General features: G+C 32.5%; 12 protein-coding genes and 2 long non-coding RNA genes across 19 annotated transcripts; 9 read left to right on the top strand and 5 right to left on the bottom strand.

Annotated features, from left to right (window-relative positions):
* The first annotated feature begins 16,374 nt into the window (after positions 1 to 16,374).
* Positions 16,375 to 20,221, top strand: LOC130665221 (uncharacterized). Its single transcript, XR_008989521.1, has 3 exons — positions 16,375 to 17,195; positions 19,622 to 19,838; positions 19,907 to 20,221. It is a non-coding gene; the product is annotated as an uncharacterized LOC130665221 (long non-coding RNA).
* An 11,189-nt stretch (positions 20,222 to 31,410) lies between these two features.
* On the bottom strand, positions 31,411 to 120,280 carry LOC130665167 (uncharacterized). Its single transcript, XM_057465459.1, has 6 exons — positions 120,075 to 120,280; positions 70,763 to 70,864; positions 59,070 to 59,156; positions 31,921 to 32,005; positions 31,704 to 31,792; positions 31,411 to 31,631 (listed from the first exon to the last, which is right to left on the bottom strand). The coding sequence occupies exons 2-6, from the start codon at positions 70,826 to 70,828 to the stop codon at positions 31,437 to 31,439; spliced, it is 522 nt and encodes a 173-aa protein (XP_057321442.1). The 5' UTR covers positions 70,829 to 70,864; positions 120,075 to 120,280; the 3' UTR covers positions 31,411 to 31,436.
* Positions 34,823 to 35,200, top strand: LOC130666169 (histone H2A-like). Its single transcript, XM_057466977.1, has one exon. The coding sequence runs from the start codon at positions 34,823 to 34,825 to the stop codon at positions 35,198 to 35,200; it is 378 nt and encodes a 125-aa protein (XP_057322960.1).
* Positions 38,042 to 41,839, top strand: LOC130665166 (zinc finger BED domain-containing protein 4-like). Of its 2 annotated transcripts, none has more exons than XM_057465458.1 (3): positions 38,042 to 38,703; positions 39,023 to 39,130; positions 39,214 to 39,356. In XM_057465458.1, exons 1-3 carry the CDS (start codon positions 38,607 to 38,609, stop codon positions 39,246 to 39,248), a joined length of 240 nt encoding a protein of 79 aa, XP_057321441.1. In that variant the 5' UTR covers positions 38,042 to 38,606; the 3' UTR covers positions 39,249 to 39,356. The 2 variants fall into 2 exon arrangements, with proteins under 2 accessions (XP_057321441.1, XP_057321440.1); XM_057465457.1 differs by having other exon boundaries at positions 38,122 to 38,703; positions 39,214 to 41,839.
* LOC130665168 (uncharacterized) lies at positions 42,098 to 43,740 on the top strand. The gene is made up of 5 exons (XR_008989518.1): positions 42,098 to 42,258; positions 42,353 to 42,562; positions 42,632 to 42,743; positions 42,813 to 42,893; positions 43,449 to 43,740. It is a non-coding gene; the product is annotated as an uncharacterized LOC130665168 (long non-coding RNA).
* LOC130665946 (uncharacterized) lies at positions 84,106 to 84,876 on the top strand. Its single transcript, XM_057466576.1, has one exon. The coding sequence runs from the start codon at positions 84,106 to 84,108 to the stop codon at positions 84,874 to 84,876; it is 771 nt and encodes a 256-aa protein (XP_057322559.1).
* On the top strand, positions 110,860 to 113,473 carry LOC130665945 (zinc finger MYM-type protein 1-like). Its single transcript, XM_057466575.1, has 2 exons — positions 110,860 to 111,027; positions 111,134 to 113,473. Exons 1-2 carry the CDS (start codon positions 110,860 to 110,862, stop codon positions 113,471 to 113,473), a joined length of 2,508 nt encoding a protein of 835 aa, XP_057322558.1.
* A 16,199-nt stretch (positions 120,281 to 136,479) lies between the features above and the next one.
* On the bottom strand, positions 136,480 to 142,072 carry LOC130666179 (dynein axonemal light chain 1-like). The gene is made up of 2 exons (XM_057467008.1): positions 139,819 to 142,072; positions 136,480 to 136,765 (listed from the first exon to the last, which is right to left on the bottom strand). Exons 1-2 carry the CDS (start codon positions 140,293 to 140,295, stop codon positions 136,601 to 136,603), a joined length of 642 nt encoding a protein of 213 aa, XP_057322991.1. The 5' UTR covers positions 140,296 to 142,072; the 3' UTR covers positions 136,480 to 136,600.
* A 152-nt stretch (positions 142,073 to 142,224) lies between these two features.
* LOC130666180 (protein kish-A) lies at positions 142,225 to 143,894 on the bottom strand. 2 transcript variants are annotated; one of them, XM_057467010.1, is made up of 3 exons: positions 143,564 to 143,894; positions 142,484 to 142,593; positions 142,225 to 142,400 (listed from the first exon to the last, which is right to left on the bottom strand). In XM_057467010.1, exons 1-3 carry the CDS (start codon positions 143,564 to 143,566, stop codon positions 142,295 to 142,297), a joined length of 219 nt encoding a protein of 72 aa, XP_057322993.1. In that variant the 5' UTR covers positions 143,567 to 143,894; the 3' UTR covers positions 142,225 to 142,294. The 2 variants fall into 2 exon arrangements, with proteins under 2 accessions (XP_057322993.1, XP_057322992.1); XM_057467009.1 differs by lacking the exon at positions 143,564 to 143,894 and adding an exon at positions 143,335 to 143,400.
* A 3,834-nt stretch (positions 143,895 to 147,728) lies between these two features.
* LOC130666178 (pleckstrin homology-like domain family B member 2) lies at positions 147,729 to 193,828 on the top strand. 2 transcript variants are annotated; one of them, XM_057467006.1, is made up of 12 exons: positions 148,304 to 148,758; positions 165,454 to 165,587; positions 166,395 to 166,568; positions 169,288 to 170,518; positions 171,968 to 172,766; positions 173,453 to 173,823; positions 173,900 to 174,050; positions 176,289 to 176,680; positions 184,502 to 184,631; positions 188,797 to 188,964; positions 192,170 to 192,427; positions 193,579 to 193,828. In XM_057467006.1, exons 2-12 carry the CDS (start codon positions 165,458 to 165,460, stop codon positions 193,765 to 193,767), a joined length of 3,993 nt encoding a protein of 1,330 aa, XP_057322989.1. In that variant the 5' UTR covers positions 148,304 to 148,758; positions 165,454 to 165,457; the 3' UTR covers positions 193,768 to 193,828. The 2 variants fall into 2 exon arrangements, with proteins under 2 accessions (XP_057322990.1, XP_057322989.1); XM_057467007.1 differs by lacking the exons at positions 188,797 to 188,964; positions 192,170 to 192,427; positions 193,579 to 193,828 and adding exons at positions 147,729 to 147,746; positions 184,770 to 184,914 and having other exon boundaries at positions 148,291 to 148,758.
* Positions 193,829 to 206,161: 12,333 nt separating this feature from the next.
* On the top strand, positions 206,162 to 213,718 carry LOC130665015 (myophilin). Its single transcript, XM_057465251.1, has 4 exons — positions 206,162 to 206,373; positions 210,809 to 210,945; positions 212,060 to 212,264; positions 213,082 to 213,718. The coding sequence occupies exons 1-4, from the start codon at positions 206,320 to 206,322 to the stop codon at positions 213,250 to 213,252; spliced, it is 567 nt and encodes a 188-aa protein (XP_057321234.1). The 5' UTR covers positions 206,162 to 206,319; the 3' UTR covers positions 213,253 to 213,718.
* Positions 213,719 to 222,642: 8,924 nt separating this feature from the next.
* On the bottom strand, positions 222,643 to 226,705 carry LOC130665014 (probable 28S ribosomal protein S6, mitochondrial). Its single transcript, XM_057465249.1, has 3 exons — positions 226,516 to 226,705; positions 226,108 to 226,409; positions 222,643 to 222,849 (listed from the first exon to the last, which is right to left on the bottom strand). Exons 1-3 carry the CDS (start codon positions 226,558 to 226,560, stop codon positions 222,744 to 222,746), a joined length of 453 nt encoding a protein of 150 aa, XP_057321232.1. The 5' UTR covers positions 226,561 to 226,705; the 3' UTR covers positions 222,643 to 222,743.
* Positions 226,706 to 228,385: 1,680 nt separating this feature from the next.
* On the top strand, positions 228,386 to 242,199 carry LOC130665428 (zinc finger matrin-type protein 5). 3 transcript variants are annotated; one of them, XM_057465812.1, is made up of 5 exons: positions 228,386 to 228,972; positions 233,404 to 233,555; positions 233,662 to 233,845; positions 239,698 to 239,835; positions 241,832 to 242,199. In XM_057465812.1, the coding sequence occupies exons 3-5, from the start codon at positions 233,719 to 233,721 to the stop codon at positions 242,074 to 242,076; spliced, it is 510 nt and encodes a 169-aa protein (XP_057321795.1). In that variant the 5' UTR covers positions 228,386 to 228,972; positions 233,404 to 233,555; positions 233,662 to 233,718; the 3' UTR covers positions 242,077 to 242,199. The 3 variants fall into 3 exon arrangements, with proteins under 3 accessions (XP_057321795.1, XP_057321794.1, XP_057321793.1); XM_057465811.1 differs by having other exon boundaries at positions 228,390 to 228,639; positions 233,641 to 233,845; XM_057465810.1 differs by having other exon boundaries at positions 228,390 to 228,972; positions 233,641 to 233,845.
* An 8,943-nt stretch (positions 242,200 to 251,142) lies between these two features.
* Positions 251,143 to 254,243, bottom strand: LOC130665944 (uncharacterized). Its single transcript, XM_057466574.1, has 2 exons — positions 254,066 to 254,243; positions 251,143 to 252,278 (listed from the first exon to the last, which is right to left on the bottom strand). The coding sequence occupies exons 1-2, from the start codon at positions 254,241 to 254,243 to the stop codon at positions 251,143 to 251,145; spliced, it is 1,314 nt and encodes a 437-aa protein (XP_057322557.1).
* Positions 254,244 to 262,277: the final 8,034 nt, after the last annotated feature.

Raw genomic sequence — 262,277 nt, 5'->3', positions numbered from 1 at the left:
TAGTAGATTTCATAGCAATGTAGCTTTCGAAATTGTGGTTGTTTGATTGATTTTCCACATTTCGACATCATATGATATAATTCGTTGGATAGGTTCCAGAGATACTATTCGTCCGAAAATTGATGTGTATACTAAAATGATAAAACTTATTCTCTACGGAGGAAGGATGCAGAACAAGATACGCCTTTAAATATTTATCTATTTACTAAAATCTCCACACCATCTTTTTACTCAGTATGACTACTCATTCAATAATGACTTAGCTATTTGTTTCTTGACTTCCCTGGCGAATTTGAATCACGCTGGAAACACAGTGAAAGTGTAAGCACCGTGGGTCCACGGTAATTACACCGTGGGTTTGTGCCATTATACCACCATGTATACACGGTGCATCCACCGTGATTACATGGTGTACCCACGGTGGTTACACGGTGGCTTTGTGCCATTTTACCATCGTCGTTCCACGGTATGTCCCCCGTGGTTTCACGGTGTATCCACCGTGATTACGAGGTATACCCACTGATATTAATATATAATATTATAAATCTTTATATTTCGAATTCATGTAAATGTATAAAATTACATTATTTTGCATATAATCGTACACATTTATATATTCAGTCAAAAAACTTTAATATAATTTTTATATTTTTTATATAATTTCATAAATTTATATAAAATTCTACATGATCATAAAAAATTTTTAATATTTGAGTTTTAGCAAATTCTATCTAATAGCAATTTCCAAGTGAAAATCATGCTGTGCAGGAGTGTGAATTATAAAGTTTTGTGAAATAGTTAAGATACACTCGTATAACGTAACGTTATTCGAAAAACTGATTTTATAATGATTCATAAATCTTATAAAGTGGATGAAATTTTCTAATTTACTACATTTATAAATACTATAAATTATACGAACTTTTTCAAAATTTCTGGAAATAGGCTAACAAGGTCATTAGCGGGGCAGTTAAGGAAATTTCAAAGTTTCAATAATGAATGTAGTTATAAAAAACCGAGATATCAACTTACAAAATTTTTATTTAAGTTTGAAAAATTTCAACTTCTCATGTATATAATTGACCAAAACAAGTTTTTACTGTCTCGTTATTAGTAGGTATACCACTATTGGTTTCGATACTATATAAATAATAATATAATTGAATATAACACAAATAAGGAAACAATTATTTATTTGATGTCTTTAATTTTATTAAGTTCAATTTTATATAAGTAAATACAATCAACGTTATCGTTTACGTGTGAGAACTAGCACAGTGGGTAACAGATCAGACTTCAAATTCAAAGGTCTCGGGATCGAGCCTACAAGTCAGCGGATTTTTTTTTGTTTTTTTTTCGTAATAAAATTCGTTGGTACATCATGGGACGGTGGTGGTTACAAGGTGGGACCATCGTGGGTACACCGTGGAACCACGACGGGAACACCGTGTAATTACGGAAGTCTAATAATTTTGTAAATAAAAATTCTAATCAATTTAGTAATTATAGCCCTCTTCAAGGGAAAGATTTTAAGAAAAAGAAAAGGAAGTTAACTCCTAAGAGAATTTCACGGGTGATTAACTGGCAAAAAAAACAAAGGGAAAGGTTTAGGTTAAGAAATGTAAATAATGAGGTTAGGGTTAGCGGTAGGAACATATCACAAATGATGTCTTAGTGATAGGTGAGATGTCTACCCCCCTGATATGTGTACGATGGCATAGGTCAGGGATGATACCTGGGGACTGGGAGGATACCTCGGAACTGAGAGTATTCCTCAGGCTAAGGTGGTTACTCTTGACGTGTGTTCGTCGACACATGTTGGAGATGCTGACGTCGAGCACTTGAGTGATGTGCTGACGGTCAATGAGGAGGAAATTGAAGTTTTGGATTCGGGTGTAAATAATTCTGGAGACAAAGATCTATATAGTCGTATACTTACCCTTGCAGATTTGAATCACGGTGGAAACACCGTCGAAGTGTAAACACCGTGGATCCATCGTGGTTACACGGTGGGTTTGTTCAGTTTTACCACCAGGTATACACAGTGTATCCACTATGATTACGCGGTGTATCCACGGTGATTCCACGGTGGCTTGACTACTCTGTATACACGGTATTTTCACTATGATTACGCGGTGTATCCACCGTAATTCCACGGTGACTTTGTGCTATTTCACCACCGTGGAAACACGGTGTATCCACCGCGTAATCACAGTGGTAAAATGGAACAAACCCACCGTGTCTCCACCGTGATTCAAATCTGCGAGGGTATTGATTTTAATTCTCTTTTAAAATATTTGGACGCCGGTTATTTAGAGGGAGTTTTATTAGAAAGTTCCTCGGGTACCTCAGGCATGTCAATGACATTGAGGTGATCTGATAATTTAGTTTTAAATAACAATTTTAATTTTAATCAATTAAATAAAAATCATGATGATAATAATTTTGAAAATTTTTCTGATCAAGATTTAATTAATTTATGTAGTATCACGTACGACGTTTATGATGGAAGCTACACATCTGCTCTGAAAGGTCATCTTGATCTTTGAGAAAACGCGTCGTCGAATAATTTTAACTGAATTGAGTCTGTTGGCCCTGACGACATTTTAGAACCTCAACAAGTGAATCCTGAGAATGTACCATATCTCTGTGGACTCGAACCTATTTCTCAAGAACAAGAGGAGGAGGTTAAGGATGTAAAGAATCCTATGGAGGAACAATTAGATTCTGGCTTTGAGCCAGACTATTCTGTTCCTGAATATTTTGTTTCAGGTACTCCTCATCCTCCGCCACATCTCGTGCCACATTTATTGCTCATATTTCGTCTAAAAATCCTTTTCCTGCATCATTCACACATCGTATTGCTTCTCGTACAGCCTTCATACCTGGTACTAGACCCCGATCAACTCTCGCATATACGAGAAGGTATATGAGTTGAGCTCTGGTGAATTAACACCTGATGACACGCAGCGCCATAGTGTCTTGTTAGCCAACCACACGTTCTGTAAAACTAAAGGCGGAGCCCCTTTTATCATTCAGGTTAGTACAGTTGCAGGAGAGCAATACTTAAGTGTATTGGACGGTTTAAGTCATCAAGTAGTGTTGGGCATAGATTTTGCTGTCATTTGATTTGAAAATCGATTGCGGAAAACGAACTTGGCGTTTTGGCGTCAGTAATGAAGTACATCCATCTTAGCTCATCCGTTGCCGCGAAAAACCTACAAAATGTAATATATTAATTAATGAACAACGTGAAGACTTTGACCGATATTTAAGATTGCAGAAATTCGAGCCGTCACTCAATTAAGGACTAACTGATTTAGTTCAGCACACCATTGTGATAGAGGCTGGTGCTAAACCGGTAAGGATTCGTCCTTATCGACGAAGTCCAGCCATTCCTGCTGAATTAAATCAGCAATTTACTGAATGAAAAGAAAAGGGTTTTATTAGAGATAGTGTGAGTCCCTGGTCATGTTCTCCGGTTATGGTTCCGAAGGCGTCGGGCGATCTGCGTTTTAGTGTCGACTATCGTCCGGTAAACAAATTAACGTCTCCACTTGCGCACCCTTTGCCGAATATGTTGCGGATTCTCAGTGCGTTGCATCATGCCGTCTTTATTATTACGATAGACCCCAAAAAGCTTTCCACCAGATTTTAATGAGTGAGGAATCAATTCCGTACACTGCATTTCCTGTGGGAGGTTTGGGCCACTTCAAATGGTTCCGCATGCAATATGGTCTTTGTGGTGCCCGCAGCACTTTCCAAAAGGCTATGGATAGATTACGTGAATGCTTTATTAAGCTTCTTGCTTATTGTAAATTACCGATGGTGTAGGTGGAGAAGGTATTTGCATATCTGGATGATTGGGTCATAATTAGTGAGACCGAGGATGAACATAAAGAGCTTCTCTCTTTAGTGTTTGAAGTTTTTCGTAATGCTGGTCTTTTGATAAATCCCACTAAATGTAAATTCGCGCGCTCGAAAGTAAAATTCCTAGGCTTTATTGACGATTGTGAAGGAATAAGACCAGACCAAACAAAATGGCCCCAATCATCCAATACCCCCATCCCACCAATCGTAAACAACTCCGTAGATTTTGTGGCATGATTAATTGGTTTCATCGCCATTTACAAAATGTTGCCCGTGTACAAGGACCTTTCAATGAACTGTGTAGTCTTACAGCAGCTTGGGTTCGGAGTGAGAAGGAAGAGAAAGTTTTTCGAAAATTGGGAAAAGCATTAATTAATGCCAAGCCTCTCTCTATCCCAAAAGTTGTTCTACCGTACTACTTGTATACGGATGCAAGCGATACGCGTATCGATGCCTTTCTTGTACAAAAAGATTCCAATGCAAGTAAAGAGTACTTAATAACTTATTTAAGTCGCCTGTTGCGCAGAGCTGAAACACAGTAGACGACAACTGAAAACGAATGCCTTGCGGTTGTGTGGGCCATGCGTAAGCTCCGTCGCTACTTGGAAGGCGCACCATTCACCGTTATTACAGACCATTTTTCACTCAAGTGACTTCACTAACTTAAGGACCCCAGTGGTCGACTGGTTCGTTGGGCAATTGAGTTGATTGCTACCAAAGTCACGATAGAACATCGCAGAGGAACTGAGAAAAAGGGCCGGATGCACTTTCTCGCTTACACGAGGATGTTGAACCGGTCTCGTGGTCCGAAGTTCTCGAAAACCTTAAAAGCACCAACCTGAATTTCACTTTGTTACTGGCAAGATTGGTCTGATGCACGCATGGAAAACGTTATTAAAAAACTCTTATAATTTTCCAGGTTGGTGTATAGTCGACAACAGGCTAGAATAGTACAAAACGGACTAGTTGAAGGACACAATAGGCGACGACGACGCATGGAAAAGGGTGGCACGTGAGTCTAAAGTTCATGAAATCCTTCGCAGGAATCATGAAGACCCGGATGCCGCTCACCTAGGGCGTGAGAAAATGTATCAGAGAATACGTATTAAGAACTATTGGCCCGGAATGTATCGTCACATAAGCGAATACATTGACGAGTGCGAGGTTTGTAAAAAGACCAAGTATAAGCAGACATCTTCTCATGCCCCTATGCGAACTCGCCAACCTATCGAGCCTTGGGCTATCGTGGCAGCCGATGTAACTGGTCCAGTCCTCTGTTCGCGTAAAGGTATCGTATACATTTTAATAGTACAAGACCTCTATACTCGGTTTGTCGAGATTTATCCGCTGAAGAAACGAACCGGTAAAAATGTCGTTAAATCTTTACGTAATGTTTTTAGCCAATGGGGTCACCTAATGGTTTTTATTACAAGATAATAGGCGTGAGTCAATAAATAAGACTCTTCGAGATCACCTAAAGAGTGTTGACGTCAAATTAGCCCCACTGGCGGTTGTCCATCCCCAGAGGAACTCGGTTGAAAGGATTAATCGGACCCTCAAGCTGATGATAAGAGCCTATATTAACCAATATCACACCCTGTGGAATGAGCACATTGGTGACTTCCAATTGGTGTATAACTCGTCGTACAATGCGTCTATTCATTTAACACCATACTATTTAAATCATAGATGACAAACGAGTTTGTCGCCGCGAACGATTGAACTTGAAGTTTACGATTTCAAGCACGATAACTCTAAATAAAAAAATAAGATGAATCATATGGATCAGTTACGACATTAAGTCGAGACCGTGATGCGGAAGGTAAGCGATAGGCAGGCCCAATATTATAAAGAACGTGCGAAAGAGCCACCAGTACTTAAACAAGGTGATCGTGTTTACCATCCTAACCGTAAACTTTCTAAGAAATCGGATCGGTACTGTGCTACATTAGCTCATAAATTTTTGGGACCTGCTTTCGTTGATGAAATTGTAAGTCCTGTAGTTGTAAGATTTCGGGACGAAGCTGGCAAGAATCTTGGCATTTACTGCACGGCTAACTTGAAAATACCGCGATCAAGTCCACGTCATAAAGTAGTTGCGTTATAATTTCAGTAATGGCCGACTCAGGAAGCAACAAGGAGACGGCGGAGCGGCGGCTCAATAAGAATCAGCGTCGGCGGGCCCGACGCAAACGGGTCCCACCCCCAAAAACGAGTCAGAAGGCGCGAGAGGCGTACCAGGCCCGCGTCAAGGGATTCAAACATTAAATTTTAATTTAATGTTTGAATTTGTAATTGACTCGTGCCAAAAGCTGAAGTGATCTCCTCTCGCAACAACGGTCGACATAATAACAATCTACTTATCATTGGGGTCACTACCGTCGAGTTTCGACGAAGTTAGTTTTTTTTAGAAGTTGGTAGGCATGTGACCGAGAGGTTCAGGAGCCAGAGACGATGAGCTGTCGTTCTCTTGGCTATTGACACTAAACGTGAACGGATGCTTTTCCCGGACACTACAACCACTACAACTACTAATTACTACAACCATGATTACTACGATCTATTATATACGCCATTAATTGTAGCCAAGAGCTTATAAGCACACGCTGAGGAAGCTTATTTTGTCACAGTTATTGGAGTTTTTTGGAAGCGGTTTTTATTTAATTTATTACGGAGATTTGAATCTGGAGATGGTAATATTGGAGTTCGGAGGATATTGGAGTCGGAAGAATTCGAGGACGGAGTTGGAGAGATGGAGGAAGGCTGCGGTGTCGGTGGAATTTCCTTAAGAGTTGAAGTGAGTGAAGTTGGATTTTTGGTTAATTTATTTGCATAAATAATATTGGTAATTAATGAATTCAGTCGGTAGAGTTTTTTGTGATAAAATCAGTCGAGTCATTTGTAAATTTTATTCAGTCAATAGTCATTTTTAATTAATAAAATACGTCGAGTCACTTGAAATTAAATTGTCGAGTCAGTTCATCAGCCATCTTTGATTATTGGTCATGTCCATTTATTTTTTTGTAAAGCGGCCTCGCTGCAATAAATGCCATAGTTTCGATATTTAAAACCATATTATTAATCAATCATGCATTTCTTTCTTCCCCATAATTATAAACTAATTATAAGATTTTTTTCTCTCAAATAATTTTATGCTGCGTGGACCAGTACAGGGCTATCCTCGTCCTGAGATTACTGAGCATAGCTGGACAGGTACGTAAGAAACCTTGAGTCTTACACATGTGTGGGCCCTTATTCTATTACCACCACATCAGTTAATAAAATAAGTAGATACATTACAACTATTATATTTAGTATGTAAGTTAAGCTAAGTTTACTACATTTGTTGTGTAACATTGTTGCTACTAGTTTCAATTATTTAGAATTGAATTTATTTTAAAATTCGCGGGTCCTTTGCTGGCGGAGGGTGGGATTGACTTATAGGAAGAGTGTCCGGCCAACCTCAAGAGGAAAGTCTGCGGTTGCGGCAACATTGGAGCTCTGTTGACTGCAATTCGAATTTTCGAATTACGCGGTGTAAACTGCGTCGGCGCAGGACCTGGCAGGAGCATGAAAAGTGATCGAGAAGACGTGATGTCAACTCCCAAATCAATGAAGTTAGGAAAATTGTCAACCTCTGTAGACGACCAGGACAATTGGAGTCAGTGGCCGCTCTGTGAACCGGAAAAAGACGGGGTAAGGATTGTGATTTTCTTTTATTCAATGCGATTGTCGTTTGTTGAATATAAAGTTAACTAAAGTATTAAATTCACTGAGTGATTTGTAATCGGGTATTTGGATTTCACTCGGTTTAAGTGCTGGAAGCATTAAAGAGTAAGAACTTTGTAATTCTTTCGTTGCATTATCACTTGTTAACCCCCCGGTAGTTGTTGGTCGCCACGGTGGAAAATTTACGTGTGTGAATATTAAATTAATTTTATTCTATCACCCTGAATGATACATATACTCACTATAATAATAATTGAAAATGATTGTTAATAAGATTTCGACTTTATTGTTAGTAATTACTGGCAATTGCGCGTGGTAGATACATCCATATATATATATTTATTGGTTGAGGTGATAATATAAATGATTAAAACCAACTAATTAATTTAAACAAATGTTTTATTTAAATAAACGAAAGTAACAAAGTGATTTAAAGTATACAGTAAAGGAAAAATGCTTGGATGCGTATATGCAGTCCAGCGCTCTATTACTTATTCTCTCTGAATGTGGTAGAGATGGATAAATGAAAAAAGTCGATGTCCGACGGAAACTGTCGAATTTTATCGATCGCGTCACCTAGTAGCAACGCTACAGAATTCCCTTTGTTTTTTTTTTTTTTCTTAATTTTAATACACGACAATTGAAGTAATGGAATATTTACAAATGATATGAATAAATAAATAATTAAATGAATGAACATAATAAAAAGGTGAATGATTACTTTGTGAAAAAAACATTTATGTGAAAAAAAAAATTAAATCAAATTTTTAAACATTGAACCGGACTCGGCGTTTTATGGTATCGGTTGCTGTGTTAATCGGCTGGGAGTTTGTTGTTATTGTCGCCGTGTTGACTGTATTTTCCTCGTAAACTGGCTTTAATCTGTCCACAGAAATGGCGATTTGTCGTCCACGAAAATCGACGATGAAATATTTGTCGTGTCGGGTTATGACACGACATGGACCTTCGTACGACGCTGAGAAAGATGGTCCAACCTGGTCATTCCGAACCAGTATGTGGCTGCAAGTACTAAGGTTCCTGAAATAGAAAACAAAATGCTTGCCGTGACGCGACATTTCGGCCGGTGCCAATGAATTATAATGACGTTTCAATGTATTAATGATATCGTGAGGTGTAGTTTTGTAACTGGGAGTGAGTAACTCACCAGGTAAACGAATTGGCTCACCGTACACTAGTTCAGCCGGGGTCGTCTGTATGTTGTCTTTCCAGGCAGCGCGTAGCCAAGCAAAACAGCTGGTAATGCGTCATACCATGACTCTTGATGACACAAAAGTCCTGACTTTAATTGACAATATAAACGTTATACAAAGTTATGCGTTTCGGTACTCCGTGGCGTGGAATTCAGTACAGCGATAGTGCGTGTGCTATCATCTCTACAGTTCTATTGAATAACGGGACCGCCTCAGGAAACCTCGTGAATCGGTAGATGATAGTCAGGCATTGATTAAAGCCTCTTGACGATTTTAAAGACACTAGATCGATATGAATGTGCTCGAATCGTTCAGTTGGAGGTTCAAAACTGGCGATCGGTAATGACACGTGTCTCTGAATTTTATTTTTCTGACAATCGATGCAAGGTTTCGCCCATTCACGGCAATCTTTATTAATCGATGGCCAGACGTATCATTTGGAGACCATTGTTAATGATCCTTTGATTTTGGGATGAGCTAGCGAGTGCAGAGAATTAAACACCTTTTTTCTCAGCGGCTCTAGAATGTATGGTCGCACCGTACCTGACGTAATGTCACAGTACGATTCTAAACCGTTGTCGAAATTGATTCGTCGAAGCAGCAACGCGGTTGTCTGTTGCAGCAGTTGTTGAAGCTCGAGATCTTGCTTCTGTGCATCGGCAAGTTCTTTCGATGTGATAGCAGTAGACACTGCTTCGACTCGTGAAAATGTGTCAGTGACAATATTGTCGTTGCCCGATACATGTCTAATGTCAGTCGTAAATTGACCGATGAAATCCAAACGGCGGAATTGCCATGGTGAAGCTCTCTCCGTACGCTGTTTAAATGCGTGTTGGAGCGGTTTGTGATCTGTGTAGATCGTTATGTGTCGACCCTCGAAAATACGCAGGAAATGTCTCACGGCTTCTTAGATCACGTGTAGTTCTCGATCATAAATCAAAAATTTTTTGATCGACGGCTGTAATTTCTGGCTAAAGAAAGCCAGCGGCTGCCAGTCATTGTTTATCCGTTGCTGGAGGATGACACCGATCCCGATTCCTGATGCATCAGTAAAAACTGCCCAATCCACGTTGGTTCTTGGATGCACGAGAAGTGTTGCATCAGCGAGAGATCGTTTAGCGGCATGAAAAGCGATTTGCAAATCAGCTGTCCAGTTGACAAGATGCGATCCTTTGATTTTCGGTCCTTCCAGTACTTATTTTAACGGCACTAAAATTTCTGCAGCGTTCTTAATGAACTTTCTGTAGAAATTAATTGTGCCGAAGAATCCACGAAGTGCTTTACTGGTTTTTTGAGGCTGGAGATTAACGACAGCCTCAACTTTTTCCCGCAGTGGTTTAATGCCGTGTTCGTTGATTAAATAACCGAGGAATTTAACTTCGGATTTGCCTAGCTGGCACTTCGAAACGTTTATCACTAGTCCATAATCACGAAGACGTTGAAATAATATCTTGAGGTGTTTTAAATGCTCCTCTTCGTCTTTGGATGCGACTAGTATATCGTCGATATATGGAAATATGAAATCCAGACAGGTGATTTCGTCGATAAATATCTGGAACGTCTGTGCTGCATTTTTGAGTTCAAAAGTCATGTATGAAAACTCGAATAAGCCAAACGGAGTGATAATAGCTGTTTTCTCGACATCTTCTGGAGCTACTCGAAATTGGAGGAAGACTTTGGTAAAATCGACGACAGAAAAAATTCGTTTCTCGTGTAAATACGCCGCAAAATCATCTATATATCGAAGCGCATATTTATCGATAAGAGTACGGTCGTTTGATGGGCGATAATCGCCACATGGTCTCCATCCACCGTCCTTTATCTGGACCATGTGTAATGGCGAAGACCAAGCACTCTGCGATGGCCGACAAATGCCTTGCTCAATCATTTTACGGAACTCGTCTTGAGCAATATTTAATTTGTCCGGTGGTAAGCGACGGGCTTTGCTAGAAACAGGTGGACCAGGTGTTGTACGAATATGCTGCACCGTTGAATGTTTCCTTTTCTTATTGTCGGACGGATCAGGTCATGTGATATCGGCGAACTCACATAGCAGTTTCATATAAACGGAATCACCATCCACAGCCTTGATTTTGTCCAATGCTGTTGTTGCGTGGAAATAACCGGATGATGTCAAACCTGTAATACCGTCACGTAAGCATTTGCGTTTGAGGTCGACTAGCAAGTCATAATGACTCAAAAAATCAGCCCCAAGTATCGGTTTGGTGACATCGGCAACAATAAAATTCCACGTGAAATCTCGACGCAGTCCGAGATTCAGTGTTTATAATGATAAACCATAGGTTCCGATAATCGTGCCGTTTGCGGCATAAAGCTGATAACCTATGGGAGTTGGTTGCGATTTCATCGAGCCGCGAGAAAAAACTGATAAATTAGAGCCAGTGTCCACGAGAAACTCGGTCCCAGTGACTCGATCTTTAATAAATAATCGGCGTGAAATCGATTGAAAATCACTCTACGCCGCTAGTGATTCTCGTTGGCATTTCCCTGCCATTTACAGCCAGGTGCGCGTGATCGGGCATTTTTACCATGCTTGTAATGATACCAGCAATAGTCAAATTTTTTAATTTTCCGAGGACGATGGTGTCGGTATTCTCTGGATCGTGTATTTGGAAGTTGCTCCTGAGCAAGCATTTCGCTATACTCGGCAGTCAACAGTGCAAGTTGCTTATGCAAAGCAGCGAGTTCCTCTGCGGCGAATGCGTACATTTTGAAATATAAAATATAAGAATAATATCACCTGCACTTAAAATTATATTATTTTAATTTTTCTACGTATCCAGTGATGACTCGTCTTATTATATCGAAAATATTGTTGGAAATGATGAAAAAAAAGTACTGTGAAAGTTTGAGCACTTAATATTAATATTCACAGCTGTCGCATCGCAATTTTCTATTTCCCGTTTGAATAACATGGGAAGATTTATTTTTTAAGCTATGGAATTTTGTAGCTCACGGTGGGACCAATACTTTTAAATGTTCAAGACATTTTCTTATGGGAAATTTGACGGTCTACAAAAAAGGTCAACTATAATTTTTCGATATTTTTATTTCTTCAAAAGTTATTCGATGTTAAAGTTAGATTGACGATAAATTTTTGCATTTTGTTAATTTTTTGACGCAACCATCAACTTTATCCGAAAATTTTAGAGGACATTTTTTGTAGAGCATTTTATTTTCTATAACTTATTTCAAAGAAAATTTTCGATATTTTTCGCAAGTCGTGAGTTATTTGCAATTGACTGAAAATTTAATATAATTAATTTTAAGCAACAAATTTAGATTATTTAAGAAAATTTTCAGTTTCAGAATCCCCCACTCAAAACCCCACCTAAATTATTATTATTATTATTTTATCGGATATTCTCGAATTTTTCTCTATTTCAACCAATGAAATATAAGAAAAAATCCGTTACTTATGTTGGAGGTGATACGTTTAAGTGGGGGGTGAAAAATATAAGAAGGACTCATTTCATCATACTTTAACGTGGTTTTACATTAAAGCTGAGTTGACTTGTCTTCACTCAAGAAATAACTTTAAAAAATATAAGGTAAGTCTAGAAAATTTTCAATTATCATAATTATTTTCGTATATTTTTTATTTTTTATTAATTTCCAAAACTTTATTTACCATGATTATTGGTACTAATTTGTTTATTTTTTTAATTTTTAGAAAATGGACTTCACGATAATAAATGATGTCAATAAATTGAAGGGATTTTTACCAGTTAAAAAATTCAACGAGTTGGATATATATAGCACGACCATACGTATAATCCAAAAATCTACCGTCAGATTCTTCTGTTGATTGCAAATGGAAAATCTCATCAACTTCTTGATCATCAGGTGCCACCTAGGTTACCCATTCTGATGGAGGTATTATGAGATCTGGTGATGTTGAGGGGGATTTTTGAGAGGTCCTGTTACGTTCTGGCTTTAATTAAATTTAATTAAAAATTTTTAGAAATTTTTTTTTTGTGCAGTGGGCGAATAAACGGTTCGACACTTCTTAGAATCATAATTAAATAATAAATTAATAAATCATTACTTTGTTGGCGATATTATTTTTATTCGCCGCCAACAATGTAACGGAAATCTCTTGCGATAAGAGAGTCGCCGTGGCTCGCGGATAGTCTAAACAGATGACGATGCATGAGACCCGGGCCACGACGATTCTCTCATAGGAAACCTGAGATGAAACGTTAACAGTTTTGATAATGTATTATACCAAGGAGCGACGGAATCAAGTCAGTTGATCACAAGATCTAGTAAAGCTAGAACTCTATACAAATCCGCTGGCTTGATCCTGTCACTCGGACTTTAAGGCAAAATATACATATCTATCCATATTTCTTCAAAATACATTTTCCTTTTTAACTTTGAGTGCCGCCACTGGCAGCCCAATATTAATACACACCTCATACTGGGCGCCGATACTGACAGCCCAAGCACTTCCTTGCTGACTTCCAAAATTCATGCCTAGAAGCCGAAGGGCAGGTAAAAAGGCCCAATTACGTCGGGTCCTTCGTACAATCCATGAGGATCTCGGTCGTTCAGTTTACCAACACCGCCGCCTAGAAATTGTTGCCGAGGAAGTTCTTCTCGATCCAGTGACGTTGGTTATTCCCAATTCGGGTATCGCGTTAAGTGAGGTTCGTGAGTTGTCGAGCTCTTGTGTTGTTGAGTCGTCGAGCTCTTGTGTCGTTGAGCCTTTCCCCATGGAAAAAAAATATGTTTAAAATATAAAAAAAATATATTTGCGAATATATTAAAAATATATTTAAAATGTATGTAAAATATATTTTACATGTATAAAACATATATTTCTATTATATCACTTTTGGCCGTTTTTCGTATATTTAAAATCTATCTAAAAGATAAGTGGAATATATGCACACATATATAAACGATATATATGCAGAATATATTCGGAATATATCTCAGGAAATACATATAGAATATATAAAAATATATTTTACATATATTTTAGTATATTCGCAGATTCAGAGTCTAGTACGAGAGAAATGTTCCAATGGAGCAGTCCAATTAGATAGTTCCACTTGAGCACCAGGTGCTCCAAGTGGTGAAGCTGTCTAAGAGGGCCAGTAATCGTTGGATTTTTTGTCAGAAAAACGCAAAGAGGAATCGAAAAAATTGTTTTCAGCGAACCGGACAGTTCCACGTGGGCACCAAGTGTCGCAGCTGTCCAAATGGGCCTGGACTCTCTGCAGTCTTGTAAAAAAAAATAAAAAGGAGTAAAAAAAATTACTTCCAGCCAACTGGACACTTCCTCTTGGAAACCAAGTGTCAAAGCTGTTCAAGTGCATGTGGACTCTCTACAGTCTTGTAAAAAAAATTAAAAAGGAGTAAAAAAAAATTACTTCCAGCCAACTGGACACTTTCACTTGGAAACCAAGTGTCAAAGCTGTCCAAGTGGGCCTGGACTCTCTGCAGTCTTGTAAAAAAAATTAAAAAGGAGTAAAAAAAATTACTTCCAGCCAACTGGACACTTCCTCTTGGAAACCAAGTGTCAAAGCTGTTCAAGTGCATGTGGACTCTCTACAGTCTTGTAAAAAAAATTAAAAAGGAGTAAAAAAAAATTACTTCCAGCCAACTGGACACTTTCACTTGGAAACCAAGTGTCAAAGCTGTCCAAGTGGGCCTAGACTCTCTGCAGTCTTGTAAAAAAAATTAAAAAGGAGTAAAAAAAAATTACTTCCAGCCAACTGGACACTTTCACTTGGAAACCAAGTGTCAAAGCTGTCCAAGTGGGCCTAGACTCTCTGCAGTCTTGTAAAAAAAATTATTTTCAGCTAACCAGACAGTACCACTTGGGCATTAAGTGTCGGAGCTGTCCAAGTGGACCTGGACTCTCTACAGTCTTGTAAAAAAAATTAAAAAGGAGTAAAAAAAATTACTTCCAGCCAACTGGACACTTCCGATTGGAAACCAAGTGTCAAAGCTGTCCAAGTGCATCTGGACTCTCTACAGTCTTGTAAAAAAAAATTAAAAAGGAGTAAAAAAAATTACTTCCAGCCAACTGGACACTTCCACTTGGGCATCAAGTGTCGGAGCTGTCCAAGTGGACCTGGACTCTCTACAGTCTTGTAAAAAAAATTAAAAAGGAGTAAAAAAAATTACTTCTAGCCAACTGGACACATCCTCTTGGAAACCAAGTGTCAAAGCTGTCCAAGTGGGCCTAAACTCTCTGCAGTCTTGTAAAAAAAATTATTTTCAGCTAACCAGACAGTACCACTTGGGCATCAAGTGTCGAAGCTGTCTAAGTGGACCTGGACTCTCTACAGTCTTGTAAAAAAAATTAAAAAGGAGTAAAAAAAAATTATTTTCAGCTAACCAGACAGTACCACTTGGGCATCATGTGTCAAAGCTGTCCAGGTGGGCCTGAACTCTCTACAGTCTTGTGAAAATAATTAAAAAGGAGTAAAATAAAATTACTAATTTTTTTTACTCCTTTTTATTTTTTTTACAAGACTTCAGAGAGTCCAGGCCCACTTGGACAGTTGCGACACTTGGTGCCCAAGTGGGACAGTCCATTTGGCTGAAAGTAATTTCTTTTACTCCTCTTTATTTTTTTTCACAAGACTGCAGAGAGTCCAGGCCTACTTGGACAGTTGCGACACTTAGTGCCCAAGTGGGATAGTCCATTTGGCTGAAAGTAACTTTTTTTTTCTCCTTTTTATTTTTTTTCACAAGACTGCAGAGAGTCCAGGCCCACTTGGACAGTTGCGACACTTGGTGCCCAAGTGGGACAGTCCATTTGGTTGAAAGTAATTTCTTTTACTCCTCTTTATTTTTTTTTACAAGACTGCAGAGAGTTCAGGCCTACTTGGACAGTTGCGACACTTGGTGCCGAAATGGGACAGTCCATTTGGCTGAAAGTAATTTTTTTTACTCCTTTTTATTTTTTTTCACAAGACTGCAGAAAGTCCAGGCCTACTTGGACAGTTGCGACACTTGGTGTCCAAGTGGGACAGTCCATTTGGCTGAAAGTAATTTTTTTTACTCCTTTTTATTTTTTTTTACAAGACTGCAGAGAGTCCAGGCCCATTTGGACAGCTGCGACACTTGGTGCCCACGTGGAACTGTCCGGTTCGCTGAAAACAATTTTTTCGATTCCTCTTTGCGTTTTTCTGACAAAAAATCCAACGATTACTGGCCCTCTTAGACAGCTTCACCACTTGGAGGACCTGGTGCTCAAGTGGAACTATCTAATTGGACTGCTCCATTGGAACAGTTCTCTCGTACTAGACTCTGAATCTGCGAATATACTAAAATATATGTAAAATATATTTTATATGTATTTTCTGAGATATATTCCGGATATATTCCGCATATTGTGTTTATACATGTGTGCATATATTCCACATATATTTTAGATAGATTTTAAATATACGAAAAACGGCCAAAAGTGATATAATAGATATATATGTTTTATACATGTAAAATATATTTTCCATACATTTTAAATATATTTTTAATATATTCGCAAATATATTTTTTTCATATTTTAAATATATTTTTTTTCCATGGGGGTTTGAGCTCTTGTGCGAGTGATAGCAAGCCGAATATTGTTATGATTTTGCGTTATTCGACTCTTGGTCAATATTTTATGTTGTGAAGTGACTATTATTATTTATATTATTGTTTATTGTTTATTATACCCGCAGAAACATTATAATTTAAAATATATCGGGTTAAATGGCTACCAACCCGGGATTTATTTAAATTTATTATTTATTTATTGCATACTATCTCTTTCTTGCTTTCCTTTTCCAACACCTGAAACTGCTCTCTGATTATTTTCTATTATTTCATTTTTCATTTCATTTCTTATTTATTGTTTATTTTGTTATTTTGTTCGTGGGGTACACGAACTGGCGCCCGATTCGGTTATCTAACCCAGCCTGGGAAGAGCTGTCTATCTATTGGGGATCGTGGGCATCTCCAAGGGATTTTTGGTTTCGTTTATTATTTTTTTATTTTCAGTTTACCATCGGTGGGCCTTAACGGCTATTCTGCACATACCACACTCCGCCGTGGGTTGTGACGAATAGTAGAGAACGTTATAGAACTAAGCCTTCAAAGCTCTTCCTGTCCAGAGGAGGATTCACGGGCGAACCCAGTCTTCTGGACTGGTATCAGTGAGGGTTGGCAGTTGGATCCAGTGGACGTTCCATCCGTGCATCCACCCAGCATCCCTTTCCACGACCCTTGTTACGGGTACTATTCAGAGGCCTATTTCAAGGCCACCGGCCGAGACGAGTACGCACTAGCGGAGACGAAGAAATTACGGAAAAAAGGGATTATTTGGGCCGACCTATGGGGCCCATAATCTCCACCATGGTAAGTCATTGAACTTTTTGCATAAAATAAGAGAAGGTCAACAGCTGACGCATCTGGGGTCTATTGACACCCTAACGACGTCAACCTGGTCAAATTAAAAATATTCTGTATGATCAATAGATAAGTCAGAATGTAACAGTCCGAATTTAATTTCATGAATTCTACTTCTTCATTCAAATTCAATATCTTAACTATTAATACACTGGTCACAGAAATTAAGGGATAGAAAAAAAATTGGAAATTTTTAGGTGATTTTCAACATGCTGTAACTCGGTGAAAAATGGTCGTATAAAAAAACTAAAAAAAGCAAATTTTAGCCTTAAGTTTCTAGTTTTCAGATCTGGACCTCAAAATTTTTGATCATGTACGGTTCCGGAGTAATCATAAGAAAACCAACGAAAAAAAAATTTTCAAAATTTTTGCTGGTCTTTCAATACCTCTATGGGCGACAATACCTCTATGGGCGACAATACCTCTATGGGCGACAATAAATTTGTTTGAAAATCCGACTGTCTGACTGTTTTCGGAAATTTTATGCCCTTTAATTTGGTGGCCTTAAAAAGTCTCTACGACGATTTGGCGCCGAGTTATCATTGATCAAAGCAAAAAAGTCCATTTTGGCTTTGATAATCAATAACTCCGGATGTATTGGTCGTACAGAGAATGGAAGCAGGGTTTTGAAAACTGGAAAACATTCTCTATAAGGCAAAATTAGTGGCATTTGATAGAAAAATTTTTTTTAAAGCGATATTGTTTGGTAAAAAACAGGTCAAAATTCACAAATTTAAGGATATTCGGAAATCTTGCTATTACTTTGGATATAACGGATGAACAAAGGATATCTTCGACTTTTTTTCAACCTCAAAGTGTCTTGAAAAAACCCTGAAAATTTCAAATCGCTGCGATTTTTCTTTCTTAGTGCCCCGAAGCTTTAAATTTATCGATTTTGTCAAAAATCACCATAATTGGTAGTTTCTCGGTTCTTGTTCATTTTTTCGATTTGAAAATGGTTTTTTTACCGATAAACTTCATTTCTTTGATCAAAAAGATCGATTATCGAAAAAAATTGAAAAAAAAAAAAATTTTGAAAAAAAATTTTTTTTTTTTCAAAATTTTTTTTTTTGTTGTATCTGCAATGATTTATCATTGTAAAAAAAAATTTTAAAATTTTTTTTACCGCTGTAACTGCATCTGCTTCAAATGTCAACTTAACAAACATACCCTTTGGGTAACTCTAATTTTTTTTGACAATGATAAATCATTGCAGATACAACAAAAAAAAATTTTGAAAAAAAAAAATTTTTGAAAAAAAAAATTTGAAAAAAAAAAAAAATTTCTTTCAAAATTTTTTTTTTTTCAATTTTTTTTGATAATCGATCTTTTTGATCAAAGAAATGAAGTTTATCGGTAAAAAAACCATTTTCAAATCGAAAAAATGAACAAAAACCGAGAAACTACCAATTATGGTGATTTTTGACAAAATCGATAAATTTAAAGCTTCGGGGCACTAAGAAAGAAAAAGCGCAGCGATTTGAAATTTTCAGGGTTTTTTCAGGACACTTTGAGGTTGAAAAAAAGTCGAAGATATCCTTTGTTCATCCGTTATATCCAAAGTTATAGCAAGATTTCCGAATATCCTTAAATTTGTGAATTTTGACCTGTTTTTTACCAAACAATATCGCTCTAAAAAAAATTTTTCTATTAAATGCCACTAATTTTGCCTTATTGAGAATGTTTTCCAGTTTTCAAAACTCTGCTTTCATTCTCTGTACGACCAATACATCCGGAGTTATTGATTATCAAAGCCAAAATGGACTTTTTTGCTTTGATCAATGATAACTCGGCGCCAAATCGTCGTAGAGACTTTTTAAGGCCACCAAATTAAAGGGCATAAAATTTCCGAGAAAAGTCAGACAGTCGGATTATTCAAAAAAATTTATTGTCGCCCATAGAGGTATTGAAAGACCAGAAAAAATTTTGAAAATTTTTTTTTCGTTGGTTTTCTTATGATTACTCCGGAACCGTACATGATGAAAAATTTTGAGGTCCAGATCTGAAAACTAGAAACTTAAGGCTACAATTTGCTTTTTTTGGTTTTTTTATACGACCATTTTTCACTGAGTTACAGCATGTTGAAAATCACCTAAAAATTTCGGATTTTTTTTCTATCCCTTAATTTCTGTGACCAGTGTATATCTAGAGTTGCGCTAACACTGAAGGATATTAGTAATCAATAAGTTAATGCTAGGCTCAAATAATGGTATCTTAACTATTACTATATGTAGAGTTGCGCCAAGAATATTCGATTATTTAAAATGAATATATTGCTTTTTCATAATGAACGTAAATTTAATTCTCCATAATTAACTCTACCATTAATTTCTATTAAAGCAAATATTTTATTTATAAATATATCGTTTTTTCAGCGTCTTCATCAAAATAGTGTTGAAGTGAGTTTACATTGACTCTAGTACAGAGCACTTAAGACAAGTCATTTAATATTTTTTTTCTAAAGTTATAATATAACTGCATAGAGGAAAAACATCAAAATTATTCAAAGTTCTTTTGAAAATCATTGTTTGTCGGAGTTGTGTCTAATAAAAAATAAAAAAAAAATAAAAAAATGAACCATCGAACGTTATGGTACGCTCAAATTATTAACCAAACAATCTAGCTGATATCTTAATCATATTAATTTTCATTCGTCATAGACCCCATGCATGCAATGATGTTTGTAACCATTCAGCGCAAATAGAATTGGATAAAGTAAGTGTTGCAAGTGAAGACGATATTTTTGGTGACTGCGGCGAATACAATCGTCAGCGTACAGAAGAGAAACATATGAAATTCGTCAATCAAGAAAAAAGAAATCGATTTACAAATTTTATATTGGAAGAGTTTATTATTAACCTCCAAAGATCGTAAGGATTTTGAACAAGCTTGCCATAAAATTACGTTCATGTTAACTAATTTAATGTTCAAAGCTTACAAAAACTGACATTATAAAATTAATATCTTAATTTAACGTATAGCTCTAAATTATTTATTTGTAATCGAAAAAATAATCTATATCATAAGGTATGATAAATTAAGAATGATACAATAGATAGTTTTGTTATTCTTACCAACTTTCTCTCCCTCCCTTGATACAATATACAAGCTTATTTACTTGATGTGCTACTTAATAGATCACATATATAACTGTATGACCATATTAAATGAAGAGATTGAGGTGGCTGATTCAGAGTAAGGATATAACATAGACTGCTAGTCTGGGTTTAGCTTGGTGAAGAGAGCTGATTCCCCCCGAATAAAATTAGAGGATGTAGGGGGGGTTCATAATGTTGATTTTTTTTTTTTTTTGATAAGATTATGGAGAAAGGAAATTCTTCTCAATTTTAAACTGTGATTTATGCTCGTATATTTTGTTTTGTTTATTGCTCAAGTTTTGTTTTTGAATAAACTTTAAGATATGTCTGCTGTAACACATGATTCATATTATCAACAACTTTCAACATTTTTTTTTCTTAAAATTCTATGTTTTATCTAATCTTTTTTAACTTTTCTATGAAATCCTCACTGTTTGATTAAATTTGTAGTGGGGATTCATATATTATAAATGCAGTTATTCAAAATCTTGACAGTTCGTCACTAGCTTTGCTTAAAAAATAATGCTGAAGAGCGTTAATCAATAAATTCAGTAACACTGAGTTGAAAAATCTCAATTCCAAGACTCAAACATTTCATGCTCATTGAAGTAAACGTAAGAAAATCGATGAGCTTGAATATAGTAAAGAAAAATATTGCAATCAAGTATACTTATGAAAAGGTATTATACACAAAATTGTTAGATCTGAATTCTAGCACTTTAAATGAGTATTAAACGTATTTCTTTAAGAAATTAAAAGAGTCTCAAAATCGTATAGTTGATAAGAAATAATAGATATGATGGAAATAATCATCGATTTCACAGGATTTGAAATGCCAAATCGTAATCTTATCATTAAAGAACTCTGCACGATTGATGTTTCCAAGGATCTCTCTAATGAATGGGTTTTTAATTGTGATTATTACTTCTTTAAACCACCATTAGATGTCAACCATACAGTTATGTGTAACCGGGATTCGGTAATAGTTCTTCAACGTCATGCTCGAGGGATAACTAGAACCTGGTGGCTGCCTACGGTAACTGGACAACGAGGGATAAACTAACTCTTTCTCATACCTACTGGATTTGCTGAGGCAAAGTTACAGGGCGCATGCGCGGGCCTGGGGTACAAGGTAGTAACCGACTCGCTGAGGGGCAGGACGGACAATTCTGAGCAAACCACAGTACAGCTCGCATCCTTTCTTTCAACAACTATATTCTATATTCTGTTCTACACAAAACGTTTTCTTGTAACTGAGTCATTTTACGTCAACGGGAGTCCAAGGAAGCCTGGAATTATTATCTGTCAGGAGTCTTAGTTCACTGGAGTTCATTTGAAGGAGTTGGAGTTTTATTATTTACAAAACCATTCAAGAAACTTGGAGATGTGGTCCTGGGCCGATTTAGACGCCAAGAGAGCCAAGATGGCTGAGTCTCGTGACGTAGGTGTCTTATAAATAATAAAGTTTTATACAAATTAAATATTGCTCTGGTAAGAATAATCTTACCATTTAAATTATATAAATTCGCTTTTATTATAAATAATTTCTCTCAGCTGGAGAGCTAAAATTAAATTTGAAATTTCTGTCAGTGTTGAAAGTGAGAATTAATTAATATTAAAATTATAAATTGTACAATAAATTAAAGTAAAATCATAAAGTCGAGTCAGTGCGGTGCCCGCCATTTTGGCGTCTATAAATTGTCAAGGTCAATCTTAATTCTCACCAACTTGTGTCGTTAAATATTGTCGCGGTTTTATTTTATTTAATTATTGTAAAGTGGGGTCTGTTGTCTGGGAAATATTGGTTAAATAAAAATTGTCATTTAGTTTTATATACATATATATCACCTGTATAAATCTCTTATTTCATAAGCTACCTGCACACTCAATATCTTTAATTATTCTTTGTGACCAGGATCGGGTATTCCCCGCCCTGTAGAAGAGCTAGTCACAAAACAGTTGATTTCATCAACTGAATTTAATCTTGGCTTCCTGGACAGGGGGTCACACCCTGGACTGGGGGTCTCGGTTATAATGACTAATGATATTGTAGATCAATGTGGTAACGCGAATGGTATTAAGTGGGACACTGGTGATTTGTCTTATGAATCAATAGACGAGGTGATCATAAAACTGGCTGATAAAGCTCGTTACTTTTACGTCCAAGGAAAACAGAAACAGGAATGGCTTGAAAATATCATTGATTGTGCGGTCCCAGTAATTAATCTAGAGTGCATGAAATATTACTTAGCAGACACTATTAACGATTATGGTAAAGTTCCATGTGAGAATGGATTTCATCATGGAACAGGACAACAGTATGCCTGCGCTTTCGAAAATGTCTAACGATTCCAGCGATGGTTTATAGAGTATTGGGACTGCAGAACATACATACATACAATAAATCTGTGGAATTATTTCATCAATTTGAATATTTACCTTTAATGCACCGTTTGGACATTGCATGCTTAGATGATTTATTTCTTCTCTATTTTGTCAAGTTACATATAAGCTACGTTTGGGATAAACTGCCTGCACATTTGCAAAACAAAAAAAAATTATGGAGTATCAAATCTGCATGAAATATTGTATGTCAGGATGTAATGGATTTACCCAACGCTAAAAGATTGCTACGAGTGTCAACGAAAAAAAAAAAAAAAATGATATTTAAGTAATAGTAATTATTATATATAATTGTAATTATAAATCTCAACTGATACTTGGAGGTTATAAAGTATCAAATAAAAAAGATAAAACTATATAATAATAATATAGATAAATGTATTTAATGCTAAGTTAGTAAAATAAATTTGAATAAGAATGGTTAATAAAAAAATAAAACTCAGAACCTTTTATTATTATTACTATTATTATTATTATTTATTGAATGCTATAAAAAATATATGATAAATTTGTAAATCAGCTTCATTATTCCAGCTATAATGTGAGTTATCAAAGCCAAGCCATTTTTTAATATACATTCTTATTTCCACGTTTTTCTTATTATTTTCTTAACTAGATACACATCTGAATAGTTGACTTTACCGAATTCTTTAGCATAAAATCCTCCTTCTATCGGATGATTCTGATAATTAATCAGCTTGTATGTTGTTGAAAGTGTTTTTAATTGTGAAAAATTTCAGTTTGGTGTGAGCCTTTTTAAAACATATTTATACTTGTTTAATCTTTTATTTAAAAAAATTCAATTATTTCTAAACATGCTTTATTCAATAGCTATGATTAAAGTAAATTATTAAAATCTGAAAATATATATTTATCAAGATATAATGAAGTCTTGAAAAAAATTAATCTTTCAGTAGCATTTAAATGTTGATAAATTTCTATAGAGACATCAGATAAAAGGAAGATAATTTCTCAGAGTATGAATTATAACTCTTTTCTTCCTGGCTTTCAAACTGCAGACTTTCGAAGATTTTGACGACTCTTATTTATCCTGCATCGAAGACATCATCAGAGTGTCCTGATTAATTAATTTTGCAATAATGCTGGTGTCCAAGGAAGCAATTCTTGGTGCATCTACTAACTCAGGTTCTCTTAAAATTTGTTTATAAAAAATATCATGACGCTGACGAAAGCGATCCAGCCATCCGTTTGATCTGAAAAATTCTAAACCCAGCATAGTAGCAATTTCTTGGGCCTAAATTTGCAACATTGGACCATTCACAGGGATATTTAATGTGCAAGCTGATTGTACCATTGCAACAATGTTTTTTCTAACTCATCATATTTTCTAGCACGAACTTTTTGGCGTTTTATCGCACGACTTAAAGCATTCTTTTTAATTTGTTCACGACTTTTAATAATAGGTCTGAAAGTTGAATCTGGAATCCCAAGCTGTTTAACCAATGTTTTCCGCTTTATCAGCTTATTATTATTATTATACTTTTCCAGAATTTCCATTTTTTCAGCTATAGTCAGGGCTTTTCGTTTAAAAACAACAGTCATTTTATTTTTATATTAAATAAAACACTAGCCTGGGAGCCCGTCCATACTGCAACTGAATAAGCGCGTCATAAGCGGGCGCGTTATAAGCGGAATATATATATATATATATATTAGGGTGGTCCTTATTTTGGACATTTTCAAATTTTTATGCTCCCAGAGGCTTATGTGGTTCGAAATAAATAAAAAAAAATATCCTCAAAGTTTCAGGTCTCTATCTAAATTTTAACCCGTGCCGCACAACGATGTAAGTTTCCCATTTAAATAACACGGGGTTTTTGGCATTGAACGATTAAGTTTTCATTCCGGCTAAAGTAATTGTTCGAAAAATTTGAAACTCTGTAGACTTTATCCTCATATTAGCAGCTACTGCTCAGAATTTTCACAGATTTTCAGCTACTATAATTTTGGGGGTACAGCATGATGAAAAGAAAAAAAAAAAAAATTTCAGATAATCCGTTCAAAAGATACCGTCGACGAAAGAAACAGTAGAAAACAGTTTTTTGTCAATCAATCATTCCTAAAATTTTATCAACTTTAGAGCTCGATAAAACACGTCGATTGCCGCCTCAACCATCAAAATCGGTTAATTCGTCCACGAGATATCGTGGGAGAAAGAAATGCTAAAAAATGTTTTTTTAGAAAACAATGGCATACCAAAGTATTTTCGAGCTCGAAGAGCTCGAAAATATATTCACAATAATGTTTTCGAGCTCAACGATCTCGAAAACAGCGGGAAGTTTTGGGGCTGGCCCGCAGGGTTAACCGATAGACCGATTTTTTTTTTTCAGTGAATAATTAAGATTAATATAATTGTTAAATTTGCTTGTAATTTATAACTAGAATTATTTTCATTCATAACTTAAAAAAATATCTAATAACCAAATCAAGATTGAATTCAAATGATGTTTTATTTTTTACAACTGGAGTTTTTAAAAGATGTTAAAAATCGACGTAAACTAAACGAGACAGGTCAGCCTAGTGGACAGCGGACGTGCTTTATAACACGATGGGCGTGGGTTCGAGACCTGTCACAGGTTAAATTTTAATAACACTTTTCAGCCAGTAAACATTTATTATACATTAATACTAACAAAATAAGTTAATTTAATATTGAGTTATCATTATTATTTTTTTTTTTTAATAATTCTAGGGACTGTGCTTGATCAAGACTGATCATGCTTGGACAAACATGATTATGCTTGCTCAACCATGATCATGCCTGAATATTTGCCAGCCATGAGCATGCGTGATCATGCATGAGAGAGCATAATCATGTCTGACCGAGTATGATCACGCATGTTCATGGCTGGCAAATATTCAGGCATGATCATGCATGAGATTAACGCATGATCATTCATGATCAGGTCTGGTGATTTTTTCCCGGGTAGTTAAGGAAATGTCTGTAGTGAGTCAGTTTTGGTGGGTCTTCGCTGTTCAGTCAGCGGTAATTTTTTTTTGTTTTCTTCTGGTAATTTTTCCAGAAAAATTACTGAGCGTCCAATAATCCAGGTAAGCGTGTGACGCACCACACAACTTAAAAAAAAAAAACCTTAAATCTGGTGTCTAATTATTTGAGTCAGGGACTGTACCCGTAGTTATCTTCTCTGATACCTCCTGATTACATTACAAGATATTGATAATCAAACTTGAAGTATGATGTTTTTGATCTATAAAATGTTTTAGTAACTCACTAAATTATAATACTTTAAAAATATCAAATTATTGAATAGCTATAATGACATAGTTTTATAGGAGTATTTGATGTTTCCAATGTCACAGCTGCTACATTGAAAAATTTTATTATTCCCAAATGAGTACACACTAAGACTTCTTGTACCTAGACCTTTTTTTATGACGTCTGACTTACTGACGCCAGCAATCGTACCGGACAAATGTACCTACCTGAGCGTTGTCAACGCTTTACAATTAAGTCGTATTGTACTAATGGGATACATATACCATAGGTTTCTCTTATTCTGTAGTTGTCAGTTTTTCACTTAACGAACTTTTTAAATTTATGTATCCGTTCCCGTTTAACAATCTAAGTATAGGCGCGGTAATCTTTTCTTTGATTTTTTATCTTAAAACTATAGACCACCCAACTCATGTGCACCTGCATGTGATTCTTGGAAATTATAGAAAGCTAATGGGAACCATCAAATTCATGGCTTCCTGCACGAGCACTGCTCGGCGACAGAGTATCGCCAGGTCATCAGCTTACTTAAAAGTCAAAATCTATTTCCCAGGATTCACACGTGTACATGGGCCTAGAACTTTCGAGCGGCTTCGAGTCTTTTCGTATGGGAAACAAGTTACCACCACTTTTCATATGTGAAGACCATATATAAAGACCATGGGCTTTAGCTCATCAGTTTTTTTGGGAATCCAACTCTGAACCATGCTGAACTCCAGATACTTGACGGTGTTTGTGGCTAGAGGATTGATATCTCGATTGAGTATTCGGGTAGCGGTAGCCGGACGTACACACTGGACCTTGATCGTCGTAAGCACTCGACTAATCAGTATACCATTTTCTACTAGTCTCAGAAGAATTATTGGCGTGTTATTAAATCCACCATTCGATCAACGGTAGCTAGGGGTATAAACCGGATCTTGATCGTCGTAAGTCGTGAATTAATATCGACCGGAAGCACTGGTAGCGTTGATTATCTCCATCTCATTTTCATAATTTTATTTCATCTTAATATTAAATTGTACCACGAAATACGTGACGAATCAAAGAATACTGCGAAATTACTGCGAAAAACGAAGAATTTGAATATTTTGAAACTATTTCACCGCGAAAATACGCAAAGATTTTACAACCAAATTTATATTTTATTTTACCGCAAAGACGCGAAGAATCTGAATACATTGAAATTATTTTACCACGAGAAACACGAAGACTTTCGTTTTATTTTAATCTACGAAGATTTCGAAACGCATAAACATTTAAATCGATACAACAAATCATACTAAATAAACAAATCAATCTATTAGAATCACATTTTATAACCGCAGGAACGCGTTGTCAATAAGTGTCCAGTGTTACTGCTGCAAGACCTGACAACTCACCTTAAAACCTGTTTAGGGTAAGTCTTTAAACATTGTAACCATTATTCGGTATTTTTTTATATATTTTGAAACTAATTATAAACTGTACGCATGGAACATTTTATTTTGCATTGACTATTTTGAATATTACTTTTGTAACCCTTTTGTATTTTAAATATTTTTGATCCTCAATAAATAGTTACTCGTAAACATGAACATTTAAAAACATTATTTATCAGATAATTGTACTTTAACAATAAGATACTAGCTTCACGAAACTTATCGGCAGCCTACCGTCCTTACCCTTTATTTTTTACCTGTCTAGCCACTCAGACAGATAGTTCACAGTAGGGGGTACACAATTTTTCGTTTACCGCTTAACGTTCGATTGTGAAATTAAATCAATCACATTTATAGATTGGAAATCGCTTTGGGTTATTATCAATATTGTCTTCGACAATATTGTGTAGGCGCGATTTGAATATAAAATAGAATAAACTGAGCATTTGGTCACGTGAGCTCAGGTCATAGGATCGGTCCTTGATCAATGTAAGTAGCCTTTTATCCAACTCTTCGATATGAAATTCGTACCTACACTCATCACGATCTCCAATCGTGACACTAATATTTCTAGAATATTCCTATTTCCCACCACAAGAACTAAAAATCCTCTAGTGGAACTGCCATAGAATACTGTATAAAAAGGTAATCTAGAAAATATTATGGTCTCGTATGACCATAAGGTCGTCCCTTCCAGTTAAATTCCCGACCATTTAAATATAGTGGAAACTATATTTAAATGGTGTATTACCGTACGATGGACGGTGTGGCTCAATAGGTTATAGATCAAATTGAATGGAATATAGTATAGTGCCGGATAGCTCAACTGGTAGAGCACTCGGCGCGATACCGAATTGGTCTGGGTTCGATTCCCAGTTCGGGCTATCTATATTTTTCTCAATTTATCTATAAATTGTCTTATTGAGAGGTTTGCATGTTTAGGTTTCCACTATATTTAAATGATGACTTTCCTATACACATCAATAATCCAGACTGTCAAAGCTCAGCAATCGACTGACATCTGCCAATCTTGCTATCCTTTGCATATGGAGTATCTTGCCAGATGTTTTAAATAGTGACTACTACTCGACTGTAATTAAAATTCGAACCTCAGGGAAAGAGTATAAACCTTTCTCCCATAAACTAAATACTAAAGGAGTAAATTGGGAAGAATTTTATAACAACCTCAACGACGAAAAGACGAATGTCACCAAGCTATACCCTGACGCACTTAGCACCTACTAAAAACTGGTATCATAACACGATCATAGAAGGACTCAACACTAATCAAACACCAACAGCTAAGACAAACCCACAACCATCCAGGAAGGATGGGAAAACAAGTGGCATACGTTGAGACTAATCGCTTTTTATATTCGCGATTTTACCAGCAGCCACCAGAATTTGCGGATTGAACCCGTAGGCTTAGGCTGGCCTCTACAAAATTTATATTTTACCTGGACAGAGCAACGGGTTGGGGTTCTTGCAAAGCAACGACCCGCACTTATTCACACTCCGCAATATATGTGAAAACTTATCAACTTGTGAATGACAAAGTATTAGTTGTAATTTAATTAATGATACTTTCACTTAATTATTCAAGAATCTTATCAGTAGAATAAGGTAAAAACAGGATAAAATGTGACAGATGTAGCAAAGAGATTAGTGGTGAGTTAGTACGGTGCTGGAAGAAAATGCTCGGTTGTGGTGCAGCACCACACTGATTACTATGCGGAACCTGACTGAGTGAAATACGCTCACGACTCAGTCAGGTTCCGCACAGTCATCAGTGTGGCGCTGCACCACGAGCATTTTCTTCCAGCACCGTTCTGAGTCCGGTGCAGAACAGTAACCACCCGGGTTTGAATCTTTCTGTGTACTTAGCGAATCGAGACGTGCCACTATCAGTATTCATTGCGCTCATCTCCAAAAGGTATGGATTTTAGGTTTTAAACTTACGGTTACGTAATCGGCTGGCGCCCGTTGGGATCTGGAGGAGACTAGGGAGATGATCGGTGACCGAAGTGTAACGTAGGCTGATTTGGTTTTGTGTCCCCGACTTTATTAAATTTGATTATTTTATTTGTGAATTTGAATCATCTATCATCAAGGATTAAATTAAATTATATTCTTACATTACAAACTTTATGAAGTTTTATAGTAATCTATTAATTTTAAGTAACAAAATTGTATAAGACTATATAAAATATTACAGAATTTTAGAGAATTTGTTCAAACTTTATGAAGTTTTATAAAAAGACTTTTTCTTGGGCGTGACACGAGGCCAATCAATTATAAAAATATTAATCATATATGAAAAGACTAGTTTGCCGCAATAGTTACAGAAAAAAATTTTAAAAATTTTTTTCCGCTTGCAAATTATTAATGAAACTCAAAAATTACAATAAATTGATTAGGTTTATTTAATACAATAAAACGAAGAAGATGCTCTGAGGCAAACAGGGCTGATAGAGTTGTGCAAAATGTGTATTACAAAAACTACTGTTGCTTTCTCAAGCGTGGTCTAATAACTACTTCGGTCTTAGCTTACAAATTCTATCTAAATGAAAAGCAAGAGGAAGAAAACTGTTAGTTTGCAGGAGTAATGAGCAAGAAGAGTAGGATTGATATGGGCAGTATCATCAGACTCACAGTATGAGCAACTAAGCGTGAGTGGAGGAAAACGAGAGGTCTGCCGAGGGTTGGAAACTTGGGCTGAGATTAAAGGGCCGTAGGCAGGAAAATTCGGGAACATTCGGCAATTGAACTACAAAAGGGATCATAAATCGAGGCCTAGGCGAGAGATGTTTTGAGAAGGCATGAGGATATAACATAATGTTGGGCGACAAAAACTTAAGCCAATTACAGACAAGAACGCTTATAAACTATCTTGAAAAAATATTCAAGTCTAGACCGAGATTAAGTTGAATAAAATGAGTTAAAGATTGTAGAAATAACTGTACTCCAGGATGGGTCTTAGATTATAAAAGTAAAATACATTGAGACAAATCGCTTGTTCTCTTTGCGATTTTTACCAGCAGCCACCAGAATTCGCGGGTTGAACCCTGGCTTAGGCTGGCCTCTAACAAATTTTTATTTTACTAGGACAGAGCTATGGGCTAGGATTCTTGTAAAGCAAAGACCCGCACTTATTCAAACACGGCAACGCATGTAAAAATCCACACACTTACCTCACGGCTTATGACGTAAATTATTTTTACTGATGGTCCAAATATTACTTATAATTTAATTAATAATACTCTTGTTAAACTATTTAAGAATCTTACCAGTAAATTAGGACATGAATAGGATGAACAGTGATAGATAGAGTGACGGAATTAATTATAAAAGTATAGATTTATTGCCAACTATAAAAATGTTCATTACTTACAATAGACGTTTCCACAAAATACAATGTAACGAATTCCTGGTATGAACGCTGGATATTTTGCAATTATCCACGCAGCTTAACTTCAATATACTGAATTGAGTATTTTTCTTACAGATTATTTTAGCGCGAGTATGTCGCCCATTATTAATTATAACAATAAAATATAAAAGCGAGTAGATTGTCGGTAGTGCAAAATTTAATGCAAGTAAATTGCCCGATTGATAATTATTTGTGCAAATAAATTGCCTGAATTGATACCGAATAATTAATGCAAGATGCAATAGAAAAGACGTCGATACGCTAATTGATCCAGGATCGAAGTTCTTGACTCGATAATTAAGGGGATAGGACTCAACTGTGAGCTCTGCCTCCACTTCACCCTTACGGACATGCGTCGACGTGAAAACTAGTCATGTGACCATGGCACTATGACGTACAATTTCAGACGACAACGTGACAGAGAAAAATTTGAACCGCAAGGCTGAGGACGACGAAAACAATTCACATTCTCTCAACATTTCTAAAATAAAGTTACGGGAAAAACTCATGATTTAAACTAGTAACATGAATAAAGATTGAAAATTAAGGTGTACCAAACAATATATATTTAAGCACAAGTTATTAACAATTATTTTTAAGCTGTTTAAGAAAGTAACAAAAAACTTGTAGCCAATTGAATGTTGCTAATATAGTTTCCAAAATTCCATCAAACCGTGTATTTAATTTAAATACTACCCCCAAAAAAATAGTTCCAATTTCTAGGATAATGATAAATGCATGAATAAGTAACCATTGCATATGTAAGATTGGGACTTCCTAGTTTACAAAAATGTAATACATTTATTTTTTTTTTGAGAATGATTTTTTTTATATACAATAAAATCGTACCATTACAGTTCCTAGTACAAGTAAAACATAATGTTCAATCCCGAGAATCGATATCATCAGTTTTAGGTCTCGTGCAAACATTGAAGAAACTAGAAATACAAAAAAAAATGTAGTATAATACAGAATAGAGAATACTGACGACTCTTCATCTTGGCAATATTCAAAATAAATATTAGACGACAGCAAATATTAAATAGTAAGAATTTTTAATTCTTACCTCTACAATTTTTGTGTTGATCTGATGTATCGTTGTCAATTCTTTTATGGTTCATCATACGAAAAACATCCACTGTAGAAATTATCTAATAAATCATAAACAATATAGTCAATTCATTTTTAGCAAAATAAATGTTATACGAAGATGGGGGTAAGACAATCTGATGCAAAATGAGCCCCCTATAATTTTGTATTAAATAAAATTCAAAAAAAAAGAAATGGTACCCTAAAATTACTTTGTCAAGGAACTGAGGTCTTGCTCCCAAATCCAATTGATTTCTAACTGAGAGTATTCATTCTGGATAGTCAATGTTCTTGAACAACCCTTTCTTTCATTCACCCAAATGACTATTTACCTAAGTCTTATCTGTTACTGTTTTATTATCGATTACTTCTCTATAAGAAAAATAGTTATTTGTACATCTACACATCTGAAGAAAAATCGCTGAAGGCATCAGAATTTACTGGTGATCGATAAAATGGTAACTCGCGTTTTCAACCTCGAACAAAATGTCCTTACGATAAAATATACTCATAGTACACTTATCCAACAAATTAAAGGAACAAAAATATTTTATAAATTTTTTTATGATTTTTGGAAGGCTGTATTTTCATATCAAAGAAATAAAAAAAGCAATTTGAAGCTTGAAATTTCTAGTTTAATGATCTCTTAGCGAAAAAATTTTTTGAGCCATGGTTATTGCGTAATCATAAAAATAGCTCGAAAAAAAATTTTCTTAATTTTTTGGTTTTGCTTTTTGGGTTTACGGGACTGGGAAAATTTTTTTTAGAAAACCAATTCATGGCTCATTTAGGAAATTTATTCAGCTACAAATCAACTTTTTTTGCACGACAGTTTGACGTATAAGCCTTCAAATAAAGAAAGCTCCTTTTGTCGTTGATTATCGATATTGCAGCAACTCATGGTCACACAGTAATTTTAAGGGAAACTTTACAAACTTGAATAAAACCCTCACAATCCTTATTTCCGATTGAAAAAAAAAAAAATTTTTATCCTTAATTGCGATTTGTGAAACGTACGAAAAATTAACTTTTTATGGTTTTATAGTCAATCACGTCAACCAAAAATGGTGTATTACCGTACGATGGACGGTGTGGCTCAATAAGTTATAGATCAAATTGAACGGAATATAGTATAGGGCCGGATAGCTCAACTGGTAGAGCACTCGGCGCGATACCGAATTGGTCTGGGTTCGATTTCCAGTTCGGGCTATCTATATTTTTCTCAATTTATCTATAAATTGTCTTGTTGAGAGGTTTGCATGTTTAGGTTTTCCACTATATTTAAATTCCACTCTACTATATTGACGGTAAAGGTATGTTTTACCGGCCTAACAAATTTTTGAGCTCGAAGAGCGAGGGCAAACTAATTTTTTAATTTTTTTTTTTTTTACTAATTCGTTAGTTCATCGTTCGTGCTTGATTGTTTGATCAAAATTAACTTTTTTTCTATAACAATTTTTTATAAAAAATATTCAAACACCTTGTCTGTGTACAGAATCAAAACCTGAGTAAAGATACTTGGATATTTCAATCTCAAGAACACAGACAAAAAAGTGGTCAAATCTATCGGTAAGTGCGACGGGCGTAATTTAACCATGAAATTTCACTATGGCAGCATAGGCTCCACCTTGTCTGTGTACAGAATCAAAACCTGAATAAAAATACTTGGATATTTTAATCTCAAGGACACAGACAAAAAAGTGGTCAAATCTATCGGTAAGTGCGACGGGCGTAATTTTACGATAAAATTTCATTATGGCAGCATAGACTCCACCTTGTCTGTGTACAGACAAAAAAATAATTGTATACAGAAAATTGCTCATAGTAATTTATATTAAATTATAGATAAATATATATGATAGCATTTTATATAGAATCATGTAAATAATAGATAACCGTATGTCATTACATAAAAACATGTGATTATACAGAAATTACGTATGAAATAGACGCATTCTAACAGGCAGTTACTAATTAATGTGACTATACGTCCAATTATGAGTAATGTATTAAATGTTCAAGTCCGAATGGCAAGAGGTTGTCAATCTCGAGTCTCAAGTTTCTATTCAACAGGTAACACGTGCAACATGTGAGGATCTGCATAGCTTATATTGGATATCGAAATAACTATGATTAATAATCGCGAGGTAGAATGTGAGATAATTTGAAGGTTAGTTATTGAACGATATTTCAACAATGCTAATAATTTAGTAACAAGCTCACTAATTTTTAATCGATTATTTTAAACTTAAGAGAAATATACATTTTAAAAAATTTGGTGGCCGTTGGTGGTCGTTGACGAAACTGTTCATGATGCTCATGGCTTTACTGGAGACTACAGTGTCAGGATGAACTTGTTTCAACACTGTAGATGTAAATGGCGTAACTTTCCTTGCGTTTCTTCTTGCGCCCTTTCTTGTCACTCTTGGTGATGTTTTTCTGGGCTTTGCCAGACTTCTTGACGGCTTTACCACCAGGTTTAGGCGGCATGATGACGTAAAATTAAGTGACTTTAAAGATAAGACGGATTATCAAAAAAAAAAATTTCCTTCGTCAGCGGTACCATAAGTTTTGAATCGGTAACTGTGAGCCAATGAACTCGCGCGATAGTGAGTGGAGGGGGGTAAACGTAATCTGATTGGTGCGCTGGTACCGATGGCTAAAAAATAATAACAATAGTAAAAAAATTCGGGACCTGCGAGCCAATGGGAGCGCAGAAAAATGTGGAGGGGATAAATGCGCGTTTGCCATTGGGTCGCTGGTTCCGACAAAAAATTACATGCGTAAATTGCGACGGGGGTCCTTTTTTTTTTTTTAATTGCTCCAAGAGTTCACTCTGTTCACTTGTAGTATTACTTTCAACGTCAATACTCATCATCATGTCTGGTCGTGGTAAAGGAGGTAAAGCAAAGGGAAAGTCAAAGACCCGTTCAAGTCGCGCTGGACTCCAGTTTCCGGTCGGTCGTATTCATCGTATGTTGCGCAAAGGCAACTACGCAGAACGTGTTGGAGCTGGAGCTCCAGTCTACCTCACAGCTGTTATGGAATATCTGGCTGCTGAAGTTCTCGAGTTGGCAGGCAATGCCGCTCGTGACAACAAGAAGACTCGTATCATCCTACGTCATCTCCAGCTGGCGATCCGTAACGACGAGGAATTGAACAGACTTCTCTCTGGAGTCACTATCGCTCAAGGTGGAGTTTTACCCAATATCCAAGCTGTTTTGTTGCCAAAGAAGACCGAAAGAAGCAGCTCGTAAATTAACATAAAAAAAAAAACGGCCCTTTTCAGGGCCACCAAATTTTTTAAAACGGAAGAATCTTATTCAAGTTCTTTAACTAGAAAAATTGTACACTTGATCCAATTATTCCTTACATCAATTTTCTCATAACTCATTTCAAATCACAAACATTTTTAGAACTTAAATGTATTAAGGCTTTTTTTTCAACACAAGTATAAATCTAATCTGAAAGATTCCATCATTTCATACATATTGCAATTCTTGATCCTAACAAACTCTAATGATGAATGATATCGATTTTCAGCATCAGTAAATTATCATCTACTTGATCAATGAATGAAATTTCAAACATCTTACGGAAGTGCTGATCTATTTCGTAGCATCAACAAAACTAACAAATCTAGTTCTCAATAGAGGAGGGAGGGGCAAAAGGGGGTACTTAAGGAAATACCAAGTTTTCGAGGACTCAAATACGCTAAACCTTTTTTTTTTAATGATATTCAATGTAAATAGAAGAAATTTTTAGTTATCGTTGAAAAAAAAAATTTTTAATTTTTGCGAGCAAAGTGGGTTACCCCCTAAAAAAGGTAAAAAAAAAAATTTCTGGATTTTAAACAGATTTGATTAAGTTGAATTTTTTTGTAAGTAATTTACATGAAGAAAAATTTATTTTTTACATGTTTATTGGATACAAAAGAAGAGAAAAAATTTTTAATAGTTTTTATCATAAAACAAACGTCATTAATATTTTTCAACTGACAGTTGATTATTGAAAAAGTTTATCAAAAAAAATTCAAAGTAACGCTTAATTATATTACAGAAGTGATTTTGGAATGTTTAAAAACCATTTAAAATATAAAATTTTTTTTTATCAAATTTTGGGGGTACCCCCGATCAAAACGAATCCATGGATCTCTGGTTTCACGAATAATCGGAACCCGAAACCTCTTATATAATGCAGGTGATATTTTTCCTGCAATATTCTAATTAGTGTTGTCACAATCGGGTGCTATTATTCGATTATTTACAATCGGTACTAGATAATCGATGTCATCAATTAATCGTCCATAAGCAATCGATTAATCGAGAAATCGATTAATTTTAGCAAAAAAAAAAAAAATTGTTTTCTCAATCAACCGTATAGTTGTGCAATCGATTGAGAGAATCGATTTTAAAATTTGAATTTGAAGTTTAATATCACAATGAAAAAGAAGGTTAATCAATAAAAAAGCTAAAAAATAATGAATGATTACTGAAATAATAGTAATAACTAGGGGAGGATGGGGTCGTCACGGTCAGCGGGTCGCCCCGGTCACCCAAATTTTGAAAAGTTTATCATATAATATATTTTGAATTTAATTTTATTTTGTTCTCTCATTCAATTAGAAGTAATTAATGAGCCTTAACGTTAAAAATGAATTAATTATTAACAATAATTAATAAATAAAAAATCGATCGAAATTTGATCTAAAAAGCAAGGACATTATCATAAGGTTTTTTTATATATTTTACACCAAAAAAAGAGTTTATAATTGATATGTATATAACCTACAGACATTTCTTAATCCATTTCAATTTTATAAAAGTATAATTATCAATCCTTTCTTTTTAAATTCAGTTTATTTTCTCAAAAATTAGTTGGGGTCGTACCGGTCAAAATTTTGGGGTCACAACGGTCAATTCATTCACAACTTTTGTATGCAGAGAAGGTGGAGCCCTGGCTGCCGTAATAAAATTTTAGTGTAAATTTACGTCCGTCGCACTTACCGATGGATTACTTTTTAATTTTTTTGCTCTGCCCTTGAGATCGAAAAATGCTAGCAAATTTATTTTAAACTTAATATAAATTCAATATATAAATATATCTACATCTACTTCTGCAGCTTATGATTGTTTTATTATTTATTTTATAATCTTCCTACGGAAAATTAATTGGTTTGTTTTGTTTAAATATTTTTACACAAACATATTCAAGAATAGTAATAAGTATTCTTGTTATCATTATTATCATTGTTATGATTATTATTGTTATTATTATTATTATTATTATTGTAATAATAATTATTATTTTTATTGTTATTATTTAAATATGCCGCGCAATTGATTTTAAATTTGCGAATGCGCAGTAGGATTCCATTGATCATGTGCAGTTGCGTGGGTGTAATTACATTAAAACAATTAATTATAAAGAAAATTAAATCAAACAAACGTCTTTTGATCGAACAAACGAATTATTAAAAAAAAAAAAAAAAAAAAATTAATTTTTCCCCGCCAATTTGAGCGGCTATCGGCGTAGTTGGATATAGTCAAAGCGATCAAAACTCATGTATATACAGTGTAAACTCTATATAACGACACTCCATTTAACGTCAAACTCCGTATAACGTCAAAATTTCTCGACTTTGGTTGGTTTACATTGTTGTCTATACAATAATACACTCCACATAGCATCACGCTCCCTCTAATTAATGACCACAATAAGGCATTACTAATTACTAGGAAGTACTGACTAAGTTGCCGAAATCAATGGAAATGTAGTTGTGTATGTTTTCTTTTACTGACATACCGAAAATTCTAAGAAATGCAGTCGTATGTTTGTTGTGTGAATGAACTTACACATGTTTACCTCAACTACTCGGCTTTCGTTAGTTACACGTTATCATAATCTCTCAGTTGCCTACAAACCCTCAAACTACAAGAATGGCGAGTAAAAGAAAATCTTTATGCGTTGACGAAAAAGTTTCATTAATACGTGCTATAGAAGCTGGTGAAAAAATTAGTGATGTTGGGAGACGGTTTGGATTTACAAACCTACATAAAAGTTGATGACAGTCTGGTTACAACAGTTTCATTGACAGATGAAGAAATTTTAAATTCTGTGAAAAATACCGAGGAACAGCAGGTGGATGAAGATGAAGATGAGAAAGACGACCCTGAGCCTCTACCAAGTAGAGGTGGGTAGTTCCGGACCTGTATAGTTCCATGAACTATGTTTTTTGTCGGATACGTATCCGATCGTTCCTCAAAATTGACTTTAGTATACTCACTAGTTCTTTTTCGTCCGCCACTGCCGTCATCACCAACAAGCAGTAAAGCAGCAAAATAATTTTTGATTGGTGATTTCTTATGGAACTTTGAGTTTACTACCAATCATAATTCATTCTCTATTTAGTGTAAAATAATGTAGTTCGCTATGAATGCGTCTTAAACACATAGGTCGCGAAGCATAATGTTGTGTATACTAGAAGTACTAGAATATTTCGTATATCAGTATCAGTCTGCTCTCTAAATACTTTTTTCCTAGGTTATATTTCAAATTATATTTAAAATATAATTAACGTTAAATATACGGCAAATAATATTTTTATTGTTTCAAATAAATAATATTTATATTTATTCGGATTTATTTTAATTGTTTTTAAACATGCCACATGTTAAATATATAAAGCCGGTATTAACTCCAGGTGGACATTTAAAAACGACAAAAGACGGTAGATTTTGTTTATTTGTGGACACTCGTAGTAAGTATATACATATTATATTATTAATGATACTAAAATTAGCCGACATTCAACAATTTGTGACTAATTTTTATTAATTAATATAGAGCAAAAAAATTTTTTTTTAAAATTGCATGTATAATTTTTTTAATTTTCTACATGTGAAATTTTTTCTTTTATTTTTTTTTAAATAATTTTTCAATAAGATAAATTACAAAAATTTTCAAATGTCGGCTAATCTAATTTTCATATATTATTATTATTATTTAATAGTACTAAATAAAATCTTATATATAAATCATTATTATTATTAATAACTAATAATTTAATTCATAAATAGGTTTGGAAGTGGTTTACGTAAAAATGCATGTATCACGTTACATTGGAGTTGCACCTACTAGAGATGCAGAAGGCTATGAAGACGATAGCTTTGTTGAAACTTCATTTGGTAATAAAAATTAAAACAAAAAAAAAATAATATTTGTAACAATAATTATTCCAATAACTTAAATTTTTCTTTTTCTATTACAGCGAGTGACGATGAAATAATCGAAGTCTCTGAATAAATATTGCCCACCGACCAGCTGTAGAGTTCACCGAATAAAAAACTCAAACTAAACCATCTAGATTCAAAATATAACATATTTTCAAAATCATTTAAAAATAATTTTATTATGGCAGTACGGAGAAAAAGTAGCGCTTTATGGAACCATTTTGACGAAACTCAACCCAAAATTGCAAAGTGTAATTACTGTACACAAACAATTTCGTTTTCTGCAGAGAGCTTAGGAAATTTAAATCGACATCTGACTCGAAAGCATCCAACTATTGTCATAAATAATTCTAATGACAAACAAATTACATCTGCATCTTCGACTCCAAATGATTCCTCAACAATTACTGATTTAAGTTTACAATTACCAATTTCACACTCAAGATCGACAACCTTCAGTACTCAGCTGAAAATTGATCATTTTACTGAAAGTAGTAAGCCTATGCCTCTAAGTAAAAAACAACAAATAGATAACCAATTGATCACCATGATTGCTAAAGAATATCATCCACTTAGCTTAGTGGAAGAAGTTGAGTTTAAAAAATTGGTCTATCTGTTATGTCCATCATATAAATTACCTACACGTAAGACGCTTTCAGAAAATTTTTTGCCACAGCTTTCTTTAAAATTAAATCAAGATGTAAAAATGAAAATGGAAAAAGCGCAAGCTATATGCTTAACAACAGATGGCTGGACTTCAAAAAACAATCAAAGTTTTCTTGCTGTCACAGCGCACTACATTGATACTGAAACGATGAATATGAATTCATGTTTATTGGGCTGTGTAAATTATAATAATAGTCGTACGGCAGAGAATTTGTGCAATTTTTTAAGAAGTATGATCAAAGAATGGAATATAGAGAATAAAGTGGGGGCTATTGTTAGTGATCACGCAGCTAATATTATTGCAGCAGTGAAATTAGAAGGCTGGCGCTCGATCGGTTGTTTTGCTCATTTATTAAATCTGATTATACAATCATCAATAACACGAATTTCCAGTGTGGTTCAAAAAGTTAAAAGTATTGTTGAATATTTCAAGAGAAGTACTAAAGCTCTAGAAAAACTTCATGAATTACAAAAACAAATGGAACTGCCTTTACTGAAATTAAAACAAGATGTTCCTACTCGATGGAACTCGACATTCGAAATGCTGGACCGAGTGTATCAAGTAAAAAATGCAATTATTGCAACTCTTGCCCTAATGAATAATAACTTATCTTTATCTACGGACGACTGGATTGTGATTGAGGAAGCACTACCCATACTAAACGTTTTTTACGATGTTACTGTTGAAATTTGCTCAGAAACAAACGTGAGTTTATCTAAAGTAATAGTATTTTGTGACTTATTGAGAGACCATGTCGACCAACATCTAGTGTTATTGGATGCTAAAATGAGAATTGAAAACCAATACGCTTTGGGAATGATTAATAATTTATTAAAATCGCTACACTTCGAAATGAATAAACGTTTAAATGATTTTGAAAAAAATTTCCTCTATTCAGAATCAACAATTCTGGATCCCAGATTTAAGAAGAAAGGATTTCGTGACGAAATTAATTCTGAGAAAGCTATTGAAGACTTAAAATTGAAAATTCGGAGTATTCGAAGTGAGCCATCCAGCAATTTGACTCTCACTCACGTCTCGGCTCCAATATCAACAAATGTTGTTTCTTCGACAGAGCCATTATCATTTAGTACACAGCCTGTTTCTATTTGGGATAAATTTGATCGAAAAATAGCAAGTTTAACCCCTCAAAATAGTACAGCAGCTGCAATAGTTGAACTCGATAAGTATATAAATGAACCAAACCTTCACAGACAAGGAAATCCACTTCAATGGTGGTATTCTCGTAGGAATGTGTACCCGATATTATATAAATTTGTTTTAAAACGTTTAAATTTAGTTGCTACAAGTGTACCGTGCGAGCGTATCTTTTCAAAAGCTGGCATAATTCAAAATGAAAAAAGATCTAGATTATCTGCTACCAAAGTATCTCAGCTTCTTTTTATAGCTAGTAATTATCAAAGTTAAATCTACATTGATATTATTTTAAAAATTATTTTTGCTTTTGTTATTTTTATTTTAATGTGATCGCATAAATTTAGTATATATTCAAAATATTTTCTAATCAAATGAGTAACACCTATAGATTTTAATATATACTTGTTTAAAATATAATAATATATAATATATTATTAATAACAATGTTGCAATATAATAGTAATTGTTAAAAAAGTTTGTGAATGTAATTGTGATACTAATTATATTAAAAGTTTGTATTGAAATATATGTAATTCGTCTCCTTATTTGTTAGTTGAACCATCATGATAATTAAAAACATTAAATAGTTCCACGGATATAATTCCAGGAACTAGTTCCTTTTCGCTCCGGAAACGTTCTAGGTTCAATCCGAAATTTTCCCGGAACTACCCACCTCTACTACCAAGCATCAACGAAGCACTTAATGCAGCAAAATTGTTGGAAAAATATTTTTTATTTAATGAAGTTGATGTGACAGTATCTCATGATATGAGTAAAATTTATAATAAATTACAATTAGAATATTGGTGCAACAAAAAATATCAGACTAAAATAACCGACTATACGCAATAAGCGTTGTTATTTGTATTGTATTGTTGTTATTTGTATAATATTATTTGTATAATACACTCGTACATGTTAGAACGTTAAAATAATGCAATTTTTTCTTTCTTTCCATTTAACGACCACTCTCTATAACGTCGAAAAATGCACGGTCCCTTAAGTGACGTTATATAGAGTTTACACTGTAGTACTTTAAAGCTCTCATGCGTATTCAACTTATTATATTGCTATCTTTGCATACAAATGAACTTTATTTACAAACATAGAATATACTTAAGTTAATTAATACTATAAATTTACTTTATAAACAATGGTAAAAAGATTTAGCTACTTCACAGTGTCTTAGAATAAAAATAGTGTTGTTTATTAAGTTATATCCAATGGCCAATTTTGAATATTTGTAATCTACAAAGAGGTAATTATTTACAATATTTGCTTAAATTTTTCACATACTGACTAATATTTTTTTTTTTTTATATAAGGAAGTTAATTATTTTTTTTTTTATTAGTTTATATCGGAGGTTGATTATTGAACGTCAATTATAAAAGGATTAAATGTAAATTATCACTATTCATGTTCCAAGACAAAAGTTCCTTTTGAACTAAGCGATCTTTCATTCCAGGATAACTATTTATAATGCTACAAGCAGCTATTAAATGATTAAATCAGAGTTGACTCGGCTACATTATTTATTTAAAGAAATTGTCCATGATATTGGGTAAGTATATTTTTGAAATTAAAAAAAAAATTTTATCATTAATTAAAATTTTTTTTATTCCTATTATAGATTACATGAAAATTTGTACCAGAAAAATAAATTACAAGAATACCAAAAAATAATGTTAAATTAATTTAACTCGTATTCATTGTAGAAGATTAATTGCACCCTAGTCACATACGTAAGAATTAATTCTAATTTAACGTTATTATTAGAACAAAATAACTAGTTAAATTTTTTTATTTTGCAGGTATCGATGATTCCATAGAGTTTTTATCATCAGTACTTATCTGTGTAATAATTATTAATGCACACCAGTATTATAAAAGTGGTAATAAAATTGCAATTATCTATCCATTATTTTATTATTAGATTTTGTTAACAAGTTAAAATCTTATAAATAAATAAATTTACACCAAGACATAAAATAGTAAAGTAATTCGTATATTAGGTAATTTAGTTTGTAGTATTGTCGGAGTTCCTATTAGATCATTCAATTCCGTCCATTTCTTCTGGATTGTTCGAGTATAAGTCACAAAATGTCCAATACCGTTGGGTAGATTCGATGATCGGAATTCAATCACTCCAGCCAGAAAATATTTTTTATCCTGAATATCTAGATTTATTGGAATTTCCTTTAAATTAGTATTTATTAATGCTTGTTCATCTTTTCTTGAAGAAAACGTTTTTTCATAAAAATGATTCACATTCAAACATAGATAAGTACCGAAATTCATTGTTCGCCCGGTTACGTTCTCTTTACATTTTTTACATTAAAATGTTTCTTTTTTAACATCATTCAAAATACTTTCTTCCAAGAAGTCAAATCCATTATTCCATATTAATTTTGCGTTAACATTAAATACTGATATATTTTTTGTTGCAGAAGATTTACATTTAGTACAATATGTTTGTTCAGTGATAGATTCATAATGTGTTAGCAAATTTTCAATCAGTGTACTGACATCGTCTACACAGTCAATAGTATAATCTCTTCCAGGGTACATTTTCCATAAGATATGAAGTCTTTTACTGTAAAATTCCGCGGTGGCACCAGATTCAGCATAATATTGTAAGATTTCTAAAAATTCAGATTTACTTTTTTGATCGTCAACAAAATTTCGAAAACTTTGAAAATTTAAATATGTAAAAGATAAAAGTTCAGTGATACTATCGAATGGGCAAGTATTTCGGAATGATAATTTTAATTTACCAATTTTACGAGAACCCATTATAGAGCCATTTTGAATCATTTTCCGTTTTTTAGTCTTCTTCGAGTTTTTATTGGCTGCATTTTGATGGAATATTTTTACTTCTGGAAATGGATTAACGTACTTTCCTCGTTTAGTTGGTTGACATGAGGTACTGTTTGAAATTTTTCTTCGTTTCACTGATGTTTGGTTTTCATGAATTTTAAATTTAATTGGTTCCTCGTCTAGTACTATTAAAAAACTATTTTCTAGATTTTATTTAACCGATATATTTAAGGATTTTAATGAGTCGGAAAACGAGTAAGGAGTGGAGCTGCATTTCGGTTCAAACAAATTTGAATCATTAGTAGATAAAATATTACTTTCTTTCCTTGTACACAAAGAAACGTCTAATGATGAGTCGAAAGAAATTTTAGCAGGTATGTCAGTAGATATTTTAGCAGGTGTATCGGAAGATATTTTAGCAGGTGTATTCGAAGAAATTCTAGCAAGATTTGACGGTAATTCTGAATCAGATGTTAAACTTGAAATAATATTAGTAGAAATAATTTGTTCAAATGACTCAAGTTTATTTGAGGTTTTAGTTTCACTTGCATCATTTTTTAACTTTTTTAATACTGCGTCTATTTCATCTATAGAAATTCCATTGTCAGAAATTCCATTGTCAGAAATTTCATTGTCAGAAATTCCATTGTCAGAAAATTCATCTTCAGTAAAATTTGTTTCTACAGTATCGGCAGGTTTGTTTTTATTTCTCCAGTTTTCTTCACAGTTTAGGATACATTCATCGGATAGATTGATTTTTTTACGTCCATTACACAGTTTTTGAATCATCTGCTGCTTATCATAAGCAGCTCTTGCTTCAATCAGTCTTGTGGAAATTGTTTTAACATGTTGGATTAAAAACATATCTGCTCGAGTCGGTTGTCGATCGTCTAAAACATTATCCTTAATATATCTAAAATAATTTTCAGAGCGGGATGAAGTTGCAACATAATTTTTTGAGCCAAAATGTTTACGCATCACGTTTGTCCATGATGGAAACTGTTTAAACAATTTTATCAATTTGTCTAATATCCCAACTAATTGATAAGGATTAACATCATCAAAATTAATCGAACTATTTGAATGCATATTATTAGGGGTATCTTTGACAAGTTTATCAATATAATCAGATAAATCCAGATCAACAGATGAATTTGATAGCCCGAAATCATCATTTTTTATTTCTTCGTCATGGCAAAATAAATGTGTATCACAAAAATTTTGTTTATCACAAGTATCACTGTTTTTAAGTTTTTTATAATCAATAGCCGTATCATCAAATTTAAAAGTTTCTAATTTTGTCAAAATCCATTGTATATCATTTTTACATCCGTGTTCGTTCTGGCTAATATTTAACAAAGCTTTCATCATTTTTTCAATATCTAGAAGATTTTCCATTGTACTCATTAGACCAATAGCTCTTAAATATAAATCTTTAATTACAGATTTAACAGACGAAAAACATTTGTGCGTTGACACACTGTGAATCAAATGGGCAATGTCAATTCTTAGATATAGCTGTGTTAAAATTTTGCTTTTCCCCATTAAAAATTTATAACAATTTGACAAATACTGCTTGTATGTCATATTGCAAACGGCTAAACAAATAGCATTTTGTAAAGCTTCCGACATATCGGTTACTATTTCTAAAGGTACTTCAGCTTTCGATGAAATCCACTCATAGAGCCAGAATGCCACAATTTTAGTGTCATGTCGTTCAGATAACATCTGGCAAACTGGAACGATTAAAGAATCTATGTAAGTCACCATTTGATATAAAAATATAGGGCCATTATGATAATTATCAGCAAAAGGAATTTTCCGGACCACACTTCCTGTAGCGTCTATTGATATAATTGGCTTTAGTGCTAATAAATCATTATGCAGATCAGTTTGCTGATGAGTCCAATACATAACAAAAAATTTATCAAATCCTATTTGCTTGATAATATTACTAAATTCAACGTCATGATGTTTTAGATCATTTCACTTTTGCAGCGAAACTATCATACTTATCATAAAATTTCATGAAATCTTTTTTGTAGACAATTTTATTTCCTACAAATTATCATTGAAGAATTTATTTCAAATTCTGCATTGTTTTCTAGTTATTTCCATTTCAATTCCAAGCTCTCAAAATCGATCAGAACACTATTTTTTTTATATCTGTATATAATAGGGTGTCCGTTATTTACCAAATCGATTTTTATTTACCGATCGCCCTCTGAATCTTTAGTTTATGACCTAAAAAAAATATCCAACACAATTAGGCTCTTAATTTCCACATTAAACCGTGCCCAAATCATTTTATATTTCCCATTTAAATAGCATAGGATTTTTAGACTTTTGACTCTTAATTTTTTTTCTCAGAAACAAATGAGAGTAAAAATTTGATCGAAGCACATTCTGATAGGAAATTGAACGTTCTACAAAAAAGTTCTCTTATGAATTTTCGATAAAACAACTCCTTCAAAAGTTATTTAATGTTATACTTGTGTTTGTTATCAATCCTATAATATTTTTAATTCTATTTTCATTTTAACGGTTTTTGGCTATAAAATCGTTGAAATAAAAGATAGTTGTTATTATCACTAGAGTGCCGATAATCATTTATGTAGATTTCATGGCCTAAACAGAAAATCAAGGGAAAAAAAACATTGTTTTATGAGAAATAATAGAAATAACATACCTTTCCTCATACAGACAAACTTTAAAATGAATTAATGGAAAGTGATGAAATAAAAATGTAATAACTTCTTTGTCTATAATATTATGAGCAGATTTATTATTATTTTTGCTTTCTTTTGAAAGCCTTCTAAATAGTCGTTATTGCCCGCCCACGTTTCACATCTAATTTCAAAAAATTTCTATCAATGTTAAAACTTTCAAAAAATTCTAAGGAATCCGGATTTACTTACGAATTGTTAACAATTTACAAGTAATTAATGATGTCACCAAAAGAGCAATTAAATTAACTTAAGAGTATATCAACATTTTAACAACACGAGAAGACCAAAAACAATATTTGATCCAAGTTGTAAATGAGTACAAAACAAGATATCCTAATGCGACCATACCTTTCTTAACCAAAAATTATAAAGAAAGCAAAAATGATAATAAATCTGCTTATAACACTATAGACAAAGGAGTTTTTACATTTTTATTTCACCACTTTCCATTAACTCATTTTAAAGTTCGTCTGTATGAGGAAAGGTATGTTATTTTTATTACTTCTCATAGAACAATTTTTTTTTTCCCTTGATTTTCTGTTTAGGCCATGAAATCTACATAAATTATCATCGGTACTCTAGTGATAATAATAATTATCTTTTATTTCAACGATTTTATAGCCAAAAACCGTAAAAATGAAAATAGAATTAAAAATATTATAGGATTGATAACAAACACAAGTTTAACATTAAATAACTTTTGAAGGAGTTGTTTTATCCAAAATCTATAAGAGAACTTTTTTGTAGAGCGTTTAATTTCCTATCAGAATATGCTTTGATAAAATTTTTACTCTCATTTGTTTCGGAGGAAAAAAATTAAAAGTCAAAAGTCTGAAAGTCCCATGTTATTTAAATGGGAAATATAAAATGATTTCGGCACGGTTTGATGTGAAAATTAAGAGCCTGTTTGTGTTGGATTTTTTTTTTTAGGTCATAAACTAACGATTCAGGGGGCGATCCGTAAATAAAAATCGATTTGGGAAATAACGGACACCCTAGTATATATATACATATATGTCGGATGGTGAGCAGGTAGTTGGGCAGTACCCTTAGTCCTTCTATTATTATCACTATTATCGGTACTGATTTCTATTTAAATATAAAAATATGAGGTTAACAAGAAACAACTATCGTCACACATAATTATTCTCATGGCGATTGTTAACAAATAATTTAAGTATTACGATATATTGTATAATAAGACGGATATTACAGTGTCGAATATTCACGAGATACTAAATATTGTAATAACTACACTCAAAACTATGTAAACTATGATACATATGTGGTATGACAGTATTCACTAATTTAAAATACACTGGTCACAGAAATTAAGGGATAGAAAAGAAATCGGAAATTGTTAGGTGATTTTCAACATGCTGTAACTCGGTGAAAAATGGTCGTATAAAAAAACTAAAAAAAGCAAATTGTAGCCTTAAGTTTCTAGTTTTCAGATCTGGACCTCAAAATTTTTCATCATGTACGGTTCCGGAGTAATCATAAGAAAACCAACGAAAAAAAAATTTTCAAAATTTTTGCTGGTCTTTCAATACCTCTATGGACGACAATAAATTTTTTTGAATAATCCGACTGTGTGACTTTTTTCGGGAATTTTATGCCCTTTAATTTGGTGGACTTAAAAAGTCTCTACGACGATTGGGCGCCGAGTTATCATTGATCAAAGCAAAAAAGTCCATTTTGGCTTTGATAATCAATAACTCCGGATGTATTGGTCGTACAGAGAATGGAAGCAGGGTTTTGAAAACTGGAAAACATTCTCTATAAGGCAGATTAGTGGCATTTGATAGAAAAATTTTTTGTAAAGCGATATTGTTTGGTAAAAAACAGGTCAAAATTCACAAATTTAAGGATATTCGGAAATCTTGCTATTACTTTGGATATAACGGATGAACAAAGGATATCTTCGACTTTTTTTCAACCTCAAAGTGTCCTGAAAAAACCCTGAAAATTTCAAATCGCTACGATTTTTCTTTCTTAGTGCCCCGAAGCTTTAAATTTATCGATTTTGTCAAAAATCACCATAATTGGTAGTTTCTCGGTTTTTGTTCATTTTTTCGATTTGAAAATGGTTTTTTTACCGATAATCTTTATTTCTTTGATCAAAAAGATCGATTATCGAAAAAAATTGTAAAAAACAAATTTAAAAAAAAAAATTTTTTTTTTCAAAATTTTTTTTTTCAAAATTTTTTTTTTCAAAAAATTGTTTTTTTTCAAAATTTTTTTTTTTGTTGTATCTGCAATGATTTATCATTGTCAAAAAAAATTCCTAAAATTTTTTTTACCGCTGTAACTGCATCTGCTTCAAATGTCAACTTAACATACCCTTTGGGTAACTCTAATGCCGGCGGTAAAAAAAATTTTAGGAATTTTTTTTGACAATGATAAATCATTGCAGATACAATAAAAAAAAAAATTTTGAAAAAAAAAAATTTTTGAAAAAAAAAATTTTGAAAAAAAAAATTTTTTTTTTTAAATTTGTTTTTTACAATTTTTTTTGATAATCGATCTTTTTGATCAAAGAAATAAAGATTATCGGTAAAAAAACCATTTTCAAATTGAAAAAATGAACAAAAACCGAGAAACTACCAATTATGGTGATTTTTGACAAAATCGATAAATTTAAAGCTTCGGGGCACTAAGAAAGAAAAATCGTAGCGATTTGAAATTTTCAGGGTTTTTTCAGGACACTTTGAGGTTGAAAAAAAGTCGAAGATATCCTTTGTTCATCCGTTATATCCAAAGTAATAGCAAGATTTCCGAATATCCTTAAATTTGTGAATTTTGACCTGTTTTTTACCAAACAATATCGCTTTACAAAAAATTTTTCTATCAAATGCCACTAATTTTGCCTTATAGAGAATGTTTTCCAGTTTTCAAAACCCTGCTTCCATTCTCTGTACGACCAATACATCCGGAGTTATTGATTATCAAAGCCAAAATGGACTTTTTTGCTTTGATCAATGATAACTCGGCGCCCAATCGTCGTAGAGACTTTTTAAGTCCACCAAATTAAAGGGCATAAAATTTCCGAGAAAAGTCACACAGTCGGATTATTCAAAAAAATTTATTGTCGTCCATAGAGGTATTGAAAGACCAGCAAAAATTTTGAAAATTTTTTTTTCGTTGGTTTTCTTATGATTACTCCGGAACCGTACATGATGAAAAATTTTGAGGTCCAGATCTGAAAACTAGAAACTTAAGGCTACAATTTGCTTTTTTTAGTTTTTTTATACGACCATTTTTCACCGAGTTACAGCATGTTGAAAATCACCTAACAATTTCCGATTTCTTTTCTATCCCTTAATTTCTGTGACCAATGTAGAACTAAATCATTGAGTTAACATAATCCGCACGATAGTAAAATTAGACCTGAGAACAGATACACGGTCAGCAGGATAAGGTGATACGTTCTTGATTCAGCCTCAACCAGAGGTGAGTACTTTATAATTGCATTCTGTACTATTACTCTCAAAACTTTCTGTCTTTACCTAAAAGACCCAAAAACAAATTTCCTTATTCTATATTGCATTCTTTACTTCCCTCTGACCTTGGCTACGTTTGGTGAGCAGATGCCACCCCAAGCCTAAGTCACCGTCATAAAATATTTCACAAAATTTTCCAATCCGATTAAGTTGTAAAAAATATTTTTGTTTATTATATTTACTAACATACGAACTAGATGTAGTTGAGACTTCCCAAAGTCACCCGGAAACCCCAGTATTGCATTTATCTCCGACACGGCCATTCTGACAATCACACTTCCTTGAGTGTCTTTAAAAATATACCGTTTAAAACAGTGTATAAAGTCCATACCCAATAAAATATTACAATTTTTAAATTATCTGCGAATATAATCAATTTACAGGTCCACCCTATCGTGCCGGTTTCAGCAGTACGATCAAGTTACCGTTTATTAACGTTAAATCGTCGTAAGTTCTGCCGTCGAACATTCGACTGCATGGAGTGATTTGACGATCGTTTCCGAGTGCGGTTGTGAAAAATCTTCACCATATATTTTTTCAGCACTTACGGCAATGACACCATCTAATCGCTTATTATGTATCGCTAAATAACGATAGTATGAGCGTCGATCACCAATGTCATAATAGTTGATTTACCGACTGTGGATACCGAAAGTCCAAACATATGTGAATAATTACACTGCATTTTGACCAACATTTTACGCTCAATTTACGGTAGATTAATTCTCCGGTTACGTAACAAATGATCCGAGGACAATTGATCCGCGATAATTAATCCGCGACAATTGATCCTTGCGACGATTGATCCGTCGATAAAATGCGTGTAACATGGAAAATTACGCCCTTTTTTCACTAATTTTGTGTGCGTGTAACATAAAAAATATACTCACACACAAATTAGTGAAAAAAGGGTGTAATTTTTCATGTTACACGCATTTTATCGACGGATCAATCGTCGCAAGGATCAATTGTCGCGGATTAATTGTCGCGGATCAATTGTCCTCGGATCATCGGTCGTGTCACCTAATTCTCCAATCACACGCATTTAGACGTAAAATTTGCAAATTCATGAGACTGCCCGGGAAAAAAAATATAGTATAATATTATATAGTGATTTATATGTATACAATAACTGCCATGACAAAAAAAAAAAAATTTAACCTCGCCGAGTTATGGACTCGAACACAAGACCTTCTGATTCGAAGTCTGACGTATTAACCACTTTGCTGAATCACACACTTGAGAGGTGAAGTTAATTGTATATATTTATTTGGATACAAATGAACTTTAGATAATTAAAAATTTTATTATTTAATTGTTTTTACATTTTTTCACGACACGAATAATTTCAGTATACTTGGAGTCTATCTCTGGCTATCAGAGACATTTGAAAAATGAAAAATCTGACCGACAACTAATCGATAGTTCACTAACAAAAAGTTTCTCACTTACCGACACTATACGCTCGATTGACAAGTGTTTGACTCACTCGATACTGTAAATGAACCGCCAAGATTTCGGTTTTCGACAATCCCTATACTTATCAATGGCCATAGAAGGACCGTCCATTACCTGTTAATTTACGGTCACTAGTCAGCTGAAATATAATGCACATACAAAACATCAACTATAAAGTTACTGTTGAGAATTTTCACAACGGTACTTGTCTTTCACCATCGAATAATGCTTCTTTAACAGTCGATATACGGTCATTTGTCGGTATCGTAAATTTACGGTCATTCGACCGCCGTTTTACGATGATTTTATAGTGATCACGAATCCACCAGGGCAGTCACATAACAGAAATTTTATCACTTATCAATAATAGTAGTTGAAATAATTATAATCAATAATAGTTGAAAATATAAACTATGATCACGTATAATATGCAAAAACTATCAGTCATCACTCCCATTTGCCAAATATTCATTCAATCTTACAATCCCCACCAGTTGACGCCCACTAATGCAGGCTCTGCCTGCATGTTACATACTGTATAAAAATACAGTTACCACAACTGTTTTCACCACATCATCAGCTGCCCATCGCGCTCTGACCAAACTACCATCATCTAATACAGTTGCCACAAATGTTTCCACCACATCATTAGCTGCCCATCACACCCTGACCAAACCAACCAACTCAGTTTGCAGTTACGACTACAGTCTAATGCATGTGCGGGATTCCAAGTTCTTATATTTAGTTCGCAGTCACAACTCCAGCCTGACGCATGTGCGTTATCTTAAGATTTTTTAACAGCCCAGATCCACGACCTGTAGCCCCCAGTGCTAAGCGTCATTGGTAGATACCACTTTATCCAGAGTCCCTATTTCAGAACTCTGTGCCTCTTCAATCATCGTTACCATCGTCAAAACATACATGCAGTTCACTGGGAACATGACTCTCAAGCATTTTTCTTAACTTATGACTATACTTATAGCTTCTCTTATTGCTTAATGACTTTAAATTATAACGATCATTATCAAGTAGTTCTGTTATTACAAATGGATCTCTAAATTGTGGATCAAGTTTCGTCTGATAACGCTCCTCAATTCTAACTGAAACATAATTTACATAATTACATCTCGTTCGTAAAGGACATAACTTAACTAGTTCATATTTAACTCCAACTTTGATTGCCACAAATTTACATAATAATATATTAATTAAATGGATTACTGTTACTCCATGAGGTCTATTAAGTTTTGTTATTTTATCTTATGTGATAGTTTTACACAAAGAATATGTATTAAGTTTTGCTGATGAAGTCAAAATATAATTGACGAAACGTCCAAATAATTATTGATTTAATTCTTTTATTCAACCTCGTCCAAATTCCTGAGATTAAAAATTATTAATTTACAAATTTTCTATTTCATTATCCAGTTCAGAAATCCAAAGCAGTGACAAAAGCTCTCAGTAGTATTTCTTTAACATTATTTTAAATTTAAGTATACGATCTCTTAAGTATGTCTTTCATAATTCCCTTCAGTAGTCGTTATAGTCCTTCCACCACTGGCAAACTTTGCCCGCTACTCATCGATCTAAATACAGAAGAAGATGCTAAACTCCTGCTAAGAACTATAATGGACAACTCCAACATACTGTTCAAACCAGATTTAACTCCAATGCAGCAGCCTTATCTCGAAAACCTACGGTCTGAGCTCCAAACGCTTATTAGCAATAGTGATACCAATAAAACAATCAAATATGTAAATGGCACTCCGAAGATCAAGGACAAAACTTCCACCCGCGCCGAGGGTTGCAGTAAGTCTTTGCGGAATCTATACGTATATTATCAGAATACCAGGGATCTACTTACCAAGCTTAATAAGTTTCTGGCTGCCTCAGCAGACTCAAGGACTGACGTCATTTGCGTCACTGTGTCATGGCTACATTCATCCATTGTTGATAGTCAAAGTGTGGGTACCATCTACCTTATTTTCAGGAAAGATAGAGACCAATCAACTAGTAAACATGAACGCAGTGGTGGGGTTTTCATAGTCGTCAAACAAAACATCCAGATTGATCCTGCTGTAGTTAACAACGCCATATTAGAGCAAGTACTCGTTAGAATCAGGAACCATAATTAAGATCTGAACATTGGCTGTATCTACATTAGGATCCTTAAAAAAAAACTTTTATTTTTTTATATACTCTTACTCCCTGGAACGTTAGTGGTTGCCAAGAAAAAAATCCTCTCAAAAGATGGGCTCTCTAGCTCAACTCTAAGAGGTCGGTTTTTAATTTTGATTTCCCATCTGATTAAGACGTTAAAATTTATTTTTTCATTCAAAGCTTAATTACTTGTAAGCTGCTCAATATCTTTCAAATTTATACACAGATTTTTAATACTGATTCCTCAAGCTTTTCAAAACCCTAGAATGAGACAAAATAATCGCTAATTAAAGCTAGCAAAAAAAAGAAAACTAACAATTTTATTTTGAAATACAGAATCGATACTTTTCAGATAGCTTCAATTGGCGTTTTAATTGTGATAATTATGACTTGTCATAGGGTTTTGGAAAGCTTGAGGGATCAGCTTTAAAGATCTATGTATAAATTTCAAATATATTGAGCAGCTTACGAGAAAGTAAACATTGAATGAAAAAATCAATTTTTACATGTTAATCAGATGGGAAATTCAAATTAAAATAGTGACCTCTTGGAGTTGAGCTAGAGAGCCCATATTTTAGGAAGAATTTATTCTTGGCAACTACTAACGTTTCAGGGGGTAAGAGCGATAAAAAAATTGAAGTTTTTTTTTTAAGCACCCTAATCTACATCCCTCCACGGTTATCTCCTAAACTCTATCTAAGTCACAGATGCTGTGACTTCCTTGAGAGATAAGTATCCGAGTTCTAAGTTATTGATACTTGGTGACTATCACTCACCTTGTAGTGTCCCATCAGAAGACTGTTCCAAATTTGTCTATGATAACTTTTATTTATCAGAGTGCTTTAAAATCAACTACATCTTTAACCACAGCAACCAGATTTTGGATCTAGATTTCACCAATGCTGACGCTCGAGTGGACCCTGTCTCACCTTCTGTCGATACTGACAACTATCGCTCTGCGTTGAATTTATGCGTTAAATTCCAAAGCATTCGAAAGATTAACATTACTCCTAATTATGTTTTTAAAAATGCCAACTACATTGCTCTTAACAGCTTCTCCCTGAGGACAAACTAGTCAGATATTTATATGCTGGACTCCATTGACGACAAAGTCAGTTGGTTCAGCAACAAATTCTATGAAGGTATCTCCCAGTTTGTGCCAACACACATTAAAAAATACTCAAGCTATCCTCTTTTGTCCTCTAAAGAACTAGTTAATTCAACTAAGCAGAAAAAGCTTTCTCACTCTCACTATAAAAAAGTTAAAACTAGACACTCGTATAATAGTTTTCGCAATTAAAGATTCGAATGCAAAAAACTAGGCATCATTTGCTAAAACAACTATGTCTCCAAAGTTGAAAATTCAGTGATGTCTAATACGAACACTTTCTAGAACTTTGTAAAAAACAAGGAACAATGCAGCAGTGATATCCTTTCAACTATGACATGGGACAACTAGGAAGCCGATGCTCCTATTGTAACTAACTTATTTGTATCTTTCTTTATCAGTGTATACCATACCATTCAATCCAGTACGCATTATGCTACTGATGAAGTAAATAAAAAGGATTATGATACTAACTTATCTGACCTGGACGTCCGCTATGACGATGTTTTTGACAACTACTTCAATTCAACGTTGAAAAGGGCGCTGGCTCAGATGGTTTACCCAACATCTTCCTAAAAAACCGCGCAGTTGCTCTTTGCAAACCTATAACACACATCTTTAGTGTCTCTTCAGTCTGGCCAATTCCCAGTGGCTTGGAAGCTTTCACAAATAAGCCCTATTTATGAGTCGGGTCCTAGGTCACTAATTACAGACCGGTATGCATACAGTCATCTATAGCTAAACTGCTTGAAAATGTCATTCTACCGCAGATATCTTTCACATTTAAAAACATCCTGTCTGCAAAACAACACGGCTTCATTGGAGGTAGATCAATGGCATCTAATCTTTTCCTGTTTGTAAATTTTCTACTTGATGCAATCAATAGTGATGCTGAGGTTCACACAATGGAATGGTTTGGAATGGTTCCGATCGTACCTGTGTGACAGACGTCTGCAGGTCAAGTTAGGTGGCTCCTTTTCAGACGATTTCGATGTAAGTTCCAGTGTCCCACAAGGCTCCCACCTTGGTTCTATTCTTTTCATCATTTTTATCAACGACATAGGGAACAGTTTAGACTCAAACTTCCTGCTATATGCTGATGACCTAAAAATCTTTAGGCAAATAACCAGAGTTGAGGACATCACACTGCTTCAGGCTGCCATCAGTAGAATATTCAACGGGTGCAAGATCAACAAACTTAGCCTTAACATTAAAAAATGTGCTATCATGTTGATAACCAGATCACCATTCTCTCTATCTGCCGCATACGTCCTTGGTAATAAACCCGTTCAAGCAGTCTCTACCATCAAAGACCTCGGAATTATATTCGACAGCAAGTTATCCTACACAAACCATACAGACAATATTACTCAGAAGGCCTATCGTACTCTTGAATTTATCATTAAGAAAGGTAAAGAATTTAGCAATGATACTACATTGTTCAGTCTCTACTCTTAATTGGTGAGACCAATGATGGAATACAACTCGATGATCTGAGCACCCTACACCGAAATACTGGTCACTAAGCTCGAAAAAATCTAACGCACGCTCTGCAAGTTCCTATCCTACTTCTTACGACAGAAAGGCTTTGATTTGAATACTAAGATATGATAAGTATATGATTACCTTCAAATCACTTAGTAAGAAAAACTGAAGCAAGTTAACGACAATTCTTTTTTCTATAAAGTGATCAATGGTCACATTGACTCACCAGAAATACTAAAATGCTTTGTATTTATATGTCCCAAAACGGGTATACGACATAGCCGGCTGCTAAGTACTATAAAATTCTCCAAAAACTATATCCGTATTCTGGGCCTGTTAATAGAATATCCAATTCAGTTAATGCTATCTGCTCAGACGTGAACTTCTTCACTTGTCCCTACTCATCCTTTCGTTCGATCACTACAAAACTGGTACTGGATTACAACAACTAACCACAAACCCCTCATGTGCAGTCTATTATGTCTTACATTCCGTGCTTAAAGCGCAAACTTTTGTTTAATTAACTCTTTTGGTTCTTTTTTCTTTCTTTTTATTTCTTATATTATTTGGTAATGTATATTGCTGATTGGCGTAAACAAATAAATAAATAAACAAATAAATAAATGAATAAAAAATCACGAAGATGTGGTGAAAAATGGGTAAAAAGAGGGTGCATATCGCTCCAAACATCATGCAGCCTGGCCATGTTGCCTGTTTGTTCCAGTTCGCTGTTTTAGTCGTTAAAGCCATTATTAATAGGTAACTCAGTGCTCCGCACGGCTAATTAGTAGTCTTTATCCATGACGGGCCGATTGTAAAGAGTACTTCTGAGATCAAATGTGTCTTGAAAGTATTATCTGCACAGTGCGTCGCAGGCTTTACAGAATGATCTACTGGCCACACAATATGCACCATGGGTACTATCATTATAATTATAATTACTATTATTGATATATTTTTTTCTGATTTCATTTTTACATTTTCAATAAATATGTTCAATTTCGAAAAAAGTTTATTCAGATAATTGTAAATTTAAATTACAAAGTAGCCCTTTTTCTATTTTGGAAATTTTCTAGTACTAAAATATTATACTACTAGAAATACTAAACAACGCATTAACATCCAGATGCCTAGCACAATTTCATTCCAAATCGATCTTTTAGCTATAGCAATTTGGTCAACAGCTCAGCCGACCATGTATGATGTAAAACCTGATGAATCACTTGTTAATAAATCACCCGTAAGTCTCAACTAATTTCTTTACTTGTTTAGTGATTAAGGCAAGTGATTAACAGCGACGATGCTTTCGATTTCAACAACCTGCATCATATATCGACACTCAATCACGACCTAGGAATGGCATCCTAAAAACTACATCTTCGCGCTGAAAATGTAACCGACAAGGTCAACACAACGTGAATTTGGCTTCTCAGGTACCATCTTTACTTTCGATGCCTAACCGCACACTACAAGATCATTTCTACGCAGTCAATTTTAATCTACCTCAGTTAACATCAGACACTCCTGAGAAGTGGTAGAGTTTTTAGTTGATTTATTGTTAGAAAAACTTATTTTCTACTTAAGAGTATAGGCATTATGGGAGAAAATTTTCATGCCTGATTATGGTAGTAGTCAGGTAACTCGGAATGAGAAAATCGATTTTTTTTACTTCCCGCTAAGAAAATTGAAAATTTTCAAAAATTCGGGAAGTTTTTGGTTTCAGTCCGATTTCGGAAAATCGAATTTTGATCAGATCTTGACGTTTTGAGGTTCTAGGGAGCTATTCTGACTAATTTCGAAATGATATCCGAGTGTATGTATGTGTGTATGTACGTACATACGTATGTAAATATCTGTAACTTTTGATCAGATAAAACCATTTCAATCGTCAAGGTGTCATTCGTTGTGGCTTGTTAATATCTAAAAGCTGTAAAAAATTGATCTTAATCGGTGAGGAGCGTTCGGAGATATTCCAAAAATAAAATAATTTCAAAAATGTTTTTTTTTGGATAACTTTTAATGTGCTCGGTGAATTGACTCCAAAATCTAATCAGCTCTAAAACTTCATAAGCCGCGTCGAATGTCACCTCAACCATCAAAATCGGTTCATTCGTTCAAGAGAAATCGTTAACGAAAGAATGAAGAAAAAAATTTTTTCAGTTTTTTTGAAATTTATCAAAAACGACTGGATAAATCAATTTCAAAATCAGATTAGCTCTAGAAGTCAATAAAACGCGTCGATTGCCACCTTGACCGTCTCAATCGGTCAATTCGTTTGAGAGATACCGTTGGAGAAAAAATAGTAAAAATCTTTTTTTTTTTAAAACAACGGCGTACACAAGTGTTTTCGAGCTCGAAAATGTACTGACAACAATTTTTCCGAGCTCAAGGAACTCGAAAACAGCGGGACGTTTTGGGGCTGGCCCGCAGGCTTAACGGATAGACCGATATTCTGAAAATAATTCTACTGATCATGCTTGCTCAAGCCTGATTATGCGTGAATATTTACCAGCCATTGGCATGCTTTGATCAAACATGATAATACTTGATCAGACATGATTGCAACTGAATATTCGCTAGCCATGAGCATGTGTAATCATGCTCGGACAGATGTAATTATGCTTTCTTATGCAAGACCATGCCTGCTTACGGTTGGCTAATATTCAGGCATAACATGCATGAGATTAATGCATGATAAGGCCTGGTGATTTTTTCCCAGATGGCATATTTTATGGTGGGTCTCATTTTGGTCCTTACTGGCCTTATCGTTAAACAATTAAAATATACTTCATATCATGATCAACTCACAGTCCCAATAATTCCTAGAATCATTACATATGCTGATTTGCCGAAGATACAATTCTTGCAAACGGTATGAATGAGGCGTTCTAGAAACTAGAATTCATTACACAAATTTAATTTTTACTTTCAGCCACTAAATATGAAGCTAACTTAACAAAATAAATTTTGTGATGAATATATATTTTTTTTTGTTGTTACTTTTTATGCAATCCCTGATTGGAAAGTTCAACTATGGAACGACGTATGGTGGTTGAGAAATGGCTCTCAATGCCTACCCAATGAAAAATAATTTTGTCTAATTATATTTGAGTATAAATGATTATATATGATCGATAATCATGTCATTGATCATACATTGAATTATATATGGTTATACACGAAATTATGTATGATTTCACATGACCCTACATATAATTAGATCTGACCAGAGTCAGCTGATCGAGACTGAATATAATTATATGTAAGCCTATATATGATCAGATCTAATTATGTATGTCAACATTTAATCAGATTTAATTATGTATGATTGTATTTATAATTTGATCTAATCAGACCTAATTGATAAAAGCCAGGTATTTGGTAGGAAGGAATCATTGGTTATAGCTTGGACTAGATGTCGGCCAGTCATCAGCCAATGCTGCCAAGCTTTGGCAGTAGCCTGGGTCGAACCGTTGGGTGAGCCTTGGTTTAAGCCTTGGATGATGGCCATGTTCTGAGCCTCGGGGAAAAAAAGAACCAGGCTCGGGTCGAGGCTCCAGGAACGTAAGAATCAGATCTGGACCGAGCCTTAGAAAACCCAAAATCAGACTTGGGCTAAACTTTGGAGTACAAAAAAATTAGGCTCGGACTGAACTTAGAAATACAAAAAATTAAAACTAGTCCAAGCCTTGGAAAACCAAAAATCGTGCTCAGATCAAGTTTTGAAATACAATGGGTGAAGACTTGATGTCGAATATTTACGAAATGTATTAAAAATGTGTTATTAGTTGACTAATACTAATTTTTGAAGTTATACTTCTTTAGGCGCGATTGGGAAAAATGATGAGAGTGAATTTTTACGATGCGCGCGCACACCGACAGAAAAAAGCAACAGTATAAAGTTAGCTGCTAAATTTTTCATAAGTCTTGTAAACAGTGCTATCAACATAGTAAACCTATGCAGTGCAGCCAGATCGTGGGATTTTTTTATCCCCACTATAAGGGCATTATGTACTATAGTGCATCTATACACTGTATCTATGTTCAAGTTATTTATTCTAGTATTTTTGTATTGAAAACACGTGTTTCGTATCAGTGCAAATAAACAGTGTGAATAAATAAAAAATATATTGGTGTTTTTATTAATTCAATTATATATATGACGGTGATAGATATTTACTGATAATTTATTAGTAAATTTATTTATTTTTAATATTAGTGGTAAAAGTGTTAAAAATATTAGTGGTAAAAGGTTTTAATAAACTCTTTGTTTTAATAAACTCTAAGTGCATTTATAGATTTGAGGTTAATTGTCGGTATGTATAATTAATTTACATTGTAAATTATAAATAATTACATTATTATCTAATAAATATTTATTTTTAGATTTTTAGATTTTTAGATTTACGCCAGTTACCACCAGTTAGAGCTACTCCAATCTACAAACAACAAAAACAAAGAATTGTTGGACCTGTATTGTGGCGTGGATTGAAATTTTATGAGCTCAAGCAAGTAATGAGACAAGCAAATCAACAGTTTTCTACAATCTTAACTAAAATTGGAAATGGTGAACAACTTGACGATTTCGAGTTAAACTTATTAGAATCACGTTTTGTAACTATTCAAGAAGCAGAAACTAAATGTTCACATGGGATCCGATTATTCAATACAAATGAAGCTGTAACAAGATACAATAATAAAATTTTAAATCTTGCACAAGAAAAAACAATTTCAATAGCGAAAGATGTATTCATTGGTTGTACTTCGGCAGAGCAAACTACTTCCTTTCGTCAAAAACTACACAAAATGTCATTAATTGATAGGAGGATTACCATACGAAACTGTATTCGTGGTAAACGTCTTCTACATGATAACAACAAATATAGATGTGTCTGATGGCTTAGCAAATGGGGCTGTTGGTAGACTAGTTTATATAGAATATAATGATGATAGAGACTTAAATGTTGTGTGGCTTGAGTTCCCGAACTCATTAAAGATTGGTCAAAAAATTCGAAGAAAAGTCGCTGGACATGTAGCTGCGCATCAAATTAGTAAAACAGCAGTGCCTATCACGAGAAGATCTTCGACTATTCCTCTAAATAACAGTAAAACGATAAATGTTAAACGTTCACATTTACCTTTAGTTTGCGCTTGTGCAACAACTATTCATAAGTCGCAAGGAAGTACATACCCTGAAATTGTCTATGAATATGAAAAAAAGCATCCCTTGTCATTAGTTTATGTCGCTTTATCACGCGTTACAAGTATCGATGGGTTATACATCACTACAAGAGACAATGATAAAACATTTTTTCATGGACGAAGACCTTCAACTGCAATCGCTAATTTACGAAATGAATTTCAAAGACTCTCGAATAATCGTTTGATTACTATCAGTACCGAAATCTTAAATTTCATTAGCCAAAGAAAAGGATTGACAGTGTATACTTTCAACTGTCAAAGTCTACGCAGTCACTCCATTGACTTAAGTGATTCAGTTATACAAAAATCACAGATCTTGATGTTAAATGAAACTTGGCTAAATGATAATGAATCAGTTAATATACCAAATTTCAATTGTATAGTTCAATATAAACGACCAAATCGTCGAGCTGGAGGCGTTGCTATTTATCACGGTGCAAACGATACTACAAGTATTATTACTCCTTGTATTGACATGACAGTGAGACAGTCCGAATTTGTAAGTTCATCAACGTCGCCAGTTGGTGAATTTTGCGTAGCTGAGTGTATAATGGAAGATGGTAACAAAATTGTTTTGATTGCAATTTATATTTCTCCAAATCAAAAAATTGAAGACACTGTTTATTTTCTGAAACGGGCACTATTTCCATACACAACAATTGGAGCATCATATATGGGTAGCAACGAGGATAAGTTACCCATGATTTTAAGTGGAGACTTTAACGTTAACTTCAGTTTAGAAACTTCTGGGCTACTTATTAAATTTTTAGAAGATGATTTAAATCTATTAATCAATAATCATCCTACAGTATCTACAACACGGCATGGCACCACTATTGATGCTGTATTTACAAGATATTTATCTAATGTTTCAACAAGATCATTTATATCATATTTTAGTTACCACAAACCTCTTGTTACTCACATGCCTATTCAATCACTACCAGAAGAATCTGCGAATATAGAATAATAATTATAAATTTTTATTGTATAGTCATATTTTTATGTTAATAAAACCTCTTTTATTCGAACAAAATCTTTTTGACTAATTTTAATATTTATCGTTGATCATTGCTGCACTTTAGTTATTTAAAATTTTTTTTATACGCCAAAGAAGTATAACTTCTAACGCGTGTACATAAGTACACACACTCTTTTTTTTAACGTTTAATTTTACATTATGACTTATATTTTTATATTTTATTAGTAAAATAATTATTACAATAAATATTGTTGCTTTATTTTTTAAACGAGTATAAATAATTTAAATCACTATCAATATATTATTAGTTAAGTCTTAAACTTATTCAGAATACTAAGAATCTTATAGAAAATTTGATTAAATCTAATATTGCATACTATAGTCGTCATATTAATTAACAAACTATTTTAATTTTCAAAACCTGTAGATAAGTGCATTTTCGAAATAATGTCATATGTATCTTAAATAGAAAGTAACAAAACCTTATGAATTTACATTATAATAAACTTGTACGTAATTAAATATTATCACTAAAATTTTAAAAAACACAAAAAAAAACTAATTTTTTTAATAATAAAATTTCAAAAGCATGGTTCCTGTATATAGATGAAATATAAAATAAGAACTTTAACGTTGAAGGCGTCCCTGAATCGTGATCTTTTCTGAAAATAGATATTTATCATTGTTGATTTTTGAATTAATTATAAATTTCATGGCCTATAATAAATACATTTATATAAATAAAAAATTTACCTTCCAGACTGCCATTCGTATTGCCATTATTTAACGCGTCATTTGATAGCTCAACATGGATACTACCTGATGAAAAATTTTTTTAGTAACTAATTGAGTTTGTCAGATTCTATATTATTGTCAATTATTTTTTCACCTACATCACTGCTACTCGTGTCCTCCTAGAGTCAGATATTAAACTTTGCAAATATTTTTGTTTTTTAATTTTATACTAAGAACTTGCGTCAGTGAAATGTTTACGAGGCGTGGTGATACATTAAAATATTTTTGCAATATCTTCGTTTCTTCAATCAAAAATATTAATTCTTGAAAAAAATTGAAAAAAAAATTTTTTTTTTTTTTTTTTTCAAGAAAATTGTTTTTTTTTGAATTTTTTTTCGATATTTTCCTTCTTTATCATCTTCACAATTGATTTTCTTAACATCGGAATCATTTCGTTGGTTGGATATCATTGGTTGAATTAGTGGTATATTTATAGCTGGATAAATAGTGACTATCCACTAATTCGCAGTGAATTTCACTAATTAATTTCATCAATTTTAGGGAGCCCTTACAATTTGAATAACATATTGTTTTTGATATTCGTCCTTAGCTAGAGTATTAATATATTCTTTAGTTAATTTTACAGCTTTCTCTGCAGTATCATTCTCTTTAAATCGTAAATAGTGGAAACCATTGAAATAGTGAATATACACTATTTTACAGCTATAAGTATACCACCCATTTAAACACTTGACTATTTCTAGGCGCTAAACAATTTTTTTCAAAAACTTTCCAAATGCCACCAAAGAATGTTTAATGAAACAAAGTGTTAATCAGTATGTTAAAAAGTTCGTTAAATCTGTTATGTTTTTCCCGATAAATTGAAAATTTTTGAACTTAACTCAACTCGTCAGTCACATTATTTTTCAGTTATCCGAATTTCTTACAGTGATTATTTCAATAGCACAGTTAAAATTGAATATTTTTTGCAATAAACAATTTACATTTATTTAAATATCGATAATTTTGTGGTCTTAGTAAAAAAATCAAATAAATGACGATAAGTTTAACTTTACCTTTAATAACTTTTAAACCAGTAAATTTATCGAATTATAAGAGACCTTTTTTGTAGAGCGTTTAATTTCCTACAAAAATATGTATCTCAACCGTATATCGGGTCTCTCATCCGATGCTACGTACTTATTATACGTGTGTGGTTTATATTGTGACGTTAGTTTTCGTATGGGGGTCAAATCAAAGTGAACGTCACAAACACCAACGAATTTTATTGTATTTACGAGCATGGTAACTCAAGACTTATAATTTAGTTTACAGTAATTTACGATTTTTATACAGATTTTTCATTAAGTTATAGTTTAAGAATTAAATATGAAGTAACGTTTGGCTACAGTTATGGATTTTTGGATAAAGAAAATAAGAATTAGAATCAGAATTATGGAAAATTATTATGGGATATGATTTGAGATTAAAGTTTGGGAAAATGATTGTTTGAGTTTTGGATTTTTAGTATTTTGAGTATGTGGACGAGTCAGTGTTACCGTGAAGCGGGACTTAAATTAGTCACCCGGTATCATCTGATGAAAGAACCTAGTTCTATCCCTCTGAGACTCTTTGGTTGATTGCAGAGGTCTAGCTGAGATGCTAGTGCTCCAGTATATAAGGAATTTGACGGATGCAGAATGGGATCAGTTTTGGAGTTTTGGTTTGGCAGGCCTCAACAGTAATTTTGTGACCGTTGCTGTTGTGGAAGCCGTTTGGTCATTTTTAAATTATTAGTCTGACAGGCCCTAGAGGACAAGTCATGACCACTTGTACCGCTGATGAAGTCATACGTCACTTAGTTCATAAGTTTTATGATCCCAGCTGAAGTCTGTTCCAGGAGAGCAACTGCCAAGGATATCCATACTCAGAATGGGTTTAGTGAGTACGTTTGGTGAGGACTTGAGCCTCCAGTTACCGTTATAGTAAAGATTGAGTTGGATTTAAGAATTTAGAATATAGAGGTCAGTTATTGATAACGATAGGATTGAGTTTGGGGTTTTTAGAATTGAGAATTGAGAGAGAGAGGTCGAAGGGAGACCGAAGACATGTGCAGTAATGGCGCTACAGTTCAAGGCATTGTGGAAAGCTATAGATTGTGATTATTGCTACAGAAGTATTATTTAAAAACAGTGTAAGACGTTACTTGATATTTATTCACCAGACATCAGGTATGAAATAATTATTATAAATAATTAATCGAGTTCGAGTCAAAAGTCTTGAGGTATTATGCTCCTGTTTTAATTAACGAAAAGATTTAATATCTGAGAGAATTATGAGATTAGTGTTACATTTTAGAGTCACGATCTACCGTATTTTATTTATTGTTAAATAGAGTTTTGAGATTATTGTTGTTAAATAAAAGTTGCAAATTCAAAAAATGAATGACTTTGGAATGATGTAACCCGGACCACTCCCTCTCTCCATAAACCTACACACTGAGCGACACCATGGCATACCGTAACTCTGTTTTTAGTTTTTCAGTCTCCGTTTTGTTTTGCTAACAAGTTCTGAGCATTTTGTTAAGTTTTAGTTTTAGTTTTGCTTATGCGTGGTTTCAGTGATAATTCCACAGATCGAAAATTATCCAAAATTTCATGATTTACTGGTTTGGTGATTCCAGTGATAAAAATTACCCGGCGCCCTATTCGTATTGAGACTGGAGGCTAAAGACAGAGAACGAAGTTATAGCGCAGAAATTAGCGTCTAGTTTTTGTGTTGTAATATATATGCAACATTCACATGATGTAGCAGCGCATGCGTATAGTTTACACTTCAAAAACCATGTTCTTCGGTGACAAACACAAAGTTTACGGTAAGAATACGGTAAGGTACCATAAAAGAGTTCTATACCCATTTCGGCATTTTTGCGGTAAAATACCGTAACTTACCGTAATTTTACGTGAAAATTCGGTAGCAGTACGAAATACTACGGAATTCCGGGTTTTACGGTAACCTACGGTAATTTACCACAAATTCACCGAAATTTCAGTTTTTCACCGCAATTCAGGTCCTCTAGGGTTAAAATTAAATCCCCATTACTTAAAAAATGTTCAAAAGTGTCGGCAGCAATTAAGAAAATATGAATAGATATTGATTCATATAGAGTGTATCGGGGTTTTCACCATCGGGGATCTTCCGGAGTGAAGTCCGAATACACTTACGATTTTGGCAAACATTCAAAATTTAAAGTTGGGCGCCAGGTGATTTTATAATCGCCCATAAACAAATGTCGAAAATGTCGGCTCAGGGTGAAGCGGGGAAAGGTCAGGCACTTAAGATTACGATAAATAATTGATCAGAATTAAACAAAATAATCAGTCGTATATCAAAGAAACAAAATCATTGATCGGTATCACAAATCCAAAAATAATCGGTTTACAAAATATAATATAAATGCCGTTGTCGGCTTGACTCGATATAAACAAAACAAAATTGCTCGTAGAACTCGTGCTTGATCAAAACACAAAATCAGTTCGTTACTCGAAGAAAACAGTCGGTTGTAGAAATAAAATAAACTTATTTTATTTTTCACACACACGGACGATATAGTTCTTAACGGAATACTTGACTGGTGACGTCAGAGATTGGTACACGGCAAGACTCGGCTGCCGCAACGAATGAGAAAGAGATAATCCGCAATTCTCAGAAATACTCGAACGAAATACAATAAAATAGAAATAATATCTTATTTCCGTACGCGTTAAATTTTGCTATCATATAATTATTACACGTAATTAATTATTTAATTAATAATTATTACGCGAACGCGTCTCACTTGTTCAGTAATAAATTCACTCGTACACTTATTCAGTTTCGTGCCAATGCTTCGGCTTGTTCACAGTACACGGTTTATTGTTCACTCGGAATTTATTTAATATCAGTCACTTCAATTAATCGTTTATCAATACGCGGATTGTTCTCGAAAAAGTCGTCAATCGAATTGTTCAAAAACAAAAACGTAGCCGTTCCCTTCGGCGTCTATTTCGGATCTCTCACGATCAATGCGTTGGGTCGATTACTCGGTCAAAGTCGGAATGGTGATCATAGATGTCACCAAAATTTGCTCACCGGGTAACGATTTATTAAATTTGAATTAATTTCAAACCACGGACCGATGTCGAATTTTTCATCGTGTAACAATGGATATATATAAGTTTAAAGATAAAAAAACTTGATTATGTCTATCTAATGGATTGTTTTGTAATTTATGTACAAAACCGAATTCATCATTAGGTGCATTAATTACGTAGGATGTAACCATTAGATCATTTGAGCTAAGTAATACCATGAATTGTTAATATTTATAAGTGTGTAGCAGACTAGAGAATCAGACTACAATCAAGTAATAACCAAAGTTAAGCAATAGCGTGGGACATTAATTGGATGAGTGACTCCTCAGTAAAATAGAAGTTTAACAAATAGTTCATGTATTTAATAAATTTTTTTTTAAATTTAAATATCACTAACATTCATATTAATGAAGACAATAAATCCCAATTTAATTATCTAATTAATAATTTACAGATGTATTAAATGAGATTTTATAAATGATTATATTCGTTCATGCATGATTCTATATACTTATATATGTTTATATATGATCATATCAGGCCAATTTTTGGATCTGATTTTATACAGAGTCATATATAATTATATATGATTAGACAAAATTATTTTTCATCGGGTAATCTATATTATAGTATTATTTCATTGGGCGCTATCATGAAATATTATTTTATAATGCCCACTGTAATTGTACTAAAATACAATTAATAGGGTTAGTTTCAACAGCATTAATCCTCTAATAAAATAAACATGAGAAATGTTTAACTCGACATCTTATTAGTTGAATACAGCATAAAAAGATATAAAATTTATGCATTCATATACATTGAAATGAATCTAAGACAAAAGCGCTCATTACAGTAGCAAAAATTAACTATATTTGTAGCCTAAAAATCAGCCCCATGAGCTACTATATTACCACTCAAGATTTTTGTTAATGAGTGGTGTGGTAGTCAATAAATGTGAGGATAGTAAAACTCGTGCAAAAATTTTGAAAACTCTCGTGTATCTGTGGCTGTCGAATCGTGCATTTCTCCAAAACGTGTAACTTCACGGCATGGATTGCATAATAGTAGTTCATCTATCGAGTGCGATCGTATTTAAGACGCGAGGTGTAAAGATTGGTGCCCGAGCTAAAGGCGAGGGTACCAACACACGAGCGTCTTAGACTCGATTGTACTAGATAAATACATTAGTTTTTTGTGACAGATATTTAAAATTTACTACATTTAGTGCCTATAAATGGCAGGTTATAAATCCGCGTTTTTTTATTTGCATGGTAAGATTGTTTTGAGTATTTGTTTAAAATGAGAGAGCAGTCGGTAAGTGGACGAGTTAAAATGATGATAAATTTTGTCACAAGATGGCTCGTTAAGGTACTTCGATATTTTTTGGTCGTTTGCTATCGAACATGTAACCAAAAAATATTTGTTGATCCGTTGATGACGTCACTATTAGAACGATTAGGTATCTTTTTTACCAGCTGTATCTTATCTAATATTTTTAGCTGCTAGCTATAGGCGCTAAATTTCGTAGATTTCAAGTGTCTGTCACAAAAAATATAGTAAGCTACAAGTAAATTAAAAGTAAAGTCAGGTATGGATTATTTTTCACATTTACCGTTGGTTGTATTGTGTCACAGGAGAACTTATGAGCAAAATCACCTCCCTAGCAGTTCAGTCGCCACCGCCGAAACTCCGAGTAAATTCGGCTAAAACTCAGGGTATCAACAGAGTTTAGGCGGTGTTTTGATAGTGGAAACGCGTAGTTTTGTATGCAATCGCGACACGAGATTCTGCAAGCATTCGGTCGGAGTTTTCGTAGAGTATTGCCAGTGTTTTCACATAATATTCACGGAATACTGCCGGTTTTTTTACGGACCCTCGCAAATTTGAATCACGGTGGAAACAACGTGGAAGTGGAAACATCTTGGATCCACCGTGGTTACACGGTGGGTTTGTTCCATTTCACCACCGGGTATACACAGTGTATCCACTGTGATTACGCGGTGTATCCACCGTGATTCCACGGTGGCTTTGTGCTATTTCACCACCGTGGTTCCACGGTGTACCCACCGCGTAATCACAGTGGAAACACCGTGTATACACAGTGGTCAAGCCACGGCGGATACACCGCGTAATCACAGTGGTAAAATGGAACAAACCCACCGTGTTTCCACCATGATTCAAATCTGCGAGGGGAGTATTGTCCGTGTTCTCGCGGAGTATCGACTGAGTATTGTCGGTGTTATTACGGAGCGTCCACGGAGTATTTCTGGTATTTTAATGGAGGATTGCAGTTGTTGTGTTTTTTTTTTTGGTTTGAAAAAAAATATTTTAAAAAATAAAAAGGAACTAATTATTACATATTATTTTCGAATTCAATTAAACATTATGATCTAATTATTTAATAAAAAAAATCATAGGCCTCTGGTAAACTCGAACTCAGTACCTTGCGACTATCTGTCTGTTGCGTTACTCATTGATCCAAATTTCGGATGTTGAAGTGAAAGGCTTATTTGTTTTATTTAGAATTAGTTGATGTATCAGGTTTAGTATTAATCAAAATTTATCATAATTGACAGTAAAAATGAATTAGTCTTTACTTTAAAAAGAAACTTTTTATTTTTTGGATTATTAGAAAAAAAATATTTTTAGTGAAATGTTTGAGTATACTATAAAAAAAAATTATTTCGAATTTATCATTTCTAAATTATCTAAATCTTTTATGTAATAAATCATTAAATTAACTCATAATTACACAAACATACAAACAATGTATGTTATTAGAACCGAATTTCGTAATTTAAATTAAAGGAATTTTCTATTGTGAACGGTTTTTTATTAGGTACTTTATTTTTAATAAATATTACATAAGTTGTCCTTGAGGTTATTTGAAAAACCGAAAACTACTGCGCGAACTCCGTGAAAATCCGATCAGAACACCAAAGAGACTCCGTGAAAACCCAGCTCGAACGCCGGCAATACTCTGTGAATACACCAGTAATACACCGTGAATACTCCGCAAACACGCCGTAAAAACACCGGTAATACTCTATGCATACCCTGTAAGAACACGGACAATGCTCCATAAATATTCAGTGAGAACACTGACAACGCTCCACGGAAACCCTGATAAAACGCTGTCGAAATCTTACGTCGTAACTGCACACTATACCCGGCGTTTACGCAGCTGAAACACCGCATATACGTATAAAATGCCCCAATCAAACTCCAAAAAAGAGAGTACTCCGCGTAAACTTCGCATAAAATGCGAGTTTACGCCGGGTCCTCGAAACCGCTAGGGCCTGATCTACAATCCAGGCACTAATTTTCTCATGATCCTGTAACACAATGTACCTTTCCGACTTATTCCGGAAATGAAACATTCCATGATTTTCCACTTATCTAGCTTATAGCTTAAATAGCTATGATTTTTAATTTTTTTAACTCACGAAACTATGATTTTTTTCTAAAATTCCAGATGCTTGACAGATAGCACACTTTCTAGATGGCTTCATCTTCGTTTTACTGCTAATTTCATTGACTTCAAGAATCTAACAAAAAATAAATCAATTGTTATTTCAGTAAATCATTGCACACTTTAAGAAAATAAACTTTACAAGTTCTGGAAAAACAATAATTTCAACAAACGTTGAAATTAAGCGGATTTCTTTTCAAATGTTATCCAACTCAATTTGAAATTTTCATTTGAAACAAATAAAATATCGTATCCCAATTTAATCCCCTCCACAACTTAATTAAAATCATTAAACAAATCGAATAGTATAGAATCAATAAATAATACGATTCCGATTAAAAATTTTAATAGGGTTGAAGCATACAATTTCTTGTTTTAAATGTTATTTTCCAACTTTCCGACTTTCCAATTTTAACTGGATTGAGTCGCATTTCCAACCGAAATTAGAATATTACTTACAGATTAATTCTATAGTTTCATACCTCTCTGTGGAAGTATTAGTATCATATTCGCAATTACAAGTGTTGCGTAATCACAACTACATTCAAATTTGAATGTAGTTGCACTTCCGGCAAGTAGAGGCAGCACCTACTGGGGCCTAGTGTCTGGCAATTAAAACTTGACTTGCGCAGTGTGACGCATGCACGTATGAATTCCTTGCCTCGTGTCAAGAAGACCGACGCCATTATTCTTGAGTTCATATAATTTCAAGTGACACCACGTGTTTTTTATAATCAATTAAATTTGCACTCATCTTGAGTAAATAAATAAAAGTAATTAATTAATTACATTAAGGGTTCATAACTCTCTATAAAAATATAATTATTTTTATAATTGCGAGCACCGGAGCTCAGAAAATAAATAATAAAAACATCAAGCATTCCAGTGATCTAAAACCTGTTCCTGAGGAGGTTAATTCAACGGAAATTCGTACAGGTGCTAAATTACTCGTTTATAAATTAATTCAAGTGTTCATCAAAATAAAAGACTCAGTTTTATTATTTACTTAATTATCATTATGCTCAATTTCTCAATTAAATTAAACGTTATTTTTCGCTCAGTAGCCTCTGCACTCATGCTACCACGTGTTCAACAAAGAAAATTAAAATCAGTGTAATTTATTATGAGCTCATTAAATTCAATTAAATTAAGTGATCATTATTATTAAAACTCAATAACTAAATTAGTTATGCATTCAGTGCTATTAAAAATAGTAATTAATGTGTTCAATAATTAACTTCGCTCGGTAACCTCCGATTTCATGTTACTTTTCATTCTGACATTTTTGCGATCAACTCAGTGTTCAATTAAACTCAACTTAATTATTTTGATTCATTTATTTACTCAAGCTCAATTCAATAATTTGTATTCAATCACTTACGTATTCATGAGCTCAGACATTGAGACAATGTGAATTGTCTTCGTCGCCTTCAGCCTTGCGGTTCCCGCTTTTTTTCCGTCTCGTTGCCGTCTAATGTCACATGTCATAGTGCCGTGGTCACATGACAACCCCTTACGTTGACGCATGCCGTTAGGAAGAGGTGGGGACAGTCAGGAGGCGAGCCCGATGCCCAAAAATTATCCGTCACCACTTCGATCCTGGATCCGTTAACGTTCATACGTTATTAACTATTATACTTGCAATATTTTATATTCTGTAAACTGCATAATTTTCCGGGCAATTAACTTGCAACCTAGTATTCTTTCTTTGTACTGTTTATTAGTAATTAATTATAATTAAACTCAAGCATATTTAAAATATTATACGTTACCGGCGATATATTCGCGGTAATAATATCATAAATTAAATAATAAAATCAGTGTATTAATTGGCGTGCTTCCACGTAGCCACTGATTGGCACCCGGCATTCCAACCAGGACCAATATTGTACTTTGAAGGAATTTAATTGTAAGTAGTTGAATTTGTTACGATTGGCAATAAAATTGCATATTATCCTGATAAATTCCCTATATTATTCACCACCTTATTCTATCCCTATCCTATATTGCTGGTAAGAGTGCCTAAAAGTTTGATTTAACTATTCTAAATTGAGTTACAAGTAGTAATTTGATTATTAATAAAATACTCTAGAATAATAATACCATCTATAATAATATAATAAGCCGTGAGGTAAGTTGATAAACTTTTGATACGTTGCCGGTCTTGAATAAGTGCGGGTCTTTTGCTTTGCAAGAACCCCAGCCCACTGCTCTGTCCAGCATAAATAAAAATTTCGTAGAGGCCAGCCTAAGCCAGGGTTCAACCCGCGAATTCTGGTGGCTGCTGGTGAAAATCGCGAAGATAATAAGCGATTTGTCTCAACTGGCGCTCGAACAGGGACTTTGCAGTAGTTCAAATCGGCAACGAAAAATTTTATTAATTTTTCTCACGGCTTTTCTTGAAATCTTTACCAAAATTTCTATTCACCAATTAAATTTCTTACCAGTATTAAAAATTTTATTCCCTACATTCATCTTCATTATTTTCCATCATTCATTATTCATCTAATTTCATAAAATATTTAATTACTTCCCCTATTTATTTATTTATTAATCCTATTTATTTATTTATTATAAATTATTTAGAAACTGTCATTGTAATATTGTGTGCCGGTTTTGTTCCATCAGATTTTCGTGCGTTGTAACCTTGAGCATATACTAGCTATACGCGTCGTAACACGAGACATTAGTATTTATTTGCTTTACAGCTTACAGTCTCTACTCAAGTATAAAGACAACCTAAAGTAAATAATAAAATAAATACTTAAAATTTTAAAATAAAATTTTGTCCGCAGTAAATAACTTTCTTTCTGATACAAAAGATTACAAACGTTTCCGGTTTAAAATAAAATATCTTTTGCTCGACAAAATAATTAAACAAATTTCAAATAAAATCTTTGCAGCAATAAATAATAATTTATTAGTCATCAAGTATTGTAATAGCCAAAATAAATTACTAATTATTCAATAAATAAATAATCTTTACAGCTTTGAATTAAATTCTATTTTGATAACGGTTGCTGAAATAAATTTATTTATAATCTGATTAGTTTGGATTAAATAATAAAATCGATAATAAAATCTTGATATATTATTCCTGCAAAGAAGTTATTTTCGAAAAACTTTTTGTCGAATCATGACATTACAAAGGACACCGATCCCGCAGTCACTTCCTTCGGTTACCTCCGCTAACAACCCCGTTGATCTTTTACATTTCCCTACTACATCGGGCGCGGCAATTGCAAGTACGAGTGCAATGGACGATCTCGCCAACCTAATGCCAAACAATGATTTCCACAACAGTACTATATGTACCCAAAGTCACCCTGTAAATCATAATCATAATGTTTCGACTACCAGTGCGACCGGTAACGTTAATGTTAACCCTCACAACGTTAGTGGGGTTGCGCCAATTTCTGAAGCTCAAAATACGACCTCCGTCGCCGTATTACAAAACGTAGTTTCGGGACTACGAACAGAAATTGAAGCCCTGCAAGCCGAACGTCAACATTTGCTTCGGATTTCGAGTACGGTTTTACGACCCCCGGGTGCACAACTACCACCCCCGAATTTTCAGTCAAATGCGTCAAGTATTTTGATGCCGAGAGAATTATTTCCTGCTGCTACTGTGACGTCACAGGCAGCAAACCCCCTCTCTAATACTCACATGAATATACACTCACACGCATTTATCCCGGCAACGCAAGCGAGCGGGCAGCAGTTCACCATGCCGAGTTTACCTGCGCGTGAACCGTACGCGCACCCGATGATCCCACCACCAATTCAAATGTTACCACCGCATATGAACTTTCAGCCCTCACTTCCATGCACAAACATACAATCACACAATGGTAATAACATACCAGCATACGCGCCCATGTACTCACGACCCTCATATCCACCAGCACAGCAGTCAGCATGGTGTAATACATACACAGTTCCAGCGGGAAATTCAAACACGAGTGGTTCTAATTCTATGCGGTTATATGATCTTAGTCGCCTCGTAAAATCTTGGAATATTTCGTTTCCTTCTCGTGATCGAACTTCTCCAATTGACGCAAAGAAATATTTAAAAATAATCGAGCAGCGGATGGTCAGCAACGACATTTCCTTCGAAAATTTTCAGGCAGTGGTAACCAACACCCTTAGCGGCGACGTACTAGAGTGGTACTATGAAAATGAAGGTTTATTTCATAGCTGGGCGGCTTTCAAAGAGTTTTTTAAGATTTGGCAGGTTCAGCAAACAGATGAGGCAGTGTTGCAGGGGATTTACTCGGCTAAACAAAGCAACGACGAGACAGGAGTTGCATTTATTAATCGCATGCAAAGTGCTTTTGCAAAGCTCGAAGATCCGTTACCGCAGGCTAAACAAATTCGAATCATAGTTTCGCGATTCAACCCTCACTTTTTACAAAAATTCTCGGATACGACAATAATGACGTACGCAGAATTGTATACACGGGTTAGTGCTTGGCAGCCAACAGCTGATGCGTTGAACCCTTATTTCAAAACTTCTAAAGAAAATAACAGTAGAATTAAAACGCGTATACAATTAAATTCCATCAAAGACTCAGAATCCGATCAACTAAACAGTATCGAGACTTTACAGCCGTCCACTTCACCCGGTAATAATAATTTTGCAACTAACAATTCTAACCGTAATAATTTTAATAGAAACAACAATTTTAATAGAAATAATAATTTTAACAACAATAAAAATTTTCATAATTCTAAATACCCTCAAAATCCAGCACAGTTAGATTCATCTAATAAAAATTTAAATTCTGAGTCTTCCACCTTATTAAGTAACTTTGAGTCTATGATGAAAACCATCTTAGAAAAGCTAGATCAGGCTACTGTAAATACGTCACCGGGAAAAGTCAGTTCAATCCCAGTATCATCGAATTTTACACCAAAAGCTCCTGTCTGCGGTCGTTGTGGGAGAATTGGTCACGTTGCTGAGGTTTGTTGTGGTCCAGTAACGGATGAATTGCGTATCAAGGCGGGATTGCCCCTTCGTTCTCGTCCCTCATCTCCAAAAAACGAGTAAGTGCCCTGGTAGACACCAATCACGTTACCAGGGCCTCTGTGTCAATTAAAAATTCGGATAAATCGAGTGAAATCGGTAACGTCACACCTGAGTTGTCTAAATTAAATCCTGATGCCCCTGAATTCATGATCAGTAATGGGAAATTCTTTCTAAATTATCCTATTGCTGCAGATGCTCCAAAATCAGTCGGTCACGTTTCGGAAAATCTCAACGTTGATTTAATTGACTTTACAACTTCTCTCGATCAAATTATTGACAAGCCGGCAGATGGAGAGTCCAATTGGGAAACGAGTTCTGAAGCGTCACAGCAAATTCTACATGTCAAAACACCAAAATTTAAAAATCCGATAAAAACTTTAAAATCTAAAATTAAAAAATCCATAAACCCGTCGCGTAATTTTAAAAATAACATTAATAAAAATCGACCAAAAGTTTCAATCGAAAAGTCATTAATTGAAAAACGGCAACGGCAAACGGTCTTAAATCTCGAGAATGACTCAGATGCAGACGATACTCCTCTCTGTGATCTAAGAGAGGATGCTAGTCCTTTATATGACTCAGAGATCGATGAGTATCGCTCTGACTCCAGTGAAGAAATTGCTTATGCCCCAAAATTCACGATATCACTGAATGCAGACACTAAACAAAGTACATTACTGCCGATGCTCAGTAATGATAATTATTACAGTCTCATGACGTCTTCAGCGAGTCTTAAAGCACCTTCGACAGTCAGTCGCATGATTGCTAAAATTTCTATCGGTAAATATGAATTGGAAGCATTACTGGACAGTGGGAGTGAGCGCAGCTATATTTCTGAGATTGCTTATGAACAAATCAAAGAATATCAATTGCAAGACCTCACACCTGATCCCACTAGCACTCATGGGGTAACAATGGCTAACTCCAAGTCCACGCAAACACGTGGTGGAGCGCCATTTAAAATAAAACTTGACGGTCACGATATCATTACTTGGTTGAGTGTCTTATCTGAATTATCTACTCCAGTTATTCTTGGTCTTGATTTCTGGCAGCTAGCAGATATTCAAGTAAATTCCAAGGAAAATACTTGGAAATTAAATACCAGTAATGTACTTCATTCATTTTTCTCTCGGTCCGGATTCACTAATCTCGCAACGTTGAATGCATTATCCTCAGCTGAACGTGATGATCTCGAAAATTTTTTAACAACCGAATTTGGGAAAAACAAACAAGTTCCGTTGGGTTTAACACACGTGGTTCAACATCGAATCGAACTAACCGATGATACTCCGGTGCGTACCAAACCTTATCGTAGAAGTCCTCCAGTAATGAAAGCGATGCATGATAAAGTAGATGAATTACTTGCGAAGGGTTATATTCAGCCTTCGAATAGTGCTTGGGCATGTTCGCCGGTAATGGTACCGAAGAAAAATAATACCTGGCGCATGTGCATTGATTACCGGCCATTAAATAAAGTCACGAAAAAATCTGCTTATCCGTTACCGATCATGCACCGTATTTTGTCGAGTCTGCAGGGTGCTAAAGTAATTTCAGTACTTGATGTCAGTGATGCCTTTCATCATGTTTTAGTTGAGCCAAATAGCCGTCAATATACAGCATTTTGCGTAGATGGACGAGGTCTTTTTGAATGGGTCCGGATGCCGTTTGGTCTCACAAATGCCCCCAGTACTTATCAAGAAGTCTCGGATACGGTACGACGAGAAATTGTTGAGTCATTAAAAACACAATTTTCTCACATTGAAGCTGAAAATAAAATTTTTGCTTATCTCGATGACTGGATAATTATCAGCGATGACTTAAAAGAACATAAAATTCTTCTTCAAGCTGTCTTCGAAAGCTTCCGCAAGGCTGGAATAAAAATGAATGAAGAAAAAAGTCATTTTGGATGCTCTGAAGTTCATTTTCTGGGCTTTATCATCAATGAAAAGGGTTTGAAACCCGATCCAGCTCGATTAGAACCGATCGCAGACTATAAACGGCCTACCAACCGTAAGGAACTGCGAAGATTTAATGGATTAGTTAACTGGTACCATAAACATCTTAAAAATGTCGCACAAGTTCAAGGTCCTTTGAACAAGCTGACAAGTACTCGAGTTCCTTGGGAATGGACAGATGTTGAAGAGAAGGCTTTCGTTGAAACGAAAGAGGCTTTGTTAAAGGCTGCAACACTGTCATTACCTCATCCAGATCTACCGTATCGTTTATATACTGATGCTAGCAACACTGGATTAGGTTCTGTTTTAACTCAGTATGATCCAGAACTTGATCGAGAAAATTTAATTATCTGTCTGAGTCGACCTTTAAATAAAGCTGAAATAAATTACACAACAACAGAGAAAGAATGTCTTGCTGTTGTATGGTCTTTACGGAAACTACGCGGTTACATCGAGGGTTTACCAGTCACGGTTTATACTGATCATTCTGCATTAAAATGGCTTCACTCGCTAAAAGATCCTGCAGGTAGATTAGCCAGGTGGGCTATTGACATTTCTGCTTACGATATCGAAGTTGTTCACTATCGGGGTACGCAGAATGAAGCTCCAGACGCGCTTTCACGTCGATATGAAGAACCAGAGACTGCCAATTTACTCGTTTCAGATTCTAATTCTCCATCGCTGTGCGTAATTGCGCAAAATTCCGCTTGGTATGATGAAAAAGTCCGCGTTGTCCAAAAATATCCGGACAATTACCGTGAGTGGAAATATGAGAATGATAAATTGTATTTTTACCGTCCACTAGCTGTCAAGGAAATACTCGGTGAATTAAATCCTTGGAAAATTGTCTTAACTGAGCCAGAAATTCGTCCAGCTATCGAGAAAGCTCACTGCGAAGCACAATCAGGCCATCTCGGGATCGATAAAACTTACCAACGGACACGGGATAATTTTTACTGGCCAGGAATGTTTAAAGACGTGGCATCTTACGTCTCAGCTTGTGAGACTTGTATAACGACCAAAAGTGATCAGACAAAACCGCAAGGATATATCGGCACGAGACCACCAACCCAACCTTGGTCCATTATCTCGATTGACACCATCGGCCCATATACTCGTTCAACTATGGGGAACCAATATGCTCTCGTTATCGAAGATTTGTACACTCGCTATCTCGAAATTTTCCCTTTGAAACAACAATCGGGTAAAATTATAAAACATCACCTAACGGCTGTTTTTAATCATTGGGGCCCTCCTTGTCAAATTATCTCAGATAATGGCAAAGAATTTATAAATAAAGACATAATTAATTTAATTAGTCAATTTAACATAAAATTTACACCAACCCCTATCGGTCACCCCTGTGCAAATCCCGTTGAACGCTGTAATCGCACAATTAAACCTATGATTGTCGCGTTTACAAGTCAAAATCAAAAAGATTGGGATGAACATCTCGATGATTTAAAATTCGCGTACAATACCTCGGTACACACTGCCTTAGGAGTGTCACCATTTTATTTAAATCACGGACGTGACGCACGACTGATTAACGATACCGATCCTCTTGAAAATCTAGACGTATCTGACGTTACCGTTTGGCAAGCCCGAATGGACCGTGCGATCGAATTAAGACATTTTGTTGAGCAAAATATGTTGAAAGCTCGGGAACGTACGCGTAAACAAAATAAACAAAAATTCTCTGATACTCCAATAGATTTAAAAGTCGGTGATGAAGTTTACTACTTAAATAAAAAATTGAGTAAAAAAGTAGATGGTTACAGTGCTAAATTAGCACCGAAATATTCGGGACCCGCCATTGTATCTAAAATTTTAAGTCCTCTAGTAGTTAAATTACAAGATAATGCCGGTAACGATATTGGCACATATTATTACAATGACTTAAAAATTCCCAGACGGTCTCGAAGACGTAACTGATTATTATCTATATATTCCAGATCACTCATCATGAAAGTCAAGTTACTCGGAGACTCGGATACTGAAGTTTCACTTCAGGAGTCTGAGGGTGAAATATCCGAGTCAGAAACACCATCTACTCATCCAGTCTCATCATCACCTGTCTCATTATCACTTTCATTAGACACCGCATCCGCATTTACATCGGAATTACCATCTACCACTGCAACGACATCGCCAATCTCGTCACCGGCTGTACCGGTTATCACAACGGCAATCACACCATCACCAACATGGTCAACTGGATCAACATCATTTGCTGGGTCCCAAAATCCGTTGCCGCCATGGCAAACAACTACTGGCATCGAGTTTGGTCGGCCATCATCTGTACTATACGTACCGAGTACTACAACTCCTACGTCAGCAATGTTCGAGACACTTACTAAATTTATGAAAGAGGAATTTAGTAAATTACATGCTCGTATTGACCGTGCCACCAGTCAACGTCCCACGGTCACGTCAACATCATCCGGAATATCAAGGTTCGATACTCAGTGGATGGAGCGAATCGATGAGAGACTCGAAGATCTGCAAATAGTGGTCCAAACCAACACCGAACAAGTGGCTGAACTCAAAACACAGTTGGAGTCTTTAAAAGTATCTCCAACTGCTCCAGAACCAAATACCACCAAGCATCTTACGGCTCATCTTCAACAGTTATCGGAGCAAGTCCAGCAGAGTCAGCAGATGATCTCTGAACTGAAGCTGCCAAGCCCAGAAGTGCTTTTGCAGAAGCTTCAAGCCGTCACCGTACCAACACCACTGATTACCAAAGAAATCAGTTGTCAATCAACACAGACACCGGCCATACCTTCTACTCCAGCCAAGGCAGAATATGATATTGGTACCACTCCAAATAATAAATCAGTTTTACCGTTACTGGCTCAACAATCCTCAGCGTGTGGTCCAAATCCTGGTATTAAAATCCGTGACGGCGCATATCAACGTCCATTACCAGAAAATGCCAGATTTCCACCATCATCACTGCTTGCCCGGAGAATGGCCCGCCAAGAGTTGACTGAGAAGGAAGTAACGACACTGAAAGCTTCTGGTGCTATTTCCAAGGATATTAAGACCAAGATCCAAATGGTAACGTTCGCCAATTCGTTACCGTACTCGCAGACCACTCCAGCTCCAAGATATGAAGTCTCACTGCCACCGAAAGAGGCATACAAGCAATTCTTGTCTGGCCTTAACTCTACTCTACCATCGAACTCTACAGCAGCTGCTACGGATACATCACAACAGGTTGTAATTCACAACGGTATCCACTTCATGGATTTTGCTACCTTCTGCAAGGCTATTGAGAAGATCTGCGTCACCGTCAAACCCCGTATATGTCACATGGAACTGAGAGAATCCTGGACACAAACAGTAACGACACAAGCTCAGTCGTTGTACATAACTAATGCGTGTCAAAACTGTCGGCAACGGGATCATAAAATTGCCGAATGTCGGTTACCATGGCGGCCTGACATGTGTCATGTGTGTTATCAGGACCAAGTAACAACGGCAACGTGCTTCCGTCCTCACGATAAACAGTATAAGGACTATCTTCGGGGACGTTGTCAAGGCTGTGGTGTCCCAGTCCAGCTATTTGACCCTCACTGTAATTCCTGCAACCGAAGATACCCAGGGTATAAGGATTGGATTTCAACGAAATACACCCGAGAAGAAATTGAGCAGTTTCATCGAAGTCATCTACGAGCTGTTAAGAAGACCGATTAAAAATATTTTACTCTACTACGTTACCGATTTAGATTGTAGATCTAAATAAAATACATACACTTAATCATATTCATCTCATTGATTCATTTTATTATTGTTGCCAATTGTAATAATTTTCAATTACAGCTCCGAGTCCTGTAGCAGTTGGCAGCAGAAAAATTATTATTCTTTTTTTACAGCCCAAAGGCTGTGGAACATAAAGATTTAAAAATTATGTTATCATCTACAATTATTTTAAGCAAAAAAAAAAAAAAAAAAAAAAAATAATAAATATTTTGAATTCTATTTTTTTGGTTAGAAAGATTGCAGATCCAGGTCGAAGTCCCAGGATCGAGGTAGGCGTGAGATTAGGGGGGCTGGGCTGGAAAATTTGGTCATAATACCCCTAACGGCTGCGATCTTTTTTTTAATATAAAAATTTCAAACTGGCAATTCACTTGCAATACTGGTGATTGACCAGCAATGTTCTTTTACTTTTAACTGGCAATTCACTTGCAATACTGGTGATTGACCAGCAATGTTTCTTTTAATTAATATCTGGCAGTATTCCTGCAATTAAAAATTTTTTGTTTACATACTGTCAAGTAACTTGCAATTTTGGGCGATCGATTCGCACCACTGTAAACAATTTAAAGTTAATAATTTTTTTTTATGCATTATTATTGTCGGACAACCTAGACGGAAATCCAAAAGGGTAACCTTGGCTTGGTGGGGGGGATTGAGACAATGTGAATTGTCTTCGTCGCCTTCAGCCTTGCGGTTCCCGCTTTTTTTCCGTCTCGTTGCCGTCTAATGTCACATGTCATAGTGCCGTGGTCACATGACAACCCCTTACGTTGACGCATGCCGTTAGGAAGAGGTGGGGACAGTCAGGAGGCGAGCCCGATGCCCAAAAATTATCCGTCACCACTTCGATCCTGGATCCGTTAACGTTCATACGTTATTAACTATTATACTTGCAATATTTTATATTCTGTAAACTGCATAATTTTCCGGGCAATTAACTTGCAACCTAGTATTCTTTCTTTGTACTGTTTATTAGTAATTAATTATAATTAAACTCAAGCATATTTAAAATATTATACGTTACCGGCGATATATTCGCGGTAATAATATCATAAATTAAATAATAAAATCAGTGTATTAATTGGCGTGCTTCCACGTAGCCACTGATTGGCACCCGGCATTCCAACCAGGACCAATATTGTACTTTGAAGGAATTTAATTGTAAGTAGTTGAATTTGTTACGATTGGCAATAAAATTGCATATTATCCTGATAAATTCCCTATATTATTCACCACCTTATTCTATCCCTATCCTATATTGCTGGTAAGAGTGCCTAAAAGTTTGATTTAACTATTCTAAATTGAGTTACAAGTAGTAATTTGATTATTAATAAAATACTCTAGAATAATAATACCATCTATAATAATATAATAAGCCGTGAGGTAAGTTGATAAACTTTTGATACGTTGCCGGTCTTGAATAAGTGCGGGTCTTTTGCTTTGCAAGAACCCCAGCCCACTGCTCTGTCCAGCATAAATAAAAATTTCGTAGAGGCCAGCCTAAGCCAGGGTTCAACCCGCGAATTCTGGTGGCTGCTGGTGAAAATCGCGAAGATAATAAGCGATTTGTCTCAACATTTAACAGTATTGATACATTAAATCAACTATTTAATTCGTGACCCAGTGATATTTTGTGCTGTGACAAATAAAAATATTGTTATAATTTTAAATAAGCGTATTCTTCCAACATCCTAACCACCAACTAGTCCTGGCGTGCATTTATTTTATTATTATTACATTATTTTATGGTCCTTCGAGCTGGATGGTTGGTTGGTTGTGTCGGTAGCATCATCATTGGGCAGCTGTACTCATATAAACTCATTCACAGGTCAAGGAGCTCACTATGGCGGATGATGAGAAGAAGAAGGGACTTTCAAAGGACCCGCAGCACTCAGAGGTTCCTGAAGGTACCTCCACGGACCCACACTTCAATCCAGCGATCAACGTCGGCGACACTCAAGTCCTCAGTGACTCCAGCGCCACCAAGACTGTGAACCCCAGCGAGGGAGACCAGTCTAAGCAGAAACTCAAGCGCACTCCAAGGAAATCAGCGATTTCTCCAGCACTCGAGCTGAAAGTCATCAGCCAGCACTCACGCCTCAAAGCATTCTCAGACTGGGAAGCTTTGGCGGCTACACTCACCATTTCCGACGGCTTGGATCAGCTCAAATCTCGTCTTGAGTTACTCGAGGGTGAATGGCACCAGTTCAACCTCACTCACGACTCACTAGCACTCACCTGCACCAAGGAATTCTTGGAGAGCTCATACGTCAAGGACAGAGTATACGATTTGGTGTACCGGTCGTATATTAACGCTAAAGGTAGACTCATCGCACATATCAACTCTATCCCAGTTCCAGCTGTTGTGCCTCAACCCGAGCTCCAACTCATCTGCCAGCACTCGCAATTCCCAAGTTCGATGGGCGCTACGAGAACTGGCCTGAATTCAGGGAGTCATTCACCTCAATGGTGATAAATGCTCAAGAACTTGCTCCAGTTCAACGGCTTTAGTACCTGAAGAGCTGTCTGCAAGGACAAGCCGCACTCAGCCTCTCCAGTGTACAAATGTGCGACGACCAATTTGTACCTGCGTGGAATCAGCTCAAGGAGAGGTACAACAACCCTCGCCTACTCATCGGTGCTCAATTGGACAAGCTCCTGAACATGCATGCGCTCACTTCACGCTCATCTGAGCAGCTCAATTACCTTCTGAACACAGTTTCAGAGGTAATCAACGCACTCAACGCACTCGGGGTACAACTGAACTCAGATATGAATCCGCTGCTTACGCAGTTGATCATATCTAAACTGGACTCACACAACCGGGAGCTCTGGGAGAACAAAATGGGTGCTTCCACTGAATACCCATCACTCAAATCGCTCAATGACTTTTTAGTCAGTCGTGCTCGTGCTCAAGAATGGGTGGAACAGGCATCAAAACCACCACGCTCATCTGGTAAACCAGCGTCATACTCTGCTGCTGCTGTTTCCAACTCGCACTCATCTGAAACTGAAGCTCCAGCCACGAACTCATCTGCTGCACTCAAGAAGCCTCCCAAGAAGGTATTCCCTCCTGCACAATATCCCTGTGATTTGTGCAAAGGAGATCACTTTATTGTGAGATGCACTCAATTCTTGGGACTCACTAATGCTCAACGCACTCAAGTCGTTGTTGACAAGCGGCTTTGCGAGAATTGTTTAGGGCATCATCTACCTGATGCTTGCAACTCGCCATTCCTGTGTAAGGTGTGCCAACAGAAACACCACGCCATGATACACCCAGGACTCAAAAGCACTCAAAAAACATCTAGCTCAGCCGCTAAAAGCACTCAATAAAGACGTCTGCTTCCACATGACGACTCGAGCGACGCTCAACTAAACTCAATTGCACTCAACACGTCTGGCACTGATCTTACTCGCAGTTATCGCCCAGCAATTTTACTCGCAACATGCCTAGTGGACTCGATCACCAAGTTAAGTACTCATCCAGTACGCATATTGCTGGATCCAGGTTCCGAATTATCGTTTGTTTCAGATTCATTAATAAATTCACTCAAACTTAAACGCACTCACTCATCTATCCAGATTATTGGTATTGGTGTTGCCAATGCTGGTAGAACTAAAGGTCAAGTCGCACTCAAGCTTTCATCTAGGCATTCAAACGACTCAGTCATCATCCGTGCTCATATACCAGGTGCTCTTACTACTCAACTACCAGCTGTTGCACTCAATACACTCAACTGGGACCAATACAAACAACTACAATTGGCAGATCCAGCGTTCATGAGACCAGGACCAATTGATATCATCATTGGTGCCGATCATTATGGTCTTATCATTAAAGATGCACTCATTAAAAGGTCTGAAGGCCTGCCAATCGCTCAAGATACCATCTTCGGGTAGATATTACTTGGTCCAGTCACTCAACACAATCAACGACCATCTATTACTTATCATGCTGCTGTCGAGCAGTCAACTTAACAACTTCAAGACCTGCTATCACGCTTCTGGACTCAAGAAGAAATTCCAGTCAATAAAATCAAGAAACTCAACCCAGATGAGGAGGCGTGTGAAGCGCATTTTCAACAAACTCATCGACGAGACAGTTCAGGACAATACATAGTCCGACTGCCAATCAAATCGTCACCTCAACAGCTGGGGAATTCGTAGTCAGCAGCATACCGCTATCTTATTCATCTCAAACGTCGTCTAGATCATGACGATCGTTTGAAAGCACTCTACCTTGATTTTCTGAGGGAATACAAAGCACTCAACCACATCGTGGAATTAACTCAATCAACAACAAGTGAACCGGCCTACTATCTCCCTCATCATGGAGTCTTAAGGGAAAGCAGCATCACAACCAAGCTGCAAGTAGTTTTCAACGGTTCAAAAACCACCAGCTCAAGTCTTTTACTCAACGATGTGCTTCACACCGGTCCAAAACTGCAACTAGACATCTTCGACGTCCTCATAGGAGTTCGCACTCATAAGCTCATCTTCATAACAGATATCACGAAGATGTTTAGACAAATTTTGGTCAACGAACGCGATCAATCACTTCAGCAAATACTCTGGTTCAACCAACAAGGCCAAATCACTCCATATAAACTCACTACGGTCACCTACGGGACCAGATCAGCTCCATATTTGGCCGTTCGTGCTCTACTTCAATTGGTTGAAGACGAAGCATAAAATGATGTAATAATAATAAGATAAATGCATGCCAGGACTGGTTGGTGGTTAGGATGTTGGAAAAATACGCATATTTAAAATTATAACAATATTTTTATTTGTCACAGCACAAAATATCACTGGGTTACAAATTAAATCATTGATTTAATGTTTCAATACTGTAAATGTCTGAGCTCATGAATACGTAAATGATTGAATACAAATTATTGAATTGAACTCGAGTAAATAAACGAATTAAAATAATTAAGTTGAGTTTAATTGAACACTGAGTTGATCGCAAAAATTTCAGAATGAAAAGTAACATGAAATCCGAGGTTACCGAGCGAAGTTAATTATTGAACACATTAATTACTATTTTTAAAAGCACTGAATGCATAACTAATTTAGTTATTGAGTTTAAATAATAATGATCACTCAATTTAATTGAATTTAATGAGCTCATAATAAATTACACTGATTTTAATTTATTTGTTGAACACGTGGTAGCATGATTGCAGAGGCTACTGAGCGAAAAATAACGTTTGATTTAATTGAGAAATTGAGCATAATGATAATTAAATAAATAATAAAACTGAGTCTTTTATTTTGATGAGCACTTGAATTAATTTATAAAAGAGTAATTTAGCACCTGTACGAATTTCCGTTGAATTAACCTCCTCAGGACCAGGTTGTAGATCACTGGAATGCTTGATGTGTTAAAATACTGATAACAAAACTAATTTTATATCACACACATACATATTGCAATAGTCTCACTACATTCATACCTAACACATTCACAAACAAACATACACACACATACATTTATTATAAGCTGCTTAATACCTTTTGTATTTTCATAAATTGCTCAGTATGTAACAATACATGGTGCTGTACGCATCGTATGAATTATAAACTGTCTAATTATTTTATTTATTACAATCACACTATTTTCCATATTCGTTGCTTTCAAGCAATTCTCCCACTGTTTAACAACAGGTTATGGGCCCAGGACCCAATCATAGTGACAGTGGTGTTTAATTGAGCAGATTGTAATAAGTGTAAAATTCAAGATGAATTCAAGAGAAAACTCAAACGCGTGTTTTGGTATACCGAAGCTGAATTTCAAAAATTATCAAATGTGGAAATTCAGAATGGAGGCTCTCCTAGATGAAAATGGCGTTTGGGATGTAGTAAATGATCCAGCACCAACAGCAGCAACAGCAGCAAGTGAAGTCGTGGCATGGAACAAATTAGACCGTAAGGCAAAGGCGACAATTCGTTTAATGGTATATATTCTACCAACGGAATATAGTATAGGGCCGGATAGCTCAACTGGTAGAGCACTCGGCGCGTTACCGAATTGGTCTGGGTTCGATTCCCAGTTCGGGCTATCTATATTTTTCTCAATTTATCTATAAATTGTCTTATTGAGAGGTTTGCATGTTTTAGGTTTCCACTATATAAAATGGTGTATTACCGTAAGAAGGACGGTGTGGCTCAATAAGTTATAGATCAAATTGAACGGAATATAGTATAGGGCCGGATAGCTCAACTGGTAGAGCACTCGGCGCGTTACCGAATTGGTCTGGGTTCGATTCCCAGTTCGGGCTATCTATATTTTTCTCAATTTATCTATAAATTGTCTTATTGAGAGGTTTGCATGTTTTAGGTTTCCACTATATAAAATGGTAGAAAATAGCCAAGTAAGCATAATCAGCGATTTAGCTACGGCGAAAGAAACGTGGCAGGCACTAAAGGATCATCATAAGAAGTTATCTTTAAACAATAAGTCAGCAGTATTGAGGCAATTAATGAACCTGAAATTGAGTGAAAATGGTAATATGGAGCTACATATTAATACAATAAAGGAGTTTGCGAGTCGATTAAAAAATATGGGGAGGACACTGGCAGAGGATTTGATAGTTGCTATACTATTATCAAGTTTACCAAAGTCATATGACCCCTTAATAACAGCTTTAGATGCTCGACCTGATGAAGAATTAACTATGGAATTAGTGACAAACAAATTAATTAATCAATACACAAGAAAGTTGAGTGATGAGGTCATCGATGAAGAGGAAGCTTCAGCTTTGAAAGTTAATAGAAATAAATCCCAATATGAGTATAAATCTAAACAAGAGAGTAATAGAGTAAAATGTTACTTTTGTAATCGTGAAGGCCATATTAAAATCAATTGTGAAAAATTTAAAAGATGGCAGCAGAAAAATAAGCATTTTGAAGGCACTGTAAAAGCCAGAAAGGTACGTGAGGAAGAAAGTGACGGCAGCAGTGATGAGTATTTTCAAGAGACAGCCTACTGCAGCACCCACAGTAAAAGAAAAGGACATTCATTTTGGTGTTTAGATTCTAGTGCAACCTGTCACATGACCAACGATATTAAATTTTTCGACTATTTGGATACCAGTTATAAAACTAAATTCAAGGTTGCTAACCAAGATCATTGCGATGTTTACGGAATTGGTTCTGGTGAAATAAAATGCATGACAAACTCAGGTGAAGACAAAAGATTAAAACTGGAGAATGTACTGTTTGTACCGAGTTTTGACTCGGGTTTAATATCTGTAAGAGCTCCAGACCTTAACGGCTACAGTGTGATAGCAAACAAAAATAGAATGACAGTGTTCAAGGACAATGAAGAAATTGCTACATCGGATATTAATAATGAATTGTATATTTTAAGAACGCCAGCAAGTGCCCTAAAAACATCAGCATCCCATAGCGACAATTGCATACACCAGTGGCACCGAAGATTAGGACACAGAAACACACAGGCAATACAACAATTGATCGATAAGGATTTAGCTGACGGGATTAAGATAAGTCCCTGTGAAATTAAAACTTATTGTGAAGACTGTATTCGTGGAAAATTAAACAGGAAACCGTTTCCTCGAGAATCAACTGATAAAACCACTGAGACATTAGAATTAATACACACAGACCTGTGCGGGCCCATGCCAGTCAGGAGTACTGGAAGTAGAAGGTATTTACTAACATTGATCGATGACTACAGTAGATATACTCACGTATTTCTACTAACAAAATAATCGCAAACAACTCAAGTGATTAAAGATTTTGTTGAGTCAATGAAGACTCAATTTAATAGAAAACCACAAGCATTTCGGTCTGACAGAGGTGGTGAATATGTAAATGATGAACTTAGAGAATACTTGAAAGGACAAGGGATAAACGTCCAATATACCGCACCTTATACATCCCAACAAAATGGAGTAGCAGAAAGAAAAAATAGGACTTTGATTGAGGCTGTAAGGACAATGCTAGCAGATGGGTGTTTACCTAATCAGTATTGGGGTGAGGCAGTGGTTACAGCTGCTTATATTCAAAATAATTTACCAACAAAGAAGAAAGAAGTCACTCCTTATCAGCTATGGTTTAAGAAGAAACCTGATCTAAGCCACATGAAGATCTTCGGATGTCGTGCTTTCGTGCACATACCTAGAGAAAAGAGGAAGAAACTGGATGTCAAAACACGCGAATGCATCATGATAGGATATTCGAAAGAATCCAAGGCTTATCGTCTTCTAAATAGAGTAACAGAGAAGGTGATAGTAAGTCGAGATGTAAAATTTATTGAAAATGAAAAAAGCAACAAAAAACCAGAGGTGACATTTGACCTTATTGATGATAATTATAATAATAAGGAAATTATTAGTCCTGAAATTATTTCAGAACCAATGAAAACCAGAAGCAGCGATAAGAAACAGGAGAAGCTAGAAATTAAAAAGATAGTGTATGTTCCGTTCTCTGAAACAGAAGAAACGAATCCTGAAAATGAAGTTGTAAATCAGAAACTCATAAGTCAAGGCAGTGCTGATCCTGTCTCTGAAATCAACGATACTGATACTTTAAACACGAGTGAATCCAGTAATGGTACATCGGAAGATGATATACCTCTATTACAAAGGATGGCTATGATGGCAAGTGCTGAGAACAAGTTTGAGCCGGGTAAAACAACATCCAAAGAACCGTCGACATTTGAGCAAGCTATGAATAGCCCAGATGCTGAAAAATGGAGGTTAGCCATGATTGAGGAACTTGAATCCCTGAAAGCTAATGAGACGTGGAACCTTGAACCAGTCCCACGAAACAAGCAACCTATTGGGTCTAAATGGGTATTTAAAATTAAAGAGAATTCGAGTGGTCAACCTCAAAGATACAAAGCCAGATTGGTAGCACAAGGTTTCTCACAGCAATATGGAATAGACTACAATGAAATCTTCGCACCAGTTATAAAACATACAACATTATGCACTTTATTAGCAATTGCAGGGAAGCGTGGATTACTCTTAAAACACTGGGATGACAAAACTGCATTTTTAAACGGAGAACTGAAAGAAGTAATTTATATGAAACAACCACCTGGATTTGAGGAGCGACAAGAAGAAAACTGGGCCTGTAAACTGAATAGAACAATTTATGGGCTAAAACAATCAGCGAAAGCGTGGCATGATAAACTGAAGAGTGTATTAACCGATTTAAATTTTCAAGTCTGTGACAGTGATTCATGCTTATTTAAAACTATCAATGGTGAACCAACAGTTTATATGGTTGTGCATATTGATGACATAGTAGTTGCATGCAAGTCAGCTGAAAGAATCGAAACGCTAAAGACAGCAATCAACGAACAATTCGCAATCACAGATCTTGGTGATTTGCAATAGTACCTTGGAATAGCAGTGAGGAGAGATAAGCAAGGTGACATCTATGTCAGTCAAAGCGATTACATACAAAAAATTCTAGAAAGATCGAATTTGACCGATGCTAAGGATTCAGCATATCCATTAGATGTTGGATATGAAAAACTACGAGTAGACTCGAAGAACATTACGATGGACTACTGCCAAAAATTAATTGGAGCCTTGCTTTATGTTTCTGTCAACACAAGACCAGATATCTCTGCTGCTGTATACATCTTGAGTCAAAATATAAAAGATACCAGAGAGATTGATTGGTTAGAATTAAAACGCGTCTGCAGGTATCTGAAATATACAAAAAATTATGAATTAAAATTAAGCAATCACCAAGCGGAGAATGGAAAACTTGTTGGCTTCGCGGACGCAAATTGGGCGGGGTGCAGATATGACCGTAAATCAAATACAGGCTACATATTTCAATTATTTGATGGAGCTATAAGTTGGGCATGTAAAAAGCAAACTGCTGTAGCACTTTCAACCACAGAAGCTGAACTGGTGGCTTTGTGTGAGACTGCTCGTGAAGCTGCGTGGATTAGATACTTACTAGAATTCTACGATGAACCACAAGAATCTGCAATAGTGAAATATGAAGACAATCAGAGCGCCATAAATAGTTTAAAGGCTACGAGTCCCACCAAGCACGTCGATGTACGATATTTTTACATAAAATCACTCCAATGCGAGGGATCGTCGAAGTCCAATTTTGTCCAACAGAAAACAACAGGGCAGATATGCTTACAAAACCGTTGCAGCCAATCAAGATCAAACAGTTAGCTGAAAGTGTTGGTTTAAAATTATGGACACTAAGGGGTACATAAAAGAAATTATAAAAAATAGTTTTGAGGGGGAGTGTTAAAATACTGATAACAAAACTAATTTTATATCACACACATACATATTGCAATAGTCTAACTATATTCATACCTAACACATTCACAAGCAAACATACACACACATAGACTTATTATAAGCTGCTTAATACCTTTTGTATTTTCATAAATTGCTCAGTATGTTACAATACATGGTGCTGTACGCATCATATGAATTATAAACTGTCTAATTATTTTATTTATTACAATCACACTATTTTCCACATTCGTTGCTTTCAAGCAATTCTTACACTGTTTAACAACATGATGTTTTTATTATTTATTTTCTGAGCTCCGGTGCTCGCAATTATAAAAATAATTATATTTTTATAGAGAGTTAAGAACCCTTAATGTAATTAATTAATTACTTTTATTTATTTACTCAAGATGAGTGCAAATTTAATTGATTATAAAAAACACGTGGTGTCACTTGAAATTATATGAACGCAAGAATAATGGCGTCGGTCTTCTTGACACGAGGCAGGAAATTCATACGTGCATGCATCACAATGCGCAAGTCAAGTTTTAATTGCCAGACACTAGGCCCCAGTAGGTGCTGCCTCTACTTGCCGGAAGTGCAACTACATTTAAATTTGAATGTAGTTGTGATTACGCAACAACAAGATATTTGTTATTTAAAGAAGGCAACGGATAGTCTTATAAGGGCGCTCATCTGTAGTAGAGCATTTATAAAATTTTTAATTCAAAACAAACTGTTTCGATACAGTAATTGTATGTTATATGGAAATTACACTGCAAATCCAAGTGTTTAACTCAGTGTGTTAAAATAAAACACGTTAGAGTTTTCTGCAACTTAAGCGCTTAGAAGTAAAACGGTATAAACGTTTAAACAATCGCATAAATCATTACAAGTGTTTTAAAGGTTCACGTAACACACTCAAGTGTTTAATCCGAAAACGTTTTATCCGTTTAAAGAAAAAACCACTTCTACCTGTTTTATTATAAAGCGCTAATTGTTACATTAAACGTTTAAAAAAACCTCGAGTGGTTTTAATTGAAACAGATATTCCGAAATTAAACACTTTTTCAGAAAAAACGTTTAATCGAAAAAACATATATATTATAAAACGCTCAAATTTCTTAAACAGTTTAAAAAAATTCTATCAATTTTGTCAATCGATAAATGATACAAATAACAATTTCAAAATATGAAAGTGTAATAATTTTCAAATATATTTATGCATTACGATGTAGATGTATCAAAACGTATTTTTTTGTATTGAAAATAAAATTTTACAAATGATTGAACTCGGTTCATATCATCCAATGAATTCTTAACGATCATCATTTATTAATGAAATAAATGTTAGATTTTTCATTTTAAACGACGATAGAGATATTCTTGAACTAATACATTTTTTATATCTTCGAAGTTAAGTTTCTGTGTATCAGCGTATTTTCTCTGATGACATTCTTTCTGTAATTAATAAGGAATAGTATTTTAAAATAAACATATGATGAATCGAAAAAATAGCCCGGTAAAAAATGCTTAGATATGATCACATCTGTTCATTAGAGTGGGCCAAAAAAAGTGACTATTTTTTTTTCTTTAGTTACAGTGAAAATATTGTTTGAGATGATGAAAAAAAAATTCTATTAAAATTTGAGCTCTTAATATTAATATTAAGAGGTGCCTATTTGCAATTCTCCATTTTCCATTTGAATAACATGGGAAAATTTTTTTTTTTTTTATTTTTCTAGCTCGGCATTCGCACGTCATATGAACAAGTCCATAGCATACTATTGTAGAGAATTTAACGCTCTACAAAAAAGGTGTCATCATTTTTTGATAAATTCATCCATTCGAAAATTATCGGAGCTGGAAAGTCAAATCTATAATAAATTTTCAGATCTTTTTACTTTTCCAGCAAAACTATCAGACTTATCAAAAAATGTTATAGGATATTTTTTATAGACAATTTTATTTTCCACAAATTAGTTGGAATAAAGTTCATTCGAATTCCGCATTTTTTTCTAGTTATTTTCATTTTAATCTTAGGCCATACGTTACTAAATGTACTATCCCTCGCAGATTTGAATCACGGTGGGAACACCGTGAAAGTGTAAACATCGTGGATCCACTGTGGTTACACGGTGGGTTTGTTCCATTTCACTACCGGGTATACACAGTGTATCCACTGTGATTACGCGGTGTATCCACCGTAATTACGCGGTGGCTTGACCACTGTGTATACACGGTGTTCCCACTGTGATTACGCGGTGTATCCACCGTGATTCCACGGTGGCTTTGTGCTATTTCACCACCGTGTTTCCACAGTGTATTCACCGCGTAATCACAGTGGAAACACCGTGTATACACGGTGGTCAAGCCACCGTGTAATCACGGTGGATACACCACGTAATCACAGTGGTTAAATGGAACAAACCCACCGTGTTTCCACCGTGATTCAAATCTGCGAGGGATCATATATGTTAATGTATGATCCGCATCTTTACGATGCGCGCGCACAGGGTTTACACGAAAACTAAATGTTGAAGTTGCTACATACACAACACGTGTTTTAAAAGTGCGAATTGTATATGTGCTTAACAATTATATTCAGTATACTGAATCTCTATAGTGATTTAAATTGAACATTTTGATAAATATTATTTACTACTTATTTGTAAATATTAGTGAAGAAAATTGTGCTTATATACTTTTTCAAGTGCTGCAATATAATTGAGGTTAACTATCCGTATGTATTATTTATTGATATCAATTATTATATTATTATTTAATCTAATTTCTACTAAATATTATTAAATTATTAACTTTAAATATTTATTATTGATTATTTAATATTTAAAAAATAAATGAATAAATTTAACACAAAATTTGTGATAAAAATTACAATCGAATATTAAATTAAAATAATAAATATTTATTATTCTCTAAATTTAATATTTTTTATAATGTATTAAATATTGAATTTAGAAAATAATAAACATTTTTGAAATAATTAAAGAAATTTAATAAAAAAATATTAAATAATAATGAAAATTAAACATTAAATTAAATTATTAATTTTTAATATTAATTTCTCTACAATAAAATTTGCTCATCAACCTAAGATTCTGTTATTGTAGATTTTATGACTATTAATGGTACACAGAAAAAACAGTTAACTTGAATCAAGGAAAATATTCTTGATTCAAGAAAATTTTTTTGATCTATTCGGAAAATAAAAATTTACTTGCACCCAGTAAACAATTATCTTCAAATGTTAATCTTGAATCAAAATTTTTTTTCTCACGTCAACATATTTTTACGCTTAAATCAAAAAATTTTCACTTGTTTCAAGAGTTCATATTTCTTAAAGTAAGAGATATTTTTTTTAGAGCAAGATAAATTATTTTTTTGTAGCAATATTGCATTTTTTTGGTTAAAGAAAATAAAATTTCTCGGAACAAGTACTATTCTTTTTACGCAAGTATTTTTGTATTCTCCGACCAAGAAAGCAAAAGTTGCTTAAGCCAAGAGAAAAAATTTCTTGAAAGAAAAGATCGACATGGAGAAGGGGAAGGTCACCGGTGCTAGACAGCACCAGCGGGAGTAGTTCGGTGCTCGCCACGAGATCACGCCTACAACATGTAGTGTCCCTGGTAAAACATTTATTTCAGAAGTGTTATATTCCAAATTTCATTACGATTTTGTTCGGGAACTCTTCTGTCATTTGATAGAACTACAAGTATCCTTTTGAATTGTACTATAGTATATCCTATAATACATCATGATTCATGACTTTAATATTTAATATTAAAGTTACTTGAAATTCAAGTCTTGAATAATTTTTCTCGGAAAAAAAACACAAAAAATTACGTTTCAAATAAAAACAAAAAATAAAAAAATCCACACGTCAACCTCTCGAAGAGAGAATACATTTTTGACTGAGAAAAATTTAAGTCTTCATTAAAGAAGCAAACTTTTGGAGCAAGAAATTTTTTTTTCTTGGCCCAAGCAACTTTTATTTTCACTAAAGCAATTTATTTTTCGGAGCAAGAGAATTTTTTTCTTGAGCCAAGAGATTTTTTCTTGGCCCAAGGGATTTTTAACTTCCCGCTAAGAAAATCGACGATTTTCGAAAAATTGGGAAGTTATTGTTTTCACCCCTATTTGCGAAAATCGAAATTTCATCAGATGTCGACGTTTTGAGGTCCTAGGAAGCTATTCTGACTATTTTCAGAATGATGTCCGAGTGTCTGTATGTATGTATGTATGTGTGTGTGTGTACGTGTGTATATATGTGTGTGACCGGTCTATAAGTTTTTAACTGATGAACCGATTTGGATGGTTGAGGCGGCAATCGAAAGAGCTTGTTGACCATTAACTTTTCTGAAAATTTCAGATCATTTGATCAAGTAGACTCAATAAAATTGGTGAATTACGAAAAAAAAATTTTTTTTTTAGTTTTTTATTGATTTCTCAGAAACGACTTATACGATCAACTTCAAAAACTAATCAGCTCTAGAACTTAATAAAATACACTTATTTCCACCTCAACCATCAAAATCGGTCAGTTCGTTCCTGAGATATCGTGGGAGAAAGAAATGCTACAATCGGTTTTTTTCAAAAACAATGGCACACAAAAGTATTTTCGAGCTCGAAGAGGAGCTCGAGGAGCTCGAAAACAGCCGGAAGTTTTGGGGCTGGCCCGTAGGGTCTACCGATAGACAGATTTCTTTTTTTCAATCAAGACGTTTATTTTTTGGAGCAAGAAAATTTTTTCCTTGGGCCAAGAAATTTTTTCTTAGCCCAAGTTAACTTTTTTTCGTTCAAAACGTTGATTTTTTGGCAAGAGATGACTTCTTTTCTGTAGCCAAGAATTTTTTTTCTTAAACCAAGAAATTTTCAATTTCGCTTCAAAAAAAAAAATTTTTGGAGCAAGAGAATTTACTGTCTTGAACCAAAAAAAAGATTTGAATCAAGTGTTTTACTTTTATTAAATCAAGAAAGAAAATTCGGAAGACAATATTTTTCTTGAAGCAAGTTAACTGTTTTTTCTGTGTACTATTCAATTTCTATTCCAGTTCTTAAGATGGATAAAACAAATGCGGAAATTTGTAAGGACTGTCACAATCGGAAGCTGCTATGACAGTGGACATAATTTAAAAATAACATTCGAACAATATAATAAAATTTATGTTATACTTAATGGAAGAAAATAAATAAATATTTATTTATTTAATTTTTCAAATTTTAACTAATTTTTATCAAATGTGTTGCCGATCTTTTTCTAGTTCTTTTATTATTTTATTGTAATTAATTATTTGTATTATACTGTATATTTTCAGATTCTGAATGATTTTTATAACTCAATAAATAACCAGTTATTTTAAAGTTACTTCTATAGTTTCTAATTTTTTTCAAGTGTAAACATTTTTTAGAGCTTTTTTTTTTTGATAAAAATCCAAATATATTTTTAATTTATGCTGAATTCCATTTCTACTTTTATGCTGAACGTGTGATGCAATAATTATCTCAATCTTCTGATAACAAAAATATGATTCCAGGATATGACAACAATCAATAACGACTTTTATTCAAAGGCAACTATTATTTTTAATATTAGAAATATGATTATAAAAATTTCATTGATTGTACTTTAATGAAAAAATTATTATTTTTATTTTAAAAATATTTATATTATTAATTAATGACACTAAACACTTAAAGTGTGTATTGATGCCTAAACACTTAAGGTGCCTTATTATCTAAAACACTTTATGTGTGTTAAAATTAAACGTTTAAAATGTTTACTACACTTTGAACACTAAAATAGTGTTTAGTTGGTGACTACAAGTATTTAAACGCTTAAAGTGTTTTAAAATAAAACACTTGGATTAGCAGTGTGCACAATAAAGATTTGGTATTTCAAGAATCCACCGCTAAGAAATTTATGGGCGCGCAAATTGTTCCTCCAAGGATACATATGATCCACCTTTTATCCCCCAATCGAATGCACATTCGAGGTAGCCAGTCCAACGGATCCATTTTTGTCCGGTATCGACCCGTACGGGACGATATTAAAAAAAAAAAAAAATAACATTTCAGTATCGAGAAAAATAAACAAAAGTAAGAACTTGGACATTTTAAAATATTTATTCAAAAAAATGTACTTTCATATTAAAAAAGTATGTATGTTTTTCAGCCAATAAATCACATATTAATATCTCTTATGATTTTTCTTTATGAATTTTTTTTTTAATATAGCAATTATGATTTCTAGCGCATAAAAGTGCTGTGTACAATTTAACAGAAAATGATGTCACTAAGAGGTCACTGTTATATAACCTCAACGTAAAATTTGTATTTTTTCATGACTTCTATGTAATGTAAATATGATATTCAAATAACATCGCCGTTATATCACCAATGTAACATGTACGTCACATTGACATCACAGTTACGTTCATTATGTTACGTAACAATGTTACGTAAATGAGTGTGAAATTGTGATATACATGTTATGAAGATGTGATGTACATGTGACTTACGATTTTACGTAACCGGAAGTTTTCATTCTATAAATGTGACATCCCTGTTACGTGATGTGTTCACTGGGGTCCTCAGGCGGATATTCGTTATGTGGATACGCCGAGGGCATCACCCCCAACGTCAGCATTCCGCCCATTGACACAGACAAACTTTGGTGGATTCCCTACTTATCCATTCAATGATAGACGATGGAAAGACATCCAACAAAGTCTGAAGATGTGGACACTACGACATCCCCAAGAGGGTGTCTCGGCAAATGATTTTTTACATCCAGCAGAAGCTCGCGCAAACCGAGAAAACTGGACAGATCAAGAACTGTTAAGAGTAATGAGTTATGTGTGACAAAATGGAGCATCACTCGCTTCGCTCGTGCAAGAGATATGTAGGTACGAGTTCTCGTTGTGAATGGAACATATCCCTAGACGACTGTTGACAATGCATGCATGCCGTATCCCTCTTTTTAATCCTTTGTATCGAACAATATTTTTTATAACGACTGCCTTTAAAGTTTAATTGTGAGGAATTCAATCATTCAAAGAATAAAAAATTACCTCCTAAATATAAATAATTGTACAGGTGTAAATAATAACAATCTATTTATGTTTTATTTTTCAATTGAATTCTATTAATTAAAATCTATGACTGTTTTTAATAATGTGAAAATTTTTAATAAACAATAAATAATATGATAATAATATAATAATTTTCGCAATACAAACACACAAGTTATGATATTCAATAAGAATAAGAAACATATGATCACAATGCAGGTTTCCAATTGTCGTCTTTCTATTTGCGCATGTGCGAATTTTAGGATAAATGCAACAGTAGGAGTATACGGAGAAAAATGTATCACTATCTTTTTCTAACTTGAGTAAACGACGGTTGCTAGGTAATTTGTATACATTTTCTCTAGGCAATCACTTTTCAGCACAGTAAAATCATGCTGAAAAGTCCAACAGCTGATTTTTCGACATCGTTTTATAGTTTCGTCGAATTATCGAGAGAAAGACCTATTTTACTCGCACCACACGACGCTCGAATATTTAACTTTAAAGGCAGCAATTATAAAAAAAAATTTTCGCGCATGAAAAAGAATTCTATGTTGATTACAGACCTAGCTCATTGACAAATTCGATTTTCCCATTGAAATAACATAGGAAAATTTTTTTTTTAGCTTTAAGTATTTTTAACTTCGTTAACAAATCAATAGATCAAATAGACTAATACATATTTTTGTCGGAAATTGAACGCTTTACAAAAAAGGTCTCATCATTTTTCGATCAATCCATCTGTTTTAAAGTTATTAGAGCTCGAAGTAAAGTTGGAGATCGTTTTACTTTTCCGGTGAAACGATCAGACTTATCACAAAATGTTATAGAATCTTTTTTGTTGCCAATTTTATTTTCTACAAATTATTACCAGTGAAGTTTTTTCAAATTCCACATTGTTTTCTAGTTATTTTCATTTTGATTTCAAGCTCTTAAAAAAGTGGTTCTGATCGATTTCCAAAGCTCGACATTGAAATGGAAATAACTAGAAAACAATGCGATATTTGAAAAAACTTTACTGATAATAATTTGTAGAGAATAAAATTGTCGACAAAAAAGATTTCACAAAATTTTGTGATAAATCTGATAGTTTGACCGGAAAAGTAAAAAGATCTCCAACTTTAGTTCGAGCTCTAATAACTTTTGAATAGATGGATTTATCGAAAAATGATAAGAGACCTTTTTTGTAGAGCGTTCAATTTTCTACAAAAATATGTATTAGTCTATTTGATCTATTGATTTGTTAACGAGGTTAAAAATACTTAAAGCTAAAAAAAAATCTGTCTATCGGTTGACCCTGTGGGCCAGCCCTAAAACTTCCCGCTATTTTCAAGCTACTTGAGCTCGTAAACATTGTTGTGAATACATTTTCGAGCTCTTCGAGCTCAAAAATACGTTTGTATTCCATTGTTTTCGAATAAACCATTTTTTACCAATTCTTTCCCCACGATATCCCGCGAACAATTGAACCGATAGAGACGGTTGAGGTGGCAATCGAAAGCTTTTATCGAATTCTAGAGCTGATTAGATTTTTGAATTGATCGATTCGTTAGTTTCCAAAATATTCACGAAAAACGAAAAAAAACTATTTTTTTTCATTCTTTCGTCGACGATATCTCGCGAACGGATTATCCGATTAAGACGGTTGAGGTGGCGTTCGGCGCGTTTTATTGAGGTCTAGAGCTGATAAAATTTTGGGAATGATTGGTTTAGTCGTTTCGACGATATTTGCAAAGAACCGGTTTCTACTGTTTCTTTCGTCGACGATATATTTTGACCAGATTATCTGATTGAGACGTTCTTGGTGGCAATCGAAAGCTTTTATCGAGTTCTAGAGCTGATTAGATTTTGGAATTGATCGATCCAACAGTTGTCACACTATCAAAAATCAACGAAAAAAAAAATTATTTTTTTTCGTATTTCTTAAATATCTCCGAGTTTATTTGAGTAAATGGTCTAAATTTTTTTTTTGTAAATCTGAGTTCAGAAGATACCTTTTGAATGCCGCAAGAACCATCTAAATCGGTTCATTCATCAAAAAGATGTGAGAGGTTTACATCCACACACACACACACACACACACACACACACACACACACACACACACACACACACACACACACACACACACACACACACACACACACACACACACACACACACGCGCACACACACACACACTCACACACACACACACACACTCACACACACACACACACACACACACACACACACACACACACACACACACACACACACACACACACACACACACACACACACACACACACACACACACACACACATATATATATATATATATATATATATACATACATATATACAGACATCGCTCTGAAAATGTCAGAATAGCATCTTAGCACCTTCAAATGTCGACATATGATGAAAACCCGGTTTTTGAAAATCGGGGTGAAACCAATAACTTCCCGAATTTTTTGAAAATCTTCGATTTTTTCAGCGGGAAGTGAAAAATTGTTCCCATGTTTTTTAAATGGGAAAATCGAATTTTTCAATGAGCTAGGTCTGTAATCGACATAGAATTTTTTTTCTTGCGCGAAAATTTTTTTTTTGTGTTGAACTATGGTTTTTTCTACATGCATTTAAAAACAAAAAATTTGGCTCCGAAATGAAGCACCCTAATGCACATACAATAAATGATTGTGTGAATGAGTTAGAAATGGGCAAGAGCGAAGCGGCAGTGGTAACGGCCCATTAGTCAGACACTATGTGCTCTGATGCGAGAGGGGACACTTACAATGCCTCTGGGTTAGCATGTCAACGACCAGCTGTTTTATTCAGTGCAAACAACTTAGAATTTTCTTAGGACTCATCAACTGGTATCATCGCCATCTTCAAGACGTAGCCAAGGCTCAATGTCCCCTGAATAAATTGACCGGAGTTAACACTGAGTGGAGATGGACTGAAGTAGAGGAAAAGTCGTTCCAGGAGTTGAAGCAAGCTCTCATAGACACTCAACCATTAGCTGACCAATCATGCAGCTTTAAAGTGGCTACACTCACTGAAGGACCCAAACGGACGATTAGGAAGATGGGCTATGGAGCTGCTATCCCATCAGATTACAGTGGAACATCGAAGAGGCATAGAAAATGAGGGTCCAGATGCGCTTTCTAGGATGTATGAAGATCTAGGTCCAGAAGACTGTTTATATGTGAAGAGCAAGTTGGATGGTATCCATTCTCTTCATATTCAAGTGTCTAGTTGGTGCGATTTGAAATTTAATAATGTTCGAAGGAACCCGGATAATTTCCCTGACTGGAGGATCGAGGATGATAGACTCGAATACTGTAAACCAGATCCTCTAAAATCAGTTATTGGGGATGAAGAAGCTCGGAAAAAGGTTTTACGTGAGCCAGAAATCCTAGAAGTCCTGAAAAGGAATCACGAACAACCTGACGCCGGACATCTGGGACGTGATCGCATGTACGAGCGAATCAAAGCCCTGTATTACTGACCGGGGATACACCAAGACTTTGGTAACTTCGTGGAGGCCTGTGAAATATGTAAAAGGGTCAAATACAAGCAAACTTCAGCGAAAGCCCCAATGCAAATTCGGCAACCCGTAGTACCATGGGCGGTTGCAGTAGATGTCACCGGACCGTTTACGAGATCCAGAAAAGGACACCAGTATGTGCTGGTGAAACAAGATCTTTATTCTAGATTCATTGAATTATATCCACTTCGTAAACATACTGGGTCGGCAGTCGTAGAATCCTTCAAACATACCTTCCATCTACGGGGTTATCCATTATTTTTAGTTACTGATTATGGTAACGAGTTCATAGACGAAACGGTACAGACTTACTTGAGACTGGTGGGAGAAAGTTTACTCCCTTGGCGATTTCCCATCCTCAAACAAATCCCGTAGACAGGATTAACAGGACCCTAAAACCAATGATTTGGGCATAAATAGACAAGGATCAAACTATATGGGATGAGAATCTTGAAGAACTACAACTGGCGTATAACAGCTCTTATCATGCTGCGTTGAAACTGTCTCCATATTACTTGGTACATGGTCACGAGCCCAGGTTGGCTGGTAAACTTACGGAAACTGAGTTCGAAGACATGGGTATTGATAGTTCAGCATGGAAGGAAAGGATCCAAAAATTGAACCAGCTCAGACACAAGGTGGAGTGGCTGATGAAAAAGGAGAGTCGGCGTCAAGAGAAATACCATGTAAAAAATCAAGATATTCCTAAAGTTCAGCTGGGAGATAAGGTTTTCTACCCTAATCAGAAGCTCAGTAACAAGGCAAAGAAATATTCAGCGAGCCTTGGTAATCAATACCTGGGGCCTGCAGTAGTATCCAAGATAGTAAGCCCACTCGTAGTGGAATTAAGAAGTGAGGCTGCAAAATCCTTAGGATCTCACTACATACCTGATCTGAAGATTCCACGCACCAGTGCACGGTTGAAAACTAAAAATTAATTTTATCTGCTTGGCTAAAATTCTTTCCTCGCTTAAATTTATTTCCCCTGCTAAATCTTATTTAGTTTAATTTTAATGTCGTTATTCTCTGACAATAATTTAATTTTAAAATAATTAGTTACTTTCCAAGTTACTAATTAAATGATTTTCAGATGGAGGGCCATTCTGGGAATACTGGAAGTGGCAATTGAAGAGAGGAGTGTCAACCTTCTGGGTAGGCTTGTGTCGATCCGGCTTGAATCCGGATTGAGCATGGAACGTTTCCATCGCAAAAAGGAACTAGTTCGCAGAAACGTATCCGCGTAACTGTTTAAATTATGAATAGAATATATATATATATATATATATATATATATATATGTCGAATTACCAGTTGAGGTATTAATGAGACTCGGGTCTACGCCGTTATCTTTGCCACTCATCTTATTTATTAAACAATTTAACGAACACACACAGGTAGTTACTACTCACAAATATCGTATACACTAAACAATAAGATTGCAAGCAATAATATCAGTATCGGACAACTACACAATATTAAAGTATCCGAGAAAATATCAAAGATTACCAAATATCAAATATTACACAATATTAAATACACACATTATTACAAGCGATTAGTTTACTAGAGAATAACAACTATTGAAAATATTCTAGTTACTGTTGTAAAATGTATACGGCGGAAAAATTAAAATCGAAACGAATACACGATCGGTCGGATAGCAATGTTGTCCGTTCCTTTGCTCAATTAGAACTCACTCTCTGTATCCAATATTCTTGAGTCCCCGAATCGACCAAAACTATATCTCAGGTAATTTTTACAAACTCGTACAATTACTTCCATATGTTTGAAAACTCATTATACCGAAAATATTGCTATCTCTCGATCGTGTCTACGTTGAATGCCCAGACGGGCTCCTTCGACTTAAGTCTACCGTCATAAACGTAAATATGAAAACTAACAAAATCTTAAGCGGATTAAATTGTAAAATATTTTTACTATGTTTTTATTGTCTAAAAACAAACTCAATATAGTTGGGACTTTCCCAAGTCTCAGGAAAAACCCAAGTATTATTTTATCTCCGACATATATATATACATATATATATATATATATATATATATATATATATATATATATATATATATATATATATATATATATATATATATATATATATATATATATATATATTATAAGTGATAAGTAACAAAATAAGTATGAAGTTTCTTTTACTTTAAGCTTTAATGGTTTACAATTAGAAGTATGCTGAGATTAACTGTTAATAAGTAATAATTAAATAACAATCAAATAAAAATCTGTAAGGATAATAATACAACAATCTATGTAAAACTATTTTTAGAATTCAAAGTAGACTTATTTTGTAGAGATCATGCTTAATTAATGATCCTGAAGGTAACAGAAAATTAACAATTTTTGGATTTTTTTTACAACAAATCTACACGGAAAAAAAAAAATAGTTGTGGCTACTCTCTGGGATAGTACTGAGTACTTTCTGTAAAAAAAAAATTTCAGACAGTACTGTATGCTATCTAGAATGTATCCACTACTGTCTAGACTATATCCACTACTGTCCGGGATAGTACTCAGTACTTTCCAGAGAGTAGTGGATATAGTCTAGATAGCATACAGTACTGTCTGAAATTTTTTTTTTACAGAAAGAACTCAGTACTATCTCAGAGAGTAGCCACTACTATTTTTTTTTTTCCGTGTATACAACGAAAAGAAAAAACTAAAACTATGCACATGTTGAAATTAAAAAAAAACTACAGGTGCAATTTCTTTAAATATTTTTTTTTATAATTTATCGTTTTGAAAAAAATCCAAAAATTATGAGTCGTTGGTTAACTTCAGTGTTATCTTAATTATCTTTAACTTTCATAATTGCTACTAATAAAAGGCGAAATTTTATTGGCCGACAATTTACTTCGTGTTTCAGTTCGAATTAAACCGGCTTTTGAGAAAATCCGCTCGCATGGTACAGAAGTCACAACTAAGTTTAAGCGCTTTAAAACATATTTAAACTTATGACTGGCGTTTAAGCTCAGTCCTAAAAGAAATCACCAATCACAAAAATCGTCGTATAAATATCTATGGATACAGCTTTGTCATTGGTCGAATTTCATTGGTTAAAAAAAAGAACTATGTGAGTATACCGTAGTGAGTTTTAGAGAATAAGGGAAACATATCCGGCAAAAGATATAGTTCATGGAACTATACAGGTCCGGAACGACACAAGCCTACTTCTGGGGAGAAAAGAAGCTGGCAGAGGGAAGGCCGAGAGCGCCACTCAGTTCGAAATCAAAGAGGCGGAGGAGGGAGGAGAGAAGAAGAAGGTGTGCAGCTACGTGGGTTCCACCAGTCAGTATTTGATCGATTGGGAGGAAGAGTAAGCTCAGGAGGGCCTCATGTAAAACGCTACTCGGTTTCGAGCCGAGGGGGTGGAAATCAGCCCACCGTGGTGAGCGTGGTGGTGAAGGTGAGTCAACCTCCATCATCCCAAACCGACCCGACTCCAAGTGCGAGTGTAACTCGTCAGGAACAGAGACATCGCCGAAACCAACGGAGAAGAGATCGAAGACAAAACTGTCTGGAAAAAAATCTGGCAGAAAATGGGGGGGGGGGAGTTAACGGAAAAGGGAAGAAGATTGTGTCTCCACATTGTCTCTCCAACAGTAGTGTCATGTTGGAGAAATTATCGAGCCCTTGCATCAACACCCGTTACCCCTCACCAGGTCCAGGAAAAAACATGTAATCAATCTGAATCCACCGTAACCTCCAAATATACCTCAACCATCAACATCTAGAGCCGTTGAGAAGTCCCAGGTGGAAATAGATACTCCACCAGTACCTACTAGAGACATCAGTAAGCATGCTGAGCAACCATGTCCTCAGCAAGAAGTTCTGCAGGCCGGAAGCTCTGGAGTTCAGCAGCCGGAGAAGAAGAAGAAGGAAAGAAAAGGAAAAATAGGGAGCGGGAACCCGATTGGGCCAACTTGGAATATTCAGACGATTTTCCCATGGCAGAGCGTGGGTATCGGTCGAGTGACTCAGGAGCGTCGGAAGGTGTCCCATTCTTCAATGATACGAGAATGGATGAGATGGATGACGTCCTTGACTTGGGAATAAGCTCATGTGGCAACCCACTCTTCATCCCAGAAAATTCGGAGTGGATGTTAATTTATTGTTTCAGACAATTTAAGGTCGTCGAGAGTAGTTTAGGTTGTTTCTTCATTATTTTCAATTATTCGCAGGATTATTATTGTTATTATTTTCCGATTATTATTGTTAATTAGAATTAAGTATAATTAGTGTTAACATTGTAGTTATAATTGACTGCGTGGACTGGCCAAGAAAAATCTTGAAAAATTTGTTCAAGTTTACGTGAGGGGCTGGAATATTTTGAATAAATTTTCAATTAATTCTGAATTAAAAGGGGGGATGTGGTTACTCATTGAAAGGAAAATTTAATTTCATAAGGGAAAGGTTTCCTAGCGCCAATTAATATTATTAATTTTTACAATTGGGTTGGAAAAGTTGTCAAGAGCGAACTTGATAGAGAAGAAAATTCTGGTTCTTCAGAGTACCCACATCGCCCATCAGAAAGAAAACAAATTTATAAGAAAACTTTGATAATGAAATTTTGTTGTATGTTAAAATTTTGAAATTTTGAGAGTATGATAGTGCACCTTAAGGATGTCAAACCGACTGATTGCCCAGAGTTTTGAGGGTCGTCAGTCATATACTATAGATAGTCTAATTTAGATATAGTAATTAAGATAAGAATTGGGGAAATTGAAGGAAAAGTATCCCCTGTCAGCTGCTACATTCAAAAATTTTATTATTTTTCTTCCCAAATAAGTACACACTAAGTTCTCTTGCACTTAGACCTTTTTTTATGACGTCCGACTTACTGACGCCAGCAGTCGTACCGGACAAATATACCTACCTGAGCGTTGTCAACGCTTTACAATTAGGTCGTGTTGTACTAATGGACCACGCGTATTATCGATTTCTTTTTCCTTTAAATTTCATCATTTCTACTTAGCGTACTTTTAAAATTTATGTATCAGTTCTCATTTAAGAATCTAAGCATAGGAGCGGTAATTTTTCTTTGATTTTCTTCTTAAACCTATAGACCACCCAACTCATGTGCACCTGCATGTGATTCTTGGAAATTAGAGAAAGCTAATGGAAACTACCAAAATTTATGGTTTCCTCGGCGGCAGAGTGGCGCCAGGTCATCGGCCTACTCAATAGTCAAAATCTATTTCCCAGGGATCACACGTGTGCATGAGCCTAGAACTTTCAAGTGGGTCCAAGTCTTTTCGTATGGGAAACAAGTACCACCACTTTTCATAGGTGAAGACCATATAAAAAGACCATGGACTTTAGCTCATCAGTTCTTTTGGGAATCAAACTCTGAACCATACCGAACTCCGGACACTTGACGGTGTTCGTGGATAGAGGATTGATATCTCGATTGAGCATTCGGTTAACGGTAGCTGGGCGTACGAACCGGACCTTGATCGTCGTAAGCACTCGAATAATCGGTATATCATTTTCTACTAGTCTCAGAAGAATAATTGGCGTGTATTAAATTCACCATTCGGTTGACGGTAGCTGGGCATACGAACCGGACCTTGATCGTCGTAAGTCGTGATTTAATATCAATCGGAAGCTCCGGTAGCGCTAATTATCTTCATCTTATTTAATCATTTTATTTTCATTTAATATTAAATTTTACCACGAAACGTGAAGAATCAAAGAATATTTTACCGCGATAAATGCGAAGATTTTAAAAGAATTATATTACCGCGAAAATACGCGAAGATTTTATAAACAAATTTACATTTTATTTTACCGTGGAAAACGCGAAGACTTATTACCAATTTATATTTTTACATAAACTACGAAGATTTTGAAACGCATAAATAATTAAAACAAACTGAATAAATCAAAATTAGAATCATATTAAATAGCCGCGAGAGCGCGTGTGTATAAGTATCCTGTGTTACTGCTGACAGTCTTGACACCTCACCTAAACCTGTTTAGGGTAAGTTTTATCATTGTAATCATTAATTGATTTTTATTATTTTATATATTTTAAATTGATTATAAAACATATGCATGACACATTTTATCTACATTGAGTGTTTTAAATATTTGTAATCCCTTTTGTATTTTGAGTATACTGGATCTTAAATAAATAAATTACTCGTTAACATAATAATTTGAAAAACATTATTTCTCAGACAATTATACTTTTGGCAATAGAATACTAGCTTCTCGAGGCTTTTCGGCAGCCCACCTTCCTTTATCCCTTAATTTCTACCTGTTTACCGCTCAGACAGATAGTCAACAGTAGGGGGTACACAATCTTACGTTTACCGCTCGACGTTTGATTGTGAAATTAAATAAGTCACACTCATAGATTGGAAATCGCTTTGGGACTTATCAATATTGTCTTCAACGATATTGTGTGGGTGCGATTTGAATATAAACAGAATAAACTGAGCATTTGGTTAACGGTAGCCGGGCATACGAACTGGACCTTGATCAGTGTAAGTACCCTTTTATTCAATACGTTTATACGAAAATTCGTACCTACGCCCATCACGATCTCCAATCGTGACACCCCTAATGAAAACGTTGTTTTTGGGGAGTGGGAAAAAGCCCTTTCTCGTCAAATTTTGGCTTTGAAAGAGGCCGCCGGAGCTAAAAAGGGCAGTTTTTGCACTGAGAGCGGTTGCAGAAGGAAGGTCTGCTCGACTAGAGATAGTAGAGAGGCGGACACGCCAACTACCCTCTAATATATTCCAAAAGTATAACTTAGTTAGAATTAAGCGGTAAGATCTACTACGTTGGTAGACTCAGCGTCCAAGGGCCAGTCAATCCAGGTTGAGAGAAGTCCAGGGCAGCGAGTTGCTGGAGAACTGGAGGTAATTAGTTAGAGTTGAGGCGATATCACCCGACTCTACTATGAGAAAAATCATTAATTATTAACTTAGGAATAAACAGTAGTTGGAGTTGAGGCGAATACGCCAACCCCGCTGGAACCCTTCTTATAATTAACTAGTCATAAGATTGGGCCCTTGTCCGTACATGGTAAGAATCCAGTGGGTTTACATGCCGGACAGAGTTAATTTGGAAATACGTTGCGAGTCCTGGGGACTGACGTAGAATTTACGTTGGTGCGTGTTGAGAACGCTTGAGTTTGCACGCTGGATAATTTATTGAGAACTGTGTGATAAATTTAGTGAATTCGGGGGTGTGTGGGTGAGTGAATTGTGTAAACTATACATCAATAAAGAACCTAATTAACGACATTCAATTCCGGAGTAGAATTTAATAACAGGACCCAGCTCTCATCCTAGCTAGCAATTCCAGTACTGGAGACCGCGGTTAAAACTCCAGTGGTACCCTTATCCGGGACGCTATACGTGACGTGCTCGTCTCTGAGAGAAGGGGGACACCGTTATAATACTGAGAAAATAAAAAAATATGATTGATACAGAGATTTGGAAACTATAAGAGAAAAATATATAAATGATGGAAAAACCATGAAATCGTCGTGGAAACAACGAGGAAATACTGAGCTACCACGGTGAAAACCCCAAAAAACCGACGCAGAAATACTGTGAAGCCACCATGGGACCACTGGAAAGTTACCGTGGGAACTTCGTGAACTCACGTTTAAAAGACCCTTTAACAGTGATGGATTTACGCCTAGGCCCGGGCCTAGGGCGGCATGATTTGAGGGGCGCCGAAATTTTTGAAATTCCAAAATTTCAGAGACGAAAAAAAGTAAAAACAGTCTCCTTTGAAAATGAGTTCAGATTAATTTTTGTAAAAAATTTTCTCTGGAATATATTTTAATTCAATTTTTTTATTTACTTTTCATTCTATGAATAAGATTTTAATTTTTTAAAAGATCAATTATAGTCTTTATCGAATGATGTTCTTTACTTTTTGTTTTATTACTGAAATTAATCATATGCTTACAAAGCTTTTAAAAATTACTAAATCTTAATAATTTCGCAATTTGTTTTTAACTTTAAATAAAAAGAAGATATGCACGTATTAAATATCATTGCGGTATTTATTTAAATGTCAGAAAATTTACTATTAACATAAATAATTTTTCATGAAAAGTCATTAAGTTTATTTATGTAAGCTGATATATATATTAAACCAGTTTACATATATAGTTACATTTATGTGTTTATTATAAGTATAAATGAAAATTTAAAGAATTTTGTTTTGTGAGTGTTTTATTTATGTGATTGTAAACTCAAAACAAGAGCGCTACGCTTAACAGAGGTCTTGACGCGTTTGACTTTGTTTTGTTTAATGCAGAAAACAAAGCATCGCGCTGTAGAAAAAATACAGAAATCGTTCCAGTCTTACAAATGCTAGCGTTAGTGGTGTTTTTTTATAATTCGGTCATAGTTCTGATTTTATTTTTTAATTGAATATGAGTGGCTACCGAAAAAAACTTAGTGGTGCAGAATATCGTAAAAGAAAAGCAGAAGAATCTACAAAAATAGACAGTTTACTAAAAAAAATTCCAAAAATATCTAATTTTATTACAAGCTCAACTAATTCTTCTAATAATGACCAACAACCGTCATGTTCATCTGTCGTAAGTATTTTGTTATAATTGTGAATAACTTTTTTTTCGATATAAAGTTTTAATTTCAATAAAGAGTGAATAAATATCAAGTGCCTAAAATTATTTTTTTTCATAGCCGGAATTGGAAGAAACTTCAGCACCAGATAACGAAGAAGAACTGTCTAACACTTCTCCATCACAAGATACGAACAGGACGCCATCAAATTTCTCTTCATCACATACAGAAGAACTCCAGTCAACAACTGATATTTTACGATTCAATAGTGATCCCGTTTTATGGAATTTGAATGAAGAAACACGGGATTTTATAACTATGAACGGTATACCACGAAATGATAATACGGATTTTAAAAATTCTAAAAATGTATATAATGATAAAACAAGGTATTGTTCCAAAAGTTTATTTCAACGTACATTGAAAAATGGAGAGATTCAACGCCGTGAGTGGTTAATTTATTCAGAAACTAAGGGTTCTGTATTTTGTGTTCCATGCTTATTATTTGGTAGAAGTGTTGAAACAAATGCTTTTACTGGTGAAGGATTTCGTGATTGGAACAACTCAAAAGCACGCCTCGAAGGTCATGAAAATTCTGATTTTCACAAGACTAACGTTAGTTATTTCAAAGCTCGAGCAGTAATTCACGGGCGTGTTGATCAACGTCTAATAAAACAGCTGGATGAGGAAATTACATACTGGAAAAAAATCTTATTCCGAGTCATTGCAATTATTAAATCACTAGCAATAAGAGGATTGCCATTTCGAGGAAATTCAGAACGAATCGGAGATCCCCATAATGAAAATTTTTTAGGAACAGTAGAGCTTCTTGCTGAATTTGATCCATTTTTGTCTGAACATCTAAAATTGTACGCGCACCCTGGTAGCGGAAATACATCGTACTTATCTAAAACAATCTATGAAGAAATCATATTATTGATGCAGAATAAAGTACTACAACAAATTTCTAGTGAGGTGCAATCTGCTAAGTATTTTGGTATAATTGTAGATTCTACGCCTGATATTGCACATGTCGATCAGCTTACTATAATTATTAGATATGTACGTGATAACAGTGATATTGTTGAAAGGTTTCTAGAATTTATACCAAATATCGGCCATAAAGCTAAAGATATTGAGAATGCTTTGTTAAAATCTCTAGAAAATAATGGTTTGGACATAATGAACTGTCGTGGTCAATCTTATGATAATGCAAGCAATATGTCAGATATTTATTCAGGCCTTCAGACACGAATCAAAACAATTAATCCTCTAGCAGATTACGTTCCTTGTGCTGCTCATTCTTTAAATTTAGTAGGATCATGTGCGGTCGAATCCGTCACAGAAGCAGTCGATTTTTTTTCTACTTTGCAAGAATTATATAATTTTTTCACTATATCCACCCATCGTTGGGAAATCTTGGTGCAGCGTACAAATTTAAGAATTAAGAGTCTTTCTCAAACTCGTTGGTCTGCTCGACATGATGCCTGCTACGTGTTAGAAAAAGAATGGTCTGCAATAATTGATGCACTGGAATTTATTGCTGAAAGCGGAGATGAGAAACCCACTACACGGTCTGAAGCTACGGGATTGCAGCGAAAGTTGCAGCATTTAGAAACAGCAATTCTAGTCATCGTTTGGAATGTAATTTTAGATCGATTTAATGCTGCTAGTAAGAAGCTACAAGAATCTCAAGCTGATTTATCATCTGTTGTGCAGATCTATAGTTCTCTGGCTCTATTTCTTCAGGACATGAGAGACAGACAATTTTATGAATATGAAGAAAAAGCCAAAACACTATCTGGCGTCCAAGATTATTATCGTTATGATACACGTCGGAAAAAAACTAGAAAAATTCAGCCAGATGAGTCACGGGTAAATGAGAGAATACCTTCTTCTGGACAAGAAAATTTTCGCACAAATGTTTATTACCCTATTTTAGATACTCTGAGTGTGCAATTGGCCGGACGTAAAAGTGCATATGAAAAGCTTTACGAAAAATTTAATTTCTTCGATAATTTATCTGAAATAGATACAACCGAATTAAAAAATCTTGCCAATAAATTAGTCAACAAGTATCCTGACGATTTAGAAGAGACATTAGGCAACGAATGTATTCATTTACATTACCAACTTAAAGATTCTTCAGCAAATACGGAAGATGTACGCTCTGCACAAAATATATGCAATGTATTACACTCACGTAGTCTTCGAGATGTTTACCCAAATGTTGATATTGCTTTACGTATTTTTTTGAGTGTTCCGGCTACAAATTGTTCAGGAGAAAGATCTTTTCCTACTTTAAAAAGAGTAAAAACCTATTTACGTGCCAGTATAGGTCAAGATAGACTTAATGCTCTTGCATTATTGTCTATTGAAGCTCAACTAGTCCAAGAAATTGAGTATGATGATATAATTGATATTTTTGCGCGTACCAAAGCCAGGAAAAAGAAATTTTAGAATTGATTAATTAAAAAAAAAAAAAAACATATTTATTTATTTGTCTAACGTTTATTACTTATATATCTGAAATATTTATTAGTTATAACTAAAAATTATATTCTAACGAAATAAAGTTATTATAAATTTAGAATAAAAACATTGTATAAAAATTAATTGAATTTATTCTAACATTAAGGGCGGCGCGATAAACAGGGCCTAGGGCGGCATCAAGCCTAAATCTGTCACTGCACGCACGCTCATGGCTGGCGAATATTCATGCATGATCATGCATGAGATTAACGCATGATCAGGCTTGAAGACTCATGCCTGTTCGTCTCTGATCATTTTTTCTCGGGTAGGCATAACTTTGCACAACTAATGCAAAGGCATGTATGATCATGCAAAGCCATGTCTAATCATGCATGGCGAGGAAAGAATAGCCATACATGACCAAGCTCAATCATGAATGATAATTCATGACACTGCTCGAATTATGCAACGTCATGCATGACTATGTAACATCATATTCAATCATGCTAAATCATTCATCACTAGGGAGGAATATTAGCACATGATTCATGCAATGTCATGCATGACCAAGCTCAATCATGAATGATAATTTATGATACTGCACGAATTATGCAACGTCATGCATGACCATGGAAAATCGGGTTTAATCATGTATGATGATGGATAAGAATGTATAATACGGAGAGAATAATCATGCACAATTGAGAGTAACAGGGCATTCGCATACACGACCGTGTATGACTAATGTAAAGTCACGCTTCGTCATGTATAATTTTTAATTCACACTGCCTAAATTTAACACCGAATTTGGTGTGATTTTCACATCAAAATTTTTACATCAAGACATTTACACTACACCGGGTCCAAAAAATTTTTCAAAGTGTAGGAGCCCAAGTAAGATTCTATATCGGGATCTATGCTGGATTACTATATAGGGAGCCATATGGGAATCCATCTGAAAACGCCATGTGGGAACTCACATAGAAATCTAGGCTGGATTCCCATATGGATTTTTTGATAGCCTTGGAAAAAATCAGCATGCATGGTAAAGCATGATCATGCATGATTCAGGCAAGATCAAGCATGGGTCACACATAAATCATTCACGGCCAAGCATGATTCATGCAAAGTCATGTCTAATCATACAAAAAATACAATTAAAATAAGATCAAACTTTAATCGGATTTAATCGAAGTTTTAAATCAGGGATAATAAAATATTTTCGATGAAAAAATTTAAATAAGTAAACATTTATTTTTATTTTGACAAAACGAAAAAAATATCTTAATTTAGGTCAAGTATTTTCCTTACGCATTTTGATGCGCAGAATCCAAATCCGCAGTCGGTTTGGCTTGTACACTCTCCAACTTTGGATAAATTTCGGAAAAGTGGTAAAAATAGCAAAAAATAGTCATAAAGTAGAAGATAATATCTAAAAACAGTATTGTTCTTACTCACTGTAATGTTTGTACACTTACTATTTTTTACGATTTTTTAACCATTTTTGGCGGTTTTTTGCAATTTACTCTAATTTTGGAGGCATGAGGAACTTAATAATCCCCATATTCGAATTTAGCGCATTGAAATACGTAAGGAACATATTTGATTCAGGTCAGAAAAAATTTTTTCGCTTACATAACTTCATTTTTTGCGATTTATAGCCATTTTAGGCGTTTCTCTGCAATTTACTTTAATTTTGGAGGCTTGACGAGCTAAACAATCTCCATATTTGGATTCAGCGCATCGAAATACATAACCCTAGGTAGGTCTAGTCAAATGTACCAACCACTCTTTTTTTGTGTGCCGGTGTAATGATAGGGATTGTGCTTGCTCAGGCATGATCATGCCTGAATATTCGCTAGCCATAAGCATGCTTGATCATGCATGAGAAAGCATAATCATGCTTGACCAAGCATGATCGCTCACGCTCATGGCTGGCGAATATTCAGGCATGATCATGCATGAGATTAACACATGATCATGTATGATCAGGTCTGATGATTTTTTCCCAGGTAGACATGATCAAGATCAAGAGTGACCTGTAGTTTGAATGAAACCAGCAGGTTCACATATGAAACATCCGAAAAAAAAAGTTAAAAACAGTGATTTTTCAAAAATTTTATTGATGATATTATTTGAACATAGCTTTAAAACATATGATGAATTGCATAATGTGTTATCTGGGAAAAATGATGTAAATTGTTATTTTTTTAATTTTTTCATCCCCGATATCTTTTGAACCAACCAACTGTTTTTGAGGTTTGAGGTGGAATTGGAAGCGGTTGTTCAGCCTCCAACGCTAAAAAGTAGTTCGAATCAATCAATTTTGCAATTTTTGAGTTTATTAAAAAAAAACTTGTTTGGAATTATTTCGACAACGAAATCTCTTGAATGATTAATCCGGGATCGATAATTGAGGCAGCATTCAATGCAGCTTAAAAAGTTTTAAAGCTGACTAGATTTTGAAATGCATAATTATATTAGTTTTGAGGCGTTCTTGACGGCCATCGAAATCTTATTTCAAGCTCTAAGACTTATTAGATTTTAGAATTGATCAATTCGATGGTCTCTAAAATATTCGAGAAAAATGAAAAAAAAATTATTTTTATCATTCTTTCATCGACGATATCTCTTAAACGAATTATCCGATTGAGGCGTTCTTAGCGACAATCGAATGTTTTTATCAAGTCCTAGAACTGATTAAATTTAAAAATCGATCGATTCGACAATTTTTAAAATATCCAAAAAAACGAAAATAATATGATTTTTTTTTCTTGTATTTCTTAAACCTCTCAGAATCTATTTAACTAATTGATCTAAAATTTGCTAGAAATCTAAGTTTAGAAGAACACTTTTTAATGTCGCAAAAACCATCTAGATGGGTTCATTCATTAAAAAGATATGAAAGGTTTACATCCATACAAACACACACACACACATACAGAGATTCCTCATGAAAATGCCAGAATAGCATCCAAGGACCTTCAAACGTCGACATCTGCTGAAAACGCGATTTTCAAAAATCAGGGTGAAACCAATAACTTCCCAAATTTTTCGAAAATCGTCGATTTTCTAAGCGGGAAATTAAAAAGCGGTCCAGCGTACAATTACGATGGACCACAGTAAATCTTCAACTTTTAATTTGTTAATTTTATGACAGAATGATTAGCTTGCCAAGTCTGGTCGCACCTAAGTATTATAGACGAATATTAGGGCGCCACTGGAAGATGTACTCGGCCTTCCAGAACCGGATGTTAATGTAATTTTATTAGATGCTCAGGGTCGTTATAAAATTATAGTTTTGTGAGAGAGGAGAGGAATATTAAATAGGCTGAGATAAACTTATTTAAAACTTGAATTTTAATTTTAATAACTTTAAGCACCTTGCTTATTATTTATTTAACCCTTTTATAACAATTAATAATCTTATGACAAACTAATATTCTTATGACAAACTAATTATCTCGTCTCCCGGGCGGTTACTTATGACAAACTAAATTTTTACCTCGTCCCCTGGACGGTTTACTTATGACAAACTAAATTTTTACCTCGTCGCCCGGACGGAATCTTATGACAATCTAAATGCGTCCTCTGGACGTTTCCACACACACACACACCCACGTTAAAATACCGTCCCCTGGACGTTAAACCTTACCCGGGAAAAATGATTTTGCCTAATCATATATGATCATGCATAATTGTCTATATATGATCAGATCCAAAAATTGGCCAGGTCTGATCATACATAACTTGATCTGTTTATACATGATCATATATGATTATATATAATCATGCATGAACGAATATAGTCATTTTTAGAATCTCATTTAGAATATCTGTAAATTGTTAATTAAGTAGTTTAATTAGGATTTATTGTCTTCATCAATATCAATGTCGGTTAAAATTAAATAAAAAAAAAAAAAAAAATTATTAACCATCGACAATTATTTTACTACGAGGTCACCCATCCAATTAATGTCCAACGCCAATGCTGCTTAACTTTGGTTATCGATGGTTTGTAGTCTGATCCTCTAGTCTGTTATACACTTACAATTAAGAAACGTTTATGGCATTACTTAACTCAAATAATCAAATTGATACTTTATACTTTTAAATTACTGCCGAAACCTTTGAACATTTTTTAAGTATTGGGGATTTAAGTTTGATTGATAGTTGACAGAATAAAAATTTAATAACATTGATATTAAAAAATTGTCATATTATTTAATATATATATATATATATTTAAATATTTATAGGTTTCATATCAATGAAATCTGATCAGATTTAATCATAGACATATATAACTACATATAGGTTTATATCAGTCACGTCTGATCAGATCTAATTATATATAGGCCTATATCTAATTATATATGGGTTTGTATCAATCATGTCTGATCAGATCTAATCATGTATAGACTTATATATGATCATATATGGGGTTATAACAGCTAGGTATAATTATATCTAATTATATATAGACTTATAGATGATCAGATCTGATCATATATAGACTCATATATGGTTATATATGGAGTTATAACAGCCAAGTATGATTATATCTAATTATATATAGACTCATATATGATCAGACCTGATCATATATAGACTTGTACATGATTATATATGGGTCATAACAGCCAGGTATGATCAGATCTAACTATATATAGACTTATATATAAATAGATCTGATCATATATAGACTTATGTATGATTATATATGGGGTCATAACAGCCAGGTATGATCATATCTAATTATACATAGACTTATATATAATCAGATCTGATCAGATCTAATTATATATAGACTTATATATAATCAGATCTGATTATATATAGACTTATATATGGGCTTATAACAGCCAGGTATGATCAGATCTAATTATGTATGGGGTCATATATAATTATTTATAATTATATATGACCCCATATATAATCATGCATGATTATATATAACTTCATATATGATTATATATAATCATATATGATCATATATATGAACATATATAATCATATATGATTAGGCAAAATCATTTTTTCCCGGGTTAGGAATTAATGCGGCTGACGGAATAAATTCCAGCCTGAATTAATAAGTTACAGTAATAAATTAATTTATAACGGCCGAAAAGCCTGGAATAAATTGATAATTTTATTTACCGGATTATTTTCGCGACAACTTTATTTTATTCCGGCTATAGAGCCTTGAATAAATACTACAAAGTTCGAACACTTAACGGCGGCAAAGCGAGACGCGATGGAACTTTTAAGAACACGAGATTGAACGGCTGGAGAGCCTGAACTGTCCGTTTCTTTACGTGAGATCAACGGAAAGATATTAAGTAATATATTATAATTAATTAGCCAGATTAATAGCCCATACGAAAAAAATATATATCCGAGCCAATCTGTATATATGAGACATACATTTTTATATATGTCGTTTATATGCAGATTGGCCGGGATATATCCGGATATATATTTTTTTCGTATGGGAGAATTAATTAGAGGCCTTTTTAATTATAATTTACCTTTACTTTTTTAGCAGTCCTCGAACTTTTAATGATGTCCTGCTCCAGGCTGCGACCAATTCATCGATGTTCTTTTGAGTTTCCCAAGTTCCGTTGTCCGGCTTTCCTCGTCTTCTCACTTCCTCTTTCGCCAACAATTTTATAAATTTTTTTTTTGAAATGAAATCGATAACCTTTTTGTTACTCGGTCTGATCCCTTTAGGTGTCCGACGAACTCTGTCTATTCCTCGTTCCGTTTACACATTTTATATCTCGTTCCACCATTTTTCGGTTCACTCCCGGAAACTTAGTCTAGGGGAGTGACGAATATTCGGGTATCGGTGATCGTGCGACACTCGGTGACTATTCGCGTTACTAACTCGAAACTTACGAGGTCGTTGGCCGGTTACCGGCGGGAAACGAAATTCAAATTCAAATTTTTAATTTCACAGGGAATTCTAATTCACTCTGTTACAATTTTACAGCTTTATACTTGGAATCGCGGTAGAGCATGTTAAACCATTCGTGAATTTTGTAATATTCCAGTGATTTATGGAAAAATCACCGTGAATTTCCATTTTATAAATTCATGGTAATTCACTGTGATATGGATCCACCCTGCGACAAAATAACCGTAACAAAATAACCAACGTCAAAGTAACCGAGCGATAAAATAACCGTAAAAAAAATATTCATTACTCTTTACATATAAAATTACCTGGAAAATTGTTTTAAGAAAAGACTAAATTGGGCATGACACGCAATATAAAACTTTGGACCAGTGTCTGCAGAAAGATACATAGTCATGTAAAGACATTGAGAACAAGTGATCAGGCTTGCGCAAGATTGCTACAAGATTATTACATGGAAATTGGTATCGAAGAAAAAAGTCTCCAATAAAGATGAAAACTTTACCATCATTAAGTATTTCTTTCTATCCATCTAAATTTTATCTAGGTTGAAAGCAAATAAATATTATGCGTAAAATTTTTATTTATTCACACATAATATATCTAAAACTTTTCTTACTTCAAAATGGCAATCAATAATTTATCATTTCAAATTGAAAAAAAACTTACCCAAAGATCGAAAATTGTGCTTGTACGGATATTGAATAATTTTGGTTATATATGATGCTAATTACATAAATAATTTTGAAGTTAGCTTCGTTAAAATTTGTTTTTTATCACGTAATTCATTTTTTTTTTTTTTTTAATTTAAAATATTTATATTTTTATGAAAAATTATTATGACAGTTGTTAGATAAATGTACCAATCGGTATGAATTTTTTACCATATTTTTCAGAAAATATTTCAAAATCTATTTAAAAGAATGATTTCAAATTTGCAAAAAAATTGAATTCCACAGATCGCTTTCAATTGCACACATACACACACACACACACACACACACACACACACACACACACACACACACACACACACACACACACACACACACACACACACACACACACACACACACACACACACACACACACACACACACACACACACACACATACACACACACACGCATACACGAATTCGATTTTCGAAAATCGAAATGAAAACAATGACACCTTTTGTTTGAAAATTTCCAACTGCTTCTGAACAGGAAATTAAAAAAGTTTTTTTTTTACATCCTCTGGCGGCTTAGAATCACGGTAGAAACATGGTGGGTTTGTTCCATTTTACCACTGTGATTACGCGATGGCTTTACCACCGTGTATACACGGTGTTTCCACTGTGATTACGCTGTGAATACACCGTGGAACCACGGTGGTGAAATGGCACAAAGCCACCGTGGAATCACGGTAGATACACCACGTAATCACAGTGGAAACACTGTGTATACACGGTGGTACAATGGAACAAACCCACGGTGTTTACACCGTGATTCAAATCTGCGATGAGGGTCGACCAACAGATTAATGTATGTTTAGTAGTAGGCAAATAATTAAAGACAAATAATTAAAAACCCTGATTAAAAGAAACGATTCGAAACTGTTTGCAATGTTAAATGTCCATAAGAAGGGCGATTCAAAGGTATTCAAAAGCATTTAGAATTTCTTTTTTCTAATCGTTTCAAATCGTTTCTTTTAATAAGGGAAAATTGTATGCATTGTTAACAAAATTATAATTTCAAATTTTTACTGCAAGTAAATATTTTTAATGCGAAATTCCATATAATTTTGGTCTACATAAATTATACTATTTCGATTTATTAAGTATAGCTTAAATGTCATTTTCCAATGTAAATATTGATCAAATTATACTTTTAACTTCAAAAAAATAGAAATCTTGTTTTATGACATCGTGGAATTACGATGAACAAATGAAATAATGCAATTCTACACGTTTTCCGATTCTGTAACTTTATTTTAAATTTCAACATTAAATTGATGGGTTTTTACATAATTTGTGTAAAAAGTTAATTTCTTTTTTACTAAAGTTGTTATTTATACACGGAAAAAAAGGAACTGTAATAAATAAAGCTTGATGTCTATTAATTATCATGTTTTTAGCAATTAATATTAATTCAAACAGTAATATCGTCATTTCAATATTTAATAAATAGTAATTATAAATCAAATACTAAAATATACAGTTCATTTAGATAAAATTATTATTAAAAAACTGTAAAAAAGACGAACCTTATTAAAAGAAGTGATTTAAAACAATTAGAAAAAAAAAAGTGTGTGTGTCAGCTCCGACGCACGATTGGAGTTTACTCCTTTAGATCGACTGTCTAAATAGCTTATTAAAGGCTTATTAGTCTAAGAAAAAGATTAATACCATATCAAATGGTAAATAAAAGAATCAATGAAAATACCTAAATAATGTATTTTTATTCTATTTTAGTCTGGTCGAGAAGCTGAGTTCCTGCGAAAAATAGTTACAGGTCTCCTAAAAATATAGTTGATGGCTTAAACGATCTGGAATGGCGTCTAGAAAAAGACGTTTTTTGGATTTTTTTTGGAAAAATAAAATTACAATTGTTATGAACAACAAACCGTTAAAAAAACTAGCCGTCCAGCTTTTTGGCAAAATCTCAAAAAGTATAAGTGATAGCTCAAATATTCGAAAAGTTTCTGAAAGAGCAGAAAATTTTAGTAAAAAAGTTCTCGACTCCCCGAATTGTAGCTCCAATATTTATAATTTCAATTTAACGTTGAAAATTAGCTTTTGCGCGGCAGTTTCGGCATATGCGCGCCGCCACTCTAGTGAGCGCAGTTTTTAAATAATTTTTTTTTGCAATTAAATATCAATTAAAAAATTTGAAAACATTCTGCTGTAATCTAGACACTTCAAAGAATATGATTTCACGCTAATAAAAGTTGCATCAGCATTTTTCAAAAAGTTATTCAATTGTTAATCAACATTTTTTTTACGGGTTTGTGTTGTCATAAAAGGCGGCACAAAAGTTTAAATGATTAATCTATAAATTTTTTTTTTCTTGGAGCCCTTTTTATGAACATACTCAACAAGATGACAGTATAAAAGTTTATACAATATTTGGATTTCATTAATTATTAATTTTTGAACTACCAAAAAAATTAAAAATTAAAATAATGTATGTTAAATAATTTTTTTTTTAATTTTAAGCTATTACTGATTTCATATTCTTGTGAGGCATTATATGATTACTTTTCAAATTTTTTTTTGCCATTTGTTTATAAATTTTTTATAAACAAATGGATTAATTAAATATTTTTGAAAAATTTTTTTCACCATATTGTTAGCGTAAGGAAATAATGATTTCAAAAAAAAAATTTTCTTAAAAACAATATTTTATTGTTTATAATCGTTTTTTCCATCAAGGAACGTTTTTTTTTTTAAATCATAATTTGCATTTCTAAATATAATGGCAAAAAAAAAATTTTTTGTCAACAATTTATTCATTTGTTTGTTTGACAATTTTTTTTTTTATTTTTTTCTAGAACATAAAAAAATTACAAAAACAACAACCTGCAACAATATGGCAAATAAAAATTTTTTCAATGTTTTAAAAAACATCTGGATTTTGGAGTACGACAAAGTCCAAGCACTGACTCAATTTGTCAACAAACAAATTGCTGAAACTTTGCAACTATTGCAGATACAGTTTTCGACCTTCGAGTCGTTTCTATACAGTATGAGTTAAGCTTTCTTATAAATTTTAAACCTAACGTTTATCTGTTATAGTTCTCTAACAACACGCATTTATTTATAAAAATTATAAATGCATTTTTAAGAAAAAAATTTTTTTTTTTTAATTATTATTTCCTTACGCTAACAATATGGTGAATAAAAAGTTTCCAAAAATATTTAATTAATCCATTTGTTTATAAAAAGATTATAAAATTTATAAAATGACATGAAAAATTTGAAAAGTAATCATATAATGCAGAACAAGAATATAAAATCAGTAATAAATAAATTATGGGAAGTTTTGCTATGCATTATGGGAATCGTTCCCATAATGGTATGGTAATAGTACCTATACTATTATAGGGATCGTTCCCGATGAAAAAAGATTTTGTCTAATCATATATGATCATGCATAACACCGGCACACAAAAAAAAATAAGTTCTCTGTACTTTTGACGGGACCGATTTATTCCCATGTATTTTGACCCGCTGAATCCGAATCCGAGGTCCGTTTAACCCGTACACCCTCAGATTTTTAGAAAACTTTAAAAAACCTCAAAAATACACAAAAATCGTCCGTTTTTTTAATTTATAAATTTTTTTAACCCTAACTAAGCATGATTTTTATGTATTTCGGTCCTCCACATACTAACCTGAAGTTTATTTAAAACATTAGCCATTCAAAGTCTGAGTAAATTCCAAAAAACCCCCAAAAATTGCAAAAAAGCAAAAAAATTCTTAGTATTGTGATGAAAAAAATTTTATAGGGCTAAATAAATAATTATTTTCATGTATGTTTATCTGTCACATATAATTCTCGAACATCCATGGCTCAGACATCTCTAAAATTTTAAATAAATGGCAAAAATTCCCAAAAAATCGAAAAAACTAAAATTTGGTATAACAAAAATCAATTTTTAAATCGAAATAAATAAAAGAAATCATATTGTTTGATCTGTGATATATATATAAAAAATATTTTGGCCTAAAACATTAAAAAAATTTTACTGTGCTTCAAAAAATCTTTATAGAAACGTTATTTCAATATTAATTCGTTCTCCGCTTATATCTAACCCTTTTGTCCTCAAATGTCCTACATAAAGGGTTTCTCTTTCGTTTCCTCATTTCTTCAGGTAGATCTCTCTGTAGTGTCCAACAATCTGCCATCATATTGACATCCCACTTACCTTGATAACGTTTTTCCATTACACTGATGTCCTGATGGAATCTTTCACCTTGCTCTTTACTATAGTCACCAAGATTTTCAGGAAAGTGTGAAACGTGAGAATGTCAATAGTGCAATTTGGAATTCATTAAGCAACCCAAAGTATCATAGTTGTATATATATATCACAGATCGAACAATATGATTTCTTTTATTTATTTTGATTTAAAAATTGATTTTTGTTATACCAAATTTTAGTTTTTTCGATTTTTTGGGAATTTTTGCCATTTATTTAAAATTTTAGAGATGTCTGAGCCATGGATGTTCGAGAATTATATGTGACAGATAAACATACATGAAAATAATTATTTATTTAGCCCTATAAAATTTTTTTCATCACAATACTAAGAATTTTTTTGCTTTTTTGCAATTTTTTGGGGTTTTTTGGAATTTACTCAGACTTTGAATGGCTAATGTTTTAAATAAACTTCAGGTTAGTATGTGGAGGACCGAAATACATAAAAATCATGCTTAGTTAGGGTTAAAAAAATTTATAAATTAAAAAAACGGACGATTTTTGTGTATTTTTGAGGTTTTTTAAAGTTTTCTAAAAATCTGAGGGTGTACGGGTTAAACGGACCTCGGATTCGGATTCAGCGGGTCAAAATACATGGGAATAAATCGGTCCCGTCAAAAGTACAGAGAACTTATTTTTTTTTGTGTGCCGGTGTAATCGTCTATATATGATTAGATCCAAAAATTGGCCAGGTCTGATCATACATAACTTGATCTGTTTATATATGAACAGATATGTTCATATATGATCATGCATGAACGAATATAGTCATTTTTAGAATCTCATTTAGAATGTCTGTAAATTATTAATTAAGTAGTTTAATTAGGATTTATTGTCTTCATCAATATAAATGTCGGTTAAAATTAAATGAAAAAAAAAAAAAAAAATTATTAACCATTGACTATTATTTTACTACGAGGTCCCCCGTCCAATTAATGTCCCACGTCGATGCTGCTTAACTTTGGTAATCGATGGTTTCTAGTCTGATCCTCTAGTCTGTTATACACTTACAATTAAGAAACGTTTATGGCATTACTTAACTCAAATAATCAAATTGATACATCCTACTTAAATAATGCACCTAATGATAAATTTGGTTTTGTACATAAAATACAATAGAATTCATCAGATACATATAATCAAATCTATTTATCTATCAACTTATAAATATTCGTATATCAATCGATTTCGATTTATACTTTTAAATTGCTGCCGAAACCTTTGAATATTTTTTAAGTATTGGGGATTTAAGTTTGATTGATAGTTGACAGAATAAAAATTTAATAACATTGAATCTAAAGAATTATTATATTATTTAATATATATATGATATTTTTCTGAGTTTATCTATAAATTGTCTTAGTGAGAAGGTTAATTGTAGGTTTAGGTTTCACTATATTTAAAAATTGGGAATTTTCTTCCGAAAAAATCAATTCTTGCCCCTAATACACTTTATGGTTGTTATTGTCCAATTTTATTCAACTTCTGAGCTTTCAAAAACAATCCAAAGAAACTTCAGCGCAAAGTCATAAAAAATAAGCCAAATTTAGAAATTTTTTTAATTTTAATCGAAAAAAAAAAAATATAAAGGAAAGTCGGTACAAAATGGGAATGGCGGGGTTAAATACTGTCTTGGTTGAAGTTTTTTTTGAGACAAAAAATTGAGAATCGAAGGTTTCCGACTTCGAAAAAATTACGGTTTTATTGAAAAAACTGAAATATTCTATATATCGTGACTTCCGGAAAATTTTTTGTATTTTTTTCTGAAAACTACAATTAAAAACAAAATTTTTCAAAAAAAAAAAGTGCCAATAGGTCAATTTGTGTCAAAGTTACAGCAATTTGAAAAAAAAAGAGCGTTTTTTTTTAAAAAATTCGTAACTTTTTTTGGGTTGGATAAAAAAATCTGAAAAAATTCAGGAAAATGTCTTTGGTAGGGTAGAAAATGATAAAAAATTTTCAGCGAAATCGAAGGGGGTCGGACTTATATATAAATATGTAGATCTGATCATATACAGACTTATATATGGGCTTATAACAGCCAGGTATGATCAGATCTAATTATGTATGGGGTCATATATAATTATATATAATTATATATGACCCCATATATAATCATGCATGATTATATATAACTTCATATATGATTATATATATGAACATATATAATCATATATGATTAGAAAAAATCTTTTTTCATCGGGTTCCTATCATTTATGGGAATAGTTCCCATAATAGTATGAAAATAGTTCCCATACCATTGTGGAAACCATTCCCATAATGGTATGGGAATAGATCCTATACCAATACGGAAACCATTCCTATAATATTATGGGAACTATTCCCATTATGTTATGGGAACCACTACAATAATATCATAAAAATTTTTTTTGTGCAAAACAGTGTAGAAATCTCTCGAATAATATGGGGAGATCCAAATGAAGCTTCTTCGACGCTAAATTTGTTAAAAAAAAATTTTTTGTTAAAAATTTTAATATTTTTGCTAAATATGGATGTTTTTTTCAATGTTTGAATTTTTGTTTCTATACTTAATCAAATTTCTGTGTATTGTAAAAGTGATTGCCACACTTTTCTTTAAATTAATTTTTTCATGATAGTATGGGAACCATTCCCATAATATTATAGGAATGGTTCCTATAATGGTATGGGAACTATTCCCATAATATTATGGGAATGATTCCCATAATGGTATAGAAACTATTCCTATACCTATATGGGAACTATTCCTACAATATTATGGGAACCCTGATTAAAAAAATGTATTTGACAGGATTAAAAAGGATTAAAATTTTAATACTTCCAAATCCTGCTAAATACTGTAAATCCTTTTTCAAAATTCACGATTAATCATATTAAATACTTTTTAATACTAAAATAATCGAAAGGAGTAGAAGGATTTGAAAGGATTTAACTAGCATTTGAAATTTCTAGTTCTATTGAATACTTTTTGATCCTGATATAATGTTTTTATTTCGTTATCTTTTTAGGATATAAAAGGATTCAACCAGTATTTAAAATTTTTAATGCTATCGAATACTCTTTAATCCTGAAATAAAGTTTTTATTTCAATATCTTTTTAGGATATAAAAGGATTCAACTAGCATTTGAAATTTCTAGTTCTATTGAATACTTTTTGATCCTGATATAATGTTTTTATTTCGTTATCTTTTTAGGATATAAAAGGATTCAACCAGTATTTAAAATTTCTTATGCTACCGAATACTTTTTAATCCTGAAATAATTTTTATATTTCGTTATCTTTTTAGGATTTAAATGAATTTAACCAGTATTTGAAATTTCAAATGCTATTGAATACTTTTTAATCCTGAAATAATGTTTTCATTCCGTTATCTTTTTAGGATATAAACGGATTTAACCAGTATTTGAAATTTTTAATGCTATTAAATACTTTTTAATCCTGAAATAATTTTTTTATTTCATAACTTTTTTTGGATATAAACGGATTTAACCAGTGTTTGAAATTTCTAATGCTACCGAATACTTTTTAATCCTGAAATAATTTTTATATTTCGTTATCTTTTTAGGATTTAAATGAATTTAACCAGTATTTGAAATTTCTAATGCTATTGAATACTTTTTAATCCTGAAATAATGTTTTCATTCCGTTATCTTTTTAGGATATTAACGGATTTAACCAGTGTTTGAAATTTCTAATGCTACCGAATACTTTTTAATCCTGAAATAATTTTTTTATTTAATTATCTTGTTAGGATATAGAAGGATTTAACCAGTATTTAAAATTTCTTATGCTACCGAATACTTTTTAATCCTGAAATAATTTTTATATTTCGTTATCTTTTTAGGATTTAAATGAATTTAACCAGTATTTGAAATTTCTAATGCTATTGAATACTTTTTAATCCTGAAATAATTTTTATATTTCGTTATGTTTTTAGGATTAAAAAGTATTTAAAAGTATTTAACAGTTTAAATCATTTCAAATCCTGTTAAATCATGTTTTCAGGATTAAATAGTATTTAACAGAATTAAAAAATTTGAATCATGTTAAATCCTTCTGAATCATATTTTCAGGATTCGATAGCATTCATAAGGATATAAATTTTTTTAATCCTGTCAAATACTTTTGTTTAATCAGGGAATAGTTCCTATAATGTCATGGGAATGGTTTCTATAATTTATAGGAATGATTTCTATAATTTATAGGAATAGTTCCTATATATAGTATAGATAGAGTATATAGTCTCCATACCCTATACACTCACGCCGTAAAGTATATATTATATACCTTAAGGTGCTTCATTTCGGAGCCAGATTTTGTGTTTTCAAGTGCATGTGGAAAAATCCATAGTTCAACACAAAAAAAAAATTTTCGAGCAAGAAAAAAAATTCTATGTCGATTACAGACCTAGCTCATTAAAAAATTCGATTTTCCCATTTAAATAACATGGGAAAATTTTTTTTTTAGCTTTAAGTATTTTTAACCTTGTTAACAAATCAATAGATCAAATAGACTAATACATATTTTTGTAGAAAATTAAACGCTCTACAAAAAAGGTCTCATCATTTTTCGATAAATCCATCTATTCAAAAGTTATTAGAGCTCGAAGTAAAGTTGAAGATCTTTTTGTAACAGGGTACATTATGCACTTTGGTTAAAACTATTGTTACATTCTGGCTTATCTATTAATCCGACAGAATATTTTTAATTTAACCAGGTTGACGTCGTTAGGGTGTCGATAGACCCCAGGTGCGTCAGCTGTTGACCTTCTTTTATTTTATGCAAAAAAAGTTTATTGACTTACCATGATGACGATTATGGGCCCCATCACTCGCCCCAAGTTATTCCTTTGATGCCTCCGTTGAACGCGAACAAGACGAGCCCTGAAGACTCGGTTCCTTCGTAGGGAAAAGCAATTTTAATTGATCGGTCAAACCACCAGAGCTCGGAGGCTCAACAACACAAGAGCTTGAAAGCCCAACAACACACGAGCTCGACGGCTCAACAACACACGAGCTTGAAAACTCAACAACACATGAGCTCGAAAGCTCAACAAAAACTTCCAGCGACTTAATTTTCGGACGACCTTCGGTAAGGTCCGCGATGACACCTCGAATCTCGCGACCGAGCTGTACCGCACATCCTGACCTCCTGCGTCATCGGCCTCGAAGCATGAATTTCGGATTCGGAAAGGAAACGTTCAGGCTGCCGGGATCGGCGCCCGGAACAGGTGAGAGTATTGGGCTGCCAGTAGCGGCGCCCAATACGAGGTATGTGATTTTTGGGCTGCCCGTAGCGGCGCCCAAAGTTTAAATAAGGAGTGCGTATTTAAATAAAATACGGATATATATTTTGCTTCAAGTCCGAGTGACAGGATCAAGCCAGCAGGTTTGTGTAGAGTTCTTAGCTCTACTAGATCTTGTGATCGACTGCCTGTAAACGACTGACTTTAATCGACTGACTTGATTCTGTCGCTCCTTGGTATTATACATTATCAAAATGTTAACGTTGCATCTCAGGTTTCCTATGAGAGAATCGTCGTGGCCCGAGTCTCATGCATCGTCATCTGTTTAGACTATCCGCGAGCCACGACGACTCTCTTATCGCAAGAGATTTCCGTTACATTGTTGGCGGTGAATAAAAATAATATCGCCAACAAAGTAACGATTAATTAATTTATTAATTAATTATGATTATAAGAAGTGTCGAACCGTTTATTCGCCCACTGTGGCGAATAAATAATTCGAGACTTCAAAAAAAAAATTTCTAAAAATTTTTATTTAAATTTAATTAGAGCCAGAACGTAACACTATAAATTTGAATTTGAATTGTATTCCCGCCGTTAACGGGCCAATGACCTCGTAAGTTGCGAGTTAGGGTTGCGACTTGTCACCGGGTGTCGCATGATCGCTAAGGCCCGAACATTCGCCACTCCCCTAGTCTAAGTTTTCGGGAGTGAACCAGAATAGAGGGAATGATAATATAAAAAGGACTGCGGAACATGGAATCATGAATTGAGTTCTAGTTTTTGTTCAGACAACGACAACGGCAGGACACTAATTAAAATCAAGGTAATTATATACGCTTAAGTTTGCTTCACGTGGAACGAAGCGATAGTTAATTAATAATAAAGTTATTATCTGGACCTTTGGCCGATAAATTTCAATTTTATAAATCTCGAAATCAATTACTTATACGTACTGTTCATTGACAGGTTTATCAATATTAGCAATTACCATAAATAAAGAAAGTAAATAAGAGAAGCCAGAGACGACACGAGACCGGCTAAATTCCATCTACTAAGGAAAGTTACACCGACATCCAGGAAGCAGCAGAATTAACATCATCAGTTGCTGCAGTAACGTTCTGGAGGTAAAATTATAATTTTAGCTTGGCCGGAATTTATTCCAATGGCCAAATTTAATTATAATTAATTTATTTGATATCTTTCCGTCGGTTAAATTACAATTATTTCATATTGGAAGGCCGTTGGCCATTACAATTACGCGTCTCGTGTTTCTCAAAAGTTGTCGCGCCGTTTCGTTTGTTGAATAGTGTCTGTAACTTAAATTTAATTATTTCAGGTCCTTTGGCCGAAATAAAATAATTTTCCGCGTGAAATATTAATCAACTAAATTATAAAATAAAGTCAATAAATTAATTGAGGCCGGAATTTATTCCAGTGGCTGAATTAATTTATAATAAATTTCAATTACTCGAATCCGTCGGTAAAATTCTGGACCTGAGTGACGCCAACTCTATGGCCGAATTTTCTAGTCAATTTATAAATAAATTCTAGTCGTGACTTAGTGATAATTAATTTTAGTAAAAATTAAATAAATAATTAAATAATTAAAAGTTGAAGAGGACGCTAGAATTTGGGTAAATTAAATATTGAGTAAAAGTGAGAAACGGATTATTTTGTGAGTGAATTAAATTTAATTTTGAAAATTATAAGTGAGAAAATTATGGATTAAAAGTTATTGATAAATATTAATTGTGGCGAATAAAATAGTAGAATTCTATGCGTGGAAAAATAAATAAATTAATGAACAATTGGAAAAGAAAGTGAATGATTAATTGACTAAATTAAAAGTGGGAAAATTATAAGCGTTAAAATTAATTAATTAATAAATTATATTAACCAAAATTAATTAATTAATGGAAGATTGGAGTTGTAAAATGAAAGTTGAAGTTAATGAGTAGAGTCACTTAGTTGTAGAGTCAATTTAGTGTAAAGGAAAACTGTATCTGTGATTTAGGTCCGGTGGACATGTTAAGATTAGATTAGTTATACATCCAGGGGATGTTTTAGTTTGTTTTAAGGAAAATTTTGGTTAACGTCCAGGGGACGAATTTATTAAAGGTTAATTAAGGTTTAACGTCCAGGGGACGGTATTTTAACGTGGGAGTGTGTGTGTGTGAAAACGTCCAGGGGACGCAAATTTAGTTTGTCATAAGATTCCGTCCAGAGGACGAGAAAATTAGTTTGCCATAAGGATCTAGTTTGTCATAAGGTTATAATTGTTATTAAGGATTAAATAAATATAAAAACAAGGTGCTTATAATAATTAAAATTGAAAGCAAAGTCTTAAATAAATTTATTTCAGCCTGTTCATCATTCCTCTCCTCTCTCACAAAATTATAAAAATTACGAACGACCCTGAGCATATAAAATAATTACATTAACATCCGGTTCTGGAAGGCCGAGTCCATCTTCCAGTGGCGCCCTAATATTCGACCATAATACTTAGGTGCGACCAGACTTGGCAAGCTAATCACTCTGTCATATTTTTACTTTTCCGGTGAAACTATCAGACTTATCACAAAATTTTATAAGGTCTTTTTTGTTGAAAATTTTATTCTCTACAAATTATTATCAGTAAAGTTTTTTCAAGTTCTGCATTGTTTTCTTGTTATTTTAATTTCAATGTCGAGCTTTGGAAATCGATCAGAACCACTTTTTAAGAGCTTGAAATTAAAATGGAAATAACTAGAAAACAAAAAAGCTCAAGGAGCTTGAAAACATCACTGTGAATATATTTTCGAGCTCTTCGAGCTCGAGAATGCTATTACATGGAATCATTTGTTTATGTGCTTTTCAAGCTCTAACAAGTTACGTTTTATGCTAGAGTTTGAAAAGTTAAGAATCGAAAATCATTAATGAAGAAGCGGCTTTTAAATTTTCATTATCAATGTCAGTGATCAAAATCAAGATTTGAATGAGTTTTGACTTAGGTCAGAGCAATAATATATGGAATATCCGAGAAAAACATTAAAGACTGGGTTTTTTCAATTTTTTGCTGACAATATGTTTAAAACTAAGGAACATGACATTATCTGATGATCGAAAGAGACTATATTGAGAAAGAGTTGGTATGATTTCAGACACATTTTAGCACATTATATTTGGATTTATACGGAAAATAAACAACATAAATAAATAACATAAAATGTTATTTTTTTAACTTGTCAGCGCCGATATCTTTTGAACTAATCAACCGATTTTGACGTTTAAGGTGGCAATCGGCGCGTTTTATTGAGTTCTAGAGCTAATTAGATTTTGAAATTGATCGGATGAGTCACTTCAAAGATAATCGAAAAAAACCTTTTTTTATCATTTCTTTCGCCAACGATATCTCTCGAAAAAATTAACCGACTGATATGATTAAGGTGGCATTCGACGCGGCTTATGAAGTTCTAGAGCTGATTAGATTTTGAAGTCGATCATTCAAGTTGTTTCTGAGAAATCACTAAAAAACTAAAAAAAAAATTCTTTTTTTTTCGTAATTCACCAATATTTTCGAGTCTACTCAATCAAATGATCTGAAATTTTCAGGAAAGTTGAGGGCCAACAAGCTTTTTCGATTGCCACCTCAACCATCCAAATCAATTCATTAGTTAAAAAGTTACAAAGAGTTTAAACACACACACACACACACACACACACACACACACACACACACACACATACATACATACATACATACAGACACTCGGACATCATTCTAAGAATAGTCAGAATAGCTTCCTAGGACCTCAAAACGTCGACATCTGATGAAAACTCGACTTTCGAAAATCGGGGTGAAAACAATAACTTCCCAATTTTTCGAAAATCGTCGATGTTCTTAGCGGGAAGTTAAAAAAATTTTCCCATGTTATTTAAATGGGAAAATCGAATTTTTCAATGAGCTAGGTCTGTAATCGACATAGAATTTTTTTTCTTGCGCGAAAATTTTTTTTTTGTGTTGAACTATGGTTTTTTCCACATGCACAAAAAAAAAAAATCTGGCTCCGAAATGAAGCACTCTAATATACCTATATATATTATATATGTATATATAGGTATATTGTATACATACAATGCATTCGTACGCTGCCTCGTAGGATACCCTATACTATGGAGACTATATACATTAGACTGATTCAAAAAAATCGACTAATTTTTTTTTTTTCATTATATCGAAAACATTGTTGGAAATGACGAAAAAAAAATACTGTGAAAGTTTGAGCTCTTAATATTAATATTAACAACTGCCGCATCACAATTTTCTATTTTCCGTTTAAATAACATGGGAAATTCATTTTTTAAGGCTTGGAATTTTGTAGCTCACGGTGGGACCAATACTTTTGAATGTTCAAAACATATTCTTATGGGAAATTTGACGCTTTACAAAAAAGGTCTCTTATAATTTTTCGATATTTTTATTTCTTCAAAAGTAATTCGAAGTTAAAGTTAGATTGACGACAAATTATTACACTTTTTAAATTTTTCGACGAAACCATCAACTTTATCCGAAAATGTTAGAGGACATTTTTTGTAGAGCATTTTATTTCCTACAAATTATCTCAAAGACAATTTTCGATATTTCTCATAAGTCGTATGTTATTTGCAATTAACTGAAAATTTTCTTAAATAATCTAAATTTTGTCGATTAAAATTAATTATATTAAATTTTCAGTTAATTGCGCATAACTTACGACCTATGAGAAATATCGAAAATTTTCTCGGAGATAAGTTGTAGGAAATAAAATGCTCTACAAAAAATGTCCTCTAAAATTTTCGGATAAAGTTGATGGTTGCGTCAAAAAATTTAAAAAATGTAAAAATTTATCGTCAATCTAATAATTTTAACTTCGAATTACTTTTGAAGAAATAAAAATATCGAAAAATTATAAGAGACCTTTTTTGTAGAGCGTCAAATTTCCCATGAGAACATGTCTTGAACATTCAAAAGTATTAGTCACACCGAGAGCTACAAAATTCCAAACCTTAAAAAATAAATTTTCCCATGTTATTTAAACGGGAAATAGAAAATCGCGATGCGGCAGTTGTTAATATAAATATTAAGAGCTCAAACTTTCACAGTATATTTTTTTCGTCATTTCCAACAATATTTTCGATATAATGAAGAAAAAAAAATTAGTCGATTTTTTTGAATCAGTCTAATATACATATATAGTCTCCATACCCTATACTCCATACCCTATACTATACGTATATAGTCTGCATACCCTATACACTCACGCCTGAAAAGTGAAAGTCGTAACTCGTAACGGTCGTAACGAGGTCATTCGTTGAACGTATTTTACTCCTCATATTTTTTCCATACCGGGCTCCTTATATGAAAATCGATTCTTAAGGAGTAACTTCCAAAAAATTTTAAATACTTTTTAATACTTTTGAATCACCCTTCTTATGAGTATCTAACATTACAAATAGTTTTAAATTGCTTCTTTTAATAAGGGAAAGTAAATACTAAAAAAATTAAGCTTCAAAGATTAACACCCAAAGCTTAAATATTTGACGTTTGTAAAATAAGAAATTAAAGTCTCAAATAATGAAAATATAAAGGATACAAAATAGTAAATTTAGTTAGAGTATTATTTCGTAAAACCCTTTAAATAAAAAACTTTACGAGTTGTTTTCAAGTATTAATCTTAGTCAACAGTAAAATTCAATGATATAAACGGGAATAAATAAATTTTTGCTGAAAAATCAATGATTGACTATGTGAAACTCTATATTATACTTCGTCAATTCGTAAAAAGTATGTATCAGCCTCAGCAAATTTTATTGCTTGATGCAATAAATTTTATGCGCTACCGTCATCCATTTAAGTACGAAAATAACTTTCGATTCTCATACGCATGCGGTGGCCAAGCGCTCTAAGTTTCAGGGACTATACTCTGTTCACGAAAGGTTGGCGGTTCAAGCCCGTGAATCTGCTGAAATTTTTCTGATGATTTTTCATATAAAGATTCAAACAACTATATAATGTACCGACTAAATCAGTTATTCGTAATAGAGACAAGAATGCAATCAATTAGATGCACGACGATGAGAAAATCGACAATCGGAGAAGGGAGAGGGAGGGGGTGGAATCAGAAACCCGAATAGAACCTTGTACTACGAGAGCAACAATAAAAGCCGGAAATAAATAATTCAAAAAATAAATAAAAATAAAATAGAAAGAAAATAGTATATTGTACAACACGAACGAAGTGAGTGCGCTCATTTGCTCGTGTGGGTAATCGACAACACCACACGAGTTGAACATACATTTTTTTGTTATTAATGCAATATAAGTACTATTTTAGTGCTCGCTGTTTTGTTCAACAAGTAGCTTTTTGCTGATTCAACTGTTGCCGCGACATTTTTGTAGGTTATACGATAATCTGCATGCGACAAGTAAATTTCCCTATCCAAAAATTCCCATAGAATCCACTCAACTGCGACAAAAACCGCATAGAATCCTATAGACTGTATTGGTTTCTATGCGGTTTTTGTCGCAGTTGAGTGTATTCTATGGGAATTTTTGGATAGGGTTGCGTGCGACAAGTTTACTTCGGCCCTATACTGAACTATAGCACTTCTCATAAAGCTCATTCATTCTTATAGAACCTCTATGGGAATTTATGAGAATCTATTGGATTCTATGAGATTTTCTAAACAGGGATTATACGAAAAAATATCACCGCCTATGAGGTGAGATAGCATTACGTCAAAATATTACATGATATTATGACTATGATATTAAGTCGTGACACCGAAAAAAAAATGCAAACTAATAAAATTTTATGAATTTTAATAATTGTACTTGATGAATAAATCATAATGATTAATATTGATGATTAATAATCAACATTACTATTTAACTACTAAATTATCATTTATTTTTAGTTATAACTAAATTTCTATTTAATTTGTTGAACATTAGCTTATGTTTTTAAGTGTTCGTAGTTATCCCACTTTCCCCTACTATCGAATTGTCTGACTTTCCTGATGTTTGAGCTGGTTGTACAGAACTATCTTCCGTTCTAATTAACGGTTCACCATCTAGCTTTTCTAAGCTTGGTAACCGTTTAGCTACATCGACTCTCCAAAGATCCACCTACGAATAGAAAATAAAATAGTAAAACAAGAACTGTTTTTTTTTTTTTTTTTTTTTTTTTTTTGCAAAAGAATAAATATACCGATTCAACGGCTCCTTGAGCTCAAAAAAATTGTTGTGACACATTTTCGAGCTCTTCGAGCTCTATACTACTTTTGTATGCCGTTCTTTAAAAAAAAAAAACGTTTTTTACCATTTTTTCCCCAACGATATCTCAAACGAATTGACCGATTGAGACGGTTCAGGTGGCAATCGACGCGTTTTATTGAGTTCTAAAGCAGATTAGATTTTAGAATTGATTTATCTAGTCGTTCTTGAGAAATTTTAAAAAAACTAAACAGTAAAATTTTCAATTTCTCGCTAAGGAAATCGACGATTTTCGAAAAATTTGGAAAGTTATTGTTTTCAGCCCGATTTGTGAAAATCGAAATTCCATTAGGTGTCGACGTTTTGAGGTCCTAGGAAGATATTCTGACTGTTTTCAGAATGATGTCAGAGTGTCTGTATGTGTGTGTGTGTGTGTGTGTGTGTGTGTGTGTGTGTGTGTGTGTGTGTGTGTGTGTGTGTGTGTGTGTGTGTGTGTGTGTGTGTGTGTGTGTGTGTGTATGTAAATTCTTTATAACTTTTTAAATAATAAACTGATTTTGATGGTTAAGGCGGCAATCAAAAGAGCTTGTTGGCCATCAACTTTTCTGAAAATTTCAGATCTTTTTGATCGAGTAGACTCGAAAATATTGGCGAATTACGAGAAAAAATTTTTTTTTGTGTAGTTTTTTATTGATTTCTCAGAAACGACTTATATGATCAACTTCAAAGTCTAATCAGCTCTAGAACTTAATAAAACGCGTCGATTGCCGCCTCAACCATTGAAATCGGTCGATTCGTTCGTGAGATATCGTGGGAGAAAGAAATGCTAAAAACGGTTTTTTTCGAAAAGAATGGGATACAATAGTATTTTCGAGCTCGAAGAGCTCGAAAATGTACTTACAACAATGTTTTCGAGCTCAAGGAGCTCGAAAACAGCAAGAAGTTTTGGGGCTGGCCCGCAGGGTCAACCGATAGACAGATTTTTTTTTAATTCTTTCGACAACGGTTTCTCTTGAACGAATAAACCAAATTTGTTTGTTGAGATGGCATTCGACGCGGCTTATAAAGTTTCAGAGCTGATTAGATTTTGGAATCAATCCATCAAGCACATTACAAATTATTCAAAAAAATACATTTTTTTTTTAAATTTTATTTTCGGAATATCTCCAAAAGTGCTCTACCGATCAAGCTCAATTTTTTACAGCTTTTAGATATTAACAAGCTGCGTCGAATGCCCCCTTGCCGTTAAAAATCAGTTCATCCGTTCAAAAGTTACAGATATTTACATACGTACGTACGTACGTACAGTAGGACCTCGTTACAAGATTAGCTCGGGGCTGTAGGAGAAAAAACTCTTGGAATTGAGGTACCCCTACTATTGTGCTTATCCCATATAGGAAGAAACAATAGGCCCAAGCTTGGCCGAGGCTTGGCGCAAGACTTATTAACTCTGGGGAAAGCTTGAAATCCAAGCTTGGCCCAAGTCTGTCGAAGCATCGAAATGATAACACCCAGCCAAGCTTGAGTGACAGTGTTGTGCCAAGACTGCATCTAAGTATTGGCCCAATATCGAGAGCCAGTGTTGTGCCAAGACTGTTGCTAAATAAGCACCTATGCTTATTAAAAATAAATTAAAAAAAAAAAAAAATATTAGTAGACATGTGCGGGACGGTAAGATATGGAAATAAATTTGTACACAGAGAAATCAGGTGGATCGATGAAACTAATTTTTTTTTTGCATTTGCTGGGTGTCGAACCTGGTCCTTCATGACTGCTAAGAAAGCGTCTTATCCACTAGGCTGTTACGCTATTCACAGAAGCCAGAGGGGTTTTTAGGTACTATTTGTTATTTAGACTGGTAAACTAAGGCTTGTCACTTGCATAATGGCTGAACCTTGTCCCAAGACTGGCAAACCAAGGCTTGTCACTTGAGCATTGGCTGAATCTTGTCCCAAGACTGGCAAACCAAGGCTTGTCACTTGAGTATTGGCTGAACCTTGTCCCAAGACTGGCAAACCAAGGCTTGTCACTTGAGTATTGGCTGAACCTTGTCCCAAGACTGGCAAACCAAAACTTGTCACTTGAGTGTTGGCTGAATCTTGGCCCAAGACTGGCAAACCAAGACTCGTCACTTGAACGTTGGTCGGATCTCGGACCAACCTTGGGAGGCCGAGCCTCGGTAGCCCAGTATTGTGCCAAGACTGGCCCCGTTGTCAATATTTTTTTTCCTACAAGGGATAACAGGGTTTACGCCCATACCTCGCTATAAGACTATCGCCATTTCGCATTTTATTTATGTATTCGGTTCAACTCTACTCTATCACACAGTGTATCTATTTCATATATAATCATAAATAAACAGAACGTCGTTATTTTCTGTTAATTAATTATGTGATACCACGAAATTTTAAGAATTCTTTATGATAATAATTTATTTGTTCTAAAATCTTTATGTATGTACATTTTATCTCGATTTTAGTCTTAATTGTCGTTAGTCTTATAGCGACGTTGCGGCGCAAATCTTTTATTGAGTTGTTGGTGGCGGAAGCGTTCTGAGCGAGTTTTAACAAATTGTGAGGAAGAGTCTTATAATGCATAGTCTTATAACGAGGTCCTACTGTACATACATACATACATACATACATACATACACTCGGACATTATCTTGAAATTAATCAGAATAGCTTCCTAGAACCTCAAAATGTCAAGATATCTTAAAAATTCGATTTTTTAAAATCGGACCGAAACCAATAGCTTCCCGAATTTTTGAAAATTTCCTATTTTCTTAACGGGAAGTTAAAAAATAGAGATAACAATCCTTCAACGCAAAATTTGTATACATTTTAAATTATTTATAACACTCTAGATATTTTCCCAGTTATTACGTAAAAACATCTGAATCCATTTTTCTCTCAAAAAATTTTTCTTAATTCTTAATAATATGAATGATTCTAATATTCGATTACCTCAACACTTTCGCAAAGCGGATTACCGACGAACAGTAGTTCACGTAAGTTCATCAATTCCTGAAGGCGCATGAATTCATTCCACTCCTTCACTTGGTTATTTGATATATAAAGTACTTTTAAATTTTTCATTGTTGCTATACCTTTCATTTTTTCTATAGAATTATATGAAATCCATAGTTCTTCGAGAGTTTCAGCGAGTGGTTCAAGACCAGTAAATCCTTTTATAACATTTCGTCCTAGTGATAGTATTTTTAGATTTTTTAGAGAACTTATTCCAACAATTTTTTCAATCATATTTGTCGATAATGATAATTTTCGACATTTTGAAAATAAAGATAGAGAATTATCCATTTTTTCTACAGGAGGCCATTGAAAACTCAAATCTACGTCCAGCGCAGATGAAGCATCACATTTATTATCTTCTTCCCAGCGTCGAGCAGCGTCCTTACACGTTGTAGGTTTTAAAATTGACATTTGTTATCTACTATATGTTTAATTAATGAGTAGTACTCTTTATAATGTTTTCTATCAATGGAAAATATATTTAAATAAGAAAAGTAAAAACTCTTTCTGACTTGAATACTTATTTACAATTACAGGGAATACTAACTTGAAGTATTAAATTGATTCTCTGTTACTTAGCACCGGCAGTTACTAAGCTACAATAATCGATTTAGACTTTGTATGTAATGCAAAAAGTAAAAAATTTGATATTATGAAACCACACATATTGTGTCGAAAACAAGTGATATCAATCAACAAGAAAGAAGTTAAACCACTTCGAAATTTCAGTTATGATAAAATTAAATTAAATTTCTCAAAGAAAGTAGGCCTGATCATATGCAATTAGACAGGGTAAAATAAAACCGTAATTGAATTTATATATTGATTATGTATAATCACACTTATCTTTATGATCTGCTTATATCTACCTAGTTTTTCGGCTTGTAACTAATACTATTAGATATAAATTATTATATGGCTATTCGTCATGAGTCCACACATAATGAAGTCCGGTTACAATATATCAAAACTAAAGAATAGGTATATAAATTTTCATTCAGATTGGTGTAGAACTGTGGTTGCTATCGTCGGAGAACGCCGGGTTATATCGTACATATATTATATATATTAAGGTGCTTCGAAAAAAAACTTTAATTTTTTTTTTTGCTCTTACCCCATAAAACGTTAGTGGTTGCCGAGAAAAAAATCCTCCGAAAAGATGGGCTCTCTAGCTCAACTCTAAGAGGTCGCTATTTTAATTTTAATTTCCCATCTGATTAACACGTAAAAATTTATTTTTTCATTCAAAGTGTAATTACTCGTACACTGCTCAATATTTTTCAAATTTATACATAAACCTTCAAAACTGAGTCCTCAAGCTTTCCAAAACCCTATGGCAAGTCATAATTACCATTATTCAAATGCCAATTGAAGCTATCTGAAAAGTATCGATTTTGTATTTCAAAATGAAATTGTTAATTTTCGATTTTTTTTTTGCTAGCTTCAATTAGGGATAATTATGACTTGTCATAGGGTTTTGGAAAGCTTGAGAAATCAAATTTGAAGATTTATGTATAGATTTGAAAAATATTGAGCAGTGTACGAGTAATTACACTTTGAATGAAAAAATAAATTTTTACGTGTTAATCAGATGGGAAATTAAAATTAAAATAGCGACCTCTTAGAGTTGAGCTAGAGAGCCCATCTTTTCGGAGGATTTTTTTCTCGACAACCACTAACGTTTTATGGGGTAAGAGCAAAAAAAAAAAATTAAAGTTTTTTTTTGAAGCACCCTAATATATATAGTAGTAATTTCATTCTGCAGTGATTTTATTGTGGTATTCTTTTATTGGGAAAATTTCAAAGAAGGTCAATATTTTAATGAGATGTTATTAAACAGACATGCAGTGGTAGAGTTTAACGTGATAGAGTTTCACATTTAGTAAGCTCGCTGACGGCTGAGTTATACATGCGTCGTACTTATACAATTGATAAATATTTAAAAACAATTCTTGTCTTAAACGAATAAACATTTTCAAAAGAATAAAATTTTAATCCTTCTGTTAAGATTCCAAACAACGCTAAAAACTTTCCTTGAAAGGTTTCTAAGCTTCATCACTAATTGCATGGAGTCAAAAATTGTTTACCTTCACTTGTTAAAGCAAAAGACGAATTATATAACACTTTTGTCTCGTTTCATGTCCACAACTGAAGACTTTGAACTGTGATATTATGAGCAATATTATAAACCAGTAGTGGTTTCAATAAAATTGAAAGAGTGTGTTAGTTGAAGATTATCAAAACATTTTACTTATTCACCAAAGTGTTAATCAATCACCTATTTAAAGTTTTTTTTGATTTTGTTTGCTCTTTATAAAAAAAAATTACCATTCCATAAACTAATTTTAATCAGTTTATTTAAAAAAAAATTTTTTTGTTAAAGTTAATTGTTTGCTTAAAGAATTATTGTTTAAGAACAAAATAATATACTGAATGCCATAAATAGACAACCAATTGCTATGTAGGGACTTTTTCTTTCACCAATTCTTGCACATTTCCAAAATATACCTCCAACGCTGTAAATATAATTAGCTAATAAATATATGAACAAATTAAAATCATACATCAAATAAAAATATAGTAAGTAACATAAACTCACCCAACTTTTTTGCCATCTATTATACGCGGCATGATTGATCGCACATAAGCACACGTGCATATTAGCAATAAAATCACTGTCATGAGACTTTGAAAATTAAAAAGAGCTGACTGCAAAAAAACAATTTAGACGTTATTTTTTAAATTTACAAAATATTACGACCCTGATTAAACAAAATGATTAAAAATGATTTAAAATGATTTGTTTTTTAATCATTTTAAATACTTTTTAATCCTTCAAATCATTTCTAATCCTGTCTCTTATGGACATTTAACGTGTGAAATCATTTTTAATCATTTTGTTTAATCAGGGGAAAAAAATGGTCTTATCTAAGAATTTATATTAGAAATAAAATCAAAACAAGTTGAATAAAGAATAGAGTAAAATGTTTATGATGATACTGAAGTTAACCAACGTCTAATAATTTTCAGATTTTTTTAAACAATTTAATTTAAAAAAAACTAAAAATATGCACATGTAGAAAATTCAAAAAACTATAAGTGCAATTTTTTCAAATAATTTTTTTTTCATAATTTATCGTTTAAAAAAGAATCCTAAAATTATTAGAAGTCTACTAACTTCAGTATCATATGTTTATGTATAATTTTGTACTTCATATTTGATATTATTTATAATTTAAAGTTCAAGATTGTAAGGTTATGTGCTTAAATATTAGCGAGAAATTTCATTTTTATTTTAAATAAATCTGAATAAAAATAATTTTAATAAACATTATTTTTTTCCAATACAAGTATATACACAAGATTTGCGTCACTCGTGAAAAATTATGAACTACGAATTTATAATAATTAAACACAAAAACAATCTAAAACGAATGTAGACAATTTTGCCTTCACTGTTTCTTGTTTTAATAACACGTTTTTATATGCAATTAATAACATTGTTCAAAATCACGGTAGCAAAATTAATATATATTATGTATTTATAATTGCAATATTAATAAATAAAAACAAGTAAATTTATTGGAATTGAATAAGAATAATGATTCATTACAAATCTCACATAGAACTAACTTTATCAACACCAATAAATTAAATTAAATGAGAAAAAAATTCTTACCATAATGCGTCTGTTATTTTTATCTTTGGAAAAAATATTATCAATATTTAAATAAATTAATATACATAAGGTTCTTCAACTAAACATTGCCATGTTGACAGTTTACTCGTTGAAACCGATTCAGGATTGACATCTGAGAGTTGACATTTCATTTGATGGTAATTGTGTCCCCGTCTGATAGACTTGACGGTGAAAATGTGCCACGCTCCGTAATTTGTAAGGTTGGCTACCCTAATAGCACAGTTTGCTTTAGCAAAAATTTACTTACAAAAGTTTCCTTGAATTTTTCGTCAAATTTCCGTCAACTTCGGACTTTTCCGTTTTTGACAACAATTTATATACAACTTGCTATACAATTTTACGTAACTTTATTACCCGAATTAGAATGCAAATTCACTTCAAAAGTTGACTAGAAAAAATTATTCGTCAATTTTCAGGCAAACTTTTACATCAATTTATTGTTAATTTGACTTGAAAAATTGTTGAGTATTTTTTGGCGTTAAATTGTGGATATTGTTAAGTATAAATTTGCCCTGATAGCCACACTTTAAATATAGTTGCTCAGCAAGTTCTGCAGAGAAACAATTTCGACTAACTCAACGACAAGTTTCTGGTAAGCCTCGGCTGGATAATACTTGCGTGCAAGTTGATGCAAACCAACTGCCGTCATCTGAATCTAATTTGACAGAAAAACTTGCTGTCAATTTGAAGTGAAACTTTTAATAAACTTAACGTTATTGTCGAACAATAACAATTGTAGTCAAATTGAATTTAAGTTACAGACAATTTACTGTCAACTTGAAGATAACTGCATAAGTAAAATTTACTGTAGTTTCCCTAATAGCCACCTTATCCACAAGTTAACTTCAAGCTACTGCCGTATTCAAAAGCCAACTTAAAGAAAAATGTTGGAGAGCAGTTACCTTTAAGTTGACAGTAAATTGTTTGTAACTTGAATTCAATTTGACAACAATTGTTATTGTCAGACAATGACGTTAAGTTGATTGAAAGTTTCACTCAAATTGACAGCAAGTTTTTCTGACAAATTACATTCAGATGACGGCAGTAGATTTACATCAACTTGCAAGCAAGTATTATCTAGCCGAGGCTTTCCAGAAACTTGTCGGTAAGTTAGCCGAAAATGTTTCACTGCAGAACTTGCTGAGCAATTATATTTAAAATGTGGCTATCAGGGCTGCTTTAAAATTTAGTAAAAAATATTTTTACTGCAGCTTTCCGGAAAAATAAAATTGTACATAAATAATTATTAAAATTATGCTTACCTTAAAAAATGTAGATTTATATTAATTTTTTATTATTCTTTTATATAAAATATTTGAAAAATTGGTCATATTTTTTTTTATAAATAAAAATAAAAAATTTAATTATTTAATAATTTTTTAACAAGTTGGAAAAATGTTTTTTTATTTTTTTGAAAGTACAAATACCAATTTTTATCAATATATTGTATATCATGAATTACTCGTCTGTATCGAGTATAATAATAAGTAAAAAGGTTTTCGCTCTTGAAAATTTCACAAATTTCGATATTTAATTCGATAAATCTTTGACGTTTTATACTGAAAGAAAAAAATATAAATAAATAACAGTTTAAATTTTTACTCCAAATGCACTCATGTATTAACTTACATAAATATATTAAGTTGATGACAATCGCCATAAGGATTAATAGCTTGAAAATGTCGGTCTTGTTCACGTTCTTTATAATAATTCGAGCTAGTGAATTTCTTTTTTTTTTCTTAATCGTTGCTCATTTTCATATTAAAGTTACTTACACCTTTTCCATCAGTAGACTTCGTTAACAATCGATAATTTGGCCGTAAATATAATTAAAATGTATATTTTTAGTATAACTAGATGTACACAATAAATTTGTTATTTTTTATAAGAGATTCGTTTTTAATTAAAAATGTAAGATGATTTTCATTCTGTGACAGAAATTACATTATCAAGTTATTATCATGTGTATTAAAATTTTTATTGCTAATAAAAACTTATTTTTAGTTTAATTTAATTAATTAGATATACAGTAGGACTTTGTTATAAGACTAACTCGGGGCTGAAGGGGAAAAAATTCTTGCAATTGAGGTAGCCCCACGATTGTGCTTAACAGCGCCTGCGCTCAAACCTCGCTATAAGACTAGCACCGTTTTGCGTTTTATTTATGTATTCGGTTCAACTTTACTCTATTATACAGTATATCTATTTTATATATAATCATAAAAAAACAAAATTTTGTCATTCTTTTCTGTTAATTACCTATGTAATACCACGTAATTTTAAGTATTCTTTATGGAAATAATTTATGTAATCTAAAATCTTTATGTATATACATTTTATCTCGATTTTAGTCGTAATCGTCATTAATCTTATAACGAGGTTTTGGCGCAAAACTTTTATTGTGTTGTTGGTGGGGAATGCGTTTCGAACGAGTTTCAACAAATTGAGGGGGAAAGACGAAAGAGTCTTATAACGCGTAGTCATATAACGGGGTCCTACTGTACTAATTTTTTTAAGGTTATGTCAGTTCAAATGTTTACTATACAGTATGTACGGTAATAATATTAAAAAAAAATAAAAAATGTAATTTAAGTTTATTTTAACAAAAATAATATTCTGTTAATTAACTCGCGTTAATATACGATTGTTATCCATATTTGTTTAAATATTACTACTTATAGATGTCAGATAAAAAGTAATGTAGATATATTAACATTACATTGTGTCAGTTGGTTCGTCTATTTTTTATTGATTTTATATTTTTTTGTTTTATCTCATTATGTATATAACATGTATTTTTACAATAATTATTAATTAGTTAATTAATTAATGATGATAAAATAGATCATTTAATTAATTTAATATACTTACATAGATTGGAGGACAAAATAAATCACAATTTTATAGTACTTGATTTCAAATTAATTGCGATTCACCAACAGTTAACCACTAACATGTCATTTTTAAACAATTGACAATTTGAGAACGATTGCAGCGTCGCCTTAAAATTGGTGAACGATACACGATACTGTTATTTAGATTAATAGACTCGAGTCGCGTTATGAGTCCGTCGATTTATATTTCTCTTGAAGACATTCCCCCTCCATGAACTAAAAAAAAAATTCATTTCAGTCTCTTGATATGAGACCGAAACGTTGGTGAGACGAATTAAATGTTATTTTTTAATGAAAATACAAAATACAACTTTTAATAACATATTTAATAATTATTATTGCTATAATAATCATAGAATCCGTGTTATTATAATAAATAGTTAAATAATTAATTATAAATTAATGGACTAATAGTTACGGACTTATCGCGGGCTCATAACGCGATTATTAAGATAAACACGTACGCTCTCACACACTTGTAAAGTAGGGGAAATATATTCAACTATTGAACAGAAGTGGGGGTACAGGAATTCTTAGAATTATATTCTCCTACACCCCTGCAGGTGGAATCAAAACGCGATTCGACTGTATTTATTACAAAATATGGTAAATTTTTCAATAGCTACAGCAAAAACATTTGATTTTTCTGTAATTTTTAACTTTAAAACTATAAATAGTATATTACATACCTAGGCCAGTAAAATAAGAAAAGTCTCAGAGCACATGTAATTGTTGGCCGAGGCGAAGCCGAGGCTGACAAACATGTGGTCTGAGGCTTTCTTTTTTACTGGCCAAGGTGCGTATACTATTTTTCTGCTCGACGAAGCCGGAAAGTCGCAACTTCGTTTGGGGCAGCGGCCCGAAAGTTGCCACTTTCCGGCCGGAGGGCAGAAAAAATATTTATTTATCTTATTAATTTTTAACGTTTAATTATATTTTACCGTCATACTACAGTAGCAAATTAACGACTTTTTCTTTATTTTTTACATTGTATATCTGAATAATTATAGAAAAAAAAGATCATTAGATCAGAATTTTCATAACGTCCCACGATTACTACGAATTTAATGGTAATTTTTAATGAAAATTTCGTTCTGTGTAGGTATGATCAGACCCTATGATTTTTCCCGGGATTCTCATTTATACTTGACAGTTCTCATTGAGGACCTTTGAGTGGTGATATGTGATTACTTTCCGTGCGTTAAATAAAAGGGCAAAGGAATATTGAGGTTTCTGAGACTGAAACCGAAGTTTAATTTTTGTTTAGGGTAAATTTCTTCTACATTACAAAAAAAAGAAAAACATTTTATTCACTTAGGTATATATTTTTGTTGAAAAATATCTGTTTCAAATTTTTGAATATTATATTTTTAAATGTCTAACATCAAGTTGATTTGGGCGTTAACTTTGAGTTAAATAAAAATTATCGTTTGAAAGTGACTAATAAAATTTTATTTAATCTAAAACAATATTGTATAGATTAGTATAGAGCTAGTATATAAAAATCGTGGGTAGCTTCGTTCATAATTTAATACTTATGAAAATAAATTTCAATAATTAAAACGAATTTTAATATGCTTATAAAATTTATTTATTTTGTAGAAAATGATGAGACATCATGAATTGAGTATAGATGATAGGCTTTTTTTATAACTTACAAAAACTTAAGAAAGTTTAGATGGATAAACAAAACGGTTTATTTTGAATTAAAGAATTGATATCCCTTATTATTTTTTTGTATTTTCAAAAATTTTTCAATATATTAACAATTTTTTTTATCTCAAACTGAAATGGAAAATTAATATTTTTTAGATGTAGGCAACGCATTCTTGGAAATGTTCGGTAATTTCCGCTATCATTCGATGATTTTCGTCATGCCATCTGCCTCGGCTACATTCTCCTTTCACTTCACCTCCATGCTCATATCTTGCCGTCATTGCACGTCATTGGATCAAGTTGTGAATACTGGTGGATACATGTAAAACTTCATAGTATCATGGAGCTCGTTGCTACGATTGAGTTAAATTGTCGATTCTTTGTTTTTACATCAGTGCGATACAATAGTTAAATACAATTGATGTGATATATTTGAAATTAATAACATTAATCTTAAATTATGAAAATAGCGCGGTTAAAAATACATAATTATTTAAACTAAGTGTCGCGTAAGCTCTGCAATGAAATTTTAAAGGCTCAGACAAAACTTTTATCCGTTGTATTGGACGCCGCTTGAGTTGTGTGGTTAAGATCTTCGATCGACACACTAGCTCGATCCCACTAGTAAGTCCTTTTTTACTTTTTGATTTATGAAATATTTACAATATGTCAATATTTGAATAAAAATCCAAATTGTTAACATTTAAAATTCAAATTTATTATATTTCTATCAACGTAAATCACTGAATTACAAGAATAACCATGACAGTAATGATTTATTAATTTTATAATAATTTGATTTAAAAGCAAAGAATAACAACTGTTTTTTTTGTCTATTCCATGTATTTAAATTCAGGTCATATCTATTTTATAAATTTATTGATTATGTCATGATTCAGATATAGTAAATTGTAAAAATTGATAAATTTATTGCATGGAACTTTTAAATATAATCAATTACAATGAAAATCAGTGGAATAATTCTCTACACAATTGTTTTATTGTTACAAATTATTATGCAAGATCGAGAATATTATCACATTTTCAAATATTGTGTTGAGACAGTTGATTTGATTGATTTTGAGTTTGTAAATACTTGATTAAAAATAAAACGCTCAATATGAACAAGAAAATTGTATGATTATGTTATATCATCGAATCACTTATTAAAGTAACATAAACAATACGACGTTGTAATTTCAAAGTAGATTCACTGACAGTAAGTGCTATCGGGACTCTTAAATGCACCTAAGCGGTCAAACGATTTTGTGTATATTGTTTTAAATTTAATTTCGTTTTTTGTAAAATGAAATATACATTTTTGTTTGTAAATCTTTAATATCAATTCGAAAATCTATTATGAAACGAAACGATACGATAAAACGATAAATTCTCTGTAAACAAATCGCGCCAATCAAACGTTCATCATTGGTTTTGGATGTGGTCTGGTAATATTTTTTTTAGCAATAATTGTTTGCATAATTAATTGTCACTTAGTTAAAATAAAACAGATATACAGTCTTTTTATAATGTTTTTAGTAGTGTTTCTAAAAAATATTTGGAGAAAAGGTAATGATAGTATATTTGTTTCACTTTTAATAGCTACTAAACATTTTTATAGTAGTATGCCTAGCGAATTTGTTTATACCGAAAATTTAAGTTATTTTTGTGTTTATTTCCGGTATAGTAGAAAATGAATAACATTTTGGTATGTTTTAAGAATTATACCCAATTCATACCAAGATTATACTCAAATCTTCTCATGTTTTGGGTATATTTTTAAATTTTTCGTACTAAACCCGAGTAGAAAATACCTGATGTAATGCCTGACACTATATCCGGGCCAGGTCAGGTACCACTACGGTATGCCGGAGAGGGCATGCCGTAGTCTTACCTGATCAGTTTCGGACAGGGCATAGATCAGGATAGCCCAACATTAAAACTATTCGAGTAGTCTAAGGTTTGCCGGAAGAGGACCGGATGGAAAACGGATTTTGAAAACCCTCGGCTAAAATTATAGAGCCGTGCGAGGCTTTCCTGGTCAGGAACTGGACAGGAACACTTCAGGAATACCTGATGTAAAAATGAATTTTCTTTTTAGTAGACAGAATTGAAAGAAAAAAGTTATTCTTTAAATACGATAGAGATTTATTTTGTAAAATTTAAGCTCAATTTTTTTTTTCTTTTAATAAGTTATTTTACAGGACTAATATATTTTTTGCATTCTGGTTTGCAAAAAATTTTAAAGTCCAACGACTAAAAATATTTCGAAATCTTAATCGTATTTTTGTCATAAAAAAAAAAACCCGAGCGAAATTTATGACTACAATTTGAATGTAGTTTTTAATAACAAATCAATAAGAAAAATAATAACTTTTTTGGGACTGTCAACTACATTTAATGGGCTATTTCTATAATTAAATAAATTATTTTTTTATATAATGTAAAGATCAAAATACTTTACTTCAGCGTATTGGTTCTGATTCTAATGCTTCAATAGCCTTGTCTGTTTCACACAATGGAAAATTTCCCGGGCGTCTGTGATTGCAGACTGTACCAAAAAAATAGTAAATATATATACGTAAAAATGAAAAGCTATTACTGTTATGGGTTTGAGGATTAAGAGGCTTGACAATGTAAATTTATTTCTATCGGTAGAATATTATGGTATTTACTTAAACTGGGTAGTATATACGGGTACTCATATTCGTAGTAACAATGAAGTTCTTTTTCTTGTCTTTCTTCAAGTACAGATGGAAAATCTATTTTTTTGCTCTCTTGCGTTGTCGGTACAGAAGGTTACTGGCTTAAAGTATAAAGTAAAGTACTTTTACTTGCCTACGACCTTATTTTATTTTAAAAAATTGTGGAGTGCACATCGATATTTTAAAATTTTGTGACATTTTGTACTATTAATAATTATATCTAATAACTGAGTTTTGAAGAAGAAGCCGAAAAAAGAAGTGAAAGAGGAGAAGAAGGAGAAAAGGAAGATTTTTCATTTCATTTTCCTCTTGAAAATAATGAAGATTTTAAAAAATTTAATGCAAAAATTTTAAATAGCCATAAATTTCTTCATGATTTAGTAAGTTGTTATTAATTATTAAATAATTTATAAAAAACGTTATATTAAATGCTTCAAAGAGCTACAGCTAATATTATTATATTTTTCAGGTGACCCGATTATCCTATATAGTGAGCAACAAAAAAAAACATCAAAAAATATCGGCTTAATTTTGCGAGTTTATCTGACTCGAGATGTTGTATTATTATATGTGGCGATAAAAAACACGACCAATAATAATAAAAAAATCTTCAAAGATACACCGTTTTTTTTATGTATAACAGGTAAATGAATTAATTTTAAATTACTAAATAGAATTTTTTTTAATTTTGAAGTGCTATCATTTTATTTTATAATCTAACAAAAAAAAGAAAAATTGTGCTAAAAGTATATAATTTTCTGTTTTAGAAGTAATAAGAAGAATTTTACGTAGTAGTTCAAATACAACCTTAGATGATAATGAAATTCAGGGAGGTTTAGCATCAGCGACGAATAATGCTAGAGATTGGAATATTCATCGATTGATGCGATTAGAAGAAAGTAATAAAAAAAATCGATTTATAAGGATGTACCACTTGTATAATGTATCAGTAATAACAAAAAAAAAATTAATGAAATTAATTTTACTTTATATTTTTAAAGCCCCATTAATCCATGGACTGAGAAAAAAATTACTTTTGAAAAAACATACATTCTCGATCAAAGAAATTAATTTATTGCAAGTCTTCAAATTACTTATTGCGAAATGAAATACTTTTGAAAAAAATTCTTAATGTTTGTAACATGTAAACTTTTTGATCGAGAATAGTTTTTTTTTTATAAAAGTAATTTTAACTCCCAATGTAACGATAAGAATTTGGTCAAATAAATTTCTAAGGGCTTATGCCAGGCTTGCCGGAGCAGTTTCATAGCCGGCACGCCCAACAGGGCCCGGGCCAGGCATGCCGGATTGGGTCCGGAGTACTCATCTGCGTTACATGCCAAGTCAGGTACGAAGCAGGAAAGCCGGGTCCGGCCCTGGCTAGTGTCAGGCCAAAATTTCTACTCGGGAAAATGATATTGAGAAAAAATCTACCCAAGTGGCACAAAAAAAAATTTTTGAGTTTTTGTTGAATTCAAGTTAACAATTGGTTTACTTAAATTCATGATAACAAATTGTCGTTTTAAATTTAACATAAAGTCAACAATTTTTTTTTTGTGCCGCTTGGGTATTTCCAGCTCGATTTATGCTCAAATTATACTGAAATCATATAGGATGAGGAAAAAATCTTTCTATTTAAGTCACCTGTGAAAAAGGAAAAATGTTTCTTTGAAGTTTGAAGTAAATAAGTTTATTGAATACATAAAAAATTGTAAAAATATTATTTTAATTATTTTCACTAAAAAAAAAATTTCAGTTCTGAAAAAAATATTTCTGTTTATGTTTGATAGATATTCAATTATCATTAATTTATTTGATTCTTTTGCAATAACAATGGAAATAGTTAGCAAAAACATAATGGATATAAAAAAAACATACGATAAATAAGAATAAAATTGTTCATTTAATCCAGATCTGTGACAGCATGAAAAGTACTTCACGAGACTCTCAAGTGGTAGGTCACAAGTTCGAAACGTCAATCCATTAGTATTTTCTTTTTATTGTTTATTAAAAAACATACATAAATAAATTATTCAACTAATATATTTGAATACATATATCGATATCTAAGCAATTTTTCTTTCTTCTATCTCAATATAACTTCGGTATAAATGGTTCAAAAACATACCTAAGTTATCAGTATGGATGAGTATAATTTGAGTATACTTTTAGAATTATACTAAAAACATACTGAAATCGTACTCAAATACCATGTTGTCTTTTAGATATTTTTTCGGTATAACCGAATTCGCTAGAGATTTTATATTTACTTAGTAGTAAATGATTTTAAATTCCGCTGTTCAGAAAATATTATTTCGTGACATCCAAACTTATGATAAACGTATAACTCGATTGGATTCATTAGACAGCAATCAAAACAAAGTTGTTCACTGGTAGAATTGAATAAGTTTTTATTAGTGTTTGACTATTTTAGATTATCAACCATTTATATATTCGTAAGAAAGGGTAATTTCAAGAATTTCTTGCCAATAAAATATATATTAATTTTTTATTAATAACTCTGACAGCGACATTTGGCGCAGTTTCTTAGGTCTCAAAGCAGAAATAAATTTTTGAATTACTCCACAAAAGTAGTTGACAAGTTATCTGCAAAAAAAGAGTTTCCGGAAAATTCATTTTTTGAATGAAATGTTCACCGATTAAATTAATATTTTGGATGAATCTGTTTTGACAAGATCTTTCAAATGCCAAATTAAAAATCTAAATCAGGTGTCCTGTTAAAAAATTATTATTTACTAACTGATACACACACGAGCGCGGGCGTGAGGTATGTACAAACATTATCTTAAAGATACCCAAATGGCATCAAAAAAATTGTTAACTTTTTTGTTGCATTTAAGTTAATAACTGGTTACATGACAACAAATTGTCAACTTATATTGAACTAAAAGTCAACGATTTTTTTTTGTACCGCTTGGAGTAGGCAGAATAATTTCCTCACGCCTCAAAACATCGACACCTGTTGAAAACTCGACTTTTTAAAATTTCATTGAAATCGGCAAATTTTGTTTTATTATTATCATCATTGTTATATTTTTTTTGCACTATTTCTATAGCAAAAAGTAAAAAAGTTGGAAAATGCAAATGTGCACACCTTGAACACAGTTCACGTTAAAATAAAAATGTAGCTTAATTATTATTTAATTTTGGTGTTACTTTCATACAGTCAAATGATATAATATACTTCAATTATTATTTCAGTAAAAAAAAAAAAAAAAAAAAAAAAAAAAAATCATTTTTGAGAATCCACGGTTAACGTTTGAAAAATTGGTGTTATCGACAGTTGACATTTTTTGTAATTTTTCTGTATTCTATTTTACACCGTGGGGCTGTATAGAGTAATATTGACAAAGAAATAAAATTATATACGAAAAATGTGTCAGAGAGCGTGAAATATATTAGAGTGCCCACATAAAAAATGAAGACAGAAACACGTGTGGGCGATAAATTTACATAAAAATCTCAGAAAATTAATAGACTTTTGAATGATAATGATTTTGTTAACGAATTTGGAAAGGGATCGTCTTAAGGATATTCGGAACCAAAACAAAGTTTGAGTTTATTATTTGCATCTGACGAACTCTATGGTGGTAACAAACAGACGCACAGACCAGCGGACGTGACTGTAAGCAAATTTTTAACCGCGTTGTTCTACATACAAGATGTAAATATTTTGTAACTTTTGAACGGATGAACCGATTTTGATCTTCAAGATTGTATTCGACGCGGTTATTAATTCCTGCAAATTGACCCGCACCGCCAACCGTCGCCCAGATTTTTAACTTCCCGCTAAGAAAATCGAAAATTTTCAAAAATTCGGGAAGTTATTGGTTTCGGTCCGATTTGCAAAAATCGAATTTCTATCAGATTTTGACGTTTTGTTCTAGGAAGCTATCCTGAGTAATTTCACGATGATGTCCGAGTGCATGTATGTGTGTACGTACGTACGCATGTATGTAAATATTCATAACTCTTGAACGGATGAACTGATTTTGATCTTTGAGGTGTCATTCGACGCGGCTTGTTAATATCTTGAAGCTGTAAAAATTTGCGCTTAATCGGGTGCGTTCGGAGATATTTCAAAAATAAAATTTTTTAAAAAATGTTTTATTTGGATAACTTTTAATTTGCTCGATGGATTGATTCCAAAATCTAATCAGCTCTAAAACTTTATAAGCCACGTCGAATGCCACCTCAACCATCAAAATCGGTTCATTCGTTCAAGAGAAACCGTTGACGAAAGAATTAAAAGAAAATTTTTTTTTTGGTTTTTTTGAAATTTCTCAAAAACGGCTGGATAAATCAATTTCAAAATTTGATCAGCTTTAGAACTTAATAAAACGCGTCGATTGCCGCCTCAACCATCAAAATCGGTTAATTCGTTCGCGAGATATCGTGGGAGAAAGAAATGCTAAAAAATGTTTTTTTAGAAAACAATGGCATACAAAAGTATTTTCGAGCTCGAAGAGCTCGAAAATGTATTCACAATAATGTTTTCGAGCTCAACGAGCTCGAAAACAGCGGGAAGTTTTGGGCCTGGCCCGCAGGGTTAACCGATAGACCGATTTTTTTGATCGATATAACTGATAACTTACAAATTATGCTAAGAAATACGGAAAAAAATGATGTCCGAAATTTATTTTTTGAATAATTTGAATGCTACTCAACTCATTTTTCTCATCAACAAATTCTTTACTGTACATGTACATTCGCAAACAATTGAAATCAATTTCTTCGGTCAACAGATAACGCCTAACAAAATATTTTTCATCATACATACGTCTACACCTACTCCGAGGTTCATCTAGAAATGATCGGAAATGATCACTTCATCCATTAGTATACTGAAATTAATAGTTTTATATTTTAGAAAATGAAAAAACATTTTTTTTAATTGCAGATTTAAAAATGAAGAACTATGAAAATGTCTTTTATTAATATTTATTAAAATAATTTGGACCTTAGAGGTCTGAATATATTTAAAATTTAATTGCAATCATTAAACATACATGAACTCTTTTGACCGCCATGAGCTTTATTTAATATCAGCTGATTCACAAATATCGTGGATGAAAAATTGGCGAAAATTTGTATTTTTTTACTTATTTCAAGTATTCTGTGTTCTAGATAAAATTATTTTTTTATCCTGAGTATAAATGTTTATATTAAACGTGACGAACTCGAAAATAAAAATGTCTCAGTGTATTTTTGACATAAATGTTCCATAATTTTTATAAGATTGACTGATTGCAATCGGCTTTACGGCATTCAAAAAAGCTCATCGAATTGCGTATTTCGTGAAAATTTGAACTTGTTCAGCGTAGTCCATTTAAATTACACGGAAAATTGAGTTTTTCAGTTAATACCATATCGCTCTCTAAACATGAATTAGTGAAAATAAGTGAATATTCACTAATTCCAAGTGCAAACCGAACCAAGAATTTCAAAAAGTGGTTTGGTTGGCGCTCAGAACTGGTGAATATTCACTTATTTCACTTATTCATATTTAGAGAGCGTACACAGAAAAAAAGGATTTTTGGTGTTAAAATATTTTACTTTGTGAATATTTTTACTTACTCGATCACTATACTTGTTAATAAATGATATTTTTTATTAATTTTCATAAAGAACTGACATTTTTTATGTTTTATAATCTTTAAAGTTAATACTCCAAGCGGACGCAGTTTACCCCGCTTTTGCACTGGTTACTCCGCTTTTACATCGGTATTACTTCGCTTTTACACCAGTTACCCTGTTTTTACACCGGTTTAACACCGCCGAATTATGCCTCCTACACCGGTGTAATTTCATTTTAACACCGGGCGGAGTTAAAATGAATCCATTTTTAGCACCGCTCTTTTTACAGTGTAAGAAATTTTTTGCATTATAAATTGAAAACGAAAATTTTCTTGGGGTAAGAAAAAATTTTTTCGGGCGAAAAAATATTTTTAACGCCAAGAAATTTTTTCTCGTCCTAAAACAATTTTTATTTTTACTTCACAATGCAAAATTTTTCTTCTGCCAAGAAGTTCTTTATTTCTGTGTATCAAAATATTTGCAAAAATAATAGTTCACAGAAAAAAAAGGATTCCGTGGCGCAAGAAACTTTTGTATTATAAATTGAAAAAAAAAATTTTCTTAGGATGAGACAAAATTTTTTGGTTTAAAATATTGCTTATTGCTCTAAGAAAATTAATTATCCTGCAAGAAATTTTTTGTCTTCTATTTATAAATCGAAAAATTTCTTAAAGGCAAGTAAGAATTTTTTTGGGACAAAATTAAAAATTTCTTGCGCCAAAAAATCCTTTTTTTCTGTGTATTATTTAAATAATATATTGAAATAATGAGTACCTTATAATCAATTATGTTATTGTATATTATAATGTTACTAAAGAACATAAGATAAATCTTATTTGTTAATTAAATTAATTCAAGTTGAAATTACTACAAATAAAAAAAATAAAATATTCTTAATAACAGTGAATTTATCTACGAATTTAATTATTCACTTCCTAGTTAACAATGTATTCTTATTCTCTCGAATTTTTCTGCGACATGAGTCGCTTTCGATTCTCAAGGTAAATGAGATTATTTTATCGTTGAAAACAAGGTTATATGGTCTTGGTATTTATCATCTCGTAAATTATGTAATTTTTTTTTGTGGATGTATTGATATGTATATTTGAAGAAAAAAAGTTCTCTAGTACAATTATCGCATTTTTTGTTCTCTAATGAAATACAAACATTGAATTTAATATATCGTATTATTTTTCAATACTTAAAAATTCTGATCTTCATCTGTTTCTTTCGTTTAATTTAGCCTAATATTGAAAAATAGCAACAATTATATGATTTCGTAATATTTAAAACATGATGGAAAAATTGAAAACTATAAATTTTTTATTTAATTGTTGCTACAACAGCCATTTTTAATTAATTTGAATAATGGGCATGTAGAAATATATAAAAAAAAAAACCTGGGCAACGGTCGGCCCTGCGGGCCAGTCCCAAAACTTCCCGCTGTTTTCGAGCTCAAAGAGACTGCTAGTTTATAGAGTAATGCATCGAGCCTCGTTCTTAGTTTTGCGTTTTGAGGTTTAGTTTGAGAGAAAAGCTTGGACGAAAATTACTATAGACCTTCCTTAAATTAAATAATATTTACTCGCAACTGTGAATTATTATTCTCAGTATCACGTATCACGCTGAAAACTCAGGAAATATGAAAACGGATTTTGTTTAAAATTTATCATAATTTTTAGAGAGGTATTAGGATCAATGAAACGAGCCATTAAAAGAATATATCAATATACGAGTATTTTATACACTAATTTTATTTTATATATACTAGTTTTTGTGAGAAATACTCGAAAAATACATTGTAATATATCCATACAGAGCGGCTTTACGTATGTACTGATAGTGTAGAAAACTTGCTTCTTTCATGTTAATTTATTGGTAGCAGATAGTTATATCTCGTAGTTTTTATCTTGTTATTTTTATAACGTAAATTTCAATGTTTATAAAACAATATTATCAAAAGTAAATCTTCTGCATATAATGCTGTGTTATAAAGATACGCATATTCTATATGAAATACGATGAATCTCTTACAATCGAATGAAAATTTAACTAAAATTTGAATCAGTTTAAATTTAAAATATCATGTCTCTGATAGTAGTTGTTCGAGTTTTAACTATTTGAACTCTAATACTTCGATCCCATTAATGAAAATAAATTCTTTGAATTTTTTTTTTAAATGAACAAATCTTATCAGTTACTTCCCGTCATTGATCAAGTTGAGATCACATTTCGCCTATACAGCTTACCATTAAAATCATCACCGTTTATGGAATGCAATGTAAGATCTACTTACAAACTTAACAACAATCAACTTCTAAATCTTTTTATCATATCACTGTTCTTTATCTCTCTTGATATAATTTGTCTATAAAATAAGAAAAAAAAAAAATTAATTCATCTTCCCGATGAAAAAAGATTTTATACAATTGTATAAAATTATATACAAAAAATGGCCCGATCCAATTGTATACAACTGTATAGAAATTGTATACAATTCTATACAAATTGTATACAAGTCTATATAATTATATACAATTTTATACAAATTATATACAATTCTATATAATTATATACAATTCTATATAATTATATGCAATTCTATATAATTGCAATATATAGAATTGTATATAATTATAAAGAATTGTATACAATTGGATCGAGCCATTTTTTCTATCCAATTATATATAGTCTATATATAATTATATATAGTCCATATATAATTGGTATATAATTCTATACAATTGTATAAAATCTTTTTTCATCGGGTTGACAAATAGTTTGAAATTTCAGTGAATTGACAAATAAATTTGTACGATTCTGTTTTTCAAGTAAAAATAAAATTTTATGCAAATTTGCCTTGTTTTAGACTTGATTGGCTTACTTAGATACGATTTAAGACGACCAAGTCTAAATCAAGTTTAATTTTTGACCAGGATACTAATTGTTGAATAATACATTTGATTATACTATTTAATGATTTTAATTCAGTAATAATATAAAAATTAACTAAATGTTTGTATGAAATATTATACAATATAAAAAAGCTACTATCGGCTGTTAGTATACTGAACACGGTGAGAAATTAAGTGTAAAATTTACTATGAGCGCATATTACCACAGAACTATCATGATGTTGTGTAAAAATTTACAACGGTAGTACTATAAAGTCCTATTTTATTCATCAGTATTTACAATGTCCTCATAGTAAATTTCGAGATCCTACCTATTGAAAAATAATGAAAAAACTTCACCGTAAGAAACATTAAAAATTAATCGTATTATTGTTGATTTATAAAAGAACATCATAGTAAAATTTAGGACTCATTAAATTTCAATATGAGTCAAATGAGTCATCTTTATTTTACAGTGTCCCATAGTAAATTAAAATTCATTTTAACCGTAGAAATTCGTACATCTTCGTTGATAATGAAGATATCTACACTGAAATCTATATCTTCAGTGAAACCTATTCGTTTGAACCAACGAAAGCTAGTTTGTCTCAAGAAAATCATTTTTATTGAATGAAATCTCTATCTGATTATGAAAAATTGCTTAAACGTTTATATTAAAGTTTTTAAGTTTGACTATAATTAAACTAACATTTGATTGAATAGGAAAATATATTTTAATTGAAGTTTGGATGTACTTGATTTAAAAATAAAAACTTGTTGAAGCAAACTTCTCAATTTTCAGAAATTTAACTGAAACTCTTGAAACGTTTAGTTTGACAACTTCACATGTTTCAATGAAACAAAAGTAGTTTCCTATAATACCGAACGTGTTGTGTCAACCGACGAGTTTCTTGGCGAGAGAATCCGACGAGGTTGTAGAAATAATTTGACGCACTCACATTAAAACTGAAAAGTATTTGACTCATGATGCAAAAATTACTGTATTATCGCTCAAAGCAACTATTTGTTAATCGAAATTTTTCTTGCTTATAAACAATAGAAGTTAATTAATAAAAAAAATTTTTTTTTTAAATGTCGAAATTTAAAAAAAAATACTTATTTCGGATTTGTACGAATTTTTAACAAAAATTCAATTTTTTATCGCTTTTTTTAAATCATTATGTGCTTGTGTATAAAGCACTTTGATTTGATTTTTTTTTCATTCATATTCAACAAACCACAATACCCATGTGAGTTGATTTTAAAGATTAATGAAGGAAATTTTCTACCTTTTAAAGTTTTATCATACTAAAAACTACTGTCGGAATTCGAAAGGATGCCAAAAAAAGACAGAAAGGATTTTACTTGCACTTTAAACGAAAGAGGGCACCCTATCGTGAGCTCACTTAATTTTCTAATTATCTGGCTGATTTTTCATGAGCATCCTTTACAAGTTCTAAAGTAACTTTGAAGATCATTGGATCTTGAAAAAATAGAACGTTTATTTTTGGACCGTTCCAATATACATATGCTGTAAGAATACAATGAATACTAAACCTATTCTTACCACTTTTCTATTTTTATTGAATTTACTTTTTTGAACTTTACTTGAGAAAATTATCTGTTTTGATAATCAAAATTTTTAGTTATAAACATTTTATTTGTTCAGTAAAAGTAAAGGACGCAGATAGAAAATAAGAATTAAAAAAAAAAATTTTTTCTAGATTTCTTAAGTGTGTTTTTGGTTAAATCTTTCGAAAGTAAAAACATGTGATATTGATTGACATGCACCGCAGCAGTGCAAGAAATTTAGCAATGAGGAAAAAGAATGAATATAGAAATAATTGCGTGGCTTCAATTGCTGAACTGTGTAGCAGGAAATGAACAAAAATAAAAGGGCGACAATGAAAAGAAAAAGTGGATGTTCTGCTTTAATTATCCATTCAAATAATTTAAAATATTTGAAAAAATTTTTATCACTAGATCAGTTTTGCTCATGTGCACATATTTGTGTTTAAGTGAATCCTCCAATAAAAGTTTTCTAAAAAATATTTTTAATTCTTTTCAATGAATTTACTAAAGCTTTGTTTTTAACTTCCTGCTAAGAAAATCAAAAAGCTTGCCAGACATCAACTTATCTGTACAATTCATGTCAATCGGTCTGATAGACTCTGAGTTATATAAGAAAAACAAACAAACAAACGAAAACTTTTTTTTTGTGAGTTTTTTCGAATATTTTAAAAAACGACTCTATCGCATGCCATTAATTACCAGTAGTAAAAGTTATTATTAATGTGTAACTCCATTCAAAAAAACATTTTTTATTTTAAGTAGAAAATGTAATCAATCAATAACTATAAATAGTAAATAAATTTTTTTTACTATAACCTAATATTGTTTGTCATTACTACAATCGCTCTTGATTATATTCTTTCAATTTACTTTTTAAAATCATAATGCATGAAAAATGTCCGTATGTCTCGTTAGTTTTTCAATTAATTGATTATCAAAAATTCTCTCGATTATTCATCAACTATCCATAAGTGTATTTTATAAAATTACAACAATATTTAATGAAGCCATATGTATAAACTGAGAAAGCAACCTACGCGTTTGTCTGGTTATATCATTATGCCTTTTATTGCTTGTTAAGTAAAGTAAATGATTTCAACTCGGTCATTGACACTGCCTATTTTTTTTTCTTTATCTGTTGTCATCATTAATATCATTTATTATTATTTCAAGGAGTTTTATCTTCACAAACTTATAATTTTTGAATATACGGTGAATAAAAGTTACTTTTATATTTGGTGCAGTTATAGATTCGATTATTATTTCACATGGAACAAAATAATATCATTATTTAAAATTTTTTTGGGAAGTAGAGAATTCGCGGTAAAATTTTCATGTAATTACAAGTTATAGTTGCTAATTATGTGCTAATTATTATTTAGCCCACTGATCTGAGTAAAAAGCACATATTTTCACAGATTGGGTTCATTGCTGTTTTGGTTCTGTAGTTTTGAATCAACAATAGTAAAATAACGATAGTTATTAAGTACACAGAAAAGAAGAAATTCTTGGGTCAAAAAGAAAGTCGTTTCCAAAAATTAATTCTTAAATTAAAATTTCCTATTTTCTTGTTTGAAAAAATTTACTCTTGGTAAAATAAAATTTTTTTTCTAATTAATATATATATAAATCTGCTTATAATATTATAGACAAATAAGTTATTACATTTTTATTTCACCACTTTCCATCAATTTATTTTAAAGTTCGTCTGTATGAAGAAAGATATGTTATTTCTATTACTTCTCATAAAACAATGTTTTTTTTTCCCTTGATTTTCTGTTTAGGCCATGAAATCTACATAAATGATCATCGGTACTCTAGTGATAATAATAATTATCTTTTATTTCAACGATTTTATAGCCAAAAACCGTAAAAATGAAAATAGAATTAAAAATATTATAGGATTGATAACAAACACAAATTTAACGTGAAATAACTTTTGAAGGAGTTATTTTATCGAAAATCCATAAGAAAACTTTTTTGTAGGGCGTTCAATTTCCTATCAGAATATGCTTCGATCAAATTTTTACTCTCATTTATTTCTGAGAAAAAAAATTAAGAGTCAAAAGTCTAAAAGTCCCTTGTTATTTAAATGGAAAATATAAAATGATTTCGGCACGGTTTAAAGTGAAAATTAAGAGCCTGTTTGTGTTGGATATTTTTTTTTGGTCATAACTAAAGATTCAGAGGGCGATCGGTAAATAAAAATCGATTTGGGAAATAACGGACACCCTAATATATATTAGGGTGATTCCAAAAATAACAAATTTTTTTAAAATTTTAAAAATAACTAGAAAACAATGCGGAATTCGAAAAAACTTTATTTGAAATAACTCCTAGGGAATAAAATTGTCTACAATTAAGGTCCAATGATATTTTGTAATAGGTCTGATAGTTTGGCCGGAAAAGTAAAAAGATCTAAAAATTTAATATGAATTTGACTTCAACCTTGAATAACTTTTGAACAAATAGATTTATTAAAAAATTATAAGAAACTTTTTTTGTAGAGCATTCAATTATCTACAAAAATGTGCCTGCCAATTATTGCTGTGACGCATCGTTAGCTATTTCAAAATCAGAAGACGTAAAAAAAATTTTTTCCATGTTATTCTTATGGAAAATAGAAAAGTGCGATGAGGAACCTCTTAATGTTAATATCAAGAGCTCTAATTTTCACAGGCGTCTTGTTTTATCTAAATGAAACTTTTGAACCTGTTTCCGAGAAAAAAAAAAAATTTGTTATTTTTTGGATCACCCTAATATACATATATGTAGCGACACCTCTTTAGGATTAGATTGAAACAATCACTGCCTAAGTCGCTACATACCAACGAGTGCAACGTTGTGAGTGATGATGAGAAGAGGAGAGGTAGAAAAAGGTATTTGTGGGATGAGAGGCGTTTCGTCTAAGTATACGATAGCTGAGACTCCTCAGTTAGGTGTGTCTATCGTATACCCCACCTAAGACTTCGAGTTGGAAGTTACATGTTGAAAATGTTATATATTGAAACAGGTGTAGGGACGAGGTATTGCGAGAGGCGCGAGTTGTACAGTGCCATCTCGCTGAGTGAAGCCGAACCACCACATATATAATTTTATTAAGTTGCCTACCTGAAGAAATTTGAATAAAAAAATATTCGAGCCAACTACTTTCATGTCATACATGAAAGGATATAAGGATATAAAAATTAAATATGGGAATAAAGCATTAGAAGCACAGTCGAACTGTAATTTTTCAATTGGTTCTGTAGCATAGCGGTATTATCGTTGGTATCTCACGCGTCTAGTGTGTGTTAGGTGTTAGGTTCGAATCCTCCGTAGGGTAGTGGCAAAATCCAACTCTCAGAGAGAAGAGCGAGCATGTAGGTATGATATTAATATGTTAATGCAGTATAAACGTAATTACCCTTGTACTTCACTTGAATTGAGAATTAAAAAAAAAAAAAAATTAATTTTTTGAATTTATCGTTGTTGAAATAATTGAAGGCGCTAAACTAATATAGTAGCTAAAACTATATATTCTTAATAGTGGTTACTATATTTATATTGTGATGATAATTATATCGAATTAGACTTGCTAACTATAGAAGTATGGTTGTCATAACAATATTCTTCTGGACATGCTGAATAAGAAACTGTTAAATTTACTACTAAATAGTCACCTTAACTATAATTTTCTGTTACTGTTAACTAATATCATATTAGTTAACGAAACTGCAGTTAATAGTGGAGGTCTCATTCAACTATGTTTTTTATAGTTCAGAAAATCATTTTTTTCTCTCAGTGCAGCAATATAAAATCGTAAAAACTAGAATACTGGTGAAGAAGCTTGCGCAAGATTTCAATGAAGTTATTATATTGGTATAATATAGCGTATTTTAACTTGTCACAGCCTAACGATGGCAGCGAGTATGTTATATGTGTCACACTTAAAAGAGTGAGAACAAATTAAAAATAGTAAAACGTTATATCAAGCAAATTGTTTGTTTTTAATACCCCAGTGAAATAAATTCAGAACACTTTGACTTCCAAGTAAATCGTCCATATCATTTTAATATATATGTATATACACACGCACACTTTTACTTATATATATCTATATTCATATATGTATGTGTTCTTGTACGAATAAGAGAATGAAGCGTGGATAAAAATAATGATTGACAAACCCATGTAAAAAGTAATAGACAAATAAATTGTTTGTTTTAGCATACACAATTTACAATAAGTTCAATAATTAATATTCATTCAACTTTTAATTTTTTTAATATTTTATATTATTAGCACTTTTTTAACAATATTCTAATATCATAAATGGTAAAATTATTTTATCATGTAGCAATAACAGTCATACTTAATCATTTAAGATAATTTATCTCTTTAGTATTAGTGATAGTGATAAATGATAAAAAAAAAGTTCATGAAATCAATATCCGTTGTAAGATTTATATTTGTAAAATTGAACACTGCATGTACATATTTTACATTTATTTTCTTTAAAATACATAGATATTATAGATTGATTGATTTTTTTTTTTTAATTTTTATAGAGAAATGGCAACGGCAGGTTTGGAGGTAAAAGAAGCAGGCAGAGCTCTTCGGGTTCAAGCAGAGACACCCCATCTCGTTTCAATGGGAAGTGGAAGATTGTCAACAGCAATTACTCTTCATCCATTACCTGAAGGTAATATATTTTGAAAGTAATATCAAAATTTTATAGTTGATAATGTTACTACATAGAATGTAGATGATCTTGTCAAAATTTTACCTTAACTATCCGGATTTTTCGATGCTATTAATCGACCTTTAACAATTTATATTTTAAGGTGAAATTTTTTAGATTAATTATTTTAAAGTGAATTCGGGGCACCCTCAAAAAAGAAACACTCAATTTTTCTGATATTTTAAAAATTATTAACAATCTTGAGCGACTTTTCGAACTTAAATTTTTAGCTTGAACTTGGTTAGAGTTTTTTTTTTTACCATACTCTAACTTTTCAAAGATGAGAAAGTAGTTTTTCATTACAGAGATTACTTGGTCACATCATAATAAATTTTTTTATTGAATATGAGTATTACGACTATAAAACTATGCGTCACTTATTCAATTTTGGTCACAGTTGACAAAATTTTATAAGAACTTTCATAACGAAGCTGTAAGAAGTTGATGCAGTCTTAAATTCAATATATTTACTTTTCACTTCGCATTCTCAATTCTAAATGTATTTCCAAAAAGACTTAAGATGTTTTAGTCGTTTAGCCAAAACTATATATAATTCTTCCGGGCTTTGTAGAAAGCTTAATGAAATATTCTCTTAGTATATACGATTATTACGAATATACTCACTTATTAAATTTATAATGATATTGTTAGGTGATTATCTTAATTACTTTTCATTAATAATTCAAAATCTATTAATACAAAAAAAAAAAATTTGCTTGTAATTGTAAAAATATTTATTCAAACTTTTTTTCTGCTTCTTTTTTTTAGGGCAAATTATAATAGGATCTGATCGAAATGCTGACATTCCTATAACAGGAACAGGTGTTGAGCTTATTCATTGCACAATTGAAAACCATAACGGTATCGTTACTCTTTATCCTGTAAACGGGGATACATTGGTTGACGGTGTCATCATGAGCTCACCCATTAAACTTACTCAAGGTAAACCTATTATAAATATCATTGAATAGGCAATAATTATTAATTCATATTCTATATTTACTCGTTTTTAGTTTGAAAAAAGTACATATTTTTTTCTGATTTAATAAATTATGTATTTGTTATTAATAATTATTATGAGTGATTGAGGTGTGCACTTTTGGATTTTCCAACATTTATTGAAATATCATAGCTAAATAATGAATAATATTTAGAGAATTCCTGCTTGCTTGTTTTACTTATTAACCATCATTATATTACTATGTGAGAAGTGCACAAATAAGTTTTCTTTCCCTAAACAAACGATACACAAATTTAGAGAAAAAAACGTCAATTGCACGAATCATGATGCGAAGCATCAGAGTGTGTTTTACAATCGAAAAATTTGTTATAACCTCTATTAGCCCTGCTCAAAAAATCCGATAGTTTCTTATTGCTGTATGTTTATACATACATACGGACACTCGGACATCATTTTAAAAATAGTCAGAATAGCTTCCTAGGACCTCAGAACGTCGACATCTGATGAAATTTCGATTTTCACAAATCGGGGTGAAAACAATAACTTCCCGATTTTTCGAAAATCGTCGATTTTCTTAGCGGGAAGTTAAAAAAAATCTGCAATTGTGTTGACTATCATTATCAATTTCGCAAGGATTTATTAATTCAATTCTTCAATTAATAAAAAAAAATTTGTAATTAAATCTGTTTTAATTATTTTTTGGAAAAAAAGATTAATTTTGATTGTTAGTTGAATTAAAAATTATAAATTAAATTTATTTTAATCATCGAAAAAAAAAAAAAAAAAATAACTTTAACTACTAACTTCAAAATAAAAATAAATGTTCAATTATTAAAATTTTTTCATCAAAAATATTTGATTATTCCTGAGTAAAAACTTCGATTAAATCTGATTTAAGCTCGACCGGATTTCGGTTGTATTTTTAACTTCCCGCTGAGAAAATTGAAAATTTTCAAAAATTCGGGAAGTTATTGGTTTCGGTCCGATTTGCAAAAACCGAATTTCTATCAGATTTTGACGTTTTGAGGTTCTAGGAATCTATCCTGACTAATTTCACGATGATGTCCGAGTGTATGTATGTGTGTACGTACGTACGTACGTATGTAAATATTCATAACTCTTGAACGGATGAACGGATTTTGATCTTTGAGGTGTCATTCGACGCGGCTTGTTAATATCTTGAAGCTGTAAAAATTTGAGCTTAATCGGGTGCGTTCGGAGATATTTCAAAAATAAAATTTTTTCAAAAATGTTTTATTAGGATAACTTTTATTCTGCTCAATGGATTGATTTCAAAATCGACTGGGCTCTAAAGCTTAATAAGCCGCGTCAAATGCCACCTCAACCATCAAAATCGGTTGATTCGTTCGCGAGATATCGTGGGAGAAAAAAATGCTAAAAAATGGTTTTTTTTTAAGACAATGGCATACAAAAGTATTATCGAGCTCGAAGAGCTCGAAAATGTGTGTTACAATAATGTTTTCGAGCTCGTTGAGCTCGAAAACAGCGGGAAGTTTTGGGGCTGGCCCGCAGGGTTAATCGATAGACCGATTTTTTTGCATGATCAGATATGACTTTGCATGAATCGTGCTTAATCATGCATGTTTCATACATGGCCATGCTTAGTCTTGTCTAAGCCTTAAGGCTTATAAAACAATAAAAACTAACCGTTTTACAGTACAGATAACTTTGGCTGATAATGATTTAATTATTTATGGATCAATAAAATTTTTCGTAGAGTTCAAGAAAATAATATGTTTTGTTTTAGAAGAATTTGTTATTGAACATACAAAATTTTTCTGTAATGTTAAACATCAGGTGAATATAACTCATATGATGCCTATCCGTGAAAGTGGAAAACTATTATTTCTAACAATAAATCAAATTAAAACAATGCACCATGTATTGCGTGTAGGAAATTATATACGTGATAGTTTTAAATTATTACTAAATAAATTTTAAGCAACAAAATTTTTTAATTATCATTATTATTATACATTTTGAATTGTACATTCTCATCCATGATAATACATGATTGAATATCACTTTGTATGAATCAGGCATAGTCATGTATGCTCATGCAAAGTCATACTCAGTCATGCAATCTCATGCATGATGATTAATTTCCCGTTATATATAGTCATGCATGATTGGGCATGATTTTACATGGTCATGCATGACGTTGCATAATTCGTGCAGTGTCATGAATGATCATTCATGACTGAGCTTGGTCATGCATGAAGTTGCACGAATAGTGTGTGACTATTCTTTCCTCGTCATGCTTGATCATGCACGATTGAACATGTCTTTGCATGATCGTGCAAAGTCATGCCTGGATCATGCACGATCATACCTGAATCATGTATGAATCATGCTTGATCATGCATGCTGCATGCATGATCAAGCATGATCAGGCCTGATGATTTTTTCCCGGGAAGTCATAATAAGCACTTTTGATTGTCGTAAAGCACATTTGAATCTGCCGATTCATTTCAAATATATCGTAAGAAAATAATGATAGAAGTCTCATATAAAAATCAACACGCCCAGAATGTTTCAATATTTGAACAATGTCCAAAAAAGTAAAAAAATATCCCAAAATTGAATCATTCCCGAAATTTTTTTTTACTAACTTGTAAGCAATGTTGGATTACTACTTTGATTCATAATGTATTTGTACCTAATATATTTTTTTTTTAGGGTGTATATTGTCAATAGGAAGATCGAATTATATGCGGTTTAATAATCCTGCTGAAGCAAAACAATTAAAATCCGTTCTGCCAAATTCAAGGATATCGATGACGCCCATTAATTTCTGCTTATTATCCGAAAACTTATTCGAGCATCTAGAACGTAAGCCACCGACAGGACCAAGAAAATCTCTTCGTGATTCATGTCTTGATGATGAAATTGGTTTTCAAAGCAAACTAACTAAATTTGAAATGCTCGCAAGGCAAAATAGAAACTGTGTATCACCTAAAGTTTTTCCAGCAGGTTCATTAACTACTAATGTTCCTGCAGTACAAATTCTTGGACATTCAAGAACAACAAATTTAATTTCACTTGGTAAAAACGAAAATTCTCCTCTTCGAAATCTTACCAATTTTGATAAAAGTCGATCAAGTACCCCAACTCATAGTAACTCTAACAACCATATTAATTACATTGACGAACAACAGCAAAGGATAGACAGTAAATCTTCAAGTCGGTCAAATACTTCTAACTCTGAGTACTGTATCCCAATATCTAATCATAATCAAATTCAATTGTATACTACAACTGAAGCATTTCTTAAGCATTACAAACCGCAATATAATGAGAACAATAATGAAACTCAAAATTTGCAGCCACATTCAAAATCGTTTAAGCATGAAAATAATTATGATTTAATGTCACGAAGTTTAACTTGTCAAGTATCTTCTGACATGGATAAATTTAGCCGAAAATTCGATATGAGCCAAAGCCTTATCGTAGCTAAGACTACTATGACAGAATATTTTCAAGTAGATAAGTTTGGATCCAACCCTAACCTATGTAATCGTCCGACTATTCACGGATCTCATTCATCTGTTAATAATATAAAAAGTAATATAAATTTTGGCTCTAGTCCCAATATAAAAAGGATCCAAGCACCCAGTCCATCATTTAATCGTAACCCAAAGTATAGCGACCATAAAAAACTTCATGAAAATATGATAACTCCAACATTAAGTACAAGTAGTAACTGCTCATTTCAAGAACTTCGAGAAAGGGAAATAGATGCAGAAATAAAAACAGAAGAAGCACAGAAAAAAATAAAAATAGTACAAGAAGAAAGATTGCGGGAGCAAGAAATTGAAAAGCAAGAGAAAATACGACTTGAAGAAATATTAACGTTGTGTGCCGAGTATGAAAAGCAAAATACATTAGAGAAGCCAAAACAACCAAATAGGTATACGATTTAATATTACGTAATTAAAAAAAGTAATCCCTGAGTAAACAAAACGATTTACTCAATCATGAATGTATATCTATATAGTATTAAATTTGAATCGTTTTGAATAGTTTCTAATCGTTTTTTTTAAATCAGGGATATGATAAATAGTAAAATATGGGAACTAGTCTTAAAACTCCTCGTACTCGTCGATTTCTTTATGGGTTTTTGATATCAACAATTTGTTTTTAAATCCGATATAATCCGAAGAAGAGCGTCCTTTAAAAACCATTTTTTAAATCTGAATTATAATTAATCTTTTAACAGCGCTAAAACTTCAGCTGATTTCGAGCATAAAGAATTAAAAGACATTCATGCGATAAAGGTGAAATTTTCAGAAGATTAACGAAAAAAAAAAAGAATTTATTTACAAAATAGCTTTACTAATTAGGCTATTTTGTAAACGTCACAAGCAATTTTCATTAGTAATTAAGAAACAGTAAAAATCCTTATAGAATATTTTTTCAACCAAACTTGATAAATCGATATATATTTCATTTAATTCAGGTCGTTTGTTTGCGAAAATATTGAAAAAAAAACTTCAAATGTTGTTTACTTATTATCTTATTTAAAATTTTTTTATTTTTTTATTTCATGATAAGATAAAATTTTTTGAGAGATAAGAACTCAAAAATATCAAAATACTTATGAGCGATAGAATAAGAAATAGATATAAATGAGTTCTTCTTAAACTTTATTAAAAAAATTTGTTGTTTCAAAATTCTTACAAGTGGCCAAGAGAGATATTTCCCCGACTAGAAAATACGATTCGTGAGGATTAAAACTGTTTTAATCGTTTTGAATCCTCACGAATCCTCAATTGATGATTAAAGAGGATTAGAAACGATTAAATTTTTCATCGTTTTTGATCTTCATGCAGGACCAGGAATTGCTGTATATTGTTTTACGATTAAAGACGATTCATGAGGATTAGAAATTTTTAATCCTCATGAATCGTTTTTAATCGTAAAATAATTGATCATCATTTGAGGATTAGAGACGATTAAATGTGAAAAACCATGAAGATTATGACGATTGAAAACGATTAATGAGGATTAAATTTATAATCATTTTTAATCCTCACGAATCGTATTTTCTAATCAGGGTAGTTAACTTTATATTGAATTTAAGTTGATTTTGGTAAGAAAATAACAAATTATCAACACAAAGTTGGCAAATTAAATGCCTACTTTGGTCATTTGGGTATCAGTTAAAAAAAGTAATTTAACTCCAAATATAAGTTATTTGTTTTAATTGAAGTGAAAATTTTTCGAATTTTATTAATCTTTTTCAAAACAAATGTGATTAAAAACACTCATGTATTTTTATTTTAAATTTATAACAGTAAAAACAAAAAACTCCTTGTATTTTCGCATCAAATATTTTTCATTTTTCTTTTTTTTTCAGGATCAAAACTAATGGATCATTACCCCGAGATAGGCGACCAGGTCAAAATTCACCATTTAATAGCTCTCAAAATTCTCCAATTAGCCAGTCTTATTTTTCTTTTGATTCTTCAAACCAAAATTCATTGCTTAAAAGCATTCAACAAAATGGATCGACTTCTTATAATACACAAAATGGATCACCTTTATCAGATAAATTAATTTCACCGAATAATAATCGACAAATGACATGGCAAAATAGTTTGACACAATCGGAGTCTAACTTAACAACTGAAACACCGCAATCACAAATTCTTCAAGAAATTAATGAGTTTCAAAATTATAAAACTGACAACCATAATGATACCCGAACAAGCAATAGCTCACCATTTAGTTTTGAAAACATTTCTATTAAAGAAAATATTAATCATTACGAAAATGTGATTAATTTATCGCAACAAAATAACAATCCAATTTATGCGACAGTAAAAAAAAATGGAAACTTAACTAATTCATGTGAAATTATTGAAAATAAACTTGCAATATCGAATGATGACCTTTTAGAAGCTATTGAACAACTTTCTATGTTATCAAAATCCAAAGAAATTTACAGTAAACCAAAGAACAATAATATTGAAAAAAAGAATACGAAATCAAATGAAGTGAAAGCTGATAAAGAAAAAAAAGAACTTGAAGATGAAGACAAAAGAAAATATATTGCATTTTTACAAAATGAAAAACTCCATATTCTTGGAAATATGGATGCCCTCAAACGTAGCATTACTGACATCGAAACACAAGAAGAAGAAATTAGCCGCGAGGTATTACTTTTTTTTTCTTTGAAATCAAATTATCACTCATTCTAAATTGATGCTAATGTGGCATATCTATTAGGCATTATCTTACTGATAAGAGAATTAGTTTCGCAATTAACTTATTTCGAAATACAGTCGAGTCGCGTTATGAATCCGCTCGTTATGAGTCCGTCGACTTATATTTCTCTTGAAGACATTCCCCCTCCATGAACTAAAAAAAAATTCATTTCAGTCTCTTGATATGAGACCGGAACGTTGGTGAGACGAATTAAATGTTATTTTTTAATTAAAATACAAAATACAACTTTTATTAACATATTTAATAATTATTATTCCTATAATAATCATAGAATCCGTATTATTATAATAAATAGTTAAATAATGAATTATAAATTAATGGACTAATAATTATGGACTTATCAATCGGGCGGACTCATAACGCGATTATGAAAATAATCAGGTACGCTCTCACACACTTGTAAAGTAGGGGAAGTATAATCGACTACTGAACAAAAGTGGGGGTACAGGAATTCTTAGAATTATATTCCCCTACACCCCTGCAGGTGGACTCATAACGCGATTCGACTGTATTATAGATTCTTTTTGTGAAAAAAAATTGCTTGTATATTACTCGAAAAAGGAGTCAGATATAATTATAATAATACCATAATCTTAATAATAATCTGTTTCAGCTTGAACTAGAAAAAGCGTTGCTATTGGCTGAGTATGAGTCAGAATCATTAAAGTTAACAGCTGATGAGACTGAAAAAATAAGTATTCAGATAAGAATTAATAAACTTGAACGTGAAATGGCGGAAGATACATCAATACAAGCAAATCTTCAAGCTGAAGCCAAATGTCGAGTTGAGAAAGTACATCAATTATGTATTCAATTAGGAAATGAATTAAAAAATTGTGATGACAATAAACAGAAATTACTCACTGACAAGTTGCATGTACAACAAGATGCACTGGAAACAGAAAAAAAAACATTTGAGGACCTTGAATTCCATCATCTTGAAGAAGAAGCTAGTAAGTTAGCGACTAGAGAAGAATTGCAGAGGTAAGATTATTTATGAACTATTTTTTATTAATGACTTATAAATATAATATTTGTATTTAAAGTAAATTATTAATAGGTATTTGAGTGAACTTTCTCATAAAATAGAAGAACGAAAAGTGCAACTCAATCATTTGGAATCTCAACGGAATGAAGCCAAAATATCAGCAATGAAAGAATCTAAAAGTCTTGAACGTCAAAAACTGGGACTTATGAGAAGGCTAGAAGAAGTAAATTATTTTTAATTTTTTGCTTTAATCGAGGAGACTAGACGTAATGGGGTACCTGTTGAAAAAAATCAATTGAAAATCCAAAATACTTTTCAAGCTTCATAAAATATTGTCAAAACATGTTTCCATAATTTAAAATGAAAGGAATCATGGTTAAAAATGTTTCAAGTAATTAATTTTTTCTTTATTGCCCACTTTGAACGCTAAGCGTTCAGAGTCATGCAAAGCTAGTTCGTTTCGAAAATCACTTCAGTCGTCGGTTTCACAGTTAGGAAATTTCATAAAAATCTAACTATTGAATGTGTCTTCATACGCTTCATGATGGATTTTTCAAAGAATTTTGTCATAATCTATCACGATTAGTCGAGTAGGTTCCCAAATCATCATTGGTTCACAAGTTTATGTATGTATTGAGACAAATCGCTTTTTGTCTTCGCGATTTTTATCAGCAGCCACCAGAATTCGCGGGTTGAACCCTGGCTTAGGCTGGCCTCTAACAAAATTTTAATTTACCTGGACAGAGCAGAGGCCTGGGGTTCTTGCAAAGCAAAGACCCGCACTTATTCAAACTCGGCAACGTATGTTAGAAACTTACTAACTTACCTCACGGATATAATTTATAGATTATTCTTACTGATGGTCGAATTATTATTTATAACTTAATTAATAATACTTTGGTTAAACTATTTAAGGATCTTACCAGTAAACTAGGATATAAATAGGATGCATAGTGATAGATAGAGTAAAGGAATTAATTAGAAAAGTACAGGTTTATTGCCAATTTTAATAAGATTTAGTTACTTTCAATCGACGTTTCCGCAAGATACAATATAAGAATCATCCTGGTATAAACGCTGGAGGTTCAACAATTATCTACGTGGACAACGTAGTTACAGCACACTGAATTTATTAATTGACTCTGACATTATTATTATAACGCGAGTATCGCCGGCAGCGTACAGTAATATTTAGTAAACTTAATATTGTTTATAATAATTAATGACTAAACAGTAAAATATAATGATAAGAGAATTGCCAGTAATGTACAGAAGATCACAAATAGATTGCCCAAATGAATAGAACCGCAAGTAAATTGGTAATATATTAACAGAATCGCAAGTAAATTACGAGTATATTACAATAAGCTATGCGTCTTATTACTAATTGATCCAGAATCGAAGTGATTGACCGATAATTAAGGGTTTAGGACTTGCCCCGGGACTTTGTCCCCACTTCACCCCTACGGACATGCGTCGACTTGAAAACTTGTCATGTGACCATGGCACTATGACTTGTGTAGTTTCAGATGGCAACGAGACGGAGAAAAACGGGAACCGCAAGGCTGAGGACGACAAATCACATTGTCTCAGTATATGTGGGACATATCACGTCTTGTGGACCTGATAGAGCCCATAATTCCAAACGGTTTTGAGTAAAATGATACGTACTTATTTTTTATATATTAATGACTTTAAACGTTAATGATCATGAACTCTACGAGGTTAATAATAATAAATTTTGTTTTTAATTAAATTTATTCGTTTCCTCGATGTATGGGCCAGGTCTGACAACGAAGCCTGGGCTAGCAACCAGGACTGGCCCCGTGTTATCATTTCAGACTTCTACTAAGGCTAGCTTACAAGCTTAGCCCAAGGTTCTACATACTTGGGCCAAGCCTGGGCCCGTCGTACTTTCCTCTCTGGGTAATCACTTTGCTCGTGCGAGAAAGATTTATGTACTCGTTCTCGTTGAGAATGCGTCATAACCTATGACTGGTGTCGCCAATACAACCATACCGCAAACCTTCGTTTTAATCGTATGTAGCGAAAATAGTTATTCGGTTGAGTAAAGAAAAATAACCGATATCATATCGTCAAAGAATATTCTATGTTATACAGTTAAAGTTTTATTTGTTTCTTCGAAGGGTATCCGTGCGATGATAATTAATAAGAGTGAATTATTATTAAAAATCTAACATGAGTGATTGAGGTGTGCACTTATGGGTTCTTTAAACATTTTTAACCTCCCGCTATACAAATCGACTAGTAAATCAATAAAGGCAGGAGTCTGAAATTTTTAGTCTCGTTTTAGTATTTCGATATATGGAAATATGTATCCAACAATTCTCGATTTCTCAAGTACCCCGTTGCGGCTCAATCTTCTAATAAGATAATATTTCCGTATAAATAAAATATGAATTTTGTAAATTATGATTTATTATTTATATTATTTACTTAGAGTCGCAACAGATTACGTGCCATAGATGATGAATTACAAAACTTAACAAAAAATACAAGAGAAAATTCTGAAGAAAAACGATCTCCGAGTAGAGAAGATTTTGATAGGATATCAAAAGTTACCCATAACTCACCAATTGTTAATAGCCAAGGAAGTTTAGGAAGAAAGACAATTGAATCACTTAAAGAAATCGAAAGGAATCGTCAATTACATCTCGCTAAACAAGGAAGTCAAGTTATATCAGAAGAACGAAGAAGAGTTGAAGAATTGAAAAGAAGAGTTCAAGATGAAGTGCGATCACAATGGGAAGAAAGAAAAATGAATTGTGCTTCATTCAATAGTGTCGAATCGGGTGAAGAATCGTCTAATTACTCAAATGGTCCTACTGAAAGGTAAAAGTAAATTTTCAATTCTTATAAAAGTATTAAGATCCCTGTTGGATCCAATTTACGATACGTTTCCGTTAATTACCGGACGACATCTATTTACTATAAAATTACGGTAAATCGACTGTAAAATACAGTGCCTTACTATAAACTAAGAGAATGTACCGTATTTTAAGGTATATTTACCATAATTGTGTAGTAAATGACTACTGTACGATAGGTAGATGTTTAACATAAAATACGGTTAATGCTTATCACAAAATACTGTAAATTTTTAACAGTGTCCGAAAATTTACCGTAAAATAGATAAATCCGTCGTAAATTGTGGTCATTCGCGATTAATTACCGTACATCTACCATAAATTGAATCCACTAGAGGTGTTAAGTTACGGCAAAGATATGCAGATAAAAAGAAATTCTTGGGTCAAGAAGAAAATCGTTTCCAAAAAGAAATTCTTAAACTAAAATATCCTATTTTCTTCTTTGAAAAATTTTTTTCGTGGTAAAAATTTTTTTTCTTTAATTAAAATATATAAAGCTCTCCGATAAAGAAATTCAATCTTGATTTAAAAATTTACAATTTTGCTTTAAATGTTTTTAGTTTCTCCGAATAAGAAAACAACTTAGTTGGTTCAAGGAAATTTAGCTCTTGGTTTCAGAAGATACCAACTCATTCTGAAAACATCGTTCTGTCGAATGTAGTCGATATCGATTCATTTCGATGCATCAAGTTTTTAAACGAAGTAGCATTAAACTTACTATAAGTAAAAATTAATTCATTTGAAGATTTGATAACGTTTAGTACAAAATGAATGTAGACTTATTTCAAAACGATTCATTTTGGATTTAAAAAATAAAAAACTCATTTTAAAATTAAATTGAATTAACGTAAATTAAAAAATACTTTGGTTTTAAAATATAATAAATCAGTTCAATTTAAATTGATTTTTAACTTCCCGCTAAGAAAATTGTAAATTTTTTAAAATTCGGGAAGTTATTGTTTTCACCCCGATTTTCGAAAATCGAATTTTTATCAGATGTCAACGTTTTGAGGTCCTAAGAAGCTATTCTGACTATTTTCAGGATGATGTCCGATTATCTGTATGTATGTGTGTGCGTGTATGTGTGTGTATGCATGTTTGTGTGTGTGTGTATTAGGCTGTATCAAAAAAATCGACTATTTTTTTTTCTTCATTATATCGAAAATATTGTTGGAAATGACGAAAAAAAAATACTGTGAAAGTTTGAGCTCTTAATATGAACATTAAGAGGTTCCGCATTGCACTTTTCTATTTTCCATAAGAATAACATAGAAAAAAATTTTTTTGCGTCTTCTGATTTTTATAAGTAGCTAACGATGCGTCATAGGAATAATTGACAGGCATTTTATTGTAGGTAATTGAATGCTCTACAAAAAAAGCTTCTTATCATTTTTTGATAAATCTATTTGTTCAAAAGTTATTTGAGGTTGAAGTCTAATCCATATTAAATTTTGAGATCTTTTTACTTTTCCTTCTAAACTTTCCTACTTTTCCGGCGAAACTATAAGACCTATTATAAAATATCATGGGACCTTTTTTGTAGACAATTTCATTCCCTACAAGTTATTTCCAATAAAGTTTTTACGAATTCTGCATTGTTTTCTAGTTATTTTTATTTTAATGTCAAGCTCTTAAAATCGATCAGAAGACTATTTTTTTTATGAGCATTCAATTACCTACAATAAAATGCGTCAATTATTCCTATGACGCATCGTTAGCTACTTATAAAAATCAGAAGACGCAAAAAAATTTTTTTCTATGTTATTCTTATGGAAAATAGAAAAGTGCAATGCGGAACCTCTTAATGTTCATATTAAGAGCTCAAACTTTCACAGTATTTTTTTTTCGTCATTTCCAACAATATTTTTGATATAATGAAGAAAAAAAAATAGTCGATTTTTTTGATACAGCCCAGTGTGTATGTATGGATGTAAACTCTCCATATCTTTTTAATGAATTGACCGATTAAGATGGTTGAGGTGGCAATCAAAAGAGTTTGTTGGCCGTCAACTTTCTTGAAAATTTTAGATCGATCAATAAGATAGACTCTAATATATTAAAGAAATACAAAAAAAAATTTTTTTTTTTTAGTTTTTTTTAAATTTTTCAGAAACGGCTCGATCGATCGATTTCAAAATCTAATCAGCTCTGGAACACAATAAAGCGCGTCGATGGCCACCTCAACCATCTCAATCGGTTAACGCATTCGAGAGATATCGTTGGTGAAAGAAATGGAGGAAAACGGTTTTTTTCATTTATCTTTGAAGTGACTTATTCGATCAATTCCTAAATCTAGGCAGCTTTAGAATTCAATAAAACGCGTCGATTGCTGCCTCAACTATTAAAATCGGTCTATTCGTTCGTTAGATATCGTGGGAGAAAGAAATGCTAAAAAACGTTTTTCTTTTCGAAAACAATGGCATTCAAAAGTATTTTCGAGCTCAAGGAGCTCGAAAACAGCGGGAAGTTTTGGAGCTGACCCGCAGGGTCAACCGATAGACCGATTTTTTTTTATTAGAAATTCAATTCTCGCGATGTATACAATTATTCATAAATATATATTTTGATCTTTTATTACAATACAAAATTTATTTGTTTACAAAAATAAATGAAAGGTTATTTCATTTATCCTGGCTTCATTGACAGCATCAACTGCATGATACTACACTAATAAGGAAACAATTTTATATGAATCTAGGATCAGAAATGAAAACAAACTTGACTATCTGGTATGATTAAAAACCCCTGGCGGTTTAGAATCACGGGTGAAACATGGTGGGTTTGTTTCATATTACCACCGAGATTACAAAGTGTTGCCACTGTGGTTCCACGGTGTACCCAGAAAATCGGTTACACAGTGGGACCACGGTGGTGAAATGGCACAAAGCCACCGTAGAATCACGGTGGACACACCGCGTAATCACAGTAATAAAATGGCACAAACCTACCGTGGATCCACGGTGCTTACACGTCCACGGTGTTTTCACCGTGATTCAAATCCGCCAGGGACAGTATACCTAAATAAAAATTAACTTGCTTTTTTGCGATTGAAACGACACCAGGTAACTTAACTTGAATCAGGAAAAAAAAAACATCAGATATAATATAATGACTAATAACTACGATGACTCACACTTTTACTGAACACTTCAAAACAATATATGAATATGAATAGTTAATTGTACAATTAATCAACTAATACTATTAGCATATCGGTATGTAGTATATAATTGCACGTATACGGCGCCAGCGCTGAACAGACTCGTTTCATTTTTTTGGGATCTTCGGGCGTCTACGTGTATACACAAAGTAGTGTCCGAAGTAGAGAAGCAGCATAGACCCGAGTGCCACTGTTATCCGAATGCTGCTATGGACGGAAACCAAGAGCTTGATTTTCTTGACTTGAATTTTTTAATTTTTGTTTCAAGCAGTAGCCACTAGTTAGCTTAAGAAATCTGACTCCTTGCGTAGAGAAGTTAAATCTCATAGAATAAAATATTTTTGAGTGCCACAACCTGTGCCTAACGGAGGTTTCACAAAACGCACATTTGCATCAAAAGTAAAAGTGTGTAGCGACCCGTATGAATAAACAAACGAAAGTTAAAAGTTACGTTCGGAGAAACGTAGGAATGAAGAACGTGATGGATGTATAATGTCCATTCTGATGAACGTAATCTCTGAATAAAGTTCCCTTCGATAAACCGAACGTTTGATTAAAGTAAGATTTGTAGAAACGGAAGAACGGAAAACGAGACAGTTGTAGAAACGGTGGAACGAAGAATGAGAAGTTTTTAGAAACAGAAGAACGAAGAACGTCGCATGTGGACAGCGTGCGGAACGGTTAATGTGAGGTTAGTTAACAGTGACGTATGTTGACAAAAATTATTTGACAATACCGACCGTTACATTGACTGCATTCAGTCGATTGTCATGTGTTCACTGGGTTGACCTTGACTACCTCAAACGCTTCGCGCTATGAAACGTGCACAATGTTGAAAAAAAAAGTTCAGTTGGCTTATTTTTTGCGAAATTATAGGCAGTTAAAAAAAAATGGTAATTTTTCCAAAATTAATATCTTTTAAACGGTTCGAAAAAAATCTAAAAATTAATCATGGAAGCTAGTCTTAATCAATTCTAAAAGGAAAGAAATTTAAAAAAAAATCGAAGATGCAAATGTAAAATGGTACCTGATTTGACGTAGAATTTCTTATATGTATATAACGCGCCTCGTGACATTGATAGCGCCCACAGTTCTAAACGGATCTTAACGAAATTTAACACACTTACTCTATGAGCAATTATCTCGATCAAGTTCGAAAATCAGCAAAATCTAAGTCCAAAAATCATTGAATAAGTTAAATTTTTCGCTTTGCACATCTCAAGTGGGAAAACGCTAAGGGTGCTTTACGGTCACTTTATTCCGTAAGACTATTTTTCTCACGCTTAATCCCATTTCTTACTTTACTGCCCTAGGTGTAAAATATACTATTTTTTTAAAATCTTTATTAATGAGATGACAAGAGCTGTTTTCGATACAAAGAATTAAAACGAGGGTTTGCGGTATGCTTGTATTGGCGACACAAGTATACTGGATTTCTCATTTTAATCATACGTGTCGAACAATATTTTTTATAACGACTGTGTTTAAATTTCAATTGAAAGAATTTTAATTGATTAAAAAAAACTTTTTATTTTACTAAAAAAAATAAAATTTTACAATGGAACATATAATGTATTTGTGCGATAACTTATTTGTATGTTTTGTTATTCAATTCAGTGTCACATTTTTTGATTTATTTATGAATCACATTTAATTAAAAATTTAGTAAAATAAATTTTTCAAAATATTCATCAATACAAAACAATATTTTTATTTTAGTTTATTTTTTATTTACATGTATGCGCGTAAATAAACAAAATGATGCGAGTATACAGAGAGACGATTTTCTCTATATCTTTCTGTCTAGAGTGAACGGATTAGTCCTGTTGCAGCCTCAGGTTTTTCCTGTGTCAGCCACAGGTCTATTCCTGTTGCAGTCACAAGAATAATCTCAGATTCGAAATAAGTATAATAATGTGTATTAGTGGAATTGAGAATCAACGACGGTGATATATATTTTTATCGGTGTTGATTTCCAACTCCACTAATTCACTTTATTATACTTGTCACGGTTTCAAGACTATTCCTATGATTGCAACAGGACTGGCACTGTAGCTGCTACAGGGACATGCCCTGTTGCAGCAACAGTTATTTTTTTTCCGTGTATAGTTTCGTCAATTATCGAGAAAAAGACCTATTTTGCGCCACACAACACTTGAATATTGAACTTTAAACACAGGAGTGGTAAAAAAACTCGACGATTTGTTATTTAGCTGTCTTATAATTATATGTGAAATTTTAAAATAATATAAAATCATGATATTCACTGCTTAAAGTTATTTGAACTCAAATAAAAATAAAATTATTAGCGAATTCGAACAAATTTGATAGAAAATTGACTCGTAGGCTGTAGACTAGCAGCCCGAGGCTTGGTAGTTGAGGATTGGCAAACTCTTGGGCCAAGACTAGCAAACCGAAGCTCGGTAGTCGAAGATTGACCGAATCTTGGGCCAAGACTAGCAGCCCAAGGTTCGGTAGTCGAGGATTAACAAACTCTTGGGCTAACCCTGTTTAGAAAATCTGATGGAATCCAATAGATTTTCATAAATTCTCTTAGATATTTGATAAAAATGAATGAGTTCTATGAGAAGTGCTATAGTCAATTATAGGGCCTTATACATACAGCTATAAGAATCTATCGGATTTTTTTAGCAGGGAAGACTAGCAAACCAAGGCTCGGTAGCCCAATATTGAGTCAAGACAGGTCCCGTCGTAAAAAATTTTTCTCCTACAAGGGCCATAAGAATAACTTTATTCGGTGGAATGACCCATATATATGTAGATATAAAGATCTATCGTTTATTCAGTCGTTTCTGAGAAGTTTAAAAGAAACTAAAGAAAACTTTTTTTTATCATTCATGCGCTAAGATAGCACTCATATCGCATTAATAATAAAAAAATGTATGTTCAATTCGTGCGGTGTTGTCGATTGCCCACGAGAGCAAAGTTGAGCGCACGAACGAAGTGCACTAGTTGTACAATATACTATTTTCGCATTTCTTGATTTTTTTAAAGTCTATTCAATCGAATGATCTGAAACTAACAGGAAAGTTGCCGGTTGTTAATATCTTTTAGATGCCGCAAGAACTACCCAAATCGGTTTATTACTTAAAAATTTATGGAAAGCTACACTCACACATACACACGCGCACGAACGAACCCTGGCAGTTTTGAATCACCCTGGAAACAGCCTGAAAACACCCTGGGAGTGGAAACACGGTGGAATCACGGTTGATCCAGGGTGGTTACACGGTGGGTTTGTGCCATTTTACCACCGTGTATACATGGTGGTTACATGGTGTTCCTACATGATTCCACGGTGTATTCACCGAGATTCCACGGTGTATCCACGGTGATTACGCGGTGTATGTGGAATCACGGTGATAAAATGAAAAAAAACCCACCGTGATTCCAGGGTTATTCCAGGGCTTTTCCAGGGTGATTCAAAACTGCCAGGGAACGGTCATCACTCTGAAAATAGTCAAAATAGCTTCTTAGTGTCTAAAATGAAAGATAATGTCTAATCTACTAGATAAACTATTATAATTTGTACACGGCGAGAAATGTCAAGTAAATATGTCGATGGTTACATTACTCTATAGTTCGTATAAGCACATAAGCAGTCACTTAAGAGCGGCGTGACACAAACTATAGAGTAATGTAACCTTTACTATGCTGCATAGAAATATTTACTTGACATTTCTCTCCGTGTAATTTATAGAGTTTTATAATTATCTACTTTTATATACTTTACGTATTAATTTGTTCGGTCACGAGGAGCATTAGTTTCATGATCATAAATAAATAAATAATTAAGACAAAAAATGAAAAAATTCTATGATAATTTAAATCGAATTTTCTAAAAACGAAAAGAGTAATGCAATTGTACATAAGATATATAAGAAATTTCAATTTTATATTCTACAAATAAAATGAACATCATTCAAACGCCAGTATTGTAAAAGTTATCTATAATATTCGGTAAGAGTAATTTTTAAATTTTCTATATAATTTATTATTCGAAAATATCATAGCATTGATGTACGAGTAACTATCCATGTCACTCCGAAAGTGGGGCGTTATCATGTCTGATATGATAACATTTTTTCTCGCTATAATATGACAACAGTTTTGTCAAATATTACAAATCAAGATAAAACCTCGAATGTTAGTTTGAGAAATTAAAATGACTACTGCTATAAAATGAATAGTTAATATTTAAAAAATGATTATAAATATCATTTACTCATAACTATTAAATACTAATAAGATATTTAAATTCAGTGAATCAGAGCGAGGAGAAAATATGTGAAGATGAATGCGCGGGAAATGGGTGCGGCTATTGCTAATGAAGCGCGTGTACAAGGATGTAATTTAATTACGATTATTACTAGTAATAAATTTTATATGGTCAGTAAAAATTGGTTTGTTGAAAATTGTTATCAGCCGACTCAAAATTACATATTTCAATACCATAATCAATGGTTGTAAGTTATTTTAGCATAGTTTTACAAACCGAAAAAAATTTTGATGTCTAAATCTAATATCAATTAAGATATAATATTCATATTATTTTATATTATAATGTGATTATTTTTGGTGGAATAAGTTTTTCTTATGTTTCAGCGGAAGTAGAAGTAGCGATGGTGCAGATATCGGTATAAATGAAAAAATGTCGCCATGTAAACTTTCGGAATTTACTTCACCAAGCCCCGGAACGTCAAATAATTCTTGTCCACTTTTAAAAAATGAGAATGTAAGTATAACTTCAAAAGTTTTGGTAGATGTGTGTAATTCAGTATTTATCAAACAATGACATCAGTTTTCAAGTGTAAAAATAAATGATATCAATAAGTTATATTATTTTTTAAAATCTGTATAAACTTTCATATAGAATAAGTATTGATCAATGCTTCATACATGCTGTTTTATCATTTTGACCCTCCGTTAGGGAGTTATTTAACAAAGAGATCTTTAAAAACGGTGGGGAATATTACAATGGTTGACTCAGGGAGGGGAAATGGACAAATATAAATGAAGTAAGCTATACAATTCTATTTTATCAGCGGTTGCATATCGTTTTCTGTTTAATTTTTAAACATTAGTTTGAAATTTTAATAAATATTTAATATTTAATAATAATAATAATAATAATAACATTATATATATATATATATATATATATATATATATATATATATATATATATATATATATATATATATATATATATATATATATATATATATATCGATTCTGTGTAAAAACTAATGCTATAAAAATCGGAAAAATAACCAAAATGGTTAGTAAATAATTATTATAATCTTTGCGTGATTCATGTCAATTGACTTTAATTTGAAAAATAAAGTATGAACCAGCTAATATGCACGCGGACTTCAAAAACAAATTTATTTAGAATTTGATGTGTATGTACTATATCTTTTGTGAATGAAAGTCGCTGTGTCACAAGTGAAGGTATTTTTTGTAAGCTAACACTAAGAGAGGGGAGTATGTGCTTGGATACTAAATAATAATCGTAAACTGGTGGCAGTAAAATACAGTTACTGCTACACTCTAGTTCAGCGCGTCGTATTTTATTATCATTTACAAAAAAGTGATTATCATATATTATTGTTATATGGTTTATGATGTTCGTCAGTCAGAAGGCCTTCAAGTTTGTGATTGCGTTATAAATTTCTAGTATTTTCATACGAATATTTACTAAAAAAAAATTAAAACGTCTTAAAATTACGTATATTGGAAAATATTATTATTTTTAAGGCATTATGTCTTTAATGTGGATGAATTTTTTGAAATCGTCGTACAGGAAAAAGCACCTGAGAAAAAAAAACGTAAGTTCAGAATAAATTAAAAGCTGAGTAGTATATTTTGAATTAATTTGTCCTCATTTTGAAATATTTTGAATTTAATTCCATTGCGTGATGAATTTATTTAATACAATTTATATAACTTTTAAAGGTCGATTAGATTTTATATCCTCAGAAGTTATTTTTTTTTGCATCAAATACATTTTTTTTCCATATGTTTAAAAAAACATTCAGTTCATTTTTGGAATTTTCGTCTATTCGTTCTTGTTGGATTTTTTTTTTATTTCGTTATTTATTATTATTATTATTTTTTTTCAAATAAACAGTGTTACATATTGAAGACTGTTTACATTCAATTGATCAAAGTAATGACACTGTTGATTGCACGCAATATTGTCTTAATGTAATTACTAAGGGGACAGTATTTTTCAAAAATATCTTAGCTAAAATTTTCATGAAAATTTGGTTATTAGCTTTTTTTTTTGTTTAAAATTGTTTTCTCAACTAAAATACACCACCAATAAATTATCGTCTGAAGCGTTAGTGAAGACGTTACTATGAAAATCCCTTCAAATATTAAACTGATATAGTATATATGTGATACAACTCTTAAAAAATATTCTTACGCATGTACTTTCTTAGTTAATACATGATTACTGAAAAAACAAATCGCAAACCTCGAGCGCGAACGAATTGCCTGTACTTTACAATCGCCTTCAAATTATCGGGTATTTCACTCACGTTTTCATTTTTTACACTTTTTATAGTTACTCAAATAGGTTAAAATTTCTATCATCATAAAGAGAATTTATAGTGGAACAAGTTTGCTGCAATATTGAGTCGATTCATTAAAATACTGATTTTAGAAAATCCGTTTTGATTTAAAAAACTTTGGATATCAATCAATTTATATACAGAGAAAAAGAATTCTTTGGCTTTCGAATCATTTTCTTAGCTCAAGAATATTTTTTTTCGCTGTACAGAAGGAAAGCCAAATTTTTTTAGTTCAAGAAAAAATTTTCTTCATTCGAGAAAATTTTTTTGAACGAAGATTTTTCGTTCTTGAACTAAGAAAATTTTGGCTTTCCTTCTGGATTGCAAAAAATATTCTTGAGTTGAGATATCCTTTTTTTCTGTGTATGGACATTTGTGATCATAAGGACTCTGGAAACAAAATAAACCATTAATCGACCTAATTCTGTTTTTATTAACTGCAATTATGTTTATGGCAGGAACTCTGTTGGAAATTATCATCCAATTTCATTTCATTTAATTATAATGTATAAAAACTTAAAACCAACGATTCGGTGTCAAGCAGACAGACGTAAATGTTTGTGACTTCTTTTTTCATAGACGGTTTACTTTCTTTATCTAACATGTGCTGACGACAACTTCGACGTAACAGTAACACTATAAGACAACATCTGTAATTATTATGAGAAAAATGGCAGTCTCTTTAAAAAAATTAGAGGTGACATATATATCGTTGATATAGTGATTTATCAGTCGATATGGATTACGACCCATATTTTTTTTTCTGTTAACAGATTGACTGCGAGATGTCACGTATTTATAAATTAAAAAATTACTAGTTTTTTAGATAATATATTAGGAAAGGGCGTTCTTTATTGGTGACATGAATATTCTTAGCAGCATTCAGGTCTCTGCCGAACATTTTTTTGCATTTAGGATACTGAACACCACAAGTCTCTGAATTCTGATCGACTTTACTGAATATTTAATTGACTTGTGGCATATGAAAATATGGCTACGTGAACACTCCTGAATTGACCGGCGGATTTACTTCTAAATCAAGTTTTTCCTCGGATTTTTTCGATTAGCGAATTATGTAAACATTATTTTCCAGAAATTTGTTCTTGATTGCAAATCCTAACTCCGTCGGCATACAAGATTTTAATAATTTGTCCTCTTATTTTTCTATTATCCTCAATTAAATTGTGTTCCTTTCATTTATCTAATTTATCTCGACACCAAGCAAGATTTTTGTCAGCTTTTTTGAGTAAATTTTCGTTCCCACTGATAGATGTAATGATAAAAGAGGATTCACCAGGAATGAAGAAAGCTTTTTTGGCATTGTTGTATGCGCAAGGTTATTTCTGCGCGAAAATTTACAAAAGTTTAGTTTACCAGTGACAAAGCGATTATAGAAAAATTCGTTTTAATCATCTGTGTAAAAATTTAAAAAATTGTAACTTTTCAGCGTTTATTGTAAACTAGCTGCAAACACCTGCTTCGCTGGGTTATTTTTTGTTAGTGCATTTACTTATGTATTTAATTTTCTGGAACGTTTCTAAAAATTACGAAAACGATCTGATAAGTTCTAAAATGTTTGAGTAACGAATATCACTTAAAACTTCTTATCAGTCTAGAATATTTTCCGATCGGGTTGTTCAGCTTTAAACAACTAAGTATAATTTGGAGCTTTCCAAATGGTTTTTGAAAGTTTTGGAACAATCCAGTACATTCTAGACTGATTGAAATAATTTTTGAATGGTTTTGAAAATTCAAATATATTTCAGAGCTTTCCAGATCAAACTCGAAATTTTTAGAATAATCTGGAACATTTTAGTTCAATAAGAATTCTGTTTAATATTTTTAAGCATTTAGATATATTGTAGAACTTTTAAGATTATTCTTGAAATTTTGAGAACATTCTCGAACATTCTGGAAAAATCTGGAATATTCTAGAAATGTTCTCAAAATTGTCACAAGCGCACTTAACGCCATTCAGGACAATCTCTAGTGCATATGATCCGTACAGTGTGTTAAAAAAGGATAGAAGTATTCTATCACATATTTTTTCCACCCACTTTCACCCCCCATAACTTCCATTCCCTTACTTGCAAGTGCAGGCCAAGGGCTATCTACCACTGCAACCATGAGTGGGTGGCAGTGGGTGGTTATGGAGAAAAGGCTGAAAATACAAACATACACTTTCCCTTTATATATATAAAATAAATATATTGATTACCCATCTTAGTGGGTTGATAAAAAAAAAATTTGAATAATAAATTTATAATCGAATAGTTCATTTTAATTATTTTTAGATTTTAATTAAAATATGCATTTCAGATGAAAGATGATAGAAGAACTTCCTCAATAGAAGGCGAGCGGGTCAGTAGCGGTAGCATAGGAATTACTGATGGTGACAGAAGTCGTCCACTTTCACAAACCTCTAGTGAAGTAGAAAGTATCGGATCATTGCAAACTGTAAAACATCGTGACAAAACCAAGCTTCAGGTATTATATTTGAATAAAGTGATAATCACACAAACAAAAAAAATCTGTCTATCGGATGACCCTGCGGGCCAGCCCCAAAACTTCCCGCTGTTTTCGAGCTCCTCGAGCTCGAAAACATTGTTGTGAATACATTTTCGAGCTATTCGAGCTTTAAAATACTTTTGTGTGCCATTGTATTCGAAAAAAACCGATTTTAGCATTTCTTTCTCCCACGATATCTCAGGAACGAATTAACCGATTTTGATGGTTGAGGCGGCAATCGGCGTATTTCATTGAGTTCTAGAGCTGATAAAATTTTAAAATTGTTTGGTTTAGTTGTTTCGAAGATATTCGCAAAAAACCGTTATTTACCATTTCTTTCGCCCGCGATAACTCTCGAACGAATACTTCGATTGAGATGGCTAAGGCGGCAATCGACGCGTTTTATCAAGTTCTAGAGCTGATTAAATTTTGAAGTTGATCGTATAAGTCGTTTCTAAGAAATCAATACAAAACTAAAAAAAAAAAAATTTTTTTTCGTAATTCGCCAATATTTTCGAGTCTCCTTATCAAATAATCTGAAATTTTCAGAAAAGTTGTTGGCCAACAAGCTCTTTCGATTGCCGCCTTAACCATCCAAATCGGTTCATTAGTTAAAAAGTTATAGACCGGTCACACACATACATACACACACACACACACACACACACACACACACACACACACACACACACACACACACACACACACACACACACACATACATACAGACACTCGGACATCATTCTGAAAATAGTCAGAATAGCTTCCTAGGACCTCAAAACGTCGACATCTGATGAAATTTCGGTTTTCGCAAATCGGGGTGAAAACAATAACTTCCCAATTTTTCGAAAATCGTCGATTTTCTTAGCGGGAAGTTAAAAATTTGCTTTATAATATGAATCGTTAAATCGTTATAGCTTAGTCGTTGTTTATTTTTGTTGCAACTTGGTAGTGACTAAGAGTTGCCATAGATCATTTACTTTTTTTTGTATGTACATTCTAAAAAATTTTGATTATCCCCGTAAAATGTTCCCACACAAAAAATTATTATTCTCGATTGTTTATAAGTAAAATTCCGGTTTTAGTTTTTGGGGATTAAATAATTATTTTTCAGTTGTTGACCTTATTTTAGGTCTTAAATGTCTCATAAATCCTCGTCTGTCTTAGCATTAAAAGTAGATATTGAAAAAAAATTTTTTAGATATTGTTGTAAAGATCTATCCATTAACAATGACAAAAAAAATTTAATTTTGTTAATTTGTCATAAAGATATCGTCCACCGTCAAGATCCTAATATACCGTAAAGATAATAGAATGACTCCACATTCACCTTAATTATCAATTGACCAATTACATAATTTTATCGCAACAATCTTGAAAAATTAAATTTCTGATAGAAATTTTTTCATCAGATTATGTTATCACAGCTATTTCAAATCATTAAATCATAATTATAATTAGTATTGAAATTTCTATTTAAAGTAGATTTTATAAAAATCTATTGTATTTGTCCTCGTGACGGAACTTCACAGAAATTTCAACATTTTCTATCTAATTTAGTCGAGTAGGTTCCAAAAATACGGTTGGTGAAAAAATTTATATATATATATATATACGATATAACGCGCCATTCTCCTACGATAGCGTCCACAATCCTACACCGATCTTAATTAAACAGTATACTCATTCTATGGACGATAACCTTGGATGAGTTAGAAAATGAGCCAATTTGGCCCATAAGTTTAGAAGTTATGGGTTTCTGAAATTTTTGAAATTTTTCACAAAAAATTATTGTACCGATTTAACTGGATGTAACTTTTAAACGGAAAGAAATATCTCGTTCTTGTTTGTTCCATCTGAAAGCTCGCTCGATTGCTTTTAATTTTCACTATGCAACTCATTGACTTAACCATTTATTCATCGAAATTTTGGAAATTTAGCTATTGTATTAGTGCTTCTACTTTTTAGTTGATTCATGAAACTGTTCGAATTTATATTATTGCTGTGTAACACTTTGAAAATGAAAACATTTTAATTCAAGCGGTTATATCCAACTTTGTTTTATTGAGAGTATATAAATAATATGATTTATCAATAACAAGAATAAAATTAATTATGATAATACTACGATGGTAATAATAATATAGCTATTTTACATATTTTCGTAATTTTATTCTCTATAATGTATTTTTTATCGTACTTTATCAGGATTTGTCGGTATCTTCATTTGAAAGGTTGAAATAATCAATTAATAAGAAATCTACTTCCATTTCGGCTGCCGAATGGCCTTTTTTTCTTTAAAAGTTTTATGCATCAAACAACGTTTGTACATAAAAAATGATTTAATATCGATTAGTGTAAAAATGTGCATTAATCATTATAATTAAAAATTACAAATTAAAGTCAAATCAAAAAAATAATTGAAAACGAATTTCTTTTATTATCTTCACAGTATCATGGTACGTAAGATATATGTTTGTAACCTAACAAAATCGGAATTTTACTTTTTAACCTTGTAGTTATGAAATAGAGCTTCACAAGGATGTAAATATTTTTTATACTAATTACCAATGTTTCGTAATTCATCAAAAATATACACACTCTTAAATGAACTTGTTTCAAATTGATGAGATTCTAGAATCGATGGATCTACTCGTTCTCAAAATTTCGAAAAAAACTAAAAATTTGTGGATTATGGAGCTTAACGCTTTGCATTTAAAGCTTAAAAATTTTGTTTTTCAATTTCTCAAATAATTCAGAACCTACAAGACCGATTGATTTCAAATACGGACCAGATTTAATGGCCATGAGATTTTGTGATTGAATACAAGTATTCAATAGCAAGTTCTTCAACTTTTGATAAAAGTATATACTTGTCAAATTTTTGACACATCAAACATCGATTCGTATCATAAATAACTTATATTGCTTCAAAACATTCATACCGATACCTAATGTATTCTGTATAATGCAATATTCTCGATGATAAGTAAATTTTGAAGTCATTTAAAGTAATCATTTTAAACCATTCTCCAATACTACATCATTTTTGAACTCTTCTCGAACGTGTAAAGTTTTGTGTACATTGGTATACTTTCAGTACATGTTGAGAGTCAAAGAATAATGAATTATTTTTAAAATGGTCAAAAATTTAATTAATAAAACCATTAAAATATTATTCTAGCGTCCATTGACAAGATATCTTCCTATAAAGTCTGAATCATTGGACTTGAGACATCATATAGAAACAGCAGGTCACCAATTATCTCTTATAAATGATGTAACTATCGACACAACAACTTGCAGTGGTTACCTCTCAAAAATGAGCAAAAAATTTCATCATTGGAACAAACGTTGGTTCATTTTTGATCGCAAACGAAAGACACTGTCTTACTACAGTGATAACTCATCAAAAAAAACTCGTGGACTGATATATTTTCAGGTATGTTGAAGAATATTTTATTTATTTAATAACAATTAATACTAACAATAAATTTTTATTATTTTGATCTTAGAGGAATATATTTAAATTAATTACCATTATTTCTAAAAACTATAAACTTGTTTTTTTAAAGAAAGTTATAAACTTTTTTAACACTACTTCAACTGATATTTTAAGAAGATACCGATTGTCATCTACAATCTTTTTCAATATTTACTTGTTTGAAGTAAATGCATAGCTCTTAAATGAGATCACAATTAAATTTCTATTAAACACTTGAACACAAAATAACTTTTTTTTAAATTTGTTATTATAATTTAACTTCTGTTATGACATTTCAAGGTTTGGATTTTTGAGAAATAAAGGGGCAGTGTCTGAAATGTTCTTTAATTAATTAACAAATTAAGTTTATAATTGATTAACTTTTTTTTTTTAATTTCAAAGTCGATGAAGAGTTTATTTTTATTAAACTATGTCTATGTAATGTGTTCTCCGGGAAAATGATAAGTTCTTTTTTTAATTAATATTTAGTAGCTTAATAAGTATTTTTATTTTCCATTTATTTTCGTTTAAGCTTCTAGAAGCATTCAAATTAATCCTTAGAGACACACTGGGTTTAAATAAACTGGTTTTTCTTTTCAATGTACGTAACTCATAAATGCATATTCTAGAGAAAACTACTTATTAATTGAAAAATAAATTAATGGAATTTATTCGGTTCGACCACAAGAAATCACACGGAGAAATTATTCTCATTTAAAATGCTATGGTGCCACAGTAATGCCGGACCATATTGGCCACCTGACGGAAAATGAAATAAACGCATGGAAAAATTATTATGGCCATAGTAAAATTTCCAGTGGTTATATCACGATTTACTGAAACTACTGTAAATTTTACTATGGTCATAGTAATTTTTGTATGTGTTAACTTCAATTTCCGTCAGATGGCCAACATGGTCCGGCTTTACTATGACACCATAGCATTTCAAATGAGAATAATTTCTCCGTGTATGTATTTATCTTACGTAACTTTTTTAAGTGTTTCTCTTAAGAGTTAAAAAGTACTTGGAATAAAATTAATTCTTTAAATTTCAAATCCTCAGTTTACTATGAATAACATAACTAAAATAAAAAATTTTGATTGTTTAGTCAATTGAAGAAGTTTACGTTGATCACATGAATACTGTTCGATCACCTCAACCATCGCTTACTTTTATTATTAAAACTTCAACGAGATCTTATCATTTGATGGCGCCAAGTTCAGAAGCGATGAGAGTATGGGTTGATGTTGTATTTACTGGAGCTGAAGGATATCATGAATTTGATCATCAAGTTTGACTAAATATTAATGTTATAACACTTTTAACAGGATTTTATTTAATAAAAACACAAAGCCTAATTGTGCCTAAAAACTTTTTTGCCATAATTTAATGAAATTAAATTATATTTGTATATGTTAAATTATCAACTTCAATAGCTATGACTTATTAATTATACTGCATTATCTTTCAATCGTAGGTGTTATTTAACTTTAGAGACGTATTCATTATATCAATGAAAAAACAAAAGACTAGGTATAGTTGGATTAGCGAGACTTTGCGTTTCGGATATTTTCGGTTATTACCCCTACTATCTAAATTTAATATCTAACACATTGTGCCTTGATGCTGGGGGTAAAAACCGAAGCGCAAAGTCTCGCTAATCCAACTATAATTCATGTTGCCAATTTCTTAAAAATCTTCTATATTCAAAGATTTTAATCGAAAATTATGAATTTATATACAATTTATTACTATTACCATTAATTATTTTGAACACCCGAAATTTAGATTCTATTTGAATAATAACGTTTAATCTAGTCTTCCAATTTTTAAGTGAAGTACAGCATGTAAGTTATCATATTTCATTAATAATATATTTTAAATATATTGAAAATTATGTAAGATTCTGGACTGATCAGCATATTTTTCAGGCCTGAAATAAATATTTTAATGTATTTAATAATTTTGCATGTTTCGAATCTATTTGATAGTACGAATTATAAAATCTAGAATAAATATTTTATATATACATGTATTTTTGGAAAAATTTATCAGTTAAATTACTTGTATTTGATTATTATTATTATTAAGGACTATCAATGATCAATAAATATTGTTAAAAATTTTTTAGCACGAGAAATTATTGTTTTCTTTGCAACGCAAATTTAAATGTTTGAATGAATATTATTTTATAATTTTGGTAATTAATGAGTATAACCCTGATTGAAAGAAACAATTTGCAATGTTAAATGCCCATAAGAAAGACGATTAAAAAGTATTCACAAGTATTTAAAAATTTTCTTTTCTAATTGTTTTAAATCGTTTCTTTTAATAAGGGAAGGTACAAAGTATAAGGTATATTGGTTATAAAGTACTGCAAAGAATAATTAAATTCAAAATTCGGATCTAATGTTGATTTTATGAAACAATTCGAATATTAACACATTTTCGTTTTTTTTTTAATCTTAGATATAACAGATTTACGGAAAAAAAAAAAGAAAACAGTGAGGTCATTGGTTAAAAAAAACTTATAAAGCTCAATAGATTGTTGTAAATTTTTACAGAGATTTTATGAAAATGACTGAATGCTACGAGAAATATAAGCTTTATAAGCATATCTATGAGAATCTGTCTTTTTTTTTTTTTAATTTTTCTTTAGAGTATGTCAATGTTAAATGTCTCTATAGCTGTATAGCGTAAGTCCAGATCAGTTCTATAATTACTTATATGTATTTATATGTAAGTATTTATCTTATTGACGAGTGATGGTTTGGATTTTTCGTCAATGACCTGGTACAATCTCTAACTTGGAGTTGTAGCTCTTTTTTTTTGGTTTTAATATGCTTAGTTTGGGTCAGTTTCCTGTCTAGATCCATTCTCAGACATTTCACGTCACATTCTATAGGTAAAGGATTGTTATACAACGGGACTCTGGGGACAAATGTATTCTGCTAGTGCCTCTTTTAAATTTGAAATAGTGAATATAATGACTATTCACTGCTTACTAGTGAAAAATATATCACTAATTCAAATAGAGGTATATTTTTCACTGGCAATAAGTGACTATTCACTGCCAAATAGTGATTTTCTCTAATTCATTTTAAGAGTAGTTATCATAATTTAATGCGTCGTATTTTTATGAAGATTAAAGAAAAACAAAAAGATAATAGCGGAAAAAATAAGCTACTAAACGTTACAGGCAATCTTTGGGGTTAATTAATAAAGATATCGAAATTATAAAACAAGAAATTGAACAACTTGATTTCTTAATTAAAAAATCTAATAAATCTGATACTCAATTGCAAATAATACTTGATGATAAGAACGATATTGTAAAAAAATTGAAGGTTCCAGTTAAAAAAAGTAGAGAACAAATTAAAAGACCCTAATAGCAACATTGAGGAACCTTTATTTAAAATAGAATCACCATTAAAAGCAAAAAAATGGTTTACCGTATGTTCAAAATTCTGAACGAAGTGACATGTGGTCATAGTAATTAGTTGAGTATAATAGCAGTATAACCGATGAGCCGGTTCGCTGATTTAGCTCTTGTCCTGGCCCAGGTTACTTTTTATCAACTTAATTTCATTATCTTGTAAGCTGGTGGGTTCGACTCGTTCTCCTAAAATTTGCGCTAAAACTAACTTTTTAATTACGAAAGGAAAGGGCCTGGTGGTTTATTCAATAAAAGATTTTGATTATACATTATATCAAAGGGAAATATTTTATTTATTTAACCAAGTACCCATTTTATACAGTATGAAAGTTTCCCCAACTTCATTTTATTGAATTGATTTAGATCAAATTTAGCATTTAAGTTTTAATATTTTATTACACACGAGAGGATACTAAATATAAGATAAGATAAGATAAGATAAGATAAGATGTTTGTATGGGTATATATATATGTATATATGTATATTAGGATTCGGCTGTTCCGTACGAGATGACACTACTATCTACATTTCTCACAGGTGTTTATTCTCATGCCTGTTTCAATATATAACAATTCTACCTCCTACTCATTTGACAATCTGGTCAAGAACCATGACGTGAAATCCTCAGGTGATGAAATGACGTCACGTGTCCTCAACAATCTTCCTTCAATTATCCTTTTTCTCTACTTTCTTTCTGACTGCGTCAGTCAGCAACCTTCTCTTCTTCGTTCGTAGGGGCGGAAATTCTACATTACCGACTGTTCAATTTTACGATATTCGTATTATAAACTTTATGAACAATACTTGTATAATTTGCTCTATAGTATTGGTCATCATAATGTTTTTGGTAGTAATATTTATCAAACAGAATTTACGATAGTATATAGTAAAAACTAATATTAGGAGAGTATAGTCCAGCGCTACAATTTTATACAATAAAACGATCGTAAAAATTCCAAGAATTTTTTTTCCGTGTATAATTTTTGATGAGGGATAAACCCACGTACTGAGTATCTGGTGATACGTTCCATCATCTAAGGTAGTGTAGAAGACCCTCAGTAAGTGTAGACAGGAACCAAGTAAATGTGGTAGTAACGACGTAGACCCAATCTTCGGTGATGAAAAATCCCCGGTGAAACAACACTAAATTGCACGACTCACTTTTAAATTTTTATCGTGAGATAAAACATAAAATAATTCTAATTTACAACGACGTTTTCTTGAAAATAATAAAAAATTTTCTGCAGCCATCAATTGGCGTAGACAAAACTCAAGTTACATACACTATGTTAATTAAAATTAATCACTGGGAACTAAATAACTAGATTTGACTAGACTTATCGTTAGGCTAGCTTGTGTTAATAATAATTAGCTCTGGGTGTAGAGTAGGGACCTCGCCAAGCGTCATCAGTCCGTCACTCTGGGTGGTAGCCAGGACATAAGTCCTCGAACAACTGTTTCCTGACCCGTTTATAGGGTAAATTTCGTCGACGTGAAGTTACCCAACTGCTGTCTACATCTTAATTAAAATTCGATTTCACAGGCCTCTCACAGAGACCTGAATGACTAAAGAGTTCGAGAATATATGGGGCATTCCACGCCAAATCGGACGGTTTTAAGAATTTTAATTTTTAATTTCCGTCATTTTTTGATATTTTTTAGTACTCATCAAAAAACTCATCCTCCTAAATTTTGAGATTTTTTTTATCATTGGTTCAAAAGATATGAAATTTTCAAAAAAACTTCTCTTTTCATGGTTTTTTGCTTATAACTTTTTGAAAAATGGTTTAAATAAAAAAACTCAAAGAATAAAAAAGTTTCGTTATTCCATGTGCTTTTAGAAAAAAATACGATTAATTTTTTAGAAAAATTTTTCCGCGTTATTTTTGTGTTTTAAAATTTTAAAGTCCTTCTCTGTAAATCTGTGACAACAAACTACTATCTATTCCACAACTTTTCAGGTGGTTCCGGTCGTGAGACATCCGTAGCTACTATTTTTTTTCGATTATTGAAAATTGAAAAAATTTTTTTTTCGCTATAAACTATTATCCGTACCGATTTTTGACACTGTACACTTGTTTTTCTTAAATATTAAAAATTGATTTCGATATTTTTTTGTTCTGAGTAGGAATTTAAAAGCAGTAAGCAAAAGTTAATGCTATTTATGAGCAGTTATAATAAATGTTTTTATGTATTGAGAAGCAACTATTTTGAAGCAAAAGAAACATTAGATTTGCTATACAATTCAGCTAAGACCATTACAAGAGCTCAAAAATTCCATATAATTATTCGAAAAAGCGATGGAGCTATACTAACTAAGGAGTACTCTAGTTCATAAAACAATCGTTAATGTAAAATTTTTAAAAGAACACGGAAATAATTAAAAACGTTTGTAATACAGTTTTTTTTTTTGTTATTGAGGTTATTTGCATGTTTACATGTTTAGGTTTCCACTATATTTAAATGGTTTTCACTATATTCCACTAAATAAAACCATTTAAATATAGTGGAAACCTAAACATGCAAATAACCTTCTCAATAAGACAATTTATAGATAAATTGAGAAAAATATAGATAGCCCGAACTGGGAATCGAACCCAGACCATATCGGTACAGACGATATCGTGCCGAGTGCTCTACCAGTTGAGCTATACTATATTCCGTTCAATTTGATCTATGACTTATTGAGCCACACCGTCCATCGTACGGTAATACACCATTTAAATATAGTGGAAACCTAAACATGCAAATAACCTTCTCAATAAGACAATTTATAGATAAATTGAGAAAAATATAGATCGCCCGAACTCCTGTACCCGAAAAGGATTAAATGGGAAATGGAAAATTAGAAATAGGCACCTCTAAATATTAATATTAAGAGCTCCACTTTTAACAGGCTACTTTTCTCACCTTCCCTCGAGTTTCCAGCCTATTTTTTTCTTGAAAAAAAAGTCGCCTCAAAGTGGCACACCCTCATATGTATATATATATTAGGGTGATCCAAAAAATAACAAACTTTTTTTTTTTTTTTCCAAACAGGTTCAAAAGTTTCATTTAGATGAAAAAAGACGCCTGTGAAAATTAGAGCTCTTAATATTAACATTAAGAGGTTCCTCATCGCACTTTTCTATTTCCCATAAGAATAACATGGGAAAAATTTTTTTTACGTCTTCTGATTTTTATAAGTAGCTAGCGATGCGTCATAGGAATAAATGGCAGGCATATTTTTGTAGGGAATTGAATGCTCTACAAAAAAAGATTCTTATCATTTTTTGAGGAATCTATTTGTTCAAAAGTTATTTGAGGTTGAAGTCGAATTCATATTAAATTTTGAGATTTTCTACTTTTCCGGCGAAACTATCAGACTTATTACAAAATATCATCAGACCTTTTTTGTAGACTATTTTATTCCCTAAAAGTTATTTTGAATGAAGTTTTTTCGAATACCGCATTGTTTTCTAGTTATTTTTATTTTAATGTCAAGCTCTTAAAATCGATCAGAAGACTATTTTTTTATGAGCATGACATTAAAATGAAAACAACTAGAAAAAAATGCGGAATTCGAAAAAACTTTATTCGAAATAACTTTTAGGGAATAAAATTGTCTACAAAAAAGGTCTGATGATATTTTGTAATAAGTCTGATAGTTTCGCCGGAAAAGTAGAAAATCTCAAAATTTAATATGAATTCGACTTCAACCTCAAATAACTTTTGAACAAATAGATTCCTCAAAAAATGATAAGAATCTTTTTTTGTAGAGCATTCAATTCCCTACAAAAATATGCCTGCCATTTATTCCTATGACGCATCGCTAGCTACTTATAAAAATCAGAAGACGTAAAAAAAATTTTTCCCATGTTATTCTTATGGGAAATAGAAAAGTGCGATGAGGAACCTCTTAATGTTAATATTAAGAGCTCTAATTTTTACAGGCGTCTTTTTTTATCTAAATGAAACTTTTGAACCTGTTTGGAAGAAAAAAAAAAAATTTGTTATTTTTTGGATCACCCTAATATATATATATATATATATATATATATATATATATAGAGCACACAATTACCATGATAGATGGCTATAGGATCTGCGCGAAGAGCTCGAAAACATATAATGATGATATTTTTAATTTTGGGATTTTGTTCACAGAATAAATCATTTACCAGATTTTTTTCTCAACGCATTAGATTCAATAATTACCCGAATCAAAATTAAAAAGGTGATTTGAGCCGCCAAATCCTACACAAGCGTAAGGAGGTTCAAATCGTCTTTCTAGAATATGAAGATCCAAGCATTAAAAAGGTGATTTCAACCTAAACGTGGTAATTTTGTCCGCTTTTACCAAGTTTAGGTTCGAATCATCTTTTTAAAAAGGTAATATAAGCCTCCAGAGCCTAAATTTATAGATCGAGAAAGACTCTCATCGGATCGCGTACAATTGGTAAAGAAACATAAGGGAAAAGGGGGCCACTAATTAGAAATGGCCACCATGATCGGAGGAAATTTGAAATTTAAAAATTCCAAAGATAATTTCTTAGTGATAAATATTTTGTTGTGAGCTAAAAAATAATAAAATTAAAAATATTAATAATAATAGCTAAAGTTATACGAATAGGCGTTCGAATAGAATAGTACTATGTCACTCGAAATTCGAATTGAATAATCAGAGCCTTTGACTTATTAGTATGTAATTAATGAATTATTTCATGTGAACAATAAATACGAACGATGTATTGAAAAACTGAAACTGCCAAAGAATTTCAAAAACACTGTTGAAAACTAATCTGCTGCCGCCCGGATTCGAAACCACGACCTTACGAATATGAAGCACAACCACTGCCGCACTGCTACTCGGACGTTCACGATCAGTTAGAAATATCTTTATGTATTTAGAACGCAGATATTATCATAACAATAATATCATAATGCTAAAGAATTGAGCTCATTCGAAGTTACAGATTAAAAGTATGATAGGCCTTGGAGGATTAACAAATCTTTTTAAAAAGGTGATTAAGTCCTCTATGCGCTACGTTTAGGGTATTGAGGACTTGAATAGCATTATAAAATATATGGTAGGCCATGGAGGGTTAAAATACCATTTTAAAAAGGTGGTTTACTCCTCCATACGCTGCTTTTAGGACATCGAGGACTTAAATAACATATTACATTCAGCGACAAGTCCAACATCAAAAGAACTGAGGCTTTGGAGGCTCAAACTACAGTTTTTATTTTGACTTGGGTACAATTATTTTTACTTATTCATCCCGGCTAGAATTTTTCATAAGGATCTGACAAGGTCCTTATCAGGCTAACTTTATTTCAAATAAGGTCCAGATCGGGATACGATGGCGAGGAATTGATATTAATGTAACGCCAATGATCCATGAGGTCCCTATCAAGACTACCTTAGCAGGTCCTTACAAAAGGATATCCTCGTCGAATCTTTATCAGGGTTGCCTTATTATTAATTATTTTTAAAGAAATATAAAATTGCGAAAAAAAAAAATAAGAAAATTTCAATTCGATCAGAAATGTGATCTATTGTAGAAGGAGCGTTGCTTAGAGGAAGTAAACATGTTTTTTATTAATGAAAAAATCCCTATGACTGCTGGGTTCGAACCCGCATCTTTCTAATTCGAAGTCCTTGATGCTATCCACTCCGCTGACTCACATGTGATCATGTAAGTCTAAGGTATATTCATTATGATCTCCAAGAATAACTGATAAAGAAGTGAAAAATACGTGATTTAATCTTTGTTTAATATTGAGCCAGTAACTACCCTAATTTTGCACTTCACGCAGACTCGAATCTACCCAAGCGGCACAAAAAAAAACTGTTGACCTTTCGTTAAATTCAAGTTGACAATTTGTTATCACTATTTTAGTGAGGAAGGGGCAGTATATGGTTTCCTTTTAAATAACAAGATAGTGAATACACTTATAATAATTTATTCGCCTATAGTCACCCGGAGTGTGATGCTCAGGACGGGGAATCAGGACGAAGTGATTGAGTCAGATCAGGCCCTTCGGTATCAGAGCTCTGAAATTCGTAGGAGTACCGAAGGGTAGTAGTGGGAGCAAAAAAAAAGGCCCGAAGATTTGCGAAAGATGACGAAAGAAATCTTCGGAAAAATAGAGATAGAGATAGAAGTAGAGGTAGAGCGCGACAACAAGCGCAAACGATGACGTCAGTGGGCCCCGAAGTCGCTGGCCGGGCGACCGCGGGTCCCTAATCCGTTTGGGTTTATTGCTCGAGAAAAGTAAGTCATAAAAAATAGGAAAAAAGTAAAAGGGAAAGGTAGACAAGCTGCTAGGGAAAACCCATGGGTTCGGGTAAAACCCATGGGTCGGAGGGAAAAAAAACTCCGGGTTAAAATATTTACAAAATGTTTACTACTTAATCCTACTTAAATAGATTTCTTAATAAAAACTAAAAAGTACTTTACAACAATATTTCCTACGTCTATTGCTACTATAAAATAAATGCTAAAAAATATTACATGTACTTATGCTAGACTATTTTTTACTGCTTTAAAATATAAATGATTTTAGAAAGTAAAATATTAAGAAAAAACTACAATCAATAATTATTAACTAATTAATTATTAACGTGACCGCCACACTATTATAAGCAATTGTAAACTTATACTTGACAAAAAGTCAGCAATTTTTTTTTTTGTTGATTGGGTAGTAGTGGCCATTTTTTAAGTTTTCAAACGTCTATAACTTACTGAAAAGTAAATAATTTATTGCGTTTTTGAACAATTATCAAACTACACGTAAATAACAGTTGGTTCTTGACTGAACAAGGCTTTCCGAAATACGGCAAGCCTGATTCGGACCTTATTCCGGCCTCATAATAAAAACCAAAATACGGCAAGCATTCGGCTTTTCTAATTATGCAGGGTTTCGGACGTGCGTTATTTTAGTGATGCGAGCCTTATGTGGTTGCCTCATTTGGCGCGAACTCGGAATTCGGCATGCCTAATCCGGAGCTAATAAAAAACGAACTGAAATTTCTAGTCGGGTTGGTTTCTTTCTGAAGGTTAATTATTGAACCTTCAAAGCTTATAAGATGCAGGGTAGAGTCGATGCTTTTTTGTAAATTTTAAATATAGCCAACTTCTAAAATCTATACTGTTAGTTTTCGAAAACCTGTTGTTATTAGTTATATCAATCTTTTAAGCGTCAAGATATTTTTCCAGTCCACTCACGACTGCCCCAATGCTATGCGTAGAGGGAACAGGAGCGTATAAAGAATAAGAGGACAAATAAAGCTGCTTTTTGTAATGCTTGTAATATAGAGGGGACACATGAACTAACTAACACTGTACTATATAACACAATAACGGACTTGGATTTGACTGGCTACATTCCCACTTTCACTTACCCCTATATTTCTGAAGATTTTGATGCTCGAAGCTTTAAAGTAGTGATATTTTATGAGTTTTGCGCGCTGTTGTTATAAAAACAAATGAATTAATGTGATTTATTCGCATCTATATTCATACAACAGCGTGATATTTATAGGTATTTTAATACTTATATGAAGAAAAAACAAAACTGTTGATAGAAATTTTATTACAGTAAAATTAAATCTCAACTATACCACAGATATCGCTATATGTATAGGGGAGGGGAGAGGGACAAATCGGGGTACTTAAGGAAATACTAAGTTTTCAAGGACTCAAATACGTTAAATCTTTTTTTTTTTAAAGTATTCCAAGGGAATAGAAAAAAATTTCAGCTGCCGTTGAAAAAAAAAAAATTTATTTATTTCGGGCGAAATCGGATACCCCCTAAAAAAGGTAAAAAAAATTTCTGGAGATTAAATAAATTTGATTAAATTACATTTTCTTACAAGTAATTTACATAAAGAAAAAATTACACTTCACATAATTATTAAATGCTAAGAAAGAACAATAAATTTTTATTATAAAACAAAAATCATTGACATTTTTCGACTGATACTTTGAAAAAGTTTAAAAGTGATTTTGGAATGTTTATAAAACATTTTAAAAAACAAACTTTTTTTATGAAATTTTGGGGATACCCCATTGTGCCACCACCTTCTATCCTCCCCTGTTTAATATTTTATTTCAACTACCCATTCGTTAACACTATGAGCCTAAAGAACCAATCAGTGTCAGGATAAAATACTTATGGTAACGGATCAGTCAATTATTGCAAAAAAAAGCTTTATATATTTGAATTTTATTATTTATTTTATCATCTAATGATCGTTTCAAAAATTTTGTTAGAAAATGACTTCATCATTAACAGTACATTTTCTACGGTCGGCATTATCTTCAGAGTTTGGAAACAGAGTTAGATTGGAAGAGACTGGATGGACATATAAATTTTAAATTATACTGTATTATATACAGTTGATAGTATATTTTACTACTGTATTAAACACAGCTATAGCTTAATGTAGTTAGATTCAAATTACAATTTCATGTCTATTGCTCTAAAATTTCTGTTATTGTTTTCATACGTTTATTATATATACCATTAACTGTTATGTTTAAGTATCTATATCTTACTTAATTCTTTTACTAGTATTTGCTTTTTGTATGACCCCTTGTTATACAACAAACCTATTATATTTCTGAAGGTATGTAGGGTGTTTATAAAATATTTTTAAACAGTTCGCATTACAGTATATTATTAAGTTATTAATTCTCTATAGTAAAGATCGAACAGTTTTTTATAATAGACTTAGACTGTAATTTAAATATATCGTTTAGTTAGGATATTTTTTTACAATTAAAATATGTTTGTAATACTTTTTATTCTTCCCGATCGAAATAACCGATTTGAATGAGGTTGGCGACATTCGGAAGGATAAATAAAAATTTATATTTAAGAGGGACCACTAGTGTGACCTCCTAAAAAAAAAGATGATTTTTCGGAATTTTTTTAAAGAAAACTATGGAATGTTTTAATATTTTAAGGATATATTTGTGGATACATAATGAATACAAGACCGAATTTTTGGACCAAAAATTTCAAAATTCAGCGAGTTATCCACAATCTCCCAACGCTCCAAAAGTCCCCCTACTGTTGCAGTGATAGTGACCTTCACAGTGCATAAAATCAAAAAAACCAACAGGTTTATTAAATTAGTAAGTATTTTTCAGACCGTGACCCTCGGGTTAAGAAAAAAATTGAAATTTATCAAAATGGCGGAGTTTTTAAAAAAAATTTTTAATTTTGCACGAAAATTGGATGATTTTTGGCCTGCTGAAATTACATCTTCGATTCGATCGAAAAATTGGAGCTTCGTGGTACGTAGAAACATTTATAAAAGAACCTGCAATTCGAATCAAATCGATCGGATAATTTGTCTTCGAGTTATAACTACAGCAATTTTGAAAAATGTATTTTCGAGAACCGATAATTGGCTGTTCTTCAGATGACTGTAACTCAAAAAAACTCTTTGAGATATGCACTTGAAATTTCAGTATGTTATTTTTGAAAGTATAGACTATCGAAATATGCAAAAAAGTTTATTTTTTCAAAATTTCACACTAGTGGTCCCCCTTAATTGAATATAAAAATCATAAAAAAATTTTTGATAATTTTATTTTATAAACGACATTAAAACTATTTGATGACATTCAAACCCATCGAGTTTTAAAATTCAGATATGTATGTCTTGATAAGTCCAAGTGTCCGATAAACATTTCTAAAACCAATTAATTAAAAAGATTTCTTTGGTTGAACTTTTATTTACATACACATAAAACATGTAATTATTAAACTATAGGATCAACTTTTAAAATGAGTTAAAATTGCATTGTTTCACGATATTTATCTTGAAAATCAGTTTCAAAAATTTAGTTTTTAACGGATTGTTAAAACAATGAATTCTTTTAGAAACAGAGCAAAGATTATAGTTACTGTCTATTAATGGTGATCATTAAAAAAACATGGTAACGTATTGACTATGAATCACCCATCACTGGTATTTTATTCCAATATGTATGACCTAATTGTAAAGTGAGAGGACACTAACGAAAAAATATAAAACTAAAAAGAACACGTTTAATAGTTGCATCCCTGACCAAGCATTGAAGGACTACGAGAGCCCCTCTCTTAAGAAAGAAGACGGTGATTTCTGATGAATGACATCACCTCCAAGTTTGGCTGGATATCCGAGGCCACGTGTCTTACTCACGAAAATTCAATACCCCAGCTCCAACATCGATGTTGTTGGGCGGGGAATTCACCCGCTTGATAGTGACTCTCTAAGCTGGTATTCAGTTTAACTGCGACTGTCAGAGAGTGGAGAACATTCAATGTGCTTGTGGAATTCCGGTGTTTGTAAACAGATTGATTAGAATATTATAATAAATTTCATCTTATAAAAATAAATTATTCAAAAAAAAAAAAAAAAAAAAATAGAAGATATGGCGTGCAATAGAGCAACTAAATCTGGATTTGCAGCAGAAGCGCAAAAGAAGGTAAGTTATAATTTAAATATTTTTTTCTCGGAGATCTTAAGAAATTTTGAATTATCGAATGACTTAATACTCTGTTGATAAATTTATTCTATTTCGCATAATTCTTTTAATTAATAGTATAATTATATTTGGACATATAAATGAGCATATATTTTCTTATCACTCATTTTTACCCTGACCTGAAATCTCCAGGAAGTTTTATCTTACTCTCTTATTCATAATCATGAATACAACTAAAGCATTTCCACTTTGTTTTATTTATTTATTTTTTATTTAAAATTTTCGAAATTTGTAGTGTTTAATTACACAAAATTTGATTAATTATAGAAAAAAAAAACAAAGTAACATCGGCTACATGTGATATATATCTATCAGAATGAATTAAAAAATTGCTAGTCTGCCTCTAAGAAAAAAGCGTTTTTGGTGATGAATAAATGTAATATGTTTCGTCACGGATTTTTGATACTTTCTGAAAAAATTGAAAAAAATTTTAATTTTTTTAGGTTTTTCATGCTTAGTATAATGGTCGTGAGTATAATATAATACTGTTTGTGTAAAAAATAAAGAAATGCAATTGTTTTTGAATTATTATGCATGAAACTGTTATTCAAAAGTCATTATAATGAATAGTTTAGTATAAATTATTAAAGAACAATGATTTCATATAACTCAACTTTTTGTGAAAGTTTTCAAGATATAATATTGGATGTTACGAAATTCTGACAACTATCATGTGTACAATTAGCTTCAACGGAATATCACCTGAGTAATTATTTTAGATAAATTCCTAAGTAACAAAAAATTTTTTACTTAATACTATAATTTTATCAACAATATGTATTAATCTGGGTCAGATTTACTTCATGCCGCAGGCATGTCTCACTGATTCTAAGAAAAACAACATTACTTTATCACCTTTCTGGGCTGCTTATCATTAACAAACGTGATTTTTTTTTCCGTTTAAAATAATAGTAGACAATTTTTTTATTTTTTTATTTTTCTTAAAACTGTACTCAATATAACATCAAATAGATTAGTAGCGTAAAATGCTTTTTAAGTATATTAAGTTATATACTGTTTCATTGTGTCAACAAATTTACAGCTTGAAAATCCTTCACTTAAGTTTCAATGTGATTATGTCCTCACAAAAGTAGTTACTAGAATTCAAATAATTTCAGTTGATAACCAAAGAACTCAGGAAACCATTGGTAGCAGACACCGCAACATTTCTTGATATGCTATATACGGAAATGTTTATCGAAACTTATATTTATAAACTGACGTAAAATATTTGCTGTAAAAACAATTTATTGCAATTAAATACATAATATATGCATATAAAATTTAGTAATAATAAACAGTGTCTTTTTTTTTTTGTTTTTTATGAGTCACCTGAAATCATGCAAATTTTATTTCATTTATTTGAACTGTTTTAGTAGCTGTTTTAGTACATGAAAGTACGTATATATAATGTACTCATTTATTTTTATTGGACGAATTAAAACTGTAAGCATAATTGATGCCTGATAACTAAAACAGACGTGATAATGGCTCGAAAAATATATCAATACGTGATATTATTATACATAGTATCACCTTATCATACAAATAGAGATAATCTTCCTACATAAAAACTTCGTTTCTACTTTTAACAAACATGAGACTTTAATTCTTTTAATAAATGTTTAGTCATACAAGTAATGTTAATAATATTAGATAAAAACAGTAAAAAATATGACAATAAACGAATTGATTAATTTTAAACAAATAATGGCAATAACTCTTATTTTTGTGAATTTATCTCAAATATTTTTATAGAAACCGTTGTCATAAGTCAAAATTCTTTTGATATCGTTAATCATTTTCATTCAAGTTTTTATTGATTGTATTTGTAATACAATAATTTTTAAAGTTGGAACGAATAGACTTAAATAAGAATGTAATTATATTATATATTATATATAATGTATATTAAAAAATTCTTATGTATATGAATATTTAACAGAGGAAGAAACACGAATGAGGAGTGATGGAAATTTACTGTAAAGTACAGACACTATGAAAAGTTTTTTTGTGAGTCACACATAATTTCTTCAGCATGTTTCATAAGATTTTTACTCAAAGTTGATGAAAGTTAACTGACTTTTCAATAAAAATTAGACTTCTGTATTATTAATAACATTGTTATATATATATATATATATATTTAATTTTTATTGTGAAACAGTTGTTTTTTTTTATTATTTTTTTTCATTTCAGAATAAATAAAAAACAATAGTCTCATTTTATTTATTAATTTTTGATAAACTCTATCTATATTAGAAAATACTTAATTATGAAATAAAAACATTTTCTACCATATAGTCGGTTCGTAAAATGGTGACCTTGAAAAGTTGTCTTAATTCAAGATCGTATAGCACTTGATACTTCTTTTATAGTTATGAAAAAGCTTTAATTATATCATGTGCATTTTTAAAAAAATTATTAATTGAACTGAATTGGATATAGTTAATTTTTGGGTGCGGTGAAAATTCATTAAAGATACGGCAATACCAGTTCGCGATTCAAAATGAATACACCTCATATATTCGTATACTAGCCTTATGAGGAGAAAAAAATGAAGGCCGTCTTTGCTGCCAATCGTTCTCGAGCTATAGTGAGACTCATGACTTGCCATGGTGTGTCCTTGACTTGTAAAATTTTCAGCAAACGCACCATTTTACGAAACAGGTCACTAGTTTTATGAGTAAATAACAAACTAGGCTGTGATTAATTAAGTCATTAATATTATCTATTAATTGTTTTTAACTATAAAAATATACAGCCAAATATCAATGTTAAATTTCAAGTACTTACTTTTTTTTTTTTTTTTTTATCAAAATTTTTATTTTAAGATTAATTCTATTAGTCAGAGTCCATTTAAAGACATTGCAAATACTGATAGTAAAATCAATTCAGATAACAATGATAATAATTGTTTATTTTTAAAACAATAACAATCAAGTGTTGACAATTGGAGTTTTAACTCATTTTCTTAAATATTAAATATTGTAAGGAGCCGAGTGACCTAAAACGTCAAGACATTATTCTCCTTGCTCGTGAAAAAATGGATTAGATCTACATCGATCTAAATTTTGAAACTACGTAGATCTATGAAAATCCACATAGACTTATGAAAATCTTATGTTAATCTACGTAGATCAACGTACAGGGTGGCCACAAAGAAATGATTTTAAAATTCCCTGATATTTCCTAGTTTTCCAGTAAAGTTTTTCACATTTTTCCCTGATTCAGAAATTTTATTCGTATCATTAAGATATTAAAAATTTTAATTATATTTTCAATGTCAATAATTAAATTTGATGATTAAATCATGTGAGAAAGCAAAAAAAAGTCAATAAATAAATCAACATGACCTACTTTTGATTATTCGATGTTAAAAATATGTAAGTTAAAATATTTATGATAAGAAATTTTATGATTAAAATAATTTCAAAATACACTAGTCACAAAAATTAAGGGATATTAAAAAAATTACAAATCTATAAGTGATTTTCAACAGGCTGTAACTCGAAGAAAAATGGTCGTACTACAAAAACAAAAAAGATCAATCATAATTATCGAAAAAATTTTATTGAAGCCTGTAGGCCGTTTCTAAGATAAGCAAAAATTTGGGAATTTTTTTTTCGGTGGTTTTCTTAGGATTGCACCGGGACCGTGTATAATAAAAAAATTTCAAGACCAGATCAGAAAAGTAGACACTTGAAGCTACAATTTGCCTTCTTTGTTTTTGTTGTATGACCATTTTCTTCGAGTTACAGTCTACTGAAAATCACTTAAAAATTTGAAATTTTTTCAACATCTCTTAATTTTTGTGACTAGTGTATTATTTAGAAAATTTAGAATTTTTAACTGCTGCAATTAAATTCTCGGATACTTTTTAAAATTCCTTGACATTTTCATAATATTTCCTAGTTGCATAAAAGTCTCTAATAATTCCGGACATTCCCAGTTTTCCTGGTTTGTGGCCGCCCTGACGTAGATATACAACCATGAAAAATTGTTTTCAGAAAAAAAAAAGTTTATTGGCTTGAGAGTAATAATCTTGGTTTTAGATTTTTCCTGTGATTGTTCAGAGAAACTACTTCTCAAACCAAGAGTTTGAATTTTTTGCCCAAGATCGTACTGGTGGCGTGGTGTACAATTTATCCTATTTTAGAATTCTCAAAAAAAGTTTACAAATTATTTAGCGAGGAAATTTACACTATCGCTTAAGATGTGCAAATATGTGTATGAACGAAATTTTACTATTTATATCTTGAATATTTTCACCTACTCTCATTTTTATACTATTCCGTATTACATTTCTAATGGAAAAAAAATTGTCAAAATTATTGTAGAATATTAATAACTAATTAAGGATTTTCTTTATTAGATTAACAGCAAGTATAGCGAAGAATTAGCTCAAGAATGTCTTGAATGGATAAAAACCATTACGGGTGAAGACATTAACACAAATGGTGACATGGATAATTTCTATGAAATCCTCAAGGATGGAACAGTTTTATGCAGGTATAAATAATAGATCTAGTTATCTATAAATTTTACTTCAGAACTCATGATTTTAAAAACGATTTAAAATTAATTCAATGTAACGTAAGCGGTGTAACTGAGTCAGCATAGAAAATTGACTTGCGCTTTATATTTCTGTACAACTTTCAGAAAAAAATAATTACAGCAGATATAGAATATTAATACCTGTTAAATTCCTTCCAATTGCTTATTAGTTAACTTTCATGAAAACAACTTTTGTTGAAAATTATAATAACAACGGTATTTATTTTTTACTGAGATAAACCGATTAGCTTATTCTTAAGTTTTCACTCTAAAAATTTAAAAGAAAAAGTATATTTTTATAGTATTTTACTCTTTTTGCCTCTACTCTTGCGTAGAGCCAAAAATGTAAACATCCAGCTACAGATCTAGTGAAAAACAGTATAAACTCCATGGAGGAAGGTAAGACGTCGAATCCGTGTGTTTGTCATCGTCGCATTCGGCTCAGGTAAACAATTACACACGCGAGTTGAAATGTCCTACTTTTCTCGCTTGGTGTTTAATATACTATTATATTACACACCTCGAACACAAAATTTTCTCAGATTATTTTTATTAACTTGACACTGAATGTTATAGACATTGCTCGAATAAACAATCTAGACAGTATTATTTAAGTACTAAGCAGTCGCCCGCGAATGAATTTATTAAATTATTATACGTTATGCGACAGTGGATTGTAAAGTTTAGTGCAATTCAATTATTAGTTTTCAAAAATGATCTGTTAAAATGATGATATTGATATTCTGGGTAGTATTTTTAACTCATAAAGAAACTCGGTAGTATTTAGCGCTAAGTATGCATTTCTGGATAAAGTTAAATATGAGATTGCTCTGCTATATTTCTTACAAGACGCAACTGTCAATGGCTAATGATATTAGCTGAAAAATCCAAAATTTATTTCAGAGAAAGTTTAAACTTTGACAATAAAACACCAAATCAAAAAATTAACTTTAAAAAAAGAAAAAAAAATGATTATGGATAAAATATCTTACATACAGAGAATATTTTTATAAGGTTAAGAAACTAAAAATATTTTAATCTGAAAATAAATCAAACATTTCTCTTTTAGATTGATTAACCACATAAAAGAAGGTTCTGTAAAAAAAATTAATCAAACATCCATGGCTTTTAAATGTATGGAAAACATCAATGCTTTTCTGGAAGCAGCTAGAAACGTTGGTGTTCCACCTCAGGAAACATTTCAAACTGTTGATCTTTGGGAACGACAAAATCTTAATTCTGTTGTGATTTGCCTACAATCACTTGGAAGAAAGGTATGGTCTTAAAAAAAATGTGATTTATTAAATTGATAGTATTTTGATGTTTGAAGCAAATAAATTGGTTACTTGCTGAGTCGTTTCATATAATTTATGATTTTACCTGCGTTAAAAATAACAATTTTTGCTATAACGATAAGAACTCACAGTACAGCCTAATTCCAATAAATTACTGTCATAAGTGACCATTTTTTTTAATTTTGTGCACGCAACGAGTCTGGGACACTTCCTCCCCTTGCGGATCCGAATTACGGTTATTTATCGCATTTTGCCGTAATTTACCGTAATAAATAGCAATTTGCGGTATTTCAAGTCAATTACAGTAAAATACGGCAATTTACTGTAATTTGCGGCACTTTTACCGTCAACACCGTATGTTTTTTTATTTTTGCAGTTTTTACAGTGCGATATTTGGTTTTGCGGTCAAATACTGCCGACTTGCTGCAATTTTACGGTAAAAATGCCGTACGTTTGCCTAAAATGATGTCTTTTGCTGCAGAATACCGTATTTTACCTTAAACCACCGTATTTTACTGTAAATCACGGCACTTTGCCGTAGAATACCGTAAATTACAGCAAATTACGGTAATTTACCGTAATTCGGATCCGCCGGGGTATTGATTTTACATAGGCATACATAACATTTTTATGTGTATACTTATTTTCATAAAAGAAGAGTTCATTTCGTAGGTGACTGTTTCCAAGAAATGCCCTTCTTGACGGAAACTTTTGGTTATTTATTGGGATTAGATTGTGACGGTAGGCATAATTGAATTTGCAAGATATGATATGAATTTTTTATTTTGTTATTCAGGCTGGAAGTTTTGGTAAACCAAGTATCGGACCCAAAGAAGCGGACAAAAATGTTCGTAATTTTTCTGAAGAACAGTTACGAGCTGGACAAGGAGTTATTAGTTTACAATACGGTAGTAACAAAGGAGCAAATCAGAGTGGTATTAACTTTGGGAATACCAGACACATGTAGAGTAGATTTTTTTTTCGACTCAATTCCAATTTTTGTATTCATTTTATTTATAAAAATTACTAGATAGAAACAATTATATTGTTTTTAAAATAACATAATGAACTTATGCATTCTACAAAAAAAAAAAAATACTATCATGTATAATACTGATATATAACTATAAAATTGTTAACTTTATAAGTTTAAAAGATTTATGAAAATAATATAATTATACAAATTTATGTAACTAATAATAATATATGATAAACATTCATAATCAATAAAATTGTCGAATGGTAAGCAGTTATATTTTTATACATTAAAGATGATTGAATGTTTACAGAAATTTTAGTTTTGATAACAAAATTATGTGACTTAAAAGCTATGCCTTATCAAAAAATATGAATAATTTATAGAACAATCAATTGTAATTTCTCAACACAAAATAAAAGGAAATGAAATAAAAATGAAACCTACTTGAAATGAAGAGCCCTGCATAATTATTTTGAAGCAAAAGTAATGTAATAATATATTTTAAGAAATTTGAAGAAATTGCCTCTGAATCAGCGTTACGGTCAAAATAAAAACAGTTCTAAAAGTTTAAAAGTAATCTAAAAGTATATTTCAAATAATGTCCCGAGTAAAATTGAAATGCATCGGCGCACAGCCCGAAGCTAATAGATTTGAGTAATATCTCATCGCTGTCTAATGGAATCAACCAGCAACTATAATCTCACTATCCCTAATAACACAGTTTGCTTTAGCAAGTTTACTTTACAAAAGTTTCCTTGAATTATTCGTCAAATGTCCGTCAACTTCGGACTTTTCCGTTTTTGACAACAATTTGTATACAACTTGATATACAATTTGACGTAAATTTATTACCCGAATTAGAATGCAAATTCACTTCAAAAGTTAACTAGAAAAAAATTTTCGTAAATTTTCAGACAAAGTTTTACATTAATTAATTGTTAATTTGACTTGAAAAATTGTAAAGTATTTTTTCACCCTCAAATTATGGACATATTCATGAATAAATTTGCTTACCTTCTGAAATGTTAAGAATGAACATTACCGACTTTTTTTTTTTTTCTAGTAAAAAGTTACCTCTAAATTGAGGAAAAATTAACCACAAATTTTTCTTTCTAACTTTTGCTCTCAATTTGTCGGCAAATTTCAGGCAATTTCAATGTCAATTTCCAACTAAAGTGGCTATTAGGGATGTGACATCATCTTAGCCAAAAGTTAACTCATCGGAACTAGCCAGTAGATAAATTGAATTTTTAACCAATGACGGGCTAATATTTTTGGCTAAGTTAGACAAGAATATGAACTAGCTATATGATAAGTAGCCGCTCCCTAGCGGATCCGAATTACGGTAAATACAGTGATTTACCGTAAATTACGGTAAATCACTGTATTTACCGTAATTCGGATCCGCTAGGGCTCGATTATGGAGGGTAGAGGTACCTCTACCCTCTATACGCCTTACTTTACTCGCATGGTGAGAAAAAATCTCATGGCTTTTTAAAATAAATCTTTTAAAAATATTTTTTTGTTTGAAATAATTTTTAAATTTCAAAATCATAAAAAGCATAAAATTTTATTAAGTTAAAAAAATTTCACTCGGTCATTCCATTCGAAATTACTTGCAAAAAAATATTTGAAGTCAAGTGTGAGAAAAAAACTCATAGCGCGGGTGCTGAAGGGTTAGTAAGCCGTATATACTGTATGCGGTACCATCGATAACTCAAAGCGACTAGAACCATAAGATACTAGTGAGGTGAATTTTATTTTTTATACAGCTTCATCAATGACTTGTAATAATTAAGCATCCATTAGATACGAGTGGATTACAATTATACTTTTATGTAACACCGTCAAAAAATAATACAATGTAGTCAACAATCAGACGCAGCTTAGAAAAAAGTAATGTATACTTTTATGTACACAGCTAGTTACGTACTGAGTTATGTACTGAGCTAGCAACTGGCTCTAGTCTCATCATGAGTAGCCAGGATTCAACTCGGGATACTTCTATTCGATAGAATTTTAAGCTATAATTATATATTTTATCAGTTTCATTCTATGATTAGTATAAAAAAGTAATATACAGTTAAGTTATACATACACACTGTATTTAATAGACAATAAACCCTGTCTAAAAGTTCTCGTTTTAGCAGATTCTCTGGGAACTTTTAGATAGGGTATCAACTCGACAATAGCAAATAAAATTTCAATTACTTTAAAATGAGTGTTTCAAATTTTATCATGCAATTTTTAATTTCTTCATATGCATTATTCTGTCGTTAAGGTTTATTTCTTTTTCTATGACAAATCGTACAATATAAAAATATTTATAAGAATTTCATATTTTTAAAGAAGTATATTTTTGAAAAGCCTGCAATTTGATTTGAGGGGGGGGGGTAAAGGCTAAATCGTGAAAAAAACGTTTTTTTAATGAATTTTTTTTTCAGGCGTATGGATTGAACTAATTTATTAAAACCTTTTGAACATTATTAAGTATATATTCAACAACATTAGGTAATTTTTTTATGTAAAAGTGTCCGCAAACAAGCCCGCGACAGAGCTTTTCCCAGAACGTCTTTAAAAAAAGATGATTTGCGGTGAGCAGTGTATCTCAGCTGGAAATTAACTGAACTTAGTGAGCACTGCTATTTAAAAACTACATTACCGATTTATTTCAAACTTGGTACACACGTTCTACGTATAAAATACCTCCCCCTAACGTTGAGTTTTAGAATTTTTAGGTAAAGTTTTTCAAAAATCTAGGTATTGTATTTGTCCTCATGGTCGATTTTTCAAGGAATTTCGTCACGACCTATCATAATTAGTTGAGTAGAGTTCGAAAATACCATTCGTTGAAAAATTTATATATGTATATATATTAGGGTGCGTCATTTCGGAGCACCATTTTTTTTTTAAGTGCATGTGGAAAAAATCATAGTTTAACACAAAAAAAAAAATTTCGCGCAAGAAAAAAAATTCGATGTAGATTACAGACCTAGCTCATTAAAAAATTCGATTTTCCCATTTAAATAACACGGGAAAAATTTTTTTTTTAGCTTTAAGTATTGTTAACTCATTAAACAAATCTATAGATCGACTAGACTAATACATATTTTTGTAGGAAATTGAACGCTCTACAAAAAAGGTCTCTTATCATTTTTCGATAAATCCATATGTTCAAAAGTTATTGGAGCTCGAAGTAAAGTTGGAGATCTTTTTACTATTCCGGCAAAACTATCAGACTTTTCATAAAATGTTGTAGAATCTTTTTTGTTGACAATTCTATTCTCTACAAATTATTGTCAGTAAAGTTTTTTAAAATTCCGCATCGTTTTCTAGTTATTTCCATTTTAATGTCGAGCTCTTGAAATCGATCAGAACCACTTTTTTAAGAGCTTGAAATTGAAATGAAAATAAATAGAAAACGATGCGGAATTTGAAAAAACTTTACAAATAATAATTTGTAGAGAATAGAATTGTCAACAAAAAAGATTCTACAACATTTTGTGATAAGTCTGATAGTTTCGCCGGAATAGTAAAAAGATCTCCAACTTTACTTCGAGCTCCAATAACTTTTGAACATATGGATTTATCGAAAAATGATAAGAGACCTTTTTTGTAGCGCAAAAATTTTTTTTTTGTGTTAAACTATGATTTTTTCCACATGCAATTAAAAAAAAAAAATGTTGCTCCGAAATGACGCACCTTAATGTATATTATATAATAATATATATTAGGGTGCTCCGTTTGAAACGAAGTTTTTTTTTTTTCGTTCCCCATTAAAAATCTTGTTTTACATGTAAAAATAAAAATTCAGTGAAATTTTGAGCTCTTAATAACAATTTTAAGAACTGGAACAACGTCGTTGATGTTTTCCCATGCTAAAAGCATGTAAATTTTGATTCTTTTCTTTTTATCGAATAAAACTCAGCCCCATATTCACGTATCTTATCGGTTCAAAGTTTTTTAGGAAGAGAATCGTATGCTCTTTGAAAAAGTCTGTATGTGCTTAGCAGTACCTTCAACTACAGCCCTCGTGGAAGCCTTGAAAGTCTAATTTCCTACGAAATTAGTGGTTTTTTGTTGTTAACTTGTAAACGGTTGACTTTTGGGAAAAAAAGTACATGACATTTTTTGTAGGAAATTTAGTCTTCTACAAAAAATTTCTCATAAGTCAAATCTCTAAAATCAATATTTAAAAAGATATATGAACTTTAACTAAGTAAAATTCGAAATTTTAGCTAAATGTCAATGTTCAATACTATACAATATATTCAGTTATTAACTTATGGTAAGTATCAATTAATATATATTCATATAAAATATAAAATGCCCGTAATTATTCATCGAAATTGTTCTTAAGTACCAACCTCATTTGCAATTCTTTTGAAAAATTGAATGATTAAAACACAGGTTTGAAGAATCTCGTTCGGATTTTCGATGTCCTTGGGACCTAACAGATGGATTATGTTCAAAAAAACATGGTTTATGTAATGGTTTTGAATTATAAAACCGTTAATCTTGACATTTAGCTAAAATTTCGAATTTTACTTGGTTAAAGTTCATACATCTTTTTAAATATTGGTTTTAGAGATTTGACTTATGAGAAATTTTTTGTAGAAGACTAAATTTCCTACAAAAAATGTCATGTACTTTTTTTCCCAAAAGTCAACCGTTTACAAGTTAACAACAAAAAACCACTAATTTCGTAGGAAATTAGACTTTCAAGGCTTCCACGAGGGCTGTAGTTGAAGGTACTGCTAAGCACATACAGGCTTTTTCAAAGAGCATACAATTCTCTTCCTAGAAAACTTTGAACCGATAAGATACGTGAATATGGGGCTGAGTTTTATTCGATAAAAAGAAAAGAATCAAAATTTACATGCTTTTAGCATGGGAAAACATCAACGACGTTGTTCCAGTTCTTAAAATTGTTATTAAGAGCTCAAAATTTCACTGAATTTCTATTTTTATATGTAGAACAAGATTTTTGATGGGGAACGAAAAAAAAAAAATCTTCGTTTCAAACGGAGCACCCTAATATATATATATATATATATATATATATATATATATATATATATATATATATATATATATATATATATATATATATATATATGTAATAGAACCAAGTTTTGAGAACACGATTGTGTCTAGAATTCTTATCGGATCCTAATGAAATTTTTCACACTTATTCAATGGGCGATTATCACGATTAAGTTCGAAGATGGGCTGAATCGTTCGATTAGTTTAGAAGTTATGGCTGTTTCAAATTTCCACGATTTTTCAAAAAAAAAAAATTTTTATCCACTTTCAAGTTCCTATAACTTTAAAACTCAAACTCATAGCCCTGATTAAAACAATCGATTTAAAGGGATTTGCAATGTTAAATGCCCATAAGAAGAGAGAATCAAAAATATTCAAGGTATTTAAAAATAGTAAAAAGTATTAAAAAAATTTTTTTTCGAATCCCTTTAAATCGATTTTTTTAATCAGGGTGATAATGTCTGCAAAAAGTATTTGAAAGCTTGTCTAATAAGCTTTAATTTATGACCTTAAATTTGATGTTTTGACCATTTCTTCCAATAATTTGATAGCTTTGAAAATTTTAATGGAATCAAAAAATGTTGAAAATATGGTATTCATTCCATATAACTTATACATTTCCCATTATGATACAATTTTGTCAGTTGTATTTTATTGTATACAAAAAACCTGTAAGATTCACAGCTATTTTATATTTTAAAAGTATTTCTTTTGTTATTAATGATGTTTCAATCGTACCTGCACGTCCTATAATTATATCCGATCTTGTCATCGTAATAGCGATTACAATTATGATCTCATACTAATTAAATTTTCTATACTTTGTTTACGTGAAGGTTAGTTTGGTACATTACTTATATAAATGTTTTCTCAAATCAACTATCTGAAGTTCTCTATCGAAAATAGTCGTTGTCATTTTTTGCTCTCACTCTTAGCAAACGAGCCTTATTTCATATCATGACTATACACTAACATGTATCACAAGATATGTATATATGAAACTTTTTATATATATTAATTGGAAAATCTACCTTCCATTTCGGCTGCCGAATGGCCTGTTTTTTTTTACATCAAGAGGGTTTTCCACTTCCAAGACGGCGCAAATTTTCGTAAAAAATAGTAGTTTTTACTTTAAATGACCATTAAAAAATTAAAAAATAAAAAAAAAAAAAAATAATCAGGGAACGTTGAGGGGAGATTTTAATAATGCTTTGACTAAATTTCAATGGTTTATTATTTCAGTTAATTTCCAGCTGAGATACACTGCTCACCGCAAATCATCTTTTTTTAAAGACGTTCTGGGAAAAGCTCTGTCGCGGACTTGTTTGCGGACACTTTTACATAAAAAAATTACCTAATGTTGTTGAATATATACTTAATAATGTTCAAAAGGTTTTAATAAATTAGTTCAATCCATACGCCTGAAAAAAAAATTCATAAAAAAAGCGTTTTTTTCACGATTTAGTCCCCCCCCTCCCCTTAATGTAAACATTACAGACAATGTGTTATCTTATAAAAATATTTTTTACAGCTGTCTATGCTATATTAACGTTTCACTACCCGATGAAAAATGATTTCATCTGATTATATAAGAAAACATATGAGTATATATGATCATATATGAGATCATATATAATTAAACATAAGTGTAATTTCCACAAAGAAATATATATAGTTCCTAATGACCACCACCTTCTTCTATCCCTTCTAGTCCAGTCGATGTGGACGAAAAAACGGTGCAGGATCAAAAAATCCGCTTTTATCAACCGATTTTGAAAAAATTTTTTTTTAAAATGTTAGAAAAAATTTAAAACAAAAAGTTGATTTAAATTCGATGTGCGCAAATTTTTTTTTTATAAAAAAATTAGATGTAAAATTGAATATCTCAGAAACTATTGAGAAGTTATCGAGACAAATTAGTATCATTATGTTTGGGATTTACTAACGAACAAAATAAATGTTGACCGAAGTCTCTACGACAAATAGTTGCTGAGATAAAAATTATTGAAGCGCGAAAAACGAAAAAGCGCGTCATTTTGACCGCGCGCGTATAAACAAAAGGCTGTAACTCGGTCGCATATCAATATTTTTACAAATTTTTTTTTTTTATTCTTTTGGTAAATCATATATCAACCATAAAAAAAATTGGTAACTTCCAAAAAAATTTTTTCAAATTTAAAATTTAAAAAAAGTAAAAATCACTTTTTGTTAGTTAAAAAATAGAAAAAATGACCAAATGGATAATTTTTTTTGAACAATTACCTAAACAGTGACGGGTAATGACAGTTAAAAAAATTTTTTTTTTCATAAGAAAATGCGTTTTTAAAATTATTGGAATTTATCAATAATTAAAAAAAAAAAAAATTTTTTTTTTGATACAACATAAATTAATCTCGCGAAATTCTGAATCGAATGGTATAAAAATGGTATAAGAAACTAATTTTGGTCGATTTTTTGGAATTTTTCCTTTATAATTTTGAGTATGAGGACTTAAAAAAATTTCTTGCTACGGGACATAGAAAAAATTCGACTTCGGATACCTTCGGGAATTGCTAGAGAGAGAAAGTAATCGTTATCCGTTAGAAACAGACACTACGTCTTATGCCCACTTTCTGCATCATCTAATGCCAATCCAAAAGAAAAATAACAAGTATCAGAGTTTAAGTTGTTATAATGATATTTAATACTTAGACATGTATTTTGATAATGATAAAAATAAAGTTCCTTTTTAAAAAGATAAAAAACGATTAGAAATTCTGAATTATAGCAAGTAAAATATACATATTATGGGAAGGATACATTGTCAATGGCATCATAAGCCCTGAACTAAAAATTACAATCTCAAATAGTAATTTTATCTCTCGGAGTAGCAATTTGTCTTACCAACATTCTAAAATGTACACTACCTACGTAGTATTACGTTGGAGATGTAAGATTCATCAACTACGAAACAAAAATCATGACTAATGTACTAACTTTTAATAATTCTTATAACAATTTCTACTTTTTGTAAGATTGAACTATTTTTATATGCATAAGTAAATATTGATTTTTTTCAAGCCAAGATTTAACGAAGTTTAATACAATTTTCACAGTTAACTTGAATTTTCAACAAATGATGGTACTTTTTGATGTATGTTGTAATTTTTAATTTTAGATGAAATTTTTCAATATCTAATGATGATTATTATAGAATTTAAAATAATATTTTTGTTGATATAATTGTACTTTATATTCAGTGTGATAAAAACGTTTGAGTTTTAAATAAAATAAAAATTACAATTTTTAAATAAAAATTATTAAAGTTGTGAGCTATTTTTGAATTTTTTAAGTAATTATCTCTACTTAGGATTGTACTTACTATGATAAATGAAAATAACAATCTAGATGGTAATAATTAAAATGAAAAATTGATTTTCTATTAGCCATCGTAATTTTTTTCTTGGATTGTGATTTTTTATTTGAGATAGCAAATTTTTAGTTATGGTTGTAATTATTATTTAACTTTGAGCGGCATTTTTCTCCGAGTTTTTTACTGTATATATACGTATACCTAAAAAATACTTAGAAAATACCGTTGTGTTAAAACTGCAAGTATTGATGAGCTCTTTTGAAAGATGCAATATCGATCCCAATCAATTGATGTTTTGAAATTATGCAACATGTACATTCGTGTGTACACACACACACACACACACACACACACACACATGTCATAAAGACTGGTTATTGTCTAATACTTCACGATTGTATTTATTTTTATTCATAAGCAATGATCTTGTAAACTAACGATTTCTAACAAACAGTTTTATAGTAAAATTGATATTTGTAATTTACATAGGAAAAATTATGCAGGAATAATTTACAAGTAATTTATGGAGTAATTCCTGCGTAAAAAATTGGAGTTTCGATATCAGTAACCGATTGAAACAACTTAGTGATATGCTAATGGTGTCAGGAACTATTGAGGTAGGCATGCATCACGGTTTGCAATTAGAAGTAGAATAACAAAATAAATAAAAAAAATCATATTTTCTATTATTTTAACTCGTATTTTATTGCATAATATTTATTGATTAATACCATCAATTACGAAGATATTATCAAGGTACCGAAATAACTAACAAATGGCATAATAACAAGGCTAGAATAAATATTAGATTTATCTAAAAAAACAAGCATGCTTGTTTTTTTTCCCAATAACTAAAAGCAATCACGATGTGATTGCCAATTGTTGTCGAAGGCAATGCAATTTGAAGTTTCGATGCAGATATTATGAAAATACATTTGAAATTGAAAAAATTTGTATTTAAATAAGTTTAGAAAATAAAATATTATATAAGAAAAATCAATTTTATTAATAATATATACATACTCACTAGCTATTACATTTATCAACATTAATGCGATTATTTGAATTGTATTGTTTTTACTTATTTCTGGAATGGATAATAATCTAATCCAGAATTGTATTTAAATTCATATGTGTATCCAACTTTAGTTTTCGATGCAATATCCAGTAATTTTTGTACTTCTGGTCTGTAAAAATTTAAATTACACATTAAAGACGATGAAAAAAAAATCTGTTCATAATTAAGTTTCTAATTTTTTTTGCATCCCATAGAAGAATATAATTCATATAGTTTGCATCTCATAGAAGAATATAGTTCATATAGCGCAAATCTCACAATTTTTTAATTTTCATCATAAGCATAAGGTAATGTTGAATATACACTATGATTAAAATGATGTAATTTTTTTGCAAGCGTTAAATAAATAAATCAATTAACAAAAAAAAATAGTAAAGAGAAATCGAAAATTTAGTTAGGACGACTAATTTTTCGTGGTAAAAAAATTTATTGCAGCTCAAAGATACCTTCAAATGAGGTATAAATTGTTAAAAAATATTAGATAACTTATTGTGATTTATAAATATAAATATAGATACTGTAATTGACGCATAAATTATAAATCAATATTCAGAACTAGCTGCGAACACCCGCTTCGCTGGGTTATTTTTTGTTAGTGCATTTATTTATGTATTGCACGACTCATGATGCGAAGCATCAGAGTGTGCTTTACGATCGAAAAATTTTTTAATTTTTGGGACTGTTCTAAAAATTTCGAAAACGATCTGATAAGTTCTAAAATGTTAGAATATCGAATTTCACTTAAAATTAATTCTTATCAGTCTAGAATATTTTCCGATCAGGTTGTTCAGGATATATTCGTGTAATTTACAACTTTTTAATATATTGTAGAATTTTTCGGAATGTTTTAAAAAGTTTTAAAACAATCTTGTGCGTTTTAGACCAATAAAATAATTTCGACATTTACATATATATGTTAGAATTTGATTCTCTCTAAACATGAATAAGTGAAATAAGTGAATATTCACTAATTCTGAGTGCCAACCGAACCACTTTTTGAAATTAGTAATTCGGTTTGCACCTGGAATTAGTGAATAATCACTTATTTTCACTAATTCATGTTTAGAGAGTTGAATTTCCAGAACAATCCAAAACATTCTACAAAAATTAGAATCATATTCATGAGATTTAAACAACTAAGTATAATTTGGTGCTTTCTAAATGGTTTTTCAAATTTTTGGAACAATCCAGTACATTCTAGACTGATTGGAATAATTTTTGAATGATTTTGAAAATTCAAAAGTATTTCAAAATTTTCAAGATCATCCTTGAAATTGATAGAACAATCTAAAACATTCTAGATAAATTAGAATCATTTTTAATTGATTTCAAACAACTAAATACAACTTAGAGCTTTTCGAATAGGGTTGCCACCTCTCTAGTTTTGATCGGGAAGCTCCCGAAATCGTGTAGTCTCCCAACTCCCGATTTTTAAATAGAATCTCCTGAATTCAGTCAGTAAAATTTTTGTTAAACGAAATTGATTGATTTTTCTATGATATCATATTCATGTTGTAAGTTATTCAACAATCCCGGTCAAAAATAAAACTTGATTCAAGTTTGCTTCACCTTATTTTCGTTTGAAGTTACCGATTCTCTGATAAGATCTCGTCTTTTTCGACAAAGTTAAATTTTTCTCAACTCTTAGAGCTTTTTCAATCTTCATTTGAACTTATTCGTCTTCACTTCGAGCACGATAGTTATTTACCTTACTTTTGACGTACTGAACCAAGTCGAAAAAAAGTTATTTATTCGCCTTACGTAGGACTTTACTACAATATACATTGATATTGATTTTTCATAAATTTTTGAAACAATCTAGACCGTTCTAGACTAATTAAGATCATTTCCAATCTACTTAAATCAATTAAGTGCAATATGAAGCATTCCAAAAGTGTCTCGAAATTTTTAGAATAATCTGGAACATTCTAGTTCAATAAGAATTATTTTTAATATTTTAAAGTATTTGGATATATTGTAGAACTTTTAAGATTATTATTGAAATTATGAGAACATTCTGGAAGAATCTGGAATATTCTAGAAAAGTTCTCAACATCTTGTCACTTTGTTCTTGACAAAGGCTTTCAATGCCACTCAGGACAATCTCTAGTGCATATAAGCCGTACAGCATTTTAAAAAAGGATAGAAGTATTCCATCACACATTTTTACCACCCACATTCACCTACTCCCACCCACCGTAACCAAACTCAAATAACTCTTATTTTTAGTTACCTTTCTCACCTGGTACCTGCCCAGGTGTCACGAGGAAAGCTTCATAAGCATGCAGGTATTCAAAGCACATTAGACGCTATTAAGAACCTAAGGTTTCAACTGACAATAAGTTATATTAGATCACTCTGGGATCTTGGACTATTATTTTTATATACATCGTTCAAGTTAACCAAAAAACTTTTGCCATAAGCTTTTTTTTTCTCAACAAATTTAAATAAAATAATATTCAATACTATTCAATTCTTTAAATACTATTTCTCATGAGCGTTTCGCAATATGCATTATTTTAAATCATCTTCTAAACTGGGGTGACAACAATAAAATTATTTTTAATTCAGGCTATAGCGACTTTAATAATATTTAATAAAAGTTTCACGAAATTCTTGAATATCAATAAAAATACCGTTAAAAGACCCAAGTCCGTCTTATTTTTTCATCTTAAAAAAAAAAAATTAAATAAATAAATAATGAAGTAGATATATTTATAAGCAATAGCAGATGAGTTGCTAAGTTTTTCATAAATTACGTTTATAAATATATATTAAGTTTTCTTTTTAATGAATATGAGGAAAAATATTATTTGAATACGAAACATACTGTATTTTATCAAATAATATAATATAATATATACATATTATGTAGCATATTATTGCTCTCAGTAGCGAACCGCTTAACTTTATTCTAAAAATTTTGAAAAAGAACTAAAAAATTGTAGAAAAAAAAAAAATCATAATTTCGACTGAAAAAAGAATATCAAAATATGCATAATATATAGTTATTCTTATTTAGGAAATATTTCCTCTACGAATGCAAATGAAAAAAAAAATTTTATATGTTAATTTTTTAAAGTATCGATTCCCTGAATTTGTTCGTCAAAGATAAGCCATTTTCATGTGACAACTTTTACTACTTAAAAAATCGATATAAATGTGTAAGCACAGACAGATTGTGTTATGAAGATGCTAACAAAAGATACTAAGAAGTCATTTTTTAAAATATATTATCTAGACCTAAGAGGTTTGTTAATGTGAATAACGATATTTGTATAGAGTCTGTTTAAAATCAAAGTTGGATTTTTAGCTGTGCTAGCATTAAAGATCAATATTATTCAATAAAAAAATAAATAATACAGACCTGTATGGAGGAGGCAACATTTCCTCGTGCCAAGTACATGGTTCTGGTTCATCATCCGGTTTTTTGAATATCCTATTTCGAATAATATCAATATCACGTCCACACTCTTCTATCAAATCATCGATTTTACGAGGAGGTATATCGAAGTGAATAATATAATAGCTTGCTTCTCGATGAACTAAATTATGGCTACTCATTTTAAAAGGTGTTGGCTTATGACCAAGGTTGTCAATTTTCCTAATGATTCCATCTCTATTAAAAATTGCATTTGAGACCCTTTTTAATGCATTAAATGTCTCAGCCTAATTAAAATTTAATTACAATATTTTATTTTATCGTATTTTATACAAAACTACTTAACCTATATGATATTCATTGTTAATACTAAGGAGAAAATAAATTATGTACCTTATTCATTACACGAAGTAATAGGGGCATCTCGTAAGTCGGCATAGTGAATTATTAATTAGTTCTTTTTTATTTTTAAAAATTACGTCTCACTACTTTACGGACGATATGATAATCATTTATGTTATTTATGAAATAAATAAAACAAAATCAAATGCTACTTTTTAGAAATTTAGGTGAGTTTTCATCAAATCGACTTATGGTTTTTCCCCAGGGTAGCCAATTTGACTGCAAGTTGACAAAAATCTACCCTAACAGCACAGTTGTTATATCCTCAGTGGCCTCAGGTGCCTCCACCTGTTAATTAATTATTGAACTTGAGATCCATAAATAGGCGTGCATTTAAATTTCATTTGAAATTATATATTAATATCTTACAACACTTATTGCGTCTTATCCATATTTAGTCAATAATTTAAATAATAAATCTTCGTGGCACATACTTATTTAGTTATATATTTTTATTATAAGAAACGTTAAATAAATCTTAATTTTGTATTCAGAGAAATATAAATACAGTTTGAGTGGTCTTGGAACGTTTCCTGTCACCCGATACTTAAAACCTAAACAAAACACACGCATAAAAATCCTGAATAGGCCCTTGTTCTATAGTTAACAGTAAATATGGTTATAAACAAATGCATACTCTATAAACAAATAAGAAAAAGTAAATATATATAACAAATAAATGTTACTTATTAATGAAAACCATATCACAAGAACTCAACTATTATTGTTAATATTTATATCTACTAAATAAAAAGTGACTCGTATGATAAATAAATTAATAGAAACATAGAAATATAGCATTAGAATAATTATAATGGTGTTTCATGATAAATAATAATGTCAATCCTATTCAATAATTAAATATAGAATAGTTGTAGAGGAATACACCTCTGATAGTCTAGAGTAATTAACTAAAAGATTGCATTCAAATACAAGAAAATAGAATATAAATAATATAAGTAATAAGTAAAGTCGTAGAATGGATAAAGTGAAGAACGTAAATGTGTAAGCTTATATCTCGAATTTGTATTAGTAGAAAGTATAAATATGTAAGTATTTGGTAAGTATAAAAAAGTATATTTGGTAAAGAACATAGATATATAAGTATATATATATATATATTGTATGAGCATGAGTGTGAGCATGAGAATAGTGGGGAGAAGTCGAAGAGTGGAGAGTCAGAGACCTTTCTGCCGTCTGATGTAACTTCACTTTTCTCCAAGAACTATTGACGAGCACAACTGTTATTACTGATCAAATCTTATCTACACTTTATAATAAAACTCAGTCTTCAGATAAAAGTTATTTTATCAATTACATCTATCTTTATCCATAATTTCATTATTTCATTAAATAATAATCATAATCATCATCATCATAGTCAACAATAAATTTATCACTGTTTTCAAATTCAAAATTGGTCCCGCGTGACAACGAACTGCCCACTGTACAGGAGGTGGCGTCAGCTCCGATCCTAGTAACCTTCCAGGACATAATACAGTTTGCTTTTTAACAAAAGTTTCCTTGAATTTTCCGTCAAATTTCCGTCAACTTCGAACTTTTCCGTTTTTGACGACAATTTATGTACAACTTACTATACAATTTGACGTAAATTTACCACACGAATTAGAATGCAAACTCACTTCAAAAGTTAACTAGAAAAAATTTTTCATCAATTTTCAGGCAAATGTTGACATCAATTTATTGTTAATTTGACTTGAAAAATAGTTAAGTATTTTTTTACCGTCAAATACATTTTTATGTATAAATTTGCTTACCTTCTGAAATGAATATTCCCTGATAGCACGAGTTGCTACCACTCTGAAGTTAGCGCCGACGAATTGATTTTTTATAAATTTTTTCACATAGATCGTTTGTTCGTTGTTTGTTCTTAATTGTTCGGCCAAAATTATTGTTAGTTCGATTATACAACTTTTTAAAATAAATAATGAAAAAATGGCTTTTGAGTTAGCGTCGATTCATTTTTGAATAGAAATGATAGTCACCACCACAATAGAAAAATGATGAAATAACGTAAAAAATTTGAGCATTGAACAAAAAAACTTGACCAATCAACAATATAAATCATTTTGCAAATATTCTATTGTTTATAAGGTGTTTCAATCATTTTTTTTATATTAAATTTAGTCGTTCAAGTATACCTTCCAATTTCAAACGTAAGACCCAAAAGTTGAACAAGATGGCCTCGTGTGTTCAAGTATACCGTCTCTCATTTTTACGTGACTGTAGCAGTACTTGAACTATTCCTGACTCTATGTTAAATAAATATTTAAAAAAATATATTTCATCGCATAGTGACAAAAAAAGTATATAAATAAATTAAATAAAAAAAACTATGAATAAAATTTATTATTTTTAGAACAAATATTAGTGTTTGTCAAATAAAAAAAAAAATTACATGTTCTAACCTCACACTGTAAATAACAGGTAAGACCTTTTTTTCTTTAAATCGTAATTATTTATAAATTTATTTGAAAAAACATGCAAGAGTAAATAAATAAATCAATATACATATTACAAATATTATCATGCATGTATTATTTTATTATTTTAATTTATGCTGCAATTTATAAGTGCAATTATAATCTCGTAATTTTGTCGTAAAAATACATTGAAATGTTTTTTAAACTGAAGAAGTTAAGTGTATGTTTAAAGTTAATTTTTATAATTAAATAAATACTTATTTTTTGGGCCTGAAATATTTTCTTTTTATTTTAACACAGTGTCTAAAGCTATACTAAATAATTGTTCAAGTACTGGTACAGAGGTGTTCAAGTACTGCTGCTTGTCGCAGTTTAATGTTCAACTACTGGGGTTCTTAAAGGATTTTTTTTAATCACTAAAAAAATTTATTTTCTATATGTAATACCGATTTTTTTTTTAAACATATTTAGAAATGAACATATTTTCTTAAGTCACTCTGATTTTGTCAATTATAATGAAATTCACCTGATAAAATTGTGGTCAAATACTATACACTGTCAAATGTGTTCAAGTAGTAGGTACTTTACCTTACGTGGGGTTCATGCATTTAATTGTTTTTTTGAAATAATTTTCGTAGCAACTGGCAACTGGGTCTCTATTCTCAAAGCGATAATCCTAGTATTTATGTGTCAAAATAATGTAAGATGCCCAATTTCTGACCTTTTTAGAGTGCCGGTTGGGGTTATACTATAATAATAAATGTAAGATTTAATTTAATGAGAACAATAATAATTCTATTGTCTAGTTTATGATTTGTCAAATAGAGTAATGCGCGTAAAATAATTTATATGAATTGAATTAATAATTTACATTGACGTTTTAAAAATTGACATTCAGAGACTTAGTTTCTGACCCTCAGAATTTTTCAGGTCGCAGTTTCTGACCCTCAAATTACACAAATCATGATTAGGTTATGACTTTATCCAAAAATTTCCATAGAATCCACTCAAATGCGACAAAAACCGCATAGAAACCAATACAGTCTATAGGATTCTATGCGGTTTTTGTCGCATTTGAGTGGATTCTATGGGAATTTTTGGATAGGAGAAGTACTTACCAAGTTTCAATAAACTAAAACTATTATTTAGATAAATAAATTAAATATTTGTTATAACAAAAACATAATTTTTCAATATTTAAAATATAAATAATTAAAGTCACTTTAGCTAGCGCCTGTTCTCATAATTTTTCGCCGTAGCTCGTTGTCTTTTTTTCTAAACTCTTGAATAAAAAAACAATAAAAAAATTAATTTTGTCACAATAAAAATATTATTCAACTAAAAGAGTTATAATAATTTAATTACTATCGAAATTGACATTATTTTTAGAATAATTTTATCATTCCAAGAAAATGTACTTTCAAGATCTAATTATGATCTTTTATTTATTTTAAAAATGAAGATTAAATGTTAATTTATCACTGTATTATGAATAATAGTAGAAAATAATTTAAAATATTGTAAATATTGCTATTTTTACATTTTATAGACATGTAATTAAACAGATAATCTGGCTCACAGTTAGTTATAATTTTAGGTCCAACAACTCCACCATACCTTTAAAATTGAGCCTAGTTATTGACCCTTAAATTTCAACAACAAAACTCATTTTAATATGTTTTATCAATTTATTAAAATAAATTTTAATTAAATATTGATCTATCCATCTGTTTTTAGTTACATTTTTTTACTTACATGATAATTAGTGCACAGATCCAATCGTCATACCTCCTAACGTAAACTGTTTAGACTCTACTTAAAAAATGGCTTCCTCAGCCACTTATGGCTAAAATATTTGTTTTTATTCAGTTAATATTTTCTATGTTTTTTAAATTGCCACTAATTAGGCTCAGAATAAATTACAATCAATTAAGAAAAAATTGATTTTCTTTTTAAAGTTATAGTCTTTTAAGTAAGTAAGAAAAAAGTTGAAAAGGTTAGGAACTGGGCCAGGGTCAAGAACTGGGTCTTTTATCTGATGTAAAGACCAGAGTTCAAAACATCTCAAGTACGGAGCTTGCGAGCCCCTTCGCGCTTAAAATAAACGATAGGTTCTCATAGGTTTTGATCCACTAAGCGTTCACAACGCTCAAAACGCCTCAAAATCCTATTTAAATACACGTGAGCGTGTCGTTGTGAACGTCAAGTGGAACGCACCCATAGCTATATATATATATATATATATATATATATATATATATATATATATATATATATATATATATATATATATATATATATATATATATATATATATATATATATATATGTTAGACTAATTCAAAAAAATGGATTATTTTTCTTTTTTTTTTTTCAAAAATTATACGGAAAATATTGTTGAAGATGACGAAGAAAAATACTGTTAAAGTTCGAGCTCTTAGTATTAATATTAACAATCGCCTCATCGCAATTTTCGATTCCCCATTTAAATAAAAGAATATTTTTTTTAGAGTTTGGAATTTCGTCACTCATTAGGGAATCAGTGTATTGGAAAAATCAATAAGTATTTTTGTTGAAAATTGAACGCTCTACAAAAAAGGTCTCTTATCATTTTTCGATGAATTGAATTATTCCAAAGTTATTCAAGATCAAAGTTGGATTCACAGTAAATTTTAGTTTTATTTGACTTTTTCGGTGAAACTATCAGACTTATCTTAAAATGTTATAGGATCTTTTTTGTAGATCATTTCATTTCCTACAAATTATCTATAATAACCCTGGCGGTTTTGAATCACCCTGGAAACACCCTGGGAGTGGAAACACGGTGGAATCATGGTGGATTTAGGGTGGTTACACGGTGGGTTTGTGCCATTTTATCACCCTGATTCCACGGTGGTTACAAGGTGTTTCCTCGATGGTTACACGGTGTACCCACCATGATTCCACGGTGTATTCACCGAGATTTCACGGTGTATCCACGGTGATTACGTGGTGTACGAGGAATCACGGTGGGTACACCGTGTAACCACCGTGGAATCACGGTGATGAAATGAAAAAGAACCCACCCTGATTCCACGGTGGATCCACCGTGATTCCAGGGTGTTCCAGGGTGATTCAAAACCGTCAGGGAAAGTTTTCAAAATTTTTGAAAGTTCCTAAGTTATTTGCGCTTAAAAGTAAGTAAATAAAATTGACCAGAATAAGATTTCTTGTAACGAATTAACATTTAAATGCAAATAACTAAAGGGCTTTCATGCATTTAGAAAACTTTGTAGAAAATAAGTTGTGGGTCCATATTTCAACATTACAATTATTTTTTACACTATTTTTTTTATTAAACGTCTGCTAGCAACAATTATACAATATTCAAAAGTTGGCGCGAAAATGGATGTTTAGTTAGGTTAGACGGTGCCGTGTGAGGTGACGACTACGGAAAGTCGTATAGGGCTCACAGCTATCTAATAGATAGTTACTGGAACGATACGGTATTGTTACCATAAGCATACGTATTGTTGTGGTAACGATCTACGAGTTACTATACTTTAGATCGTTCGAGGAGCAATATTTTTTTTTCCGTGTGATAGTTTTGCCGAAAAAGTCAAATGATACTAAAATTTACTGTGAATCCAACTTTGATCTTGAATAACTTTTGAAAAATTCAATTTTTAAAAAATGATAAGAGACGTTCTTTTATAGTATTTTTCAACAAAAATACTTATTGATTTTACCAATACACTGATTCCCTGATGAGTGATTCAATTCTAAACTTTAAAAAAAAAATTTCCTATGTTATCTAAATGGGAAATCGAAAATTGCGATGAGGTGGATGTTAATATTAATATTAAGAGCTCACTTTAACAAAATATTGTTTTCGTCATCCCAAACAATATTTCCCATATAATTTTTGGAAAAAAAAATTGCCCGTTTTTTTAATAAGTCTAATATATATCTACGGTATATTATGGCACTTGATATGAACGCATTTTCGTTCTCATGAAATCTTCTATTAGAACTTGTGAAAATCTATCGGATTTTATAAGATCTTTATAGTGGGGCTATTCTTGTAAGAATTATCCTTGACCTCTCTGCATACAAACTTCATTTTAAACTCTAGGGTCATCGTTTCATAAATAGGGCTCCAGAATCTAATTAGTGGCTTTCAAAGTTAGAAAATTTTTTCCGATAAGTGACACTGTTGTTATCACCCTGCTTAAAAAATCTCTATAGATTCTTATAGCTGTATGTATGAGGCCCTATACTTAACTATAGCACTTCTCATAGAACTCATTCATTTTTATAAAATCTCTACAGGAAAATGTATGAGAATCTATTGGATTCTATGAGAATTTCTAAACAGGGCACGCACAATCTTTACATCTATTACTGGTTACATTGAGATTTCTCTGTCCTTAAACTTGAATTTTTGTACTTTCAGGTAAAAAAAAATCCTTAAAGCCATCCGTAAACATCTATAGGCATAAGTGGAAATTGTAATACTTTATTAGTATTTTCGATGTACCTGATATGCTGACAACAAGAATTGAATTGTTGTTCCGAAATCTAAGGACGCATTAGGGGTGATGTTTTGTAAGTCTTTAACGTTTGGATAGAAATTTTCATGATGAACATTATTAATTTTAAATTTTATTTGTCAATGCTTCAATTTTTTCAGATTTATCGTTTTAATTTTTAGTTGATGTTTAATCGAACAAGCTAATTTTGCTTGAACTTGATATAACTATAAACATAAATGGGTAAAAGATATTATTGCGATTATTGTGACAGATCTTTTAAAGATGATCCAGAGGCTCGAAAAAAACATATATCCAGCTTACAGCACGTGAATAAACGATCGGAGTATTATCGGCAGTTTAAAGGTTACTTATGCAATTTTTTGTCATGGTTATTAATCTTTCACTATAGTTGAGCTTGTCCTAGTTTTGCTTGTCAAAAATTTTCTATGATTATTATCGTAGAAAATTTTTGTTTATTAACAAAGGTAATTATGTATAATCTGGGTCAACCACATTTTTCAAAGTTCCAAGCTAGTGCTTACACCTTAAATATCCATAGCCAAATATTTTCAACGTGTTCACTACACGGTGGATTAAATTTTCTGTACGTATTTTTGTCTTTAACACTAGATATCTATCTAGGCCTCGCACTTTAAGTGTATAAATTTGATGAAAGTGACATCCCTAGCGGTTTTGGTGCCACCGTGAGAACTCGAAAAAAACTCGACAAAAACTCGGTGTTTCGAGGGTGTTTGACAGTGTTTTCGCGGTAGAAACGTAGCGTTTCGTGTGCAATTACGACACGGAGTTTTTACGGAGTTTTCACCGTGTTTTTGAAGAGTTTTGCCAGTTTCCTTTTGGAGTTTTTTGGGTGTTTTCTTGTAGTTTAGTCAGAGTTTCCACAGATTCTAGCGCTTTTAGCGCCACCATAGAAATTCGAAAAAAACTCGAGCGAAACTCGGTGTTTCGAGGGAGTTTTGACGGTGTTTTCATGGCAGAAACGCGGTATTGTTGTTACGACACGGAGTTTTTGCAGAGCTTTGTTGGTGTTTTTACTGACTTTTGTTGGTTTTCTCTCAGAGTTTTATTGGTGTTCTCTTGGAGTTTCGTCGGTATTATCACGCAGTTTTCTTGGTGTTTTGTAGGAGTTTTTAATGTGTTTCTTTGTAGTTTAGTCAGAGTTTTTACGGATTCTCGCGCTTTTAGCGCCACCGTAAGAATTCGGAAAAAACTCGATTGAAACTGGGTGCACCAAGGGAGTTTTGACGGTATTTCCATGGTAGACACGCAGTATTTTAGTGTACAGTTACGACACGGAGTTTTGTCGGTGTACTTGCTGAGTTTCTTGGGTGTTCTTTTGGAGTTTCATGGGTGTTTTCGCGGAGTCGTCTTTGGGCTTGCTCGGAATTTCTATGGTGGTTTTTTATGGTTTTTGCGAAGTATATTGAGGGTTCTTTCGTCGTTTTGGTAGTGGTAACTTAGAGTTTGTGTGGCATATTTATGACATTTTGAAATAAAAAAATTGAACATTTGCATCATCGGTGGTGTGAACGTTCTAATTCACACAGTCTAAAAGTTAACACTGTGCGTCATGTGACTCTCACACCAGCAGTGTTGAAAATTTTAACATCAAATCATTCACACCACACCGTGGACTTCAAATTTTTTACATTGTTTAGATGTCATTAACAATTTCAAAGTTTTAGGTTATACGTTAGAATATTAAAATGATAATTATGATTATAAAATCAATCTAATACGTTGATAAATTTACTAAATTAATATAAATATATAGAAGAGATTAATATAAATAAATTAAATAAATTAAATAAATCAATGTCATTTAATTAAAAAAACTCATATAAATTTATTTAAGAAATAATATTTAATAAATTAATATAATCAAATTACAAGTTTAAATTCAATTAATTACTTTTATTATAAAATTAACAATTTTTAATAAAAGTAATGAAATACTTTAAACCATTTGAATAGTTTAAAATTTTAATGACAGGTACTATTCACTTATAGTTACAATTTAATATTATCACTTATTAATTATCATCATTAATTAATTCACATTATAAAATAAACAATTTATAATAAATGTAATATTTGTTTTGATCGCCCACAATCGAATTTCCACGATAGTATCGAGTCATACATTTTTAAATATTAATTTTCACAGAGTTGTTATTTATCGTACTATTTTTCAATCACGATAATAAACTATTTATTACACCACTAATTTAGCATAGTAATAAATTATATATAAACGAATTTATATAAAATTATTTGTATTATATAGTTTTTATTATGTTTAGTTACACAACACTTTACTTAGCAAATTTTTATCATGAATTTGTGGTTATTTAGTATATTATGTAAATGTAAATATATCTTGATGAAGACAGTACATAGGTGGATGTAATGTTTAATCAGGGTATCACTTCTAAGTCATCGATTATTCTTTAATCAAATGAATTATTTAAGATAAACCAATATGATCAATAATTCAATTAAAAAATAGATTTACTTATAATTACAGAGATATGCATTTTATAATTAGTACTTTATTCTTATTTGAAATAAATTTTTCAATTAAAAAACACAATATCATTTACTTTGAAACAACGTTTTTTATAATCAAATTCTAGTATACAATACAATATATACTTCATACCGTTGGAAAGCCGCGAATCTATCAAAAAAATTCCAAGAATATATCGGCAGTACACCCTCAAAACTCCGCAAGAACTCCAACAAAAACCCGTGTCAAAGCCGTTAAAACTCCGACGATACACCGATGAAACTCCGTAAAAACCCTAACAAAACTCCGGAGAAACATCGACAAAACTCCGAGTGTCAAAGCCGCTAAAACTCCGACGATACACCGACGAAACTCCGCGAAAACCCTAACAAAACTCCGGAGAAACACCCAGAAAACTCCAAGAATACACCGGCAAAACACCGACGAAAGTCAAAAAAAAAAACCGTGAAAACTCCGGGTGAACACCGACCAAACTCGAAGAAAACACGAGAGAAACCTTGTCTCGTAACTGCACAAGAAACGCCGCCCTTCTACCATCAAAACACCATCGTAACTCTGTCGATACACTGTGGAAACACTGTAAAGGAGTAGACACCGTAGAAACTCCGTGTTTCCACCACGTTTCTACAGTGTCGTCAAAACCGCTAGGGATGAAATCGTTTAATTTTCAAAAATAAATTTTCAAATATATAATTAAAATTTTTAGATACGGTATACCGTATGATGGACGTTGGAGTTCTATGAGTTTATCTGAAAGTTACAATGATATTGGAGTTTTTTTAATACTCGAAAATTGACATATTTCTGTTATTTCCTCACTTTTATGGTGTACATACAACAGCTCAGCTAACATTGGGATGCAAGTAGTTTGAACGGTATCCACCTCTCTCTACAAGTATAGTATCGGGTCGAAGCCCGCAACACAGTTTTAGCTCGATGCGTACTAGTATATGGCGTAGTCCAAGGCAAGAGTATGTTAACATGCCCTTGCTGATGAGTACGTTAACATACTCAGGACGAAATTACGACCTAGTATGGTACATAGACATATAGCTTAAGTTTTGGTGGTTGAATTAAGAGTCAATGTACGGAAAAGTAAGAAAATCATGTCAATTAGTGCAGTGTAGCATGGAACTGAAAAATCTCAAAGATAATCTCAAAAATAAGCATGTTTTATACCTTTGGTATACACTTACAGATTATTGATGTTTATAGACCACCAAATGAAGCAAATATATCTTCAATTCGAAGACAAATGTTTAGGTTTCCACTATATATAAAATCGTTGTATTACCGTACGATGGACGGTGTGGCTCAATGAGTTATAGATCAAATTGAACAGAATATAGTATAGTACCGGATAGCTCAACTGGTAGAGCACTTGGCGCGATACCGACATGGTCTGGGTCCGATTCCCAGTTCGGGCTATCTATATTTTTCTCAATTTATCTATAAATTGTCTTATTGAGAAGGTTTGCATGTTTAGATTTTCACTATATAATATTGGTTTAGTGGATTTATATAGTGGAAACCTAAACATGCAAACCTCAATAAGACAATTTATAGATAAAATAGAGAAAAATATTTGCTGTTAAAATCGGTGTCATACACGAAGAAAAAAATATAGTAAAAATTACAATATTGTAATAAAATTTCCTAACAGATATGAGTAAATACATTCTGTATTTTAATTATTACAAAACATTTAGTAAAATTGACTAGTTGGCAATTATTACATAAGAAGACATTAAAAATTATTATGCATAACGTATTTTTTGCTAAACGATTATATTTTTTACTATCTGTATAGTAAACCTTGCTATAAGTGTCTTTAATAAATACAAATTTAAGGAAGTATATTTTCTAATACATTATAGTATTTGTTACTATGCAAACCCTCGCAGATTTGGATCACGGTGGAAACACCGTGGATCCACCGTGGTTACACGGTGGGTTTGTGCCATTTCACCACCGTGGTTCCACGGTGTATCCACCACGTAATCACAGCGGAAACACCGTGTATACACGGTGGTAAAACATCGTGGAATCACGGTGGATACACCGCGTACTCACAGTGGTAAAATGGAACAAACCCACCGGGTTTTCACCGTGATTCAAATCTGCGAGGGAAGATATTAAAAATTATTATGCGTAATGTATTTTTTGCTAACACGATTATTAGAGTAAGAGCCCAGTGCCCCCAGTCGTTAATTATTTTCTAAAGGACAAAATGTGGGGCTTCAAGTAGTGTTTATATGTGGATTGAATCCCAGCATACTTGCTAAGTTGGTTAGACGGCCAATTCTCAGGTTCTAGGTGAGAAAGGTAACTAAAAATAGGACTAACTTTACTTCAATTCTAATGGTTGATTTTTATACATGTTCTATCAAATATTATAACAAAATGATATTGAACATTGCCAGACACTTTCCGTCGGCCATAACTTCCGCCAGACGCTTTAAAGCTCCAAAAAGAATATCGCAACTTTACTTATATTCTAACGTCTGGTTTTTATATATGTTATTTAAGGGACTATTTTAAACATATATTTGTTCAGCTAGACCAATCGTAAGGGCCAAACATCCCCCAGACACCAAAAACATTCAGCCGTGAGTATGAGCGCGAAGGTACTATGCTCGTGCTTTAGAGCTAGTGAGATATCTATGCGAAGTGATTTCTCCTTCTTAAACTCACAGTCCGCCGTTAGATTGACTGCATTCAGTCGGTTGGTATTGCCAAATCATTTTTTTCAACGTACGTCGTTGTTAACAAACCTCACATTAACCGTTCCGCACGCTGTCCACATGCCACGTTCTTCGTTCCTCTGTTTCTAAAAACGTCTCGTTCTCCGTTACCCGCGTTTATTCAAACGTCTCATTATCCGTTATTCTGTTTCTACAAATGTCTCGTTTTCCGTTCTTCCGTTTCTACAAATCTTACTTTAATCAAACGTTCGGTTTATCGAAGGGAACTTCAATCAGAGATTACGTTCATCAGAACGGACATTATACATCTATCACGTTCTTCATTCCTACGTTTCTCCGAACGTAACTTTTAACTTTCGTTTGTTTATTCATACGGGTCGCTACACACTTTTACTTTTGATGCAAATGTGCGTTTTGTGAAACCTCCGTTAGGCACAGGTTGTGGCACCCAAGTACACGAAGCTTTTCAAATGATTAAGATCGTGACTGAATATTCTCATATTTTTTGGTAAAATTTACCACATTTTTTTCTCCGTGTAGCAGTTTGCCTAATATCGAATTTTTGCTTTCTGAAATACTTTTTGACCCCACTTATAAGCAATTACCTAAACAAAAATAGTAAAAAAAATCATAATTGAGATACAGAATTTAAAGGTTTATCGGAATTAAAAAAATCGGAAAATCAATCTATCGTCTTTGGCTATCATGATGAGTGTTACATGTAAACATAAACTGATTATTAGTGTAACGTTTTTCAATTTTTGAACTGACACAACTTATTTAAAATTACCACATCGGAATGATTTTGTTCTCAGTCGCCGTCATAGAAGTAATTAAATAGAATAAATTTTAAATATATCACAAAGAAATAATTTTACAAGCCAAAAAAGGATACAGTCCACCTATACCCATAACTTGAATCAATAGTTTTATTACCTAAAGTTCCATATGTATTTTAGATCCGCAGGATATTCTTAAAGATGAATCAGGAAAAATAACATGCAAAAAATTTTTCACTAGTGGTGAATGTGCGTTTGGGAACAATTGTAAGTTCTCCCATTACTCACCTCTAATGATCCAAGAGCTCGAAAAAATTGGTAAGTTCATCAACTAAAAACTTTTATTGAAACTTTTATCGCATTAAAGTGTTTTTCAAATTTTGTATTTGAAAAAAATTTTCAGATATCATACATGTTCATTAGGGTATCCGTTATTTACCAAGTTAATTTTTTATAAAAATTAAAAAAAAAAGTATCGGACCTGAAAAAGTTCTTAATAATCATACTAATCCTTATCCTAAAAACGATGCATTTTCCATTCAAATAACATAGGATTTTGCCACTTTTTAAATTTATTTTTTTTTCACTTGAACAAAGTAAGATACAGCAATGGATTCTACATATTCGTGCAGGAAATTGAGCGCGCTTCAAAAAAGATCTGTAATTTTTTGATATATTCACTTCTTTAAAAGTTATTCAAAGTTAAAGTTGAACTCATTCTAAATTTGAGACTTTTATTACTTGTATGGCAAAATCATTATGATTTAGATGAAACTTTGTTATTTATTTTCAAACATATTTAATCGCTGATAGTACTACAAATAGTTTCAAGTATCTCACTAATTTAATCAGTGATATACTTGGGACTAATTCGCAGTAACTAATCACTGATTTGCAGTAGTTTTCACTGATTTTTTTTTTCTTTAATTGTTCCAGTGTATAGCCGCAAATAGCCTAAAAATTTACGGGGCGCTGTAAAATAAAAAATCAACTTGGTAAATAACAGATACTCATATATGAGTATTAGATCGGACATGATCATATATGAACTCATATCTAATCATATATGATTAGATATGAGTTCATATATGATCATGCCCGATAGTGTAGATGATTATGCAGTATCTCGTCTGTTCGTGTATGATCATGTAGACTATATGTTTTTTTTTAAAATAATAATATTCGTACGAAATCTTCAATACAATAAACTGTTAAAAATACAGCTCTAACAATCAGACATGGCTTCTTAAAATCGTTTATGACGATTACACTTGATTCCGGTTGAAGTTTTTTTTTCTTTGCTTACCAAGCTAAATATTATTCTACCTGTTAGAGCAAAAATTCTGCCTTGTTTGAGCTTTCAATTTGAATTCTTAGTATTTCCCATTTGATCTCAAAAAGTTTGCATTTAAAAAACATGTAAATAAAATCTACACTATATACCCTGCTTAAGAAAACCTATAGATTCTTATAGCTGTATGTATAAGGCCTTATACTTAACTATAGCACTTCTCATAGAACTTATTCATTCTTACAAAATCTCTATCGGAATTTATGAGAATTTATTGGATTTTCTGTACAGAGTAGTCACAAAAATTAAGGGATATTAAAAAAATTCTAAATTGTTAATTGATTTTCAACGTTTCTCTTCCTTATCATAATTATTCTTTCTTACCATCTACACATTTTTTTTAGGACAATCATAAAGCGTTGTGAACATGGTGTGGAAGAAAAATTAAAAAAAAAAAAAAATTTTTAACTTCTCAATCAGATTAACCGATTAAGATCTTCAAGGTGGCATCCGAAGAGGTTTATTAATTCGCACAATCTATAAAAAATGAAGGTTAATCAGTACAGTATGTTTGGAGTTATTTGAAAAACAAAATTAAAAAAAAAATTATTTTTTCTTCTAATTTACTACATGGAATGATTCGAAAATCGAATCAGCTCTAAAAATTTATAAGCCGCGTCGAATGCCACCTCAACCATCAAAATTCGAATGATTTGTTCATGAGATATCATTAATGGAAAAATTTTAAAAAAGTGTTCTTTTTGAATAGAATCAAAAATGTTCAATTGTTTATTTTCAAAGAATTTTAAGCATTTGAGAGTAAAAAACTGTGTTGGATGCCACCTCATTCCCAAATACTCAACTGATCTTTTAAATTTTTGAATTTGTTCAAGATAATTTTCTGATAATTCAAACATAAAAAATTACAAGTATTTTTATGTTTGGCTTTTTGTCTATCATTGTATGGAATTGTAAAAGGGCACTAGGTTATTTATACTTTTTTAATAAATTTGAATTTTTCAGTTGCATGGAGGAAACAATCAAAAAGCGCAGACTTTATTCCCAACAAATCTAATTTATACGGTATTTTCAATGAACATTTCGAAAATCCAATTGTCACCGTTTACTCACAAGTCGACAATCCAGTGTGGAATACTACTACCAACTTAGAAAACTATGGAAATTTGCCACCTTCACTTTCGCTAATGACATCTCAACATGTCACTGATTCAAATTTCGAAAAATGGGGTCTTTATTTCAAATCATAAAAAATTTGGAGATTAATTAAAATTAGTAATACTTTCAGTTAAAAGTTTTGTATTATGAAGTGTGATGTTTATAGTAAGACTAATAAAAAAAAAGAAGCTGTACATCATTTTCGTAACAGAGTATGAATATGGGTTCAATAAGTTTTTTTTCTCTGTCATTTACTTTGCTGTTTAGTTATAAGTTATAAGATATTTCACTTTTTGAATATCAATGTTGTGACAAGACGTTCGTCATTACCCGATAAAAAATGATTTTGTCTGATTATATATGAGTATATATGAGTATATATGATTATATATGATATCATATATAATTATATATAATCATATATGGAATTATATATGATTATACATGGTTATACATGGAATTATATATAATTGTATATGAACCTATATATAATTAGATCTGATCAGACCTGGATGATGGAGGCTAGGTATAATCATATATAAGTCTATATAAGATCAGGTCTAATTATACATAGACATATATAATTAGATCTAACTGATGAAGGCTAGATATAATCATATATAAGCCTATATATAATCAGGTCTAATTATATATAAGTCTATATATAATTAGATCTGATCAGACCTGGATGATGAAGGCTAGGTATAATCATGTATAAGCCTATATATGATCAGGTCTAATTATATATAAGTCTATATATAATTAGATCTGATCAGACACGACTGATATAAACTTATCTGTAGTTATATATATGTCTATATATGATTAGATATGATCAGACTTTAATGATATGAAACCTAAAAATATCTAATTATGTATAGAGGTCCAATATATATATTTAACATAATGTGACAATTTTAATATTAATGTCATTTAATTTTTATTTTGTCAGCTATCAATCAAACTTAAATCCCCATTACGTAAAAAATGTTCAAAGGTTTCGGCAGAATTTTAAAAGTATAAATAGATATCAATTTATATATGGATATTTATAAGTTTATATATCTATAGATAAAAAGATTTGATTATAACTATCTAATGAATTCTATTGTAATTTATATACAAAACCAAATCCATTAGGTGCATTATTTACGTAGGATGTATCAATTTCATTATTTGGGTTAAGTAATGCCATAAATTTTCCTTAATTATAAGTGCATAGCAGACGAGAGGACCAGACTACTATCAAGCCATTACCAGAGTTAAGCAGCATCGACGTGGGTCATTAATTGGACGGGTGACCCCGTATTATATTAATAGTTTATTGATAGTAATTTTAATTTTTTTTGTAATTTTAATTTAACCAACATTTATATTAATGAAGACAATAAATCTTAATTAAATCACTTAATTAATAATTTACAGATATTTTCAATGAGATTTTAAAAATGACTATATTCATTCATGCATGATTATATCTAATCATATATGATTATATATGATCAGGCCTGGCCAATTTTCAGATCTGATTATATATGGACTTATATATAATTATATATAATTATACAAAATCTTTTTTTATCGGGTATGGTATTATTTATTATTGAAACTATCCGCGTAGTTGTCCAGAGGAGCATGTTCAAAAATAAGTGGTTCACATCGCGTGGACCATGGAGAAAGACTGCAATGACTTGAAGTCTCACTGAGCATGGACTGAAAAGCATTGCAGTTGCAAAATCTAGCTTCTCTCGCCTCACTCAAGAATTCTCATTGGTCAACTCTTAACTTTAACCCCTCTCCTCTCAATCATGTCATCTCATTGGAGCGCAGATACCGACTTTTCCCACTCCTAGGAGAACATTTTAGAACCCGACTCTCGGGTATAAAACAAGGGGATCTGAGAGCAGCAGCGCATTCATTCTTGGTCAGTCCAACTGAAAAGAATACTCTTCAGATAACGAGCAAGGCTATCAGCTGTAACTCACTAGTAGATATTCAAGCGAGCAAGGCTTGAATATTCTCCAGCTACTTCTCAACAACAATAGTTCTTTTCAGAACTAACTTTCAAGTTGTCTTAGCTCTTTTCAGAGCTAGTAAACCAGACCTCCGAGTCAAACGTAAAACATCTCGTCATCTCAACGGTCCTTTTAACCAACTCATCGTCATCTCAAACTCTTAACGCAAAACTCAACGGTCTTTCTCAAGACCACAACGGCCTTTTTCAAGGCCACCAAATTTATAACGTAAGACTTCGCTTCAATAGAGTTGACTATCTAACCGGCAGACTACTCCTCATACAGAGCATTTCTTATGTTACCGGTGATCTAAGGATCCGGAATAATTGTATATTTTTAATTTAAATACATAAGAGAGCTGAAGACTAACTCGATTGTCTTTTCTGTTGAGATGTTGTGCTAACGAGTCGCGAGTGTCTTGGCTCTGCAGTTTTTGGCTATATTTTGGTACTTTGTTGTTAACCCTGGCGTTTTAGAATCACGGTGAAAACACAGTGGGTTTGTTCCATTTTACCACCGAGATTACATGGTGTTGCCACCGTGGTTCCACAGTGCACCCAGAAAATCGGTTACACAGTGGGACCACGGTGGTTACATCGTGTAATCACGGTAGATACACCGTTGAACCACGGTGGTGAAATGGCACAAAGCCACCGTGGAATCACGGTAGATACACCGCGTAATCACAGTGGGAACACCGTGTATACACGGTGGTAAAATAGCACAAACCCACCCTGTACCCAACGTGGATCCACGGTGTTTACACTTCCACGGTGTTTTCACCGTGATTCAAATCCGCCAGGGAATTTTTCGGTTAAATAATCGAGTTCGTTGAGAGAGGTTACATGCAGTCAGGAAGCCTAAAAAATCGATTTGTCAAGACATTTTGAGAAGACCTTTTAATTTATTAAAGCGATAATTTGTATACATACTTCCGTAATTTTTAGCTATATTTGAATATTTTTTTTTTTTTATATATATACCCTCGCAGATTTGAATCACGGTGGGAACACCGTGAAAGTGTAAACATCGTGGATCCACTGTGGTTACACGGTGGGTTTGTTCCATTTCACCACCGGGTATACACAGTGTATCCACTGTGATTACGCGGTGTATCCACCGTGATTATGCGGTGGCTTGACCACTGTGTATACACGGTGTTCCCACTGTGATTACGCGGTGTATCCACCGTGATTCCACGGTGGCTTTGTGCTATTTCACCACCGTGTTTCCACGGTGTATCCACCGCGTAATCACAGTGGAAACACCGTGTATACACGGTGGTCAAGCCACCGTGTAATCACGGTGGATACACCGCGTAATCACAGTGGTAAAATGGAACAAACCCACCGTGTTTCCACCGTGATTCAAATCTGCGAGGGTATTTTGAAAACTGCTATAGTAGATCTCCTGGGAAATCTTCAAAAAAAGGTGTCTTGCGATGAGCACGATATCTCTGGACTGGATCATCTAAAATGAAACAACCAAAAATATTTCGTTAATGCAATGTATTATTTTGTAATTTATTAAAGGAATAAGCAAAATAATGATTTTTTAAGAAATGGCGGCTTCTCAAAAAAATGGATTTCTTACCAAATAGTAGACCTTAAATTGTTTATAAATTGGAAAATATTTATTGGTGAAAAAAACCTTTGATTAATTACTAAAAAAAGAGCTTAAAAAGCTTGTGTTGAAATTTGAGACTGGTCGGATCGGCCGTTTCCGAGAAATATTGCTCACCGATTTTAAAAACATAGTTTTGAAAAAACAAGATTTAAGTTTTAAACCACTTTACACACAGTAAAACTTTTTTTTCCAACTTACATCGATTCATCTATTCCACGGCCGTATAATAAACTCTTTGCTTCTTCGGCAACTCTTAATAACTCCAGTTTTAATAACCCCACCTTTCTTCCCTCTCGTGTGTTCTCATGCGCTCTTCGTTCGGAGGTCGTCACGCGCTGTGCATCCTCTTTTTCGACATATGAATGCGCATTGGACTCACGTGACATTCTATAACGAATACCGTTTTTAAATTCGCGACGGAGACGCGAACAACCCCAGTACCGTATGCGGTCACCCACGTGTAAAACAAAAAAATTATAATTTCGAAAGTCCGGAAAAATAAAATATTGATAAATGTTACTTCAATTAAATTTTAAATATTGAAATAAATAATAGTGTTATTAAATTGCAAATAAAAAAAATAAGGTGTGCCTGGACCAGCTCCTCAGGCTGGATTAGTGCACGTAGGCGCCAGACCGTTTCTCTAAAACGGACAAAATATTTTATCAGGGGGAAAATTTGCGAGGGAAGATCCGAGCAAGTAGCCAGTAACAAGGCGGATAAATCGATTGAAATAATAAAAAAGAAATAAACAGGAAAAGAAAATAATAAGCACAGTTAAATATATATAAAATAAAAAAATAAATTAAACATAGCAGAAAAAGACCCAGGAAAATAAATACCGAGTATTTCCCCGAAAATTGTTGGATCCAATTATTTATAAAAAATTATCAAGAATCTTTGATACAATATTTCACTTATAATATAAATTATAATCGTTAATAAACCCCTGGGGATTGAATCTATATAATGCAAAAAGGTTCCAAATTCAAATCTAATATTTAAATCAATAATACAGTATAAATATATTATAATAATTCACTTAAACAAAATAAACAATTCTTCAAGATTAATTACTGTCAATAAAAAAATTATCACAACCTTAAACCTTGGGTTACCCCTTTACACTTTACAGGGGGAGAAAGATACGGTGTACTCTCACTCTCATTCACTAAATTTTCAAAAATTATTACATAAACTCTTTTGGATAAATAATTATCCCTCTGTCAATAATTATTTATAATTAAAAATATAATATAAATTACTTGTCCACTGGGGTATACAAAAACTGCAAGTTATGCACAGAAAAGAAAAATATAAATAATAATTACTCGGGATTAATTATTTAAATAATAATATTAACTATAATAAATAATAATAATAACTTCACTTTATAATTATTATTATTTACTCAGGAATTTTTCCCCTGAACTATTACGTCGTCGACTCAGGAATTTTCTCCAGAGCCGGCGTATAGCTATAGCTATAGGTATAGATATATGTAGCTATCGATTTATCGATACAGCGCACTACTGCAAGCGCGCAATTTCCAACGTTAAATTATAATTTAAATAAAATATAATTATCTTATCATCCCCAATTCTTTTTTTATATGTTTAAATGTATCATTCAGGGGTAGCTAAACCCAAAATCAGCTAAATTATTCACGGGTGTGTGGTACACACACGTGAATTTACGTCGCGAATGCCAACAATTCCCGGGGAGGTTACAGGTAACAATGTGTTGGAGGATAATGCAAGAGTACTTACTCAAAATTGCTTCAAATAACTCCGCAGCTAGTACCGGAACTCAATCACCCGGTGAATTCTTATAAATAAACTTTGTTAGCTTGACCACAAATAATAACGAAATTAATTAATAAATCAGAAACGTATCGACAACGTAAAACAGCGTCTACTCAATTGCACTTTCCGTACCTTTCTGAGTACTTTATGGGCCGGCCACTTGTTGGCCACCCACGTGGCGCAACAATCGCCCTTAATTATTATTATCATTGTTATCTAGCCCTGGGCCTTTGAATCAATTAAATAAATTATAATAATGTTTTTTCCCCACCTGAATGATACATAATAAATTAAATACATTTGAATAGTATTTATTTACACCAAAATAATAATTGTAAAAGATATATTTTATTAAATAATAATTATTTAACACATGTCATCAGCGTCGATATTGCAGGAGAAAATATTGATTTTTCCCCTCTGCGGTCGATATTTCTCATCTCCTCAATACCTGAACATGAAATTTAATCGAAATAAAATAAAAACAACAATTGGGGCATAATGTGACCACACATTATGTCCCCTGAATAACGCCAAATCATAAATGTTCCCTTATAAATAATAAATATAAAACGCAATTATTTTTAAATTATAAATTAAAATATTAGCACACACGTGCTCTCATTCACGCTGCGCGCGTGCGCGAGCGAACGCTGTCTCAGCACCGGCGTGGCAACGAAATGCCCGCGTAACCATTCAAATTTGAATTTAAATACTATTTTTAATTCTTAATACTAATTACTTATTAGTTAATTTGAATGGTTACGTGACAATTCATATTATACAATAGTGATGCTGTACCTTCATTAAATATGTATGCAGCTAATTCCACGGTTTTTAAACCAGTCAAGCTATTTCTGAAGAAATTTTCCATATCAGTTGACTGCATTTCTCGTTGTTGTTGTGTCTAATAAATTCTTTGTTCATGACTTCTTCATTATCGTATAGTGCTGCTTTAAAATTTCCTGAGTATGTCTTGAAGTCACCGCCTCCGATGTAATTTCCGTACTGCACTCTAAATTTTTCCACCAACCGCTTGAGCAGTTCAGCTACTGCATCGACATTTATTTTTTCAAAAGACCTTGAATATTTTTTGGATTCGACTTTTCTTTTTCTGAGATATCCTCATATCTCTGTTAGACTTTATTTTTATGAAAAAATCACAGGAGAAAGTATAAACGAGCTCATAAGTTTACTGCTTGGCTTGCCTGTCTGGAATGATTATTACTCTTCAATATTTGCCAGTTCGGGAACAGAAAAAGTTAATTTTTCCTCACAGGTATATAGATTTAACATTACTATACCGTCACTCCGTGCATATGAATACAATAGAAGGGTACAATAAAATGGATCGCAATAGACAGCTCATGCTCTGGCCTCCTACTTCCAAACGCTCTACCACATCATTACATATGTGTGTGTAACTTCGATAATATTAGCTGGATTGATAAAAAATTTTCTGTGTCTGTGCTTAAATATATGTACATTACGAAAATAGAACAAAAAAAAATATTTTTTTTTTTTCGAATTTTAACTTTGTGTAACCCCTTAATATGTACTCGATAGCCAGGTTTCACTGAAATTTTATTGGGCTTGAAGTAGCGCGTTTAGCTAAGAGTATAAAGGTGAGTGAAAATTATTGTCTGCGGTCCTTAATGTTCTATTTTGTCATTTGCCTATTTATTCAGCATTTGCAATGATCTCGTTTATTATCTTAATTTTACAACTTGTGCTATATTATTTTGTGACAGTACCGAGGTTGGAGCATTGAGTGAGTATCAAGTTACTACGCCGGCCTATTGTGAGACAGTCAGAGTATTAGTGTTTTATACTTGCATTTAAGCTTTGTGAATGTGCGTATAAGCATGTTGTTTAAATAATTAATAAAAATTAATCAAGGATGAGAGGATCTGGTATGTGTGAATTGGCGGGTAGTGAATAATTTTATTTAACACTGAATTTCCGTAAATATTAACAATAAATATTTTATTTACACTATTTACATTTAATGAGAATTAATTAGCATGAGAAAGCACTTGATAAATTGTTTTTAGTATTTATTTTAATTAATCACTCGCGTTCAACACGTGGCCAAGATGGCGTCGAGGCGCGAACAATGACGGTATACGCGGTGAGACTAATTAAATTGAGAACGCACTGAGATTAATGATGAGAGAAAAAATAATATGCTGAATAGTGATTTTGAATTATTAAAGCACGAGGCGTCTGCACTGAATAACTGTAAACTATATGAATGAGAGAGAGCGTTAAAAGAATGAGTGAGACAGCGCATCCGTCTTCTTCATCCCCACTCGAGTGGTCTTTGCGATGAGAATGCGACTAGCGGAGTCGCCTATGATTGATGACTGATCGATTGTATTGTCGATCATGTATCAGTAGTGAGAATGATGATGAGAGCGCGGGAGATTTGAATGTTCTCCCCGCCTTCTCCTACTCGTTGAAGAAGTGAGACAATCAATGAGAATCTTCCGTGGTAGATGAGACTGGCAATAGAACGAGCTTGCTGATCGGTCGTTTGAGAGTTGTTGATGCTGTTTTGAGAGTGACCACTCTGGTGAGACCATCGGCACCAGGATGCAATTGGATGACACGAGCGAGCGGCCATTTTGTTGGTGGATACCGCTCGTCTGAGAGCAAGACAAGTGATCCAACTGTTACATCGTAATGAGATGTGTTCCATTTTGAGATCGATTGATGAGATTGTAAGCATTTTGCTGACCATTGATCCCAGAAATGCTGCAAACGCTCTTGTATATGCTGCATATGTGAGAGTGTTGATGAAGAGATTGAAGTGAGATTAGGTTCCGGTATGGTGTTGATAGTGGCAACACGGATGAAATGTCCGGGTGTGAGAGCGGTGAGATCATCCGGATCCTCTGAGAGTGCGCTGAGAGGACGAGAATTGAGAACGGCCTTGACTTGAATGAGAAACGTTGAGAAATCTTCATAGGTGAGAAGCGTATCTGCGATCGCTCTCTGAAGATGAAATTTGATGGATTTTACTGCAGCTTCCCATTTACCGCCCATGTGAGGAGCCCCAGGTGGGTTGAACAACCACTGAGTTCCATCATTAGCGAGATGCTGCTGTAGATGAGATGATTCTTTCAGAGCGCCGGTGAGAAGTTGCTTGAGAATGAGATCGGCACCCTTGATTTTGTCCCACAATCACTTTGAAGTGTGTGGCAAATTCCCCGTCAACTAATGAAACGGCGGAATGCCTTGAGAAAGCCTTCACTGGAGTAGTCAGTGACAACCTCCAAATGAACGGCTGATGTTGAGAGACACACAAAGACAGCGATCCAGCCCTTGTAACATCTGGTACCGCGGCCTTGATAGAACTTCAGAGACATTGGACCGGCGTTATCGACTCCAGTGTTCTCGAAGACGAGAGATGGTGAGACACGATGAGATGAAAGTTGACCCATAAGCTGTTGAGATCTGACTCCCCGCATGCGCGCGCAGGCGAGACAGCGATGAATGAAGTTCTTGATCGGTGCGCGTCCACCAATTATCCAGCACTTCTTGCAAACATGAGACAAAGTGAGTTGGGTACCTCTGGCGATGTGCGTAGATGAGAGTCTACGATGATGAGACGTGAGAGCGTACAATCCTTGGGAAGGATCGCTGGATATTTGCTGTCTGCATCCAATGTTGAGTTTTGAAGGCGTTCACCGACCCTGATGAGACCAGCTTAGTCGATGAATGCAGTGAGTTGGGTGAAGCAATGAGATTTCTTGAGAGCTGTACCTTGAGATAGTGATGAGATTTTTGATGAGAAATATTCCTGCTGGGTCATTTTAATCCAATGGACTAGAGCTGCTTGTAGTTCAGCAGGAGTGAGAAGTGAGATGCTGAGTTTTGAACCAGGTATTTTCTTGAAGCATGAGATGGCTCTAAAAACTGTTGCTGTGCGACGTAGAAGAGCTGTGAGAGTAGTCCATGAGTGAATGAGAGATGATAGCGGCATGAGAGGTTGACTTGTTGAGACGTGAGACTGGCAAGGTCTCATTTCTGAGTTTACTTGCTCTGTTTCATCTGATGTTGGACTGAGAACTTGATGAGATGGCCATTGAGTGGGAGGATCAGCTAGCCAGCTGGGTCCTGACCACCATAACTGATGATTGATGAGTTGAGACGCGGTGAGACCCCCGGAAGCACAGTCAGCAGGGTTTTGCTTTCCTGAGATGTATCTCCACTGTGCATCTGGAGAATGTTGCTGGATTGCTTCAACTCGATTTTTGACGAATTTCTTCCATCTTGTCGGTTCACTGGTCACCCAGGCTAGTGTAGTGGATGAATCAGTCCAAAGGTAGGCCGGAGCATGAGCTAGTTGAAGCGTTGCTGAGACATGAGATGCAAGCTTTGGGAACAATAATGCAGCTGAGAGTTTGAGTCGAGGAATAGTAAGCCGTTTGAGTGGTGAAACCTTGGTTTTTGAGCAAATGAGAGAGATGAGAGCCTGTTCGCCAGGTCGACAGACTCTGAGATATATTACTGCAGACATTGCAGCTTGAAGTGAGTCAGAAAACCCGTGAATCTCGATGCTTGATGAGTTTGGAATGAGATTGATCCATCGAGGAATTCTGAGTTGAGATAGTTGAGGAAGTTCATCTCGGAAAGTCTTCCATCGGTGAACTAGCTCTGGTGAGAGTGCATCGTCCCAGTCGACCTTTTGTAACCAAAGGTCCTGGATGAGAATTTTTGCCTTGACGATTACTGGTGAGATTAAATCCAGAAGGTCAAATAATTGAGCTGCCTCTGAGGTGATAGTACGTTTGGTGATGCTGAGAGTCTGAGAAGTTTTGCCAGTAAACGTGAGAACATCTTCTTGACAGTTCCATGAGAGGCCCAATATTTTTGAGATATTATCTGAGAATGAATGAGAATCTTCTGGACTTGAGTGATGATGAGATTTTGCCAAACTCAGAATGATTGCTCTTCCATTTAGCTAATGGAAGGCAAACTGAGTTGCAGAGTGCTTCGACATGCCGTGCGATGTCTTTGAGATTGTTTTCACGAACGACGCAATGATGAGGTAAATAATATACATGAGATAGTTCAGGCGATGATGATGAGACTCGCCGCATGTGTCCGAGTGCTTCATACTCGGTGAGAAATGCGGTGTATTGACCCTCAAGTTCAGAGTCTTGAGAAAGACGCTTGATGAGACGTTTGAGACAGCGCTGCGCAATATGACGAGATTCACCTAGCTTCTGAGATGACAATTTGAATGGTGAACGGACGATGTATCATCCTAATGCGTCACGGTGAGAGTTTCGTTGCAGGACTCTGGAACTTCTTCAAGTTCCCAGAACTTTGTGAGGGAGTCGTTCAGTTAAGAATTTGAGATGATATGATGAGACAGGCTAGGTGATTAATGCGATTATTCATGAACTGGGCCGAGAATTGTCCAATTAATTAATGTAACGGGACCTAAGTCCACCTCCTCCACGGAAGCCAATACCTCGCCCTTTTGGGCATACTAGCGTTGCGAAATCCCTATTGTATATACTGAATCCACCATATATTATAAAAGCGAAATATGAACATAAGCTCACATTAACTTACCCTTTAGGCATGCACACGCATGTGGGTGTCTTACCAACAACCACCACGAGACCGACCTCATTTGGACCCAAACACTCCTCCTATCTCAGGAAATAGAAAGACTCTGGTCGAAGTGGGGCTTGGAATGGATCCCCCATGGTACCAGACTTCCAGCTTTGGTCAACTGCTTGCTTAGGTTTAGTGGTGGGGGGCAAGCTCTTCTCTAACCCATAAGGGCTACCTCCACATAAGGGCTACCTCCACCGAGAATTGTCCAATTAATTAATGTAACGGGACCTAAGTCCGCCTCCGCCGACCGGAAGCCGATTCCTCACCCTTTTGGGCATACTCGCGTTGCGTGTGGTCCCTATCTTTGGCACTACCATATATTATAAAAGCGAAATGTGAGTATAAGCTCACATTAACTTACCCATTAGGCATGCATTGCATGTGGGTGTCTCACCAACAACCACCACGAGTCCGACCTCATTCGGACCCAAACACTTCTCCCATTTCTGGTCAAAGTGGGGCTTGGAATGGATCCCCCATGGTACCAGACTTCAGCTCTGGTGAACCGCTTGCATAGGTTAAGTGGTGGGGCGCGCAAGTTCTTCCCCAACCCATAAGGGCTACCTCCACTTAGGAATATAATCACCAAGATTTCAGATACGCCATTATAAACACATACCCTCATCCATCACTCAGTGATCTCTAATCTACGAGTTTTTTGTGGACGCCATGATGTTTTGAGGCACAAAATGGCGGAGGTTTTCCACTTGCCAGCCGAGAATTGTTTGAATGGCAATCGGTTCTGAGGTACTTCCTGATCGCAGACCAGGTCGTATGATTTGACCGTAGAAATCCGCGCCGATGAGAATATCAATTTTACCAGATTTGAAGAATTCTGGGTCAGCGAGTTCTAGATCTTGAATATGAGACCATAGCGTTGGTGAGATTGAGATTGATGGAATCGGCGCTGATTTTCTTGAGAATGTGCGCGTTGAGATATGCGTGATCTGATGAGATGGTTGAATGCAGTTTGAATGAGACCATGCCTTCTGTTTTACCTGATGGAATATTGCCGACTCCTTGTAGAGGTATATGGCAAGGCTGAGAGATGAGACTGCAAGTGCGAACAGCAGCCTGAGAAATCAGAGTAAGCTCTGATCCCGGATCAATGAGAACTCTGATACGATGAGACGAACCTGATTGATGAGAGATGAGAGCACGTGCGGTTGCCAACATCACTGTCAGTCGAGATGTCACTGGTTGGTGATCTGGAGCACGACTGATGGCAGATGAGATGAAAGCTGCTGCTTCAGAAGCGCAAAATTGTTATTGTTGAGATTGTTGAGACTGAGATTCATGTTGAGGTGCAGGTGGCGGTAAGAAAGTTGATGCTACTTCATTAATTGCCGGTGGCTTCTTTGTAAGCCTCATGAGACGCGAATAGTGCAGCATAGAATGATGCGGCTCATCTCATTAAATCATTAATAATAATTAATTAACGATGAGAGGATCTGGTATGCGTGAATTGGTGGGTAGTGAATAATTTTATTTAACACTGAATTTTCGTAAATACTAACAATAAATATTTTATTTACACTATTTACATTCAATGAGAATTAATTAGCATGAGAAAGCACTTGATAAATTGTTTTTAGCATTTATTTTAGTTAATCACTCGCGTTCAACACGTGGCCAAGATGGCGTCGAGGCGCGAACAATGACGGTATACTCGGTGAGACTAATTAATGAGAACGCACTGAGATTAATGATGAGAGCAAAAATAATATGCTGAATAATGACTTTGAATTATTATAAACAAAATGCACTGAATTATTTACTGAGAAAGCAATTGATTTAATGAGAGCACGGGGCGTCTGCACTGTATAACTGTAAACTATATGAATGAGAGAGAGCGTTAAAAGAATGAGTGAGACAGCGCATCCGTCTTCTTCATCCCCACTCGAGTGGTCTTTGCGATGAGAATGCGACTAGCGGAGTCGCCTATGATTGATGACTGATCGATTGTATTGTCGATCATGTATCAGTAGTGAGAATGATGATGAGAGCGCGGAAGATTTGAACACATGTAACTATTTGTTACCTAGTTGTGCTTCCGAGAATCCAATATAAAAATTGTTATTTTAATACTCGATTTATTGTGATTCCTGTCTATGATTTCATGAAACTATATTTTTTTTCTGACTATTGTGGGTTAAGTCCTATCTCAATACCCGAAATTTTGTGTGGTCAGTTGCCGTTTGCTGTTGAGATACTTTGCGTCCGCTGTAAAATTTCTATGCGCTAAGTAACATTCACATCACACAAAGCATCTCGACGGTAAATAGCAACTGACCCTCCTGAATAGTGCGCACTAAGGTTGGATTTATTCCGCGTAATAAATAGAAATATTATCTGCGACTCGTGCGGTGTTGTCAATTGCCTATGAGAGCGAATGACTGCACGAACGAAATGAGTAAAATTATGATTAATTAGAGAATTTAGAACACTCAAATTGCAACAATACATTAGGACTTTGATTAGCATTAAGTGAGCACGTGGCGTATAGGTTGACACAAGACTACAATTTAATGTAAAGGTGGTGTCTTCCTTCTCGGTAGCCACGTAGAAGTGCCATGTGCAGCATTGCTGTCTAAGCGAATTTTAGTCAGACGCCAAATTAGTTGATTTGACGGCTAGCTAGCAGGGTTCTCTCAATTAATAGCCCGTCTATTAACCCTTCCAAGAGCTTATCAATAGCATGACACGGCACTTATCTTACCTTGATGCCAGTTAGTTGCTTGGATACTCATGGATGAATCGAATGGATCCGAACTTAACGTAGTGCGAAAATAACGATAACTGATTATATATATAAATATTAGGGTGGATTTTTTTCGAAAAAAATTTTTTTTTTTCAGTCTATCTGAAAATTTTATTGTAGACGACATCAGAAAAATTTTTTGATAATTTCAACCTTTACTTTCAAAATGAAGAGGTCTCGATCGATTTTCAAAGTTTTCCCATTTAAAAAGCATGGGAACGACATCACTTTTTTTTTAACTTCCCGCCTAGAAAATTGTAAATTTTAAAAAATTCGCGAAGTTATTGTTGTCACCCCAATTTTCGAAAGTCAAATTTTCATCAGATGTCAACGTTTTGAGGTCTTAGGAAGCTATTCTGACTATTTTCAGGATGATTTTCGATTATCGGTATGTATGTATGTGTGTGTGTATGTATGGGTGTAAACTCTCCATATCTTTTTATGAATCAACCGATTGAGGTGGTTGGGGTGGCAATCGAAAGAGCTTGTTGGCCGTCAACTTTCCTAAAAATTTTAGATTGATCGATAAGATAGACTCTAAGATATTAAAAAAATATAAAAAAAAATTCTTTTTTTTTAGTTTTTCTTAAATTTTTCAGAAACGGCACGATCGATCGATTTCAAAATCTAATCGGCTCTGGAACACAATAAAACGCGTCAATTGCAACCTCAACCATCTCAATCGGTTAATGCGTTCAAGAGATATCGTTGGCGAAAGAAATGGAGGAAAACGGTTTTTTTCATTTATCTTTGAAGTGACTCATTCGATCAATTCCTAAATCTAATCAGCTATAGAATTCAATAAAACGCGTCGATTGCCGTCCCAACCATCTCAATCGGTTTATTCGTCCGAGAGATATCGATCGAGGAAGAAATGGTGAAAAACGGTTTTCTTCGATTATCTTCGGAGCGACTCATCCGATCAATTCCAAAATCTGATCAGCTTTAGAACTTAATAAAACGCGTCGATTGCCACCTTAACAGTCTCAATCGGTTAATTTGTTCGCGGGATATCGTGGGGAAAGAATTGGTAAAAAACGGTTTATTTGAAAACAATGGAATACAAACGTATTTTCGAGCTCGAAGAGATTGCGCGACATTTGACCCGCAAGACAAAACGCCTCCACAGACAAAAGGTCCCACGACAAAACCACCCAAAGAGCCAATTACAGTTATTTCTCTAAAGATGATGACACATGAAACGCCATTTTGTTGATGTTAACTGACTCGTGTACACTTAATAACTAGTCAATAATTAGCAGACATCAAATATTAAAATGTGTAATTTCCCGCGTTAAATCACCAAACTTGAAGTTTAATAGACTCCGAACAATGAGGGTTCATCCCAGATGTGTTGGTGGAATCGTCAGTGAGGCACCTCCAACACATCCTGCCTCATACCTAACACTAAAGTTATCAAAAAATTATAAATGGGTTGGACCTATAACGCCACCGTCTGTCGTACGGCTTTAAATAAAATTAATTATTAAATATTTTAATTTTTTTATCTAATCTATTATAAGATGGTAACTAACCGGCAATACGTAGGTACTAAATGCCATCTGTGTGTACACGGCTGACTTTTTCATTGTTCATGTGCCACATCACCATACAAACGCATTTTAAAACCGTTTCGAATAGAAGTCCTCAGGATCAACCATTCAGGGATCAATTATCCAGGAAACATTTCATCTGCGGGTATTTTGTCTGTGGGTCAAATGTCGTGCGGCCGTTTTGGGGCTGGCCCGCAGGGTCAACGGATCCCTGATTAAAAATATTGATTGAAAAGAATTGAGAAGCGGTCACTCTACGCAAACTGTATATCTATATGTACAAACAAAAAAATTGAAATCAATTGAAATTATTGAAAAGAATTCGAATTTCATCACTTTTAATTCTTTTCAATCAATATTTTTAAACAGGGATAGACCGATTTTTTTTTTAAATTCCTACTCAGGCAGTTTTTAAGCAATCGATTCATTTTTGGTCTCGTTTTGTAGAGCTGAAAGTTCTCTTCAAAATTGATTTAAATGACATCGATGCATTTTCAACGATTCAAAAGTTATAAGACTCCAAACTTCCAGAGTTTTTTACCAAAAAATCATTGTTGGCAATTATTATTCAAGCTATTGACTATCCAGAAAAAAATATTCATACAAATTTTATAGTGCGTTAAATACTCTACAAGAAATATTTAAGATCATTCAATATTTTCTACTTCATAATTTTTTTTAACTTCCTGCTGAGAAAATCGACGATTTTCAAAAAATTCGGGAAGTTATTGGTTTCACTCCGATTTTTAAATATTGGGTTTTCATCATATGTCGACGTTTGAAGGTGCTAGGATACTATTCTGACATTTTCAGAGCGATGTCTGTATGTGTCTATGTGTGTGTGCGCGCGTGTGTGTGTGCGTGTGTGTGTGTGTGTGTGTGGGTGTGCGCGTGTGTGTGTGTGTGTGCGTGTGTGTGGATGTAAACCTCTCATATCTTTTTAATGAATGAACCGATTTAGACTGTTCTTGCTGCATTCGAAAGATTTTTTCTAAACTCAGGTTTTCAAAAAATTTCAGATTATTGGGTCAAATAGACTCTGAGATATTTAAGAAATACGAAAACGAAAATTATTTTTTTTCGTTTTTTTTGGATATTTTGAAAACTGTTGGATTCATTAATTTCAAAATCTAATCAGCTCTAGAACTCGATAAAAGTTTTCGATTGCCGTCAAGAAAGTCTCAGTCAGATAATCCATTCGAAAGATATCGTCGACGAAAGAAATAGTAGAAAACGGTTTTTTGCAAATATCGTCGAAACGACTGAACCAATCATTCACAAAATTTTATCAGCTCTAGGCCTCAATAAAAAACGCCGATTGCCACCTCAACCGTCTCAATCGGATAATCCGTTCGAGAGATATCGTCGACAAAAAAATGGAAAAAAATCGTTTTTTTATGTTTTTTGTGTGAATATTTCGGAAACTATCGAACCGATTAATTCGAAAAACTGATCAGTTCTAGAACTCGATATAAGCATTCGATTGCCACCTCAACCGTCTCAATAGAACAATCCGTTCGAGCGACATCGTGGACGAAAAAATGAAAAAAAATCTGGGCGTCGGTTGGCCCTGCGGGCCGGCCCCAAAACTTCCCGCTGTTTTCAAGATTAAAAAGCTCGAAAACATTAGTGTGAATACATTTTCGAGCTCTTCGAGCTTTTTTCATTGAATAACATCATAATTACTGAATAAAATTACTCAAAACTAATATGTTCTTCTTTATATTAAGTCATTGGAAGTGACTGCCTAAAAATCGTCATGTTCGTTCGTATCACGATATACTTACACGATATTGATACAACGTATCACGTAAATACTTATTCTTGAGCTAATTATTGAACATACTCGTGAATAAATATATAAAAAACGCTCATTGATCAATTATTTTGGATTCTAAATTTTTAAACTTTACATAAAATGTAACCCTTTTGAGTTTGAAAAGCTCATAAAAAAGGAAAACAAAAGTATTTTTAAGCTCTAAGAGCTCAAAAACAGCAGGAACTTCGGTGGCTGGCCTGCAGGGCCAACCGATGTCCAGATTTTTTTTTCACTTTTCTCTTTCAAAGAATTTTAGAATTATTTAAGTTTAATTTATCACAAATTAAATTTCCGCACTTATCTCTTTTTTTTTTTTCTGTTGGTAATATATTAATCGAGCTTCATCAATTCTTGCGTAGTTCTTTGACTTTACGTATCGATCAAAATGCCGATAGTTTCCACCGGCCGAAAATCTCAGTCTTTACAACTAAAATTTAATTACTCTCATGAGAATGCATTTATGTCACTCAGAGCAATTTTGAAAAGGATTTCATGCCCTACAAATCCAGACCAAAAACGAATCGATTGCTCAAAAACTGCCTGAATAGGAATTTAAAAAAAAAGTTATACCGTTTCCATGTTTTTCAAATGGTAAAACTTTAAAAATTGATCGAGACCTCTTAATTGTGAAATTAAGGGCTCGAATTTTCAGGAAATTTTTTATTTCTCGTCTACAATAAAATTTTCATGTAGGCTTAGAAAAAAAAAATGTTCGAAAAAAGCGCACCCTAATAACCATATTCAAGTATTAAAAGTGAATTATTATAATTAAAATAAATAAACTGGCTAATTGAAAGAAATGGAGTTATATTTTATTATTATCAACGTAACACACTAAAAGTTGAGAATCATAGGTAATAACTCATTCACGACAGCTGGAATGAGTGAGTTTACTCTGACTGCTAGACCCTTAATCTTCATTATAATTCGTGTATGAATATGTCCACGAAAGAGAACATAAAAAAAACCGACAAAAACTGATCTGGCTGCGAAGTTTGCCGAATAAATTATCAATTAGTGTTCAAATCTCCCGCGCTTGAGTTTCTCGTCGCTACTCTGACGCCGGTTAAATAGTGTTGCGTCAGCGTTATCATGCGCAGGCGGCTCCACCAGTTCCATTCTCATCTCAAGCTCCGCCCTCTAATCCAAGTGGGGATGAAGAAGAAAACGAACCCATTATTGAAAACTCACCGACGCCAAGTGCCACGTTTTTTTTTGTGCAATTTATAAACTTTCGCAATCGCCTTGATTTTTAGTATTATTCATATATAAATATCTCAAATATTATCTCATATTAAGTTAAAATTATCTATAGTAGTATTTTCGTAATTATTTGATCATTTTCACGTGAAATAATTATTTAAAATATAGATTCATCTCACCGCGTGGTTTTGGTTTGCCGCCAACCGCCATCTATTTTCACTTCATCACGTGTTACTACGTATAAAATTATTTATCTCAAAATTACGATAAATAATAAATAAACGATAATAAATAAATAAACGTGCAGCTTAAAGAGTCTACATTATAAAATAAATAATTTATTTATTAATTTATAAACGAAATAAAAGAAATAAGTGTTAAATATATTTATTTTGAAATAAAGCATCTCAACCTCATTCCCGCCAATTAAGCATCTCAGCATCTCACTTAAATTTAAGTTTAAATTTAATAAACTATTTAAGTAGATTTTTCAATGAGTGTCTGTGACAAACGTCGCAGGATACGCTTCCCTAGCGGACCTGATTTACCGTAAATTTCCCGCAAATATTCCGTATTTTAGGGTAAATCTACCGTGAAATTCGGCTGGAACCACGGTAAAATACGGTGGTTTTACCGCAAATCCAAGGTAGGTTAACAGTGGTTTTCATTGAAAGTTAGCATATCCTTGCGGACCAACTTTGATTTGTTTCAAATGTACCTGTACGTTCTATGATTATAACTTGGTATACATTTTATTATGTATGTATATTAAGGTGATCCAAAAAATAACAAATTTTTTTTTAACTTCCCGCTGAGAAAATCGACGATTTTCAAAAAATTCGGGAAGTTATTGGTGCTAGGATGCTATTGGTGTGTGTGTGTGTGTGTTTTCGTTTTTTTTGGATATTGTGAAAACTGTTGGATCGATCAATTCCAAAATCTAATCAGCTCTAGAACTCGATAAAAGCTTTCGATTGCCACCAAAAACGTCTCAATCAGATAATCCGTTCAAAAGATATTGTCGACGAAAGAAACAGTAGGAAACGGTTTTTTGCAAATATCGTCGAAACGACAAAACCAATCATTCCCAAAATTTTATCAGCTCAAGACCTCAATAAAACACGTCGATTGCTACCTCCACCGTCTTAATCGGTCAATTCGTTTACGAGATATCGTTGATTAAAAAAATAGTGAAAATCGTTTTTTTCCAGATATCTACAGAAAAATTGAATCATTCGATTTTAAAATCTAATTAGCTCTAGAACTCAATAAAACGCGTCGATTGCCGCCTCAACCATCAAAATCGGTTGATTCGTTCGCGAGATATCGTGGGAGATAGAAATGCTAAAAAATGTTTTTTTAGAAAACAATGGCATACAAAAGTATTTTCGAGCTCGAAGAGTTCGTGTGTGTATCCACAATAATGTTTTCGAGCTCGTTGAGCTCGAAAACAGCGGGAAGTTTTGGGGCTGGCCTGCAGGGTTAACCGATAGACCGATTTTTATTTTTTATTGTTGTTGATAATATACTCTATAAAATATGTATTACAATATGCATTTTTTTCACAGATTTTGTGTGCGTGGAATTATAAAAAATATATAAACCTATAGGGGAGCCTGGGGCACGAAAGCCCCCTAAAGCTAGTTTATTTCTTTGTGTGACTTTTAACCATCAAATTCGTGTATTTTTCGTCTATTTCAGAAGAATCAGTCGAAATTTTGCAAAAAATCGATAAATTTTTTTTTTTTATTTTCCGTCAATATATGACCTGTATAATGTTTTTATCATATTTTCGGCCAATATGTGATATGTGGGGTAAAATGGGCTACTGAAAAAATAAAAATTGTAACGAAATATTAACTTGACGAAAAATA

The sequence above is a fragment of the Microplitis mediator genome, chromosome 3, assembly GCF_029852145.1.
Source record: "Microplitis mediator isolate UGA2020A chromosome 3, iyMicMedi2.1, whole genome shotgun sequence".
Lineage (NCBI taxonomy): Eukaryota > Metazoa > Arthropoda > Insecta > Hymenoptera > Braconidae > Microplitis > Microplitis mediator.
This window is presented reverse-complemented; position numbering and strand designations above follow the sequence as displayed.

Bases quoted from the DNA above. Each gene is read 5' to 3' on its own strand.
- LOC130666169 (XM_057466977.1), top strand. From the start codon at position 34,823: ATGTCTGGTCGTGGTAAAGGAGGTAAAGCAAAGGGAAAGTCAAAGACC.
- LOC130665166 (XM_057465457.1), top strand. From the start codon at position 39,357: ATGGCAGTACGGAGAAAAAGTAGCGCTTTATGGAACCATTTTGACGAA.
- LOC130665167 (XM_057465459.1), bottom strand. From the start codon at position 70,828: ATGAAGCCATCTAGAAAGTGTGCTATCTGTCAAGCATCTGGAATTTTA. The intron at 59,157-70,762 runs GTGAGTTAAAAA...AATGAATTCTAG, and splicing joins TAGAAAAAAATCATAGTTTC to TTTCTAGAACGCCTCATTCA. The intron at 32,006-59,069 runs GTGAGTTGATCA...ATGATTTATTAG, and splicing joins TTCTAGGAATTATTGGGACT to ATAATTTCTACAGTGGATGT.
- LOC130665946 (XM_057466576.1), top strand. From the start codon at position 84,106: ATGTGCGACGACCAATTTGTACCTGCGTGGAATCAGCTCAAGGAGAGG.
- LOC130665945 (XM_057466575.1), top strand. From the start codon at position 110,860: ATGAGTGGCTACCGAAAAAAACTTAGTGGTGCAGAATATCGTAAAAGA. The intron at 111,028-111,133 runs GTAAGTATTTTG...TTTTTTTCATAG, and splicing joins AACCGTCATGTTCATCTGTC to CCGGAATTGGAAGAAACTTC.
- LOC130666179 (XM_057467008.1), bottom strand. From the start codon at position 140,295: ATGTCAATTTTAAAACCTACAACGTGTAAGGACGCTGCTCGACGCTGG. The intron at 136,766-139,818 runs GTAATCGAATAT...TTCTATTCGTAG, and splicing joins CGCTTTGCGAAAGTGTTGAG to GTGGATCTTTGGAGAGTCGA.
- LOC130666180 (XM_057467009.1), bottom strand. From the start codon at position 143,385: ATGTTATTAATTGCATATAAAAACGTGTTATTAAAACAAGAAACAGTG. The intron at 142,594-143,334 runs GCAAAATTGTCT...GTTTTTTTGCAG, and splicing joins TAAAACAAGAAACAGTGAAG to TCAGCTCTTTTTAATTTTCA. The intron at 142,401-142,483 runs GTGAGTTTATGT...TTATATTTACAG, and splicing joins ATAGATGGCAAAAAAGTTGG to CGTTGGAGGTATATTTTGGA.
- LOC130666178 (XM_057467006.1), top strand. From the start codon at position 165,458: ATGGCAACGGCAGGTTTGGAGGTAAAAGAAGCAGGCAGAGCTCTTCGG. The intron at 170,519-171,967 runs GTATACGATTTA...TTTTTTTTTCAG, and splicing joins AAGCCAAAACAACCAAATAG to GATCAAAACTAATGGATCAT. The intron at 176,681-184,501 runs GTAAAAGTAAAT...CTTATGTTTCAG, and splicing joins TCAAATGGTCCTACTGAAAG to CGGAAGTAGAAGTAGCGATG.
- LOC130665015 (XM_057465251.1), top strand. From the start codon at position 206,320: ATGGCGTGCAATAGAGCAACTAAATCTGGATTTGCAGCAGAAGCGCAA. The intron at 206,374-210,808 runs GTAAGTTATAAT...TTTCTTTATTAG, and splicing joins CAGCAGAAGCGCAAAAGAAG to ATTAACAGCAAGTATAGCGA. The intron at 212,265-213,081 runs GTATGGTCTTAA...TTTGTTATTCAG, and splicing joins TACAATCACTTGGAAGAAAG to GCTGGAAGTTTTGGTAAACC.
- LOC130665014 (XM_057465249.1), bottom strand. From the start codon at position 226,560: ATGCCGACTTACGAGATGCCCCTATTACTTCGTGTAATGAATAAG. The intron at 226,410-226,515 runs GTACATAATTTA...AATTTTAATTAG, and splicing joins TACTTCGTGTAATGAATAAG to GCTGAGACATTTAATGCATT. The intron at 222,850-226,107 runs GTCTGTATTATT...AAATTTTTACAG, and splicing joins ATGTTGCCTCCTCCATACAG to ACCAGAAGTACAAAAATTAC.
- LOC130665428 (XM_057465812.1), top strand. From the start codon at position 233,719: ATGGGTAAAAGATATTATTGCGATTATTGTGACAGATCTTTTAAAGAT. The intron at 233,846-239,697 runs GTTACTTATGCA...TATGTATTTTAG, and splicing joins GTATTATCGGCAGTTTAAAG to ATCCGCAGGATATTCTTAAA. The intron at 239,836-241,831 runs GTAAGTTCATCA...TGAATTTTTCAG, and splicing joins CCAAGAGCTCGAAAAAATTG to TTGCATGGAGGAAACAATCA.
- LOC130665944 (XM_057466574.1), bottom strand. From the start codon at position 254,243: ATGTTGGCAACCGCACGTGCTCTCATCTCTCATCAATCAGGTTCGTCT. The intron at 252,279-254,065 runs GTAAAACAGAAG...GGAACTGTCAAG, and splicing joins AGTCGGCAATATTCCATCAG to AAGATGTTCTCACGTTTACT.